The sequence below is a fragment of the Macaca nemestrina genome, chromosome 3, assembly GCF_043159975.1.
Source record: "Macaca nemestrina isolate mMacNem1 chromosome 3, mMacNem.hap1, whole genome shotgun sequence".
NCBI classification, from domain to species: Eukaryota; Metazoa; Chordata; class Mammalia; order Primates; family Cercopithecidae; genus Macaca; species Macaca nemestrina.
Window position 1 is genome coordinate 70579341 of NC_092127.1, and position 204485 is coordinate 70783825.

At 37.8% G+C, this 204485-nt stretch overlaps 2 protein-coding genes, 1 long non-coding RNA gene and 1 pseudogene across 7 annotated transcripts; 3 read left to right on the plus strand and 1 right to left on the minus strand.

The window, feature by feature from the left end:
- Positions 1-19921: 19921 nt before the first annotated feature.
- Positions 19922-132131, plus strand: LOC105486188 (SEC24 homolog D, COPII coat complex component). Of its 4 annotated transcripts, none has more exons than XM_011748909.3 (23): positions 19922-20035; positions 24847-25005; positions 33149-33278; positions 40371-40519; positions 42068-42343; positions 42635-42765; positions 52422-52533; positions 60343-60470; positions 86334-86472; positions 89712-89827; positions 96785-96909; positions 101757-101948; positions 102530-102623; positions 109568-109684; positions 110806-110976; positions 113909-114005; positions 114131-114276; positions 115660-115798; positions 116571-116689; positions 122061-122240; positions 123475-123666; positions 126447-126536; positions 131292-132131. In XM_011748909.3, exons 2-23 carry the CDS (start codon positions 24888-24890, stop codon positions 131430-131432), a joined length of 3102 nt encoding a protein of 1033 aa, XP_011747211.2. In that variant the 5' UTR covers positions 19922-20035; positions 24847-24887; the 3' UTR covers positions 131433-132131. The 4 variants fall into 4 exon arrangements, with proteins under 4 accessions (XP_011747211.2, XP_011747213.2, XP_011747214.2 ...); XM_011748911.3 differs by lacking the exon at positions 19922-20035 and adding an exon at positions 22410-22524; XM_011748912.2 differs by lacking the exon at positions 19922-20035 and adding an exon at positions 22454-22639.
- A 3991-nt stretch (positions 132132-136122) lies between these two features.
- On the minus strand, positions 136123-170064 carry LOC105486190 (methyltransferase 14, N6-adenosine-methyltransferase non-catalytic subunit). Its single transcript, XM_011748914.3, has 11 exons — positions 169930-170064; positions 167572-167660; positions 166111-166198; positions 163973-164053; positions 163525-163612; positions 161034-161124; positions 158339-158480; positions 154834-154926; positions 151421-151537; positions 149667-149877; positions 136123-145447 (listed from the first exon to the last, which is right to left on the minus strand). Exons 1-11 carry the CDS (start codon positions 169993-169995, stop codon positions 145143-145145), a joined length of 1371 nt encoding a protein of 456 aa, XP_011747216.1. The 5' UTR covers positions 169996-170064; the 3' UTR covers positions 136123-145142.
- LOC139362337 (uncharacterized) lies at positions 169744-174055 on the plus strand. Of its 2 annotated transcripts, XR_011621062.1 has the most exons (4): positions 169744-169832; positions 169910-171127; positions 173347-173475; positions 173761-174042. It is a non-coding gene; the product is annotated as an uncharacterized lncRNA (long non-coding RNA). The 2 variants fall into 2 exon arrangements; XR_011621061.1 differs by having other exon boundaries at positions 173347-174055.
- Positions 174056-189342: 15287 nt separating this feature from the next.
- On the plus strand, positions 189343-189661 carry LOC105486189 (NADH dehydrogenase [ubiquinone] iron-sulfur protein 5-like; annotated as a pseudogene).
- The last annotated feature ends 14824 nt before the right edge of the window (positions 189662-204485 follow it).

Here is a 204485-nt window from a genome sequence, read left to right on the forward strand (position 1 = left end):
TGACAGGGTGACTATAGTAAAAAATAATTTAGTTGTACTTTTAAAAATAACTAAAAGAGTAGAATTAGATCATTTGAAACACAAAGGATAAATGCTTGAGGTGATAGATACCCCATTTACCGTGATATGATTATTATGCATTACATGCCTATATCAAAATATCTCATATAACCCATACATATATACACCTATTATGTACCCACAAAAATTAAAAATTAAAGATTTAATTAAAAAAAATTTAAAAATAATGTAACTTGCTTTTATCTTAGAACATTTTTGAGCTTACTTTTCCTCTAGTTGACACGAAGGATGTATGGAAATTTGCTGTTGATTTAGCACATTGATATTAAACAAGGATAAAGAATCTAACATTATCTTTGGTGTCGATAAAAGCCTAGACTCATCTGGAATCTTTCCATGCTCATGGATGTGTCCATGTTATAAGATGCCAAAACTTTAAGACTTGGCCTCTAAGACTTCATTGGAAGCCAAATTCACCCTCCCATGCTTCCAGATAATGCCTCTGCTACTTATCATGGGATGTGGGTGGTTACAGTGTGGGGGCAGGATGGATATAAAACTGGGAGAAGTTTGAAAGGTTGGGCGAGAAAGGGTGTTTTAGTGACTTACATATAATATTAACTTTGATGAAGTAAGCACTTTGGACTAAAATAAGGACACCCATAACCTTTGTCTCAGATGCAGTAGGCATTTTGCAATAATAAAATGAACATTTGTTCATTCTAGATTTTTTGTGTTTTATATTATCCCCAAGTCATCCAGGAAACATGGCTATTCAAAGAAAGCTTCTAGGTGTGGTAATATCATAGGGGAGCCTGTCCTATGCTGAGTTGTGAGGCCATTGAAAAAGGAGGGAAGAATGGAAAGTCCTGAGACAGGTGCCCTCACCCTGGCTCTGATTTACCCCTATTGTTCTGTGTCTTCGGGCCTACATAATGGACAGGCAGGCCTTTGTAGAGAAAACGATTTTTAGGCTTAGACACAGAAGGCTAGAAACACATAAAATCTGCCACCAAAATAAAAGAACAAAACAGGAATCCATCAGCGTTTCTGGGCCTGCTAGCCATATTGGAAATTGTAAGGTGATAACATGCATTAAAATGTTGAAAGTTCTCTTCAATTTTATAATTTTCTTAGTCTGATTATTTTTATCAAGACTCCCTCACAATAAATAACAGTAAAACTTAAATGAAAAGTGTCTAATATACTTGTTTTCAGGGCAGCAAGGAAGTAGGGAGGTGGAGAGACCCTATCTTCCCTGTTACATACCCAGAATTAGCCAAAGGCCAGCAAGCATTAGAGAAGATGGCATTAGAGAAGATGGTAACATCTTCCATAATGAAGGAGGATCATAAAGGAGGCTACAGCCCCAAGGCCTGTACAGCAGGGAAGAAAGGAATATAAAGAGAACCAACCTAGCATCAAGAATGGACCCTGAGAACTTAATGGCCAGAAAGCCCTGTGGTTTTCAATAACATGAAAGCAGAAAGTGCAAGTGAACAAGAGAAATGCAAGCTGAACAAGGTATGACCAACACTTCTTGATTCCTGCAATCTCACTGTGTACTACTTTTACCAAAATTATTTTGTGTAAAAATAGCCTAAGAATCCCCTTTAAAAAGCCATTCACTTTCCTTATAATAAATAAAAATACTTTAAATTTATCTAACTGGTCAAAGCTATTCAAATATATGATGCTTCTAGAAAAATCTACATGATCCCTCTTAGTATGAGAGCAGTCTATTCTATTGGAAATTAAGTACAAACTTAAACTTTACAGTGAATTTCAGAGCTTTTCTTTTAACTAATTTTCATGTTATGTTAATCTGTGAAGAAACTTTAAATGTTAGTAATTTCACAGATTACTTACGGTTTAATTTTTTTTTTTAAATTCTATCTTATTTCAGTGAACCATATGCTCTGTGTGGTTCTTTACTGGCAAATATAGAAATTTTTTCATCAAAGGCTTTTACTTACAAATGCAATCCATCTACTATTAATTTACAGTGTCTTTGCTAGCCTTTGAGGTTATCACTTATTTATATGTTAGACAATACGTCTAACATATTCTCTGGGTCCATTCTTGATGCTAGGTTGTCCTGTCCTCAGTTTAATATGGTTATCATTTTATGAAGTTTCCTGGGGAATTGGGTTGCTGTACGTGGCTGGATATACCCTACTACTAATAATTTCCCAAAAAGAAGAATTTTCCCACATTTAGTGTTTCTTTTGCACTTCTTTGTTAAATTATTCAGTGCCTTCAATACAGAAAATAAGAGAATAAACACTTACCTGTATTTTTTTTTTTTAATGTTTGGAAAAGGGTTACAGCAGTCATGGATGATAGATCCTGTGAAGATTGCTGAGTTTAATACACTATCATCATATAAGTAGCTCGATTATATACTTATTAATAAATTATTTTGATGCCAATATTTTCTTTTGAATTACAAATATAAAATTCTATACTATGGGCTATACTTATAAAAATACATTTATGAATAAAGAGCTTTTATTGATGTTTTAAAAACAAAGTAAATTCATATTCTTTACTTTAAATACCATATAGAATGAAAAGAAAGAGAGAACATCCATTATTTCTATTCAGTTGAAGGCTGTTTGCATTTTTCTTCCTCTTACCAACAATAGAAGAAGAAACACTATTTTTTTAAAATATAGGCTAGGTGTGGCTCATGCCTGTAATCCCAGAACTTTCAGACGCCAAGGCAAACAGATTGCTTGAGCCCAGGAGTTTTGGGACCAGTCTGGGTAGCAACAGGAGATGCCCTCTACAAAAAATAAATAATTAGCCGAGTGTGATGGTATCTGCCTGTAGTCCCAGCTACTCAGGAGGCAGAGGTGGAAGGATGACTTGAGGTTGAGGCTGCAGTGAGCACTTCAGCCTGGGCGACAGAGTGAGACCCTGTCTCAAAAAAAAGTCAATAAACATAAAATAAAATAAAATGAAATAAAATAAAATAGCATATATATTCGAAAGAATAATCGAGTAATTTATATGCATTCCGCTATAAACCATGGCTTAGTGCGAAGTTTTGCTGGTAAGGCGGCCTTCATTATCCTGTGTTAGGTTTTATAATCCCCCCTAATAAATCTATATGCGTCTCAAAACTAGTATGTGTAAACTCCAATGAACAAGAAGATTTTAGGTTACTTACTTCAAAAAATAATTATTGAGAGCTAACAATGTATTTAACCCTATTAGATGATACAATAACTAAAGAGATAATTCATTTCACAGGACATTTTCTGAGCACCGAATATGTTACTTGCACACAGTGCTAGGCACTTAGGATAAAGCTAAAAAATGTATATGGCTCCTACCCTCAAATGACTCACTGACTAGTTGTGAGGTCAGGTATAAATGCAAATCATAATATACCATATGACATGGGCTAGAAGAGAAGTATAATACATCCACTATGTTATGGTATCACAGAAGATAAACAAAGAATTTTTCTGGGAGTTGTGACGAGAGGGCTACTTATGAAACACTGCCAAGAGAAGAAATTATATTTGAGCTGGACTTTATAGACCGAAAAAGGGAAAGAGAAAGAGAAAGAGGGAGAGAGATCTGAGTGCTGCTTGCATAAGTATATATGTATGTAAGAAATCATTAAGCTGTAAGTCTGGTGGACTTTATGTAAGTTATATCTTTAAAGAGATAATGTAGATAGTAAAAATGATATAGACAATAATTATTGTTATGACATCTTCACCTACTTTAATTGGTTTCTTAGCCATATACATTTCTAATATCATGTCACTGGCATTTTCCTGAAAAATGTTTTATTTTACTGTAGTCTAATTATTTTGTATGGGCTTCACAAAGTTACTGGTAATATTTAAAGTGGCATTTTAATGGTTAATATATTTGAAATTATTGACATCTTCAATTGATTATTCTCTTTCAATGAAACTTTTTTAATATGAAAATTCTCTACAGTCATGCAACAGCTACTCAGATAAAAAGTAATCCTAAATTGAGAATATTCTCAATTACAATTGCTTTGTATTGAAACATACTAATACCTCGGTTAAAATATTTTTACTGTCTTTTTGTCTCCATTGACAGTAATTATTTCAATAAATAATTCATCAAGCCAATTGTCTATATGATTCTTTTGAATGCCTACCATATTTAGATTATCTTAAATTTCATTCTATTTCAGCACAGAGATTTTTTTCCAACTAAAAATAGAAGATTTATCAAAAGATTCTTTAATGAGTCAAAATATTACAAAGCTCTACCATCAAATTTCAAAATCAAATTTAGCCCATCATTTGAGCCTTATTTAATGTGTTCAGTCTTTTTTTTTTTTTTTGCTTTAGTAAAAATGAATTGGAACGTCATCCCATTTGCAAGTATTGTTGTCATTCATTGCAACTTGCTAAACACTTCACTAGATGAATTTTGGGCGCTCTATTTACTGACAGTTTTGATTTTGAACACTTGCAAGTTAGTTTGATATTATTGTGTAACACTTAGATCCATTTACAAAAATGTTAAGGGCTCAAGCATTTCTCAATTTGATTAATAATGAGTAGCAAAGGAGAAAGTACCTACTTCTGTGTTGCATCTGAATTAGTTTTTATTTCAACATTAGGTGTATAAAAATTATATAGTTCAGTTACTCTGTGTATATGTACAAAGTATTTATACAATTTGACAACTATAACTTCAATTTCAGTTGTTAGCTCTTTCAGGACGCCATTATGCCTTTTTTATGTACCACAACCAATTATAAGCATAATTTCTACTTATATGTTTGTTAACTTGGTGGAATATTGTTTTTATAATGACAAGATGTTTCACTAAAATTCGTATTGATTTTATTGCTGCATAAGCAAAAAATTTTATCTTCAATGCTGAACTTTTAAAGTAAATTTACAATGGCTTTAACAATAGTATTAGATGTTTCCTGACAGAATGAACTTAAACTAGTTTTACTTTGATTCCTTGATTCATATAGAAAAAATTTGAACTATTTTGAATTGGCAGCTTTCTATTTGTAGCATCTAATGTGTTGCTATAAAATTCTCATTTAACTATTTGTGAAGTTATTCTGTTAATGGAACCAATAAAATCATAGTTATTGCTTTACTTTTTGTATGACTACAAGAAAACTTGGGCTCTAAAATGAATAAATGGAAAGCCATGCTTCACAGAGTGACATGTAAATACACTTTCTGCAGCTGTACATGTTAAATCATGATCTCTGGGCAGGTACAATCATCTTAAGGTAACATTAACTTCTGAAGCAGATTCTTTGGCTTTTGTGGAGTTAGCAATTATGTTCCATTGTTGGATGGGAAATTTCAACATTTTTCTAAGTGACACTTTTATCATTAGCTTTTTTGAGAAACAGAAACTCAGTACTTAATTTTTCACTAAATACTCTTAACTTTTGGTTCATTGCTGCCAGGAGAGTCTATTGCATTTTTTTAAAAGAGCGTTGACAACAAAATAACATAGGAAAGGTTTACACCATAGAATACTGACAAAACAGCTATTGCAATAGCGTCAGACCACTCTCTGTACAAAGTATGGTATCCAGCCTCCATTTCCTGCACATATTCCATGGACACCTAATCTATAATTTCCCACATTTCCCCATGACACTGCTGATTGGCAGCCTGGTAGCCTGGCAACTTCTTACATATTGAATCTTGCAGCACAGGCCGTGGCATAATTGGCTAGAATGCCAAGACTATAGGAGGCAATGATGTTGAATACTTCTCTGGCTACCCCTAAGACCAGAGGGATTTAACCCTCCCTAGCCACTTGAGTCCAAGCCCACATTGTTTTACCAGTTATGACTCTGCACACTGTCCTGAACATACTGTCCTAAAGGAGACATTAATTATTCTGCAGTTAGAAAAGTTCTAAACTAGAGAGATAGGCTTATCTCTGTCTTTATGTGGGTTAAGATGAGAGTTCTGTTTTCCGAACCACAGTCTCACACTTTTGGGTGACTAGAATAGAAATTGAAAGTGCCAAGTTCAGGTCCATCAAATTCATGCTGATATTTTATTGCAACACTGAATACTACTTATTTAAATCAGGACGGGGCAAATATCCTAAATTTGATGGTATAGGAAGAGAATACACGTAAGTGGGGATCATCTTGGGCAAACTGGGACATAATGAAACCCTTACAGCAGTTGAAATTCACAATGGAAATAAATTCAATTAAAATCTACAAACGTCTGTTGAGAACCTACTAAGCCCAAGAACTTTTGCTATGACCTGAAAGGAAAATACAAATAGGAATGAAGTCAACTTCTTCCTCTTATCTCTAGGCACGTATGCAAAGAATTCCTATTTAGAGGAGAATGGCATGACATTTTCTTGAAAATTAACGAAGTGACCCTCTTACATCAAAGAAAAAAACTCTCATGTTTCTTGGCAATGATATAACTTGAGTTTTCTAATAAAAATAAGAATTTAGAAAAGTTGTATCTGCCACTGTGAGCTTAACAATTTCTTAATATTTAAAAGCTTTTCTGATGAAATTGATGGTAATATTAACAAAATGTAATAATGAAATATGTCAACATTTGGAGGACTTGAATAACCCAGCACATCAATTTTTAAAAATTTAACTTTTAAGTTCAGGATACATATGTAGGTTTGTTACATAGGTAAACTTGTGTAATGGGGGTTTGCAGTACAGATTATTTTGTCACTCTGGTATTAAGCCTAGTACCCATTAGTTATTTTTCTTAATTCTCTCCCTCCTCCCACCTTCCAGCCTCCAATAGGCCCAGTGTTTGTGTTCCCCTTTATGTGTCCATGTGTTCTCATCATTTAGCTTCCACTTATAAGAATATGTGGTATTTGATTTTCTGTTCCTGTGTTAGTTTGCTGAGGATAATGGCCTCCAGATTCATCCATATCCCTGCAAAGGACATGATACTGTTCTTTTTTATGGATGCATGGTATTCCATGGTGTATATGTACCACATTTTCTTTATCCAATCTGTCATTGATAGGCATTTAGGTTGATTCCATGTCTTTGCTATTGTGAGTACTGCTGTAATGAATATACGTGTGCGTGTTTCTTTATGATAGAATGATTTATATTCCTTTGTATATGTACCCAGTAATAAGATTGCTGGGTCAAATTGTATTTCTGTCTTTAGGTCTTTAAGGAATCACCACACTGTCTTCCACAATGGTTGAACTAATTTACACTCCCACAGACAATGTATAAATGTTCCTTTTTCTCCACAACCTCTCCAGGATCTGTTATTTTTTCTTTTTAACAATAGCCATTCTGATTAGTGTGAGATGGAGTCTCATTGTGGTTTTGATTTGCATTTCTCTAATGATCAGTGATATTGAGCTTTTTTTATATGGCAAATCAATATTTTCTAAGTGACAAATGTGTGATGTTGCAAAATCATACATGGGTAAAAATTCACGATTCAAATTGCATGATAGACCAATGAATTTTAATATAACAGTTCAAAAACTTTCTTGATATGGTTTCAGATTCCATGTTGCAATTAACCTTTAGGGGGAAAAAAAGCTCTTGCTGAGTTTTGGTGTGGTATCAAAGAAGAATATCCACAGTTTTCTGAAAAGACTATTAAAATACGCCCTTTCCCCCGCAACTACATCCCTGTATGAAACTAGATTTTCTTTCTGTATTTCCACCAAAATGGCACATCACAACAGATTGAACATAGAGGTGGTTATGATAATCCAGCTGTGTTCTATTAAGCAAAACATTAAAGAGATTTGAAAAAATGTAAAATAATGCCACTATTCTTGCTACGCTTTTGTTTTAAAAAATATAGTATTTTTAATCAAAATGTTATTTACATTGACATGCAATGACATTATTGCTATTTTAAATAAGTTAATAAATATTGCAACAATATGTGTTTTAATTGTTTTATTCTGTAATATTGATAGCTATATCTTATATAAGCAAAAGCTCTTTGGGATCCTCAATTTTTTTTTTAGGTGGAGTTTTGCTTTTGTTGACCAGGCTGGAGTGCAATGGTGCGATCTCAGCTCACCGCAACCTCTGCCTCCCAGATTCAAGCAATTCTCCAGCCTCAGCCTCCCGAGTAGCTGGGATTACAGGCATGTACCACCATGCCAGACTAATTTTGTATTTTTAGTAGAGACGGGGTTTCTCCATGTTGGTCAGACTGGTCGATCCTCAATCATTGTTAAGAATGTAAAGGGTTCTCGAGACCAAAAAGTTGTTGAAAGACTGTCTTAAATAAATGTTCAATTTCATGATGCTGGGGTTACTAGGACAATGTGAGGAAGAGAGATCATGATAGTGGTCAGGAAAGTTCTGACATAAGACCTGGTATTCCACTTAGACTCTGAAAAGTGAGTAGCATTTTAAAACTCGTTTTGAAAAGATGAAAGGTATGAGTAAAAGCCGAGAAACAGTGAAGCACCTGATATTTGCAGGCAATAATGAGTAATGAGTAATGAGTTCAGGTGACTGAAATATAAAGAGGACACCATTCATCTCCGCTTCTCTTCTTACCTGTGTAACCATTCCTCTTATCTCATCTCCCTTGTGGGAGGCTTTTCTTCCTTTCTCATTCCTCAAATATTGATGCTTCCTACAGTTCTGTCCTTGGATCTCTCTTCTCACCCTGTATGACGGTCTCCCTCCCCAGTCTGATCCATCCTCAAGATTGGAGCTTCGCTTCTGAGCTGCTGAATTCACATCTTTACCTCACCTTCTCTCCTGAGCTCCAGAACAATATGTTCTGAATATTTTGAAGGCCACAGATTGAAAGTGAAACAAACGTTTTCCTGGAAACCACTCTCTTCCTGTATCCTCTTTCTTCGCCCCTCCCCACTCAGCACATCACCTTAGTTTCCACTCTCATCTTCCTCCGCCACATACATTCAATTGGATGCCCCTCTATTAACACTGTTCCTTGTTTTTCTTTTCTATATTATCGTGCTGTTTTCTTAGTTCTTTTTGCCCCTAGTCTCGCAAGCTTCCATTCCGTCCTCTACATTGCTGCCAAAACCAATAGTACAAAAGCAACAAATCATGCTGTTTTCCTGTTTTGCCTCCCTCCAGGATGAATCACTAACACCTCAGTGGTACTTAAAATGCCATTCATTATCTGGCCCTTGATTGCATCTTCATGCTGTTGCTTGGTGGGGCCCCTCCTCAGCCATGACAAACATGTTCCTTGCTGCTGCCTTATCAAAAAGCTTGCAGTTCTCCCTAGATCTCCAGGTTGCTTTACATTTCTATGCTCTTGTTCAGATGCTTTCTCTTTCAGGAATGCCCTTTCCTGCTCTACCAACAAAGAATAACAACCACTTTCCAGATTGTTCTCTCTAAGAACCCATCTCTTCACTTTGGGTTAAATAGTATATTTAACTTATTTTAATACAAACATCTTGAAAATGATTACAAAAGATCCACAATTTAGGAAGATTTCACAAAAGTGATACAGTTAATAAAAATCATACTTTGAATTTTGAATTTTGATTTTTTCCCAGAGTGTGATACGCAGTGCAATGCTACTCTCTTGCAGGATGTTGGGCAGTGGCAGTAAGTTGCAGCTCCCAGTCATCTATATGATCATGAGGTTAAATACACTGTAACATACAGTATACTGTGCTGCTAGATGATTTTGCCCAACTTTAGGCTAATACAAGTGTTCTGAGCACATTTAAGCCAAGTTAGGCTAAGCTATGTTTGATAGGTTAGGTGTCTTAAATGCATTTTTGACTTATGATATTTTCAACTTACAATGGATTTATCAGGACGTAGCCCCATCTTAAGTCAAGCAGTGCCTGTATTTGCATTTGAAATCTATTTTTAATACTATTTTTAATCCACTTCTCCTCTCTAGATCCAGAGAAGATGAATTCTCCTCGCATGCACAAAATACTATGGTATGAAGCATTTTATGTAGACTCACGTTATGTTAAATAAAGAGCAAAGAAAACTCAAATGTCTCACAGAAAGTACAAAATTTGGTATTTCTTCTTACATTCCAACATATAACCTGGCAAAAAAAGAGTTAGTGTTTAGAAAACACATGTCCAGTATACAAGCATGTATTATGCCCTTTAAAAACTTGTTTCACAAATTATTTAATATTGCTAGAATTCCTTGAAAATTATGCAAATTTAGGGTTTTTTTTTTCTTTTTTTAAAGAGATTCGACATTTCTTTAATTTCATAACACGGATGTTGTTTTGTGAGGTTTCTTTCCCCATAGTCAACGTTCTAGTCTTTTATTTTAACATAGCTGGTCATTCACAGTTCTTTTGAAAAAGGATTACAATTCTTAAGTACCAGCATCATGGCCCTATTTGCCATCCCCTGAATTCAAGTGATATCAGTGTTAGTTACAGATAAGCCTGCCAGAGACTTATTTCATGATTGGGCTCAAATCCCCATAATCAGTGAGCCCTTGCAGTTTTCTGTGAAAAGCATAGAAACTTGGAAGGGTGTTTTACGAAAAAGGGTGTTTTAGAAAAAATGGGATATTCTTAGTTTATAAAGCACTTTCAATTAAATGATTTATCTACACCTGACATTGCATATGAACTCATAGTGATCTAAACTTCATTAAGTTTTCTAATTCTACAACTAAAAATAATCTATAAGAAAAATTTTGTCAAATAAAAGATTTATAATAAGTGATATAAGCAAGGAGGTTGTTCTCATACTTAAATCCTTGTTGTTCTCTGTTTTCCTGGTCTTAAAGGCAGAATGCTGGCACAATATTCTTAGTAAGGTGCCTAGAGATCTCGTCAATAGGTGCTGCCTAAACACAGAGCTAGAAATAACTTGTTCAAGACAAATTTGGGCCAGGTACAGTGGTTCAGGCCTGTAATCCCAACACTTTGGGAGACAGTGGTGGGAGGATCACTTGAGCCCAGGAGTTTGAGATCAGCCTGGGTAACATGGCGAGATCCCATCTCTACAAAAAATTTATAAAAATTAGCTGGGCATGGTGTTGCGCAACTGTGGTCCCAGCTACTTGGGAGGCTGAGGTGTGAGGACTGCTTGAGCCCAGGTGGTAGAGGCTGCAGTGAGCCATGTTTATACCACTGTACTCCAGCCTGGGCAACACAGCAAGACCCTGTCTCAAAAAAAAAAAAAAAAAAAGACAAATTTGGACAGAGGTGTATACAAATTACTGAGGAGATGCAGAATATTCAAGTTTTTGTGGTAGATTTTACCAATAGGACATTATCTTACTTTTAGAAATGATGAGTGATACTTCTATACATGAAGACTCCATATGTATTCATTCATCCTAAGAGCAGAAACAATAATCACAAAGGCAGGGGAGGCATCACTTATTTGCTACTGGGGGGATTCAGTGACATTGGATTTGTAGTAAGCTTGTTATGGGGGTGATGCTTTTTGGTAACTTGTAAGCACTATATTAGTGAAGGCAGGGAGCTGATTTTTTTTAAAAGGACTAGTAGAGGAAGACAAGAAATAAGAAAACAAGACAGAAATTACAGAAGAAAAAAAGATGTGAAAATCATCTGAGAAATTAGTCAACATTTGTGGAGACTATATAGGAATATAAAAGTTAGGGTCCTTAATATTAAGAATGAAAAAAATCAAGACTTATTGAAGTCTGGGTGTGGTGATTCATGCCTGTAATTCCAGCATTTTGGGAGACCGAGGCAGGAGGATTATTTGAGCCCAGGAGTTTGAGACCAGCCTGGGCAACATAGTGAGACCCTCCGTCTCTACAAAAAAAATAAAAATAAAAATAAAAATTAGCCAGGCAGGGTGGCGTGCACCTGTAGTCCCATCTGCTTCAGCTTGAGCCTGGGAGTTTGAAGCTACAGTGAACCATGATCTCCCCACTGCACTCCAGCCTGGGCAATAGAGTGAGACCTGTCTCAAAAAACAAACAAACAAACTTTTTGAAGCAAAGTTTTATGTAGGAGTGATGAGATCTTCAATAAACTAGATTTTCTTCCACTTATTTTTGTGTTTAAAATATTGTTTTATTGTAAGCTGTATGGTCAGTTTAGTGGGAGTAACAAATGGTTCAAAAGTATGGTAGGGAGAGTAGAGGAAAAGGTATTAGCAATACATTTAAATAGGAAAGATAGCTCTCAGCCTCAGGAACAGGAGGAAGGAGGCTGTCTCGCCTCTCTGAAGGTGTAAATGGTAAAATCATCCTATCTAAGGAGAACAGTTTGGTTTTCCAACTTCTACTCCCCACTCAGAGACACTTTGTTCCTGCTTTATGCAAAGATGAGATGTTAAAGCTGAAATCTGGGGGCAGAAGAACTGGCTTTTATAGTTAAAGCATCAGGCTACAAAAGCAGTTTTGCACCTTCCTTTGGATTACTTGGAAACAGTGGCTCCCAGCCACAGAAAGAAGGCATAGAGCCTAGAAAGGCAGAAGCTGAGAGCCAAATCCTCAGGTTATCAAGGACTGTACAGTGTTGGGTAAAGCAAGCCATAAATGGAAGACTTTCCCTTCATTTCCCTTCCCTTCTCTCCCCTCCCCTCCCTGAGTTGTGTCTGTGTGTGTCCCTGTGCGTGGGTGGAGGTGGGGGCATTTATACGTGTGTGTGTGTGTATAATTTTTTAAGAAGCTTATTCTGTTTTTTAAAGTTGGTTTCAAAGTATCCGCTTAACATGCAGTTATAATTTGAAATTAAACTCTTAAAAGAGGCTTTTGAATGAAAGTAAAGTACAGAAAATGTGGAGAAAGTTTGGAATCATAAAAAAGACACTAGAGTGCAAATTGAGATTTAGGTTCTAGTACCAGCTCTTCCAAAATTCATGGCACTATGAGCCTGACTATCTGAACCTCAGCTTGCCTATCTGGGGAATGAAAGTACTGGGCTAGAATGATCTTTGAGGATACAGCTCTGACACTTGATTATCCTGTGAATTCTAGGTGATGTTAAGTAGACAGCCACTCTTGCATGGTGCATTAGCACCTGGTAAAGAGGCACACCTAAAAGAGTAAGAGTAGGGAGAAGCAAAATCAGCTTCTGAAATATTGAAATTACTCTCCTCAACAAACGAGTAGCTTGCTTCATAACAGATAGGAACAAAAGAGATCATGGTAATAGCAACATGTAGTATTTCTCATAAGTAAATAGGGCTAAAAGTAGCAAAGCCAAGGGTACGTACAGAAGTTCACCAGAAGACAAGAACCAGCATGCGTGCTGGGCTGCCCTTTTCACCAGAATTTCCAGATAAAATAGATGATGCAAATAAAATTTAGAAATTTAATGCAGTTGCAATATGGAAATAAATCCAGTGCGAAGCCAACACTCTCACTGGAGCATTGCAGTAGTTTAGGGATTAAGGGGTCAACAGATCTGGTTGGGTATACTTGGCTTGGCCACTTACCAGCAATATGTAAGTGAATTATGGGTTAATTGTAGAAAATCTGGAAAATACAGAAAAAAATCAGTGAAGTTTTAAAAGCCTTAATGCAAAGAATTCTGGAAAATATAGTTTTAGCTTTCTACTCTCTGCTAAAGGAAAGCAAGCAAGCCAGAACGGGTGTTTCTGTATTTGCCATGCCCTCTACTTACACTAGTCAGGGTTCTCCTGGGAACAAAAGTGCGGATGGCAGATTAATGTTTCAGCTCAGTAGTCAGTTAGAGAGGGAATTAAACTTTCCTCTACCTTTTTGTTCTATTCAGGCTCTCAACTGATTGGATGAGGCCCACCCACATTGGGGAAGGATATCTGCTTTACTCATTCCATCAATTCAAATGCTATTCTCTTCCAAAGACAATCACAAACAAACCCAGAAATTGTGTTTAATCAGATATCATGGCACAGTAGGGCTGATACATTAAAATATTATTCTAAATGCATATGCTAAAGTCATTTCCTTTAAAAGCACAACCAGAGAGAAATGTTCAACAGCAAGTTTATTAATCAATATTATTTATCAATATTATTTTGGAGTTTCTTGCAAGTGCAATAAGAAAAAAATGCTGAAGAGGTTGCTGCATATCTAGAAAACCCCAAAATTGCAATTTTAAAGTAATAATATAAGAAAGATAATTTGATAATTTGATTACTCATATATATTTAGAAATTTCTTTACTGGTAACAAACACTAGAAATAGAAATGGAAAAAAGCAAATTCACATAAAACATAATAGTAAAAAAATAGGTTAAAATATACAGGACCTATACATTAAAAAACAAAAACACGGCCGGGCGCGGTGGCTCACACCTGTAATCCCAGCACTTTGGGAGGCTGAGACGGGCGGATCACGAGGTCAGGAAATCGAGACCATCCTGCCTAACACTGTGAAACCCCGTCTCTACTAAAAATACAAAAAATTAGCCGGGCGCGGTGGCGGGCGCCTGTAGTTCCAGCTACATGGCAGGCTGAGGCAGGAGAATGGCGTGAACCCGGGAGGCGGAGCTTGCAGTGAGTGGAGATAGCACCACTGCACTCCAGCCTGGGCGACAGAGCGAGACTCCGTCTCCAAAAAACAAAAAAACAAAAAAACACCTAACTTATTGAAGGGTCCAAAGGCAAAAAAACAAAACAAAACAAAACAAAAAAACAGGTTATGTTCTGGGTCCAGAAATCTTAATATCACAAAATATCAAGACTTTAGAAAAAATCATAAATTCAATGAAAAAATGTTAACAACTTTATTGAAGTCTATTAAAATACAATGAACTATACATATTTAAAATATACAATTTGATACATTTTGATATATGTATATATACATATACACACCTGTAAAACCAATCTAGATAATGAACATATCCATCACTCCAAAGTATCCCATTCTCCTTTCTAGTGCCCCTCACCCACCTCTCTCTGCCCTCTCCTCGGTTCCATGTTCCACGCAACTACTGATCTACCTTATGTCACTATAGATCGGTTTGCATTTTCTTGAAATTTATGTAAATAAAATCATATATTATTTGTATGTCTGGCTTCTTTCATTCAACATTATTGTGAGATTTATTTATTTGCTGCATGTACCAGTAGTTCATTTTTTTCATTGCTGAGTATTCCTTTGTAAGGATATACCACAATTTGTTTGTTCACCTGTCCATAGACATTAGGGTTAATTTCAGTTTTCAGTTGTTATAAATAAAGCTATTGTAACCATTTGTATATGAATCTACTTATGAACATAAACTTTCTTTTTTTTTTTGAGATGGAGTCTCACTCACTCTGTTGCCTAGGCTAGAGTGATATGTGCGATATTGGCTCACTTGCAACCTCCACCTTTTGGATTCAAGTGATTCTCCTGCCTCAGCCTCCTGAGTAGCTGGGATTACAGGTGTGCACCACCATGGCTGGCTGATTTTTGTAGTTTTAGTAGAGACAGGGTTTCACCACATTGGCCAGGCTGGTCTCGAACTTCTGACCTCAGGTGATCCACCCACCTTGGCCTCCCAAAGTGCTAGGATTACAGGCATGAGCCCCCATGCCTGGCCTATTTATGGACATATACTTTTGATCCTCTTGGAACTTAGAAGTATCCAGGGAAAAAGGAGAAAATCTTTGTGATGTGATCTTGATTTTAAAGTTCTAGGTTTTTCATTTAGGTCTATACTTTATTTTGAATTAATTTTTTTATATGGTGCAAGGTAGGGATTAAGATTCTTTTTTTTTTCTTTTTTGCCTGTGTATACCTAATTGTTCCAGCACAATTTGTTAAAGAGACAAGAAAAGTCTGTCTATACCTGTGCCAAAAATCAATTTATATATATGTGGATCTATTTCTATCATGCTAACCTATTTTCTTAATATTTTTATCTCAATGGCAATACTATATTGATTTGACTTTTGTAGCTTTTCTTTATAGTAGTTACCAGAACAAATGTTGACTCTTCTATTGCACTAAATGAGAATAATTTCAATCTGGAAATAAATCTTGAAAACTGAAATCTAAAAAGTGTGTTCTCAGAAGACAATATGATACTATCTGCTAGTGATATATATATATAATGGGACAAGCTCCTGTCTTTTCACTGAATTCAGTCCCCACTTAAGGGTGACACAGTGATTTCTGAAGGTTCTCCAGGGACTGAATTATAGCTATTTCTGAGTGCAGTCCTCAGATTTGTCCACTCTAGCCAGATCTTACCACCGTGCTCTGCCATCTGCATCTCCTCCACTCCTCAGGTCTAAAACCAGAGAGACCCCTGCCCCTCGGGATCAAAGAGTTGCTCTTGACTCTTGTTAGTGGTGATGGAACTCAGAACTGCCCCTGTGGGGCTGAAGAGCGCTGACACATGGGGCTGGCCCAGAAATGGCCTCCCAGCCTCACTGCTGCCGCTAACACAAGCACTGGCTTGAGACCTGTCTTCCTGTGGCGGAGATTAACTCTTGAGATGTAACTCTCTCAAGTGGCACAGTTGCAGACTTCTCAGTGTCTCTCAGTCTAGACTCAATGTTTAGACCTTGGGGAAGAGGAAGGGGAGCCTCTCCTTTCTCAATCCAACAAGTCACCTTCATTCTTGGCCAGTGAAACAGTATCCATTGTGATTAACAATGGGAACATCAACTCTCTTCAAAAGAGAACTCCACCCTTAAACATCAGGGTATGTTTTTACTGAACAGCTCCATTAAAACAATAAAATCACCAGTCTATGTATTCCCCTCTTTGTGGCTAATTCAGTTTTATCCATAGTCCTTTTCTTACTCTAGTAGATTATGATGTGTTATTTGATTGTTTCTTGTGGTAGATTCACTCTGACTGGTACAATTTACAAGTATCTCACTTAATTTTTAAAATATGCTAATAAGTGGTTCAAACTCCATACAGTTTCTTTTTCTCTCATGTACCAGCTCAGAGGTAGACACAGGGTTCAAGAGGGGTAGGTGGCCCTGGTTATGAAGACAACCAGAGACCAGGGTTCCTTATTTCGTGCCATCAACCCTAGAGGATTATCCTTACCTGGAGGGTTAATTTGGCTTTACTGCTACTATGTCTCCATTCTAGCTTGCAGAAAATGAAAGACTCAGGAAGTGACTTTTAAAGATGAGACAAAGAAGTTGCACATATTATGCCCACTGTACTCTGTGAGCCATAAAGCTACAACCAGCTACAGCAGAGGCCCGGCATCCACACACCAGCCACACACTCAGAATAATGGATATTCCAGAAAAATGTCCAGTCTCTGCCACATATACAATATTGCAAAATCCAAATTTCTGATATTTCTTATTTATGCAACAATATAGTATTGCATTATTTTTCTAGGTAATCGCATAAGTAGATTTGAGGAAAAAATCGAAGGAACATCATTTCTTTCTACTAATGATCACACATTCAGGCACTGACTTCGATTAAATCGTTAGTATCATTTTTACCTCTTCCTATTATTATGGTGACTTAGGGGCTTTTAATTTCTCAGTTCAATACTACTAGCTTGCCTGAGGTCTCCTTAGATCACTCAAGAAAATCAGTGCAATGAAAACATTGAATCACATCTTACTCACTTCATCAACTGGAAAATCTTTCAAATCACCAGGAATGTGATTATGTGAAATTCAAATGGGAGTGAGGGGTGAGCTATGAATATAGAACTGTGGTCGTGCAGCAGTCAGAATTCAGTTTACCACCTGCTTTCATAGTGCAGTAGGCTCCAAAACACTTCCTGTTCTTCTCAAATCTTGGCCATGACCAAGAAAACCTGTGTGAAACCAAATGATTAGAGAATACATTTCTGAGGCCTGAAATCTCACTGAGACTATAAAAATAAATATTGTTCTGAACACCTGCCTCCCATATCAGTAAAAAAAATATTGGAAAGTGAGTCAAATCACATCATTCCTCAGTTCAAAACCTGTAAGGATTCCTTTTTCATTCAAATTAAAAAGCAAACTTTAAAATAGCCTAAGGATCCTATACTATCTGCCTGCCCCCTTACCTCTAGGCCCTCCTCTCCTACAACCTTCCCCTCATTTCCTCTGCTCCAGTCTGTGTGGCATCCTTCTACTCCTGAAACACGCCAAGCACCTACTTCCTGACATAGGAACTTTTAGGGGCTCTCTCTTCTGCCTGAATTCCCTTCCCCACGCCAGATGATCTGTGTTGCTAACTCCTTTACCTCCTCCAATGCTTTGTTCAAATCTCACCTTCTCGATGAGGCTGTCAGGCCAGGTCAGATGAAAAGCACACAGCAACATGGAACGAGATATGTAAGAGATTTATTGGGAGAAACACCTATAAGAACAGATGAGTTAGGGAGTAAGAGGAAGAGAGAAAGCCTTCTGGTGCATGCAGATCTGACACCCAAGACAAAGAAAGGGCAGGAAGGAGGACGAGGTAGGATGAATCTCAGATTGCAGTGCAGCTCTGAGAAAGCATGGCCAGGACAAAGGGAACCCCAGAGAAAAGATTTCCCTCTAGAGGTGTCCCCTGTTAGGTAAAAATGCTGACTTCATTAACTCCACCAAGTGCAGTCATTGAAAAAATAATAATCCACTGTGTCATTCCCATGCTTAAATTGTTTCATTCCCTTTCCAGTGCCTTTGAGGGATCCATGAGCTACCCTAGCCTACCTGCCTAATCTCATTTCCTTTAGAAACCCACATCCAAGCTGTACGGGAATTTTAGCACCTCTAAATGCCCTATGTTCCTCATCTTCCTCAACTCACTCATGCTATTCCCTGCTGCTCTTCACCCTTTTTTTTGGCCTTATTACTGTCCTCGGGTCCTCAGCTCAGGTGCCACCTCCACCAGGGAGATGTCACTCATTTTCCAAATCTGGGTTAAGTGTCCCTTCTTACATGTTCTCATGGCAACCTGTGTCTCCTCATAGAATGAAAATGAACTATATTGTAATTGTACATCCTGCCAGACCAGGGGGCAGCAAACTTTTTTCTGTAAATGGCCAGATAATATGTATTTTAGGTTTTGCAGGCCTTGTGGTCTCTGTCATAACTACTTTAACATTTACAGTACAAAAACAACCACAGAATATATGATAATAGAAAAGCATGGCTGTGTTCCAAGAGAACTCATTTATGGCCACTGAAATTTGAATTTCACATAATTTTCATGTGTCACAAAATATTAAAAAAACTTCAACTATGCAAAACTAAAAATGCCATTCTTAGCTCGAAGGCTGTACAAAAACAGGTGGATGGGCCAAATATAGTGTATAGGCTGCCACTGGCTGATCGTTGCACTATTCCATGAGCTTCTGACAGCCAGGGCAGTGTCTCATCTGACTCTGTATTCACAGTTCTTAGTACAGTATCCAGTTTATAGTAGGTGCTTAATAAACATTTGTTGAATAAGTAAAACTTGCATAGCTAGTAGTAAGTGATAGTGTCAGGATTTAAACCTGAGTCAATTTGAGTTAGCAGTGTGATGTCTCACTGTCCACTTTGTGATTGAAGCTGTATGTGACGTAGCATACTTAGAGCATGATATTTGAGATATCAAAAAAGTAATTCTAGAAGCACCTTGGGTATTACTTGAACTCTTTCATTACTGTTATTAGCTGCTACTCAGCCTACCTTACCATATGCCCTTTCCATCACCCCCATGTAACTTGACCTTATTTACTCCATTTCCAGGTATTTAAAATAGTCCAGGATTCGGCCACTTAAAATTTTTGTTTTTAAATAAAGCTTCTTCCAACTGTTTTCAGCTTTAGAAGCAGAAACCTCCAAACTTTGTAAGTTACATAAATGCTTAGAGCATCATAACCTTCAAAAGGTTGCCAATTAGAAGAAATCTTAAGCATTGTCAGGAAATTCCTTCTCTCTATATACAGTCTTATGCATAGTTGACTCTCTGCTTTTTTTCCCTTTAAAAGTTGGAACATAGAACATAGAACTCCAGTACATGGGCATTGTGAGGTCCTTGTGACCTCATCTTTCAAACAGGATATGGTTACCTGGGAAACTAAGTTAATTACATATGGAACATCAGAGGTTAAGCTCAGGTGGCAACAGGATGGGTCAGATCAAGGAAGACTGAGACTCTGCGCCAACCCTCAGGGCTGGTGAAGGCCAGGGACCCAATCACAGGAAAAGGTTAGGAGTTCATCACCTAAGGCATGGGCACTTGGGGACAGGACAAGAGAAGCAGGACGCAAACCAGAAGCCCATTTCATTTAAAAAAGAGATTGGTGACAAGTAACTCCAACTGTTGGTGGAACTATGCAGTCAGTTAATAGTTATTTGAGAACTTGAATATAAGGCAGTCACAGGAGAAAAAGGCAGAACCAGTTAAAAGAAAACAGCAAATCAGAGTATCAGAAGGTAAAAGCATAGGGAGGTTTGGCCAGGCACGGTGGCTCATGCCTGTAACCCCAGCACTTTGGGAGGCCGAGGTGGGCAGATCACGAGGTCAGGAGTTCAAGATCAGCCTAACCAACATGGTGAAATCCTGTCTCTATTTAAAAATACAAAAAATTAGCCAGGCGTGGTGGTGCACGCCTGTAATCCCAGCTACTCAGGAGGCTGAGGCAGGAGAATCATTTGAACCCGGGAGGTGGAGGTTGCAGTGAGCCAAGATTGCGCCACTGCACTCCAGTCTGGTGACAGAGCGAGACTCCGTCTCAAAAAAAAAAAAAGCATAGGGAGGTGAAAAGAGCTTTGGAATTGGAAGGGATGGCTTCCAACTAGCTATAAATGACTAGTAAGTCATTTAAATTTTCTCAATAAACCTGTTTATTAATCTATTAGATGATTAAATTGAATTCAGTTCTCACTGAATATTGAGTTGAATACTCATATCTCTAAAGTCCCTTCCAGCTTTAACATTGAGGAATTAAAAACTGTTTTAGAATTGAAACCACAAATTGTCCTGGTTTCAGACAAGTTTGGTACCTGAGCAGGAGGTAAGGAAGTATTTACAATTCAAATGTAGTGGTTTTATAGGAGTAACAAGTCAGGCAGGTCATCACATGGTGTGACTGTTTCTGACTTTACTCTCTCCTATCTTTGTATCATAGCTTCACTCGCTCCTTGTAATGTAGCTGTTATATGACAACTTCTTTCACTGCTTTTACAAGCTGTACTGCTTCAACACTGGCCAAAACTTCCTAAACTTCCACCAAACATTTTCATCACATTGAGAATATAAGAAACAATTTGAAACAAAATTTTCAGTGTGGTTTTTCAAACCTGATCAGTGTTGAAGCTGGATGTAGGCAGGATATCTCACCTTAAAATCTTTTTTTCTTTTTCTTGAGACAGGGTCTCACTCTGTTGCTCAGGCTGGAATGCAGTGGTGTGATCATAGCTCACTGCCTCCTGGCCTCAAGCAATCCTCCCTGCTTGGCCACCCAAAGTGCTCGGATGACAGGTGTGAGCCACTGTGCCTTGCCACATGCCTTAAAAACTTATAAGAGTGTGAAAAAGGGACCATAAATTTTTATGGCTAGAATGACTTAAAATTCTGCACAATTCAAGTAGCATTTCAGGAGTAGCAACATCCCCACGAACGCTTTTACCTAGGCAGTTCATCAGTAAAGGTATTTGTCAAATAGCTTTCTTGTAGCTCAGAAGAAAGTACATGTTAAAAACAACACCGGGCTGGTTTTTACTTTGTAAGTTTGAGCAAAGTGGTAGCTATACCAAACCCGGGGGTGGCTGAATGTCTATTTAGCAGTGAAAGATGATGGGAAACCAGCCAGATGGTCCTGATTTTAGGGTGAAATAGAGAGGTAAGCTCCAGATCTCATATAGGTTGTCTTTATTTCTGAGCGGGTTGTCTCAGGACGGTGAGCTAAACACTGGGTGCTTTTACAGGCAGAGATTCCTGTTTGGGGCTGGGATCAGCCATCCTACTTCACAAACAAGGAATATGCGGACGAAGGAGTATACAGAACGCTAACAACCCCAATATCAATGGAAACCCCACTTCCCAAACTTTTCCTTTGGGACATCTCCCCCATCCCCCACTCCTCCCGTGTTACACGTTGCCAGGCTGCTTTGAGCGTTCCTTCCTCTGTAGTGCATTGCACGGATACGTCATCAAATGTGCGTGTACACGTGCCAGATTCGCCTTTAAACGGTAATTTCCTCTAGGTCCAGATCGTGTACTTTCCTGTATGTAACGGTAGTGCAGTACCTGAACTATTAGTTATTTAAGTAATACGTAATGAATGAAGAGCTTAAAAAACTGCAACCTGTTGATGGAAGAATGAATGAACGCGTTCCCCTCCTTCCTACCCGGCTGCGCGGAGAAAATACGGTTCTGATTTAGCCACGACGTTAAAGGCTTTGACCTGTAGGGGGAGGGGAAGGAAAGAAAAGACGGGAAAAAGAAAACCAAAAAACAAAAAAACCGGAAAAAGGCAAAAAGCGAAAAGGGGGAGGTCGCTCGGCCTCTCGCTGGGCCAGTCCGGTGGCCCCGCCCCGCAGCGGCCGGTAGCTGTGCGCGTGCGCAGGCGGGAGCGCGGCGGCGGGTCCAAGCCCGGCGCTGGGGGCGCGCAGCCGGGAGAGGGTTTGACGTGGCAGTTCCCAGCCCAGCTGCAACTCCGAGCGTGAGACCAGGCTGAGGGGACGCCGGCCGGGTAAGAGGCTCGGGGGAGAAGCGGCCGCAGCGGGAGCCGGGCCACCGAGGGCTGCCGGCAGTAGACGCAGAGCCGCCGGCGCTCCGAAGCCCGCGGGGTGCGGGAGCGGGAGCAGGTAAAGCCTCGCACCCGCGGACGCGCTCAGGCGGGACAGCCCCTGCCCAGGCACAGCGGAGCGGGTTGCCGCGCCCGGCCCGGGGACAAGGCGGGAGACCGGGTGCCCACCTGAGGCAGGGGCGGCGGGAGAAGACCTCGTTCTTTTTTCCTTTAGCCTTTTAGTGCAGTTTAATAGTGAGGCGGGCGGGATGGGGGAGAAGGAGGTGGGCGTGGGCATTTTTTACCCGCCCCCACCTTTTGCCTTGGGATGCAGGAACTGCCCTAGTTAGGATCCTCAGTGACCACCATTCGAATGTCATTGCCAGCAGTTTTCTCGTCTCCTTATCAACTTTATTTCCTTTTTTGAAGGAAGGGAATGTTGGATGTATTCATGGTGAAAATGGCAACTATATCTTGAAGCTTCGGGACATCCGAATAGTGAAACTGATCTGGCCAAATACGAACTTGTTCCAGGGTTAGAAGTGCACCTTGGCTAGAGTTGCTGGGTGACAGTGAGCCAGGGGGCCGTTCTGGGATTGGGGCTCCCCAGATTTTGATCCTAGGCCTGCTCATGCCAAGTGTCTTTCTGCCATGTCGCCGCTTGAAGCTGAGTCAGGTTTCTTTAACTTGGTGCTCTGTGTGAGGAAGTTTGACGTGGCAAACTGGGTAGCGTGAGGAAGCTGATTCCTCTCAGTACCAGTTCAGAGGGACCTGGCTGCTTCCTGTTCTTTGGAGTGACCATCTCAGCCTCTCTTTTCTGTCACTCAGCAACAGGCTGCTACTTAGGTGTGTTCGTGCCGACTTCCTAAGTGCTCTTGCTTGGTTGGATGAGCTTGACCAAAGCTCAGGCTGCCACGTCTCTCTCTGCTAAGTGGGCGGAGGAAAAAAGGGTTGTCAGGAACAAAGTGGACCAGAAGGCCTTTGCCTGCCTCTCTCCTCCTTTTCAGTTCTCCTCTTCCCAGAAGGAAGTGATCTCACAGTATTTTTACATGGTTGCTTTTATTTTGGAAACTTATAGTTTAATATGGAAACAAAATCAAATCACAAATTTTAGGCTTCACATTTTAAATTTGAGATGTTATTTCTTGAGTATAGACAGATTCTAAGTCTTAGCAGGTACCACCGATCTCTTATCTTCAATTGTAGCAAATAAAAGAACAAAAGGAAGAATATACCTGTATGGGGCAAATAAACTGGAGATAAATTGTAGAATCAGTGGAAATCTGAAAAGGCTTCATTTCCTAAAAGAAGGAACTGAGGCTTAGAGAGGTTCTTCAGCTCATTCCATGTCACACAGTTAAATGGCAGATATAGAATGAAAACCCACTTCTCTTGCCAGGATTCAAAGCATTTTCTGCCGTATTAAAAATTTTTTTTTTTTAAATCATCAGTCCTATGAAAATCTCTTTTTTTGTTAAAACCTGGAAAAAATGGAAAATTTAAAGCAAAATTGGGTTCTGATTAGAATCAAGATTAAAAAAAAGAATAAAGATGAGTCTGTTATATTTGTGATGTGTGTGCCTACACACTTACAAAATTACACTTTTTTTCCTTAGTCCCTTAAATATAGGTGCATATGTTCTTAGAGATGTGATATCATTTAAATTAGAAAGAAATTCTGTCGCCTTTGAAAAACCACTGACAATACTCAAGTGGATATAGTGACCACCTGGCTTGGTCTAATTATGACTCATAAGCCTATTATCAACTTTATCTGTTGCTATGTTTGTTGGACTATGATTTCTCTTTGTCCTAATGACTAGATTAAAATAACTAATTAGAGGAGCACTAAAAAGACATAAGTCATAAAACATCTAATTGCAGACTACTGGCAGTTATGGTGGTCAGTCAGTTGAATGGCATGGTGTGCTCTGTGCTGAAATGTGACCATGGAAACCAAAAGCACAAAATCATAGGAACACTTATGAGAGACTATCTGCAAAATGCTTCAGGCTTCCCTTAAAAAAGTGGTTGGGAGCTGTTATTCAGGTCTCATGCTTGAGAATTTGCCCAGAATTATTGAAGTGATTTACTGAATTTCAGAGAGCTATGGTTAGACTCTTTTTAGGGGATAATGATGCATTGTATAATATAAAGGTTTCTCATGTACCTGATAATTGTACTTTTCTTCAAACCATCATAAACATGTATTAACAGTGTTTATATTTTTAATAGCTTTAAGTGACAAACTCTCTTGGTAACATGTTTCTTGTTTCTCTGTTGCAGAGTTCTTTTGTAGATTTATCCTTTGGAATGATATTGTCATAATGAGTCAACAAGGTTACGTGGCTACACCCCCATATTCTCAGCCTCAGCCTGGAATAGGACTTTCTCCACCTCATTATGGGCACTATGGGGATCCGTCGCACACAGCATCTCCAACAGGTAAAGTGTGTTATTTTGACTTGTATGTGATTATTTAGTTCTCAGGCTCAGAGATGTAAGATGTTCTGAAAGAGGAGATTTGAAAGCATTGCATGATCATTATATAATGAAATGGCTTGAGATTACAGGATCATTTGGAAAAGGCTCTCATAGCAGAACTCTACATCACTAGTTTGGTTATTGCATGGAATACAAGTTTGGTTTTTAAATATAGACTAAAACAAACACTTCCTGTTTTATTTTTACTGTGAGTCTTGTTCTTGCTGTTAATTAGTGGTGTAAGGTTATTGTAAACATTGAATAAAAAAAGAATTAAATTTATAAATGAATTAAATTTATGTATCCTTGTCTAGGATTGGCCCTAGATTAATCTGCCCATCAGTTATATGTGAGGATAATTCTTTGTACAATTCTTTATACAAATGGACCTTGTATAAATCAATGAGTAACTCTCAGGACTCACTGGAACTAGCTCAGATATCTGGGATCCAGGCTGTGCCAGGTAGAATGTATATAGTGCAAAGTCAGCAAGGGGTAAGGACTCCCTGTAGTGGGGCTTGATGTTAGCAGCCACACAGAGTATGCTGCAGAAGATGCTCTGAGATTGTGAATTACCTGTGGAAAGTCACTCTTATGATTTATTCCTCCCCAGATTTTAAAGATGTCCTGATGAAGCCTCCCTCTTCTTGTTCAGGACAGTCCTCTCCAGAATGTTTATAATCTTGCCTTACTGGATCCTGTAGAAACCATTAACCCCTCCACTTTCTATCTGGTGGTTCATTTCTCCTCAGCATTTATTTATGAAGATAATTATAAATTATTCTTTTTTTATGATATATCGAAGTGTGGCCCTAAAAGCTTTCCCTGTACTGTCTTATTTAATCCTCATACAGTGCTATGCAGTAAGTTATTTTTGCAGCTAAAAAAACTGAATGTCTGGTGTCGTGGTGTCATGTGACTTGTCTAAGGTCACAGATAGCAAGTAGTAGCATTAGGATTCATACCCACATCTCTCAAGAAGACAAAAAACAAACTGCATACACACCTAAGTATAACACTTTGTATTGTTCACCCTTCCCTCTTCACAGGCATCTTCTTGAGAAAGTACTCACTATGCTTGGTGATCTCCACCTTTACCTCTCCTTCCCTCCATGGCTCAGCATAGTTTATACTCCATAGTTTGTCACCCCATCCACACTTCCACTTCCCTCACCAGGACTATCGGTGTCCTATTTCTCAAGCAGAAGACATTGCGCTGTCTGTCCTCTTTTGTATTTGACACTGTTTACCACTCTCATTTTTATGAAACTCTTTTCTCCTTTGGTTTCAACGACACTATCCTTTTGTTGTTTTTTGAGGTGGAGTCTCCCTCTGTCCACCAGGCTGGGGTGCAGTGGTGCGATCTCAGTTCACTGCAACCTCCGCCTCCTAGGTTCTAGTGATTCTCCTGCCTCAGCCTCCTGAGTAGCTGGGATTACAGGCACCCACCATCATGCCCGGGTAATTTTTGTATTTTTAGTAGAGATGGGGTTTCACCATGTTGGCCAGGCTTGTCTTGAACTCCTGACCTCAAGTGATCCACCTGCCTCCGCCTCCCAAAGTGCTGGGATTATAGGTGTAAACCATTGTGCCTGGTTTTTTTGGTCGCTTTCTGGACATTTCTTTGGAAGGGGTTCTACATGACCCTTAAGTGTTGCTGCTTCTCCCTCCATGTTCCATCTTCACCACTGTTCTCCCACTCTGTAGATTTTTCCCTAAGCTGGATCATTCACGGAAAGTGCTTGTCTCTCAGATCTATTTCTCCAGCCCAGATGCCTCTCCTAAGCTCTAGGCCAGGGGTATCCAGTCTTTTGGCTTTCCTGGGCCACACTGGGAGAAGAATTGTCATGGACCACACATAAAGTACAGTAACAATAGCTGATGAGCTGAAAAAAAAAAAATCAAAAAGATCTCATAATGGTTTAAGAAAGTTTTCAAATTTGTATTGGGCCACATGCAAAACTGTCCTGGCCACATGTGGGCCATGGGTTGGAAGAGCTTGCTCTAGACCCATATTTCCAGTTGTCCACCTTTGTTGAGGCATGTCACAATCACCATACCCAAAACAATTCCATATTCATCGTGGAAGCCTATGTTTTCTGGCATTTCAGATCTCACTCATTAGCATCATTTATTTGGTGATCTACACCAGAAACTTTATTTAAAAAAAAACAAAAACAAAAACAAACTTGGTAGGGCGTGGTGGCTCATGCCTGTAATCCTAGCACTTTGGGAGACCAAGACAAGTGGATCAGTTAAGGCCTGGAGTTTGAGACTGACCTGGCCAACATGGTGAATCCCAGTCTCTACTAAAAAAATAGAAAAAAAAAATTTGCTAGGCGTAGTGGCACATGCTTGTAATCTCAGCTATTTGGGAGGCTAAGGCATGAGAATCTCTTGAACCAGGGAGAAGGAGGTTGCAGTAAGCCAAGATCATGCCACTGCACTCTAGCCTGGGGAACAGAGTGAGACTCAAACAAACAAACACACAAAAACACCTCTCCCTCGTTTTTACCTCCTCCAATGCAATTGGTCTCCCAAATCTTTTTGGAGTGATTGTAAACAGGTTTCCTACCTGCTTTCTCCTTTCCATTCTCCTGTTACTCTTTTTGTTCAATCCATCCATCTCTCATATGGATTACTAAAATGATCTTGTAACTATTATCCCTGTCTCCAATACTGCCTTTTTCCAAACCATCAACTCCTGAGCCAGAGGGATTTTTTTATACCATGCAAATCTAATTTGAATTCTACTTTTGTGTTCTAATACTTTTGTAGGCCTCTATACTATTTGCCATACTGTGTTATAATAGATGTTCCTATAGTAGATGTTCCTGGAGCAGAGAAGGCACTCATGACTGCTTTAAAAAAATTTTTTTTAATTGGCAAATAAAAAACTATATATACATACATATTATGTACAACAGATTGTTTTGAAATATGTATACAGTGGAATGGTTAAATTGAGCTAATTATAAATGTTTATTCAATGAAGTGAATGACAAACTGTAGCACTCATTAGCAAAACACTCTGGTATTTACCAATATTTAATTAAATTAAATTAATTTATTTATTTGAGACAGGGTTTTGCTCTCTTGCCGAGTTTCCGAGTAGCTGGTAGAGATGAGGTCTCCCTGTGTTTCTCAGGCTGGTCTTGAACTCCTCAGCTCAAGTGATCCTCTCGCCTTGGCCTCGCAAAGTGCTGATATTATAGGAGTTAGCCTCGGCACCTGGCCTTACCAGTATTTTTAAAAGCTGTCTTTGTTGGATTAAATCCTTCACACTTTAATTTAAACTGATTTCTCCTTACTTAATGGATATTAAATATCAGGTGAATAACCAGGCTATTATACTCTCTGCAAATATACCTTTCTATGCATATTATGGTGTTTTGGTTTAATTATTTAAGACTTTCACTAAATTACCCCATCTCTTGTATCTCTGATTATACTGTGCTGAATAACCTTAGATACCTTAATCTTCAGTCTTCATGTGTCTTGTCTAACCTTTTAGTGATCCTTTTATTGGTCTCCTGACAGACACAAGCAAACTTGTTGTGATTCCTTGAAATATCTGTTCCACTGTAGATCTGGCCAGTGCTAACTCTTGCTTTGTGTTGCTCACATTATCATATCTCCATTTATGCCTATTCATTGTGGTTTTGTAAAGCTAGTGCTGTATACTAACACTTTTTTTTTTTAAGGGACAGGGTCTTGCTTTGTTACTCAGGCTGGATTACAGTGACGAGATTATAGCTCACTGCAGCCTTGAACTCCCGGGCTCAAATGATCCTCCTGCCCCAGATTCCAAAGTGGCTATTACTATAGGTGTGCTCCACCATGCCGAGCTAATTTAAAATTTTTTTTTGTAAAGATGGGGTCTCACTATGTTGCCAAGTGCTGTCTCGATCTCCTGGCCTCAAGGCATCCTCCTGCCTTGGCCTCCCAAAGTGCTGAAATTACAGACATGAGCCACTGCACCCAGCCACAAATTTAACAGATTTATTTGATGAACAAAATAATTGTGGTAATATGACATTGAATAAAATAAGCCTAATCTCAGTCCTCATAGTGTTTACTTAGTGAGAAATGCACTAAATAAATTAACAATGACAATTTTGGGGGGAAGTACTATTATAAAGGAAGTAGAGGGTGGTATGGAAACACGCGGCAGGGGCGCCTGAACAAGACGTAGGGTGGAAGGGCTCCTTCCTGGAGGGAATGCCTTGAAACATGAGTGAGAATTGGCCAGGTCAGGAGGCAGTTTGCTGGGATTGGAAGGCGGTACTTTTCAGGACCTGCAAGACATTTGGCATGGCTGGGGAGTAGCATGGGAACCGTGAGAGATGCCACTGGTGGGGAAATGTGGGATCATTTTAAGGAATTTAGACTTTATTTTAAGGGCAGTAGAGTGCCACTGAAGTGATTTAATCTGGGAAGGGTCACAATCCAATGTATGTACATTTTAGAAAGCTACATAGCACATTAGTAAGTGTGGAGAAGTAGTTACAGCTGGGCGTACTGCTCTCTGCAGCAGGGTTTTTCAACTTCAGCACTATTGACATTTGGGGCCAACGAATTCTTTGTTGGGGGAGGGTAGCAGGGTGCCATCCTGTGCCTTGTGGGATATTTGGTAGCATCCTTGGTCTCTATCCACTGGATGCCAGTAGTACCTCCCCCAACCTTCTGGGAGTTGTGGCAACCAAAAATGTCCCAGACATTGCCAGATGTCCTATTTTAGGGACAAAATCGCCCTTGGTTGAGGACACTGGTCTGGAGACAGAGAGTTAAGAATTATTAATGTCCTATAACAAGGACAGGGGCTGTGGGGTGGTGATAGGGCTCCTAATAGTGAGCTTATATAGGTGCACCATCCAGCACGGTGCTTTAGGGACCATAGCCATTACAATTCTACCCATATAATAGGGAGCTTATCTTTGTTTATTTTAGATAAACATTTTTGCCCCCAACAAATGGCTTTTACTTTTGTTTTAGTTTGTCAGGTCCAGGACCAAATTCAAGGCATGCTTTTCTGTGATGTGGTTTGGTCAGTGTTCCTTTGCTGATAACAGTACCCTTTAGTGGAAAGGGATTTGTTAAAGGGTATCAGGAAGGAAACAAAACATCAGAAAAAGGCAGAGAACCAGACTTGGGAGTATGTGGTCCATGAAGGTGAACATTCCCCATGCAGGACCATTCCACCAGAAGTCACCACCTTTCTCCCCCAGGAGAATCATCTCTGCCACCAGGCTGACCAGAGTCTCCCAGAGGTGTGCTGCTTTGCTGAATTTAGAGCACAAGGCAAAACAAATTGTAAGGCAGTCTAGGAATTTTCACTTTTCCACCTCAAGACGGTGTATTAATATTAATAGAAAAGCAAGTAAGAAGGGGATTGGAATTGTTGAGTTTACTGGTCTATAGTATCTGCCACTGTATTAGAGACCAACTTGTGATCTTAGATTTTTTTTTTTTGGTGGAGTTTGTCTAAGAACAGCTTATTCTCATTGCATGGTGTTCCTTTCCTATTAAAATTCTCATACTGCTCTATAAAGAACCTGATTCTCTTTGTGTTTGAGTACTTTTGAAAATGCCAATAACATGGCTGGGGGAAAAGTATGACTTTGCAGATATCAATGATACTGACTTCCCTTTGCCCTGGGGGTGGAGTGCAAGTGACACATAGGACTTTGCAGTCTGACCCCAGCCAACCTGGACAGCCTCCACTCTGGCTACTTTCCCTCCCAGCCTCTCCACACCAAGCCTTTCCCCTGTCCTGATTGTGCCATCTCTGTCATGTCTTTGCTCAAGCTTTGCCTTCTAACTAGAATCCCTTCTTATCCTGTCTTTTATATGAAGAAAACTGCTTCTCCTTCAAGATTCAGCTCAAGCAGTCCTTCTTTGAACTCTTCTCAATTCCCCCAGGAAGAGTTAGGTAGTCTCTCTGCATATTGTAACAGTCATCACAAGACATTGTAATGATTTGTTTACATGGTTGTCTCTTCTCTCAAATGGCTCAAAGGCACCTTAAGTGTATGTTGAATAATAATGAGAATGATTTGAGAATGCCACAGAATGATTTGAATCATTGTCATAGAGTTGATTCCCAAACAAAAGAGAGAGCACAGTAAGATTGATGTATAAATTCTGCTTGCATCTATCAGAGCTGTTTTTTTTTTAAATTCTCTAGACATGTTTATAGGGGTTTTCGCGAAAATTGCTATTATCCTACTTATTTTTTAAAAGGGGGAAATATTTTTGGAGAGCCGGGAGGCAAATAAGAAAAAGAAAGAAAGAAAAAAAAAAAAGAAGACCGAAGTTGAAAATATATTAATGCTACTGTTGTGAATTGCCTACATTTGTCCAAAATAATGTTTTTAAAATGAAAATATAAATGTGTTTGTAATTATGGTGCATATGCTTTGTTAGAATAAAAATGCTTAAGAAAAGAGAGCAGGGGCTATGGCCAGGGAAGATGAAACAGCTGTTTTGAAAACTGTCATATCCATTGCTTCATTTAATTCTCAGAACAATCCTTGGAGCTAGGGAATATTATTGCCATGACATGGGATTACAAGTTGAAGCTCTGAAAAATAAAATATCTTATCAGAGTCATAAATTCAAAGTTGTCTGTGACTGCAAGTCTCATGTTTTTCTAACTTTGCTGGGTTTGGGGTTTAGAACTTTGTATTAAAATGTAGTGTTATAAGGATAGTATTTATTGAAAATAATGGTATATGAATTTGCTAAGTAAAACTATGTAGAATTAATATAAAAATGTCCTCAGTTTAAGGAATCCTATTTTAAGAGAAGAAACCTTGTAAAAGTTTCAGTATTATTCATGAAGACTGGCACTTCTGTGGATACCTGTCATTTTAGATTATGCAAACATCTGAAAGCATTCTCTCGAAAGCAATTATGACAATATAAGAAACTCTTCCTGGGTGACTACACGTCATCAGTCAATTCCTTTCTATCCAAGGGAATAAACTTTCTATCTGAGGGAATAAAGGAAACGTTAATATGAAATACCACGACGAAGTGAAAGCGGGGAGTGCACAGCAGGCAGCTAGGTGGTCATCGAAGACCTTGCCAGAGAGCAGGGTATGGTCAAAAGTAAATTGAATAAGTGAAAACAAGCAAGTGGAGAGAGCAGATAGAAGAATTGAAGTTTTTCTCTTTTTTTCTTTCTAGAAGCTAGAAGAGGTCTCAGGTAATCTAGTCTAAGACTTTCATTTTGCAGGAAGAAAACTGAGGTCCTTAAAGATAAGCTTCTTGCCCAGGGTCATACAACTAATAAGTAACCATGTGGGGCCTTGAACTGCTCTAATCCAAGCCTAGTGATTTCTCTCCTCTATTGCAATTTCTCGAGAAGAATAGACAGAAATGTCTGAAGACAGTTCCAAAGAGAAGTCTTTAAAGGTCTCTATTTGAGAAGAGCTGCTAATAAATGAAAAGAGTCATTCCCAGAAGCATTCATTAATTGCATGTGGTCCCATATTTTGTCTGAGCAAGCATGATGAGTCTGACTCTCAGTGAGCAGTCCCCCAGCTGTTTATCATCCAGCTATTTAGGATCCTGGAAAAATTATTAAGCTCTGAAGGAAGTGCTCAGGATTTTTAGAAAGATAGACCCTACTCCCCATCTGCTTTTGTTGTGCTGTAAGTCAAAGGCATTTCTAGTGTTCTCCCCCATGCCCCATTTAGTTATAGTTAGAATGCTCTACCATGACCCTTCCTGCTTTTTCCAGGTTTATTTCTGATATCTAACTGCCGTTTTTCATTGCGCGTTCTAGTATTCTTTGCGTGATAGTGTGCTTTATCAAATGCCTCTGTCATATGCAAATTTATTTTTTTCTGTTTTAGTTTCTGTTTAGTGATAAAATGGTTCCCTTCTTTTCTGCTCTTTCATCATTATGATAGTCAAATACTCATGCCAGAGCCTGGTATTGACAGGTCTGTAGGTGATGGTTAAGCTTGAAAGAGATTTTGTTCTAATCCATTTATTTCCCTCCTCCTCCACCTAGTTTTCATTTTTAACCTAATGACTTTGCTTCATCTCTCTTTGTACTTTAATGCACTTCTAAATTCATGCCCCTCTCTTGCAGGTATGATGAAGCCAGCAGGGCCTTTGGGGGTCACTGCCACTGGGGGAATGTTGCCTCCGGGTCCTCCACCTCCTGGGCCCCATCAGTTTGGTCAGAATGGAGCTCATGCTGCTGGTCACCCTCAACAAAGGTGAGCTAGGTAGATTCCAGCCTTCGTTTGTATATTCAACTAATATGATTTCAGAAATACCTTCTAAGCTTATATGTTTATTGGTTGAAAGTTTGACTAAAATGTCTACATCCCTGAAAGGATCTATTAGATAACTGCCCTAGGAAACAAAGCAATAGGAAAAGTTATGGCTGGGCATGGTGGTTCACGGCTGTAATCCCAGCACTTTGAGGGGTTGAGTTGGGCAGATGGCTTGAGCCCAGGAGTTTGAGACCAGCCTAGGCAACATAGTGAGACCCCGTGTCTACAAAAATAGAAAAAATTAGCCGGCCTGGTGGCGCATGCTTGTAGTCCTAGCTACTGGAGAGGTTGAGATGGGAGGATCCTGTAAGCCCGGGAAGTCAAGGCTGCAGTGAGCTATGACTGTGCCATTGCACTCCAGCCTGGGCAACACAGTGAGACCCTGTCTCAAAAAAAAAAACAAGAAAAGTTATGAAGGAAAAAGACAATATTAGTAGGTATTTTAAAATGTATCAAAAAGTACTTGTGTCAGTACCATACATTTTAGTTTTGAGTTATGTTCAGTTTGTTTTAGAATTTCATGTCAATTTCTAATTCCTTTAGATGCCCACGGCCTATATTCTTGAATAAAATTTTAAATCATTCTATTTTCTTGGATCCTTCACAGAACTGAGCTTAGTGCCAATGGGTGCTTAATAAATGTTTTAAAATTAAATCAGATTGTTGCCAATGGTAAAGTCTAGGAGCTTGATGTGGAAGGCACACAGATGCCAGTGAGGGATTCTCAAAAGGCAGAGCTGTAGTAAAAACAACACAGGAAATAAATCTTGTGTTTGTGTTTATAATAAATTGAGGGAGAGAAAAGTTGGAAGCAGGCCTGGAGAAGCCAAGATGTATGAAATATTTAGAGCCTGCAGCCCACTAGGGACTAGTCCCTGGGAAAGAAGCCAGCATCAAACCTTCCTTGTTAGAAATCCCATCATTGTTTATCCGGTGAGGTGTAGCTGCCGAGAACCTGTGCCACGCCAGTGCCAAGCCACAGGCAGTGTTTGCTTTGGAGTTTCTCCAAGGATTACCCAGAGGCTTCATTTCTCAGATTCCTTCCCAGGTAGCAAGGTTTGGGGGTGGGGAGGGGTGGGCAGTAACCCCTAGATGTGACTCTAGACCCTCCTAATGGTGAAGCCTTTTAGTCATGGTCTTTCATGAAGCCTATAGTCCTCCATAATAGGAAAACTCCCTCCGGGATTTTTTTAAGTCATCAGGTTAATTCTCCTACAGGGCATTTGTGAGTTTGGCACTTGCTGGCTCTTGTTTGTCATGATAACATTTGCCGGTTGAAATGGTAGCTATGGGATGCAGAGGGTAGGTCATTAAGTGTGATAGTAGTTTAAGCTTGGAGCAAGAAGTCAAAGGGCCTTACTCGGGACTTGACCCTACTGCCCTGAGTCTCAGAAGAGTGATAGAAAGGCAAGAGAGGAAGAGCAAAAAGACGGAGAAGCAAGATGCCTCTTCTGGTTCAAGCAGTTTACCACCTGTGGACACTGGTGAAGTTCCTTGGCCATGCCCGTCCTCATTTTCCTCACTTGTAAAATGAGAATATAGAACTCTCAGTCCAGAAGTAAAGGGGAGAAGACCTAGAAAAATTCATCATTACTGGGTGTGGTGGTTCACGTCTGTAATCCCAACACTCTGGGAGGCTGACACGAGAGGATCGCCTGAGCCCAGGAGTTCGAGACAGCCTGGGCAACATGATGAGACCCCATCACTACAAAAAATTTAAAAAATTAGCCAAGCATGATGGCATGCACCTGTGGTCCCAGCTACTTCAGAGGCTGAGGTGAGAGGATAGCTTGAGGCCAGGAGGTCAAGGCTGAAGTGAACTGTGTTTGTGCTATTATACTCCAGCCTGGGTGACAGAGGGAGACCCTGTCTCAAGGAATGAAAAAAAAAAAAAAAAAAAAAAAATTGTTGTGAACTTCCAGGCATCTCAGATTTTTTTTTTTTTTTAAAAAGAAATGCAGAGATTGAACAGCTGGTTTCAAGTTTAGAAAAATGTTTTGGTAACTGGTATTAGCCTGGAATTGATTTTGTTTTGTTTATTGCCATTTATTTCACTTGAGTAGGTTGCTTAGGAGTGAGTAAACCATAGACTTTGCCATCAAGCAGGCCCTAACTTTGTGATTGTGAGCCCAGCACAGGGTCTGGCCCAGTGAAGAGCGGAGGACTCTAGAGTCAGGACATGTTTGCTTATCTTGGCCTAGACGGTTACTAGCTAGATAAGTTACCTAACCTCTATGTGCCTCGGTTTGCTCATGACGATTTTAACAATAATACATGGTTTTGAGGATTTTAATGATTAACGCATGCAGAGTACCTTTCCCAGTGCACAGTGCCCATGGACTCAACACCTTAGCATTTGTCAGTATCATTTCCATTGGCTGAAAAGTCCACTGTTTATAACATGTCCATCCTTAGAGCTCAATGTAGTTACTCATGACAGCTCAAGAATCTCTTGACAGGTTAAAGAAGCTGCTTTTATGGTGATTCCTAGGGAAGTACTGACAGATTTTACTCCCTGTCTTCTACTGTTCACTTACTACAACTTGCATACTGGATTGAAGGTTAGAATTGGGGTTAAAAAGTGAAAAAGTCAGGGAAAAGTGTAGTATTTCAGGCTGAGCCTTCCTGCTGCCTTGCCCTCATGGGACACGATTCTGTGAATGTAGCGCAATGCAAGGGTAAAGTGCACCGTGATTGTGCAGGTGAATCACACCAGTCTGATGACAGAGGCTGTCAAAGAGCATAGATGGCATATGACTTTTCAATGGGAATTCCAGCATTTTATCTGTGTCATTTGTACTTAGTATACCAAAGAAATATTTTAATTTTACTGTTTCTAAATTATCAAATAGAAACAAGATATAAAAAAGTTACTACGTTGATTTGAGTTTAACATGTAAAATTGTTATGTTTAAAATACTGCTATTTTAAATATAATGTTTTATAAAATTTAAAAGTCGTACCTAGTTATTTGTCTTTTTGATTTGACTGAGGAAGAATAAATGTCTTAAACTTGGCAAGCAGTGCTAACGTTATCTACATAGAGTTACTACTGGGTAGGATATTAAATAAAATCTGCAACCTAAAAATCAGTGTTTTAAATTATAAGATAAAAATTCAATCAATCAATTGTAAGTGATGTATTCTGATGAAGAAACAGTGAATTTGAGGGAACAGGGGACCCATCTTCCCAAATTGAAGCTGATATGTGTGAATCTACTAAGAAATTGATTGCAACAAAAGATGAAGGAGCAATAAAAATATGAGAAGTAGTTGTTTTTTCTTCAATTTTATTTAATGTGGGAAACGATGCTAGGATGTGGTGGAACTTTCATTTTTTCTACTCTATGGGCTAGGTATTCAAAATTCTGATTTTGTTTCAATCAGATTTTGAAAAATTTGGCATCTTAATTCCGCATACAAACTTCAGCATACATCTCATTTCTTGAGCAATTTGTTGCAAACTTGAAAATGGGAAGTGTTTGAAGTTGAACAGGCCACAGAAAACGGAGTCAACTCTACAGAGGATTAGGATTAAATCGAGGCTAAATTTTCAGGTTTTATTAATAATCTGGTAGTAATTATTTATTGAATTCTTTCTGATGGTGAATCTGCCCTTCTCTGACATTCAGTGAAACAGTAAATTAAAATACATACTTGACATTCAATGAAACCATAAATTAAAATATATAATTGAATGTTTTTCAGTCTAGAGCCATGTTAAATAAAGGCAGTCAACATGAGAAACATTTATTTAACTCTGTATGGTTCTTCATTTTAACATTATAGCAAAAAAAAAAAAAAAAAGGGATCATTCCATTTTACTTGCTCTTTTTCAGAATTTGAAAGCTTCGAGCTACAGAGATTAAGTGGCTTAGCTATAGTGGTACACCAGGTTTCTGTGCTATGGCAGGAGGACTTGGATTCCCACCTCTGCTTTGTACGACATGCTATGTGATTTTGAATAAAGCAATGAAGTTAAAAAATATGGGCGGGGCGCTGTGGCTCACGCCTGTAATCCCAGCACTTTGGGAGGCTGAGGTGGGCGGATCACGAGGTCCAGAGATTGAGACCATCCTAGCCAACATGGTGAAACCCTGTCTCCCCTGTCTCTACTAAAAGTACAAAAATTAGCTGGGCGTGGTGGTGCGTGCCTGTAATTCCAGCTACTCGGAAGGCTGAGGTAGGAGAATCACTTGAACCCGGGAGGCGGAGGTTGCAGCTGAGATCTTGCCATTGCATTCCAGCCTGGGCGACAAGAATGAAACTCCATCTCAAAAAAAAAAAAAAAAATTAAATTAAACAAATTTGTATATTTAAGATGTTCTTTCATCGCTTTCCTCATTTATGTGAGGGTTTTGTTAGCCATTTAATACTATTCTGTTTATTTTAAAATTGATAATAATTGCTTTTAAAAACCAAATCTATTTAAAACTTACCATATTTAAGTTGGTCAGAAAGAAATAATATATTTGTGAATTTCTGAAACCTAACTCCTGGGCTATATGTTAGGCACTGAATGATAAGTAGGCATTTATGGATTGAAAGTAATAACTGATGGTTATACAGTCTCTCATTCTCTATTTTAAATCCTTAAATCCTTAACTTTTGTTAAGTTAAAAAAAAATACTTGAAGCCGCTTGTGTTATAACTCCTGTTTGAAATATATTTTGTCCTACCTGTATTGTAAAAACAAAAAATGATTCACGGAATTGTGTATTTAAAAGTATTAACATTTATGAAACACCTTTGACATTGTTTTGGGGGGCTTTTTTCTCCATATAAATGCAGCATCCCCAGTTTCTGCTTATCAAATCCAAAGTGTGTAACCGTACCTCACTGCATCCATGAATATATTCTGTAGTACATGTGTATTCTGCCTGTGTGTAATTACTTCATTTATTCCCTGTGACAAAGTTTTTTGGCTGTTGGTTTGTTTTGAGACGGAGTCTCGCTCTGTCGCCCAGGCTGGAGTGCAGCGATGTGATCTTGGCTCACTGCAAGCTCCACCTCTGGGGTTCACGCCATTCTCTTGCCTCAGCCTCCCGAGCAGCTGGGGTTACAGGCACCCGCCACCACGCCCAGCTAATTTTTTGTATTTTTAGTAGAGATGGGGTTCCACCGTGTTAACCAGAATGATCTCGATCTCCTGACCTCGTGATCCACCTGCCTCAGCCTCCCAAAGGGCTGGGATTACAAGTGTGAGCCACCGCGCCTGGCGGACAAAGTTTTTTTAAAAGATGACAAAGTATTATTTCTTAAAAAGAAGAAATGTTTTCATCTTAGGAAACAATGGATTTACAAAACAGACCTTTAATATAATTCTTGAAATCATTTTTTTAGTGATCACAACATATTTTAAATGTGTCATGTGAGACTAGAATTAGATTTTTTGTGCTTGTGTGTCACCAGTATCATTAATTGATTAGAGATATAAAGAACACTTTTACTGTGAAAAGTTAATGTTTGTATTTTCTATCTTTTATTCATTTTCTTCCAAAAAGTATTTAAGTCAAACGGTGCTTAGTCTAACTGTGTTGGGGTTTTTGGAAAATTTGACAGGAGAGAAATTGGATAGTTTTGTTTAACAATATTTTTGGGTTACAGTGTTATTCATTCAATCATTTCTAGATAATTTTCTGCTATAGGATAGCTTGTACTTGTGGGTACAATGGAAAGAGCATTTTCTTTCTTTCTTTCTTTTTCTTGCAACATGTATTTTATTAGGCAGGCTTTTCTGCATCATTACAGAAGAGTCCTAAATTACAAAGTCAATTCCGGCTTCCTATGAAACATAGACTGCAGAAATAAGCTGTTCAGAGGTATGAGTGGAAAAGAGCGTTTTCATCGCTCACCTATTTATCGCAAAGTGTGAGATATTATTCTGCAAATATGCTAAATGTCGTTCACTCAGAGTAATGGTTGGAAGGTTAATTTTCTGTTTTGTTTGTAATAATCAATTTAAACATATGGAGAAAAATGACAACATAAAATTAGTGTGATGCTTTGAAAAGTGCACTCACTGAAGACCTGGAAGAACGCTGGTCCTAGTGTTGTCACAAATAAATTGTGAGACTTTAGGCAAGCAGTGGCTTCCCTCAGGCTCTGCTCCTAACCTCTCAATGGCAGTAGGAGGCAGAAGGCAAGACATGGGCCATGGGGAAATAGTTTCCAGTTTACAGAGAAATCGAAAGCAGAGTATACCATTTGGGAAAATTCAATTTTATTTAAAATTCATAAGAATTTATAATGTGACTCTCAGGCAGGCTTTAATCTCATTTGGCAGATTAACCATGCTAGGTACACTGTCCAGATAGCGGCCATTGTTTAATGCAGAACAAGAAAAAAATAAATGTCTAATAAGTTCAAGCTAAATCAAAGGTAAAGCATGATGTACGTTTTAGATTTTTTTTTTTTTCTCTTTGGAACAGGGTCTGGCTCTGTTGCCAGGCTAGAGTGCAGTGGCGCAGTCTCAGCTCACTGTAGCCTTGACCTCCTGGGCTCAAGTGATCCTCTTACTTCAACTGTCCAAGTAGTGCCACCACTCCTGGTTAACTTTTTATTTTATTTTGTTTTATTTTTCGTAGAGACAGGGTCTCACTATGTTGCCCAGGCTGGTCTTGAATTCCTGGGCTCAAGTTGTCCTCCCACCTCAGCCTCCCAAAGTGCTAGGATTATAGGCGTGAGCCACTGCTTCTGGCTGTATTGTTTTCTTGATTTTCGTTCTACTGATGGTTAACTTTAGTATAGGTAAGGCTCTGGTGGGCTCAGTTTCCCAAACTGATTTCCAGAACTGGTTTTATGCTCACAGTAGGATTTTTTTTTTCTATCTCGGTATGTTCAGCATGTGAGCATAAATATAAGATGATGCTACATGATCATATTGAGCTCACGTCAAGCTTAATTAAAGATTTAGTGTATAATATCAGTCATTTTCCTAGGCCCACTAGACAGGCTTATTTAATTACATTGTTGTATGTCATTTGCTTGAGATGCTGTGATACTGTTTAACATCCTGTTTTCCTTGCTCAGATTTCCAGGCCCTCCACCTGTCAACAATGTGGCATCCTCATATGCACCATACCAACCCTCTGCACAATCATCTTACCCAAGTCCTATGTCCACTTCATCTGTCACCCAGCTGGGCAGCCAGCTCAGTGCTATGCAGATCAACAGCTATGGTAATAGTTTTATTGTTAGTGTTTATTGACTGCCTTGTGTCCTGGTTATTTTTAATGAGAGAGGTTTTCTTCATTTTTAAAATAGATGTAACTAGGGCATACTGTGTTGAAGTAGTATTTGGACATTTTAATAATAAAGCATCTATCTTATGTAGGGCTATAGTTAATTGTTTTCTTGATCATGCTGCCACTTATTTCAAGGTAATTGAAGGACCCTCAGAATACCTTCCATTCAATGATTGAACAATAAAAAAAGACAAAAAATCCTGACTTAACAAATAAGCATTAGAACAGTGAAATTATTTTAAGAAATAAAATAAGGATAATTTAAACCTTGTATTGTTTGTGATGGGGCCCCCAAATCAGAAATATAGTATTCATTGTTTCACAGTGCATTTTAATTATGTGTTTAGATCATGGAAAGAATGGAAGCTCAGATGTTGTGAGGCAGAAAAGAGAAGAATAAGAGAGGAAAGAGTCACAGTACTGAGATTTACATCAACAGAAATGCTGTATATCCTATGAGTCGTGGAAAGCTCCACTGTAATGACAGCACAGTTGGCCATTTATCTAGATGAAGAATATTTTCATGTTACTTAAAATTAGTTTTCTGAAGTGTGATTAAAACCCCTCTATTTTCTGTCTTTTACTCATTTCAAAATGGGTAAGTCTCCAAAGAAGCAACCCAGTTTCCCATAATCAGAGAAAGGAAACATAATCTGGTTTTACAGCTGTTTCCAATATGATTGGAGAGCATGTTGGTGGCCCTTCTCTTCTCTCTGGTTATTTCTACCTAATTCTGAAATTTGTTTGGTCAAGTCACGCACAGGATGCAAATAATTTATTGAATGTGCAATTTACCTGAGTAATGCTTGTTATGTAATAGAATTTTTATATGATTTTCTAGATTTTTGTACCAGATACAAATTCTTAAATTAATGTGTATATCATGTAATTACACAACTGAGTTAAAATTTATCCTATGAATTCCCTCACTTAAATTATAAATGTTGCTTTTACCTTTTAAAAATTTTCCAGACCAGGCATGGTGGCTCACACCTATAATCCCAGCACTTCAGGAGGCCAAGGAGGAAGTACTGCTTGAGCCCAGGAGTTTGAGACCAGCCTGAGCAACATCATGAGACCCCATCTCCACACACACACACACAAAAAAAAAAGAAAATGAACTTGGCATGGTGGTGTGTGCCTGTAGTCTTAGCTACTTGGGAGGCTGAGGTGGGAGGATCACTGGAGCCCTGGATGTTGAGGCTACAGTGATCCATTATCTTGCCATTGCATTGCAGCCTCAGTGACAGAGCAAGACCCTGTCCTAAAAAAAATATCCCAGTTGTGTAAAATAGTATTTGTTCTGTTTTCTGAATGAAGATTTCAATTTGTGGCAAAAAAAAAAAAAACCCCAAACATGTATTTCTAAGGGTGTCCTCTTGCTTTATGTCAGGAAAACAAGCATCTCTGTCGTGTACTTTGCAGAAGTCAGAGAGTTGAGAAATGTGGTATTTAAGTGGGCTGGTCTTCTTTCTCACGCAGGTTCAGGCATGGCTCCTCCAAGCCAGGGACCCCCTGGCCCTCTGTCAGCCACATCATTGCAGACTCCTCCACGACCTCCACAGCCGTCCATTTTGCAACCTGGATCTCAAGTTCTTCCACCACCACCCACCACACTCAATGGTCCTGGTGCCTCACCTTTGCTTCCACCAATGTACAGGCCAGACGGGCTCTCTGGGCCTCCTCCTCCAAATTCTCAGTACCAGCCCCCACCTCTTCCAGGCCAGACCCTGGGTGCTGGATATCCTCCACAGCAGGGTAAGGTAGACAGGGTGCAGGGAAATGCTTTGGGTTACCCGGGGGAACCCTTAACTGAAAATCAGCTTTGTTCCTATGTTACTAGGTATTTATCACTTACTTTTAAGAAATGGTAGTGTTTGAAGAGTTTTGGCAAGAGCAAAGAAATGGGGAACCACATTCATAATTGACTCATTGCCTTTTTTAATAAGATGAAAAATACAACATGCTTGACTGAACAGCATAATATCGTCACAAGTCTTACATGCTGGATTTGGGATGATAGTCATTTCTCTTTAAATTTTTTCCAAGCAGCCAACTCTGGCCCCCAGATGGCAGGCGCCCATCTTTCTTACCCGGGAGGCTTCCCCGGAGGTCCTGCACAGCTGGCTGGTCCGCCACAGCCCCAGAAGAAGCTGGATCCTGATTCTATCCCTAGCCCAGTAAGTGTTCTACTCACTCTCAGAGTCTCACTCACAAAGGAAGCATCCATTTTTCTCAGCAACTCGTCAGTTTGTTAGCATTTATCCTGTTCATTATCTTAGAAGTTAGGAGATACTCATCACATAGAGGGAAGGCTTCCTTCCTTACATGTGTGTATGGGGGGAGGTATGCTAGGGTTATGGGCATACTAAAGGTCTCCATGAAAGAGCAGCCTATGTTGGCTTTTTTTTTTTTTTTGGTGTCGTATAAACTGGGCAGTGTCTATAATGTTTACATTGACATATTTTGCCAGTATCTATTGCTATGTAATGAGTAATTAATAGACTATATCCTGTAGAAACATGCTATTTTAGATAACTAAAGGATCCTTTTCAATAAGAGAAACCCATAGAGACTGAAAGTATATTTTACATCTTGCACATTAAAAAAAACAAAATTTGTTTATGTAAAGTTAGAACTAAACTCTTCACTCAGGTGATTTTTTTGTAGGGTTACTCTTGAATAATTTTATCAGTCAAGCTTTACAAGGCTATTCTGCATAGCAAACAATCCCCAACTTTGCTTACAACTGCAAAGATGTATTATTCACTCAGCTTACATGTAGGCCGCAGCAACTGCAGATTGGCTTTAGGCTTTGCTTCATCCGTCCTTATTCCAGAATCCAGAGTGAAGAGGCATCCACTACTGAGGACATGCTATTTTGTGGCAGAGGGAGGAAACAGCTGGCCAAAATGTGCAACAGCTCTTAAAGCTTCCACTCGTGTGTGGCATGTGTTATAACCACTCATGTGCCCTTGGCTGAAGCAAGTCATAAAACAAAGCCCAATGTCAATGGGGCAGGGAAGCTGCCAATTTTATGGCATTGGGATATAAAATCCTTTTGGAATAATAATGAAATCGGCTACAGTTAGTTTTGTGTCTTTGAATAGATTCTGTAAACATAAGTAGAAGAAGTTAGAAATAAACTAAGGAGCACAAAAAGCTACCATATTAGCTAACTTTTGCTGTGTAACAAACTGCTACAAAACAGTAGCTTAGCACTACTATTTAATTAATTAATTAATTAATTAATTTGTTATTATACTTTAAGTTCTAGGGTACATGTGTACAACGTGCAGGTTTGTTACATATGTATACATGTGCCATGTTGGTGTGCTGCACCCATTAACTTGTCATTTGCATTACGTATATCTCCTAATGGTATCCCTCTCCCCTCCCACAACCCCACAACAGGCCCTGGTGTGTGATGTTCCTCTTCCTGTGTCCAAGTGTTCTCATTGTTCAATTCCCACCTATGAGCGAGAAATGCGGTGTTTGGTTTTCTGTTCTTGCAATAGTTTGCTGAGAATGATGGTTTCCAGCTGCATCCATGTCCCTACAAAGGACAGGAACTCATCCTTTTTTATGGCTGCATAGTATTCCATGGTGTATATGTGCCACATTTTCTTAATCCAGTCTGTCATTGATGGACATTTGGGTTGGTTCCAAGTCTTTGCTATTGTGAATAGTGCCGCAATAAGCATACATGTGCATGTGTCTTTATAGCAGCATGATTTATAGTCCTTTGGGTATATACCCAGTAATGGAATGGCTGGGTCAAATGGTATTTCTAGTTCTAGATCCTTGAGGAATCGCCACACTGTCTTCCACAATGGTTGAACTAGTTTATAGTCCCACCAACAGTGTAAAAGTGTTCCTATTTCTCCAGCACCTGGTGTTTCCTGACTTTCATGATTGCCATTCTAACTGGTGTGAGATGGTATCTCATTGTGGTTTTGATTTGCATTTCTCTGATGGTGAGTGATGATGAGCATTTTTTCATGTGTCTGTTGGCTGCATAAATGTCTTCTTTTGAGAAGTGTCTGTTCATATCCTTTGCCCACTTTTTGATGGGGTTGTTTGTTTTTGTCTTGTAAATTTGAGTTCTTTGTAGGTTCTGGATATTAGCCCTTTGTCAGATGAGTAGATTGCAAAAATTTTCTCCCATTCTGTAGGTTGCCTGTTCTCTCTGATGGTAGTTTCTTTTGCTGTGCAGAAGCTCTTTAGTTTGATTAGATCCCATTTGTCAATTTTGGCTTTTGTTGCCATTGCTTTTGGTGTTTTAGACATGAAGTCCTTGCCCATGCCTGTGTCCTGAATGATATTGCCTAGGTTTTCTTCTAGGGTTTTTATGGTTTTAGGTCTAACGTTTAAGTCTCTAATCCATCTCGAATTAATTTTTGTATAAGGTGTAAGGAAGGGATCCAGTTTCAACTTTCTACATATGGCTAGCCAGTTTTCCCAGCACCATTTATTAAATAGGGAATCCTTTCCCCATTTCTTCTTTTTGTCAGGTTTGTCAAAGATCAGATGGTTGTAGATGTGTGGTATTATTTCTGAGGGCTCTGTTCTGTTCCATTGGTCTATATCTCTGTTTTGGTACCAGTACCATGTTGTTTTGGTTACTGTAGCTTTAGCACTACTATTTATTAATATTCATGACCCAGTGGATTCCCTGGGCAGCTTTGCTAATCTGGGCCAGGCTCACCTGATTTTGGCTGGGCTTGCTCACGCATCTGGGGTCAGCTGGAGGCTTGGCTAGGGTGTGGATGGTTTAGGATAATGTATTAGTTTCCTGTGGCTGCTGTAACAAATTTGTAACAAATTACCACAAATCAGGTGACTTAAAACAATAGAAATTCATTCTAAGCAGGGCTGTGCTGCCTCTGAAGGCTATAGAGGAGAATCTATTCATAGGCTCTTTCAGCTTCTGGTGGCTTCAGGTCTTCCTTGACTTGTGACCATATGACTCCAAGCTCTGCTTCTGTGGTCACATTGAGTCCTCCTTTTCTTTGTGTCTTCTTCTCTGGGTGTCTGTCTCAAAATTCCTCTACCTCTTTCTTATACATGTGATTCCATTCAGGGCCAGGATAAGCTCCTCCTCTCAAGATCCTTAATAATATTCTTTTGCCATTTGAGGTAATGAAATGGAAAAGGATCCCTTATCCCTTTTGCAGGACATGCGATGGGGATGTGGCTCGCTTCTTCAGTGCCCCAATGCTCAAATCTCTAGGGGAGCATACAGATGGGCAGGCTGTGGGGCTCCATCTCCCATGGCAGTGTCTAGGAATGAATGTTTACAGTTGAAGCCCCAGTGGACATGTGTTACAGGGTGCTCTTTTAGTTTGCCGTCTATAGGCGACTTGTATTAACCAGCTCAGTTAGACCCCTTCCTTATCACAAGGACAGAGGGATTTCTGTATCCCAGGTTTTTGCCTTGGTGTACTGGAAGAATTGGATCACACGTGGACTTGGAGAATGAGTGCAAGGTTTTATTGAGTAGAAGTAGCTCTCAGCAGTTGGGGGAACCAGAGGGAACCTGGAGTCCTACCACTCAGTGGCCCGGGCCTCCTCTGACTGCCCCGGCCAAACTCCGCATCTGCCCGTGTCTGTCAGTGTGCTCTTCCACCGGTGTTCTCCCTCCACGTCCTCTCGCCGTCCAGCTGCTTGTATCTTTATCTGCTGATGTGCTCCTTTCCACATCTGGCTGCCTGTGTGTCTGCCCGCTAGGGACTTGGGTTTTTATAGGCCCAGGATGGGGGCATGGCAGGCCAGGGTGGTCTTGGAAAATGCAACATTTGGGCATGGAAGCAAGAGTGCCTGTCCTCACCTACGTCCGTGGTAGCAGAGCCCTACCCGGGGACCCACCTTTCTCTACCCAGCACTTCCCTGCCCCCCTCCTGTATCAGTAATATTCACAGATTTCAGAGATTAGGACATGGACGTGTCTTTCTGAGGGGCACTGCTCTTCCCATCATAGATAGTGTCATTTGTGTGTCTTGTGTTTGGTACCCATCTGTTGATGGGGGATGAACAGGCCACGTTGTCAAGCAAGGTACACTGGGTTTGTTCATGGGGTGGCAGACATCTAAGAGGGAAGGTAGGAGTTTGCATGGCCTTTTGAGGCTTAGGCTTGGAACGGGCACATCGCTACTTCTGCTGCATTCTCTTGGCCAATGCAAGTCACAAGACTGCCTTAGATTCAAAAATGGACTTTGCCTCTTGATGGGAGGAGGGGCAAGGCAACGTTGAAAAGAGCATTGATATAAGGAAGCGCAGATAATTTTGACTGTTTTTGTAATCTGTTACTTATTCTATATTTATTTGAATTTAAAGTTGAAGATTTGTAATACTGTCTACTGCTATAACATGTTAGAAATTAAATTTTGACAATTCTTAGTGCCGTTATTGATAATCATATTCCCAGTCATTACTTTTATGGCTTAAAAGAAAGAAGGAGGGAGATTTATTTTAATTAATGGTTTCACTTCATTATGGGGACTGAGTTGGAAAGTTAGGACAGTAGGCTGGAGACCTAGGGAAGAGTTGATATTGCAGCTCAAGTCTGAAGGCATCTGGAGGCAGAATTTTCCTCTTTCTCAGGAAACCTGTTTCTCCTAAGGTGGTCCGCTGATTAGATGAAGCCCATCCACATTATGGAAAGTAATCTGCTTTACTCAAAGCCTGCCTGTTTAAATGTTAATTCGATCTTAAAAAATACTTTAAAAATACCTTCACAGCACCATCTAGACTTCGACTGGTATTTGTCCCAAAAATGGCTTAGCCAAGTTGACACATAAAATTAACCATCACATCCCCTTTCTCTTGCATCATCTATACTTCTTTGAAAATGAACTTAAGTTTTTCTCTGTCTAGTTCATTCTCGTCAGAATATAAACATCCTATGATGCCTCCCATCATTAATAAAAGAAGCTTTCCTTGGCCTCTCCCCAAACCTGGATTCAGTTTCCTCCCATCTCTTGGCTTTCTTTTATAGCCAGAAATCTCCCAAAGAGTTGCCTATATCTGTCGTTTTCAGTTCATCTCCTCCCACTCTCTCCTGATCCTATTCCAGTTTAGATTTCATCACCACAACCCCACAATACTGTGCTAGTCCAATTACCGATGACTTCCTGTTGCCAAATCTAATGGTCAATTCTCAGCTTTCATGTGACTTGACATCAGCAGCAATTTGACACATCTGTTTACTCCGTTCTCCTTGAAATGAAACTTTTACATTTGCATTCTGGGATTCCTCCCATTTGCTTACATCTCTGTCTACCCCACTGGAGGCTCTGTCTCCTTTGTTGATGTCTCCCAATCTCTCTGACCACCTAGTGTTAGAAACGTCCTAAGGCTTAGTCTTTGGAGCTGTCCCTTTCTCCATTGACATTTACTCTCTGGATAACACTTCTCAAAATGTGCTCCCAGGACAGCACCATTAGCATCATCTGGGAGCTTATTAAAAATTCATGTTCTCAAGCCTCAGCACAAACCTATGGAATCAGAATCTCTAAGGGTAAGGCCCTGGAATCTGTGTTTCAACAAGCTCTTCAGATGATTCCTGGGCACACCAAAGTGTGCAAAGCACCACTCTAGATAATTCCATCTATTTTCGTGGCTTCGAATAAGTGCAGATATTCCTAGTAAAGACGTTTTCCCTGAAATCCAGATCCAATTCCATTCTTCTACCTCCTCAGGCCAAAAACCTGGGAATCATCTCTGATTCTTCCTTTCTTGCACATCTCACATTTAGTTCTTTAGCTAGTTCTCTTGGTCCTACCTTGTCTATTCATCCTGTTCCAAGCCTCTACTATCTACCTACCTAGGTTTTTATAAGAGTCTCCTAATTGGTCTCCCTGCCCTTTCAGTCGTCCATTCCAATTCTAAGTCAGATCATGTCATGGCTAAGGAAACCAATACTCTAGTTAAAAACTAAAGTTCTTACAATAGTCTACAGGATCCTACATTATTTGCCACCTCTGGCTCCCCTCACCCCCTCCACACACACGCACGCACACACACACACACACACACACACACACACCTCCTACCCCTGACCTTGTCTCTTACCACTCTTCTCCACCTGCTTTGACCAACACCAGCAGCCTCCTTATTGTTCCTTGGCAGGCCAAGCATGGCCCTAACTCAAGGCCTTTGCCTTTATTCTGCTTTGATGCTCTTCCCCTAGATGTATGCAGGGCATGACTCATGTCCTCATTTCCTTAATGTCCTCATTGCTCATCCTTAGTCTCCCTGGCACCCCATCCATATCACTCCATATCCACAGCACTGATTACTGCCTGATGTCGGGTGTATTACTTGTACATTTGTTTACTTACTGCCTTTCTTCCGCACAAGAATGTCCACTCCATGAGGGCAAGGATTTGGTTTTGTTCACTGCTGTGTCTCTAACACTTAGAACAGAGCCTGATACATAGTATATGTCCACATATTCCTTGAATGAATGAATTAATAAATAGGCAACAAAAGCAAGAAGGAGTAGATGCTGTGACTCATCCAGGACCCTTACAATACATACAGACAAATCAGTCCAGTATTTATTTTTATCTTAAAACTAATGAAATCGTGATGGTCAGATGGAGCCTGTTTGTGTTCCTATTACCAAAGGAATATGCTTTTGCTAACAAAATAAATTTTTCCTTCTGGAAAGAAAGATGTAAAGTCACATTTACTGAGCTTCTGCTATACTCCAGTCCTGAGCTAGGTGCGTAGGTGCTTATTACAACCCTTTTGGGTGGTGGTTTTAAATAAATTTTGAAAGTAAGGAAATATATCGTCATCAAAACTCTTCCTCCCTCCTTTTCTGTGTCCATAAGAGGATTATTCAGTAGTTGGGTGCTTTCTACTCCCCTTATCTTACCACTCCAAAATTCACATGATCCTGCTAAGCAGCCTTTCTTGCGTGGCACACACATCTTCCTGTTTTTCCCTTATCCTTGTTCACTTATCTCAAGATAATCACTTTCTTTTTTTCTCTTTTCCAATTCTGTTTTATGAACTCAGAATGCTCCACTCATAGCAGATAAATATAATCGTAATTCTAGCAGCACATCTTCTGAAGGAAAAATAAGTCTATACCTTTTGAAGTAGTTTTGGAATTATCAAGAATCACTGTCATTAAATCTAAACCCTTCAAGTACTGAGTCACAGTCAAAATTGCTGTTGATGCTTCTTTATCTCTAAGCCTGTTTTTCAAGAACATGCATTTGAGGTAAATAAAAAAAGGCATAGTATTTTTTAGCAATTATCAGAACTACTTTAATATCTCCCACTCTTTTCTTTGTAGTATTCCATCCAAGATATGAATTAATTTAGAAATGTAATTACTACTGATAACATTGTTTCTTTGGAGGCAGGGCTTTGTAAATTGCAAATGGATAATTTAAAAATAAACTTTTTGGAAACATAGTCTATTGAAGACTATATTCAATATGTTCTGTATATTTTGCACACTAATACATTATCATGGTTTTTACTTCACTTTCATATTGGACTCTTTGTTGGTTGAAATGATTGCAATAAATATTGATAATATAAAAACGACTCTAAGCCAGGTGCAGTGGCTCATGCCTATAATCCCAGCACTTTTGGTGGCTAAGGTAGGAGGAAAACTTGAGTCCAAGAATTTGAGACAAGCCTGGGCAACAAAGTTAGACCCCATTTCTACAAAAAATTTAAAAATTAACTGGGCATAGTGGTGCACACCTGTAGTCCCAGTTACTTGGCAGGCTGAGGCAAGAGAATGGCTTGAGCCCAGGAGATTGAGGCTGCAGTGAGCCCTCTTCATGCCACTGTACTTCAGCCTGAGCATCAGAGCAAGACCCTGTCTCAAAAAAATAAAAATCAACTCTATTTTTAATGAATTCGGTTAACCTTGTGGTCAAAATACAGAATATAATTACAGTGTTTCAGTTTCTCTGCTTCTTGTCTCTGCTCATGGTAGCTTTAGTCTTGTCTGTGTCTGACAGCAGTTACGTTTGGAGCCATTTTATGTTTTAATCTAATAACAGTTCACATCCTATGAAATTAGGAGGGAAGACCTGTAGACTTAAAGGCAGGCTAAATCTGTCATCAACATTTCATAAAACCAATGTTGTCAGTACCAGCTGGGGACTGGATTGGATGGAATGGGAGGGAAGAGTAGAGAAAGCAACATTTCAGAGTTTGCAGAAGGCAGTTTTCATATCGTTAATGGTTTTAGGAATATTAAAAACTGCACCCTTGGTGCAGTTTGGACACACTGTTCCAGTCTGGACACACTTCATGTTTCTCCATTTTTTTCTTCCTCTTCTTACACCCTCTCCATTTTTTTTTCCTTTTATTCCTCCTTGTTTCTCCTATGAAGAAAGAAGTGAGGGAAGGGAGAAGATAAAGAGGAACATAATTATTGGGATTCTTTCTTGTTCTCTTTTTAACTGCATACTACTAGATTTTGCTCATAATTTTCACTCCTAAACAATTAGAACAGAAAGACATTTTGTATCTCTTATAATATTCATCAATAACAATTGTTTTTAACAGAGAAATATCAGATGCTTCCACATTCGATGACAGAACTTAGAGACTTTTGCTCCTGTTGACTTCTCTACAGTGGGCAAAAACCACATAGGATTGCTTTATACCGTTTGTGTCTTACATCTCAAGGAGCCAGGGATGCAGTTGGGGAAACTTGAAAAGCAAATTGAAGATCAAAAGACATTTGAGGAGAACGTTAAGGTTTTTTATAGGTTGTATATTATAAATCATTTCTTCTGAGATAATTTTTAGCCTTTTGGAAGTTTCTTTTATTTGAAAAAGTATTTCCTTTGTTTATTTATTTTGAGATAGGATCTTCCTCTGTTGCCCAGGCTGGAATGCAGTGGCACGATCATAGCTTATTGCAGCCTTGAACTCCTGAGCTTAAGCAATCCTCCTACTTCAGCCTCCAGAGTAGCTGGGACTACAGGCAGATGCCACCATGCCTGGCTAATTTTTAAAACCTTTTTAGTAAAGATGAGGCCTCACTCTGTTGCCCAGGCTGTTCTTGAACTCCTGAGCTCAAGTGGTCCTCCCACCTTGGCCTCCCAAAGTGCTGGGATTATAGACATGAGCCATTGTACCAGGCCAGTATTTCCTTTAAATAGTTATTTTCAATTTCTTTTGTTACCAGATTTTTTTTTTTTTTTTTTTTTTTTTTTTTTTTTAAGAAAATGCTGACCAGGTGCAGCGGCTCACACCTGTAACACCAACACTTTGAGAGGCCAAGGCAGGAGGATTGCTTGAGCCCAGGAGTTTGAGACCAGGGCAACATAGGGAGAGGAGGCCCTGTCTCTGCAAAAAGATGAAGAAAAAGAAAATTAGCCAGGTGTGGTGGCACCCACCTGTGGTCCCAGCTACTCGGAATGGCTTGAGTCAGGGAGGTGAAGGCTGCAGTGAGCCATGATTGTGCCACAGCATTCCAGAAAGAAAATGCTTACCTATGTTCCTAACAAACACATTAGATAAAAATAAAGTTCTCTGAAGGGTCACATTGTCAGATTTGAAGCTAAAGAATTACAGAATATAATTGGAAATTACTATTCTAAAATTGTAACCATTTTGACTGAAGACACGGTAGGTTTTTCCATGACAATTTGATCTGAAATGAACAGAAAGGATTTAGAAAATGCCAGTTTGTGCGAGTGCGTGAGACTGTGTGTATGTGTGTCTCTGTGTGTGTGAATATGGAGAGGGAGGGGAAAAGGAGGGAGGAGAGGGCAAGAGTACTCTCTAAATGGAATGTTGAGAAGGACCTGAATCTACTTTAACGAGCTCTTGATGTCTTATTTATCAGATCCAGGTGATCGAGAATGATAGAGCCAGCAGAGGAGGACAAGTTTATGCCACCAACACCAGAGGCCAGATCCCTCCGCTGGTCACTACAGATTGTATAATACAAGACCAAGGTATTTGTTTTTAATTATGCCGTTTATTAAGGTTTTAAAGCTTCTCACCGTTTCTAAAGCAAATACACTGACACCCTTCAATAATGCTCTTAATAATGGAAAACCCCATTATAGCTAATAATGAACCAGTTCTCCATTTATCCCTCAAATACTAAGAGGATGCTATCAACTGAATTTTATTCTCTGCGTATAGAAGTCTGGAGAGTTTCCAGTGAGGTACAGAGCAGTATATCTGCTTAAAACAATTATTTATTTTAATTTATGGGTTTAAATTAGTTTATACCCTGCTTTGGTTTAATTTATTCACTATGTTGGAAAGCTGGCACAAGCAGAGCAGTAAGGAATTAGACTCTTTGAGATGTCAGCAGACCTGGTTCTAGCCCCAACAACATTTTCTAAGCAGATCTTTTTAACATTTTGGGTTCTGTTTTCCCACATGTAAACTGGGAAGAGGAGAAGCTGAGCTGCATCTCTACTGTTCCATACCTCTCAGCTCAAGAATATAATACCGTATTGTTCATGACAAGTTAAAAATATAACTCGATGAAATCTGATGTCTGAGATTCTGAATATACCATTTTAATGAATCGTGTACTCAATCCTAGAAGCGTAACATCAGTATACAAACAAGTATTTTGTCTCATCCCAGAGTTGTTGAGCTAGCCAAGCTCTAGTTGGGGATCCTCTCTCTATCCTCTGTGCCGCCTTCGGAGCTAACCTTATAGAGCAGATAGTACAGTGAGGTAGAAAGAGATTTGATTGGGAGAATTCAGACTCCACTCCTTACTGCCCAAGTGAGCTTTGTCCATTTCACCTCTCTCTCAACCACAGCATCACCCTCAGTAACATGTGGAGACTCAGACTGGCCCTGCAGAGCCAATGTGAGAATTAGAGGTGACTGTGTGCATGAGTCTTTGTGTGTGTGTGTGTGTGTGTATGCACGCACACACATAAGTATGCTTATATGTGTTTAGAGGGCTCAATACACAGAAGGGTTTCATGTAAATTATAGGTGTTGTAGATAGTGACATGAAAACAATGCAGATGACTTCATTTATTATTCTAAAAATAATTTGTCCTTCTCGGCCTTTTGGCTAAGATCAAGTGTAAAAATAATTTGTTTCTTCCTCATTACTTACAGAACCCATTCCAACTAGTTAGATGAGTTTATATTTGTAAAGCAATTAGGGCTTAGTAGATAATAGGTTGAGCTATATGAAATTGTTGATTTTTTTTTCTATCACTGTGACCTATAAAAGTGGCAATTTCATTTCAACCTAATGATAAGTGTTATATAAATGTTTTAATATCTATTTATTTTATTTAATATTTAAAATAAATATAAAACATTATTTGGGGCTTTTTCTAACCTAAAGAATTTTCCTGACGAGCCTCATCTCCCACCTATTTCTTTCTTTACAACTGCCTTCATATAGCCTCTCATCCTCTTTCTCCTCATGCCTCTGATTTTCACATTGTACTGTTTTCTGTGCAGCAGCCTGAGGATGGTTTTTTGTTTACCCCTGTATCCTTAGAAATTCATCTGGTATCTAGAACATACTAGTTGACCAATAAATATTTATCGGACCCATGTACTTGGAATATATGACTTTTACCCCTTTATTTGGGAAACATTTAGTTCTTCCAAACTTCCAAACTCAATTTAAATTTTCTTTTTGAAGTCTTCTCCAGTGTTTTTTCCCATAATACTTCGTATGTATTTCACCCCTATCACATTAAATTTTACTGTGGTTTAGATAAGTCTCTCCCACAAATCTTTGAGCTATCTGGGATCAGAATTCCACTTGTTCAGAACTTCACTCATTCATGCGTACATCTAGAAAATGTTTGTTCAGTGCCTATTATGTGCCAGGCCTCTATACTAAACCTGAGGTTAATAATATAATCAAAATATACAAAATAACATTATTATAGCTAATAATTGCAGGTACTTAGTATGTATCAAGACAATTTTCTAGCCACTTTATATGGAATAATTCATTTAATCCCCCTGTAATGTTATGAGATAGGCATTAATATCATTCTCGTATTACAGAGTGGAAAACTGAGGCACAGAATGCTTAGGTAATTTACCTAAGAAATGTAGCTAGCAGGAGGAAAAGCTAGAATTTGAACTCAAGCATTCTGATGCAAGTGCCTATGTTCTTAACTTCACTGCCTCTATTCAGAAATAAAAGACACGGCTCTTTTTTTAAATGAGTGAACAATCTGGCAAGGAAAAAGAAATAACTAAATATTAATTCAGTGAGATAAATGTTATAATAGAAAGTTAAACAACATGTTGCCATGGGAACTTAAATGTGAAGTCACCAACCAGATAACTGACCCAGCCTGTCTTGCTTGAGGCAGGGACACCCAAACTGTGTCCTCAGCAAGCAAGTATAACCCACAAGACTAGGGAGGTGGGGGAGAGGAGGGTTGCCAGGCAGAGGAGGTGAATGTGCTAAAGTATCGTAGTGGGAGAGAGCATAGTACATGTCAAGTAACAGCATGTGCATAGGTTTTTGTTTTTTGAGGGACTCGTGGGTAGTTTTTAAATTGTGGTCAAATCTATATCTATATAACATAAAATTTATTATTTTAACCATTTTTAAGTGTACAATTCAGTGGCCTTAATTACATTCACAATGTGCAACCAAATCATTCTTATTACTTGTTTCTAGAACTTTAAAAACAAATCATCCCACCCTGAAACTCTGTACCCATTAAACGATAACTCCCCATTCTTCCACCCTACCCATCCCCTGGAAGACTCTATTCTACGTTCTGTGTCTATGAGTTTGCCTACTCTAGGCGCGTCATTTGAGTGAATCATACAGTATTTGTCCTTTTCTGTCTGGTTTATTTTACTTAACATAATATTTTCAGGGTTCATCTACCTTGTAGCGTATATCAGAATTTCATTCCTTTTTAAGGCTACATAACATTCCATTTTTTATGCATACCACATTTTGTTTTCCATTCATCTGTGGAAGGACATTTGGGTTGTTTCCACCTTTTGGCTATTGTGAGTAATGCTGCTGTGAATATTTATGTACAAGTATCTATGCGAGCCCCTGCTTTCATTTCTTTGGAGTATATACCGTACCTAGAAGTGAAATTGCTGGATCATACAGTATGGAAAGAGTACGAGGGAAGGAGTGGGTGAGCAGGCAGGACTAGTAAGGTGGCAGGGTCTCAATCATTGTCCTCTCTCCTTAGCCTGCAGTCTAACCCTTGGCAAGAGGAGAGAGCGGCCCTGGTATGGAGCCCCAAAATTGGCCCAGTCATACCCTTTTGCTATGAAGCCCCTTTGTCTGACCTGGCTTATTTGCCAATAGTAATAAGCTTTTTAGGATGTAGCTCAAGATTCTCAGACATGTACAGACATTCACAGATGTAAGTAGAACATAGAGTTGGAAGGAACCTTGGACTTTCTTTGCTCAGCTCTCTCACTTTACAGATGTAAGGGTAAGGGCCAGGGAGGTTAAGTGGCTTGCCCAAGGCCATACAGCTGGTTAGGATCAGAGCCAATAAATAAAAGTTTAAAATATTCTTAAACTTTAAAATATTACTCCTTTGCCTTTAAATATGAGGCCTTACTCCTTTGCCTTTAAATAATGCCTTAAAATAAAATCTTATTTTAAGATTCCACTTGTCCTTTGGTTTCCATCCTTTAAGACCCTGTTCAATGACCTCATCCTTTGTGTAGTCAGTGCTGGTCTAAGTGACAGAGTCATTGTCTCCCTTCTTCTATTTCTTAATCTGTTTGCTCTTCTGTGATACTTACCATGCTATGTTGCAATGATCTATTTTTACTGTCACTCTTTCCAACTAGATTGCGAAGCCAGAGACTTGACTCTATTCTGTTTCTAAGCCCTTGCCTGGAGTTTAGCTTAGTAAATGTTTGTGGAATGAATTTGTTGAATGTTTTCAGTAAAATTATCCTATAATGCTCTTTATTAAGCATCTCAAAAAGTTTCAAATCGTAGTTCCTGAGGTTGCTAAATTATCCACGGTAGCCAGACTGTTTATGCTCCACTGTCGTTATACCTGTTTATAAAAACAAATTCTCAATTGCTTTTTCAAATTTTATTCTTTATGTACATTATCTTCCTGAACGAAGCATTTGTTTAGTCACCTTCAGAGCTCATTCATTTATGCATATTTCACTGTCAAAAAATAAACCCTTTAAGGGTAACAAATATCCAGCTTCAATATTTTATTGGTAATTTTAAGGAATATAATTGAGTGCAATGGAAAATTAAAATAAACTTTAAAATACTTTAAAAATTCTTAGTTCATCATCTCTATAATATTGTGTAATGATGATAAGGAAAGTTTTGTTTAAATATGAAACAAACACTATTAAGCGTTCAAGTGTATTTACATTTATTAATATTACCTAAGGGTTCCTTTACTTTTATTCCTGCTGCCAAAAATCTGGTTTCCTCCTCTATTACTGCTAACCTGGGCTCTTAAAGCAATGGACCAATTTACCTGTCTCTATTCTTTTTCTGTTCCTAGAAGCTATCTAACTTTGGGCAGATTGATTTTCTTCAATTACTTATTTGATCATTTTACTCTTGCCAAAAAAAAAAGTTCTGGTTGGTTGGTTGGTTGGTTGGTGGTGGTGGTTGTTTTTTTTTTTTCCTCCCTTGCTAAAAAAATGTCACTGTTGCCCATGGGCAGACAGGGTTGGTCTCAACTCCTCATCCAGCATTCCAGGCCTTGGCGACCTGAACTTAATTTTTCCGGGATGTTGTAGAAAATTATAATTTGTTCTAATCCCACTTTTGCCACTTACTAACTCTGACTTTTGGAAAGTCACACAACCTCCCGGTGTCTCAGTTTCCTCCACAGTAAAGTGGATTATAAATATATTAATCCATAGAGTTATTGTGGGGCTAAATGAGTTTACATGTAACAGTCTTAGAATGATGTCTAGCACATTGACTGCTATTATTATTATTATCCTTGTTGTTAGTACTATATCTTCCCCTTCTCTCAGATGCTCTGCAGTCCAGCCCAAGGACTGGATTCAGCCTGCAGTCATGTTAATTTGTCCTACACAGTAATTTCTTTTGTTTCTATTTGAATTAATTGTCATTATTTAAAAATCAGAATACATTATATAAAAATCCAGATTTCCAGTTTGTCCTAAAAACTGTGAAATCTGGCACTAGTAGCTTGGAAATTAGCAGAATAAAAGCTTTCTTAAGTCCAACCTTCCATTCATTTCAGGCCTGCATCTGTGCAGCAAAACATGGCCAGAGAAAGGCTCACAACCCCGCCACAACCTCTATTTAAACTCAGTACCATAAACTTCCCAACACACTCTATTTCCCAAGTCTTTTCACTTTTCCAGTCTCCTTAGTGACTATTTCACACTTTTTCAAACCTGCATTACCTTCTCTCACATCTTTCTTTTAGCTGCTTTACATCCTCCTTTCAGAAAGGAAATTCTGTGCACCCCACCACCACATGGACCCCCAATGTCAATGCATCCTCCCACTGTGCCCACCTGCATTTGGCCCTCGGTGAGCAATCTGTGCTCCAGCGGAAAGCCAGTCTCTCTCCGTGTGTACTACTCAAGTATACATTTCCACAGTACTCTCCCCTCTTCCTCTTAAATCATCAGTATATTTCTTTCTACAGAATGATTCCCATCTTTTTTAAAAAAAACCCTTCTCCCATCTTAAAATATAAAAATGTTTTCTTGGTCCACTTCCCTTACCAGCTAGCACTCTTTTCTTTCCACCCCTCTACAGCAAAACTTAAAAGGACTATTGCCAATTCTTCTCCTTCTGTTATCTCTTAAACTCACTCTGAGCAGATTTTCCCCCAGCATTCCACCAAAACTGCCTCTTTCGGATCTCCAGCAGCACCATCTGGCACAGATGATTGTGCCTCCGCATGAAATACATCCTACACTTCACTTCAGGACGCTAGGCTCCTCGTTTCATCCTTCTCAGTCCTTTGGCTGCTTTCTCCTCCTTCTCTAACCTCCTTATCTTGGAGGACCCCAGAGTTCAGTACTTGATCATCTTTTCTTCTTTGGCCATAATTATTCCCGTGGTAGTTTTAACCTGGTTTCATGGTTTCAGACACCATCTCTATATGCTAAGAATTCCCAAATGTGTATCTCCAGCCCAGACTTCAGCCCAGTCTCTAGATGTACATATCTAATTGTCTATTCAGCATTGCTGTTCGACTGTGTAATAGATTTCCCATATTGGACATGTCCCAGACTAGATTCCTTATCTCCACCCACACACCTGTTAAAACATCCCTTCCCTTCCTGCAGCCTTTCCTTTGTCAGTTGATGGCAATTTTATGCTTCTGGTTTCTCAGGCCAGCAACCTTAGTCATTCTTGACCATCACGGTCTCTCACACCTCACATCTTCACACCTTATATGCCCTTTAACAAATAAGTCACTGTACCTTCGAAATATATCCAGAATTTAGCCACATCTCAACACTTCTACTGCTGTCGGGCTAGTACTGCAGCAGCCTCCACATGGTCTCCCTGGTTCTACTCTTTCCCACTGCAATCCATTCTGAAAATACAGGCAGAGGAACCTACATTACAGCATGACACTCCTCTGCTCTAAAACCATCAGTGGCTCCTCATTTCTTTGGGAGAAAAGCCAGAGGGCTTAAAATGGTCTCAAGAGTCTACCTCATCTGACCTGTTGCTTCGCTGAACTCCACACCCATTGGTGCCCACCACAGTGGCTCCATTCCAGCTCCATGGGCTTCCTGCTGTCCCTCTACTCTGGGCGTGTCCTTCCCCAGATACCCGCTTGGGTAAATCGCTTGCCTCCTGCGACTCTTTGCTTGGATGTTACCTTTTAAATAAGGTCTACCTTGTAAGTATTTAAAATTGCAATCTGCCTCCCACTTCCTGGTACCCCTTCACTAGATATGCTTTTTTCACAGCATTTATCACCTTCTAATGTCCTATATAATTTACTTTTATTAGGCGTAATATTCATTATCTGTGTCCTCTGCAAGAACATAAGCTCTGCAAGCACCTAGGACAGGGCCTGAAATGTCGTAGACACTCAGTGAACGTTTGATTAATAATTACATTTTTTTAGTCATAATATTTTATTTCAAAATTTATTTTAGACAAGTTATTCTAGTGATAAAAATATTCTTTATGTCATAGATATTGTTTTAACACTCGGATATGCCACGAAGTAAAGATATTTGGTCAAGAAGCCTAACATCTATTAAAAATAGATTAGGGTGTTTTTGAAAATAATACTTCTATTACAAGTAGAATTTTCATTTCTAAATTCAATTTCCAAATTTAGAAAAAAATAGTCAAATGGAATCATATTTGACAAAGTATCACTTGCTAATATGAAATGGTATAGAAATGCTTACCTTTCCCATAAGCAGATAGAAGAGGATGAAGAAGAAATGACTGTGATTCAAAAATTTTGTTCTTTCATATTTGTGTGTCTCTTTGTTTAATTTTTTCCGTTGGATCTAAATACCTCTCAAATCTATAGTAATACTATATTAAGACTGCTTATAGAAAATAATAATAACTAAGATACTTATATCTTTGCAGTAGGATTCAGAGTATTTTTATTTTGTAAGAAATTACAGTGTACCTAGAATGTAGATTGTAGAATTGCACAATACTATTTTTTAAAAAAACAAATCTTGAAGAGAGTTTTACAAATAAGAAATAATGCAATGCGTTATCTAGAAGTACCTTTATAAATATTTGAATATCTTAGGGAAAGTTTTTTTCTAAACAAATTTTAACTGTATCCTTTTGAATGTTTCAGGAAATGCCAGTCCTCGATTCATCCGTTGTACAACATACTGTTTTCCATGCACATCAGATATGGCTAAGCAAGCTCAGATTCCATTAGCTGCTGTCATCAAACCCTTTGCCACCATTCCTTCAAATGAGGTAAGAATGATATATAATAGCAATTCAACAATTTATCAATTCCAAAATTACTCTTTTCTTACAGTTTTCTTGTATGTTATTCCATCATATAATCAGGAAACTGGAATATATTTTTATAATGCAAAACATCTAGTGATTGAATTCATCAGGAAAACAAATAGTCCAAAAAGCTATGGTTTTTGGCCTCCTGTACACCAAATACAGATGGACTAAGTCAGTTTTTGGCTTATTGTGGTAATGCACATGTATACAGAAAATATAGAGTGTCCCACAGTAAAAGTATCATGACTTGTCATGAGGCCCTGATACCCTAGTTTAGAGCCCTTACTTTGTGAGTGTTCTGTTGAGGGAAGATGATAGATCCTATAGTCCTTGATCTATTAGAGCAGATCTTACTACATCTGCTTTAATTATCACTGGGCCAGGATACTCATCAACTCCTACTTAAACGTTAGAAAGCACGGGGTAGATAAATCTGTATATATTGGTTTGAAAATATGTGTGCAACATATAGTTGAGTGGGAAAAAAAGATAAGTGGTTTACATTGAAAATCTGCAGTTTTGTTGCCAGTGGGTATTTGATCTAGGCTTCCAGAAATAACCCAGTTCCAACCTACACTGCTGCCATTCCTTCTTTTGATGCCCCTGAATGGTGGATGCCCACATGCGCACAGAAACACAGGCACTGTAGCAGAGCAAGTCACACAGGGGAAGAAAAGCTTGACTTCCAGCTGGAGTTGTGACCATTACCCATTGCAGTATCCCAGTAAGCTAGGGCAAACCACAGATTCCTCTTGCTGCACTAAAGGCTGGAGCCCCAGTATTCCCTCCCAGCATAAACCTCAGTCTTGGATCTAATGAAGTAGGCTGATCTCATGCACACCTAGCAGCATCTGAGCAAGAGGCAGAGCATCTGCAAGAGAAAACAGATTCGTTCCCTTTCTTGGGCTCACCACACCAGCTGCTATGGAGAGTAAAGCAGTGTGGGGAAGGGGAGGAGGAAGCTGTGGTGAGTGGGGCTTACTTTATATCCTGTGAGGGAAAGAAGAGAGAAAAGAGAGATGTGTGATGTGTGCCGTGGCTTTCATACCCTTTGGGATCTCCACTCACTGTCTTTATGAATGTAGTGTAGTCCTGCTGACGCTTCTTTTTGGGAGTAGAGTGACCTGGCTTGGAGTAAGTCATGGGAGAGGCATTGAACTGTTTTTAGAAGCCAGACTTACATGTGGTATGGTTTCATATTTGTAAATCAAGATGTGCATTCAGTGTTTCCTTTACATATTTTAACCACAATCTCTTCCATGATGGTTCTAGAAATTTAGTATAATATTTATAAATACCTCATTAAACTCACTATGCTTAGTATGAATGTGGTAGACCAATATGTATTGACAAAGAAATGCCACTATGTACAATGAATGCGTTTTAAAGAATAACTTAACTAGAAATATTTTCAAAGCTATTTTCAACATTTTGTTTTGAAAATTTTCAAACATACAGAAAATCTAAAAGGATTTCATAGTGAACACCTATATCCCTGCCACCTAGATATTACCATTAGCATGTAACTATACTTGTTTTGTCACATATCATGATATTCATCTGTCCATCAACCCATCTTTTTTCTTCTGATGCATTTTAAAGTAAATTACAGACATTTAGACACTTCACTCTAAATACTCCAGAATGAACATCATTAACTAGTGTTCAAAATTTGCTTACAGATTATTTTCTCATTTGAGGCAAAATTCATTTACAATAAAAATGTACATCTTAAGTGAACATTTATTGAGTTTTGACAACTGTATATACCTATGTAGCCCAGACACTTATCAAAACATAGAACATAATTGCCACCCCAGAAAGTTATCTCATGCCATTTCCTAGGCAACCCCCATCCCTTCATGTAACCTTCTTTCCCTGGCAGCCACAATTATGATTGTTTTCTGTGATAGATTTTTTTAGCCTATTCTAGCACTTCATGTAAATAGAATCATAACGTATGCACTATTGTACGAAGGTACTCTTACTCAACATAATGTTTTAAGAGCCATTATGATGTTGCACGTATCAATAATCTGTTTCTTTCTTATTGCTGAATAATAATTCATTGTGTGAATATACTGTTACACCCTGGCCTCCTTTAAGAGGTCTTAGGCTGGGTGAGGTGGCTCGCACCTGTAATCCCAGCACTTTGGAAGGCGAAGGAGGGTGGATCACCTGAGGTCAGGAGTTTGAGACCAGCCTGACCAAGATTACGCGACAATCTTGGCTCACAAGACTGGTGAGAGAGGGAGACTCTGTCTCAAAATAAAAAAAGAGTTTTTATAGGCTGACTTCATGTGCAGGTATCCATAACAGTATGTGGTATTGGTCTTTTCTTTTGAAAGAGTCAAATACTGTACTTTTAAATAAGTAAAACATAAACAATCAAAAGATGAAAAGGGTATACAATGAAAAATAGGCCTCTGCCTACCTCTGCCTCCTCCCCTTTCATATAACCCTTGCCTGTTCTTTGTGATTCCTCTAGAAATAAAATATGCATATAACAACATAAAAGTATCTATCCTTTTAAAAAAAAAGGTATGTAAATGTAAATGATAGAATGGTACACACATTGTTCTGTACTTTTTAAAATTAATATCTCTGGCACTGATTTCATATTATTGCCTACAGAGCTACCTCTTTTAAAACAGCTGGGTAATATATTAATATGAGAAACATTATTATAACTATACATACAAAATCAATTTTGAGATGCATACAGATGTCAAAAATGTGAAACCATTATGAATCCTAAAATTGAGGAAATGTATTGCCATCAGTGTGCCTAGAAGAACTATCCCCACAGCTTCTCTCAGGGGGATGGGATTGCTACAGATGTGCAGCCTCTGACTTATTTATTCCTTTGCTATCTGAACCTTATCAAAGACATCTTTTATTTTCATAAACAGAAGATAATATTTCTACCTTGACAGAAACCTGCAGCATATCTAAATAGCAAAATATCATAGGAAGCAATTCTGTTGTATATCTGTATTGTGGATACATGGGATTTCTGCCCATGAATAGTGTCAGTTTTGGCTGCACCTCATTAGTGGCAATAAGTTTGCATGGTTTTCAGCTATCTACTAGCAAAACCCCCCTCCATGCCCCTTCCTCGTGATAAAGCTGACCTGGGTCAAATGTGCATGAAACAGAAAAAAACTCAGAGTTTGGAACCTTCTTCTTGTTATTGTCACTTAGTATTAACAATAAAATTATTCACTAATATCTTCTGGAAAATAAAGCCTGGCATTTCATGTTTTTGTCGCTGTTGAAAAACATCTTTCAAACATTAGTTTAAGCTTCCTCAAAAATGCATATATGCATTTTAAACATAAACTGAGTGGGCATGGTTTCTATTTTCCAAAGTTGTTTGTTTTAACCAAATACTACCTACCCACCAACATAAGATCTTTTTTTAGTAAGGACTTGTGCTGCATTTTCATCTCTGTGCTTTCCAAAGTATTAAACAGAAGAGGTTAGAGTGCTAGCTTATTTCTGGAATCTGACTTAGGGAGAAGCTCTACTTGTGAAAATAACACACTCTATACCTTTAACATTGTTGGAGACTCTGAATACTGACCATGTAAATGTACTTGACAGTACTGTTTTCTCCACTCAGGCTCTCTCTACACAAAGCCCTTTCTTTTCCCCTAGACATTCAAGAATAGAATTACTCTGAATATATTTAAGAATTACTTTCCCTTATATAGCAGTGCCTCCTGGTTTGAATGAAGACACTCTCTATTTAAAGGAGTACTTTTATATTTATTTGTCAAAATAGACTTAGAAGTCAAAAAATAAGGACTGTGAAAGGGATACTGCCACACCAGAAAGTTCCTCAGGGGCATGTGCTCAAAAATGTCTTCCTTTTTGGGCATGTAGCTGGACCTAAACTTGGAGAGCTACCAACATAAGGGAATTATTGCTGCCCTACTACACCAGCTAGCTAGATACAAGTCTGTATGCTACCAAGTGTTTGGCCTTCTTGACAGATTCTTTCCTCTTTTGGCTTCCATGATACCATCTTGGTGTAATTTTTCCTACGTCACAGTCAGGGAACATTTAAGTTCCCTTTATTGTTTTCCTGATCTCTAATTTGGGAGTTCATCAAGGCTTGAACTTGGGATCTTCTTTCTGCTCTCCTTAGATACCCTGTCCCCTCCAAAGACTAAATATCTGTAACAGCTGCTGCTGCTACTGATGGGCATAATAACAGTCAAAATGTATAACAAGCAAAATTATGTTTTAAAAATATTTATTTACTTAATTCTCACATTAACCTACTTATTATCCCCATTTTACATATAAGTAAACTGAGGCACAGAGTTAGATAACAAACTTAAGGTCAACAGCTGCTAAATAGCAGAGCTAGGATGCAAACCCACACAGACTCTGTTGTCTAAAGTACTCTAAAGCATTGCGCTGTTACTTTCATTCATTCGTTTTTACATTTTCAGTCCCATACTCGCATATCCAAACGCCTCTCTGAAATCTCTCCTTGGATGCCTCATAGAAACCTCAAACTTAACATGTCCAAAAATGATTTTCTGATCTCTGCACCCCAAACCTGTTTATTTTTCCACATATCAGAAAGTGGCACTATCGTTTAATTGTGTGAGGCAAATATCAAAAACTAAACAGTTATAGTTAAGTAATAATAGAAAATGAGGGATATGCTGATTTTAGATATTTATAATCCATAATCAGGGAAATAACAGTTTAAAAGTATCTTTTCTAAGCAAATGTATCACATGAACACTGTTATTCTACATATAAAATCATCCTTAATTATTTTCCTCTACTATAAATGATTTATTTTGGGGTTAGTAAAATTTTAGGATATGTTTGCTTATCCAGTATTGCCATCATTACTGCAATTTTAAAATCTTTTTTTAGAGATAATCTGCTTTGGCATCTACCAAAGTATTTATTTAGTACAGTGTTTTTTAAAGTTGGTTCCATTGTTTGACAGGTTCCAACATTTATAACTGTGCTATTGTGTTAGCAACAGCCTATAAAAATAAACCTAACCCAAGCAGTTTGGACGAGAGGATGCTCCTTATGAACATTTGCTTTGGAGATGTTTGCTATTTCCAGGGGCATATCTGTGCTGTCACTGTTTAAATTTCGTATTCCTTACCATATGTTTTAATTTTTTATGTCTTTTAAGTGAAACCCATCCCTACAGTCAGTATAATTAACTGTAAGGTATATATTTTTAGCAAAAGTAATTGGTTATGCTGTAAACTCTTTTGTTTAGTAAACTGTGTTTTAATTTTTGATGCTGTATTTTAGGAACTGAGGTAGTATGGTATAGAAGTTCAGTGCAAAAGGATTGAAGATTATAACTAATTTAATTTTGCATTTTTTTCTCTAAAATAGGAAATGTTTATCTTTTGGACAAGTGCATAGTCTAATTATACATACAATTAAGTAATTTCACCTATATAACAGATGGTAGAAGCTTGTACTCCATCTGTGACTAGATTCAGGAATATCTGTGTGTAGTTTTTGGTTATAAATGGATATAATAGTCAAAGTAATTTCCTTGCTTATTGAATTAGCAAGGATAAACTGTCATCCAAGACTCAACATTTCAGTTGAGTTTTAATCCCCTACTTACTCTGTGCTAGGAACTCTGCTGAACTTTAGGGATTTGGAAAACGAGAAAAACAAGACCGGTTACTCTTGCGTAGGACTTATAAAAAATTTTCCCGTATGCAGCTAGCTTTCATACAATGTGAAAAAGGCTCTGATGAGGATAGCTTCATTGTTATATGGAGCTTAGTTTTAGGGAAAGTTTTACCTGAATTATGACTTAACAAATAAATAAGGACTTTGTCCTATTAATAAATGCTGTTTAGGCTGGGTGCGGTGGCTCACGCCTGTAATCCCAGCACTTTGGGAGGCTGAGGCGGGTGGATCTCGAGGTCAGATCAAGACCATCCTGGCAAACACGTGAAACCCCATCTCTACTAAAAATACAAAAAAATTAGCTGGGCATGGTGGCACGTGCCTGTAGTCCCAGCTACTCGGGAGGCTGAGGCAGGAGAATCACTTGAACTCGGGAGTGGGAGGTTGCAGTGAGTGAGTTTGAGCCACTGCACTCCAACCTGGGCAACAGAGTAAGACTCCATCTCAATAAGTAAATAAATAAATAAATACATACTGTTTAAATCTTTCTTGTTAATGATTGTTTATATATTGATTCTGTAGGTCTAAAGAAGGTACCGTTGTAGGGGAAAAAGGAATGGATGTCAAGGAACTAATTAATGGAATTAACAAGAAAGGAAAATTCTGTTAGAGAATAAGCCCAACACCAGTGCATTATGTCAATGATGGTCTTTACATCTGTCACCTGCAAAACGAATTGCTGGTTATACATTTGACTTTTCAGCTAATCTTGCTTGCATGGGTTGACATAGTTTTAGCAGAATTTATAGTGCCTCACTGTAGTAGTTTATTCACGATGACTATGTCTCCTTCTTTTAGGAAGATAGCAGCTTGTGTGGTAGGTGTAATCCCACTTTTATAGATGATGAAGCTCCACAGGTTCTGGGGCTATTAAAAGTTACTCGCTGGTAAGTGATACTGCTGCAATTCCAAATTTCAATAAAAAACAGTATTTATTTTTCTTGCTGGCTAAAGTTTTAGCAATGAGCCTCTTGCTCTTTCTAGAAGCTTACAAGTTATCTTGAAATAACCATTTTAAGTTCTTAAAGTCTTTTTGACTTTAAGCCTCTGCTTAGTACGCCTTGAAGGCAAAGGCTCTCCAGAGTTCAGCAGTGGGCTGGGCATAGAGGTCTTAGTTGAATAAATGCACTCTCCTCAGGGTTGTAGAGACATTTAAAAGACAAAAAATAAACCGTATCACAGAATGGTGGTTGATTTGTAGGTATTTTAGGCCTCTAATTTTTTTTTTAGCACAGTGAATCTTAGTTGTTCCTTGGTAGTAGTTGGGTCTACTGATAAACATGTTGTTAATGAAATAAACATTTTTTTCATCCTACTTTGGATATTTCAAATGACTGCATTTAAAAGTAAGACATGAATAAAGTATTTTATAACCCTGTTCACCTCTCTAACAAACTCGGTGGGTAAAAAAAAATCATTTGAAAGACAATGTGTTTTTTACAAGTTCCTCAACACTGTGGGAGAATTAACTCAGTTTCTTCTATCGCATATTCATGAGAAAGGTTCTGTTTCATTATAAAGGACAGAACAGTAAAACAATAGGATGAATTTTGGACCAAGATATTTTAGGAACCAATAAAAACTGGCTACTTTTTCCAAAGCACAGTAGCCAAATGGTGGAACACTGGATTAGGAGCCAGGAAATGATTTCAGGTCTCCACTGTACCTTGTATTGTGACCTTGGGGCTCCATTTCTAAGAGGGAGAAGTCTGGTTCTGTTTTCTCATAAATCCGGAAAGCTGATAGTGTCTGTCTTACTTTTCCAGTTTTATTGGACATTCACCATGGATGCCATTTATGAAGTCCTGTATGTTATTAGAAATTAATGTGAACAAATTTCACAGCCCAACCCAAAGTGATTTCATATGTATAGCACTTTCAGTATAAGTCTGGAGTGTATTATATTATTCATTTAAAAAGAAACAAATGGCTAGGCATGGTGACTGACACTTGTAATCCCAGCTCCTTGGGAGGCTGAGGTCAGATAATCACTTGAGGCCAGGAGATTGTGACCAGCCTGGGCAACAAAGTGAGACCCGATATCTACCAAAAAAAAAAAAAAAAAGTTTTTAAGTAGCCAGGTGCAGTGATGCATGCCTGTAGTCCCAGCTACTGAGGAGGCTGAGGCAGGAGAATCACTTGAGCTCAGGAGTATGAGACTGCAGTGAGCTATGATAGTGTTCACTCTAGCCTGGTGACAGAGTGAGACTTCGACTTTAATTTTTTTATTTCATTATTTATTTCTTTATAAACAGATAGAGTTTCACTCTGTGACCCAAGCTGGAGTACAGTGTGCAACCTCTGTTCACTGCAACCTATACCTCCCAGGGTCAAGCGATCCTCACACCTCAGCCTCCCAAATAGGGCCCACAGCCACATGCACCACGCCTGGCTAATTTTTGTATTTTTTTGTAAAGACAGGGTCTCGCTATATTGCCCAGGCTGGTCTCAAACTCCTAGCTCAAGCAAACAACCTGCCTTGGTCTCTCAAAGTGCTGGGATTACAGGCTTGTGTCACCATATCCAGCCTCAACTTTAAAAATAAAGAGAACACATGAAGGCTGGGAGACTATACATTTTCACATATAGCCTAAATTTAGCTAGTTTAGTGATAAGTGTGCTCTGAAATTAAACTGATTACTGTATATCATGGCCTATAAAGAACTTAAAGAAGACTTAACTTACTTGTTTTTAAATGAAAACTTCAAAAACCAGAATTTATTTTTTAAGTTGTGTATCATAATCTTGTCTGCTTTAATGAAGTATTTTTAAAGTATCAACATAAAAACTTGGAAATATAAAATGCATATATTTAGAAATAAAATGATGAATATAACATGTAAAATACCTCCGTTTTATCAAGTTAGTTTTGAAACTGAATCTCATCTCTTAAGATTTTTGGTCACTGTTTATATAGTGCTACGAAAAAGTACTATGAAAAAGTTTGGCAGCTGAAGAACAGAATATCATCCCCTTTTAGAACAGTGTTCTAGCCTTATAGCACATGTGTAGGGAGAGTCACATTTGTCAGGGCAAAGGTCATTTGAATTCTTTTGAAGTTACATTTTGGAAGCTAAATGCACGAAGCTTGTTTTCTTAATCACAGAATGATTCCTGTAAATCTTTATTCTTTTATTAAATGGGGAACAACTTCGGGAGAAACAATACAAAGAAAACATTCTGTCATGGTTTAGTTTTCAGTGGATGTAAGTGTGGGTTTGACGATCTTCCGTGCCCTAGTGGTTGAGGACCCAAATCAGCCTTCCTGGCTGTGAAACAGTGGGGAGAATTGAGAAGCCACCACAGACGAGGAACTGAGTTAGAGCCTTTTTGCTGCGATTTCTGTCCATTCGAAGACCTATATTTTCTCATATTTTAACATTTTAAAAATAGAAATATGCCTTATTAACAAAGGCTTCTTAGCAATGTGTCATGTTGACCTGGAAGGTTTGATGTCTCTTAGAATTGAAGGGATTTTAGAATCAATGAAATATACTATCTATACCTTGCTTCATGCTTCTAACTTCTGTCAAATTTTGTGGATATTTAGATAATTCAAGAATACCAGGATCTACAACATGTGCAGCTGTGCATCTTTGCTGATCAAGTACAAGAAAGTCAAATATTTTAATGTTTGTATTAAAAAGCTTCATAGGAATCAAGTTCCCATTGAATAAAAGGCTAAAAAAATTAATAAACAAAATTATACTTTTAAGAAAGAAGAAAGAAAAATGTAGGAAAAGAAAACCCTGTCTAAACTTTTAATTTGACATTGTATCTTGAAATGTTTGAAAGCACAGATTATTTTTGAAGTGATTTTTTTTTGTGAGGAATACAGCATTGTCATGAATGTGGTGGCTAGGGCAGGAATTTGGGAGTTAGATGGAGTTAGGTGCATAACTTGACTCTATTTTAGCAGAATGACCTTGAAACATTTACTTTTTTGAGCCTTATTTCTTTTGTAAGTAAAATTACAATAATACCCCTTAACCTGTAGTTGTTTAAAAATAAACCAGTCTTATCTTCATCAATATTATGATTATTTGCTGTACAATATTAAATTTCACCATGGAAAATTTTATTTTAGTCTTATAATCTTGATTTTGGGTGTCTGCTATATACAAGAAAGAGAAGTATGAAAACTTCAGGCAATTTATATTGACTTAAAGTGTATACATTTAAGAGGGATGTTATCAAACCCCTTCAGTGGTTCTAGCTACATATTATTATATAAGTCTAAACTGAGTTACACTCCACAATTTATATTCATATGTAAATGGGAAAGAGGCTTAATTACTCTGATTTTGAAGGAATGCTGCATGGTATCTGTCATTTGATATTAGATCACCATTTTCTCTGTTTCTTACTATTCGAATGATAAGCATCACCATAACATAAACATTTATATAGACTTTATTTTTTCATAAGGTGTTTCACAAACATTTGCTGGAATGATTTTTCCTCAACTCCTTCACACTATTCTGTCCTTTTAGTCACTTCCTGAGGAGAGCTTTTGGGATACTTCTCCAGCCCCATTCTCCCCTGTAGCTCAACTCATACCATGAATCCCAGTTTGTAATTTTGAGATGTAGATTTGACTAACATCTTTTTCCTGCTGGGTTCACAGGGGTAGGGACCACATCTGATTTTTCTCACTATTGCATTTCTAGGACCTAAAACAGTATATGGCACATTTTTAGCTAAATAATATTTAACTATGATATTTTAGTCATACAATATCATTTATATATAGAAGTACAGAATTTTGATGCCAAGTAATTTGGTGACATTTTTACCATAGAGATCTGCCTGTGCTCAAACATTTATTGAGCTTGTTGTATACAAATGCCATATTTGGTACTGAAAGTGTTACAAAGTAGGTAAGAAAGGAATTGACAATTTAAATGCCAAACTAAGGCCAGGATCTTGTATTCAGGAGTCATCTCTTTATCCAGCTGTCTGCTTGAGTTCAGTTTCCGTGGTCTATAGCAATGAAAATATTTTATTTCCCACACATATGTTCTTATAAAAAACAGCCCTTTGGGGACCCACTACAAATGATTATTGCTTTAGTATTGCCAGCAGATAAAAACAGCTGCGCTGACTAGAATAACAGTTGCATAAGGAATTTGCAGGACAGTAAAATTCTCCATAAAGTTTAGCTTAGGTTTCACTTTTATTCCCCTCCACTGCAGTGTTTCTGTCAATATCATCTCACAGAGGAAGGTATATAGTATTCGTGAGTGTGTCTTTGTGTGTATTTGGTGGGCGGGGCAGAGGCAGGGAAGGATCTTATGAACAGTATGTGTAACAAAAAAGAGCATGTAAAAATCGTTAAAATGTTATTTGTTGTTTGGGAAAATACAACTATCATTTACTTTCTTGAAAAATATTTCTGTAAAATGCAGGTGAAAGAGAAGAACCGTAATTATCAAATCTAGTGTCTGTAGATATCCTGGAGTTCACCTACCACAGAGACTACTTTCCTTTATCCTGAACTGTAAATTAAAGTACATTGTAGTCTAACATGGAATGAGATTTAAGTTTTTTTTGGTTTACTACATCCCGTACTCCCTTGTCCTCTATGGTTTGAAAAGTTTTGAAAAATTCTTTAAGTAGTTCAGATATAATTTTGTCTATATTTCTTCTTTCTTACAGAAAAGAATAGAAAATGTTTCATATTTATCAACTTTTATTTCTGATAAGAAGTCATCTTTCCTCTTATTTCAGTTTATTGATATAGAATAAATATATAAATGTATTTATTTCTCAAAATGCTTTTGAATTGGTCATCTGTTTTTTAAATTAAAATTTTTTCTCAACTTTTTTTAACCCTGTTTTCAAAAATGCTCTCCTTCAAATGATTTTTGGCTGTATGCTCAAATCAAATTAACTCACCAAAGATGATTTGCTGTATTACTGGAAGTAGCCCAGCCAGAGCACGGAGGATGATTAATCACCAATGTTTTCTTCTGTTTAAATAGAGATGAGGTTTCGCCATGTTGGCCAGGCTGGTCTTGATCTCCTGGGCTCAAGTGATCTGCCCGCCTCAGCCTCCCAAATTGCTGGGATTACAGGCATGAACTACTATGCCTGGCCAGTCTCCAGTGTTTACATCGATAACAGATTGAACTGCGTGACCCTTAGAGTCCTGTATTTTTTTCCACTCTGAAAGGAATTTGTAGAGAAAGTTTTAGACATATTTGGACAAATGCATAGCTTCTATAGATGTCTACTCTAAAGGCAGTTGATCATTTGGTTTGAGTTCTGTTAAGCTTCTTTACGGAAACAGTTTTATACTTGTATTTATAATTGTATAATCACTCCTGGGATTTTAGTGATGTTTTCAGTCATCTCATATACCATAATCTGGACAATAATGCATTGTTATTTGATATGATAGTTTATAAAGCGTGACCATTTTTATGAAGTACTTTGTTTATGTCACTTGTATAATCACTCCTGGGATTTTAGTGATGTTTTCAGTCACCTCATATACCTTAATCTATACAATAATCCATGGTTATTTGATATGATAGTTTATAAACTATGACCATTTTTATGAAATACTTTGTTTATGTCACCTTATTTCAAAAAGAATTTAAGAATAACCAATTCAATTCAGTGAATACTTATTGTTCTCCCAGTATGTACCGGATACTGTTCTTGGCACTTGAGATATGTCAGTGAACAGAGTGGACAAAGATCTCTGCCCTCATGGAGCTTACATTCTAATGGAGACTAGACAGTGAAACTGGTAAGGTTATCTGAGGCTATGGAGGAAGGAAAAAGTAGAGCAGACTTGGGGGATGACATCTGCCTGGGAGGAGGTGGAGTGTGGGTTTTGTAGATTAAATAGGGTGTTCAGGGCAGGCCTTATTGAGAAGGTGTCATTTAAATTCAGACCCTCAGGGGTCCATTCCAAGATGGCCGAATAGGAACAGCTCTGGTCTGCAGCTCCCAGTGTGATCGATGCAGAAGACGGGTGATTTCTGCATTTCCAACGGAGGTACCCGGTTCATCTCACTGGGTCTGGTTGGACAGTGGGTGCAGCCCATGGAGGGTGAGCCGAAGCCGGGTAGGGCATCGTCTTACCTGGGAAGCGCAAGGGGTTGGAGGATTTCCCTTTCCTAGCCAAGGGAAGCCGTGACAGACTGTACCTGGAAAAAACGAGACATTCCCACCAAAATACTGCGCTTTTCCAACAGTTTTAGCAAACGGCACACCAGGAGATTATATCCTGTGCCTGGCTTGGCGGGTCTCACGCCCAAGGAGCCTTGGTCACTGCTAGTGCAGCAGTCTGAGATCGACCTGCGAGGCAGCAGCCTGGCAGGGGGAGGGGCGTACACCATTGCTGAGGCTTGAGTAGGTAAACAAAGCAGCCAGGGAAACTTGAATTGGGCGGAGCCCCCCACAGCTCAACAAGGCCTGCTGCCGCTGTTTTCTCCACTTCTGGAGAAAGGATATCAGTAACTGAAGATCAAATTAATGAAATAAAGCAAGAAGAGAAGTTTAGAGAAAAAAGAGTAAAAAGAAACGAACAAAGCCCCCTCTTTTCATTATATGAAAAGACCAAATCTGCATCTGATTGGTGTACCGGAAAATGACAGGGAGAATGGAACCAAGTTGGAAAACACTCTTCAAGATATTATCCAGGAGAACTTCCCCAACCTAGCAAGACAGGCCAACATTCAAATTCAGGAAATACAGAGAACACCACAAAGATACTCCTCGAGAAGAGCAACCCCAAGACACATAATTGTCAGATTCACCAAGGCTGAAATGAAGGAAAAAATGTTAAGGGCAGCCAGAGAGAAAGGTCGTGTTACCCACAAAGGGAAGCCCATCAGACTAGCAGCAGATCTCTCAGCAGAAACTCTCCAAGCCAGAAGAGAGTGGGGGCCAATATTCAACATTTTTAAAGAAAAGAATTTTCAACCCAGAATTTCATATCCAGCCAAACTAAGCTTCATAAGTGAAGGAGAAATGAAGTCCTTTACAGACAAGCAAATGCTGAGAGATATTGTCACCAGCCAGCCTGCCTTCCATGCGCTCCTGAAAGAAGCACTAAACATGGAAAGGAACAGCTGGTACCAGCCACTGCAAAAACATGCCAAATTGTAAAGACCATCGATGCTAGGAAGAAACTGCATCAACTAATGGGCAAAATAACCAGCTAACATCATAATGTCAGGATGAAATTCACACATAACAATATTAACCTTAAATGTAAATGGACTAAATGCCCCCAATTAAAAGACACAGACTGGCAAGTTGAATAAAGAGTCAAGACCCATCAGTGTGCTGTATTCAGGAAACCCATCTCACATGCAGAGACAAACATAGGCTCAAAATAAAGGGATGGAGGAAGATCTACCAAGTAAATGGAAAACAAAAGCAAGGGTTGCCATCCTACTCTCTGATAAAACAGACTTTAAACCAACAGAGATCAAAAGAGACAAAGAAGGCCATTACATAATGGTAAAGAGATCAACAAGAAGAACTAACTATCATAAATACATATGCACCCAATACAGGAGCACCCAGATTCATAAAGCAAGTCCTTAGAGACCTACAAAGAGACTTAGACTCCCACACAATAATAATGGGAGACCCCCTAACACCCCACTGTCAATATTAGACAGATCAATGAGACAGAAGGTTAACAAGGATATCCAGGAGTTGAACTCAGCTCTGCACTAAGCAGATCTAATAGACATCTACAGAACTCTCCAGCCCAAATCAACAGAATATACATTCTTCTCAGCACCACATCACACTTATTCTAAAATTGACCACATATTTGGAAGTAAAGCACTCCTCAGCAAATGTAAATGAACAGAAGTCACAGCAAACTATCTCTCAGACCACATGCAATCAAATTAGAACTCAGGATTAAGAAACTTACTCAAAAACCACACAACTACATGGAAACTGAAGATCCGGCTCCTGAATGACTACTGGGTGAATAACGAAATGAAGGCAGACATAAAGATGTTCATTGAAACCAATGAGAACAAAAACACAACATACCATAATCTCTGGGACACATTTAAAGCAGTATGTAGAGGGAAATTTATAGCACTAAATGCCCACAAGAGAAAGGAGGAAAGATCTAAAATCGACACCCAAAGTCACAGTTAAAAGAACTAGAGAAGCAAGAGCAAACACATTCAAAAGCTAGCAGGGATGCCCTCTCTCACCACTCCTATTCAACATAGTGTTGGAAGTTCTGGCCAAGGCAATCAGGAAAGAGAAAGAAATAAAGGGTATTCAATTAGGAAAAGAGGAAGTTGGATGTCCCTGTTTGCAGATGACATGATTGTATATTTAGAAAACCCCATCATCTCAGCCCCAAAACTCCTTAAGCTGATAAGCAACTTCAGCAAAGTCTGAGGATACAAAATCAATGTGCAACAATCACAAGCATCTCTGTACACCAATAACAGACAGAGAGCCAAATCATGAGTGAACTCCCATTCACAATTGCTACAAAGAGAATAAAATAACTAGGAATCCAACTTACAAGGGATGTGAAGGACCTCTTCAAGGAGAACTACAGACCACCCCTCAACGAAATAAAAGAGGACACAAACAAATGGAAAAACATTCCATGCTCATGGATAGGAAGAATCAATATTATGAAAATGACAATACTGCCCAAGGTAATTTATAAATTCAATGCCATCCCCAATAAGCTACCAATGACTTTCTTCACAGAATTGGAAAAAAACTACTTTAAAGTTCATATGGAACCAAAAAAGACCCTGCATTGCCAAGACAATCCTAAGCCAAAAGAACAAAGCTGGAGGCATCATGCTACCTGACTTCAAACAATACTACAAGGCTACAGTAACCAAAACAGCATGGTACTGGTACCAAAACAGAGATATAGACCAATGGAACAGAACAGAGCCCTCAGAAATAATATCACACATCTACAACTATCTGATCTTTTACAAACCTGACAAAAAGAAGAAATGGGGAAAGGATTCCCTAATTAACAAATGGTACCGGAAAAACTGGCTAGCCATATGTAGAAAGCTGAAACTGGATCCCTTCCTTACACCTTATACAAAAATTAATTCAAGATGGATTCGAGACTTAAATGTTAGACCTAAAACCATAAAATCCCTAGAAGAAAACCTAGGCAATATCATTCAGGACACAGGCATGGGCAAGGACTTCATGTCTAAACCACCAAAAGCAGTGGCAATGAAAGCCAAAATAGACAAATGGGAACTAGTTAAACTAAAGAGCTTCTGCACAGCAAAACAAACTACCATCAGAACGAACAGGCAACCTATAGAATGGGAGAAAATTTTTGCAATCTACTCATCTGACAAAGGGCTAACATCCAGAATCTACAAAGAACTTAAGCAAATTTACAAGAAAAAAGCAACCCCATCAAAAAGTGGGCAAAGGATATGAACAGACACTTCTCAAAAGAAGACATTTATGCAGCCAACAGACACATGAAAAAATGCTCATCATCACTGGCCATCAGAGAAATGCAAATCAAAACCACAATGAGATACCATCTCACACCAGTTAGAATGGCGATCATGAAAAATTCAGGAAACAACAGGTGCTGGAGAGGATGTGGAGAAATAGGAATGCTTTTACACTGTTGGTGGGACTGTAAACTAGCAACCATTGTGGAAGACAGTGTGGTGATTCCTCAAGGATCTAGAACTAGAAATACCATTTGACCCAGCCATCCCATTACTGGGTATATACCCAAAGGAGTATAAATCATGGTACTATAAAGACACATGCACACATATGTTTATTGTGGCACTATTCACAATAGCAAAGACTTGGAACCAACCCAAATGTCCATCAATGGTAGACTGGATTAAGAAAATGTGACACATATACACCATGGAATACTATGCAGCCATAAAAAAAGGATGAGTTTATGTCCTTTGCAGGGACATGGATGAAGCTGGAAACCATCCTTCTGAGCAAACTATCACAAGTACAGAAAGCCAAACACTGCATGTTCTCACTCATAGGTGGGAATTGAACAATGAGACCACTTGGACACAGGTTGGAGAACATCACACACTGGGGCCTGTTAGGGGTGGAGGACTGGGGGAGGGATAGCATTAGGAGAAATACCTAGTGTAAATAACGAGTTAATGGGTGCAGCAAACCAGCATGGCACATGTATACCTATGTAACAAACCTGCACATTGTGCACATGTACCCTAGATCTTAAAGTATAGTAAAAAATAAATGAATAAATAAATTCAGACCCTCACATAGAGGGAAATCTCTTTTTATGGCCTTATAAGGAAGTAAGACTAATGGAGGGAATACTTTGACTAATTTATAATTCTGCCAGAGAGACAAAGATAGTTTGCCTCTGGGCTTATTATTTTTAACACTTTTATCTTTAGAATATTTCACAACTTTCCTTTGAGGAGCAGAAAGCTGCCAATTGTTCTGTCATAGAAGAAAAAACACTAGATATAGAAGGGTTTCTAGTTTAAGATATATTAATCTTCCGTAGAACATTATACATTGTTGTAACAATGAAGTATGTTTTCTGCTAGTGGCCTATAACTAGACAACATGTAATTTTCCCATAGAGATAAAAGATAAATTATAATAGGTCAGAGATTGTAAGAAATGTGGCAAAATGTTGCTCAAGTGTAAAATTCTGGAGAGACAGTATCTTACTCGGAAGTTTTAAACATCTGTTCTAGCAAGAGAAATAATGCTGATCTTTGCAAATATGCCCATAACTTGCAATACTATGTCAGCATAACCTGATCCAAACAGACCATTTTTTGCTTAAGAATCGTTACCTACCATTGATAGTTTAGTTATGAACTAGGACAGGAAACCGGATTAGGGTGCTCTCTTAACTGCATTGGTATTTATTTTCCCTTCTGAAACTAAGGATGCCCTCTCACCAGGAGCTGCCCTTTCATAGACTTCAGTGTACAGTTTAACATGACCTTCCCACCAAAAAGCCCTCCTGGCGTTAGAGGCCTGGGTAGAAAGGTCACAGCTGTGCTTGCTTTAAAGCATTTTTGGCCATTCCAAGAGATGAATCTCCTAGTGTAGTTATCAGTGCATATTTTGGGATGAAAGCACATTAGGGTTCATTACACCCAGATCTTCTGTGATAAAAGAGCTGGCAGGTATCCTCAATTCCAAAGGAGACTTCTCTGTCTCCCTCCCCTTCCCCTCCCCTCCCCTCCCCTTCCCTCCCCTCCCCTCCCCTCTGCTTCCCTTCCTTCAGTTTTCCCCTCCCTCACTCCTTTCCTATCTCTCTTCCTTGTCATCCACTCAAATATTTATTGAGAATTTACTCTGTAATGTAGGCCCTTGGGATCAGTGGTGAAGGTGAAGCTAACATACTGCTGTTAACGGGTGAAGTTTTTTAGTTAGAAATTTAATTTAAAAATTGTTCATAGTATTCAAACATATTTTGAGTTTATTTAAAAAATCAACCCAAGAATTTAATGAATTGAGTGAAATATGAGATGATGAAACAAACAGAAATTCTTAAAACCCTTCATGATAATGTTAAAACATGTGATAGAATTTGCTAATTTATAAGCAGGTTTCAAAATTTATACCAAATGTACTATTTTTCCAAGAATATCGTTTTAATGAATGGTGAAATATCTTACCAACGTTTATCAGAATTCCTACCATGTAGTAACAACTGATTTTAGGTAGGGGTGTGTGTGCATCTGTCTGTTTGAAACCTGCTGGGTCAGTGTACTGCTACCCTACCTGGCTTTGAAGGCTCTCCTCAAAATCACTCCAGCCTTTCTCTTTATCTCCCTTCAGCCCAGCTGTTCGAGGCTACCTGCCTGCTGGTCACCAACAAACCCTGGGTTTTTCTTCCTGTGTTAAGCTGTTCTCACTGGTTGAAATTCTTACCTTCTCTCTTTCAGTGAACAAATAGCTCCTCATAAGTGCCCATATCTTCCTTGAATGAAGGCTTTCCTGACCCCTCTGAAGATTTCTTCTGGGTTTTTTTTTTTTTTTTTTTTTTTTTTTTGACCTTTTGCTTTAATACCTATCACAAGTTATCCTGAGCGTGTATTTGTGGGTACCTGAGATATTGTGTTTGTTCATTCAGAAACCATTGACTGACTCAGGTATTGTGCTACAGGAGATATAACAGTAAACAGGCTGGACCTGTGAGTCATGGATTTGAGAATGTAGTAGTGGTTTTGAAAAGTAAAATAGTGTTATGAGTGCTTTTAGGCACAAGGTTATATGGGAACATACAGCAATTAAATATGTCACCTGCAAGTGGCCTGGAATTAGACAACAAAATATAATTCTCCCTTGTGGATGAAAGGATCTTGAGGGGCCAGATTTAGACATGGTACAGGATTAGACAAAGCCTCTGAGAAGTCAGAAGAGAGAGGATACCGCTTCCATTGTAACAGGAGGAGAGAAAGGAAAATGTTGGAGAGATGCTGGTAAATTAGTGGGGAAAGGCAAGAGAGTTCTTACCTGAGGTTTTCTATTTTCTTTGTGAAGAAGAATGTAAGTTTACATTTACACCTCCTGCAAGGGAGGTGGAGAAGGAGCTTATGGGGAGGAGCTTAATAAGGATGCAAAGGTATGTGGCAGCTCCTATAGAGAATGGGAGAGACAAATGACCAGAGACAATTAGAATGCTTACCAGGGAGCATGGTTTAAGGGCTTCATTCACGTCACAGACCAGTGAGAATGGTACCTTTCTCTGAAACTGTATGCTTTTCTGCACATCCAGTCTGCAAGCTGTTTCTTGCACATATAGCATAGAGGACATAAATAGTTGGAATAAATCAGAATTCAAGCTATAGCTCTGCAGTTTGTTGCACAAGTCACTTCCTATCACTCACTGACCTTGCATTCCTCTGAACAATGTGGATGGGAATTCCCCACTCCCTGGGCTGTTAGCTCCTCAATATCAAATTGAAATTGAGAGCATTTTAAATGCTCTCAATAAATGAGAGCGTTTTAAACTACAAATGACCATAAGACCATAAAGATAATAGTTATGCTCTTACATTTATTATGAAAAGTCTGATTCAGTAAAAATTTTCAGTATTTTTCAATGAAAAGAAACCCAAAAATAAAAAACTAACTTCCAAATTAAAGAGGTATCCAAATCTAATACAAGCTGTAGGTACAGTTAGAACAAATAGACTCTCTAATAGTATTGTTCAAAGGAAAAAGGGAAAACAATCTCCCAAGTGTCACTAACAAGCTAACAAAACTATAATCTTCTGAAAGTGCAAAAAAAGCAAAGTTTTAGGTTAAGAGCCAATTAAAAACATTAGATTTTTTTAGTAAACATTATTTTTAAAAATATAAATATATTCTTAGAACTAATACAATGTATTAAGTGTCTTATCCTCAAGCTCTGTTTGTTTTTAGAAGACACATGATAGGATTTTATTTTTTAATTCAGAAAATATTCTTTAATTTCACACTTATTTTTAAAAGTCTAACTAGAATAGTACTGCTCTCTCAAAAGCACTTGTACAGTAAATAGCCTATTGAACTGTACCTTTTTTGTCCATGTAGGCCTAGTGAATGTCATATATGGTAAAGCTAAAAGTAGAAAGCACATATAAGCTGCTTCTCATATCTCTTTCACATGGAAATGTCTTTAATAAATGCAGTTGATACAGACTCTTTTCCTTTTAGCCTCTGGGCATAATCCTTTGGGAATCTGACTGACTCTGCTTATCTTCCAGCATGCCTAATAGTCTGAATGTTTAACATTTTTAAAGGATAGTTGTTCATCACAGGTTCTGGATTATCTTTTCACATACCATTTCCATGCTTCTACTTATATCCCCCAATTAATCCAAATTACCAACTGACCTCCTCTTGAGACAGCTCCAAAACAGAAGCAGCACTCCAATTCCAAGAAGTAGCCGCTTGTCAAAGTTACATTGCCGGTAGGAAATCACTGCTGCCAGAGAGATACATTTACAGTGATTTCCTGGGAAATACAAGTTGATGCTGAATATTATCCTTAATCAGGCTGGAAAACTGTGTAACATTTTGACAGATCTTATTTTAAATCTTCTCATCTTATTTAGATCTCATTGTAGGTAAAAATTTCTTTCCCATGATCAGTAACTGCTTAGCCAAGGTATTTCCTTCAGGCACTTTGTAAAGTAGAATATTGGTGCTGTGGGGACAACTGTAGAGTCCCAGGACGTTGATTACTTTCCTGAAGACTTATAATGGAGGAAATAAAGAGAGAGAGAGAAAAAAAAAAAAAAAAAAAAAAAGAAGGGGAGGAAGAAGTATACATTGAAAATGTAAAATAATTTTTTTTTAAAAATTAGTGAATAAGTGTTAGAGGGGAAAGTAGGTGGTTGAAGAGTTTGTGTGTATATATTAGAACTTACATGAACTCTGGTGCTGAAAGATAAGGAGAGTGGGTAGTGGGCAAATGAGAGAAGAAAGGAGAGATGGGCCCAGTTTCACCCAGCAGTGTCCTGGGTGTGGGCACGTATGACATTACTCATTCAGAGTATTCCTGAAATCTGGGCTTTGGCTACTCTGTCTCTGCCCTTTACCAGCACCATGCCTGTGATAGGATGTTCCAACAGGAAACTGGCGTTTGCTTTAGAAAATCATTTTTCTTCATCGCAGTGTACTGCCGAGTGCCAGGACGTACCAGATGTCACTGTTGCTTTGTTATTTTGTACCATGATGGCTAATGTGGGGAGTGGGCATGGACGCTGGCAGCAGGGCATTCGTGTCCTTGTTCTCTCTGCTTCCCAGGCCGTCATTAGGTTGCCTGCTCCACTCTGTGGCTCCCTATCCCAACCGCACCTCTGTTTCCCTACACACACTCAAGGAAAGTCGGCAGAGGATTAGGAACTTTAAAAATAAGTTTTTCTTGGCTATTAGTAAATTTGGCACATTCTGTAGTTTCTATACAATGTATGCATAAAATAGTCTTGTATTCCATGTTTATTTGTATTTTGTTTGGCCCAGAATATTTTTAAACCATTATCAAAAGTTTCTTCAAGAAAAGCATGTTCAGTTAAAAGTTATTAGAGTTACATGTAATAAATGTAGCGTGATTATCTTGGTTGTTTTCTTGCCTACTGATAAGGTGTATACAGATTTAATTTTTAGTTGCACAGTGCCACCTATTGGATCTATGGGATAAAAACACTTTGGTATTTAGCTGCTTTCTTTAGTTCCTCACTGCAATTCATTATTTTCCTAAAACAGAAATACTGTAGCCAGGCTTGGGTATTCACATTTTTCTTAATAATATAGATGCCAAAACAAAAATACACACAGCCTACAAACTTGATACAGATTTTTCATGTTGGGTCTTTCTATACTGTACTTTATTTTCTTTGAGCATCTGTGTTTGTTTTGGAAATACAATCTGTGAACAGTTTAACATTGCCTTTCTAAGCTGAAAAGAGCCTTAAAAAGAGCTGTTTATGATGTTCTCCCAAGTATTGTTTCTCCTCATATCCTGTTTTTTTTTCATTGCATTTGTATGTACTTTTTTGTTTACTGTCTTTCTACTCTGCTACACTGTAAGTCCCTCAAAGGTACCTGTGGTACAAATGTTAAAGTTACCCAAGAGAATGGCAGGAATACTTGGAAAACTGGTAATGTATTCAAATAAGAAGACTTAAAATTTTACTAGAGGTATTAAGAAGGTATTGGTAGATACATCTTGATGTCTACTACTTTTATATGGAAAAATAATCAAAAGTTGTTTTGTTTTGTTTCTTAATTGTTGGATATCATTTTAGTACTAAGCCTCATTTCTTAGAATGATATTCTCACTTGTGGTCCAAAATCAACCAGTATTATATACATACACAAGAGATGCATTTTTTTCAATTAAAGCACTTTTTGTAAAATTAGTATCAGCATAGTATTTGGCACACCCCTGTTAATCCAAAAATACGAGGAAAAGATTCACATTTTTCCTCAGCCTCCCTATCACTTTCATGTTGTGTAAACTCACGCCACACAAGGCCAGAACCAAACAATAGCCAGGTGAGGTTTTTATAGCCAGTCTTTCTATCTTTTCTCTTTTCCACTTAAGAGAAAAACAGAAAAGAAAGGGCAGACAAGGATATACTAAGAGCTAAATATTAAAGTACATTTGTAAACAAAAATTTTTAAAATCGGAAAATATTTCTGAGGTAAATATAATTCCCTTGGTAAGGAAAAAAGATAACTTAGGCAATGTTTTGAAAAGTAATTTGATTTTTTTAAAAAGCCATACACACCAAGATCGAACTCAAAAGAAAAGTAAGGTTAGCGATTTATGAGCTCATGCACACTACTATAGTGCAGATAAGCCGACATCTGGAGAGTGCAAAGGGAAATCTCTGATGGTTTTCAACATGGCCTGAGAGAGATGAAACAAGCCAGTGTAATTTAGAAGCCCTTGCCCTGTTGCCTGAAAATAAAATGTAAACAGTTAAAAAGCTTTTAACATTCTTTACTGTCACCTCAGTTGTCTGAAGACCTTACTTACCTATCCATCATCTGGTTTCTAAAAAAGTGAAAATTGAAAAAACTGTAAGTGTATTTAATAGCCTAGACACAGTCATGACTTGACTCCAGTTTCTTGTTAGACATTCATTTTCAGTCCTGCAAGTTTGAATCTGCCAGGACTGGAATGCATAGGTGTTCATTGCCGACAATTTCACAGTAACTTTGGGCTGGGCCTGACTTTGAGCAAATCATATCAGTGATAATAAGGTCAAATTTCCTTCCATTACTTTTGGCTTGTCTAGCAAATAATTAGATCATATTTGGTTTCTAAAATCAGGGGATTTGTTACAGCCTTTGAACTTTTTGAAAATAAAAGGATGAGAAAAGTAAACTTGGCTGAGTGAATGGAAACTGCAGAATGTCTCCCAATTTTAACTTCCGAAAGCATCTCCTGATCTGAGAGGTTGGAGTTGTGGAACAGAGCAGTAACTGGAGTCATGATTGGTAATTGCACTTTTAATCCAGTGGAAGCTACCTGAACAGCAGGTTCTTATTCTCCCACTTGTTATTCTTCTAGCTCTCCATTTATTGTTCTAAGAATCTTTTTTTGTACTTGCATGTTTTTGCTTCTCTATTGCCTCCTCAAATAATTTCTTCCTGTTACCAGCTGAAGAGAACAAATATTTGTCACTATATGCCTTTCTAACAAAAAGTTTGTCTGAAAGAGTGGTGTATACATCAGATATTTGAATTTGTATGTGTGACTATGTATTTAAATAAAATTCCTAGAGTGTTTTAAAAATGCATTCTGCCTCTCAACTTTTAACCATTGGAGTGTATCAGAATCTCCTGAAAGTTTATTCTCTGTCTTCTAGATCATGTTTACAATAATGTTTTACAGTAACTGACCAGGTAGCCTTCAGGACCTGAAGCCCATCTCATACTTATCCTCCTGTCAAAGATGACTCTGTCCTGAGCTGAGTGGTTTTGAGAGAGGAAAGACTGTTCCAGATAAAAATTTTCCAATTACTTTTTGCCAGGCACAATGCTGTGAACTGCACATGTATTACTCACCTAATCCTTGTCACAACCCCTACCTGTGGGGCACCAGAGTCAGGCCCGTGCTGTGGATCAGAAGCGACCATAAACAAGAAAATCCAATCTGTCTTCTGGCTTTCTTGGGGCAAGAAGTGAGGAAGAGGGCAGTGCAGAAATAGAAGGGAATGATTAAGGAAAAAATTTAAATCCTTCCCCTGATTCTTTTGAGTATTGTGTTAAACCTGTTTTTTTCTGCTCTGAGACCTCCCAACTGATTTCTGAAACCTCAGCTTTCACGTTGAACATCTGGGCAGGGACAATGGGGGATCTTGGTTTTCTAAGACTGGAGCAGAAAACAGCCTGATACCCCCACCCCACTGACCTCCTGCTCTTCAGGCCTCCATTCAAAAGCAGTCTGCTTTATTTATATCTTTTTCAGTAAAGAAAAATTAAATTGACATGCCAAAGCCTGCAATTCTCAAGTTTTTCTTTAAATGTTATCTTTAAGGAGATTCACAAAAACAAGGATCTCTGTGGTTTTCTCCTGAAAGCCGTAAGTGTTGGGAAAGCAGACTTAATGCTGAACTTTTTTACTTCTAAACTGTAAAAGATGTATCATGCCTTCTATGTATGTTTATGAGGAAGAAGCAATTGAATGATTTATTTTTTCAGTTCTGGCAAAGTAGGGCCAGCCACACTGTGAGTATTCTGTGAAACATTTCTTTCTAATAAAGTAACAGAAAAGGTAGATCAGCCTCCTTGCCTAAATAAATGAACATTATTGCATATTTCTTCAAATAGTTGCATTTTTGAAGAAATAATTGATGTGCTTTGGGGGAACTATGTAGGCAGCATACTGCTATGCAAACTAGAATGTCTAAAATCAGACCTAACTCTCTTTATTTATAATCTATGAAGAAACTTAGCAAAATGTGTGACACAAGTTGTCTAGAATGTTTTTAACGTAAGAATAATTAAGTATTATTACCATCACTGTATGTTTGTCTCCACACACATATTGGCAAATATGCATACACACATAGACATAAATATGCATATATTGATATATCCTTATAAATGAGATAAACTTAAATTAACTTTTGTTTGAATATTCTGGACAACATCTTATAGCTTTGAATTCATGTGTTATCAATAAAGACATTTTTACTGTCTTGGGGCAAAAGCTAAGAGTTGAGTTCCTTAAAAATTGCCACTAGGCCAGGTGAAGTGGTTCACGCCTGTAATCCCAGCACTTTGGGAGGCCAAGGTGGGTGGATCACCTGCGGTCAGGAGTTCGAGACCAGCCTGGCCAACATGGTGAAACCTCGTCTCTACTAAAACTACAAAAATTAGCCAGCCGTGGTGATGGGCATCTGTAATCACAGCCACTCGGGAGACTGAGGCTACTCGCTTGAACCCTGGAGGCAGAGATTACAGTGAGCAAAGATCATGCCATTGCACTCCAGCTTGGGTGACAGAGCAAGACTCTGTCTCAAAAAAAAAAAAAAAAAAAAAAAGAAAAGAAAAAATCCTGCCATTAAAAGACTTTCCAAATTATAATACCTAGAAATCCTACACTCATCTGTTCATTTAATTTTTCTTGTTTCTCCATAGAGTCCCCTTTACTTGGTAAATCACGGTGAGAGTGGACCAGTCAGATGCAACAGGTGCAAGGCCTACATGTGCCCATTTATGCAGTTCATTGAAGGAGGAAGGAGATATCAGTGTGGATTTTGCAACTGTGTGAATGATGGTAAGCAGTGCTGTTAAAAGCTCTTTGTGAAATTCTTTATTAAGTCAAATGTGTTGTACTTCTTAGTTTAGGAAAAGCATACATTCTTTTTTCTATATAGCAGTACCTTCTTTATAATTTCTCTAGAAGGAAACCAACTATGACAGGCTCTGTTTGGGAAATTTAAACCCCTTTGAACCTTAGGTAATTACATGAGCCCCACATGGAAGTTGAAATATTTCTTAGAAAACTAACTGTAGGGGGAAAATTTTTATTTCTTAATCCCCTTCCACAAAGCCTCAGTGGGAAAGAAAATAAGATTTTTACCTCTTGTGATTACAGATGATAAACTTGGGAGACGTCTCCTCTTTTTTCACTCCTCAAGGTTATTCTTGAATATGAGCTCATTGATACTTAGGAAAAGCTTAGGTATAACCAAGGGCTTTAACACTTATGTAGATTTTTTTTTTCACGCTGATGTAAATGTTGGATTGTTTAAGGAGGAAGGAATGTAGGGCTTTCCCATATTCATTATATTTTGTTTTATTCCAGTACGAATTTACTGATGTTGAAGAAAACTGCAGCATTGCTGAAAGTGTTCTTACATTTATTACATTTATAACATGTCTTTGTATTTTTCATTATTTGTTGTTAAATGAGGTACATACTGAGGCTGAGAACATTCTTATATTCATTGACATTTTTTGAACCATGTGATGATGATTATGAGTTTTCTTCTCTCTTTCTTATCTTTGTAGACAGGCTTCCCTGCAGGTAATTAGATTTGAAGAACATATAGCACTGTCTGCCCATGAACACATGGTTCTACCCATGGGTGCTGGCTACTCCCTAATGCCAACTGAGCTGGGGACAGTATTCCTCCTACATCATTGCATTCATGGCATCTTGGCTGTGAGCATTCTCTGGTGGGAGAGTGCTGCTTGCCTTCTTGTTTCCCTGCCCTCTTATCTCGCACACACAGAGTCCACGACTTTACCCAACTTAGGGTGCCAGAGACTGGCCTTGCAAGTGCTTCTCATGCAGACCTTTGGTCAGTTCTTAAATTCAGTTGCTGTGGAGTTGAATCATTGGCTTCTAGACTCATCCCAGACTATGGCCTAAGCCTCTTGGTACGTCTCTCTCCTTGCATTAACTGTGGCTTCCACTCAGTGCAAATTGGATATCCCATTGAGACCAGATTCTGTTAGTTCTCTACCCTTACTTCTCTTTCTAAGGAAGATCTTGTTTCCTCTCTCAACCTGGATGAAATCTGCATCCAAATTCATGGCTATCATTCAGTCTTGGGACCTGGATTTCAGGAACCCTGTGACAATTCATTTCTCTGTGCTTTAGTTTTAGAGGAAAAAATCCTGAGAAGGGACAGAGGCTTCTCCCAAAGCATTTGGACAGAGTCCTCCAGCGAGCCCACCAGCTCCTCAGATGTCTTCACCCAAGCCCCCAGCTTTCTTAGAAAGGTGACCAAAATCATACCCACCATGAAGAGCAGCAAGGATCTTCAGTTTGCTGTGACTCTTTGGCCTCCTACCCAAAGTGTCGGCTCAGGGCCTTAAAAGGCCCAGCCACTTCCAGGAAGAGAAAAACGACTCAGAATTCTTGTGTCTCAACACAGCAGATTATGTTCCCTCAGGTATCCATTCCTAGGAAGCTGCCATGTTTATTTTCCAATAGAATTATTCATACTAGGCTTAAATATTTGTCCCTATAAGGAAGCTGGACTCCCATAGATGTATGCTGACACCTATCTTCTTCATTTAGGTTTAACAAAGACAGAGGTTTGTTGGAGTTAGAAAGGACCCAGCAGGCTTGCTTTCGTGGTTCCACTCTTATTTCCTTGCAAAGTGTCCAGAGATTGCCCAGTGGGGAATATGTGTGGTCAGAGACATGCAGGAAGACAGGGGCCAAAGGGTAGTGCATGATTTATGGTATGACTTGAAAGTTGGCTTATAAAAGATGATAGACAATATTAAATGCTAATGAATATAAAAGAAAATTTAAAAGGAAAACATTTCACATATTACATTTCTGTGTGTAGATGAGAATGAATTGTATGTTATACTATGTGGAAACTACTGTACTATGCATTCTAAGATAGCCAAGGCAGCATCCTCCATCTCATCTAAATGTAGCAAAATAGCAATTGAAGACCCTCAAAGCTTACTTAGCTCAGCTGAGCCTGTCAGTTTCTACTTCTGTAATCTTTTCAAGAGTTGAATCTTCCAAATTCAGAGATCCATATGTGCATAAGAACCTTATAAAACTTACTTTAAAAGAAATGGCCATGATACAGTAACAACGTAGAAAAATCAAGCTTCAGTGGTTTTTTTTTTTTTTTAAAAAAGAACAACCTCAGAAAACAGTCTTGTTATTCTTATGTCAGTTTCACAGCTAAAAATAAATAATGCCGAATTGTTGGTTTAAAAACGAGATGCATTATTTGTACAGTTTTTACAATGGTAATGTTGTTCTTTACAAAAAGCTTAAAACCAGAGCATTCATTGGTAGTTTTTCTGAATACTTTTATTGGCAGTGGTTTAGTAGCCAGCCCTATTAATCTCAAGGCAACAGGAGTTCGTTTTTACAGAGATACCAGGCCATATTTGTCCAAGTGTTCAGTATGTGACTCATAAGTGTTCCCGTGCTATTGGATGACTTCCAGATCTTTGCCAGAACTAACCTTCTTAGACATTTGAATCAAATTAAAGTTCCTTAGCTGAGATCTTAGTGGTGTAGTCTTTCCCTAATACAGTAATCCTCTCCACTCTTAAGCCCAAACATTAAAGATTACCATGCAAACTCCACATGGGTGAAGACGTCTCTTAATTAAAGCATAATAAATATTGTAGTTCATAGTATAGTTCAAATAACGAATGTTTATTTCTATTAGGTATATTAAAAATTCAAATAGAAAAGTCAGAATTCTTTTTAAAAGAGGTAATAAAATGGGGACAATTGAATTTGGGTTGTGACAACTTAGAAACACCAATACTTTTATACCCTGTTTCTCTAGGATGGTCTAAATCATAAACGTTCTTTGTCATCAATAACTTATAGAAGAGGAACCCTCCTCTTTTCCAAGACATATTTTTAAAATAGTAGGTATTTACGATATGCTACATTCCAGCTTTAAAATACATTTTTCCTGATGCTAACTCCTTTCCTCCCATAATAAGTTTTGAGAACTTACTAAATTGTCTGTTTATGAAAACAAAATATTTTCTTTCCTATTTTGTTTTTATTAGTTCCACCATTCTATTTCCAACATCTGGACCACATTGGAAGAAGACTGGACCACTATGAGAAACCAGAGTTATCTCTAGGATCTTATGAATATGTTGCCACTTTGGATTATTGCAGAGTAAGTGTTCCCAGAACTTCAAGTGTTTATACATTGATGTTAAATTCAAGTGAATAACTTTCATATGTAAAGAACTGACTCTTGATTCGCAAACAAAGCATTTTGGTGGTACCGTGGAGTGGTAGAAATGCATAAGACACAGATCCCATCTTCTAGGTTGTTAACATGATTCATCTGCCAAACCATCTACTGGAGGGATTATTTTTAAAAACTGAAATGTGGTGTCAGAAATAGAAAATAATAATTTCTCTTCCCTGCCAGACAGAATACAGCTGGTTCTTAATGCAATAGTTCCATACGGTGCCTCTGCCTCCCTTATTCTGTAAAGAGTCTCAGAAAACTTCCCATCCAAGAGAAGAGCTCAACCAAACTTGTTAGTAGGACTATTGATGTGTTTCTGTACCTCCCTTCACTCCCGTTGCTACCACAATGGTTTGGGCTCTCAGAATCCCCCTTACACTGTCTATCTCAGCAGGCTGAGATCCTCGCCTTTGATTTTTCTGCTCTATAATGTGACCATAAGACACGCCCCCACACTCACTGCCTCCCATAAACCTCTATTGGTTATTTCTTTTCTAAAAAATTAAATTTAAAAAGATTTAGCTTTCTTTATAAGGCCGTTAAGCATTGCCCCCCAAACTATCACCTCAGCTGTATCTTCAGTTATACAAAACTTTGCACAGTGTACTCTGAACTCAGCCCCTTTGACAATTCCATGCCTTTATACCAGATGTTCATTTGACCAGAATATCTTTCCATTCTCCTGTCACATCTATACATACCCCAACTGGCAAACCCCTCTCTTTTCTGTAATGCCTGGCTGAAATTTTATTGTGTGTATGCATATGCAACTTTCTCTGTCTTTATCATGGTAATTATTTACTATAGGTTCTGTTTTTTCATGGAATTTGGTCTATATCTCTATTTTAGCATTTATCCCCATGGAATTTAAATCTTCTTACATGTCTGCCATCTTCATAGATTCTGATATCCTAGTCATCTTTATGACATTTACCACACTATCTGCCACAGGATAGGAGTTGATCAGTGTACGTGGAATGAATAAAAGAATGAATTTGCGGGTATTACTATTCCCAGGACTAGCCATTTCCCTTGTCCAGTATCACAATGACACCATTATGGGTACCTTGCAGGGCTTTAAAATTCTTCACTGATTTGAAAATCACATCTTCTTGGGTATCGTTCGGATTTCAGCACATATCTGAAGCACCATGTGTGGACTTGAAGAAACAGGGTCATTCTAACTTATTTTCTTATTTTCTCTTCTAAAAATGAGTGCCTACTAATGCCCAATTCCCAGAAAACAGCTTCTGACCCACAGATTTCTTTCATAGATGTCTGCGGGGGAGCAGTCACATATTGAGTATAGATGATAATGAACATTTTTCCTAACTAGAATTTTTTTCAATTGACTGGGCCTTAAAATTTTTTTCCACTAACATAACTTATTGCATTGATTTTACTGCTTCATATGATTATTTTGCAATATATTACACAGAACTAGTTGTTAAAATGTAATGCATTATTAGTTTAAGATGTTGCAACATCTGAACATACTTGGGGAAATTTAGGAATATTTTTGCTACAGATGCTTTATTTTAGGCAAGAAGCATGTCCTAAAATACAGTGACTTTTGGACAGTTTATGTGTTCCTAATTGCTGTTAACTGAAGGAGAACCATTGGGCAACACACAAACATTTAATGTTTTAATTCAATGTAAGAAAGCCATTGTAACTAATGATGGAAAATTTATTCGCTGATCTTTGCAACCATAGTATAAATCTAACCCTGCTCTCAGTTTCTAGTTCTCTGCCAAAAAAGCGACATGATCTTGATTATATGCTTTTTTAGTAGAAACTTAGGCAGAGAGTCAAATCTGTTTCTGGGAACAAAAGTCTTAGTATCTTCAAACTCTGTTATCTGGAAATATTCCAGAAGTCTAATTGATGGGAAATCTCGCCCAGCCAGGCAAGGAACCAAATAACAATTGTACATTTTGAAGAACTTTTCGTAAGCATAATCTTCCTTTTATTATTCCAAGTAGAGTTCATAATAAATATGCTGTAAACATCTTCAAATTTAATTATAATTTAAAATGTAAATGAAGTATAATGATGAGTTGGCTTAGCTATTCAGACAATGAAAAAGCTTATTTAATTTGTACGTGTATTTTTTACACCATGCACTTGGAAAGAGGAATTACAAAATCACATTTTCCTATTCATCTTGGCTCATCTTAATGTTGATTTTAGATAGTAAAATTAACATTTATTGAACATTTACCATGTGTCAAGCTGTAGGCTAAATTCCTTCTATGTATCGTATCATTTAGTCCTCACGGTGAACGCATGTGGTGCGTACCATCATTATTTGAGGAAACTTGGGCTTAGAGACTGCGTAAGTGCCAGCTTCAGGCCATACATCCAGAAAGTAGTGGAGCCAGACTGAAAACCGTGTCTGTGTGACCACAGAAGCCCTATTTTCTAATCAGTACATTGTGTATACGTGAGCAAGTATTAACACAATCATCCTGGAATTGCCTTGGAAAAAAAAAGGCCTCAGCTTTGTCATATGACTGAGAGTTCGTCATTAATAAGTTTATGGAATATAGCTACATGGAAAGTGTACTTGAAATGTGAAGTCTCCTTCCAAGTCAGCTTTTTTTTTTTTTTTTTTCTCCTGAACAAAAATGTAGTTTCTTCACTTAATTCACTTTGACATTACCAGATGCCTAACATGTCTAAGGTACTTGTCTGTGTGCCGTAAGGCATAACAAAATTAGCAGGATGATAAACTTGCTCTCAAGGTACTTACAATGTATAGACCTGATAAGAAATGTAAATAATTTTCATATAAACTCAAATATGATAAATGCTGTAAGAATAGAACAATCATAGTGCCATAAGAAAACAGGATTGGGAAGGCTTCATAGAGGAAGTAACATTTGAGCTGATTAAACTATGAGCCTGGACACGGTAACTAGAACAGTGAGCAGAAACAATTTCACAAACATATTGACAATTTACTCAGATTTCTTTAGGGGCTAGGCAGACATTGTAGATGAAGTGACGTGGACCGGGATAATTACAGAGTATATTCCCCCTTCCCTCAAAACACATTCAAATTCAAATATATTTTGAAACACTGTGCCAAGCAAAACACTTTCCAGCCAAATTCTTGGCTTAAGCCCACTAGTCTGTGACTTCTGGACAGGAGATATTTTGGAAATGTCAGCCACTTAAATTGTTGGGAGAATGCGTATTGGGAATAATGGGAAGTAAAGCTGGGACGTTGTTTTGAGACACACAGTCTATCTTTTTATTTTCCCCCGGGTCCAGCATCGTATCTTTGATTTCTTAGGTTTTTATACATGTTTGTTAAATGAGTGTCATGGTAGGTCTTGAATGTCAGGCCATTGAAGAACTTACATTAATTCAATAGGCCATGAGAACAATTAAAGGTGAAGGTGGAGTTGTTCCATTCATTCATCCATTAACTCAGTCAACAGTTGATGAGCAGCACTCTTTGTGGTGCCATGCTCTGTGCTAGGCTCTGAGGACTCAGTAAACTTCCTGTTCTCAGAGAAGGTAGCATTTGTGATCTGTATTGAGCCTCAGACAGTTTATTCTGACAGCAGTCTGTATAATGAGAGGAGATATTAGAGGCAAGGGTGCATTAGAAATTAATGTAGTCGTCCAACTAAGAGAAAATGAGGATAGTATGGTAATTCCCCAAAAAAATTAAAAATAGAATTACTGGCTGGGCACAGTGGCTCATGTCTGTAATCCCAGCATTTTGGGAGGCCAAGACGGGAAGATCACGAGGTCAGGAGTTTCAGACCAGCCTGGCCAACATAGTGAAATCCCATCTCTACTAAAAATACACACATACACATACAAAAATTACCTGGGCATAGTGATGGCACCTGTAATCCTAGCTACTTGGGATGCTGAGGCAGGAGAATCGCTTGAACCCGGGAGGTGGAGGTTGTAATGAGCCGAGATCGCACCACTGCACTCCAGCCCGGGTGACAGTGCAAGACTCCATCTGGAAAAAAAAAAAAAATGAATTACCATATGACCTAGCAGTTTCACTTCTGGGTATATACCCAAAATAATTGAAAGCAGAGTCTCAAAAAGATATTTGTATATCCATGTTCATAGTAGCAGTATTCACAATAGCCAAAAAGGAGGAAGCAACCAGGTGTCTATCGACAGAAGAATGCATAAGCAAAATGTGGTATATACGTATAATGGAATATTATTCAGCCTCAAAAAGGAAGGAAAGTCGGACCCATGCTACAACATGGATGAATGTTGAGGATGTTATACTAAGTAAAATAAGCCAGCCACAAGAAGGATAAATATGGAATGATTCTATATGAGGTATGTAGAGTAGTCAAATTCCTAGAGATAGAACATGGGATGGTGATTGCCAGGTGCTGCAGAAAGGAAACAGAGGTTGTTTAATGGGTACAGTTTCAGTTTTGCAAGCTGAAAAGCATTCTGTGATGGATGGTGGTAATGGTTGCACAGCAATGTGAGTGTACTTAATGCCACTGAACTGTACACTTGAAATGGTTAAGATGGCAATTTTTATGTTTTCTTTGCCACAATTAAAAATAATAGACAAAGAGAGAAATTGAGGATCTAAATTTGGCTACTGGAACTAAAAGAGCCACATGGGCCTTCACAATTAATTGGTTGTGGATGCTAAATGAGGTGGACAATTCCATGGAGACAGAGAGATTTCAAGCCCAGGTTATTTTAGCTTATTGTGTTTTTTTATAAGTTTCTTATAGGAAAGACCAGTATAGTGGGAGAAATGTTGTCATAATCTCTAAAATTTTGAGTCTACAGTGCTGGCAGAACTTTTATATGGATGTGTAGTTAATTGGAATGCTGGTCTTGAGCTCAAAGGGAATCACGATGAGAGAGAATTTGAAGAGTTGCCTATATAGAGGTGCTGGTTAAAACTGAGCAAATGAACAAGATTTATGTGATGGACATGGGTGGGAGGAGAGAAGTTGGGTAAAGATGAGAAAATGAAAAACAGAAGCAACAGTTAGAGAACTGGGAGAGGAAATGATGTTCCAGTGTTCTGGCAGCTAAGAGAGCCAAAGTGGTCTGGTGTGCCTAAAGTTGCAAAGAGATAGAAGAGATCTAGGATGAGAGCTGGATTTTTATTTCAAGTCACTGTAGTTTGCAGTCTGGATGGTTCAGTGACCTTAAAGAGAGCAGTTTTAGTAAGTTGGCATGGAAAACCAGCATTTTATAGAGTACATACATGTTAAGCTTGGCTGGACAAAGCCAGCTGGATTGAATGGGTAGGGTAATAGATTAAGAAAGCTAATGATAAAGCCCTGACAGTTACCTAGGCGCAAGATGACAAGCTTTCAGATGGTTATGAGTAGGGATGGGCCAAAACATCGTTAAAGAATCATTCTGAAACTGAAAACAATGGGACTCAGTTATTGAAGGAAAAGGAACAGCCAAATCTAATTTCACACTTTAAAGCCTTGAGTTGGCATATAGTGATGTTATTCCCATATAGAGAAATGGGAAGAGAATGTGATTTAGAGGAATGATGAACTAATTTTGAATATTTCACCAGTTATAGTGAAGCATTTCTGTAGAAATGTGCAAGTTGGAGATATGGAAAATATTCCATGAGGAATTGGTAATGCTGATAGAAGAGATTACAAGAATGGTACAGCACACTTGGGTTTGTCACAAAGAGGTTTTGGTTTAACTAATGGAAATGGCTGTTATTTTCATCCGTTATATATGCTGATATAAATCAGCATAAGTCTATGCTGTGAATTAAAGTAGGTGTGAATCAGGAATGATTTGCAATAAAAATTATTCACATAGACAGCAGAGTTCCTTCATTTCTTTGTTGGTCTGATTTTGGTAAAAGTTTTCAGGATGATGATTTTTAAGTCCTATAATTTGTTTTTATTTAAAATGAAGGATTTTGTTTTAAAAAGTTATATCTAGCCTTGTAGTGGATATAGAATAAATCAGTAAGATAATTTACAGACATTGTTGTCTAATTTTAAAATAATTACAATACAATTTTAGAACATTTTTGTTTATTTATTATAAAGTTAAAAATTAAGTTGGTCTAAATTCTTTATTCTGTAGTGTAGGTCACTAGAGTTGTTTGCCTGTGGCTCTCTTTTCTAAATATTTTGTAAGATGCAACTGAAGGATCACTTCCTAAAAGCTGTTTGAACACCAGCCAGTAAAGGGAGCAGCAACTAAAAAACATTTTCATAGCAGCTGCTTTATGTCACAGTGATTGTTTTAAACAGATAAAAGGCCTAACATTCTATGTTACCACAAATATGTAAAAAACTAGGTCAGTGCTTAAAAATATAGTACAGTTTTTAAAAGTATACAGTTATATTTTCCTAAACAATTTCATATCTTTAAAATGGAAAGAGCTGATAGAAGAAGAGAGTCTAAAATAGTGACATCCAAGTTAATGAAGTTTTATTACAGTTTCAAAAACAAACACTATTATGTGTACTCTTTTTTAGCATAATTTGTTAGTGTGCCAAACATATTTCGACCTGTAAGGCAGAGAGTTACAAGCAAGTCTGGCCATAATTCTGTACTTTCCCTTCAGCAACTGTAATAATAAAGCTTTGCAAAAGTGAACCTTCTGTGCTAGATGTCATAATAGTGTCTAATTCAATACTGACCCAAGTCATACCCTGAAAAATAAACAACTTCTTTTATCTTTTTAATAGCATCTGAAACCAGATGCTCTAGATATTCTGGAAAAATGATTTAATTCCACAGATGCTATATCCTAAATATTAAATGAAACATCTGATAACTTTCAAGAATTTCTGATGAGTATTGACATTTGATTATGCAATGTATTTACTTTATATCTATTTATGTGATGTGTTTGCTTTCCTATAGAAGAATAAGCCTCCCAATCCACCAGCCTTTATCTTCATGATTGATGTTTCATATAGTAACATAAAGAATGGACTTGTCAAGCTCATATGTGAAGAACTGAAGACCATGCTGGAAAAACTTCCAAAGTAAGGGAACTGTCATTCTTTTTACAACTTATACATTATTGCCTCATTAATTTATTGGCCAGAAGATAAGTGCTGAATGACCAATTGATATTTTTTGCTAATGAGGACATTGGGTAATTAGTCATAAATCAAACAGCACCATTGTTTTGAGTCCTTAGAAAGTTAGAGTGATCTTTTGTACAAAGCAAAGGAAACAAACTGGTAAAAAAAAAATGCTATGGTAAAAAACATTCAAAGTACATTATAAATTATGAGAAGAATCCCAACAGTGTGATGGAAAAGACTTTGGAGGTGTTATTCACTTTTCAAAGCATTGATTTTCCAGTGGAAACTAGTAGTTGCTGAGCATGGCAGAGTTCGAAGGGATGACAGGAAACTGAACTGTTGTCTTATGGCAGAGATGGTAGATTTTTAAGCAGTTTCCTTTTGCCCTTATGATAAGCTGTCCAACCCATTTGCAGCTTTACTGCCTCTGTGTCCTGTAAGTTAACAGCCTGAGATGCACCACATTCCTTGCCATTGCAAGAGGGCAGCAAGGAAAGGTGGGAAACTAATTCTAATAGCTAACAGATGAACATAACCTCGACCTTAGTCAAGACTTCAGACCGTGTTTTAAAAAGGCTGTTTGGCATATTACCTGCTTTAATACAAAGAAGTAAATCAAACTGATGGCAATCTTACCATAAGAAATATAGAGTTACACACATGCACAGCCCAAAACAAATTTCAGGGGAGAAAAAACAACCAGATTTGTTTTGAAAGAGAGGAAAAAATGTATCTTGGCTTGAATAAAAGCTTTTAAGAGAGATACTTAGAAACTAGCAGGGAATAACTAGCACTATCCTTTTATTTTTCTGTCTTATTACTAATATTAAAACTAATATCAAACATGGCTATTTTAAAATTATCTTATTATAAAAGCTAGTTGTTTAGGATGAGGAATAACATCTAGTAAGGAGATTCATGGTCAGGGAGAATGCCATCCCTCATGCGAGGAAATATGAACAGGCTGGGAAATGTTGTCTGTAACTTAGTCCCTACGTGTCCCATCCCCTCCCTGAACATCAGCAATCTTTGTTCTGGAAAAGGATGTTTTTCTGGAGGGTGGGATGTTGGCTTCAGCCCTTAGAGCTCCATGAATCTTTGGGTCCCCACCCCTCTATATTCTTTGCACGTATGACTGGTGCTTTGGGAGATGTGAGGCTCAGATAAACGAACTCTGGACCTCCCAGGAGTAGTTTTGTTTGTATCTGTGAAGCTGAAGTCATAATATTTTCAAAGATGGTTTGGGAAAGCAGTGGGGATGTTTAAAAAACACCGAGTTAATTTCAAACTAAATTATAAAATGAAGAACGAGCTGGGAGCAAGTTGAAGATGGTGGCATAAGAAAGGCATCTGATGCCTGCAGATGTGTTTGCGACTGTAGTTTCCCTTACCCTATTCTTAAGGAAACTTGAGAAGTATGGATTTTCTACTGAATATGATATATTTTATTACAGAACTCTCTCATGGGGCTGGTTTAATCTGAATTTTGAACTTGATTAGCATGAAAGAAAACTACTCTAATTTCTGGAAATGGTCTTTCTCTCTTTTCCTTCTCTCAAATGAATCCATTATCCTAGACAGTTACTTCACCAGTCCCTTGTTCCTTATCAACGCTGGTGATATGAAGCTAATAGCCTTTGATATAAGTTATGAAATCACACTCTTTCCTTTGGTGTCATTATAACTTTATGTCCCATTGGAGCAGAGATGTGTGACTTTGTAAAGATAGGAGAAAAAAAATAAAAGGATACTGTTGGTTATTCTCTGCCACTATTCCGATCTCTCTTTTAAAAGATTTTATTCAAGCCAATTACCTTTTTCTCCTTTATCTTTTAAAACAAATCTGGTTGTTTCTTATCCCCTGAAATTTATTTTGGGCTGTGCATATGTGTAACTTTGTTTTTTTAATGGTAAGATTGTCATCAATTTGATCTACTTGCCAAACAGCTTTTTGAAAAGCACAGTCAGAAGTCTTGATTAACATTTTAGGGTGTGTTAATCTATTAGGTGATCTTTTGAAAAAGGAAGGCCTCATTCTTTACTATTTAACTTTGAATTTATACCTTTGGCCTCTCAAGGTCGCCAGACTTTTCTGACTTCTCTGGAACAGGAAAGAAAAGATTTGAAATGTTTCATCTGTTATTCAGCTCAAACTCTTTAGTTAATTTGGCTTTTTTTTTTTTTTTTTTGTCTGTCTGTTTTTAATGCTGCTGTAACTAAAATGTTCCCAATGCTAGATCTTAAAATTTTCTGGTTCATCTAGTTACTAATGTCTTCCGTATTGCTGTGTCAGGTTCATTCCATGATGGGGCAAGCATTGAGAGAAGTAATCATTGAAAAAAAGAACATCAACGTATTAGTCTTTATGAAATCTCTTATAACTTCACAAAACTTGTCTAGAATTAATATAAAGGAGAGGCTGAAAATTAGTTTTCTTCTGGATATGATTTAATAAGGCAGTGATACTGTTGAAGAAAATTTTAGGACAGTTCTGTTTCTCAAACAAATTAAAAAAAAAATTCCCATGGAGACCAGGACTAATATTTTGCAATAATGTAGGATGTTCTGATTAGATGCTTTTAAAAAACATTAATTTCGATCTTAAGTGAACCCGGTGAATCCCAGGATACTCCTTTCCCGTCACTTGAAAATGTCCAAATCCAATGGGAAATAGTAATCTAGATTTTCCTCTGTAGATTTTCTTTTGTGTCTTTTGCCTTAGTTGATTCTAAATTAACTATTAAAAGAGAATAAAAGCCCTTTGTGATTTGCTGGGATATTTTTCACCTAATGTCATAAAAAGTTTTACTGGGAAATGGGAGCTTAACTAGTGGAGTGCTGGTAAAAAAAAAAAAAAAAAAAAAAAAAGCTCTCAAAAAAAAAAAAAAATAAATAAATAAAGCCTTGACTTGTAGTGTTAGCTCAATCCATGGTGTCAGTGCTTCTAGCCAGGCTGGTTCTAAACTATCAGGGTGACATCACTAAACTGGAGTTGGGAAAAAATGTATACTATTGGGTTATCAGTTGGGGCTCTAACTTGCCATCCCAAGTCCAGTTTTTCACCATCATTATAATCATCCTCAATAAAATGTCGAATTCCCCACATTGTACTCGACCCTCAGGGGACAGAAAACATAAGCTTTGGGTCCTGCCCTTTATTAGCGTGTAGTCAGGGATTCATGAAATGTTTACTAAAAGGTACCTTATGCTAAGAGCCCAATGAGAATGATTTATAGGTGTTTAGAAGAGGAAATGACTTCTAATTGGTAGCATCAGGGGAGATTTCACAGAGGAGGAAGAATTTGCACTTGGTTTTGAAGAGTAAGGTTCAAATGAATCGGGTGGGGGTTGGGGCAAGCATGGATGCAGTATAGCATAGTGGTTAGTTGCATAAAGTTGCACCATTTAGGATATTGAGGTGTGTGTGAGTGTCTGTGTATGTGTAGTTAGAAAGAATAGGGAATTCTCATTTCTGAAAGCTTTGCAAGTGTCCAGAATATAAACAGTTTCCAAGTGCTTTTGGAAGGGATTATGAGAATCTATTTAAACTGCCCAGTGAAGAACAAATACCCTCAGTTAGTGAAGGAAATAGAGAAGAAAACATAGTTCAGAGCCAGTACCTTATCAGCCTGTACTCTGTTGACATATCAAAGAAATTGGTAAGTCTGCAGCAGAATCAGCAATTTGAACTTGAGATACTTCCATCTAGATACTTCCATTTTCCTCTCCCTTGTACTCGAGTAACTCTTTAGGCCATGTAGAAAATTTAGAAGCTGGGCAAACCAGGTTCCTTTTCAAGAAAGTTGTCCTTTAATCAAAATAAATTATGCTGACATCTAATGGTCAAAGAAAGTGGCATGTATGTTTTGTGTCTTTCCCTTAACCATTGAGCACTGCATAATATTCTCCATTGAAAATTAGTAAGGGCATCAATAGTATCTAGGTGTTTTCTTTTAGAGGAGAGAAAAATAGACTGTACAATGCACTCAGCAAGCGTGAAACTGAAGTTCAGACCCTGAAATTCTGAATGTACTTACTATAGACTATAGACTGGAATGACAGCATTCATGCCTTTACACTTAGAATACTAAGGCCTCATTTTGGAATTCCTTAAAAAAGAAAATCTACTTTTTGTTAAAGTTTTGGAGCTTTGGAGCTTTTTAAAAGTGCTTTGCCATGACCATCATAAATGGTCACCTAATAACAATTACACTGTCATTTTATAAATGTAACTTACTTTATATATTTATACTATGTGTTTATAAGTTTATATAGTTCCCCAAATCTATCCTGTTTTCTGTTGAGATTCTCTGATGTGTAAGAAAAGAATCAGAGAAGAGGAGCAAGTGTTTTCTCAGTAAAAGCAGCTGTCCTCTTAGTAATATGAGTGTGGCTTCCTCATCCCTTGCTTCAAATATTCCATTTGTTCTTCTGACCTTCTGGTGACTTTTGAGAGAGCCTTGTTTATAAGGAATATAATAAGCCTAGCTTATTCATGAAAAAAGCATTATTGTTTTCTATAGATTGAAAATAAATATGTTACAGAAATATGAACAAGTGTTTACTTGATTTTTACGTAGAATTTTGAGGATTTTTTTCCTTATCAGTTTATTTTTGTAGTAACTCCTATCCCCTATTGCCATGACTAGTATTGTTTACACCCAGTAACAGAAAGTAAGACAAAAACTTTAAACATGTCTTTATGTATTTTATAGAAGACACACTTACTGAATTTCAGATAGAAACCTCCTTTTCATTCTAAATTTGTAAAGCATCTCAAAAACTTTTTTTTTTCCTTACAGGGAAGAGCAAGAAGAGATGTCTGCAATTCGAGTGGGTTTTATCACGTATAACAAAGTTCTCCATTTCTTTAATGTGAAGAGTAATCTGGCCCAGCCTCAGATGATGGTGGTGACTGATGTTGGAGAAGTCTTTGTTCCTTTGTTGGATGGTTTCCTTGTCAACTATCAAGAATCTCAATCTGTGATTCATAAGTAAATATCAAGTGTATTATAATTTAAAAGTGAATCAGGTGTCTGTCTTTAATTGCACCGTGTTTTGATTCAATCATACATTGTTTTATCATTAGCAAGGGGGTTTTAAGACATGGATTATTAAACTCTATCATTTGTGTTAAGTCCGTCTTTTTAAAATATAGACCAGTATCTAAGAGAAAGAATTTTTTAAATACTCACATTCAACCCTATCGGTTCTTCCTCTTTTTCTGGAAAGGTACTGCAAGGGAGCTACTTCCTGTATGTGGATGAATGTATTAATGATGATGGTCATAACTGAAGATATAGCCACTGTTCCAAGAATTTATGGTCTAAGAGATCAGTAATGCAGTGAATAGAAAAAATATCTACAAAGAGTGATTTTGTAAATGTTCCATTCAAATCATAGATTTTGGTGCCAAGCCATGCTAAGATATCATTTCCTAAGGAAAATTACCTATAGGTGTTGGTGTCAAATAAATACCATATGTGTTTAGGCTTGAAATGTCAGTGATTTAATGCTTGAAATGTATTAAAATATGCTAAACATTTCAAACCTTTTGCTTACTCATGTCTTTTAGTTTGTTGGACCAGATTCCAGACATGTTTGCAGACTCTAATGAAAATGAGACTGTCTTCGCTCCTGTCATCCAGGCTGGCATGGAAGCACTAAAGGTGAGAAGAAGCCACTTCTGATTACTAGTAAATAAATTTTAAAAACAGAGAGACAAAAAGAAAGAAAGTTTCATTTATGAAAGAAAATACAGTCTTCATTAAAACACGTGGGTCACTAGAGGCTATTCCAAACTTCCACTCAAATCTCAGGAGGAAACGGCCAAAACCACAGATTGCCCCCAGCGTGTCCATTCCAGCACTGTTAGCATCTGAGCAACTCATTTTGCCAGGATTTCCAGTTTAGCTCCTCCCTCTGGCTTTTATATGAACTTTATATGGTCTATTTTAAAGTTAGTCCAACAGTATCAGATCTACCAGATTACCATATCACCCTCCACAGCCATGGAATTTTCAAACATGCCAGGCCAAGGTCTTGTGACAGCCAATGACAGAGATGTGCATGCTGATTGCCAGAAGCAGATGAGAGGTTGGCCATGTCTTCAGTTGGGAAGCGGAACCCAAAATGACTCTGATCATTCTCATAGTAATGAAGACAGTAAACTGAAGAAGCCATAATGATTAAAAAGCACTCACTCTCGCGCCTGTAATCCCAGCACTTTGGGAGGCCGAGGTAGGTGGATCCCTGAGGTTGAGAGTTCGAGACCAGCCTGACCAACATGGAGAAACCCTGTCTCTACTACAAATACAAAATTAATCATGCGTGGTGGCACATGCCTGTAATCCCAGCTACTTAGGAGGCTGAGGTGGGAGAATCACTTGAACCCGGGAGGCGGAGGTTGTGGTGAGCCAAGATCGTGCCACTGTACTCCACCCTGGGCAACAAGAGCGAAACTCCATCTCAAAAAAAAAAAAAACCCTCACTCTAAATCATCATTATTACCTTAACACAAGAGTCAAACCACTTTGGCCATGACAGCTAGTTTCTAAAATTAATTTTAAAATGTTGTTGTTAAAGCTAAATTTAAATTAACTTTTAAAATAAACTGCTTAGTAATAACAACAATAACAGCAACGACTGTATTACAGAACTGAGTTTATGAAACACTTCCCACATAATTTTTTATCTAAATGCATAACTTGGTTCTAAGACAGTGATTCTTGTTGGGTTTTTTTAATCTGCAAGAGTATTCATTTATGGGATCAAAGGCTATTGTGGGTATCACTCAAAAAGTCTCAGAATATATGTTAATTTAACATAAAAATTAATAACAAATATTATATCATAAAGCAACTTGAAGATATTAGGGCTCACCTAACAGAAGCAAACAAATAATTGGTTGGTCTTCAGAAAGAAGGGAATTTGTTTTATTCCACGTTACTACAAACAAGTACCTTCTGTTTCAGTTTGAAAGGGTTGTTTTTGTTGTTCCTCTCTCCTCCAGTAAGTTATCTAGAAATGCATATGTAAATGTTCCTGTACACAATAAGTCATACATCACCATACAAGTCTTTCTACTCTAAGAAGTCAGGACTGGGAATAATATTACGTTCATGGATTAGTGTGTGAAAGGAAGGATGAGTAGATATTCATTAGCTACTATTTCACCAATTAAGAGAGCATAGTAAAGTAGAATTGTACAGCCCAGGCTGCCAGAGGATCTGAATGTAGAGTCCCAGCTCAACCCCATATTTCATTTCTAAAAGGGAACAATGCTGTCTTACAACAATGGTTTCCACACTGGTAGTCCACAAGAGGTCTAGAGGCTGCTTGACAGCTTACAAGGAAAAATATATAAAGCACATTGTGTACATGCATTCTATGTATCTGAAATTTGATACTAATTATGATACATTATGAAAAGCACTATGTTCTTAATAGCCATGTTCTCCAAGGTTGCTCTTGCGGTCCAACGACTGCAGCAATCAGTATAGTCAGCTATCAGCCAGTTTACTAGAGTCCAGCTCTTTTCAGCCGATGTGATGTTTCTTCATATCTTTTGCATCTTATTTTTTGTTATATCTGCAATTTTATTGTTATAGTAATGCATATTTTTACCTTGACATTTAAAAATGAGAATAAACATATCTAAATATATAACAACTCATGATAACTTCATAAATACAAAGTTAATGTGTAGTATAATAGTGTTCTTACAAAGTAGAATGAACTATCTTTATAAAAGGTACGTAACTCTTTTTAAATAGATAAGGAACTGCCTTTACAAAGTGACACTGTTGGACGTAATGTCAATGGCAGTTACTACCGTCCCTGCTGGCAAAGTAAACATTGTTCTCCCCAGTGCCAGTTTCATGCAGAGGCTGCGTGATGCTCCGCTGCTGTCCCTGCCCCGAGGCTGCTCACAGTGTGCTGGAAGAGATGTAACTCTGTAATACAAAACGTAATGTTCGTTGGTTATATTTTTTTAAATGGGGGTGGGAGAAGGGCAAAGAGTAACTTTGGAAAGCCCAGGACTGTGGCTGGTCAGCCAACTAACTCAGGATATTCTGCCCGGAAGACCAGAGATGAGTCTCATCCCCTGTGCACAGGGAGTAGAAATAGAAAGAACATAAAGTTAAAGCTTTCTTATTGTGTATTCAAGTGAAAACATCTCAGAACTGTACTCCCCTATTTGAATTATAGGTTTATTTTCTATCAGCTAGATGCCAAGTAAAATCTATATATAATCAGGAGTAGTAAACTTCTTGAAGCAAACAGAGTAGACAAAAACTGCTAATTTGTCATGAAGATAAACAGCAACTGTTTGGAAAGTTCTTATGTGTCTTTTCAAAAAGTCCTTGAAATATCCAGCTAAAGGCTTCAGTGTACTCTTTTCTGTTGTAAATGCTTCCATATCCATAACATCTTGTACTCATAGCACTTTTTTCCCCACATAGTCTTTCAAAATCTGCATTTATTTCAAAATCTGACCTTCATAACTCAACTATACATGAAGTGCTGGCATTGTCATTTAACTTGGCCAAAGAACCGTTTTCTGAGTTAGCTATTATTTCCACCATAAAGCTGGGGGTAAGATTTGGCCAAAAAAAAAGAAGAAAAAAAAATGATAAGAAAATGACCTTCAGTGGTTATGCTTAAAATACATGACGAGTTGGGGGGAATTTATCTTTCAATTATCCATAATACATACTAAATGTGATTGCAGGGGAATGCATCACAAACAATGCTCCTTGCACAATGGTTTATGGAGCACCATAGAATGGAAAGTGGTAGTCTCAATGGGGGTTGGAGAAACACAAAATCAAGGTCCTTCCTTTTCAGGGAGCCCTTGATCTACAAGAGAAGACAGTAGAATACTTAAAGTTGTGATACAAATGCCTTTAATTAATTCTAGAATAGTCTTTTCTATAAAGAAGAGCAGATGGAGACAATAAGCTCTGTCGAGGGTGTTAATAACATGTCTCTCAGAGGAAAGGGTGTCAGAGCTGAATTTCAAACTATGAGTTCTCCAGGCCAGCTTCTCTCAACCTATTTTCTGCCATGATAAGAATGATATGTGGTATTCATTAATTCTGTATGAGTCGCTCCTATAGGCAAAGTCAGGCTTTGGTGAAAACACAAATTTTTGTAGGGAATAAAACATTTAACACATAGGAGCTTTATCTTTTATTAATTTGCTACTTATAAAAGACTATATAGTGGTGTGTTTATGAAATTATGGATCTAAAATTAACCATTTTATAAGGAAAAAATAAATAAATATGACTGTTTTTTAAACAATATAGACCTTTTTTCCTTGTGGGCCCTGAATTTTTTTTTTCCCCTCAGAGTTTTACTATACGTAAATTTTTTTTTTTTTTTTTTTTTTTTGAGACAGAGTCTCATTCTGTCACTCAGGCTGGAGTGCAGTGGCATGATCTCAGCTCACTGCAACCACCGCCTCCCAGATTCAAGTGATTCTCCTGCCTCAGCCTCCCACGTAGCTGGGACTACAGATGTCCGCCCCACGCCTGGCTAATTTTTTGTATTTTTAGTAGAGACGGTGTTTCACTGTGTTAGCCAGGATGGTCTCGATCTCCTGACCTCGTGATCTGACAGCCTGGGCCTCCCAAAGTGCTGGGATTACAGGTGTGAGCCACCATGCCCAGCCTACTGTAGGTAATATTAACAAGATAATCAAGTATGTTTAATTATGATTAATACTGTGTACTGGATGATGGAATTATCCCAACAATATTTTGTATAGTTTAATGTATTGCCTGTGTCGTGGGATAACTGAGAATTAGAGAAGTTAAGTAATTTGTCCAATGTCATTCAGATAATAAAATAGCTGATTCTGATCGTGGCAGGTGGGACCCATGTTCTTTACTGCTGTAGTATAAAATGGCAATATTAATATGAGTAGAGAATATCTAAATGAATATTATTTTTGACAGTGAATGCCTTACAGGAATTGGGTAGGCCAGGCAAGAAAAGTTGAGGAGAAGGTAGACTTGTTTAAAGCTTTATACCCTCTTTGATATTTGAATTTTTTTTAAAAGTATTTTTATAATAATAAAAGCTGCAGGCCTGGGCATGGTGGCTCATGCCTGTAATCCCAGCCCTTTGGGAGGCCGAGGTGGGCAGATCACCTGAGGTTGGGAGTTCAAGATCAACCTGACCAACATAGAGAAACCTCATCTCTACTAAAAATACAAAATTAGCCGGGCATGGTGGCACTTGTCTGTAATCCCAGTTTTTCGGGAGGCTGAGGCAGAAGAATCACTTGAACCTAGGAGGCAGAGGTTGTGGTGAGCCAAGAGCACACCATTGCATTCCAGCCTGGGCAACAAGAGTGAAACTTCATCTCAAGCAAACAAACAAAAGCTACAGAAATGATAAATTCACAGTCATAGAATTTCAGAGTTTTCAACATGCTTAACATTTTATAATCAATATTATTGTAAATTTTACTCTGATTTGGTCATTGGAGCTAATGTGTCTTTACTGGCCAAAACCTTGCTAGTCTCTTTCTCCTATGCAGTATATATACCTGTAGATTCGTACATATGCTTCTTCATTTATCCTTATGTTCTTATTAATGCTGCATCTATCAGTAATTTTCAGTAAAAGATACATGCAACAATAAGATCAAAGCACACACATTTTTGCTCACTACTGGCCATAGCAGAGACAAGACAGCAGGCCCCAGGTTACACCCCTTCTCAGTGTGTCAGCTGGGTCTTCACCTCTCTGACCCGCTCCACAGAGTTTAGAATGTCACTCACTGAGAGAGACACTGGGATTCTGACCTTGAATTCTGACCTTGAATTCTCGCTCTTTGTTTTTAAGAGAGCTATTCACAAACCTAAGTACCATATTATTATTAGTAGCACTTACTGCACATCTTGCAACTGTGCCTTTGCAAATAACAGCTGCAGGCAGAGAGCTGGAGAAATGGATTCCAGGCCAAGGGAACAGAATGTGCACAGATATGGAGGTGTGTAAAGCATGTGGTGTATCCCAGGAAAGCAAGAAGCTTGTATGGCTAAAACTTCCAGTGCAAGCAGATGTCAGGGGTAAGGACATGTTGGAAATAAGACTGGAAAGATAGATTCAGACTCAACTTCAAAGGGCCTTTAAAGCTATCATTTACTGATTGTGTGACCTGGGGCAAATTGGATGAGTCTCAGTTTTCCTATTCTTAAAATGCAAACAATAGTACCTGCTGAACAAGGTTGTGGGTGTTAAAGAAAATACGTGTGAAGAGCGTGGCACAGAGCTGCATGCAGTAAATGTTGGTAGCAGCTCATCTCACTGTTTCTCACCCTTCCTGCTCCCACCCAGATAAAGGACTGTGGACATTATCCTGTACTAGAAAACCTTCAAGATTCTTTTCCCCTTTCCCCTTCCCCTCCCTCCCTCCCTCCCTCCCTCCCTTCCTTCCTTCCTTCCTTCCTTCCTTCCTTCCTTCCTTCCTTCCTTCCTTCCTTTGTTTGAGACAGGGTCTTGCTCAGTCACCTAGGCTGGAGTGCAGTAGCACGATCATAGCTTACTGCAGCCTCAAACTCCTAGGCTTAAGCGATCTTCTCACCTCAGCCTCCTGAGTAGCTGAGACTACAAGAATGCACCACCATGCTCAGCTAATCTTTTTATTTTTGTAGAGACCAGAGTCTCACTATGTTGCCTGGGCTGGTCTCAAACTCCTGAGTTCAAGCAGTCCTTCAGCATTGACCTCCCAAGGTGTTGGGATTACAAGCATGAGCTACTGTGCTCAGCTCTTCAGGATTCGTAAGGATAAAAGCCACATATCTGATCAGAGCCATTGTCTCCACTTCAGAGGCAGCCCTCTGGAGCAGTGTGCAGTGTGGTTTGGTGAAAGGCAGGGGTTGGAAGGACAATATATTGAATCATACTTAATTCCAGGAAATTTTGCTTAGTAGGTTACTTCTTAACTCCTTAAATAAGATTTTAAATCTTGATTCTTAATGCTGACTTGACTGTCATGGAGCTTGATTCTTCTTTTTGTTGCTTCCCAGAGACTGCAGGTATATAATCTTGATCCCACACTTTTCCTTTTGGCATCCTGCCTCGTAGCTGGTTCCTGGTGTCTACTGTTGCCACACCACCACTACGTTCTTATGCATTCTTCCTCAGAATACCACTGTAGCTTTAATCCGTGTTTACTGAAGATTTGAAATAAGAGCTTCTCTTGCATCATCATCCTGGGATTTCTACCATCTACTTTATATTATGGGATTTACCTGGTCCTGAAAGACTGTACTGTAGGCTAAATAAGAAAGTATGTCATTGTAATACATCATTTTAATAGTTTTCTTAAAGCGTCATGATACACAGACCTATCTTTAAATGTTGGCTCTCTTTCATTTACAAATTGTATGACTTTTGGCTTGTCCTCTCTCAGCTTCAGTTTTCTAATCTATAAAATAGAATAGTGCCTGCCCAAGGACACAAAGGTTATTATGAGGGTTAAATTAAATGAATATAGTGCTTAGCTCATAGAAATAACTTATATTTTGTTTTCTGATTCTCTTAAAATGTTCCTACTCAAGCCATTTTCTGTGGGTTTTTGGGTTTTTTTTAGGCAGCAGACTGTCCTGGGAAGCTGTTCATCTTCCATTCTTCCTTGCCAACTGCTGAAGCACCAGGGAAGCTCAAAAACAGAGATGACAAAAAACTGGTTAATACAGACAAAGAGAAGGTACTTTGTAAACAGTTACTCTTTGAGTATCCATATGTCAGTTATTAAGAGATGTTAAAGAGGCAATGTGTTCTTCATGTAAGAAAAAAGGGGAGAAACTAAATCTCATAAATTAAGTCCAGAGCATTGTATATTACAGGAATATTTTGGATTACAAACAACTTAAAATATTTTATATTCCTAGAAAAACCATGTCTGAAATATGTAAATTAAAATAATGCCCCAGGCCAGGCACAGTGGCTCATGCCTGTAATCCCAGCACTTTGGGAGGCCAAGGCGAGTGGATTATGAGGTCAGGAGTTCGAGAACATCCTGGCCAACATGGTGAAATCCCGTCTCTACTAAAAATACAAAAATTAGCCTGGCACGGTGGCGAGTGCCTGTAATCCCAGCTACTTGGGAGGCTGAGGCAGGAGAATTCCTTGAACCCGTGAAGTGGAGGTTGCAGTGAGCCAAGATCGTGCCACTGCACTCCTAGCCTGGGTGATAGAGTGAGACTCCATCTAAAAAAATAAAGGGTCCCAAACTTTTTCATGGATAATCAGTGTAAGAGAGACTGAATGATGAGACTATTATAGAAATGGAGGAAGTGGGGGAAACAGCAGATTGAAGATAAAGGGTGGAAGAAGAATCTAGACTGTACCATCTGACAATACCCTTTGGAGGCAGAGGCCTGAGGCATGAAGCACAGGTGTGGGGATCTCAAAATATGCCTTCACCTAAAACCCCTGACAGTGTAGGGGAACGTCTGTGGGAAGGATAAGGTTACGGCTCTAGGGATCCAGCTAGTGCTTAAGTGACAACACACAAGTTGCCTCATCTAAGTCTGTAAAGTAAGAGCTGCAGTATCAGCTCCATTAGGATTGATGGAGTATCAAATAAAATTGAACACACAATTATTTCACACAGCATGGACCTGGCACAGACTGGGTGCTCAGCAGGTGGCCACTGCACTGATGATGACCACAGTGTGTTTCTTTAGCCCAGTTCACTTAATGGGAAAATGTCTATTTCTCCATTTTGAAAATTCAGTAAGAATTCAATAGAAATTTAAAATTTAAACCAAAAACATTTTGTAATTTTTATTTTTTATTTTTTATTTTTTTGCATCTTTTTTCCAGATACTTTTCCAGCCCCAAACAAATGTCTATGACTCATTGGCCAAGGACTGCGTGGCTCACGGCTGCTCTGTGACACTCTTCCTCTTTCCTAGTCAGTATGTGGATGTGGCCTCGCTGGGGCTGGTTCCTCAGCTCACTGGAGGAACCCTTTATAAATATAACAATTTCCAGGTAAATGCCAGCAATTTGTTCACCTTGGTCTTGTACTCCCATTTTAATTTTCGTTGTTTAGATTATGGGTTTAAAAAGCTGTGTTCCCTGGTAGATGACACATACAAATTCAAGAGCAGATGGAAAACAAGGTATACTGTTGGTCCTTCTTATCAGGAGAGTTCTGTGTCTTGGCTTCAACCAACCTCGGATCAAAAATACTCAGAACAAAATATTGCATTATACGGAATATGTACAGACTTTTTTCTTGTCATTATCCCCTGTAGTATAACAATTATTACATAACATTCACATTATATTGGGTATTATAAGTAATGTAAGCTGAGCGCAGTGGCCCAATGCCTATAATCCCAGTGCTTTGAGAGGTTGAGGTGGGAAGATCACGTGAGGCCAGGAGTTCAAAATCAACTTGGGCTATATATATAGCAAGACCCTGTCTCTACAAAAAATTTAAAAATAACTAATCTAGAGGTGATTTAAGGGATATGTAAAATGTGTGTAGGTTATATGCAAATATGCCATTTTATGTCAGGGACTTAAGCATCTGGTAGATTTTGGTATCTGTGGGAGGTTCTGGAACCAGTCCCCCACAGATAACGAGAGACGACTGTGCGTGTGTGTGTGTGTGTGTGTATATGAACCATATATATTTATGGTTCAGCAATTCCATACTTCCTAAGTATTTGGTGATAGAATGAGCTCATTCGTCCTCAGAGTTAAATATCAATATGAGCTTTCATAATGGGGAAAATATATTTTATGTAAAATATACTTAAGATAATATTTTTTGAAGTGACTGCATATTTGTTTTAAATTATTGGGATTTTAGGGATCAATTCATTACACTTCTCTTTTCCAAGACTGAATTGAGAGAGATTCAAGAGATAATCAAAATGTCAGCACTGTAATGGACCTGAGTCTGCAGGCAGGTGGGCTTGCTGATTCACCCCTGAATTTGACAAACTTATACACGCAGGCACACAGTGGGCACAATTTGAGTTTCTCCTGTGGATCCGTGTGCCTTGAAAACGTACTGTATTGAGGGACAGAAAATATGTGCCTCCTGCAGGCAAGCTGCCTTCCTATGAAGAGGACCCAGAAGAGGCTCAGCTGTGCCCACTCAGTTCCTTTTCCCAAACTTATTAATCGGATGAGTCACTCCCCCTCACCTAAGGAGAAGGGGTCAGGGGTGTGCCTCTAATGTGTGTGGCTGGGCAGACATGGAGGCATGGACTGGGAAGGTGTGTTCTCCAACATAAATGACAAATGTTAGTCATCATCTATTTTTATTAATCATCAATAAAATTATTAATAGAGACCAGTTACCTATTTATATTATAAACTAAGGGACTTGATAAGACCAAAGATTGTAAATGAAATGAAATTGAAAAAGCTTTAACAACTCTTTCTAAGACTTCTGGATAAAAGTATGTTTTTTCAGGCACACTCTACAAAATAAACTCTTAATAATCATACAGAATTCTAACCCTTACTCATTCTACCCACATTCTGGGTATTGAGGTACATGAAGCCTCTCGTGCTGATCAATTTTAGCTCCTTTTCCAGCTAGGGGGATAAATTTCATAGAAGCTTTTTCTTCCCACTTTTCCAAAAAGAACTTGATCATCTTCCATTCCTGGCATATGTGAATTGTACTGGGGTTCTTGCTAGGTTGTTTGCTATGTACTGGTGTGATCATCTACCTGGTAGTGACTTGGCTTCAAAGAGCAGCCTACCAAGTGATGTGTAGGCAGGGGGTGCTCTGCAGTGTAATCATCCAAGCTTATTACTTTTTTTTTTTCCTATTTCTTTACGTTTTTGAGTTACGTGCCAACTCCATGTACTTTCTGATATAATAAGGAATATTTACTTGTACCTCAATGTATTCATAATTATTACTGATTCCTTCAATCTTACTAAAAAAGAAATGTTATAATCCAGCAGAGGAAAAGCCTATAAGATGTAAACAGGCAGTAAAATATTTTATAATAAAAGAGTGTTAATGTTGCCTATGCTGCTATTCAGTTGTTTATATTTACTCCAATTGTTGCAAAACTGAATCCTACATAGCATTTCTTTCTCATCTTCAACAACACAAACTTTAATAGTCTTTTTCATTCAATAACATTATAAGATAAAAATGATGATCAAGAACTGTGCAGGCAGCACCCAGTTGTATGTAAGCAACTACAGGGATTATTATAAAGATTGTGTCTGTAATCTCCATCTTTCCCTTCCTCCTTCATTCCCTTCGTGTTTGGGACTGGGGGGAAAGGATGAGATGCATGTGTCAGAGTCAAATAGTAGTGAGAATTTCCTAAAGAGCTTCACTGACAAGGTCAGATGAGAAGCTTTAGAAGCTCAGCTAATTTGTTTACTCTCTTGGGTGACCTCTGAGCTCAGTACTGTGCACATGTGCATATTATATAAATGTTGCTTAGTTGTGGAATGTGGACAGTTTTCAGAAATATGGTGATTGTAGAGTAGTTAACAGGGCTAGGAGAAAGGGTTTCTACTTTTCCTGACATAGCTTCACAAAGCTCTGAATGTGGTCAGAGTTTTTAAAAGCCCCAATTGCAAGGCCTTTCCCCAGCCTCATTAAACGGGTATTATACATTGGGTCTTAGCCTTGTCTCTAACCCTAAGCCACTGAGTGGATCACTTATGCTGTCTTAATTTTCCCATTTGCAATTAATAATCGATTTTCTCATCCAAATTTTAAAATGAAAGAAAATAATAGATGAGATTGTAGTTTCAAAAGTTAAGAAACAGTCTCCAAAGATGCTATATTTTCTTTAACCAAAGAAGCATAAGATATATACAAAAATATGCCAAATCAGGATTTAAAAAATACCTCAGGATTAAAATGAGAACTGTTATTTTAAGTATTTTACTGCCATCTGGTGGACATTGATCAGACTTTATTTTTTAGATGCACTTGGATAGACAACAATTTTTAAACGACCTCAGAAATGATATTGAAAAGAAAATAGGCTTTGATGCTATTATGAGGGTTCGTACCAGCACAGGTAATTATCGTTTATACAATTCTTCAAGTCTCTCTTGTATAATTGTTTCTTTTTCAAATTAATAACAGGCCAACAAAGAAAATAACAGTAAAATAAAGAGAAAATTTCCCTTTTTCTCGTTTTAGGTTTCAGAGCCACTGATTTCTTTGGTGGAATCTTGATGAACAACACCACCGATGTAGAAATGGCTGCCATCGATTGTGACAAGGCAGTGACCGTGGAGTTCAAGCACGATGACAAACTCAGTGAAGACACTGGAGCCTTAATCCAGGTGACTGAGAGTTTATTCCCATCTTTCGTTTTTTTGTTTGTTGCCGACAGTGATCAGTGGGGAGACTGAAATACCATCAAATGTGTTAGTCTCTTCATAAAAACTCAGCTATCTTTCTCCAAAGTCAAAAGTCAGTAGATTAAAGCACTCAGTTGTGAGGATTCTCCGTACTCATTCATATTTGCTACTTACATGAAGTGACAATTATGTGTCATTGCGTGCAAGTCCAGCAAACTTGTGGTAAGTATCACAGGCATTAGCAAACTGACTTCCAACAGGATTCATTTCTGTTAGCCTTCAGCACCTATTTACGTCTACCATATGTATATTAATTTGCTAGAGCTTCTATAGAGTGAGCAGCTTAAACAACAGAGATTTATTTTCTCACAGTTCTGGAGGCTGGAATTCCAAGATCAAGGTTTCTGAGGGCCTAGAGGGAAGGATCTGTTCCAGGCCCCTGTCCTTGGTTTGTAGATGGTTTTCTTCTCCCTGTGTCTTCACATCATCTTCCCTCTGTTACATGTCTATATCCAAAGTTTTTCCTCTTTGAGGACACCAGTCATAATGAATTAGGGTGCACTCTAATGAACTCGTTTTAATTAATTTACTACTTTAAAGACCTCATCTCCAAATACTTAGATACTAGGGGGTTAGGACATTTGAGGAGCCAAAGTTCAGCCCATAATACTATGTTAAGCACATTGTCATATTATAAGCAAGTGGAATAGGATTTGGCTTTGTTTAAAGTGAAACTAACTAGAAGCCATGGAGACTTTGAATTAAAACAAGAAAAACTATGACCACGAGATATACATGGTCATAGTTTTCAAACATTAGCATCATCTTTAAAGGATGAAGAGAGGCTGGCATTAGGTTGAGGAAGAACTTTTAATTAAAGTATTTTTTAATCACAGATACTTGGGAAAGTGCTTCTATCTATGCATTCTTCAAATGTATATCATCAGCATAAGATCTAAGTCCATTGTGAAAGCTAGTTGTATGTTTTTAAGACAGTGAGCCTTGAGTAGGGCTCTGAGCACCTGGAGGTATTGTTTGGGGACCAGGATCCCTGGTAATAAAACATGAGCTATGAAAAATGCAGACTAGTTGTAGAAATGTGAATAGATATTTATATGTGAATCACTCAACAATTTAAACCAGTGAAGTGCTACATTGAAATCCAGCAAATGGATGGGTCATTATTCTCCCATACTTCCTGTTGTTCATTCTTTAACAATAATAGAAAAAAAAAAAACTGTGGAAAAATAGTTAGAGGTCTTTTATCTATCTGTACACAGTGTTTTGTAAATGCAAATAAGATCAAGCTAGCTTGGGTGGATATGTTAATGAGAAAAACATGTGACCTCAATGTTGCTTCTACAGTGTGCTGTGCTTTACACAACAATCAGTGGTCAAAGAAGACTTCGGATTCACAATCTTGGCTTAAACTGCAGCTCCCAGCTAGCTGATCTTTATAAGAGCTGTGAGACAGATGCTCTTATCAACTTCTTTGCCAAGTCAGGTAACACTGCCAATCCTGAGGTTCAGTAAACCTTGCTTAGTAATTCAGTCAAGATATGTCAGTAGCTGAAAAGCACTGTAGTTTTGCAACCTTTTGGTGGGTAAATTCAGAACTAATAAAAGCAAAGGTTGAGAGAGAATAGTCAGCATTCCTAAGTCTAAATTAATAAGTGAGATAACTCAGTTCAGGGCCAGGCTATACAGACTTACTTAAAGTTAACTTGTGGAGTGGCAGTCTGAATTGAAATTTAGGAATATTATGCTTAGACCCTTATTATGGTATGTGATCATGCCGTCTGACACATTGGGTTAATGGATGGAGACCATCTCTAATGTTAGACTCAACTTGCTTATCTATACCATGATAACTATGAAATAGAATGGGCCCAAGGTGGAATTTTCTTTGGCTTTCCTTGAGAAATTCTACACTAAGGTTTGGAAAACATAGCAATCCAGCCTGTAAGAAGTCAGGACGTCAAAAAATGACTAATTGGCCTGTCTTTTTTTTTTTCTGTGTGTACAATTCTAATATTCTGAAGATAAATCTGGCCAATATAACCTTTTGCTGTAGGTAGACCAGTGTTCTCCATTAGTTAGATCATCATATTTAGTCAAGAGGAGACCATTAACAAATGACTTGAACAGATTTAAATGCTATTATTCTTGCTGGGTGGTCTGAAGATAATAGCAACTTGTTCTTTTTTATTTGATTATTTGAAGAGACCAGTGTCTGAGCTAAAACTCGTGTCCTTTTCATTGTTTTGTGCACATAGCTTTTAAAGCAGTTCTCCACCAGCCTTTGAAGGTCATCCGGGAAATTCTAGTTAATCAGACTGCCCATATGTTGGCATGTTACCGGAAGAACTGCGCGAGTCCTTCTGCAGCAAGCCAGGTGAGCACCTATTGTACATAGATGTTAAAGTGTTACAAACGACTACTCATTTCTTCAGCACGTAGCTATTGAAGGCTTATGATGTTGCAGGCACTTCGATGCTGTTATAGTAAACCGTGTAGCTGAGAAGATTAAGAATGCAATTTGGGGGGCTGTGGGTTTTTTTTTTTATAGCCAACATTTAAAAATCTGAACAAAAAAATGGATGTACATATTTAGTTGACAGTCACTGCGGTATGTATAAACAAAAGAATGTTATATGTAAGAAGTGTCCTAATATAAACAGGATTCTCTTTTGTATCCAGAGATGGGTATTTTGTTATGAAATGTGTATGCTTAAATGTATTTTAGGCATATTGACAAAGATGACATGAGCTGATGGCAGTAATAACATATTTTATAAACAAATATAATTTATAAATATAAATACTGGAATTCTTTACATTTAAAAGTTATTAATAGGTGTGAAGAGTTTTCAAAGAATTGACTCCATCATTTAGTAATTTGAAATTTTAGAAGATTCTTTGAATAAACCTCATTTAGTCTCTCTCCTATAAAAGGAAAAGCAGAACCTCAAGTCCACATTTATTTTTGCATTTGCTCTCTTGTTCACATTCTTGTCTATGTCAATAAAAGTTAGATGGCGTTTTTATAGCTGTGTATCAAATATGTGAATATAGAATTTCAACTAAAACAGCAACAGATGGGAAAATTTTCTAGTTCATTCATTGTCAAAAGTGAGTGCTGAGAGGACATCGGAAGCCCCACCTAAAAGTAAATCCTCAGCAGAAAAGAATACAGATAAATTTTGGGCCCAAATGCGCAATCTGGGCAAAGAAGGAAAACAAAACAAACACATTTACCAGATGGACTTTTCATAAAAGTTCCTTTCCACGCTGTCCAAAGTGATTAAATTAGTCATCCATTCTTTTATCTCCTGTGTTGATAATCATATAAGCAACTCCTGAATCTATATAAGTATTCAGTCTTCTTTATTATTCAGAAGATTTGCCATTTTAGTCAACTCAGATATCAGTACTATTTCATAGCATGCTTGTTCAAATTACACAAAACCCACCAGGTACACCTGGAGTCTAGCCAGAAGGTAGTCCAATCATGAGCACTGTAAACATTGACCTCATTTTACTGTTTGTCTTAGAGCTACAGAAACATGATTCTGTTTCTGGAGTATCTCACACTTCAGGAGCATTAGTTGAAGCAGTGCAGATACAGTTAGTGTCCTCTCTGGACATTCATTTGTTAACTTTGAAACAACTGGATTCAAAGACCTTAAGTTAAAAACAAACTTACTGCCTATTTATGGAAGAAAATAAAACCTGTCATTTTATTCTGGTTTAAAAGTTAAAAGCATTGTCTCTACCACTGGATAACCTGTTTGCAAAATTAAATTATTTCTGGAGTAAAAACATTATGATGTTAAATTTTCTCTGAATAAGTTGATAGAGATTATTCCTGTTCTTATAATAAGGTGTTTCCATTAGCACTTTTCAAGTGTGCCTTTCAACCAATGGTATGTTTTAAAAAAATAATGTAACTTAAGTACCTTATGATTAACCATCATGGAGTCTAGAAAATGTGGAGATTCTAAAACAGTATTGTCTGAAAACATAGAATAGTTGGACTTATTCTGTTCAGAAAATCTAACTGTAAACTTGGTACTTTCCTACAGTTCACTTGTGAAAAATAGTATCTGTGAAGATGGAGAGATTCCTAAAGGAATTCCAGTATTTTACCATAGCGCCCAAAGTTTCTTTGACCCAAGCAAGACCATCAAGGAGCTATTTGGATTATGTGATACTGGACCTCAGTAGAACTACTTTTACTGAATTGCTGAAGCCAAAACTAGGCTGCAGCAAGAGAAGGCAATTAGGGTACAAAATCTAAGGAAACTGTCACTCTGAGGATCATATGATAGATGCTGGGTTAAGACATATGGCTGGGCATGGTGGCTGATGCCTGTAATCCCAACCCTTTGAGAGGCCAAGGCAGGTGGATCACTTGAGGTCAGGAGTTCAAGACCTGCCTGGGCAACATGGTGAAACCCCGCATCTACTAAAACTACAAAAAATTAGCTGGGCATGGTGGTGCGGACCTCTAATCCCAGCTACTCAGGAGGCTGTGGCAGGAGAATAGCTTGAACCCAGGAGGCGGACATTGCAGTGAGCCAAGATCATGCCACTCCACTCCAGCCTGGGCAAAAAAAAAAAAAAAAAAAAGACATATAACTAGAAACTAGAAACAAGATAAATTAGGCTGGGTGCAGTGGCTCACACCTGTAATCCCAGCACTTTGGGAGGCCAAGACAGGAGGATTGCTTGAGGCCAGCAGTTGAAGGCCAGCCTGGGCAACATATCAAAACCTCCACCTCTACTAAAAATAAAAACTTATCCAGGTGTAGTGGTACATGCCTATAATCCCAGCCACTCAGGAGGCTGAGGCAAGAGGAACCCTGGAGCCCAGGAGCTCGAGGATGCAGCAAGGTATGATTGTGCCACCATACTCTAGCCTGGATGACAAAGTGAGACCCTGTATCTTTAACAAACAAACAAAAAAAGCAAACTTTAAGGCTTATAAGGCTTACATAAGCAATGTAGATTATTTTTAGTAAATCTAATAGCTCACTGTTCTGAGCTTAAATATATTAATATCGTATGGGAGTGCATTGATTTCAAAAGGCAAGTCGAATGACCTTAACTGCAAAATAAGCTTTTCAAAAAAAAAAAAAACCTTATTACCACTTCTGTCACTTCAAAACCTAAAGAAGAAGAGAATTTTCCAAATTCAAGCAAGCTCAACTTACATGAATTACTGCTCCCACCTCACTCATACCTTACTCCCAAAGAATAATTTAGTTATTTATGGAGGGGGTCGGTGGGGTAGGGAGATTTTATAGTGGTAATCCGTGGCACATTTTCTTCCTCACCTCAAAAACATTGAATAAGACTGTCTTCTTGTTTTCTTTCATTCTTTAACTCCATTTTTTTTTGTTTTCATGATTAGATTTTCCTTCTCATTTACCACCTGTTTTTCTTCCCTCTGCCTCCTACAATCCAACCTCCTCTGATTAGACTTTTTAGTTGTAATAGTGTCATTGTGGGCCAACCTCCCCCCTTTGTGGTATTTAGGATCACAGATTTCTGAACTCGTTTAATATGACCTCATTAATTAGAAGCAACCAGTGACATTTCAATCTGATATTTTAAAACCAAACGGACATGCTTTATACAGGAATCTAAGAACATTCTTGATCCTTGATCTTTATAACATGTAAAATGCCTAACTAGTAACTAGATCAGAAATAGCATCGGGGCCACATGGCTCTGGAATATGACCATGATCTTGTTCCTACATCTTTTTATCATAGTTTTCCTTGGCTGAGAAAGTAATCCAGTACCAAATGTTGTTAAGTGAAGATATATTATGCTAGAGAAAAAATTAGAAGAAGAGAGTGTTCTACTTTTAAGAATAAACATACATTTAACTGTCCTTGGTTCTTTGAAAGGAGATTAGAAGTTGATAGGGGAAACAAACTGCAAAGTAGAATCATTCTGAAATATGTCTGCCTGAGCCAGTTAGAAAGTTCTATCCCACACATTCCTTACTTAGTACACCATGAGAAGAGACTTATGATATAAATTTAAGTTGCAGAATAAATTCTCACAGAGCCCTCAAGGACATTTTCTTTTCAGTGTGGATTCTGATAACTGTATATCCATTTTGATCATTAAGATAGAAAGCTAAGCCAGGGATGGTGGCTCATGCCTGTAATCCCAGCAGTTTGGGAGGCTGAGGCGGGCGGATTGCTTGAGATCAGGAGTTTGAGACGAGCCTGGCCAACATGGCGAAACCCCATCTCTACTAAATAAACAAAAGTTAGCCAGGGGTGGTGGTGCATGCCTGTAATCCCAACTACTCAGGAGGCTGAGGCAGGAGAATCACTTGAACTTAGGAGGCGAGGTTGCAGTGAGCCAAGATTGTGCCGCTGCACTCCAGCCTGGGTGACAGAGCGAGACTCCATCTCAAAAAATAAAAATAAAAAAAAAAGAGAAAGCTAAAAAGAAACCATTTGGTTATAGATCAGATATTTCATTTATCTGTTTGCAAGTTATTATTATCGCGTATGTATAATTTTTCTTTTGGATATGTCCTTGTTCACTGACTTGTGCTATTAAGTGGAAGGAAGTGACACTCAGATCAAACTTGATTATTAGCTATTCTTACAATATTGATTAAGGAGAAAGTTAAACAATATAGGACATTATCAGGACATTATCTATAATTTCTTAAATCATCAGGTTGTGTTCCTAGAATTGCTGCATTGTGTTAGGTTGTAGTATCTCACAAGGGCATATACTTTGGGGCAGTTAGATGAGGTCATGTGAGCCAAAGTTAGGATGGAGAGGAGGTACAGGTAGATTATGAAGGTGGAATTAAAAGGATTTGTTTATTAATTGAGGGTAAAGAAATACATGAATTAGGGTTCATCTGGAAGTTCTACACTGAATAGGAAACATGAGAGGAAGAACATGTTTGTGGAATTGTAGGAGTTTGATTTTGCAGGTTATCATTTGGTAGTGACATATCTAAATGCATGAAGCATTTCCTTTTTTAATCTATAATACTGCAATCTCTTTATTATGTTTTATGTATTTATGTCTATCCCCAGCGAACTTCAAACATCTTACAACATGGACTATGCCTTATTCCTTTTTATATCCTTGACATTTTGAACAGAACCTATGACACAATGGCATTTAATATTTGTTTGATGAGTTTAAGATGCATGAAAAGCATAAAGGAAGAGATATCCTGTGGGCAGTTAGAAATGCTATTCTTGAAGTGGAAACATAGGTTAGGAAGTAACTTTTTAAAAATTTTTATTAAACATGTATACATCTAAATATATATATATATGGTACATCCTATGTGCTAGGCACTATTGTGCTTTACAGATCATTTAATTCGCATAACTCAATTATCATGAAGTAGCTATACTATTCCATATTCAGCTAAAAAAAAAAAAAAAAAGAGAGAAAAAGACAGGGTAAGTAATTTGCCCAGGGTCTCACACCTGCTAAATAAGACAGAGCTGGGACTGCATCCTAAGCAGTGAGCGGGTAGTGCTGATAACACCTACACCTACACTAGATAAAATAAAAACAACTGCTGCTCTTTGAATGCCCACTCTCTGCCAGTTACTGTGTGCTCTAGGTGCTTTACATGGTTTACCAGTTAATCCTTACATCCTTACAAGTTCAAAAGCAAATGATGTTTCAGTCTTACAGATGAAGCTCAGGGGATTATTCTCAGTAAAGATCAAGCATATGAAACAAAAAATTGTCTTTTTCAGCTTATTCTACCAGATTCCATGAAAGTATTGCCAGTGTACATGAATTGCTTGTTGAAAAACTGTGTGCTACTCAGCAGACCAGAGATCTCAACCGATGAACGAGCATACCAGAGACAGCTGGTCATGACCATGGGTGTGGCTGACTCTCAGCTTTTCTTCTACCCACAACTTCTGCCCATAGTAAGCATGCTGGGGTGGTGCATTTCCTAGAGGAGGCTGGAAGGGAATCATATTTTGTGCTTTCCCATATGTTATATCTGAAACATGTTGTTCTTAAGAGGAAAGTTAAAGTCACAAATGCCTTCAAAATATATGGTGTGGGATTTCGAGCAGGGGCTCTTTCTGCAAGTTGCTTATGTGCATCAGTATGTGCTCATTATGGTGAGGGGAGGGAATCTGAGGAGTTCTGCATCTCCTTCAGTCTGTTTTCAGCACAGAAGTTAGGGCATCCTGTTAAAATAATTATCAGCTCTGGCCGGGTGCAGTGGCTCACGTCTGTAATCCCAGCACTTTGGGAGGCCAAGGCAGGCAGATTGCCTGAGGTCAGGAGTTTGAGACCATTCTGGCCAACATGGTGAAACCCTATCTCTACTAAAAATACAAAAAAAGTAGCCAGGCATGGTGCCATGCGCCTGTAATCCTAGCTACTCGTGGGGGCTGAGCAGGGGAATTGCTTGAACCAGGGTGGTAGAGGTTGTAGTGAGCTAAGATAGTGCCTCCAGCCTGGGCGACACAACAAGACTCCGTCTCAAAAAAAAAAAAAAAAAAAATTGTCAGCTCGTATCACTCCTCCGCTCAAAACACTCCAGGATTTCTCATCTCAGTAAAAGCCAAAGTTCCTACCATTCTGGCCCAGTGCTGTGTGTCCTCCCCTCCCCTCGCTTCTAGAAATCCTCTATTACTCTCCCTTTCCCCATCCCACTTCAGCCACGCTGGGCTTCGTGCTGATCCTCAAGCACTCCAGTCGGGCCCTTGCTTTAGGACCTGTGCACTAGCTTTTCCTTCCATCTGAAATGGTCTTCTCTAGTTGTCCCCATGGCTCCTTCTCTTACCTCCTCAGGTTACCTTCTTAAAAGTTCTTGGGCTCCCTGGACTACCCTAGTTAAAATTGCCCCCACCTTTACCAGCGACACACCCCATCCCACTTTCCTGCATCTTTTCTTCATAACTCTTAACACCATCTATATTCTGTATATTTTACTTATTTTATGTGTTGTCTCTTCCTGTACAAAACCATTTGCTGCACAAGGTGGGGATTATTGTCTAATGACTGGAATAAAGTCTGGCACATAATAGGTACTCACTAAATATGCACTGAGGGAGTGGGGGGAGAAAAAAGGAAAGGAAAAGAGATAGGAAGGAGGGAAAGGAAGGGGAAGAAAGGAGTTTCTAATTCTCGTCTGTGCCTGCCCAGCACACGTTAGATGTCAAGAGTACAATGTTACCTGCTGCTGTTCGTTGCTCTGAGTCCCGTCTTTCAGAAGAAGGAATATTCTTACTGGCTAATGGCCTACACATGTTCCTATGGTTGGGAGTAAGCAGCCCACCAGAACTGATCCAAGGAATATTTAATGTGCCATCTTTTGCACATATCAACACAGATATGGTAAGTATTTTTTTCATTGCTTTTTAAAAATACTTTTGCAGTATTTTTATTCACTGCACATAAATAAAAACACTTGTGGTAATATGAAAAATAATTTTTTTAATTTTTCATTTTTTTATATTTTATTTTTATATTATATTTATATTTTATTTTATAAAATTATTTTTCATATTACCACAAGTGTTTTTATTTATGTGCAGTGAAGTATTATAGAAAGAAAAATAATAAGGCATATATTTCTGTATATGAAAGAATTTCATGTTTTGATCAATATCAATTAGCTTGTATAAGGTTATTTGTATACTTTCAAACAACTAAAATATGTGACTTTAATAGAAAATGCTAATACTTCCAGATCATTAACTGTGTGCCAGTCTCTGTACTCTAAATACTTAAATATACCATTTCAGTTAATTGTCGTAACAAATTAGTGAGATGGATATGATCTCAACATTTTACAGAGGAATCAGTTGAGGCTTGGAGACAAGTTCCTTCAGGTAATAAAATGGCAGAGGTGGGAACTGAATTCAGTTCTTATGCTCTGGACTCACCCCTGGTGCTGAACTGCATACTCAAAAGAATGTAGAAATCTTTCATAGGTGTTTGGCTACAGACTAAATCAGATTACTGAGTTAACAAATAATAATTCCATAAAAACAGACTATACACCCCTTTGTTGCAATAACAAAAGAAATTGTGAGTTTGATGTTAAATTAATACAAATGACCATTTTAAAGTATCTTAGGAAAACCCAGCTTATAATTTGTACCAGAGTCAACATTTATTGCAAACCTTATTTGTAGACCATTGTTGTGTGAGCATCACTGCCAGACGGCCGTTGTCTGACTCTGATAGTGGATTCCAGTAGAGCTCAGCAGATAGTTTCCTGAAGCCTCACTTACGTTGTGGCAAGATGGCTTAAGTCTAGTTGTTGAACCCAATTGTATGAAGTACGGTTTATCAATATATAAATTTTCTCGCAGAAGAGGCAGGATTAAAATTCAAGGCCATGACAGGTGATCAGTTTAGAGAGCTGCATATTCATTAGGAATGTCAAAAGTGTATTTTTAAGAGAATTCAAGGGTATCCATATTCCAGTTAGAGATTGGTTTTAAGATGAAGATTTGGAAATTGATATCTGCATATATTTGAAATTAAGAAATGATTATAAATGCAACTTTAAAAAAATTCAGTAGGCAAAGAACTATGAAGAATTTTTATATAAAAGTTAAGGAAGCTTCCTCTTGTAATATATTGACATAGTAAATGCTGAATGCATAGTTGCTGAACTGAACATCCACAGGAAATAGCCAGTGTCTCTATCACAAGGCAGCAGATTGGTAGGTCTGCGCTTATATCAGTATACCGGTATTTCCTTGACTTTCATCAACAAAATGAAACAAAGTTAAAAACCAAATGTAAGCTACTTTCTTTTTAGAGGCAGTTGGCACTTTAAAACATATACATGAAGAATACTTACATTGTTTGTTGAATAAATAGATCTACCATAATATGCCACATAATGCATATAGGGGATGGGAGTGTGAATATAAATAATGAATTTTTTGTTTTCCTTACTCCTTTGAAAAATATTGACCATAAACTTTTCCTGAAACTTGAGGTTTATGGTGAAACATTCTAACTCACATGTTCTCTGGCTAACTCACGATGATGCATTGGCTCTTGGCATCTTGCTGAGAAGCAAACATTAGCATTTTACTCTGTCTTAATGGAAGAAATGTAAGTCAAAATCCTTCATATCTCCTGGATGCCATGTGCAGCTGGATTGGCCTGTAGACCACTAACCAGATTTCTGGGATATCTAAGAGGCTGCATTCCCTTTGAGAAATCAACATTTGGTAGTTTGTTTTAATGCTGGAACAGTAGTACTTGGATGGAATTTTCCATCCACTGAAGGAATAAAGTACATTCTTTTCTCTCACAACATAGCCTTGAATCTTGAAAAGGGATAAAACCTTCACAGGAAGTTGTTTGCATAAAACATATACTATTGTCTCTTGGTATCCATGGGGAATTGGTTCCAGAACTCTCTATAGATACCAAAATCCACAGATGCTGAAGTTCCTGATATAAAATGGCATGGTATTTGCATATAACTTGTGCATATACCCCCATATATTTTAAATCATCTCTACATTACTTATAACACCAGCTGGGCACAGTGGCTCACGCCTATAATCCCAGCACTTTGGGAGGCTGACGAGGGAGGATTGCTTGAGCTCAGGCATTCGAGACCAGCCTAGGCAACATAGTGAGACCCTCTATTAAAAAAAAAAAAAAAAAGATTACTTGTAACACCTAATACAATGTAAAATGCTATGTAAATACTTGTTGAACTATATTATTTACAGCATAATGACAAAAAAAAAACCCCAATATCCATGCCTTTTCAGTACAGATGCATTTTTTCCAAATATTATTTTTGTCTGTTGTTGGTTGAATCCATGGATGCAGAACCTATGGATACAGAGGGCTGACTACGTCTGTGCTGTGTCACTTCAGTGATGTGCATGTGTCAAATTCCAGAGGAAGAGTTTTTTTCAAAAGACAGAAATTGTCTTCTGTCATTTATGGTAATGGGTGCCAATAATAATTTTTACTGCATTTTCCCCACAGTTTTGGTTTTCAGGTAATGAACCACACCAATATTCAAGTACATGGTTTTAGAAGGATGTTTGTAACATTATGCTAATCTCATATTGCTACTTCTATCTAAATGTTATAAACTGTACTAAAACTTTGATTTTCTTAAATTTAAGACATTGCTGCCTGAAGTGGGAAACCCATACTCTCAACAACTCAGAATGATAATGGGTATTATCCAACAAAAGAGGCCATATTCAATGAAGGTAAGAAAGCGATTTTATTTTTCCCTTTATTCAAGTGTTAAAAATTTCATTAAAGATGTAAAATGCACACCCCATGTTTTTATGAAGTGATCTTTGATTTTAAAAACTCACACCATCACAAATCTAAAATAAAAGTTAAAAAAACCCTCACATTAACCTCTAAGTATATCTACCTACTTATCAGTCACAAACATAAACAGCTATTACCATGGGTTAACTATGGGGTATCTTAGTCAGTATTAACTTCATGATTTAATAGCACTTGGTATCATTAACAGACTTGGAAATGACTTTTCTTCTGGTGCCTAAAATTACTTAATTATGGAAGTATCATTTAGAATATTTGTAAAATTTGATTTATTACAATGTTTAATTTATGATCTCTGAAAAGTTTTGTTATTCCTGTCCTTCCAAGCCCTTCTAGCCTTTTCTGAGTTTGAGTAAAAAAATTTAATATGTCTAGAACCCAAGAAAAATTATATCTTGTTGCCACCTTCCAGATACTTACTTGTTTTCCTTCCCAAGCTCAATATTAGAGTCTCCTGGGATCTAGAATGTATAGATGATGATGTGCTGTGTAACACTGCTTACTGAAGAGCTATAAGACACTCACCTGGAGGCACGTGTCTACAAGTGCCAGGGTATTTATGGGGCCAATTGTCTCCTGAAATGTAAATGTGATGTCAATCTAAACCAACATTCGTAACTGTGAAAGTAACTCATGCATGCAAACATCAACTTTAGGTAGAGCTTAGGTAAATTGAACTTAGGTAAATCTGGATGAATATACAACTTTTCTAGAACAGTTTTCACACCACACAGCACCTATGTGGGTTCAGTTTAAGCCTAGAAACATGTAACCAGATCTTGAGTCCAATGAAATGCAAATTGAAAGCCACTAGTATTTAGAATGCACAGCAATAATGATTCACCTTCATCCCAGCTGCAGCAACTGCATCCCTCCAACTGGCCATTTGCAGAGAAGAGGCAGGACTGAGCATGGAGATCATCCTTGTGCTCAGTAGTTCCTCCTTCAGGGAAAAACATTAAACTTTCTTCTGCTTTCTCCCACCTGTTCCAACCTCTTACCAAAGTTATGTCAGCTTTGGTTATAAAACCATCTGGGGATGAGCTTCAAATATTACATGTGAATAAAATATTAAACACCTGTGTGATAAAACAATTATTAGCTTGAATACTTAAAGAATCATATTTTCTTATGTACTACCTGCAAATGTATCCATCTGTTCTTAGAGTGCTATCTCTATAAAGAATTTGAAATATTTAAAATCCACAGACGTCAGAGTTGAAAGGAATCTGGGAGATTACCTGGCTTCCTATACCTACCTGCACATCACAGACATGAAAGTGAGGCTCAAAGGAGCTGACTAGCTTGGTCAGGGTCTCACAGCTGGATCATAGCAGATACAGGGCTTGTACTATCTGCTTAGTCCCAGGGCGCTTAGCATTCCACCTTTTCTCTGACACTTGAAAACTGACTCAACAAAGGAAATGAAAACATATTTTTAAAGCGTTAAGATTAAGTAGGAGGAAAGAGTTGGTATGGAAGGATCAAGAATAATAAAATCAAATCTAGAAGGAACTGCTACCTTCCAGATTATGCTAATTACTTTTCCAAAAACTCAGTCCTCTTAGACCTTATTGTCTGATTATTCTCATACATGTGGGGGAACAAAAAAAAAAAAAAGATTTCTACCACAGTATGTCTACAGATGACCGAAACCAAGTGCCTTCCTGATAAATTCTAGTCCTGCCCTGCACGGTTCTCTGCAAATGTTTTTTATTCTCTCTCCTTTCACTTGTATTGCCTAGAGTATTCCTTTACCATTGGCCCTTCTCCACAGTTTACAAGCTGTTCAAATCTACCTTCATAGAAGTTGCCACTTCTCCAAGATTCTGCTTCCCTTTCCTCATTCATTCTACAAGTATTTATTGAACACTGGCAACATCCCAAACATTCTACAACCAAGCTCCTTGAAAAAGTCTCTATTAACTGCTCTTTCCTTCCCATCTCTCCAGTTCTCAGTACACTGCCAACTTGCTAAAGACAATTGATTCTCAATCCTTTTACAGCATGTACAAGGTTGACTACTTCCTCAAATGCTCTCCTGTCAGCTTTTAAAACATCTCCTGCTCCTGATTCTTCTTTCTCAGTGACTCTTTTTCATTGGCTTCTCTTCATTCATCTGCCACTTAAGAGTTGGTATTCCCCGAAGGTTGTACCATGGCTCTTTTCTCGCTGAACATGTTCTACCTGGGCCTTCCTAATCACTGCCATGCTTTAGCGATTCCCTGTGAGTCAGCCAATGAAAGATGAGATTGGCTTTTGAAGCACATTAATTCTTTAAGACTTCTGGTAAAGTGACCCAGAGAATGTCACATTCAGAGTTAGCCAGTCTTCCCTTGGAGAGGACACACAAGAAGCAAGGAGGTGACAAGCAGTGATTATTTTAATGCTCTCCTCCTTACTCTATAGGGCCATCCCCCCCTTCGGAAATGTAAAGCGGGGACATAAAGACGAATCTACCAATCCATACCAGCATGCTTTCCTTTTATTGGTGTGGGTGTGCCCCTTGAAGAGAACATCACTGTGTCAAGACAGGCCAACACCACTTCCATGACTCCACTCCCCTGAGACCTTCCACTATACTTTCTGTGTCATCCAGACATCTGTAGACAGTCAAATGGTGGGGTAGGATATTAATCACTGTAGTTTAAAGCTAAGTTTCTCCCAAGGCTGAAATCCAGTCCCTGTTCTACTTACCACCTCAGCTCATAGCCAGACACTTTGTCAGAGGAAGTTGTACAATGAGCACCACACAAAAACAAAAACAAAAACAAACCCAAGTGAATGGCAGCAATAGAAAATACCTCAGATGAGCAACCTGAACTTATTTCTATTAATTTCCATAAAGAAAGTAAATTCTAAAGAAATTGGAACTTCAAGTCTTTCCTCCTTCAGTGTCTTATCCTGCCCAGTCTCAGCCCGAGTTGTGTCAGAGGCTAGACTCACACTGCCCCTACCAATCGTGGACAATAGTAAAGTTGTAGTGGCATGTGGGAGAGGGTGGATAAAACATAAAATGAAAAGAATCCTGACTTCAGGTTCATCAGGAGGCAAATCTTAAACTTTGGAGCGTGTAGGAGTGGAATCTGCCTATGCACACAGCTATTCCAATGCCAACTCCCAGTACCTAGAGCTGACATCCAAAAGCCAAGGCATCACACATATCTGCATCCACATGGAATTAGCTGAGTTGTGGCAGCAGCAGTTGTTCTTATGTATGATTATTTTTATTAGGTCAGGAGCAATTTAAAACTTAACAGACTTGGATCCAGGCCAAAATGTTATAAAAGAAAAAAGCAAGTGGTGGTGACAGAATTATTCTACTTCATAACTAAAAAGCATAGAATGCAAAAGTAGGGAGGGCCATGCCCTCCTAGCCAAAATTGCACATACCTTCCCTGCTGCAGCTGGTGAAGGGGCTAACTGCATGTGCTTCCCTATTGCAGGCCTTTCTGGTGGGTTTACCTCCTGAGAGGAAGAAGTGAGAAATACGCTGGCTCCTCTTAATTATATAGGACGCAGGTGGAGAAGCACTCTTGTGCATGTATAGATCAGTTAACCCCACTTGTGGTGCAATAAATATGAAATTCTGACCATTCAGATCACCTACCTTGACTTCCTCAAATAGGAATACAGGTGTAGAAAGAAGGGCTCAAAGTGTTCATGACAAAACTGGCTCTCTTCTGGGCTTCTTCCCTGTGGGCTGCTTCTAGAACAGCACTCTCCAGTAATGCAAATGCATATGCAATTCTATGTTTTCTGACGACCACATTTAAAAAGAAAAAAATCATTTAAATAATTAATTTAACCCAGTATATCCAAAATATAATTTCTAATGTAATCTGTATCAATTATTGAGATATTTTTACATTTTATTTTTCATACTAAGTCTAGAAATCCATTGTGTGTCTTATATTTACAGTACATCTCAATTTGGATGAGCCACATTTTTTAAGTGCTCAATAGTATGTGTGGCTGGCTGTTGTACTGGACAGCACAGGTCTAGAGAATCATGATGAGCAAAGGACAGAAGTTCTCCCAATTCTCCCTGCATGTTAACCTCTCTAGCATCTCCCCAATCCACCCCCTTTCCACCTCCACTGCTCTAATTCAGAACCTGATCATCTCCCACCCAGACACTTCAAACCACTTCCTATCTACTGTCCCTGTCTCACGACTGTATTGTACATACTGCTGCCACTTAATTGTCTCATTTCATTCTTCTGCACCTTCACTGGATCACATTTCCTACAGAAGCCCAAACTCATTATTATGATAATTTGTCCCTTTTAGAAGCCTGTGATAATTTACATGCCAGCCATAATTGTATCTCTGGTACATGGTACATGTATTCCAGTATGGAATACTCTCTAGCCCTACCCCTATCCTTTAAGGCTCAGGTGACAGTTACTATCATTGTGAAGCCTTTCCCATAACACTCTGCTTAGGTTTCATTTTTGCCACTTAAAATTGTATGTCTTGGGTTTCGGGGTTTCGGGGTCCATGCCTCTTTCCACTCTAGATATTAGGCACTTTCCCATAATCCTCCATAGCCTCACACATAATAGACATTCAATAATGTTTGCCAAAATTGAAATAGACAAAATTGAGCCATTTTCAAATAATGTTTATAACCAGGTGCTGTTACTGTTTGGTTTTTTCCCTAGCTCACAATTGTAAAACAGCGAGAACAGCCAGAAATGGTTTTCCGACAGTTCCTGGTAGAAGACAAAGGACTTTATGGAGGCTCTTCTTATGTGGATTTCCTTTGTTGTGTTCACAAGGAGATCTGTCAGCTGCTTAATTAATTGAAACTTCTGTCACTGATGTTGCATTTCTAAGGAGATAACCTCCTTCTTGGTGCCTAATTTTCTAGATGATAATAGGCTAGTTTTGATTTCTTGCTCATTTTCAGAATAACTTTTCAAGAAGAGATGGCATTTAGAACTTCAGCTTTGGTGCTCAGGTATAAAAAGCCAATTTAGGTACAATGGTACCATAAAGGGAACAGTCTGTTTCTGATTGCACAGTTTCTAATTTTTAAAACTGATGTGGTTTGCATTTCATAAAAGGCAAAGTTTACAGAACCATAAACATTCTCAATTTTCTTTCTTTGTGCTAGACATATAAATTATTTCTCAAACTGTATAGATTTGGGGTAAAAAGTTGTCTCAGTTCCTCTCCCAATTGCAATGAGAAAAAAAAAAAAGCTTAATTTTTACATTATATCTAATTTTTTAAGACCATGTAACTCCATTGAACACATTTTTCAACTTAAGGTTTGCATAGCAGACTTTTAATAACCTTGGGATTTATCTGGTAGAGCAATATGTGTTCTACTTTTTTTTCATAATTATATATTGTGTATGTTAAAACTATTTTCCAGTTGTTTTGTCTATAAAACTGTCTTTATCAATATGCTTAATGGTTCTTTGTACAATTTGGAAAGTTTCTACCTGTATATAATGGATCTAAACAATATCAATAAATCACTTCATATACTCTTAGTAGGTAGTTTTATTTATTTATTTATTATGTATTTTTAGGTCTTAAGAAATAAGGGTAGTATTCAAAATGTCTTGGCAAAAAGTTGTTTGGGTAGCTCACTAAGAACAAATCAGGAAAACAAAATTTTCTTTTTTCGTTGAGGGTTAAGGAGTACTAGGCAATAAATCTAAGAAACATCATAGTATGCTTGAGAAAGGCATTTCAAAGTTCTCTAATATGTTTTTGTGGGCAAAATAAATAGAAATAGGCTACGTGAAACCATTATTAATGAATATGACTAAACCTAGGAGAACGATTTTGAGTGATGTCACAAAGGCATCTGCCTCTACCTGCCCTATTCAACTTTGTTATCAATTATATGAATAATAATAGATAAAATATATTGAGTACATATCATGTCCCAAGAACTGCACTATGTTTTTTGTGAACATATGCACATGTATTCTTCACAGCAACCCTGATCCTGTTATCAACCCCATTTACACATGAAGAAACAGGCTTGACTTAAGTACCTTGTCTCTGATTATATGGCTAGTAAGGTTTATTTATAAATTAGATGTCATGAAGTAGGTAGGAAAACAAATACAGACAGTGACAGGACTAAAATCCCCCCATGTTAGTCAACTGGCATGTTGCTTCAGCATCAACTTGGATGAGTTTAACATCATCGACTTGGATGAGTTTAACATCATCAGCTTGGATGAGTTTAACATCATTAACTTGGATGAGTTTAACAACATCAACTTGGATGAGTTTAACAAGAAGAAACGTAAGTTCCTAGACTTGTGTCCAAAAAACAAATGCATATGCAAGAGATTGTTCTTAGAAACAACACATGTTAGAAAAAGAACTTAGGGAGTTTGCCATTATGAATCACTAGTGGAATGAAAGCAGATATGATCTCAATCTACCTTATTACAAGGATAGGCTGTCAAATGAGCATAGTGATGGTCCCACTCTACTCTGAGGTCAGACCACACCTAGGTGATTGTTCAATTCTAGGCACCATACCCTATGTGGAATAGAAGCACAGAGCACATTCCTTTATTTATTTGAAGGCTGTCTAATGATTTGTTCTTTGTGTTCTTTAGGGTATAGAACCAGAACCATTAAATAGAAGAGACAGGCCGGGCGCAGTGGCTCACGTCTGTAATCCCAGCACTTTGGGAGGCCGAGGTGGGTGGATCACTTGAGGTCAGGAGTTCCAGACCAGCCTGGCCAACATGGTGAAACCCTGTCTCTACTAAAAATACAAAAAATTAGCTGGGCCTGATGGCAGGCACCTGTAATCCCAGCTACTTGGGAGGCTGAGGCAGGAGAATTGCTTGAACCCAGGAGGCAGAGGTTGCAGTGAGCTGAGATCGCACCATTGCACTCCAGCCTGGAAGACAGAGCGAGACTCAAAAAAAAAAAAAAAGAAAAGAAAAGTGACAAAGTGCTGCTTAACACAAGAAACTTCTGAATAATTAGGTGCTCAAAGAGTATGCCATTGGAAGTAGTATCTTCTCATTTAACACATACTGATTGCACATTTTCTAGGTGCTAAACACTAGGGTAGAAAACAGCAGCACAAGCAAAGTTCCGACCATCTCTACAATTACAGGAAAGTTTCAGAAATGCTACAGTAAGGAACTAGCAGGGATATCTGACCTGGTCTAGCTGGGGGGCAAGGTGTAGTCAGTAAAAATTTTCCAGAGGAAGTTACATTGAAGATTAGACCTGAAAAAATTGTAATCACTTGCCAGGTAATTGGCAGTATTGGTAAATATGCCAGCAGAGGAGAAAATAAGCATGAAGGCTCAGAGTGGAGAGCGCATACATCACCCTTTCAGTAAACTAAAGAACTTAAACTTGGCAGGAACTATCAAGGAGAGACAAAGTTGTAAAAGATAAAGTTGGAGAAGCAAGTAGAGTGAGACTTAGCCAAGGAGGAGTTTGGACTTAATCCTAATGGCAAAGTGAAGACATTCAAAATAATTTAAACAGGAGCAGAAGGATCACTCTAGAAAGATAACTTTGGGGTTGTAAGGTGATGTAACTTGCAGCAGACAGACCATTTATGAGGCTATCAGAATAGTTAATTTGAGTTCACGGTGGCCTGAAATAAAATAATGGTTTTAGTTGGGGGTGGAATTGGGGAAGAGGTGATGTAAGGAAAGAGAAAGTGTCAGAAAATGATTTGTTTTGAACAACTGGGTACACAGATGCTTCTCTGAGAGGAAACAGAAATAAAAACAGCTTGTGTATGTCAGTGTGTATATGAAGGGTATAGTTCAGATTGTACATATTTAAGGTAGCTTGCAAGCTATCCAAGTGAGATAAACTATAGCACCTAAAAATATGGGTGTGAATCTCAGGAGAAAGCTGTGAGCTAAAGATTTGCAATCCATCTACATGTATATCAAGAAAACGAAGCCAAACAAGTGGCTGAAAAAACTTAGGCTGACTCTGTAGAGTGGGAAGGAAGCAAATCCCTAGGGCAGACAGTCACTAGAAACCTTAAAGGAGACTGGGAAGGGCCAGAGAGGTAAGAAGTGAACTTGGCTAGAAGATGTCACAAAGCTCAAGGTAAAAGAGGGGGTGCATGAAGAGTGTAGGCAGCCAAGTTACAGGCTTCCAAAAGACAAAGATGAAAATGTTTGTTGGGATTAGTAAAAAGGTCATGGGTGACTTTGGTGAAGAGCAGTTTCTCTAAATTAGTGAGACTAAAGTCTAGATTAGAACAGGTTGAAAAAGTGGGGGCAGAATGGAGGCAACTCAAGAGGGGATGAGCAGGTGGGTAACAGGAAGAGGGGAGGATTTTTTAAATTTTAAGATTTTTAAAATTTTAAATTTTAAGGGATTTGCCATTTAAATGCTAGTGGAAAGAAGCCACCAGCATTATGTTGTGTTTATTGAATTATGTTGAAAAAATACAGATAGAAACAATACTGTACTACAAAGAATGTTGAAGATTGAAGACAGAGAAAAAATATTCAAAAGAGCAAGACCCTTGGAAAACAGAGGGAATATAATATAAATGGTGAGGTTAGCTTTCATGGTAGAAGAAACCCAATATGTAATGGAAATGCTCCAGTGAGTCCTGAATGACCACTTGCCAAAAATGGTCTAAGTGCTGCTCTGAAACAGTGCTCCCCCTCCCCACACTGGGAGAGGCAGCGGAGCACAATGGCTCACAGCACAGGCTCAGGACCCAGCAACATGGGTTTCTATACTAGTTCCACCACTAGCTGTGTGATCCAGGGCAAGTTAGAAACTTTTCTGTGTCTGTTTCCTCCAGTTTTTTCAAGAATTAAAGTTTATAAAGGGTCTTGAACAGCACCTGACACATAGTGCTGCTATTTAAGTGTTCATTGCTGTTACTGTTTTATTAGGTTTTTTACTAAACTTGCTAAGGATCATAAAAACTAGGACTAATCTGACTCCTAATTGGATTTGCTGCTATGCCACCAGTATCCTAATTGACATCCTCCAAATCAAGCTATCTAAATGCTATAGAAATTCCAATTAACAGATGGTTTCAGAGATTAGAATAAATTTGCCATATGAGAAACTTGCAGCTTCAACTACTTTAAATGCTAAAAACCAAAACCTCAATAATATATAAACCAAAGACAAGAACTTGTATTTCAAATGTTAAGGAATCATTATTTTAAAAAAGAAATGAGTTCACTCACTTTTTGAAGGCACATCTTTGAGGTTACCAAATGGCAACTTTCCTAGAAGGTTCACTTTTAAAAGTCTAACATAATGGTAGTAGACTGAGAATAATTAAGAATCATCTAGACTTGTGTCCAAAAAAACAAATGCATATGCAGGAGATCGTTCTTGGAAACAACACATGTAAGAAAAAGAACTTAGGGAGTTTGCCATTATGAATCACTAGTGTGGAATGAAAGCAGATATGATCTTAATCTACCTTTGGCCTCAAAAGACAAGAGAGTACTTGTACCAAAATGAGAAGTTTTAGGGAAAGTCCACCAAATATAATTTTCTTTTCTTTTTTTTTTTTTTTTTTTTTGAGACGGAGTCTCACTCTGTCGCCCAGGCTGGAGCGCAGTGGCCGGATCTCAGCTCACTGCAAGCTCCGCCTCCCGGGTTTTACGCCATTCTCCTGCCTCAGCCTCCCCAGTAGCTGGGATTACAGGCACCCGCCACCTCGCCCGGATAGTTTTTTGTATTTTTTTAGTAGAAACAGGGTTTCACCGTGTTAGCCAGGCTGGTCTCGATCTCCTGACCTCGTGATCCGCCCGTCTCGGCCTCCCAAAGTGCTGGGATTACAGGCTTGAGCCACCACGCCCGGCCCCAAATATAATTTTCTAACAGAACTGTTCATAAATGGTTGTTTGGGAAAGTAATCTTGTCATCACTTTTTTTTGTTGTTTTTTGAGACAGGGTCTCGCTTTGTTGCGAGGCTGGAGTGCAGTGGCAAGATCATGACTCACTGCAGCCTCAACCTCCTGGGCTCAAGTGATCCTCCTGCCTTGGCCTCCTGAGTATCTGGGACTATAGGCATGTGCCTGGCTAATTTTTTGTAGACATGCGGTTTCACCACGTTTCCCACGGTGGTCACAAACTCCTGGGCTCAAGCAATCCTCCGGCCTCAGCCTCCCAAGGTGAATTCCTCCTCCAATGAACAGCAGTTTTCAGACAGTTCAAAGACATATGCCTAATGTTTCTTGGGCAGGTTAAACTCCCTCAATTTCCAAAATGTCCCCTCATAAACATTTCCAGAGCCACTGTTATCCAAACTTAATACATGAGAATCTAGTTTTAAATCACATAAAAGAACAAAGTCAATTGGGGAGACAAATTACTCGTGTTTCATTAAGGAAACTTTAAGTGGATTACAGATGCAGTCTCAAGAATACATGAGTTGTGTAAGAATTATTATTATTATTTTTTTTGGAGATGGAGTCTCGCTCTGTTGCCCAGTTTGGAGTGCAGTGGCGCCATCTCGGCTCACTGCAACCTCTGCCTCCCAGGTTCAAGCGATTCTTCTGCCTCAGCCTCCCAAGTAGCTGGGACAACAGGCGCACACCGCCATGCCCGGCTGATTTTTTGTATTTTAGTAGAGACGGGATTTCACCATTGTTGCCCAGGCTGGTCTTGAATTCCTGAGTTCAGGCAATCCGCCCGCCTTGGCCTCCCAAAGTGCTAGGATTATAGGAATGAGCCACCGTGCCCGGCCGAGTTGTGTAAGAATTTTTAGGGAATGCTTTTAGATTTTATTTTTCCACTTTTTAATTATTTGAGATGAAGCCTCACTATGTCATCCAGGCTGGTCTCCAGCTTCCACTCTCAAGTAATCCTTCCATCTCAGCCTCCCACATAGCTAGGATTACAGGCCATCATGCCTGGCTTTGATAATTTTTTAAAAAATTATATTACAGAACTACCATTCAACCTATGACTGAGTATATGCCAAAAATAAAATAAATCATTCTACCAAAAAGACACATGCACTCCCATGTTCATAGCAGCACTATTCACAATAGCAAAGACATGGAATCAACCTAGGGTAGTACCCATCAATGGTGGACTGGATAAAGAAAATGTGGTACATATACACCATGGAATACCTCACAGTCATGTGAAAGAATGAAAGCATGTTCTTTGCAACAACATAGATGCAGCTGGAGGCCATTATCCTAAGCAAATTAACAAAGGAACAGAAAACCAAATACCACATGTTCTCATAAGTGGGAGCTAAACATTGGCTACTCATAAAAATGGCAATAATAGACACGGGACTATTGAGGCGGGAGGAAGGGAGTAGGGCAAGGATTCAAAAACTGTTGACCCAACAGTGTGTGCTCACTTTGTGTTTCTGTGTCACCTTTTGGTAATTATCACAATATTTCAAACCTGTTTATTATTATGTCTGTTATGGTGATGTGTGATCAGTGATCTTTGATGCTACTATCATAATTGTTTTGGGGGTGCCACAAACTGCACCCATGTAAGATGGCAACCCTAATCAATAAATGTTGTGTGTGTTCTGATTGCTCCACCAAAAAAAAAAAAAAAAAAAGAAAAGAAAAGAAAAACTTGGGTACTATGTTCAGTACCTGAGTGATGATCATTCGTACCCCAAACCTCAGCATCACACAATATGCCCAGGTAACACATCTGCACATGTATCCCCTGAATTTAAAATAAAAGTTGAAAAAATTCTCTTACCAGTTATAAAAACAACTCTTCTGCAATGAGATTTGCAGTTTAAAGACCTTCTGAAGAACGAGACTCTAGTTTTTTAGTCAGTATTTTTCAAGCTGAGGTATTCCTTGGGTGCATGAAAAACTGTTTAAATACACATGATTCATGTTTGAAGAATACAATTTTAGGATACCCAATGGGGTTTAATGTTACCCAATCAATGTTTAGGGACCCCACCTCATATGCCTATGTGGCAAAAAGGTTATTACCTTTATGAATTAGGGAAGTTTCAAGCAGATATGAATTGCAGCTGTAAACTCTGGTGTGCAAAAAAGTCATGTTTTTAAAATCAACGTAACTGAATCTGAATCTCTATCCCACAGGACTGAAAGGGAATCTTTACTCTCTTTCATCCACACTGATGACTAGTGTCAAAACACCCCATGGCTTCCTGAAGTCTAGGGCTCTCTGCTTCCACACCATGCTTGGGGAAAATGAATGTGTGGTCTGGGCTGAGCTACTTTCCCGGTGAAGCTCCGTGCCACTGAGCTCTTTCTTCATGAGGTTCTCTCCTTGGGCCATTGTTGCTGACCAGCAGCAGTTTCCTAAGACTCCTGGGTGCCACCCCATACCCATCCTCCACCATCCTGTCCGCCCCCCTCACTCTCAGGCAATCTACTGTCTCTGTTATTCACAGGAGAAATATAATCTACTTTTTCCACTTAGGCTATAATTAAACAAGGTGACATGGGTGTAGTTAAATCATTCTCCTTATTTTAACATGTTGCCCTTGGCAGAGAAGTAATTAAAAATTTACATTCTAAGGAAGCAATCAGATTCCTTTAAAGTCAGACCAGGGGAAGTTAGTTCTGTTCAATACCTCTGATAAATGGTAATTCAGTGGAAATTGCTTTGTTTTCTTTATCCCCAAAGATAATGTTCTTTTATTTGAGACAGAGAAAAAGTCTTTGTTAGAAAAACACAGTCTTCTTATGTTATACAGCAAGAAAGCATCAGCAGAAGGGAAAAGAACTGACAAGGGAAGGTTAAGAAAAATCTCCTGGAAGTTATTTCCAATTATTAAGCAAGCAGCAAGGGAGTAAGAGACTATTTTTGGAGCACTTATTATATGCCATACACTGAGAAAGCATACTACTGCCCTTATAAAGCAAATGACAAAAATTAAGTCATAAGAGCCCAAGCAGCAGGGTAAAAGCTCAGGACTAGGTGAGTAGACAAATGCAGGTATCAGATGAAAAGGCAAGCTTTCTGTTTGAATCAGGATAAAGGAAAGCAATCAGAACTGGGAAAGATCCCCAAAGAGGTACTGATGCCATCCTGATCCACCATCTTGTCAGCACCATTTGAGGAAGGAGTATGGAGTTAAGATTCAAGAAGCTAGTTGGCTGACAGGCTTACATTTGTGTTTACATTTTTCTAAATTTTGCTTTGGAATTATTTTTATAAATATAATTTTAATCATGCATTATCCTTTAATTGAGCTTAATAGTAGAAAAGAAAGCATAATCTTGATTTTTATTTACCATGCTATAAACCTAGCTTCTTAGACAAAACAATAACTCAACTACCTGTGTAGCTTACATGAATTATGAGCAATATTATACATTAAATATCTTTTTATTATTAAGGTACCCACCAAAATACATAAACCTATAAAGTAACAGATAATTCCACAAGACATTTAAGCAATTACTTTGATCATTTAACCAGCATAAACTACTAAACTGGATATATCTGAACAAAATTGTGTTTTGAGGTTTTGTCCATTGCTTTCAAAAGCAACAACAAAATAAACACATACACAGAAAAGGCAGGATAATGATGTAGCCATTCTCTTATGATAGCAACAGTTATAAAAATCTGTACGGGTATAGGATTATCTAAAAGGTGTATTTTGTGACAACACAAGCCTAGACCTCTACATTTTCTCCCTTCGGACAGATGAATGGCTTGCAGTGATATCATTATATGGCAATTTTAAAGTATTAGTTCACATTTCAATCTACTATGTATTCCAAAGCCAGCCAACTACTTAATATGCTTTCAAAGGTGATAGTTTCCCATCTCAAGCAAGTAATCTTTTTTCCTCTTTTTTTAGTAAATGTGGTCACACAGTATAAATCTATAATGCATGCATAATTTAAATATGGATGTTGGCCAGTCGCAGAGGCTCACACCTGTAATCCCGACACTTTGGGAGGCCAGGGTAGGCGGATCACTTGAGGTAGGGAGTTTGAGACCAGTCTGGCCAACATGGTGAAACCCTGTCTCTACTAAGAATACTAAAATTAACTGGGTGTGGTGGCGGGCACCTGTAATTCCAGCTACTCAGGAGGCTGAGGCAGGAGAATCGCTTCAACCCTGGAGGCAGAGGTTGCAGTGAGCCAACCTCTGCCCTCCAGCCTGGGTAACAGAGCAAGACTGTCTCAAAAAATAAAAATAAAAAATAAAATATGCATGTGGGTATTTTGCTAGCCAAATTAATTTAGAATTTTTTTAGTTCTATGAATGCAAATGTAAGCAAAAATCACAAACTATTTTGTCAACCTCTAAAATGTAGGGAAATGCCACATGAACATCTCAGACTTACCCTCTTCTCTCTGTGGTGACAATTAACTGGAGATGACAAGTGATGGCCACTTTACCCAGGATATGAGGTCTCCAGCCCCACTCTTCTCTCTATAGTCACTATGGCCTGAGACCAAGAGTCAGTGGCCATTTACTAAGGTATTCTATGCTGCTCTGCTCTGCTTTTCTTAGAAAGAAGTTAAGAGAACTCATCAAAGTGAGAAAAAGCACAGATAAATAGATGAAAGTAAATGAGTGAAAATATTTCCATGTCATTAATATGAAAATAATGTGCCTAAAAAAGACAATTATCCCATTAAAAAGTTCTTGGCCTGCTTCTCTGATTTATTAATATACTAGAGTCCCATATGCATTTTACATTGTTGACTTCTAGGTTCTCAATTATTTAGAAGTATTTTTGGAAAAACCTACCTTATCTGATTTCAGTTTATTAGCACCTTTAGTTACAGAAACATGAACTCTAACATATACTCAAACTGATCATTTTAATATTTTGTCCAATAGCAGAAAAAGGGTTTACTGGAAAAGGATGTCCCAATTATGTAGATTGAACGAGATAGTTTTTCTCTGTGCATTATAGCTAGCAATATTTATATGAGTAAATGATAGAGTTCTTGAGAGTAGAAGCAATGTGGTATTTTCAGAAATGAAGTCTTCAATGGAGTCAGTTTGCTGGATAAATGTTCTAATCTTTTGAAAAGTCCTAGATTTATAGCCTCAAAACTGACTATATATACATGAGATCCAAGCAAAAGTTCAGCCCCTATTACCAAACATCAAAGAGAGGATAATGCTAAAGTCACAAATGAACCCTAAGATTACAGGATTGTTCTAAGAAAGACCTTTCGCATAAGCAAAGGTTTATGTTTTTAATTGATCACAAAATATGAGACACTTTCAGATCAAAGACTACTGTTTAGACTAAGTCCCCAACTGGGCTTTCATTTTGTCAAGTTAATAAGGATTATATTAAACAAATTAGTAAAGTCTGAAACTATACTTCAAAGACTAAATCTTATGTTCTAAATTCAGGATGAAAACAGTACAGGTTTTAAAATAAGCTGCTGTAACTAAAAGATAATTTAGCAATTAAGATGGGTAGAAAGTATTTTAAAAGACATGAAAAGGAGTAACTCCTAGTAGCAGCCGTGACACACTGATGCACAATGTAGCTCCCAAGTATCCCACCTTTATACTCTATTAACTTAAATGAAACTATAGCATATCATTGACCTGGCCTCAGAATAAGGGAGATAGGAAATAAGGGCTCATAAAGTGGCTCTACTACTTACCAGAGTATCAGAGCAGAGCTGCTGCAGTAGTGATCCCTCTCAACTCTGGATCTGTGAGCTGGTTGCCATGCTACACTCCTGCTTGATTCTCATTTCCCAGGTTGACACCTTGACCTCTCACACTGTACTGTTTCATGATGACCATATTACATTCTGACTGCCATCACCACAATTCTGTAGTCTAATCTGATTCAGTTGTGTTTGGGTATGGCATTCCACACCATAAAATCTGTTCTACCTGACATCATCAACTACCTGCCCTCTTATTTCTCCACAGTGAAGAAGAGTAAAAAAGTATTCCTACTCAATCAGTACTTTGGGCCTCATAATCCCCGTCCTCTGAAAGGAGGAAGGTCAGTGGGAAAATGGTTCTCACTGGAAATAAATACCAACAGTTGGTTTGGAATACCATGAATTATAATTCTGTAAAAACTCAGACATGCTGATCTTCTAACTTCTAAACTGGGTTATTTCACAATAATTAGCTTCTATCCCCAGTAAGGAATTAGTGCATAAAGCAACTAAAAATTTATTTCTACATAATTTTTTTTTTTTTTTTTTTTTTTGAGACAGAGTCTCACTCTGTCGTCCAGGCTGGAGTGCAGTGGCGCAATCTCGGCTCACCGCAACCTCTGCCTCCTGGAGTCAGGCAATTCTCCTGCCACAGCCTCCCAAGTAGCTGGGATTATAGGTGTGCACCACCACGCCCGGCTCATTTTGTATTTTTAGTAGAGATGGGGTTTCTCCATGTTCTCCATGTTGGTCAACCTGGTCTCAAACTCCTGACCTCAAGTGATCCACCCGCATCGGCCTCCCAAAGAGCTGGGATTACAGGCATGAGCCACCATGCCCAGCATTTCTACATAATTTTGTGGAATGTAAGACATGTAAATATAAAGAAGATCAAAATTTAGGAGAGGTCAGAGTAATGAAGTTTCATTGGAAACCTTTCCTCAATGAATACATAGTCTATTGCAAAAACAATACCTCAATCTTTACTGAAAGTGAAAGTTAGCAAAATCTAGTGAATCAATTCCATCTTGGTATTAAAAAGACCAGATTCATCGTCAAAGGGATAAATTCTAGGTCTTACGTTCTTTTTCCACCATATACTCTTTTTTAAATAACTTTTCCCTAAATATGGTAGATCATGGCTCCCCTTAACTTTCAACCAACAAAGCAGCCATACCTACTTCTTTGTAAGATGAACTTGTGACACCGATCTCACAGGTGCCAATGCCATGTAAACAGCAGGAATGTCACCTCCTCCAGGAATGTCACCTTGGGTAGGCCCAGGGCATGGAACGTAATAGAGAGCCCTGTGTATAGGACATGGTTACTCTTTAGCTGCTACTTCTAAGGACCCATCACAGGCAAGTGGAATTTCTCCATCCTGACCTCATTCCCAGGTCAATGCTGACATATAGAGTTCTAAATCTAGATAATTTGTAATTAGTGAAGTTGAAAATATACCATAATTTCAGCAAAAACCATAATTTCAGCAAAAAAATGCTCTCTTGTACTAAATAGTACTAGGCTTTTAAGGATCTCAGCCTTATTTCTTCTATCATTCAGTCCTTATCTTCAAACTGAGTCTTTGGTGGATGTACTATAATCTCATCTTAGGTATAATATGAGCACAGAATGGTCATTAAAATCCATCAGACAAAAAAAAGAGATTGATTTTAGGTCAGTCCTTTTTCAACTGGTAACAACAGTAATTCTACTTATAGAAAACAGACTCAAATCTCAAAAGTTTAAAGTTTCATTAGAAAAATCATAAAAATAAGAAAAGTATTCATCAAGAATAATAGTATAATTTCATTATCAAATTCATTTAAAACATGAATTACAGTATAGCAAGAGAAATGATAGCATAAAGTCTTATATAATTTTAAAAACAAACATCACACCATATGGTTTTAATAAAAGGCAATAGCAGTTCCAATTTCCAAGCTGTATCCTTAAGTTGAGGGTTTTCTATAGTTGGTTTTACATTAAACTATCTCCATAAGAAGTTTAAAGGTGTATGTCGTTTCATCACCAAGTATTTTAGTCCCAAAATGTTTAAACCAAGCATCTGATAATGAGGTGCCTTGTTGTTGCCTCTCTTTTATTTGAGGAATATAAAATTTAAGGTCAATCCCAGTTCAAGTTCACACCAGAGTGCTATCTAGCACATGAATATTTGTCCTCCTTTGCTTCTTAGGAAGCATGATAAGGAGTCATAGCCACAAAATTGAGATTACGATGATGACCTTTTTTTTTTTTTAAAGTCTGCCTACTAAGTTCCATCTCTTCTTTCACCCATCCCTGGAATCTCCACCTCCCCTATCAGATTTTAGATTTGGGAAGAGGTGATTTTGTTCAAAGTCTCTTAATTTCTTCAGTATTCAAATTATATCTGAGTTTATTTAAAACTTAAAAAAAAGATGAAAAAGCTCACCTCTTTTTATTGTTTCATCAAGAAAATGTTAAAACCCTGACAGAAGCTTACCATCTGTTCCAACCCTACTCTATCAGGGTCCCAAACAGCTCCCCATTTGCTATAGCAGCAGTGACAGGATGTGCATTACCAACTCCTGTCAGCACTAGCATGATACCACAGACTGGATCTTTTTCCATTATTTATTCCCCAAAATTAGCAAAATCCTTTGTAATTAATTGAAGTCTATCAGAATAAATTCAGTCTCTGAAGATGAAGCTACTTGAATTGTTCCATTCTGTTCATGCACATAACAAAAGGCAGGATTATTCATTCATCCTGAAAAAAAATGAGACAGTGTGTGTGACAACCGCAAGCGAGGCTGGCTAAGACATTCCTGGAGCTCAGAGAAATTAAAGCAAAGTGCAAGCTGGAAGTGAGTTCTAAAGTTAAGTCTCCCACTTGAAATTTAATTACAGTAAAGAAGGTTAGAGGAGGATGAATAGGTTCAATGTCTTCAACAATTATCGGGGTGGAAAGCCACCTCTGTGTGCTCCTCCACGGCCCCCTCTAAAGCCACCTCTTTCTCCTCGGAAGTTAGATCGATTTCTTTCTCGTCCACGGCCAGCAGAAGTTCCACCTCTTCCTCCACCTCTGGGAGCTCCACCTCCTCGGTCAGATTTAGATTTGGGAGGAGGTGATTTTGGTCGAAGTCTCTCAATTTCTTCTGTACAACCAGTCAAGTAGGAATTAGGAGCACTGAAATAGGATGCATATGTTTCCGCATTGTAGTTGCTATTTGTAAGTGTTGGTCCAACTGTGAGCCAGCCTGCAATGGAGGAAACAAAGATTATACTTTTTATTTGCAATTTTCTCTTCTATTATTAATTCTTTAGAAGCTAGTTCAAATCCCCAATGCATTCTTAAAGATGTCCCCAGCATTCATCCCATATTGATACCTTTTACAGAATAGCACTTAACTGTGGTAATGTTTTAAAGATTTAACAGGTATATATCTTGTTTTTCCTTCTAGACTGTAACTTTTGTAATATATCCTCTTCATTGTCCCCATCCATGTACTATCTTTTGTGAGAATAGAACTTAGAGAAAAAAAATCCTATACATTACACTGAGTTTGGGTTTAGTGAAACTGTAATAAATTATATATAATCTTCCTATTTATGTAAATGGTGCCATTTTCTGATTAAAATCTTGGAGCCAACTTTTGCTTTACACTTGCTAACTAGAAAATATTCTCAGTTGACAGGTCTGAGAAATTTAACCACTACCATGTTACTGCTACTCATTCCTATCTTTCCATTTCTACTGCTACACTCAAATTTAAGCCCCCCCCCCCCGTTTTTTTAAACAAAGTCAATACCCTACCATGTAACACGTGTCACAGACATACATATATACTGTAATGATCTCATAACCTATAGCTTCTCCTCCCTCTAAAAGTGGAAAACCCAAAGCAAAGATTAAAACATGTCACTTCTCTGCTCAAAAACCTTCCAACTGTTTCCACAAAGCCCAAATTCATAAATATGAAATATAAGATCTTTTACAATGATGGCTGAATGAACTTTCCAATAACACTTCTCATTAATGCTTTTCATGAACCTCTAAGTAAAACAATGAACTACTATAGTAACTTCTTCTATACTAACCCCTATTTTTGTGCCCATATTATTTTATTTTCTAACCTGTCAACCTGTTAAAAATCCCACCCTTCAACATCCAACTCAAATATATTTCTTACATAAAATGAAAATTATTTCTTCTTTCTCAGAATCTCCACTGCACATTATACTTCTGTAGGTAAAAAGCTATTTTGTCAATTATATTGCTAAACAGCTCTGCTTCTAATAAGGATATTTTCTGATTAATTAAACTGTCTCTAGAATAGAAGGAACTACAAAATTAACTACAAATACCCAATACAGACACCATGCTTTGGGGTTCTCTGGGTGTGGTGACTCTTATAGACATGTCTTTTGCAAGGGTCCCTGGAAATATGCCTCTGGAGCATTACAAGAGACACAGCATTATTTGGGACAGGTTCAATTATCCCTAAGAATTAGGTTATTTATTGGCAAAATTAGGGTTATAATATATCTGCCCCATCATCCTTAGGTTATTTCTTAGAAAAGTAGATGCATCATAAAAAGCTATAAAATGAAAAATATTTCACTAGGATCACATTCTAAAATACAGTAGCCATTTCTGTACAATACTTAGTTCATTGTTTTTCAAAACATTTTTAGTTTCTAACAGTGCAGGAATACAAAAAGATTTATAATAGTTGAAGAAAAAAAGGTCAATTATACTGTGCCTTTTATGTATGACCTGACAGATACCATGATCAAGAAGCACATTCCACACCTGTGGGCTCTCACTGACTATTAAATCCATGAGATTTTTATTTGCTGCCTTCTAGTTTGTTTTCTGGCACGTTTGTGGTATTATGGAACATGATATTCAATATATGTGGAACACAACACCACAAACAATAAGAAACAGAAAATTTAAAGATATAATAAAAATAACTAATACTCTGTCTCCCTTGCTATATTGTCTCTTACATAAAACATGGGCATCTTTGCAGAGTAAACTGGCTGTAGAAGTCCAAGGGACTCCCTTCTCTTCCAAATTCTGCACTGCAACATTGTGTTTTACTAGAAATCTGATAAGTATTACTAAGAACAGAGTAAGTTTAAAATAGTCTGGCTTGGGTCTGGTGGCTCACACTTGTAATCCCAGCACTTGGAAGGCCGAGGCGGGCAATCACTTGGGGTCAGGAGTTCGAGACTAGCTTGGCCAACATGGTGAAACTTCGTCTCTAACAAAAATACAAAAAATTAGCAAGGCGTGGTGGCGCACCTGTAGTCCCAGCTACTCAGGAGGCTGAATCACTTGAACCCAGGAGGCAGGGGTTGCAGTGAACCAAGATCGTGCCACTGCACTCCAGCCTGGACCACAGAGTGAGACCTTGTCTCAAAAAAAAAAAAAAAATTGTCTGGCTTCGGAGTATATTTGACTCACATAGTTATCTGTAAACCTTTATTTTAACGCAATGGTAAATGGTATTCCTAAGGTATATGTGAAATACCTTAGGCTATTTCCTTGATGAAGAAGTGTATTTGAGGAGCAACTTAATAAACTAAGGTCTTTTTTTTCTTTTTTCGAGACAGAGTCTTACTCTGTCACCCTGGCACAATCTCGGCACAATCTCGGCTTACTGCAGTGGCACAATCTCGGCTTACTGCAACCTCTGCCTCCCAGGTTCAAGCGATTCTTCCACCTCAGCCTCCCAAGTAGTTGGGATTACAGGCACACACCACCACATCCAGCTAATTTTTGTATTTTTAGTAGAGACAGGATTTCACCATGTTGCCCAGGCTGGTCTCAAACTCCTGACCTCAAGTGATCTGCCCACCCCGGCCTCCCAAAGTGCTGGGATTACAGGCGTAAGCCAGAGTGCCTGGCCATAAATTAAGGTCTCTTGAACAGACTCTCAATTGCACATACTATTATTTATATGGCTAACTCCCAAACACCTATACTTCGATCAATCAGATTGTTCTTCATTATTTTAATGTAGCTAATACTAAATTTTTGCAAGAGTTTCTTTCTTGAAACTCTTGCCTATTCAATTTCTTTCTTTTTATACTAGTAGTTTACAAGTACAAAATTAAACCTTACCCCCCTAACCTGAATATCAATCTAAAAATACTTCAGATAGAAAGACACCAAGTAAATCCAAAGAAAGTAGAAAGAAAATAAAAAAGCAGAAATTAATTAAATAAAAATAAACATGTAACAAGGCAATGAGAAGACAGTCACCGAATAAGAGAAAATATTTGCAAAAACAAATCTGATAAAGTACTATTCTGCAAAATATACAAGTAACTCTCAAATGTCAACAATAAGAAAACAAACAGCCAAATAAAAAACGGGCCAAAGACCTTAAAAGACATCTCACCAAATAAGGCATACAGATAGCAAATAAGCATATGAAAAGATGTTCTACATCATACGCCATCAGAAAAATGCAAATTAAAACAACAATGTGATACTACTACACACACACTAAAATTGCCAAAATCCTGAACACTGACAACACCAAATGCTGGTGAGGATGTGGAGCAACAGGAACTCTCACTGCCGGTGGAAATGCAAAAAGGTACAGGCACTTCAGAAGACAGTCGTGGCAGTTACTTACAAAATTAAACACATTCTTACCATGCAATCCAGCATTTGTGCTCCCTGGCATTTACCCAAAGGAGCTGAAAACTTATGACCACACAAAAACCTGTACACAGATTTCCACTGTAGCTTATTCATAACTGCCAAAACTTGGAAGATGTCCTTCAGTAGGTAAATGGATACATAAACTGTGGTACATCCAATGGAATATTATTCAGCACTAAAAAGAAATGACCTATCAAACCATGAAAAGGAATGGAGAAATCTTAAATGCCAATTACCAAATGAAAGAAGCCAATCTAAAAAAGCCACGTACTATACAATTCCAACTATATAACATTCTGACAAAGGCAAATTATGGAGACAGTAAAAAGATAAGTGGTTGTCAAGGGTTGTGGGTAGGGATGAATAAGTGGAGCATGGAGGATTTTTAGGGCAGTGAAACTATTGAGTATGATCCTATAATGGTGGATAGATGTCATTATACATTTGTCCAAACTCACAGAATTACTACACCAAGAGTGAATCCTAATGTAAACCGTGGACTTTGAGTGATTATGACGTGTCAATGTAGGTTCATCATTTGTAACAAATGTACCACTCTGGTGGGAGATATTGATAATTGGAAAGGTTATGCATGTGTGGGGCAGAAGGTATGTGGAAAGTCTCTGTGTCTTCCTCTCAATTTTGCTATGGACCTGAAACTGTTCATATTTGAGTACAGCAAGAAAAGGAATCAAATGCATAAGAACTTTATTTCACACAGCACCGTGTCCTATTTCTTGACATGCATAACCCAAAGAATCATAAAGTTGTTGTTGTTTTAACTGAGGTCCTACCTGGTCGAATTGTACTATCTCTTCCAAATAGATGAAGGCGTCTTCTACCAAGACAAAAATGCTCAATTATATGAAAAATTTCTACAGGTTTTTCTATATTGCCAATTTCAGGTTCTTCTGTGATAATTAAGTCAATGTCAACATTAGCATGAATGAAGTCCCCATCTGTGCTACGCTTCACAGTTCCTTTGATCCCCATGAGGCAGTGTTCCTAAATAACAAGAGCAGACCAATTAATCTCTTTTAATCAACAGTCATTCCAAAACCTTTTACATTGACGTCCTCAATTCTAAAACAATCCTCATTTCTCCAAATCTTTGGGATACAGTTATTTCTCTTTTTTTTGAGACTAGGTCTCACTCTGTCACCCAGGCTGGAGTACAGTGGCACGATCTCAGCTCACTGCAGCCTTGATCTACTGGGCTCAAGTGATCCCCCTGCCTCAGCCTCCCAAGTAGCTGGGACCACAGGAACACACCACCACACCTGGCTAATTTTTAAATTTTTTGTAAAGACAGGGTCTCGCCATGTTGCTCAGGCTGGTCTCAAATTCCTGGGCTCAGGTGATCTACCTACCTCGGCCTCCCAAAGTGCAGGGATTATAGAAGTGAGCCACCATTTCTGGTGAGATACAGTTCTATGGGCAACAAAACAACAGGAAAACCTGGATCTCTGGATGAGGAAAGACTGCCATGTAAATAAGAAAAACTCTTTTCTACACTCTCACTTACAACACTCAGTATTTTCAGAATACTTCATTTCTGATCCCAGATGTGTGGATTTTTCCCATACCAAGCAATTCTTCATTTCTTCATCAACACATTCAATTCAATTCTGACACTATCTACCTAGTTAGTGCAGACCCCACAGGTCAAGGGCTGAGAACCACATGATTGCACCACCTTCAGATACCAATCACAAGTCCAGATTGTCACCTGTGCTTCTGACCAACTGGTTATAAATCAGAGGTTCCCACGACCTCTTCCTCAAGTTAGATCATTTGCTAGAACAGCTCAAGGAATTCAGGAAAGCTCTTTACTTACTATGATCTATTTATTATAAAAGGATACAACTCAAAACAGCCAGATGGAAGAGATATATAATGAAAAGTATGGGGCATGGGGCATGGAGCTGCTGTGCCCTCTCCAAGTGGACCACAGTCCCAGAAACTCCACAGGTTCACCAACCCAGAAGCTCTCCAACCCCTGTCTTGGAATTTTTACGGAGGCTTCATTACCTAGGCATGATTCCAGTCCAAAAAAGACTTAATAAGAAAGACCCTCCCACCAGTGGCTCCCTAAAAAGTAAAGAACAAAACCTGTTAAAACCTGATACTAGCAACTCAGAGTCACAAGAAACAGAAGTTCTCAGAGGTTCTTGTAAAGGAAAAAGAAGGAAAGAAGAGAGAAATATGTCTCTAAGCTGGCCAGCTAGAGTTTTGCGGCTCTCTCTTCTTTCTGAGCCTAGAAAAATTCCACAGGTCAGTGTGATCAAAAGCCTTTATCTAATAGAAATATGGCATTTAGGACATAGAGGAATATATACTCCCCTTTTTAGCATGGTGGGGTTATCTAAGACAATGAATAAAACATTTTAAAACAAATTTGGATGTATTCCTGTAATGCTCAATGCTATCTTCACCAGTCTAAGAAAAGGACCTTTTTACTAAAGTTAATTAAACAGTATATAGTGATTTGGAAAAGCTTGAGAGAAAACCATGAAAATTTAAAAAAACAAATCAGTAAAGGCAATACCTTTGTTCTCTGAAAGACAGCCTTTGGATCTAAAGTCTTAGTCTTCCCAGGATTGTTTTTATTGGTTTTAATCCAACAAATATCTTCACATCTTCTGTAGCCCCATTTTCGTAAACACTAGAAACAAAAGAATTTTAAACAGAAATCCTTAACTTAAAGAAATAAACAATACTTACAATAACCAACTAGCTTTAAAAAACAACTTTCTAGAGGCTTCAGACACTATATTCCAAGGTTTCAAGGTAATTTTTTTTCAGTGTAGAATATAAAAAGAAATGCCAGTCTTTAAATATATAGCCATAATACGGAATACATATATACCTTCTGGATATCAACGTCACATATATAGTTGACTATCAAAACATAGAAAGGATTACATCATCTCCCAATTCTATATTCTAGTGTCATCAATGGACATGGGGTTTTAAATTTTAAGCGCTCAGACCTTCTGTAATCACAAAATAATCCAAAACACAATTTGATTTCCACCACCTCAATATTCTATTCTCTGACAAAGCTGTACACTGTTGAAAATCTTCTAAATGCTAACTTCAAATGAGAGTCTTATAAAACCTTATTTCTATATTTCATACAACTGTAAAAATGTTCAAACTTAAAATTGCTACATGTATCTCTTTGTTGGGTAAAATGGTACTTTCATCTCTACATAACCTAGAAAATAGAGATGTGAACCTTAATGACCTAGAAGCTGTTACACATTAACATAAAACAAATACCAGCTAAATGATTGCTCACAGTGACATCTGAAAGTCTACCATATGCTAGTGCTGCGTAGCTGCTGGGAATAAAAACATGAATAAGACACAGTCCCTATCCCCATCAACTTAAGAATAAAGGAAGGAAAAATAAATAAATAAGTACAGTATTGCTGGTATGATGATCAAGTACATATAAAGATATAGTAGAGGGGGGTTGGGGACTAGGGGAGGGATAGCATTAGGAGAAATACCTAATGTAGATTACAGGTTGATGGGTGCAGCAAACCACCATGGCACGTGTATACCTACGTAACAAACCTGCATGGTCTGCACATGTATCCCAGAACTTAAAGTATAATTAAAAAAAAACAAAAAACAAAAAACTTTCCAACAAGCTTCCTTTCCACCACAGGAAATCCTGTTGAGAGTTCCCCCTGAACCAAAAAAAAAAAAAAGATATAGTAGAGTATAAAACATACACTTTTCAGGAATGCTTATTGGGTAATGTAAGATAACACCTCAAAATGAAACTTAGAATTTTATTTTATTTAATTTATTTATTTATTTATTTAGAGACGGAGTCTCACCCAGGCGGGAGTTCAGGAGTGTAATCTTCACTCACTGCAACCTCCGCTTCCCAGGTTCAAGTGATTCTCATGCCTCAGCTTCCCAACTGGCTGGGACCACAAGCACGTGCCACCATGCCATGCTAATTTTTGTATTTTTAGTAGAGATGGGGTTTCACCATGTTGGCGAGGCTGGTCTTGAACTCTTGGCCTCAAGTGATCTGCCCGCCTCTGTCTCTCAAAGTGCTGGGATGACAGATATGAGCCACTGCACCCAGCCGAGTTTTATTTTAAAATCTCCGAAATCAAGATCAATATTTGTTCCTGTTACTAAATATTTATTTTGCACCGTGTCATTAACATCACTCTGACCTAAATTCTACATGCCCTAATGCACTAATTTATCAAAAGCTCATGAGTATTTCTCATGCTGAATTATTTTTCTAAATCTTAAATCATTTTTCGCCAAACTCTCACCAGTATGATAAACTGCTGCATAAGCAAATAAGATAAAAACCTCCTGGATGGCTACTCAGGAGGCTGAAGCAGGAGAATCGCTTCAATTGGGAGGCAGGGCTTTACAGTGAGCCAAGATAGCACAACTGCATTCCAGCATGGGTGACAAAGCAAGGCTCTGTCTCAAAAGAAAAAAAAAAAAGATAAAAATCTCCTAATCATTTTCAATCTAATTTGGGGAATGAGAGATGAGAGGAAAGATCAAAGTCAGATATTAAAGTTAAAGTAAATACCAATATGCCTATAAAAACATATGTTTCACTCTTACTTTTCTATAGCATCTTGAAGAGCCACCACCAAAAAAAAAATGGAGATATTCAACTGAAATACAGTTATAGTCTACCTTGGAGTTAATAAATAATAGAAGCAGTGATGTTACCCAACAGCCTTACTATTTATATAAAGCATATAAAGTAATTGTAGAATTTCAGAATTTGGGCACAATCTTATTTCCATATAATCATACTTGTTATCTCATATAATCCTACTTAAATTTTTCAACTGTCAAATGGATACCTCCCCAAATTGGAATGATTAAATGAGATAGTTTGGTGTATAGTAAGTAATATGTCATAAAAATGAAAAGTGTCAACCAATAAAATGTGACGAAACTGAGACCCTCAAGAGTATCTTTTTGCCCAAAGTCTTACTGTTACATAGCAGACGAATTGAGAGCAAAATTAAGACTCCTGATACCTAGTCATAATACTGTTGTTATTCTTGTTTAAAACAGCATATATATTATTTTGTTCCTTTTGGCCAGGGCCAATCAGGCCCAGGAATGGTAGCTCATGCCTGTAATCCCAACACTTTGGGAGGCTGAGGTGGGAGGATCCCTTGAGCCCAGGAGTTTGAGGCCAGCCTGGGCAACATAAAAAGACCTAATCTCTGCAAATACTAAAAAAATTAGCCAGGGGTAGTGTTGTGCCTGTGGTCCCAGCTATCAGGAGGCTGAGGTGGGAAAACTGCTTGAGTTCAGGAGGTCGAGGCTGCAGTAAGCCATGACTGTGCCACCACACTCTAGCCTGGGCAACAGAGTTGGTACCTTGTCCCAAAAAAAAGAAAAAAGAAAAAAAAAAAACCTCCAATACAAAAATAAAATAAAAAAACTCTGAAATTCAATTAAATATTAGATACTTAAAATAAGTTCAGGTATTATAACTTCTTTCTCATTCATTCATGTCTTCCATATGCTGTGTTACTTTTCCAATTTTATTTGACTTCCATTTGGATTTCAGGAGCCAATGCTCCTGAATACTTTCAGCTACTCATAGAATACTTTTTAGCTACTCATAAAGAATTGTAAATGACACCAAGCAGCTCATTTTTGAGGTATAATTTGGAGCTTCAAATCTTTAAGCTGTTCTCTTCCTGTACTTGTAATGAAGCGTCTTTTGAAAGAGCTACACATTTATCCCTAGTGCTGGTTAACTAACTTACAAGTATTGCCTTTCTTACGTTCTTTTCTGGAAATTTTTTTTCTCAATATTTTAGAATTATTTAAGAAACAAAGGACAAAATAACATCCACTTTCAAACATCCTATGCAACATACTGTTGTATTTTTTTTTCTTATTAATTTAAAAATCCACTTTATAAAAGCACCATCTTACCACTCTTCCAAGGTCCAGCCCCTCCCCAGAACCACACCAGAGAAAAATAAATGATCGAGGTGCTGCAATCTCATCAATTTCTAACTTCATAATCTGTAAGAAATCAAAACAATATTGCATAAAAGTATTTTGTTTCCCATTCATCCTAAATCCAAAAGAACAACGGGCGCGGTGGCTCAAGCCTGTAATCCCAGCACTTTGGGAGGCCGAGACGGGCGGATCACTAGGTCAGGAGATCGAGACCATCCTGGTGAACACGGTGAAACCCCGTCTCTACTAAAAAATACAAAAAACTAGCCGGGCGAGGCGGCGGGCGCCTGTAGTCCCAGCTACTCGGGAGGCTGAGGCAGGAAAATGGCGTAAACCCGGGGGGCGGAGCTTGCAGTGAGCTGAGATCCGGCCACTGCACTCCAGCCCGGGCGACAGAGCCAGACTCCATCTCAAAAAAAAAAAAAAAAAAAAAAAAAAAAAAAGATTAGGATAGATGTGTTCTTTAAGTATATTAGTTTCCATTAGGAACTATAATAGAAAATAAACATTATCCTTAAAATTACTTGTTCTATTGTTTTGTTACTTTATATACAAACAACATACACACATGTGCTCACATATACATATATACACTTGCTTTTATATGGAAAGAGCTTATAGGAAACAATAGCTATAGGATTATGGAATTTTTTAAGATAAAGCTTGAGAGAGATTCTCCAGCAATGTTTTATCATTTACTGAAAAAGAATGAAGCACTTAAGTGAGCCCAGAGTTAGGGACAAAATAAAAATAAAATATAGCAATAAATGTTTCGGGAGGACTGTGATATCTAGTATCTACAGAAGAACTTCTCAATAAATCAATACACATATTTTCCTACAATTACTACTTAAAGTCTGAAATGCTAAAAAAAAAAAAAAAAATTCTCTTTTGACACTAATTCTAAAAGTTAAGTGTTGGTACTTTCATTAAATTCTTGTGTTCTTAAGTAAAACACAATGACCACTACTGACTCTCCACCATGAAAAAGAATACCTGTGAAACCCAAACACTTTTCTTATTTACATTTTGTTATTACATTAACCACTGGCACTTTCTTTAGGATAATATCTCATAAAAGTTAAGAGCTTAGGGCTCTGGGGCCAGACAAAATTTTTCAGTATGCCAGCCAGAACTGAAGTACAGTGAAATTAAACTGAAATCAAGAATCTGCATATGAAATAGAATTTCTTTATTTTAAAAACTGTATTAGTTTATTATATATAATTGAAGCTCTTGTACCTCACTGCTGAAACCTCACGGATTGGTTAGAGAAAACAAAGTTCTGCCTAATTATTAATAAAGGACATAATCAGATTGCTTAAATTTTTTCTTTTGATCAAACTGACAAAAAATGGTTTTTAATATTAATATTCAACTTTAATGAAGATATGCTTAACTAGACATTCTTAAACACTACTGAAAGGAATGTAAATTTATACCTATCTGGAAAACTTATCTGCAATAAATATCAAGAGCATTAACTCTTTAATCTTACGTCTTAGAAATACTACATTCTGTGCACTTTTCTGATTTTTCAACAATAAATACAGATAACACTTTAAACAGGGAAGGGGAAAAACTTTTACATTATAGGAGCCACATAAATGTAAATAAAAGTGCTAGGAATATTAAAGCTAATAGGAAAAGCTTCAAGGAAGAGGAAGAATTAGAGGTAAATCTTGGAAAAATAGATATGATTAAGAGTAGTAACCACCATTAACTCAGAAAGGGACATGCAAGGATTCCCATCTGTTTTCTAAGAAACATGTCTTCCAGTTTCAGTCCCTTCTTTGCCCCACATCTTTTCTAGAAGCGCAGGACGCTCCTGGTTACACTCTCCTTGAAACTCACTGTTCCCTTGGTTTCCATTACATTCATACTCTCCTGGTTCTCTTCATTCATCACTGAACAACTCGTTTTTAAATTTATTTTATACGTAGTATTTAATTGTAAATGTTTTCCCAGGTTTTATCGTCAGTCCACATTTTTATACTGAGACACAATCCCAGGATAAATTCATCTATTTGCATGGATTTTATGTGATAATCCTCTAAAATATGTATTTTGAAACCAGATCTGCCTGTCCTTAGAGTTTCATATTCTATTCCTATGACCTCTTCCATTTGAATGTCTCACATATACCTAGAAATCAACTTATTCAATATTATTTAACCTCTCTAATCCCGCTTGTCTTCTGAAACTCACTCTCAGTTGGTGACAATTTAATCCACCTATCCCAAGATAGAGACCATGAGTTATCCTTAACTCTTCCCCTCATCCCAATCACTCAATCTTACCAAATCTACCTCCTAAACATTACTGAAGTTATCACCTTCTTTCCATGCCTACTATTACCCTAATTGAGGGTCCCTTCATCTCAGCATTACATTACTCTAAGAAAGAGTCTTCTAATTATTCTCCTTTTTCCAGAATTCTTTCTGTTTTTTGAGACAGAGTCTTGCTCTGTCGCCCAGGCTGAAGTACAATGGCGCAATCTCAACTCACTGCAACCTCTGCCTCCCGGGTTCAAGCGATTCTCCTGCCTCAGCCTCCGAAGTAGCTGGGATAATAGGTGCGTGCCACCACGCCCACCTAATTTTTATATTTTTAGTAGAGCTGGGGTTTCACCATGTTGATCAGGCTGCTCTCAAACTCCAGACCTCGTGATCCACCCGCCTCGCCTCCCAAAGTGCTGGGATTACAGGCATGAGCTACCATGCCCAGCCATTTTTCCAGAATTCTTTCCCAGACTCTACCCCATCTTCCAAACACCAATCTGACCTTTTTACAAAACTGGTTAAAACTCTTCAAAGACTTATTAATGTCTTCAGAATAAAAGTCCAAACTCCTGACACTATCACCTCAAGATAGTCCCAATCTGTGTTCCAACAATACCAATGTACATACAGGACCTCCACCCCACAACCAGATAGTCATTTGCCTCCATCCCTTCTGTTCTTGTTGTTCCTTGTGCTTGTCAGCCCCGTCCCACATCTTTCTTGACTAATTCCAACTAATCTATTTATATTGTTCAGGTGCCACCTCCTCTGTGTTCATATGTCCCATCTACCTAGGCTTGGTCAGTTGTTCTCATGTCATCTTATGCAGGACTCCATCATTTAATCAACAAAATTGTGATTATGTGTCCATAAAGGCTATTTATCCATACTTTACTACACTGTAAATGGTTTAAAGAGCCAAGGACTCTAAGACCAAAATTGTAAGTCTTCTACAGCCTATTTGCTTATTATCTGCTCAATGTTCAATTTTTGCCTTGAGAAGAAGAATCAAATTAAAGATAATGTAATATTGGTCAATGTACCTTGGACCTTCAGCTATAATTTACACTATAAATCTGTATTTATAATCCGTACAAAAGTAGGGATGATATTTATTATCTCACTTTCTGACCAAATAAACATATTCATTTGAAAATAAATAATTCATTACAACGTAGAAAGTTTCATCATACATCATCCCAAGTCCAGCACTTTTCATTAGCAGTGATGCCAGTTTCTCTGTAATATTCTTCTAAAGGGGGTTCCAGAAGAATCACATCAAATTTGGGTGTTAGTTCTCTGATGTCAAAGGCTTCTATATCAGCTTGTAAGTACCTATTTGATTAAATCATAAAAAATGAGATTTTTTAAAAAAAGCTTTTTAAATAAGATTTTGAAGTACCTTAACAGATGGTAATGAAAGAAAAGTCTTAGATATCACTAAACATTATTACTAAACACTATTTACAAAGTAATCAGTAAGTTAATTATTAAAGGCCTTTTTATTGAGAGTCTTTTTTTCTTCAGTATAGACTTAAACCATCTACCAGTGATCTTTCTTAAGTCATGAACATAATTAAACTACATAGTAAAAGTCCTATTATTCCCCATGTACACCCAGAATATATTCTTCTCTCAATATTAAAAATCCATACTCAGATGTGTCTCTGAACCCCTTTCCATTCTCATCTGAATTTTTCATTTTTATTCTCAATTGTTTAGTTAGTTAGAAAATCCATTTCTCTGTAAGCTTTACATGCTTCCCCCTAAAACACAGTTTTCATATAATTTTCTTTTATTAGTTTTGTCATTAATAAAAATGTTTCTATTAAGAGTCTTTTCATGCTACCTAATATAAGTTAGTACTGGCCTTTATTGAAAAGATATTTTCACATAGCATGAAAATATTTTAAATTTAAAATGCTTTAAATGTAAATGGGTTTTCGTGGTTTTTTTTGTTTTTTTTTTTTTTTTTTGAGACAAGGTCTCACTATATTGCTCAGGATGAATGCAGTGGCTATTCACAGGCCTGATCATAAGAGTACTGCAACCTCAAACTCTTGGGCTCAAGTGATATTCCCACCTCAACATCTCATTAAAGGTATATTTTAGGCCACGCATGGTGGCTCATGCCTATAATACTTTGGGAGGCCAAGGTGGGAGGATTGATTGACCCCAGGAATTTGAGACCAGCCTGGGCAACACAGTGAGACCCTGTCTCTATGTAAATAAATAAATAAATAAGCAAGCGAGTAAAGGTGTATTTTAAAATACGACGAATATTAGAGTATACTTAGACTTCCTCTCCACATACTAAGACATTCTGTGGTGCTTCTAATGACTTACAGAATACTTTTTTTTTTTTTTTTTTTTGAGAAAGTGTCTCACTCTGTCACCAGGCTGGAGTGCAGTGGCACAATCTCGGCTCACTGCAAGCTCTGCCTCCCTACAGGCATGTGCTACCACACCCAGCTAATTTTCATATTTTTAGTAGAGATAGGGTTTCACTATGTTGGCCAGGACAGTCTCGATCTCTTGCTCTCGTGATCCGCCCACCTCGGCCTCCCAAAGTGCTGGGATTACAGGTATGAGCCACCGCACCCAGCCCAAAACACATTTCATCATATCGTTAAATGTATAAAACATTTAAAGCTAAATTCTCCAATTGCAAAGATCTCATAAACATTTCTGAGGAAAATATTATTCTGGTTCAGCAAGGTTAAAAAGAATTATCATATTCCAAATTGTTAAGAATAGTATCTCAGAATGCTAAGCTGTTATTAGTATTTGTTTTCTTCTTATCCTGAATCTACATTTTCTAAGCTTCCGTTAACAAACAAATTACTTGACAAGATATCATTTAAAGGCATTTTAAGTAAGTTATCAAGAATATGGAGTCTCATTCTGTCAACCAGGCTAAAGTGCAATCAAGCGATCTCAGCTCACTGCAACCTCTGCTTCCCAGGTTCAAATGATTCTCCTGCCTCAGCCTCCTGAGTAGCTGGGATTACAAGCACGTGCCACCATGCCCGGCTAATTTTTGCATTTTTAGTAGAGATGAGGTTTCAGCATGTTGGCCAGGCTGGTCTCAAACTCGTGACCTCAGGTGATCCACCTGCCTCAGCCTCCCAAAGTGCTGGGATTAGAGGCGAGCCACCGTGCCCGGCTTGGATGACTTTTAAGAAGAAAAAATATTTAGAGGCACTTTAAGCAAATTATCTGAAAAGCTGAAAAAAAACCTGAGAGGCCACTGTGAAGTCAGCACCAGAGTTTCAAATCAACATTTTTGCTATAATGAAGAAATAGGGCTCAGTGAGGTGGCTCATGCCTGTAATCCCAGCACTTTGAGGCTGAGGGGGGCAAATCACCCGAGGTCAGGAGTTTGAGACCAGCCTGGGCAACATGGTGAAACCCCGTCTCTACCAAAAATACAAAAATTAGCCAGGCATGGTGGTGTGTGCCAAAAATTAGCCAGGCATGGTGGTACATGCCTGTAATCCCAGCTCTTCAGAATGCTGAGGCATGAGAATCGCTTGAACCCAGGAGGCGGAGGTTACAGTGAGCCGAGATCACGCGACTGCTCTCCACACCGCAGTCTGGGCAACAGAGCGAGAATCCATCTCAAAAAAGAAATATAGAGCCAGGAGTGAAATGCCTGTAGTCCAGCCGAGGTGGAAGGATTGCTTGAGCCCAGGAGATGGACACAAGCCTGGGCAACATAATGAGACCCAGTCTTTAAAAAACAAAAAAGCAGAGAGAAGAAACAGAGTAATAAAGCATGTTAACATGAGTGCTGAATTTAGGAAAAAGAAAAAAGGTTACAGGATAAACAAATTGATATTTTAAGCCTGAGTTGGGAATAAACAGTAATTGAATAAAAACACTTACATAGGAGGAGTGTTAGATTTAGCTATTAACTCATCCTTTAGCCTGATGAGCTCCCTCAGTTTAGGATATTCTTCAAATCTGTCAGCTAAACCTGAGCAGAAAAAATAGTAAAATCTAAATTCAACTCAACTGAAGTTAATATCAGTAATTCAAAAGTTATGAGCCCTTTCAAGAAAACAAAACAATACATACACCACTTGACTCATATCTCTTAAGAAAGCTTAATTTCTAATAATTTTAAACAATATGTATGCAGATTTCATAACTAATGACATGCAAGTAAAAATCCAGATGTTCTTAAAACCCAGCCCAAGTCAATAAGCCACTTAATATCACATATTTATTAAGTTAAACAATCACCCCTAGCATCCAGTTTAACACTCAGGGGAAAAAAAAACAAAATAAATTACCTTTCTTGTGTGATTTTTTCCCCCTTCCTCTTAGCTAAAAAAAAAAACAACAAAAAAAACCTTCTCCTAAAGAACCTGATTAAGATTTGTACTTAATTTCTTGGATAGTTATTCAAAAGCAAAGAAAAGAAGTGTTTCTTCCCAAACAGGAAGCATATTTATAACAACAATAAATTATATGAACTTCCTAATTTAAAAACCAAAAATACAAATATTAGTAACTTTAACATCAAAGAAAAAAAGAAAAACAGTTTATAAAGCTTCCTCAATCAGTGGTGGCAGATCACATTTCAAATAAAATGAATTTGAAGATTTTATTATAGTCAAGTTTCAAGACAGCAGAGTCAGCTTCTAATCATCTACAAAACAGAAGGTACAACTTTTCCTCAATCTGTAATAGTTTTCTAAGTATGTTTTCTTTGCCTTGGGGAGGCAGGTATCCTAAGAGCACAGCAGTTTATATCTAAATCTGGTTATACAATTTAACCACAAATTTTTATGCTACATCTACATTTTGCTTACAAAAAAACATTAAAATTGGTTTCTCTACTTCAAGAGTAATGTTGCTTACAAGTAACAAAGGAAAAACTAAATTTGATTATATCAAAAATAGAATGTTTGTCCTACAAAATATACTATCAAGAAAGTGACCCACAGAATGCGAGAAAATATTTGCAAATTATTCATCAGGTAAGAGACTTGTACTCAGAATATGTAAAAAATACACACCCACACCCACACACAAAGAGAATATTTAAGACTGTTGTTATTCAATAGTAAAAAGACAGTGAAACAATTTAAAAATACACAAAGTATTACGATATCTCTCTAAAAAAGATATTTAAATGGCCAATAAGCATATAAAAAGATGCTCAGTATCATTAGCCACTAGGCAAATGCAAATCAAAACTACAATAAAATACCACTTCACACTTACTAGGATGGCTACCATAAAAAACAGATAATAATAAGTGCCCAAGATGTGAAGAAACTGGAACCATCATACATCGTTAGTAAAAATGTAAAATGGTGCAGCTGCTTGGAAAAACACTTGAGTAGTTGTTAGAAAGGTAAACATATATAATGGCATATTACTTGGCAATTTAAAAACATGAAGTACAGGCACATGCTTCAACATCAATGACCCTTAAAAATAGGCTAAGTGAAAGAAGCCATGACAAACCACCACACATTGTATAATTTCATTTATATGAAATGTCCAAAATAGGTAAATGTATAGAAATATAAAGTAGATCAGTAGATACTTAAGGCTGAGAAGGGGTAGATGAGAAAGAGGAAATGGGGACTGACTGCTAATGGGTACAGGGCTTCCTTAGGGGAGATGCAAATGTTCTAATATAGATTGTGGTAATAGTTGCGCAACCCTGTGGATACATTAAAGAAAAACACTGAATTATACTCTTTGAGTGAATTGTACAGTATATAAGTATTATCTCAATAAATCTGTCTAAAATGCAAGAATAGGCATAGTACCAAACTGGAGCCAAAAAGAAACAAACAAAAAAATAGTAATATTGATTGACAGAAAAAGAAGGTATACCGGGCCCGGCGCAATAGCTTACGCCTGTAATCTCAGCACTTTGGGAGGCCGAGGCAGGCAGATCACCTAAGGTCAGGTGTTTGAGACCAACCTGGCCAACATGGTGAAACCTTGTCTCTACTAAAAATATAAAAATTATCCAGGCGTGGTGGCAGGTGCCTGTAATCCCAGTTACTGAAGAGGCTGAGGCAGGAGAATCGCTTGAATCCGGGAGGCAGAGGTTACAGTGAGCCAAGATCTCCCCACTGCACTCCAGCCTGGGCAACAGAGCAAGGCTCTGTCTCAAAAAAAAAAAGAAAAGAAAGAAAGAAAAGAAAGAAAAGAAAGAAAAGAAAAGAAAAGAAAAGAAAGAAAGAAAGAAAGAAAGAAAAGAAAAAGAAGGTATATCAGGAGCACTGAGAACAAAAAAAAGATGTCAAGCTGGGAAGAATAATTTTGTTAGAAATATCCACAAATTGGATAAATTACATGCATGTAATTGAGAGTCAGCAATAGCATATTCCAAACAAATCTAACATACCTACATCCCTGATGAAATTCTGAGGTCTATGTCCAGTGTCTACAAAATGTTGGCAGTAATCATTATGGGGATTTAAGCTCTGTGTTCCCTAAATTAAAAAAAAACAAAATTAAATTTGTAGCATGCACTGTAATGGCAGATGAATTATCTCTACTTTGTTTTCTACTACAAGGTCATACAAAATGCAGTCAATTGATAGATTTAAAAAATAGTAATATTTGAAAATACAACTAAAATTATTACTTTTCAGTAGCTACTGATATTAATATACCTTTATCTCACACTAGCCAAATATCAGAAGACTATTTCATGAGCAATTTTAAATAATCTTTATTTCATAACAATGATCCTTAAATAATCAAAAAATATCTTGAAGACAAATAGGTATTTAAAATCTTTTCAGGTATAGAGCTTAAATGTGATGAGTTACAAAAATTATTTATTTTACCTTAAGAAAAGTACTAGAATCTTTGTAAATCTCTTCTTCATATGGCAAATTTTCTTCTTCCTGTTGCATTTCTAGTTCATCCTTGAAAAACATAAGATTAAGTAAATGTTTTACAAATAGGGGCTATTTCTCTAATTATCACATCTTGATTAAAACTCCACATAAATACTTTATTTCCTTAAGATTTAATAAATGTTTTAAATTAGCATTGAAGTCAAACATTGAAGTCTTTGCTTTTCCCATCATTAGATCTAGCTAGTTGATTCTTTTCATAAAAAAATTTCCTATCATAAATAATAATTACTATAACTACTATTTTGTTGATTTGTCTAAAACTATTTATCTCATACACAATACTATAAATATTAGAGTTTAGTTTGAGTCATGAAAGATATGACCACCAATGTTGCAATTTTATTTCCATTAGATTAAACTATACGAAACTGCTATGCTTATAGGTCAAAAAGGTTAGAATATCAGCAACTGTATATGGTTCCACCTAAAATAATCACAAGCATTTAAGTTATGTATTATCAGAACTGCAACATATAAGACATTATTCGCGAGATTAGGTATTATTTCACTGAACTTTCTAGAGATTTTATTGAAACTATACATTCTTATCTCTATTATATACAATTAACTTGCAAAAAACAGAAGAAAGTTTTTTGGACCATAATACTTTCAACTATTTCAACTAAATATTGCAACTACAAGTTAGAAGTTGGGTTTCCCTTGAGGCTCTTTCAGAAATATTTCTACAGTGTAGTCTAGGCCATAAATCCTAAAAATATCTTGATTGTACTATCCAATATTGTCAACATGGAATAACTCCTCCTCAAAAAAGACTACTGCAGCTTCTCAAAATCTGATCCAATCAATTACTCAAAGTTTCGTGGTTTTTTTTTTCTTTTTTTTTGAGACAGAGTCACTCTGTTGCCCAGGCTGGAGTGCAGTGGCATGGTCTCGGCTCACTGCAACCTCTGCCTCCCAGGTTCAAGCAGTTCTCCTGCCTCAGCCACCTGAGTAGCTGGGATTACAGGCATGTGCCACCATGCCCAGCTGATTTTTTGTATTTTTAGTAGAGACAGGGTTTCATCACATTAGCCAGGAGGGTCTTGAACTCCTAACCTTGTGTGATCTGCATGTCTTGGCCTCCCAAAGTGCTTAGATTACAAGCGTGAGGCACAACACCGGGCCCAAAGTTTATGATACACTTATATCCTCAGTCGTCTTTAAGAATATTATTGCCTAGTGCTGGTCAGGCACGATGGCTCACGCCTACAATCCCAACACTTTGGGAAGTCAAGGCAGGTGGATCATGAGGTCAGGAGTTCGAGACAAGCCTGGTCAATATGGTAAAACCCCATCTCTACTAAAAATACAAAAATTAGCCAGGCGTGGCGGTGCGTGCCTGTAGTCCCAGTTACTCGAGAGGCTGAGGCAGAAGAATAGCTTGGCCAGGAGGAGGAGGTTGCAATGGGCTGAGATCACGCCACTGCACTCCAGCCTGGGCGACAAGAGTGAGACTCCATCTCAAAAAATACATATATATATATATATATATATAATTACCTAGTTCTTACCAGACATTATGCTAAGTGCTTCATATACATAATCTAATTTAATCCACACAACTCTTGCATTAAGAAAAGAAAATTGGCTGGGCATAGTGGTTCACACCTGTAATCCCAGCACTTTGGGAGGCCAAGGCGGGTGGATCATGAGGTCAAGAGATCGAGACCATCCCGGTCAACATGTGAAACCCCATCTCTACTAAAAATACAAAAAATAGCTGAGCATGGTGGTGCACACCTGTAGTCCCAGGTACTTGGGAGGCTGAGGCAGAATAATCCCTTAGAACCCAGGAGGCAGAGGTTGCAGTGAGCCAAGATTGTGCCATTGCACTCCGGCCTGGCGACAGAGCAAGACTCCATCTCAAAAAAAAAAAAGAAAAAGAAAAAGATAAGAAAACTGATACCATGGTCTTAATGTAACCAGTGATAACATACGCCACTGATAATTATTTTAGCACATCTTAAAATGAGGCTTTCTATCAAATTTGTTTTCCTAAATATAAATCTATCATTTGAATTTATGTTTTCTTTGACCATAAACTTATTTCACTCTCTACTTGCCTTATATTCTTCCATTTTGTCTTCATCTGTCTCTCCTTCATCCAGATACTTACGTTTCGTATTTGGAGCAGAGGTATCATAGGAAGCCCTGAAAAATAAACAGAAATATTACTCACAAACATATACAAGATGCATAAAAGTATCTATTAATAATAATAATAAACAGATTATAAAAAAGAACAAGACAAAGTTTTCCTGATTAAAGACTATCTATTTACCCAGTTTATAAGTCATCCAAAAAGTCAGATAACTTGATTGATAATTCTGTGCTTCATTTTCATGAGAAAGCAACCAAATGAGAAAATAAGCTGCTATAAGTGATATATTGAAAAGAAACTTATATAGTATGTATTATTTTAATCTGTTTTGAGCAAAACAGATGTCCAAATTGAAAACTAGAATAACGAAAAAATTTTCAAATGCTTTCTGAACTACCAAATAAATACCACTTTTAGGGTAAAGTATATTTCCTTTTATACAAATTTCTAGGCTGGGCATGGTGGCTCATGCCTGCAATCCCAGCACTTTGGGAGGCCGAGACAGGCGGATCACAAAGTCAAGAGATCGAGACCAGCCTGGCCAACATGATGAAATCCCATGTTTACTAAAAATACAAAAATTAGCTGGAAGTGGTGGCGCGCACCTGTAGTCCCAGCTACTTGGGAGGCTGAGGCAAGAGAATCACTTCAACCCTGGAGGCAGAGGTTGCAGTAAGCCAAGATCGCATCACTGCACTCAAGCCTGGTGACAGAGAGAGACTACGTCTCCAAAAAAAAAAAAAAAAAAACTTAAATATACTTATTTATTTATAGTATATATGCTAATTTTTAGTCTAACATTCCATTTTCTAAGTACTTTACAAATGGGAACTTACTATCCTCAGAAAATAAATATTTCATAATTAATGAACTGACAATAAAAACCATTGTGTCTAAAATCATTATTTTGATGCTTTTCTCAATACACTGCACACCTACCTAGGGGTATCTGTTTATTAAAACAGTAATTCTTTCACAGTTTTTTTTTCTTTTTGAGATGGAGTCTCACTCTTGTCTCCCAGGCTGGAGTGCAGTGGCACAATCTTGGTTTAGCTCACTACAGCCTCCGCTTGCCGGTTTTAAGCAATTCTCCTGCCTCAACCTCCCGAGTAGCTGGGATTACAGGCGCCCGCCACCACGTTCGGCTAATTTTTGTATTTTTAGTAGAGACGGGGTTTCACCATGTTAACCAGACTGGCCTCGAACTCCTGACTTCCTGGGCTCAAATGATCCACCTGCCTCGGCACAGTGGCTCATACCTATAATCTCAGCACATTGGGAGGCCAAGGCAGGCGTACCACTTGAGCTCAGGAAGTCAAGGCTGCAGAGAGCCATGATCACTCTACTGCACTCCAACCTATCCAGCCTAGGTAACAGAGTGAAACTCTGTCTCACACACAAAAAAAAGAATTATTTGACTGACCTGCAAGTCTCTCTTGTTTCAGCAATTTCTCTCTGCTCATCTTTGCTATTTAACACGGCACCAATGCTGTCAGCACTTTCAGCTCCCAGCTGAGAAAAGGCAAAATCAGAAATTAGATTACAATGCATTGGACAGCCTTTCTAGACATTTGTAGCAGCATTTAATATATTAAATACTTAAAAAACAAAAACACCTTAATTCACATACACACAATAACAAAGAATTAATCAGCCTGCAAGACAAACTGGAAAAACCCTGGAAAAAAAACTGCATTAATTAAGAATGAGTTTGACAGCTGGCAAACATTTTATGCTTTCAGTTATACGGATGCTCCTTGATTTATGAGGTTATGTCCTGATAAACCCATTGTAAGTTGAAAGTAAATCTGTTTCAAAATAAACGTGGTAAGTGCGTTTTCAACTTATAGTATTTTCCACTTATGATGGGCTTATCAGGACATAATTCCATCATAAGTCATTGAGCAGCCTGGATGCCGATCACTTTCAAACCATCATAAAGTTGATTGTTAAGTCAAATCATAGTAAGTCTGGAACCATCTGTATTTGAAAATAAGACACTTTAGCCAAATTCCTGTAAAGTAATATACACGAATTAATATAGATTGAGCATTCCAAATCCGAAAATCCAAAATCCAAAATGCTCCAGAATCTGGAACTTTTTGAGTACTGACATGACATTCAAAGCAAATGGTCACTGAAGCATTCATATTTTGAAAACTTTTGATATTTGGCATGTTCAACCAGTAATATGCAAATATTCCAAATCCTGAAAAAAGTCTGAAATCCAAAACACTTCTGGCCCAAGCATTTCAGATTAAGAGATATTCAACCTGCAGTAGCAATAACCAAAAAAAGCAGGTAAGACTGTGTTTGCACAGGGTTGTGGGTACCATGTTAAACATTTTGTAGGCATCAGCTTATATAATGTAACTTATTTATGCTATGCTCTAATAAAAATCGATCCAGTTTTACTCAAGCTAAGTCTTACTATTTATGGACACAATGCTGAACTTCACTACCTTAAAACGGCAACATAAATTTTGTTTGGCAGTTGGGAAAATTTTGCAAAATACAAACAAATAATGGTTACAAGGCTAAGTAGAGTGCAACCAATTCATAAAAAAACTTTAAAAGCTGGAGCCCCTGGGATTTGTTGAGTGTAAAACACTCAACAAATAATTGTCCTATGAATGTATCTTGAGTGAAATAGAAATCTGAATTCCATATTAAGGAGTAAAACATCTGTGGTAGCAACAAAGAGCTACTGAACATTATTGAAGATAATACGATAAAAGAAGTTAGGGAAAAGAAGACTTAGAAAGGATATTTGATTTGTCCAAGATCGTAATGCCAGCGGGATAAGGAATAAATCTGATTCCAAGTTCCCACAGTTTCAGCAGTATACCACAAATGTGTTCATCAGATTTCAGAAGTCCATTTACTAAAACCAAGTTTACTGAAAAATAACAGCAAGATGACTAATTACAGTCTATGAGCATTTCTCCTACCACTTTTACTGATATGAATAGTAGAATTGAAAATACAGCCTCGATTTTAAGAAGAACTGTACACAAGCTGTATTTTCTGCTACTAATCAGCAAATGTTAACTTACTCATGCACAAGAAAGAAGTGAAGGGCAATGGTTTAGAAGATAAGCTTTGGGGAGACAACCTAGGTTCTATTTCCCAGCCGAGAAGTGAGCGACCAGGAGTAAAATTCCTTAACCTATGGAGCCTATTTCATTACTTGATAAGTGAAGGTAATACTACCTGTTTCAGGAGATTATTGTGACTAACACAGAGTAAGATTTCAAATATTAACTGTGGATGTGACAAGGATATTGTACATAAGACGCAGAATATAAAATTTACACTCAGACTACTTCCAGTGTAGTCTTCAGAAAGATGTCAAAGAAAATATTGTAAACTGTAAAAATATTTCATAATGAAACCACAATTTCAAGGATTTGGGACTGACGACGAGGAAAAGTAAGAAATAGATGACCAGTTAAATAGTGAAGAGAAATGTAGGGAATAACAAGACACTTATCCTGGCGTGAACATGCCAGACACTCGGTGGGCGTTCCACAAAGGTTAAAGGCTATTCGTGGCATTCGGTTTAGCACCACAAAGACCGCGGAAGGAACCTGAAAAACATTCGGGGCACCACGAAAATTGAGAACTACAAAGGGAGAACCAGGGATCAGGATCGAAGGACCAGAAAGGCCTTAACAGCGGCAGGTAGAGAGGGGACAGAAAAAGGCGGGGTGTGGAGGGAGGAGGCGGCCGCGCACTCGCATTCTCGATCCCTCCCACAGGGGCCACCAGGGCCGCGGACCTGCTGCGCGAGGAGCTGTCGCCGTAACTTCTGCCGCTCCCGGATCTCCTGCAAGCGGCTATCCATGTTCCAACTCCTACTTTTCACTACCCCGAGTACTTGTCAATCGCCACTGAACTCTTGTCCCAACCTTTCTTCCGAGTCTGTGGAACGCTATATTCACCGTGAGCTTATGAACAGAGTATCCTCAAAGCTTTCCTCAGTAGGGACTTCCGGCGCGGCCGATATGGCTTGCTTGGCCCGGAAGTCCCGCCTCCTTCTGGACGCTTGCGATGTGACGCCACTAGGAAGGGACCCAGTAAGGGATCTGTTGCGTTACAGGGGTGTCCAGGGCCGTCGCGGGCTGGGGTGGTCTGAGCTAGTCTGAAGGAGTAGTCAGCTGACTTCTCCTTTCTCTCTCTTCCCTGGGATAGCAGGTTCCCTTGGTGTATCACAGTTTCTGAAGTATTGATTCCCTTTTCAGTTGATTCCACAGATGACAGTCCTAACGTTTAAAAAAATTGTCAGATACCTTTAATTATTATTATTATTTTTTAACAGAACAGGAACTTAAGGCAGATTGCCTAGGATTGAACCTTGGCCTCTCACTTCTTAGCCAAGTGGCCTTGGCTAGTTAAACACCTTCGTGAGCCTCAATTTTCTCATCTGTAAAATGGGAGTCATAAGTGTCTACCTCACAGAGCTGTGATTGAAAGCGTAAACAGCACCTGGCACATAGCGCTGTAGAAGTGCTTATTATTGTTAATATTTTATTTACCTTCACACAGGTAACAGCCACAACATCTGCCCATTCTTCCCCACACCTTACTGTCCCTTGAAATGTTTCCTATTTTACTATAGTAGACATTTTATGGCTTCTTCCCTTTAGAGAAATGAGTGTGTGATAGTAAAGTGTGTCTTGGTTTATGCCCTAGGAGTCAGAAGCTAAGGCACTCCTTTTTGTGCTTGTACATTTGTCTTAACTGAAAATAACCTAAGGATAAGGAAACAAATAGCTTCCTGAAATTACTCGGATTGCTGGGGTGAGGGGTGAGGGTTGGAGGGTGGTGATTCTGTCGTCATAGGAAGGCAGCAAAGGCCAAAGTCGTATTTGAGTTATTACCATTATTATTCACCACATTTGCCATCTTATTTCAAACTTACAATGGCGGAAGTGGACTAAGACATCATGTTGCCTCAAGTTTAATTGGAAATCGTGGTAAGTACTTACCAAAATTAGTAACAAGTCTGTTCTTTGAGAGTGGATTTAATTTTCAGAAATAATATTAAGTCATCCAGATCAAAACCAGTAGAACTAGATTCTACTAGTCATGCCCACTTTTATAGAAATAATTATAATGTATTTCTCAAGAACTAGGTCTGAAAGGCAATTTTGAACGAGTAGTCCTAAACAATTCCTTGAGTAATGTCAGCACTATTTGGATACTGTAAAACATTTATGTCCATATGCGTTAATTTCTTTAAAAATCGGTTGTATTACCTGGCAATCATTTAAGTTGAATACTGATTTAAATTTTACCAATGGTAAGAATAGGCATTTATTCACTTAAATATCTGTTGATATTGATTGAGCATTTTATATGGCAAGTACTGTGATAGGCCCTAGAGTCTATAAAGTCCGTCAAAGATTAAAAACCAAAGAAGTCAGTTTTTCTTTATGGAGTTTACTGTCTAATGGAGGATTTTTTTTTTTTTTTCCTGAAAAGGTGCTATGCAGGTTACTTGCCTGTAATCTTTGAACCCCATACTCTCCTACCCTCTGCTTCGAGATGATGGCTAGGCAGGGAGTCCACAAACTACATTTCCCAGCCTTCTTTGTTAGATGGCTTCCTGTGAGACTCTGCCCACAGGAGGCACAGGCAGGAAATCAAACGGCTCCTCCAAACATTCACATTACCCTTTTGTGTCTCTGCCCTCTGAGGAACTAGCCAGGTCTAGCTCTTTGGATTTTCCAAATGAGAGGTCAACACATCGATCTCCCCGAGACCTTAAGTTCTTCTAGTGGTCTCTTTAAGCTTCCTCTCTTGAATTAGGGTGAAAAGGGACTTCCTTGAGGAGAGGGGTGGTATCGCAGCCTAACAATAATTTGCAAAAATTTTCTCTTCCAGCCTCTAATTCTCAACCAGTGTAGACTTTCAAAGTGGGTAATGTAATTTAAAGCCTTACAGCCAGTTATGCTCTACTTCTTCTACAAGTCCTACAACCAGGTGGTCTCAATCCTCACTTGCAAAAACTGCATTTACTCACCTCATGCCCTAGCCAAAACTTCCACAACAAATTCTATGGTGCATTTAAGTGAAAGATGTTATTTTATAGATAGATAGATAGATAGATAGATAGATAGATAGATAGATAGATAGATAGATAGATAGATAGAGATATATATTAGAGCCATGTCAAATGGTTAACTTTTTTAAAAAGGAAAACTTTTTATTTTGATATAATTATATACACTTGTAAGAAATAACACAGAAAGATCCCATGTAGCCTTTATCCAGTTTCCCCAGTGACAACATTTTGCAAAACTATAGTCCAATATCATAACCAAGATGCTGACATTGATACATCACTTCCATCACCACAAGTGTTCCTCATGTTGCCCTTTTATAGCCACAGTCATTTCCCTCCTGCTGCCACCCTCTCCTTTACCCATAACAACCACTTATCTGTTCTCCATTTTGTAATTTTGTCATTTCAAAAATACTGTAGAAATGGAATAATACAGTATGTAATCTTTAGGGCTTATCTTTTTACACTTGGCATGATTCTCTGGAGATGCATCCAAGTTGTTGCATGTATCAGTAGTTCATTCCTTTTTCACTGCTGAGCCGTATTCCATTGTATGTATGTACCATAGTTTGTTTAACTATTTGCTCAATAAAGCACATATATTAATAGTTTGTTTCCAGTTTTTGCTGTTATGAATAAAGCTACTATAAACATTCATGTACCGGTTTTTGTATTAATGCGAGTCTTCATTTCTTTGGAATAGATGACTGAAGTTCAATTACTGGGTTACATGGTAGTTGCATATTTCTTTTTTAAAGAAACTGCCAAACTGTTTTTCAGAGCATCTGTATCATTTTATATTCTCACCAGCAACATATCAATGACCTAGTTTTTCTACATCCTTTCCAGCCTTAATTGTCTTTATTTTTTTATTTTACTTTGTTTGTTTTGTTTGTTTGCTTGCTTGTTTGTTTTGACACAGGGTCTTTCTTTGTTGCCCAGGCTGGAATTCAGTAGCATAATCAAGATTCACTGAAGCCTGACCTCCCGGCTCAAGTAAACTGCCCACTTCAGTGCTGGAAGTAGGGTGGGGCACCAGCCATCAGTAGCAGGACTATAGGCATCTGCCACCATACCTGGCTGATTTTTCTTTTCTTTTCTTTTTTTTTTTTTTTTTTCTTTTTGCAGAGATGGGATTTTACTATGTTGGAGAAGCTAGTCTCAAACTCCTGGGCTCAAGTCATCCTGCCGCCTCAGCCTCCCAAAGTCATGAGATTACAGGCGTGTGCCTGGCCTATTTTACTCATTTTAATAGATGTAAGTTTGTTTCAATTTAGGATTTTTAAGAGAGCACACTTTCAATGATTAGGAGAGACACAAGATGGAAATAAAGATTATATTACTTACAGGTTGAGGGCGCATGACACTCCTGGCGGCCATACACATTGGTCAGGGAGAGGAAGGGACCTGTGGGCCAGTACCCTTATTAGGTCCAGAGAGTTATCGAAACAGGTTTCTAACAGGGAGCTTAATTGGTGGATTTAAAGCAAGCAGGGGGTCATGCTGTGACTGAGAGGTAGTCACTGTGGCATGTCTGCATAGTTCGTTCCATGCGTGAGGATCAGCAAGGCCAGTCAAGCAGCCTGCATCTAGCCACCACCTAGGGAAGTGGTCACCAGAGAGCAGTTGTATAAGGCAGATACCTGGATCCACTGCATTGAGGAACTGGGGGAAGGGAGCATCAAACTGAAAACTGTGTCCAGGGTGACGGAGTCCTGCCTCTGGTGTGAGAAAGCCCAGCTTATATTTAAAGTGGATGTCAAAGCAATATAAAATTGTAGGAATTCATTACCAAACTGATAGCTTGTGGTTTTAATTTACATTTCCCCATTGAATAATGATATTGAGCATCATTTCATGTGTTTATTTGCCATCTGTGTTACTGTGTGCATGAAATATGTCTTTGTGTCTTTTATCCGTGTTCTAATTGGATTTTCTCATACTGTTGAGTTTTGAAATTTTTTTTATATATTCCATGTACTAGTCCTTTGTTGGATATGTGGTTTTCAAGTATTTTCTCCCACTCTGTAGCTTGCCTTTTTGTCCTCTTAACAGAGTCTTTCACAGAATGAGGTTTTTTTTGTTTGTTTTTTTGTTTTTTTGTTTTTTTTTGAAACAGAGTCTCACTCTATCACCCAAGTTAGAGTGCAGTGGTGTGATCTTGGCTCCCTGCAACCTCTGCTTCTCGGGTTCAAGTGATTCTCCTACTTCAGCCTCCCGAGTAGCTGGGATTACAGGCACCCACCACCATGCCTGGCTAATTTTTGTATTTTTAGTAGAGACAGGGTTTCACCATGTTGACCAGGCTAGTCTCAAACTCCTGACCTCAGGAGATCTGCCCATCTTGGCCTCCCGAAGTGCTGGGATTACACGGAGGAGCCACCGCGCCCAGCCTCATAGAATGAGTTTTAATTTTGATGAAGTTTAGGTTTTACTTTTTGGATCATGCATTTGGTATGACATATAGTTAACATTTCATGTGTGGAAATATGTACATTCTCTCATTCCCTCTCCTCCCATGTCCAATCCATTGGCAGGTCCTGTCAGTAACATCTCCAAAATATAACCTAAATGTGTGTACCTTTCTCCATTTTTTAATAAATTTTTTATTATACTTTAAGTTCTAGGGTACATGTGCACAACATGCAGGTTTGTTACATATGTATACATGTGCCATGTTGGTGTGCTGCACCCATTAACTCATCATTTACATTAGTTATATCTCCTAATGCTCTCCCTCCCCCCTCCCCCCTCCCCCCTCCCCCCACCCCACAAAAGGCCTTGATGTGTGATGTTCCCCTTCCTGTGTCCAAGTGTTCTCATTGTTCAACTCCCACCTATGAGTGAGAACATGCGGTGTTTGGTTTTCTGTTCTTGCGATGGTTTGCTGAGAATGATGGTTTCCAGCTGCATCCATGTCCCTACAAAGGACATGAACTCATCCTTTTTTATGACTACATAGTATTCCATGGTGTATATGTGCCACATTTTCTTAATCCAGTCTGTGATTGATGGACATTTGGGTTGATTCCAAGTCTTTGCTATTGTGAATAGTGCCACAATAAACATACATGTGCATGTGTCTTTATAGCAGCGTGATTTATAATCCTTCGGGTATATGCCCAGTAATGGAATGGCTGGGTCAAATGGTATTTCTAGTTCTAGATCCTTGAGGAATCCCCACACTGTCTTCCACAATGGTTGAACTAGTTTACAGTCCCACCAACAGTGTAAAAGTGTTCCTATTTCTCCACATCCTCTCCAGCACCTGTTGTTTCCTGACTTTTTAATGATTGCCATTCTAACCAAGCTTCAAACCACCATCATCTCTCACTTAGTTGGTCTCCTTTATGTCATGTGACCTCATAACTTAAAATCTCCCAAAGGTTTCCCATTCACACTTAAAATCCAAACTCTACCATAGTCTACAAGGTTCTTGTAGACTTGTAAGCCCCATCTGGACTTACCCTGGTGCACTAACTCCCACCTCCCTCCATCTCACTGTGGTGCACTAAACTACAGCTACACTCCTTTCTGTTTGTTTGTATTCTCCCCCAACTCAAACACAACCAGCTCCCTCTCACTTCCAGTCCTTGTCTATGCAGGCCCCTCCCCAATATTTGCAGGACTAGCTCTCCTCATTCAGGACTCAGTTCAAATGTCAACTTCCACAAGAAGCCTTCACTCATCACCATATGTAAAGTAGCTTATCTTTATCTTATCACTTTGTATTATGATTCTTTTATTATATAGCAGTTTATTAGCTGAAGTTATTTGTTTACTCTGCATACCCCTACTCAAATGTAAGCTGTCAGAGCAGTGACCTTGCCTGTCATGTTCAGCCCTACATCTCAAACTCCCAGCACATTGTGGTCACTCAGTTAATATTTATTAAATATGGAACACTTCTTTCTTTTTCAAAAAGCAAATTTCCTTTTGAGTATTCAGCTACTGGTAGATTAAACATGTCCTCAAAATAAACTATTTGTAATCACACTAATTAATTAGAGGAAAAAGTGTAAGAGAATTCTAGTTTCTGGATAAATTCAACCCCTGCTACTAAGTCATGTCCTTTACTCATGTTACCTGAGGTACACAAATATAATGTAGAGTAAAATATATCTCAAGTATATCTCGATTCTAACTGCAAGAGAGGATACCATTATTGTGTAGTCACAAACTCCAAAAACTATGTAAATTTGTATCCTCAGCTTCAGCAGTAATTCTGTGACTTACCCTAGGCAAGCCTGAACAGGTCTCTACAGCTTAGTTTCTTGTTTTGTTAAAGGGATTTAATACAAGCTTACCTCACCAAGATGCTATGTAAAACAGTTTCTATTTATTCCAAGTACTGTATGATTTTTGTGTCTATTGGTGTGGAACAACACACTCATTACATGATGGCATCAAAAGATTTTGTGCCACGAAGGATGCCAAATTCTTGGAGCTACTAGAGGGATTATAGTGCATATGTCTAATTAATTTTGGGGATTGTGCTGCAGTTACGTCTAAAGACAAATTTGGAGTTTAGGCTGAAGAATTGTCTCAAATCATTTTAAATTGTGTTTTTAGAATATGACACCTAAATATCTCAGGATAGCCTCAAAACTTTAGTAGAAAATCAGGGAAATATGCCTTATAAGCTTATAAAGTTATAAAGTTTATGTGTTTTATGAATTATATAAATAGAACGTTGCAGACACATTCCTTATTTTGAAATGAAAAAAACTTTCTGATATTAGCATTCATTTACTTAAGACCCTGTGGAACTCAACAAAACAATAGAGCTGAGAAAGGATTGCTAACTTATCCAAGACATAGTTCTGATTCTGAATGGATATTATCCATCTTTCTCAAAGAAACTGGGACTTGCAATAAATATAGTTTGATAGGATGCATTATGTAGAATTTTTTCAAAGATTTTAAAATGTCCAAAGAACCTTGTAATTTCTTTACTATAAGTAGCCATAATGCTGCAAAATAATTCAGCAAAATCAATCATTTAATTTATAAAATTAAAATGTTTGTTTACAAATATAAAATAGGCTTTTAAAATTCTGAAGTCATCAGAATGAATTAGCTTTCTGACTTAAATCAAGTCATCTAACCACACTGTATCAGAGATTCGTCAATTGCAATTCAAAGGAAATGAAATAATTCAGTGATTCTCAAACATTTGGGTCAAGGACAACTTTACCCTCTTGAAAACTGAGGACCTCAAAGAGCTTAATTTATGTTTATGTGGATTATAGCAATCATTATTTACCATATTAGAAATTAAAACGATTGTTAAGATAAAAACTGAGATACTTTTGTGTTAATTCATTTCAAAATAAATATTCTATTACATGTTAGCATAAGCAGTATATTTTATAAAAAACGATATTTTCCAAAGGTAGCTTTTTTTTAAGAAGAGTGACATTGTTTTACATTTTTTCAAACCTATTTAATGTCTAGCTTAATAAAAGGTGGCTGGATTCGTATATCTTTTTCTGCATTCATTCTGCTGTGCATTTATTGATTTTTTTTGCATTTTCATTTGCATTTATTTATGTTGTTTTGCATTTTGCATTTATTCATGTTGTTTTGGTAGAAGTATATGAAGAAAATTTGGTCTCGAACAGAATATATATTTGGAAAGGGATTTATACCTTTAAAACTTTAATGTTCATTTCAGATAATTGTTTGTTGCTAATATGCTTATATCATCAAAAGGAAGATGGGCAAAAGGGTAGTTAATAGCATCTTGGGCTGCTGCTTTTAGAATAAGAGAAGAGGTCTTACTCAGCTCAGTAATGCTTGTCTAGGGAGTGCCTGGTTTCTTTTTTCTTTCTTTTCTTTTCTTTTCTTTTTTTTTTGTTGTTGTTGTTGTTGAGGTGGAGTTTTGCTCTTATTGCCCAGGCTAGAGTGCAGTGGCACAATCTTGGCTCCCTGCAACCTCTGCCTCCCAAGTCTGAGCAATTCTTCTGCCTCAGCCTACCGAGTAGCTGGAATTACAGGCATGTGCCACCACGCCCAGTTGATTTTGTATTTTTAGTAGAGACAGGTTTTTACCATGTTGGTCAGACTGGTCTCAAACTTCTGACGTCAGGTGATCCACCTGACTCGGCTTCCCAAAGTGCTAGGATTACAGGCGTGAGCCACTGCGCCCGGCCCCTGGTTTCTTTTTAATACTACATGGAAATTTCACATGTAGTAATGTCTTAAAGCCTAGTTGCTTTGTGAAATCTGAAACATAGCAATAAATTTTTTATATTAAGATTGAAAAAAAATCCATATCAAAGAATAACATGTTGAGAATGGTTTGAAGAGACTAATAGAGATTATGCCATCCTTCACTATACCACTGCTGAGTGATAGGAGGTAGTGGACAGAACTATGGGAAGAAACCAACAAGTCAATTAAAGTTAATGATTTTAACCCACCCTTCTTAAATACTGAAGGAACAAGCCTACCAGAAAATATAATCAAAACTATATAACATTATCTCATTAATAAACTAAAATTCATAAAGGAAGATATAGAATCTTAACAGAGAATACATATTTTTTAAAACACATATGGAACATCCACAAAAATCACCATGAATGAAGTCATAAAGAAAACTTCATATATTTCAAAGAATTCATGTAATGGAGATTATGTCCTTTCATCATTATATGATTTAACTAAGAATAAACACTAAAGCCAGGCACGGTCGCTCATGCCTGTAATCCTAGGACTTTGGGAGGCCGAGGAGAGTGGATCACTTGAGGTCAGGAGTTTGAGACCAGCCTGGCCAACATGGTGAAACCTCGTTTCTACTGAAAATACAAAAATTAGCTGGGCGTGGTGTTGCATGCCTGTAATACCAGCTACTCAGGAGGTTGAGGCAGGAGAATCGCTTGAACCCAGGAGGCAGAGGTTGCAGAGAGCCAATATCGTGCCATTGCACTCCAGCCTGGGTGACAAGAGCGAAACTCTGTCGCAAAAAAAGAAAATAATAAACACTAAAACTGTGGATTTTTAAAATCTCATAACTCTAGGAATTGAAAGTAATTAATATCCCTTGGATTAAAAAGGGGAAATTCAAAAAATCTTTAGTCTGAATGAATACATTTATCAAAAAACAAGAAAGATTGAGAAAAATAAAGCAACTATAAAGCTCAAAGAGCTAGAAAAGGAAACAAAGGAATAAATATATAGAAACAAGATGAGACGAGATTATACAACTAAGAGAAAATAAATAAAATGGTAAAGAAAAAATTAGAGATAATTTAACAATTTAATTTCTTTGAAGAAATTTTTAAAATGTACACATATCTGACAAAGTTGATCAAGCAAATTGTGATGGTTAATTTTAGGTGTCAGCTTGACTGAATTAAGGAATACTTAGAATGCTGGTAAAGCATTACCTCTGGTGTGTCTCCTCACAGATGTTGCCAGAGGATACTGGCATGTGAGTCAGGGACTGAGCGAGAAAGGTCTGCCCTCAATGCGGACAGGCACCATCCAATCAGCTTGGGGCCTAGATAAAACAAAAAACTCTCTCTCTCTCTCCCCCTCTCTCTCTCTCTCACTCGCTTGCTCTTCCATCCTGGTTAATACAAAGAATAAAAGAACTAAAAAATTAAAATTCAACCCCCAAAAGAGAATCACCTATAGAAATAGTAATGATTTCAAAAATAATGAACTATATAGCAATAATATTGAAAAACTTAAATGAAAAAAGAAATAAATTTCCAGGAATAATTTGCCTGAGAAGAAGTAGAAAACTTAAATTGCCTGTTAGCTATGAAATTGATTTCTAATCACCCATCAGGCCTCCAGTGCAGGTAATATTTGTTATGGTCAAAGTTCTTTATTCTAGTTAAGCAAATATACTCTAGCTATTATAATCTGAAAATACTTTATTAAGAAATGTATGAGGCCCAGCGTGGTGGCTCATAACTGTAATTCCAGCACTTTGGGAGGCCTAGGAAGGCGGATTATTTGAGCTCAAGAGTTTGAAACCTGCCTGGGCAACATGGCAAAACCCCATCTCTACAAAAAATACACACAAAAACATTAGGTGGGTGCCTGTAGTCCCAGCTGCTCGGGGAGGGGGGCGGGGGTGAGGTGGGAGAATGGCTTGAGCCCGTGGAGTGGAGGTGACAGTGAGCTGTGATCAACGCTGCTGGGCGACAGAGTGAGACCCTGCCTCAAAAGAAAATAAATAAAGAAAATTTAGAAAGGAAATGTAGATACATCACAGAAGTACTAGAGAGACTTAAGTAACAGACTCTGACTGAGTTTCCAAGAATGATCTCCAAAACCCAGCAGAACTGGACAACTAAGAGAACTGCAGCCACTATTATGATCAGTACTGCCACCAGCAGTACTGGTTTTAGTATCACACTGCCACTGCCACAATCTATACAATAAAACCAAATGTACTGTACCCTGTTTCCTCATAATTCAGTCTTGAATCAAAATCTCCCTCAAGTGAATATTATTAACAGAACCTAAATTACATTCAGAATCCTAACTGCTAGAGAATCTAAAACATGTAGATTTTACTTTCAGCCTCTATATGTTATAAAGCAGATTATAAAAATAATCCACATGATCAGATTGTTTTAAAGATGGGTTCTTCAAAACTTTCCCAGAAGAGATAAGTCTAGTTTATACAAAGTGTTCCAGAAAAAAAGAAAGTGAAGGACAGCTGCACAACTCGTTTTAAATCTTCAACTCAATTCATTTTAAGAAGTTAATTATAATCTTCAGACAACCACTGGATTAGGACAGTACAAAAAAAGAAAGTTATTAGCTACTTGTTAGCCATAAGTGAGTTATTAGCTCACTTATGAGCAAAAATGTGAAATTCTAAATAAATATTCGCTTATTTCAACCATGTTTTAATAAAATATGGCAATGTAAAATTTATTCCAGAAATGTAAGGAGGTTCATCACCAGAAAAGATAATAATATAATTTATCAAATTAGTAGACTAAAGAGGGAAAAATGACTCAACATATACAGAAAGACCATTTGATAATATTTAACATCTAATTATGAGATAGTTTAAAATGTTAGAAAAATATGAATAAAAGATAATTTTTTAATTGACAAAAACTTTTTTTTTTTTTTTTGAGATGGAAGTCTCACTCTGTCACCCAGGCTGGAGCGCAGTGGCATGATCTCGGCTCACTGCAACCGCCACCTCCCGGGTTCAAGCAATTCTCCTGCCTCAGCCTCCAGAGTAGCTGGGACTAAAGACACCCACCACTACGCCTGGCTAATTTTTGTATTTTTAGTAGAGACAGGGTTTCACCACCTTGGTCAGGCTGGTCTCGAACTCCCAACCTCAGGTGATCTGCCCACCTTGGCCTCCCAAAGTGCTGGGATCACCGCTCCTGGCCTTAACAAAAGCTTTTAATGAATATCTATTAGCAAACTTCGGAAACAAAATTGTGACATACCATCTTTAGGGACAAGAAAGAGTCTTGTTATCATGGCTTCCATTGAGTATGGTGAGGGGTTCTCAGTCAACACAGTATTTTTTCCTTCCAAAAAAAATAGGAAGTATAAGGATTGGATAGAATGGACAACCCAACCCTTTCACTGTTTGCAGATTATTAGATCCTATACCAGAGGACCCAATTGAATCAATAGACAAACTATTAGAACTAATAGGAGTGCTCAGAAAGGCTGTGGAGATGCAACATTGATGATAGGCAACAAAACAGTAGTGAACACATATAGCATTTACTTAATTAGTATATAAGAAATTTTATAAATATTTTATGTATATTAATTCATTTAAATTCCATATAAAAATCATTCTTCTGTATCAGCAGTGACCAACTGGAAATTAGTATAAAATGCAATTTCATTCACGATAGCAATAACAACTACAAAGTACATAGGATATAAACTAATGAATGAACCCATCCTTCACAGAGAGTTTTTCAAGCTCTATTAAAGGACATAAAACAAGATATGGGTAAAAAGAGAAAAGTACCATGTTCACGAATGGGATAAATTAATATTGTAAAAATATTATTCTTCCTGAATTAATCTATAAATTCAGTGAGGTTTTAATGAAAATTTCATCAGGATTTTGTGACGAACTAGACAATTAATTAGCTTATAAAATGTGCATAGAATAATAATAGACCACAAATAAATAAGATGAATTTTTTAAAAAGAAGAGCAAACATAGGGAACTTGTCTTGTTGAATATATTAAGACATATTATAAAACCATAGCAATAAAAATTGTATGATACCAGTATAGGAATGGACAAAAAAATTGACGTAACAGAACAGAAAACCAGTAAACAAGCCTATGTTATATATGAGAATGTGGAATATAATAGAAATTAGCATCATAACTCATAGGGGAAAGACAGATTATTTAGTGGCTCAACGCATAGGAAAAAATAAACTTAGATTCTTACCACACTCCAAATACAAAAATAAATTTTGAATGGATTAAAAACCTAACTATAAAAGGCAACACTATGAAGTTAGTAAAATACATGAAGCTTTCTTTGTGAACTTGGGATGGGAAAGGATTTTTAAACAAGACCCAAAAAGTACAAACCTTAAAGGTAGGTGGTGGAAATTGATGGATATGATCATATTAAAACTGAATATTTCCTTACAAAGAAGATATGATAGACAAACTTAACAGACTTGTTGCACACACATTAGCAGGAGATGTTTTTAAAGTGTAATACTAAAAAGTGATTAACATGTAGACCATATAAGGAACTACTAAAATCTACAAGGAAACTCAAAAATTGAACAAGGACTAAAATAGACAATTCATGGGAGGGGAATTCTAAATAGCCAAAATGTATATGAAGTGATGTTCAACTTCACTTGTAATCATAGAAATTCAAATTAAGTCAACAAAGAATTGCTAAAAATTACAAAGTCAGCTAATACTAAGTGCTGGTTTGGATGTCAAGAAATCAGAAATCTCTGTTGGTGGAAGTGTAACTCACAATACCTAGTGAAATTAATTATTCGTATAATTCTGTATATATATCATTCCCTCACCTGGGTTTATATTGTGTACAAATCCTTAAGGGGATATTTTGGATTGTGGTATCCTAGCATTATTTGTGTTAGCAAGAAGTTAGAGGCAGTTTAATGTCCATCCCTAGGGAAATGGCTAATCAGAATGCATAGCATGTACACACAATGGGATAAAATACAGGAAGAAGTAGTTAACCATTTTTATATATAGGAATGTAGATGGATCTTGGAAATATGGAATGAATTCTGTAGAAAAAAACAATTTTTATATATTCAAAATATACAAATACACAGAAAACAACCATGTATTATATCTCAGGGCTATATTTTCAGATGCCTAAGGAAATATATTGGATATGTTAATGTGAATATCTCTGACCGGAAAGAGCATGTATACGAGAATGAATAGGACAAAGGGGAAAAAATAATGAAATGAAACGAGGGGCATTGTACGGACTCATAATGATGATGGAATCTGAAATCTGTGTATTTGAGAGCTGTATGACTCACAGATAATGCATGTGTGCCCTAATTTGGGGAGGAATATTTAGGTAATGTTCTCAGCAAAAGGAAGTACTGGTTTTAAAACATTCTGGGAGAATTTGAATGGCCTTGTGTAGAAGATAGATGCATATGTGATTAATACAAATTCTTGCTTTAGGTATTTTCCTCCATCAAAAGTGTTAAAAATTAATCTGAAATTAATTTGCCTCCAGTAATCAGTCTAGGAGAGGAGTAGAGATTTAAAATTATGGTTATTTAATATTCAAAGAGAATGGCTCTGTAAATCTGGAAAACACAAATATCCTGACAAAAGCTTGTTTTTTATTTAGTTTCAGGTAATCTGTCAGGCAGTAGTTTAAAAACTATCAAGTTTTTTTGTTCTCGTATTATTTCATTGCATGTACTCACTGACAAAACCTTTTATTTATCAATAAAATGTTCCCTATGATTAATTGTTATGCAAGCGATATACGACAAATTACTGCATAGCTATTAAATGCTGCTCTGCCGTGCTTAACATACTGCGTTATTTGACTGTTTTGTGTTCTTGGTATTAATCTTAGGCTCTTTAAAAATAAGTCTTTTAGATATTAAGTCATATATGGACATATTGTACTTAATAAATCATAGCAATTTGGCTGTACAATTAAATGAAGGTTGAATCCTGTGGACTACAATATTCAAATGACACTATTTTATATCCAGTTTCATATAGTTTTCATGGATTTTTCTCTTGGTTTAAAAAGAAAGATTCCCTATAACTACCTTTTTCTATAGTTTTTTGTTTGTTTGTTTGTTTGTTTTGTTGTTATTGTTGAGACAGAGTCTCGCTCTGTCGCCCAGGCTGGAGTGCAGTGGCTGGATCTCAGCTCACTGCAAGCTCCGCCTCCCGGGTTTACACCATTCTCCTGCCTCAGCTTCCCGAGTAGCTGGGACTACAGGAGCCCGCCACCTCACCCAGCTAGTTTTTTTGTTTTTTGTTTTTTTGTGGGTTTTTTTGGTATTTTTTAGTAGAGACAGGGTTTCACCAGATTAGCCAGGATAGTCTCGATCTCCTGACCTCCTGATCCGCCCGTCTCGGCCTCCCAAAGTGCTGGGATTACAGGCTTGAGCCACCGTGCCCGGCCTTCTATGGTGTTTTTATATTTTAGGAACAATATGATTTTCATTACCAATATTTTAAACAATGTCCTTTAAGTCATAGTTCAATAGCTATATTAAAATGAGAGCCAATAAAAATTGTTCCTATTATTTAAATATATATAATATGTTTCTTGTTTATGAATTTTGTGATTTCTTTATTCAATGAATTCTAGTCCTTTTCCAGCTTAAGGGAAAGTGGGTCAGTATACAAATGTTTTGAGCATACTAATGTATGTCTTTCCACCATTTCTCATACCCTGGCAACATTGAAAGATATTTCTAAGGCATCCTGAGAAAATCCAGTGAAGTTGCCTGTAGCCAGAGGCAAGTGCCCTGCTTATAGGTCTTGTACGACCCCACTAGGGGATGAGGAAGATGCTGTTTCCAACACGCTTAACAACTATGTGTGCCTCAAAAGCATGATTGAAAAACTCTGAATTAATGCTTTGTAATTTTTCAAAAGAAAGAACTTTTCCAGCCTCTGGAGGTGAAATTAGTTCTAGAACATAATGAGGCTTCCTCTTTTATGAAGCATTTAGAAGGAATAAAAGAAGATAAAGTGGTATGGCTCTTCAAAAAGTAGGGAAGACTCAGGGAAGATCTCTGGAGATTTTTTTATGACATTATTATTATTATTATTATTATTATTCTATCATTACTGTTATTATTAGTAAATGTGATTTATATTTGGAATTCTGAAATGTCTGTCTGGATTTATTAGTACTTAAAGCATGCCAGGAGTCAGGCAGACATAGAAAGGTGACAGGTAAGTAGAAGAGAATACTTGGAAGTAACTATGGAGTGACCTATAAGACATTAAATTAGAGATCAAACGAGATTATTCCAGAGCAATGAATCACAAACTACTCAGACAATCTTTAAAGGATGAGACCCTGAGTAGGTATCTATTGGGCTGTGTGAATTTCCCAAACTGGATTATCCAGGACTTTATCTTTGTAAGATCATCATCTTTAGAGGGGAAAAAAAAATGAATCCCTTTATCAAATAAATCTGAGAAATTCTGAAATAAAATTACACTTGATACTTAATGTTTCAGTCTTTAATATGCTATCATTCTTTGTGTTTCTAGGAGAAAACAAAAATAGAAAACTTTTCTTAAACATGTTTGGCCACATACACTTTATTTTTTCTCAAAACACCTATTAATTTCTATGAGGATACAATGGTTTTTCCTAAGATAAGAGCAGATCTACCTTACTGCCTTAAGGTATACTATTAGGAAAGATATATGCCAACTTTGAAGCCTAAAACTGTTTGGTAGTAGCAATCTGTCCTTACACTAGTTCAGTGGAAGTGCTTTTTCTTTGTTTACTTTTACTTATTTTCTATCTTGTTTCAATGTTTTGAAAATGAACACTATTGTAATACAAATCTATTTGTGACTAAGTTTCTCAGTTTATATAGCTGAGTTTTGTACATTTTTGACAATCCAATCAATCTTTCTAGTAGTTAGGATTTTTTCCCACTTTTGGAAAAGTTGATGGAAAATTACATATGGCTTTTATAGCCTTCCAGTGTTACTTATTTAATGTTTTTTCTAATAAGTTAGGAAAATGTAGAGAATTATAAATTAGTGAAACTGATTAATTTACTTGGTGAACTTTTCATAGTTGATAGTAAATTTGATTTAAGTCATTAACCCAATTATGTATTTTAATAATTTTTATCTATGTTATAATTTTTCTAAATTTTCTACAATAGAATATACTACTTTTACAGTGAAAAATCAGGCTGTGTATTATATTTTGCTATATGATGCCATATAAAATATATGATCCCAAAAAACTAGAAGGAAATAGTGCAAAATATAACAGTGTTTATCTTGGGATGGTGGAACTTCATGTGATTTTTTTATTTCTTTTATTTCCTATGATGATCATGGGGGAAATTTTAAGAATGCATAACTTTCCTGGATAGAAAAGGAAAAATGCCTTTTAAGCTTAACTTTATATTTGCAAATCTTTTGTTTAAATAAACCAGAGTAAATGTTCTGAACTGTTTTATTTCACTTACTGATGTAGGAACACTTAAAAGGAAATCAGATGAACATCACATTTGTGGAATCAATGTAAAGAAACAAAAAGCACTCTAAAATTCTTTTCTGCTTTATTTGGTAGATGTTTATTACTTGATATCTTTCAATGATTATTTTTCTGAAAGCTTACAGATATTACATCTGAAAGTAGATAAATAAACATAGTCAAACACCAAAGGCATTGCTTCTTTCAGTGCTTCAGGAATTACTTTGTTTAAAAGTAATTTATCAAATACATGAGAAGTCATAATTTCAGTATGACATTTCAAAAGTTTTACCCAAGTATTTTAGTTAGGTATTTTTCTTGTTGTTGTAAGGCACATACTTCTTCAGTTTTGATCCCACCATTTCAACACCAATGTTTCAACTCTGAAGAAATATTAAATAGAAATATAATCACAATATATAAGCTTGCATTCTACTTGGTTTTCCAACCAGAAAATATTTTCAGAGCCAACTCCAAAAACCAGGTAATTCCTCAACTTTCTGATATGGTTTGACTCTGTGTCTCCACCCAAATCTCACCTTGAATTATAATCCCCGTAATACCCACATGTGAAGGGCAGAACCTGGTGGAGGTAATTGAATCATGGGAGAGGTTTCCCCATGCTGCTCTCATAATAATGAGTGAGTCTCACAGATGTGGTGGTTTTATAAGTGTCTGCTGTTTCCCCTGCTTGGATTTCTCCTTCCTGCTGCCTTGTAAAGAAGGTGTCTTGCTTTCCTTTGGCCTTCCGCCATGATTGTAAATTTCCTGAGGCCTCCCCAGCCATGCTGAACTGTGAGTCAATTAAACCTCTTTCCTTTATAAATTACCCAGTCTCAGGTATGTTTTTATTAGCAGCATGAGAATAGACTAATACAATAGCTTAGTTAACATTTCTAGTTTTTCCTATTTTTATCTTTACTAAACTTATTCTCACATTTTATAATCAAGATTTTAAATTCATCTAACTTGCTTTTATTTGTTTACTTTATTTATTTTTTTATTTTGAGATGGAGTCTTGCTCTGTTGCCCTGCCTGGAGTGCAGTGGTGCAATCTCAGCTCACTGCAACCTACACTTCCTGGATTTAAGCAAGCCTCACATTTCAGCTTCCCAAGTAGCTGGGATTACAAGCATGCGCCACCATGCCTGGCTAATTTTTGTATTTTCAGTAATGACAGGATTTCACCATGTTGACCACACTGGTCTCAAGCTCCTGACCTCAAGTGATCCATCCACCTCGGCCTCCCAAAGTCCTAGGATTACCACGCCCCACCTAACTTGCTTTTATACATATAAAATGAATGATTCCATTGTGAAATTAATTTTTTTTGCCATTATATCAACGTCATTTTTTTCTGGCCTATATTTTATTTGTTATTCTGTATATTCTGATATCTACCCTACAGACATCCTTGAGAAGATAGTCTTGAACAAAGGCAGTCAGGTGCTTCTCAAAAGATGTAAAGAAATGTGAGCGATGTAGAGAACTCTCTCCTTATAGTAAAGCAAGAGGCAGAGAGGCTGCAGCTATTCCAATAGATTGCTAAACTGTGGAATTACGGGTGGCATTAATTCTTTTTTTCTCTGCTCTGTTTCCTTCTGTTAGTTCCTTCACTGCTGTTTCTTGCATCTAGCATCATGCCCCAGCATCTAATACAGTGCCCAGAACTGAGGAGCCCTTACTTTTTGAGAGAGGAGAAGGAAAGAAGGAATTCAGTTTCCTATTACTGCCGTAACAAATTACCACAAACTTAGTAGTTTAAAACAACCACAATTCTGTAGTTCAGAAGTCTCACATGGGGGCTCTCTCTGCTAAAATCGAGGTGTGAACAGGGCAGCATTCCCTTCTGGAGGCCATAGGAGAAAATCTGTTCCTTTGCCTTTTCAACTGCTAGAGGTCACCTGCATCCCTTGACTCATGGCTGCCCTTCTCCGACGCCAAAGCCAGCAACTTAGCATCTCTCTGACCCTACTTTCAGCATCATATCTCTTTCTGACTCTCATTTTCGACCTCTCCCTTCCACTTTTAAGGAACCTTGTGGATACATTGAATCTACCTGGATAATCCAGGATAATCTGTCAACTGATCAGCAACCTTAATTCTGTCTGCAATCTTAATTCCCCTTTGCATGTAACATAACATATTAACAGTTTCCAAAGATTCAGATGGAGATCTTTGAAGTGACCATTACTATGCCTACCCCCTTGCTTTTGAGGACAGTGCCTATTCTGACCAAACAAATCTAGCTAACGAGCAGGTCATACAGTAGCAGGAGAGTAATTTAGGTGAAAGAAATCACTTAGAAGAACGCTATGAGCATGGCGAGCATGCTGAGACTTGCTTAGCCAGTAAATCCAGTAATTATATTGTGATTTTTAAAAACCACTAAACTAGAGAAGAGACAGGGGCACGAGCATCAGATCGCCATGCCTTTCTTGGATGTGCAGAAAAGGTTTGGCCTTAACATAGATCGATGGTTGACAGTCCAAAGTGCTGAACAGCCCTACAAGATTCCTGGTCGATGTCATGGTTTTGAAAAAGAATGGATAGAATGTGCACATGGAATCGGTAGTATCTGGGCAGAGAAAGAGTGCAAGGTAGAATATGATGATTTCATAGAGCATATACTTCTGCAGAAAACGATGAGACATGAGTCCCATCAGGAAGCAGCAGGATAAGCTGATAAAGGAAGGGAAGTGCACCCCTCCACCTCACCACGTGGGCAAGGGGGAGCCTCAGCCCTGAGCAGAGCAGCTGCTGACATCTGGGCGCTGATTTCATGTTCTCTGTTCTCCACTGGAAAGGTTGTTTACAGAAAACCTCCTTGTCAAAGTGTGTAAAAATAAAGGATTGCTGCATCCTAAAGGAAAAAAAAAAAAAACAAAAAACACTAAACTGAACGATGCACACATATATAAATGATTTGCCATTGTGGTAGAATTATGGATTATTTAAATTGTTAATGTTCTGCATTTATTACCTTTTCTGCAATAATTAGGTTTTGCTTTATAATAAATATATAAATTTTTCAGAATTTCAAAACAATCTGCATAGACCGGGAAAGTTACAAACAGAAAAGAAATAAATGACTCGTATGAAATTAACATATACAGCTACTCTTCATAAAAAGAAAAAAAAATTGATATAAATGATAAAGGCTTAATACATAAATTAGATAATAATTTATAAAATTAGAAAATTTAAAAAAGAAGGATAAATTTCACACGTAATACCACTGCTCCCAACATAGTCCCTTTAAGAAGTTTTATGTAGTCATTCCTATTCTAACATAAATGAGATAACAGATATATTAAAAACACTGTAACTGTGGATCATTCTAAAACATAGTAAAATTATCAAGTCATCCTACTACCACATTTAGCACAGGCTGCTAATAGTATCCTTATTTCTTGTCTGAAGTTCTAGTACAGTTAAATAGAGGGGGCATTAAAATGAAAAAAATTAGACTGTAGTAAATAAGAATTTTTTTTCTGGGCCAGGCACAATGGCTCATGCCTGATCCCAGCACTTTGAGAGGCCAAGGCAGGAGGATCACTTGAGCCCAGGAGTTTGAGACCAGCCTGGGCAACATGGCAAGGCACCATTTCTACAAAAAAAAAAAAAAAAAAAAAAATCAGTTGGACATGATGGTGCGTGCCTGTAATCCCAGTTACTCAGGAGGTTGAGGTGGGAGGATTGCTTGAACCTGGGAGAGTGAGGGTGCAGTGAGCCATGATTGTGCCACTGCACTCCAGCCTGGGTGACAAAGCAAAATCCTGTTTCAAAAAAATAATAAATAAGAATTACTTTTTCTGACAAACCATTGAAGGAAGGCTTAAAACATATTCAGAAGACAGAGAAACTCAGCAAACACTGTGCTTCCCAGCGCTTTTGTCTCTGTATATGAGATTAAGTTGTAAAGGGATCAGGAAATAACTAGGGCTTCTTATTCAAGAGTGAAAATGAGACTCTTCCCACAGGCTAGAGTCTCTGAAGGTTACCACCGGCAAGTCCCAAGCCACTCTTAACCAGTCAAGAAATACATCCTACTGACTGATGAGAGTTGGAATTAGTTCTTTTGCTAATTGATCTAGCATGCTATCGTAGGGGAGAAAATAGAATTTCTTTTCTTTTTCTTAGGTTCTTGGTTGAGATACTCTCCTGAAGTCAGATTAACAAAAGAAAAATAAGCAGAGTTTTGCTAACATTTGTACCTATTATGTGGGGGAGGCCTCAGGGCAAACATATTTATCTTTCAAGGTAGTGTTTTAGAGGCCTTGCTGAAATGGTATTTTAACAATGGCCCATAAATCCTATGTAGTGACAAGACAAAGAAATGTTAAAAGAAAAACCTTAGCCAAATTAAATTTAACAGAGTTTAATTGATCAAAGAACAATTCGCAAATCAGGCAGTCTCCTGAGCCAGGGAGACTCCAGTGCAACCATGTGGTGGAAGAAGATTTACAGACGGAAAAGGAAAGTGACATACAGAAAACGGAAGTGCAATAGGAAACAGCTAGGTTGGTTACAGCTTGGCATTTACCTTATTGAACATGGTTTCAACAGTTGGCCCCCTTTGGCTAAAACTCAGTGACTGCACAAGCATAGGCTTTAGACTGTGTACACCTCCATTTAAGTTATAGTTCACTATGTACAGAGAAACCTTTAGACTGAACTTAAAATATGTAAGGAGGCAGCTTTAGGCTAAACATGATGTAATAGAAGAGTATGTTCAGGTTTCCATAAGGCAAAAAAATGTAGGAAGGTAAATTTATGGGGAAAGGAAAGTCTTCTCCTAGATCCTCTGGCACCTCTGAGTCCTGTTTCTGAGCTGATAAACAAAGGAGCCCATCTTCAGGTAGGAAAGGCAGAGGGGAGGGTCACAGTGCACTCCTGCATTGCAACCTTAATTTTAGCTTAACAGTCCCCAGTATTTTAGAGAGAATATTTTGGTTTCCTTCATCAGAGATATGTTCCCAGAACGTATAAAATTGATTTTCTGCCTCTGTTTCCCTGTCTAGCACTCCTTTTCCTGACTAGAACAACTGGAGTTCTATCCAAAACCTCAGCCTGTAACAGATGGGCTGGATCACCGACACTGCTCCAGCCCTGGAATACAGACTCATGTCTGCCCAGAACAGCTGAAGCCTTGCCAGAGAGGGCATGCTTTTCCAGAAGCACAATGCCTTTCTTCAGTACGGCTATACTTTTTTTTTTTTTTTTTTTGCATGATAAAAGCCAAATTACATGACACAACATTAGAAAATGTAGAAAATAAGGACAAATTTCACACATAATACCACTACACCCAACACAATTCCTTTAAGAAGTTTGGTATAATTATTCCTATACTGTTTTTAAGGTACAGTCATTTTAAACACGTAGAGCGAAGTTCCTACCTTCAGAATAAACTAGGCTCACGCTAGAACTCAGACATGTCTGGGCATATCTCAAGGTCTTGCTGAGGCCTGCCAGGGGAGAGAATTTTGAGGTGGGGTGGGGCTCCCAGTTGGGATTCATGCCAGCCACACAGACCCACATATGAGTTCTGGGAAGAGAGGACAGTGAATGGATATGAAAAACTCTTCCCACCAACCAATCAGCAAATGAAAACTTAATTTCATTACTGTTTGAAATCCATATATCAGAGTTTATCACTAAAGTGAGGGAAGAGTGGTTTCTACAACTTCAGCAGGAATAAAGTAGGACTTCTCCTTTAAGGGCTTAGGGATAGCTTCCTCAGGGCACTAACCCAGAGGAGAAGGAGAGGGCAAGATATGATCAGTGAGATGTCTGAGGTCATGAGAACAAATGAGAAGGCCTCTGGAAATGTGAGGAAATGTCTGAGGCTTTGAAACAGGTTGAGGACAGAGGAATGCTATTGTGAACCTAGCGTTCCACCTCTAGCCTGGAATGGCTTTATGGAATTCAGGTTCCTTTTGGAGCCTCATGGAGCAACATTATATTCTGGTGCATTGTCTGTGTGCTCCAAAGATTGCTTCCTTCCCTAGAATTACAGCTAATTGACATGTTAGAGACAATGGTGGGGACATGATTAGACTACACTGCAAGCTCCTGGAAGACTGGAACTGTGCTTACCTCATTCTCTATTGCCAACACTTAGCACAGTGCTAGCACGTAAGAGATACTCAGTAAACACATGCTAAATAAATGCCAGATAAATGCAGAATGAAGCCTAGTACACCTGGTTACAAATGGAACCTTGGAAATCATTGCTGATTTGGGGAAACCAGTGAACTCTGTGACAAGGCTAAAACCGGAGACATCCTGCAGACTGCTCTAAGGTCTTCAGAGGGTAGAAACTGATCAAAAGCCTGAAAATCATTCAAGGTCTTATTGCAGACAATCTGTACAACTGTGATGGAAGGATATGGGCAGAAGGTGTTAGTTTTAGAATGGTAGAGAGTGATTAGCTCTGAGAACATTAAAAGAAGGAGGCTTTTTGGGACAAGAGTTAGGAACCTAAGAACCAGAAATAGGTCAGAAATTGGGCATGCATACCTGAGATCATATGAGCCAGAGGAGTAAATTAAATGCAAAATTTTCGTGGCTTAACATAATAAAAACACTTGCTATTAGGGAATGCAAATGCGTATCAATTGTCTCAAGGGTAATTTGGTGACATAGTTATAACCGACTATGTGCCAGACTTTAAATGTCTTAACTCATTTGATTTTCTCAATAGTTCTGAGTTAAGTATTAATATTAACTCTATCATATAGATGGGGAACTCAGATGAATTAACTAATCCAAGGATGTACAGCTAGTGAAGCTGTAAGTACAGGCAGCTTAGCTTTGGAGGTCAAGATTTGAACCGGGCTCTGATCTCTTTCGGTGTAGTAAGAGGTGAGAGCCTTCTGAATGATACTTCTGTTTTTAGGAATTTCTTCTAAGGATAAATAATCAAACATGTTACTAAAAATATTTTGATTGTAACTTGGATTATAGTGGCGAAAAAGTGTAAGCATCCAAAGTGAGGCAGCAAGTCCTAGGTGTAAAGACACCAAGGGTTTTAGAGTCAGTTCTGGGTCAGATCCTGTCTCTGTCACCTACCATGGAACCTTAGACAAGTCACTGACCCACTCTAAGCCTCTTCCATAAAATTAGAATAGTAATATGCCTACCTCACAGGAATTTAGAATAGGAAAATACTGTATTCTGGAAGCCTCAACTAAAGATGTGACTGCATGAAGACAATAGCTCTTTGAAAATCTCCCAATTTGGTAACTTAATTATACAGATAAAGCAATGTTTTGCCACTGATACAATCAGCTTAAACTTTAGTGCATTAAAGTTAGGGAAACCCGGAGGGAAACTGTAAAATGTGAAAATTCTAAAATAATCCATAGCAGCTCTGATGAGACAGTGAGTCTCCAGCCTGCCTCTTTCAAACCTCTGTCTGTGTTTTACATAGATCAACATTCTATGGTGGTGGAGGCGGTTCCCCTGCTTGCCTTTGCTGAGACAAGGCCCATTATTGTTCCACTTTAGTTCAAAGATGCAAGGTCACTAAGCATGCTTCTTTTTCGTTTCAGTTTTAAGAATTATTGTATCTTGTTCTACATCACTTTAACGTTCTTGTAATTGTTGAAATTTTACAACCCAAGGCATAAAAGAAAATATCTAATAACCTCGATGCAACAATTTTTTTAGATGCATGAGTGGCTTTGAATCCCAGCTCTCTTACACTGGTCCACGAAATGAAATATTTAGTCCTTTATGTACTTGTGGAACAGAATGAAGGAGGGTGTCTTAAAACTTTTATCTTTACTATAACAATTTCTTACTATTGTATTGCCTTTCTTTTCAATTTAAAAGGAATAAGATAAATAGTTACAGGGAAACTATGTTTCAGTTTTAATATTTTGAACAAAACAATCTATTGAGTCTTTGACATTTTTTAGAAAACTCACCCACAGGGGAAAAAAAAAGTTTGCTGCTGCTTTGCTGCATTTTTTTTTTTTTTTAAATATAGACAGGGTCTTACTCTGTTGTCTAAACTGGAGTGCAGTGGCACAGTCACACAGTCACAGGTCATTGTGATTTCAAACTACTGAGCTCAAGCAACTCTCCTGCCTCCACCTCCCAAAACACTGAGTTTACAGGAGAGAGCCACCATGCCTGGCCTGCTGCTTCTTAAGGCTTATTTTTAAAAACTTTAAAATACAAGGACATTCATGAGAATTATCTAATGATTCCTGCAATATAGTCAGATTCATTTAAGGTCAGAACACCAGTAAAGAAAATTTGCTGCCTGGAGGAAACACAGACCCTAGATTAGATGGTCCTGATGATCTATTACACTGGCAATAAATAGCATGTAGGAACAGCGCTATGTTCTGGAACATACGACTCGTTTTTTGAGTTTTTAAAACAATGTTTTAAGCAAGGATTCTGCTTCCATAATCTTTGGATTTTGCTAATCCAAAAAAAGGATTTAAACCCCTTTTTTGATCTCAATCCAGATTTTACTCATGGCCAGAGCCACTTGGTTCCTGGGTGAGGATAGCTGGTGGAAGATGAGAGGGGCACACGTTGCACAAAGGAGTGTGCTGACTATGCTCAGACACACAGAAGACAGAGACAGAAAAGTGCTTGGTATGCAATATGTAGAAGGTTTTGCATATCTAATTTTTGTTATTCAGGAGTACTACTTAGAAGAAAAATACTACTTTTAATCAGCATCCAGTCAGAAAAATAGAGCCTTCACAAGGTAATTCAATAGAGATAATTTAGTATAGAGACCTGTTACAAAGGTCCTGAAATCTAGGGCCAGCATGATTTTGTGTCTACAGTATCTTTACCCCCAGGCTGTTTCTTTCATTTAAAAAAGAATGAGGTAAGTGAAAATTTTCTTTTCAATTGCTTTCTTCTTAGAAATTTTATTCTTCATATAGATTCATTAAAATGTAGTTTATATATTTATATATATAGTTTTAGAATAGTTACTCTAAATCCTTTTCTTATTTACTTTTCCTATGCAACTCATACTCAGAAAAGTATAGGTTGCATTTATTATTATTACTCAGAAAACTATGTTTAAAATTATAAAATCAATAATGTTCATTTTAGAAATCTAAAAAATATAGAGAAAAAGCTTTAAACTACCAGTTATTTTATCACGTAGAAATAACACTTGAAATTTTTTGGTTTAAAAGCTTCTAGAAAAATCTATACCAATCAGCACTCTGTAAAATGGACCAATGAGCCTAGGTGTAACTCAAAATCCTGCTTCAATCTTGCAATATTGAGTGCTGATTGGTGTGTTTACAATCCTTTAGCTAGGCACAGAGTGCTGATTGGCACGTTTTTACAGAGTGCTGATTGGTGCATTTACAATCCTCTAGCTAGATACAGAGTGCTGATCCATGCAGTTTTACAGAGTGCTGATTGGTGCATTTATAATCCTTTAGCTAGACAGAAAAGTTCTCCAAGTCCCCACTCGACCCAGAAAGTCCAGCTGGCTTCACCTCTCACTGGGACTACAGGTGTGAGCCACTGTGCCCAGCCTGTAATATTCTTTTTTTAATCTTTTTTTTGAGATGGAGTTTTGCTCTTGTTGCCCAGACTGGAGTGCAATGGCACGACCTCTGCTCACTGCAACCTACACCTCCTGGGTTCAAGCAATTCTCCTGTCTCAGCCTCCTGAGTAGCTGGGATTACAGGCATGCGCCACTATGCCTGGCTAATTTTGTATTTTTAGTAGAGACAGGGTTTCTCCATGTTAGTCAGGCTGGTCTCAAACTCCCGACCTCAGGTGATCAGCCCACCTCAGCCTCCCAAAGTGCTGGGATTACAGGCGTGAGATACTGCGCCTGGTCCCCAGCCTGTAATATTCTTATAAATAAACTTTATTTTTCCTTTTTGATTATTCCAAGCCAAAACAAAAAACAATAACAACAACAACAAAAAAAACCCACAGCATACTCTCTTTTTGCCTCTCTTCTTAATTAGATTTGTGAGAAGAGAAAAAATCTGCTTCAATCATGATTTAATATGAGTGGTGTTAAATAACATGATTTCTCAAAAATAAAGGAATATGTAATATAAAAAGCAATTAGACATAACGAATAATACCAGCAACCTCTAAAGACCTTGAAATGTCCCTAAGTCCCCTCAACAGTCTCTTTATTTTTTTCTCTCTCTCTGTTTTCCTCTAAATGACCCCAATCTTTTTCAGTATTATCCCTTAGGAAAAAATCTGATTCTTTTGTATAAATATTCCACTTGTTTAAAGACTGTAATCGGAAACAATATTATTTTCTACTATTTCTTCAATTGTAATTAACTGCATTTCAGGTAAATAACAATCTTGGATACAGTCTTATACTTAATATTGTTTCTATGGGAAAATGTGTTCACAGATTCAAATACATATTTACAAATGAACTTTTAAAGACATAATTTGTTTATAAATAAAGGATTTTCAGTATCTCAAAAATTAAACCATATTTACTTAGCCTCATATTTCATAATTCTTATATTGCTAAATAACACTGTGCTTAGATATATAATTAATCATCAGGTCAAATATTAATATTTTATTTTATTTTAGCTTTTTTTTTGGAGACAGAGTCTAACTCTGTGACCTAGGCTGGAGTGCAGTGGTACGAACATGGCTCACTGCAGCCTCAACCTCCTGGGATCAAGCAATCATCCCACCTTACCCTTCTAAGTAGCTGGGAGCACATGTATGTGCTACCATGCCCAGCTAATTATTTTTTATTTTTTATTTTTTGTACAGATGGGGTCTTGCTATGTTGCCCAAGCTGGTCTTGAACTACTGGGTTCAAGCAGTCCTCTAGCCTTGGCCTCCCAAAGTGCTGGGATTACAGGCATTGAGTCACTGTACCCAACCCTCTTTTTGCTTTTTTTGAGATAGGGAGATAGGGTCTCACTCTGTTATCCAGGCTGGAGTACAATGGTGTAGTCATAGCTCACTACAACCTGAAATTCCTGGGCTCAAGTGATCCTCCTGCCTCAGCCTCCCACATAGCTGGAATTATAGGCACATACCACCACACCTGGATGAATATTTTCTTTTCTAAAAGATTTGTGTGTGTGCATGTATTATATATTAGATATGGTAGAATCTTTGTAGGACCTGGGCATTGGAATTATTAGCATGACCCTGAAATTATGTTGATTTCCAAAATGAGATTATAAATTGTAAGAGTGAAGATCCAGGACAAGCTATATAAAATAGCAGTCACCTCTGTTGCTTGCTGTCCCTTTGCCCTGCTTTATTTTTCTTCATAACATTTATCACCACCTGGCTTATATTTATATGTTTTCATATTTATTGTATGCATATTTCACTAGACTATAAGCTCCCTGAGATGACATTTCTTTCATTCTCTGCTTTATTCACTGCCTGGTACATAGAAGGTGCTCAATAAATGTGTCTTATTTGGCCAGGTGCAGTGGCTCACACCTGCAATCCCATCATTTTGGGAGGCTGAGGCAGGCAGATCAACTGAGGTCAGGAGTTTGAGACCAGCCTGACCAACATGGTGAAACCCCATCTCTACTAAACATATAAAAATTAGCCGGGCGTGGTGCTGCACACATGCAGTCCCAGCTACTCGGGATGCTGAGGCAGGAGAATTGTTTGAACCCAGGAGGCAGAGGTTGCAGGGAGCTGAGATTGCGACACTGAACGCCAGTCTGGGTGACAGAGTGAGACTCCATCTCAAAAAACAAACAAACAAACAAAATTTTAAAAATTAAAAATGTGTCTTATTTGAATGAGTGAATATTACTTGAATAAACAGTGAAGGATCTTTGTTTTCAGATTTAATAGAACAGAAATCACATATAACAAAATATTGAAAAATTTGTAAATAAGTCAAGTTTTGAAAACTTTTAAGTGTCATGTTTTTATTATCCTTTTAAAATTTTAATGTGTCAATTCTTTGGCTAAATTTGTGCAGGAAAGAAATATGAATCTCAGGGAAAAAAATGTCTTTTTTCTTTCCAGGTAAATTAAAGAGTTTTGCCTTAAAAATGTGCGATAAACTAACCCTCTCAACCAAGTGGCATTGCTAATGATTTCAAAATGTGGTTGCCCTAACCTTCATGGAAAGTCAGAAACCTATTTTTCATTTAACACAGACTACATTTGCTAAATTTTTAATAAGTAAATTAAACCTCCCACATCATAAAAGTCACCCTTGGATAGTGAATAATATGTAATCTAAATTTTTGAAAAGTAAGAATTCTCAACATTTCAAAGATAAACTGTTCAGTTTCTTTCTTAGAGGGGCAAGTCTACAAAGAAATAATGAGGGCCAGCCACGGTGGCTTACCCCTGTAATCCCAGCACTTTGGGATTACAGGCGTGAGCCACAGTGCCCAGCCAGGAATGGGATGGATTCTAAACAAATGTTTATTAAAACCCAAAACTGTGTTCATTTTTGGTAACTGGATCTCCAAAGCAGCGTAACTGAATATACAATAACAGATTTTCTTTTTTCATTTATGAAAGGAACTACGAGTTAGATTGGAAACGACAGGCAAAGAATCGTTAACATTAGTCATCCTTACAACCAAAGCCTTTGCTTTCTCATTCACTAGGAGAACAAGTTAATATACCAATGCCCTGCACATTTTTATTATATCTCTTTTCTCCATGTGTCTTTTTCACTCTAACCTTTCCATTTCAGACCCCTTCCTTCCTCGCACAACACAGTCAAACTACATACTATACACATAGAAAGCTATGTCTTTGGTATAAGGCTATTTGTATGCCTAAAGTTTAATGTTAGCATGTTGTCTTTATTAAAGGACCTAGGCATAATTATCTCATTAGCACAATTACAGCAATAGCTGCACATTACCACAGAAGATCATATGGAAAAAAGTTATTCCCTTTTCTTTTTCTAAAATACCTGCCTTGTAAAGAAAGCAATTACTTTTGTCATCTCCTGCAAGTAAAAGGAATATATATATATATATATATATATATATATATATATATATTTTATTTAGTTTGGCCTCTGGAATCACATAGACAGGTATTTATATCAAAGTCTAGAAAAACTGTCAAGAATGTTGACTCAATAATCCTAATGCTAGCAAATCTATCATTAGAAAATATTCCAAAATATGGGAAAGTATGAATGTGATTATTGTTACAAGTAACACAATTAATTCTGGCAAAATTCAGCAAATTGTATTTGTAGAAAAGATAACAGATAAGTCACAAAATTAATGAAACATTTCTAAAACAGGTTCAGGATTGAACAGGAGTTAAAATATAGCTCTAGTGTAGATTGTCCAGGATACAGAACTCCCTAAAATCTCTTGTCAATATCCTGCTACTGGAATTAGCTCCAACTGCTTTTTCTGTCTTGGTTTCACTGTGCTTAAGATTAAAAACCCCAGAAGACTGATCGGCTTTGTGTTTTAAAGCAACGAACACTCTAAAATACAGTGGATCAAAAATAAATATAAATTTATTTCTCTGTCATGTAACACTCCAGATTATAGTTCAAGGCAGATAATCTGTCCCACAATGTCATTCAAAGACCACATAGTTCCTTTTGTTTCATTGTGCTGTCATCCCTTAGGGACTGTCGACTCTAGCCAGATAACCATAGACGGCTCACATGAAAGGGGGATAGAGTTTAGTGGATAAGCAGCTTAATTCTTTCAAAAGATGCTGTCACCTAGAAGTTGAATATAGTATTTCTGTTCATTTCCCATTACCTGAATGCTAGACACACATACACAGATCTGGAAGTAAAGTTAGAAATGTGGTCTCCAAACTAAAACTTGGAAATATTCTACTGCTAAAAAATGGAAGAGGAGGATGAATGCTGGGTACCAGAGCAGACTAGGATGTAGCAAGTATATTGCCTAAGGTGCAAAATTTAAGGAGACACTCGCAGAGATACGGTTTGTTTCTGTGTCCTCACCCAAATTTCATCTTGAATTATAATCCCCACGTGTCAAGGGAGGGACCTGGTGGGAGGTGATTGGATTATGCGGGCAGTTTACCCCATGCTGTGCTTGTGATAGTGAATGAGTTCTCATTATATCTGGTGGTTTTAAAAAGTGTTTGGCAGTCTCCTCCTGCTGTCTTCTCTCCTACTGCCGTGTAAGACATGCTTTGCTTTCCCTACACCTTCTGCCATGATTGTAAGTTTCCTGAGGCCTCCCCAGCCATGCAGAACTCTGACTCAATTAAACCTCTTTCCTTTATAAATTACCCAGTCTTGGGCATTTCTTTATAGCAGTGTGAAAATAGACTAATACTGGCCGGGTGCAGTGGATTACACCTGTAATCCCAGCACTTTGGGAGGCTGAGGTGGGCAGATCATTTGAGGTCAGGAGTTCGAGACCAGCCTGGACAACATGGTGAAACCCCATCTCTACTAAAAGTACAAAAATTAGCTAATCATGGTGTCTCACACCTGTAATCCCAGCTACTTGAGAGGCTGAGGCAGGAAAATGACTTGAACTCAGGAGGCGGAGGTTGCATTGAGCCAAGATTGTGCCACTGCCCTTCAGCCTCGGTGACAGAGTAAGACTGTCTCAAAAAAAAAAAAAAAAAAAAAAAAAAGAAAATGGACCAATACACTCAGTATTATATAAATGCATGTGTGCCTTAAATTTTGCACCCTAAGAACTTCACTTGCCTTAACCTAGTTCTGGTCCTGCTTGGCACAATTAGCACTTGCTTTAACCTAGTTCTGGTCCTGCTCTACCACCTCTAGCTTATATTACATAGGAGCACAAAATAGCTTAATTTACCAAGAGTACATACACTGGGGAAGAAATAGTTCACCAAAAAGAAATTGGAATACAATTGGTGAAAACAGGCTGAATATATGGTGTGTAGTCTGAAAAAAAAAAATACCCATTACAAACATGAAGATGGCAGTGATATATTGCCAAATCCCCACAACTTTTTATACTCCTGTATCCACATCCCTTGCCATGTAAATTTTCAGCTCCCTCCCTTTGGATCAGGGTTGTATGTTTGATGACCTTTGACCATCAGAATGCAAGCAGAGCAGAACAATATTGGGAAGAATCTTATTTGCTTTAAAACTTCATTCAAGACTACTTCCATGAAAAGGCAAACTGAGTATTATGTTAGCTGTGAGTTTTTCATATATAGTTTTTACATAGAGGTGGTTTTTTTTCTATTTCTAGTTTGTTTTACATTTTTATTGTGAAAGGGTATTAAATTTTGTAAAAGTTTTTCTGCATCAATTAAGATGATCATGTGGGTTTTCTCCTTCATTCTGTTAATGTGGTATATTATGTTAATTAATTCTCATATGTTGAACCATCCTTGCATTCTAGGAATAAATTCTACTTGGTCATGGTGTATAATCCTTTTAATATGTTGTTGAATTCTGTTTGCTAGTATTTGGTTGAGAATTTTTGCATCGGTGTTCATAAGGGATATTGATCTGTACTTTACTTGTAGTTTTTGTCTGACTTTGATATTAGGGCATTGTTGGCCTCATATAATGAGTAAGAAGATGTTTCTTTAGTTTTTTTTGGAAGAGCTGAAGAAGGATTGTTGTTGGTTCTTTAAATGTTTGATAGAACTTGCCAGTGGAGGTGGCAAACTTCAGGTTCAGGGCTTTTTTTGTTGTTGTTGGGAGGTTTTTGATTACTAATTCAATCTTTTTACTAGTGATGAGTCTATTCAGATTTTCTGTTTCTTTGTGTTTCAGTCTTCATGTTTCATCTTATAATCTCTTTATTTCTTTAAAATTGGTATGCCTCCATTTTCATTTCTGATTTTAGTAATTTGAGTCTTCTTTGTTTTTTTCTTTGTCACTCTAATGGTTTGTGATTTTGTTAATCTTTTTGAAGAAACAACTTCGAGTTTTCTTTATTTTCTCTATTGTCTTTCTATATTCTATTTTATGTATGTATGCATGTATGTATGTTTGTTTGTTTATTTGAGACAGGGTCTTGCTCTGTCACCCAGGCTAGAGTGCAGTGGCATGATCATGGCTCACTGCAGCCTCGACCTTTTGGGTTCAACCAATCCTCCCACCTTAGCCTCCCAAGTAGCTGGGATGACAAGTATGTGCCACCACACCCCACACCCAGCTAATTTTTATTTACTTATTTCTTTATAGAGACAGGGGTCTATGTTGCCCAGGCTGGTCTCAAACTCCAGGGTTCAAGCAATCCTCCCACCTCGGCCTCCCAAAGTTTTGGGATTAAGCATGATCCACCATTCCTGGCCTATTCTATTTTATTTATCTCTGTTTTAATCAGTATTATTTCTTTCTTTTACTGTTTCTTGAGTGAGCCTACCTTATCACCTCTTAAATCCTTTACATTAGCTTTCACCTTTGCTTGGGGTGTTCTTTAACAGCTATTTTCTAGTTGGCTTGTTCCTTCCTTTTTCTTTCTTTCTTTCTTTCTTTCTTTCTTTCTTTCTTTCTTTCTTTCTTTCTTTCTTTCTTTCTTTCTTTCTTTCTCTCTCTCTCTCTTTCTTTCTTTCTCTCTCTCTCTCTGTTTCTTCAACAGTGTCTCACTCTGTTACCCAGACTGGAGTGCAGTAGCATGATCATAGCTCACTTTAACTTTAAACTCCTGGGCACAAGTTATCCTCCTACCTCAGCCTCCTGAGTAGCTAGGACTACAGGTTTGCACCACCATGCCCAGCTTGCTTATTTATTTATTTATTTATTTATTTATTGAGACAGAGTTTCACTCTTGTTGCCCAGGCTGGAGTGCAATGGCATGATCTTGGCTCACCACAATCTCTGCCTCCTGGGTTCAAGTGATTCTCCTGCCTCAGCCTCTCTAGTAGCTGGGATTACAGGCATGCACCACCATGCCCAGCTAATTTTGTACTTTTAGTAGAGACGGGGTTTCTCCATGTTGGTCAGGCTGGTCTTGAAATCCCAACCTTAGGTGATCCGCCCACCTTGACCTCCCAAATTGCTGGGATTACAGGTGTGAGCCACCACGCCCAGCCCAATTTTTTATTTTTTTAATTTTTTGTAGAGACAGGGGTCTCACTATATTACCCAGCTGGTCTTGAACTCCTGGCCTCAAGTGATCCACTCACCCCAGCCTCTTAAAGTGCTGGGATTATAGTCATTCTTTCCTTTAGTATTCAATTTCTCAGGAAACCTTTATTTTCCACACTAGAGTAGCCTAATCACACTTTATTCCTCCGAGCCTTTATTACTTTGTGATTCCATTAGCCCATTTTGCATTGCTATCAAGGAATACCCTAGACTGGGTAATATACAAAAAGAAGTGTATTTGGCTCACAGTTCTGCAGGCTGTACAAGCATGGCACCGGCATGTGCTCAGCTTCTGGCAAAGCTTCAGGAAGCTTACAATCATGTCAGAAGGCAAATGGGGAGCCAATGTATCACATGGCAAGAGAGGGAGCAAGAGAGGAGGAGATGCCAGCTCTTTTAAACAACCAGCTCTCGTGTGAACTAATAGAGTGTGAACTCACTAATTCCCGTGGGAAGGGCACCAAGCCATTCATAAGAGCTCCACCCCCGTGACCCAAACACCTTCCACTAGGCTCCAGTTCCAACATTGGGGA

Excerpts from the sequence above, each read along its gene's own strand:
- LOC105486188 (XM_011748909.3), top strand. The coding sequence starts at position 24,888 with ATGAGTCAACAAGGTTACGTGGCTACACCCCCATATTCTCAGCCTCAG. Across the intron at positions 42,344-42,634 it reads TGGATATCCTCCACAGCAGG|CAGCCAACTCTGGCCCCCAG; the intron begins GTAAGGTAGACA and ends ATTTTTTCCAAG. Across the intron at positions 116,690-122,060 it reads GTCCTTCTGCAGCAAGCCAG|CTTATTCTACCAGATTCCAT; the intron begins GTGAGCACCTAT and ends TGTCTTTTTCAG.
- LOC105486190 (XM_011748914.3), bottom strand. The coding sequence starts at position 169,995 with ATGGATAGCCGCTTGCAGGAGATCCGGGAGCGGCAGAAGTTACGGCGA. Across the intron at positions 164,054-166,110 it reads ACAAAATGGAAGAATATAAG|GATGAACTAGAAATGCAACA; the intron begins GCAAGTAGAGAG and ends ATGTTTTTCAAG. Across the intron at positions 145,448-149,666 it reads AGATAGTACAATTCGACCAG|GCTGGCTCACAGTTGGACCA; the intron begins GTAGGACCTCAG and ends CCTCCATTGCAG.